The sequence below is a fragment of the Oncorhynchus masou genome, chromosome 29 (genome assembly GCF_036934945.1).
Source record: "Oncorhynchus masou masou isolate Uvic2021 chromosome 29, UVic_Omas_1.1, whole genome shotgun sequence".
Classification (NCBI taxonomy): domain Eukaryota; kingdom Metazoa; phylum Chordata; class Actinopteri; order Salmoniformes; family Salmonidae; genus Oncorhynchus; species Oncorhynchus masou.
Window position 1 is genome coordinate 11,474,312 of NC_088240.1, and position 211,318 is coordinate 11,685,629.

The 211,318-nt window shown below is 43.6% G+C and overlaps 3 protein-coding genes across 3 annotated transcripts; all 3 read left to right on the forward strand.

Annotated features, from left to right (window-relative positions):
- The first annotated feature begins 23,347 nt into the window (after positions 1 to 23,347).
- Positions 23,348 to 71,191, forward strand: LOC135518981 (norrin-like). The gene is made up of 4 exons (XM_064943980.1): positions 23,348 to 23,601; positions 60,124 to 60,276; positions 61,794 to 62,012; positions 69,479 to 71,191. The coding sequence occupies exons 3-4, from the start codon at positions 61,815 to 61,817 to the stop codon at positions 69,701 to 69,703; spliced, it is 423 nt and encodes a 140-aa protein (XP_064800052.1). The 5' UTR covers positions 23,348 to 23,601; positions 60,124 to 60,276; positions 61,794 to 61,814; the 3' UTR covers positions 69,704 to 71,191.
- Positions 71,192 to 88,760: 17,569 nt separating this feature from the next.
- LOC135518982 (amine oxidase [flavin-containing]) lies at positions 88,761 to 157,647 on the forward strand. Its single transcript, XM_064943981.1, has 15 exons — positions 88,761 to 88,955; positions 122,033 to 122,127; positions 122,289 to 122,426; positions 136,942 to 137,046; positions 138,115 to 138,206; positions 138,337 to 138,478; positions 144,932 to 145,081; positions 146,533 to 146,692; positions 148,896 to 148,992; positions 149,107 to 149,160; positions 149,317 to 149,374; positions 151,680 to 151,777; positions 154,088 to 154,199; positions 154,312 to 154,374; positions 154,525 to 157,647. Exons 1-15 carry the CDS (start codon positions 88,772 to 88,774, stop codon positions 154,678 to 154,680), a joined length of 1,704 nt encoding a protein of 567 aa, XP_064800053.1. The 5' UTR covers positions 88,761 to 88,771; the 3' UTR covers positions 154,681 to 157,647.
- Positions 157,648 to 176,705: 19,058 nt separating this feature from the next.
- On the forward strand, positions 176,706 to 177,796 carry LOC135521110 (gamma-crystallin M3-like). Its single transcript, XM_064947048.1, has 3 exons — positions 176,706 to 176,717; positions 177,027 to 177,272; positions 177,497 to 177,796. The coding sequence occupies exons 1-3, from the start codon at positions 176,706 to 176,708 to the stop codon at positions 177,794 to 177,796; spliced, it is 558 nt and encodes a 185-aa protein (XP_064803120.1).
- The last annotated feature ends 33,522 nt before the right edge of the window (positions 177,797 to 211,318 follow it).

The following is a 211,318-nucleotide window of genomic DNA, read 5'->3' on the forward strand; positions in this document are numbered from 1 at the left end:
AGTGGGACTAGGAGACAATTGAATGGCCGGGCCAAGCTTGCAAAACTAGGTATGGGCCTACTGTAATAACCAGCAAATCCGAGGAAAGACTACACTTGTTTTACTGTCTGAGAGACGGCCCAGCCAGCTCTGGATGATGGCAATCTTCTCTGGCTCGGGGGCAACCCAATCTCCACTGAAAATTTGTCCCAGGTTCTGACCATTTGTCAGGGTGCAGTTTCAAGCCAAATTTCTTCAGCCTTTCGAACACTATATATATATTTTTTACCTTTATTTTACTAGGCAAGTCAGTTAAGAACAAATTCTTATTTTCAATGACGGCCTAGGAACAGTGGGTTAACTGCCTGTTCAGGGGCAGAACGACAGATTTGTACCTTGTCAGCTCGGGGATTTGAACTTGCAACCTTTCGGTTACTAGTCCAACACTCTAACCACTAGGCTACCCTGCCGCCCCAATATCCAGGTCAAGTGTTTCAAAGTCTGCTAAATACACAATGACGCTGTCATGGTAGACCAAAGAGGACTCTGCTACGAAGTTACCCAAGCAGCTTTGCATTAGTCTTTGGAATATTGCGGGGGCATTGCACGACCCAAAAGGCATGCGTTCAAACTCCTAAAGGCCAGGCGGGGTTCATAAAGACATTTTCTCACGGAATTGGTCTGTCACTTCCACCTGGCCAAATCTAGGGTGGAATAGTAACTGGCTTTTGTGAGTGTGCTCGGTGCTTCCTCAATTCTGGGCAACGGATGGGCATCTTGTATGAGTTTACATTTTTCATTTTCTGATAACACAAATTCAAAGTTCTCCGTTCTTCTTTCTGACTAAGACAGTTGGTGCGTCCCTGGGGCTTGTGCTTCCCTTACTAGTCCTGTTTTCTGCACGGTCCCTAAGAGACTATCAACCTCTTGGTACATGGTGGGAGGTATGGCCATCTATTGTGGTAGCATGGCAATATGACTGGAAAGGAGTTTAGATTTTTCACCTTGACTGGTACTGGTGTGGGTGTTGTGGAGGCCTGGATCTGTGGCTGAGGGGTCAGCAGATGTGGGGCGGCAGGGTAGCCTAGTGGTTAGACTACTAAACGGAAAGTTGCAAGTTCAAACCCCCGGGATTCAGGGTTATTGAGTTCACTCCTTGAAATCACAATCCCTTTGTACTTCAACACAAGCTCTCCCACCTTTACATCCGCTAGTACATAGCCAACGTGAGGGATTTGCTGCAGTCAGTGTCAGCCAGCCAAGGTCCTCCTTGGAGCCAACATCCTGTTCTGGAAAAAGTTGGTTAAAACAAGCCTCTGTCAAAAGGGTAACTTGGGACCCAGTGTCCATTTACAAAGAAGTGTCCTCATACCTCACCCTGGTTCCTCTTAGCTTTTTCCAGGTGGTTCAGCTGAGCTCTGCCATTTTCTCCTTCATCTCAGCCAGCGATTCTCTTTTTAGCTCTTTTTTCCAAGAATAATGTTTGGGTTATTTGGAAGATCCCAAACCACTGCGTAGGTTGGTTCATCTTCATATTGGCCACGCCCATCTCCATCTTCCTCAAGGTACAGGGCCTCCTGGCGCAGCTGATGGAAGTTATGGTCGGGGTCATAGTTTCTGACCTTTCTCGCAGACCCGAGGATGTCCTGGTCATGTGTGTCTGTCTGCTTGGCAGTGGTCCTGTGGGTCTCAGTTTTGAAAGCACTGCGCCAGCTCACGTAGGTGCAGGGCATATGAACGTGCAGACTCCTCAGGCTTCTCTCTCCAATTAAAAAACAGAGCACGTAAAGCACCAGTAGATATATCAAATATTGGAAAATTAGTTTAGGGGTAGCTCGTTCGTCCTCTTCAAGAATGAAGATTTATCTATGGGCCTCTCCTTCCAATGCACTCATGATGAAACCACATTGCTGAGCTTTCGACCACATTTGCGCACAACATGGCTTGAATCTGATCTTTCCAGTCTTCATAGCGCACATCTGAGCCTTGGAATTTTGGCATCCATGGTGCTCCAATAAAAATGGTGCAGCCGTACTTTACACTCATGGGGCTTCTTCTGCAATTTCACTAATTGTTACGGTCCTGGGTTCCAAATACAGTAGCCACAATCCTGCCACTAAACCACCCGATGGAGGTTTGGAGACCAGGACTCTTAAACGTATAAGGTTGTCGTGAGCAGTTGGGAACCACACTAATCGTAAAACACAAGGAGGCGTAATTTCAGCAAAAAGTATGGACATTTATTTTGAACACGTAAAAATATAGGTAAAAGTATAAGCCACCTACTAATGGGCGAGAGTGGAATTTCGTTCCACAAAAAGAGAAAATGTCTTCGTCCAGTTTAAGGGGTGGGGAAGTTCGATCATGGTTTTCCTTCTGCTTTGTCCTCTCTACCTCCTCTGGGTTAGACCTGAGGAACAAAGAAATGTTGAGCAGCACAATGCCACATAATTCTCTTTGAGTATATATTTACAATAAACCACAGTCTATTCCTTAAAAAACAAAATCCGTTCTTTAAAATAATGTGATTCCTGTCCAGTGGAAATTTAAAAAAAACTGTGGACTCCCCGGTCCGTGTTTACCATCAATGATGCGGCCAGAGCTCCGGTCCCTTTCCAGTTTCTCCTGTTCATTTGTGATCCTTCCTCATCGGCGCCCTGAGACGTTTTAACTCCATGCTGCTTCTTCAAGGGTTTAAATACAGGCTACAATATGCAGTGAACCAATGGGAATACATCTGAATGATTGTATCTGCATTCTCGCAGGGGGATTGGTGTGCCAACAGGTCCATGAGTTCCTCTGCTTTCCTCCCGTTGTTAATCTCCAGTGAATATAGGCAATGCTCCTGTGAATCCACTTAGTGACACTCCAAAAGATAAGTGAAGTCATACAATACACACGGAAAAAAGAGTAAGAGCAAGCCATTTCCTGGTAGAATGCACAACATATTCATTTGATTTCGTCATATCATGACAGAAGTGTAGTCAAGAGGAAAAGTGCCTCTCTCTTTGCTTGGATGTCTTCTCCCTCACTCCTTCCCTGACAGGTCTCTCTCTCTCTCTTTCTCTCTCCCTCCCTCAATCTCTCCTTACCGCCCTCCCTTCCCTCACATAGCTCTCATCCAACCTGACAGGTGGGCAGTAATGGGGGTGGCAGGTAGCATAGTGGTTGGATTAGTAACTGAAAGGTTGCAAGATCAAATCCCCGAACTGACAAGGTAAAAATCTGTCTTTCTACCCCTGCCGATTAACTCACTGTTCCTAGGCTGTCATTGTCAATAAGAATTTGTTATTAACTGACTTAGTTAAAGAAAGGTAAAAAAACAACATTTAGCTGTCACTGTTCAGACACTAACTCAACATAAGAAATGGCCACTGCTGGTTGTTTTCCTTATTTTGTTCTCCAGAGATTGTCATGCTGTTTGCTTCGGTTGCCTCTCTCTAAATGCGATCCTGAAAGGTTGCATCTAAACCTCCTAGGCACAAAATGATTTTCCCCAGATAGAAAAGTAAGCCTGTCCCTCAAGACAAATTATAAGGATTTGGTCTGTTTGTCTTCTTTCTCTTTCTCCCTGTTATGTTGCTTCCATTCCCAAGGACTTGGGGGCAAGAAACAGCCACTTGTGGTGTGGTTTGTGTCTGTGGGTTTTAGCTTGGCACGTGTGTGTGTGTGTGTTTTTAATTCTGACTCTTCTCCATCTGTGGGTTTTCTTCTCTGTTCTCTCCTGCAGCATGCTCCCATTCCCAAGCGTCAGCCCGGAGAGATCACAGACCGAAGGGTACTCAACATGTTTGGTCCTATGGGCAAGGCAGGGTGCTACATCCTGGACCCCCTCAAAGTTAGGTGTTGCTAGGGAGATTTTACACAGTAAAATTTTGAATGTGAAATAGAAAAGAAGCCTATAATTTGGTGACCTGTAAGGGATGGGGCGGCAGGGTAGCCTAGTGGTTAGAGCGTTAGACTAGTCTCTCCTCTTCTCATCTCTCCTCTCCTCTGTCAGATGGGTGAGGTCCATGAGCAGTTCTATATGAAGGGGGACACTGGGAGGTGTGGTCAATGTGTGGGGGTGCAGGGTGGTCACCTGTGACTGTGACAACTTCAGAAAAGCATTCTACTGCTCCAAATACGGTGTTGGTGAGTCACACAATACACACCCACACGCCAACTTTGTTAATCTGTTTTATCCCATACCTTAGCCCATCGCCTGCAGTTCTGGTGTATGACCACTTGATGTCAGTATAAGTATAATAAAAACTTCACTGCATGGCTCTGGCAAACTCAAGTGCACCCATGTTTGTTGTTTTCAATGTCAAGTATTTCCATCATCTTTAAATGTTTTAGATTGACCCCAAGATGCTCTCCATATCTGAATTTAGATTTTGTCATTCATATTTAGTGAAGGTTCGATTTGGGACCGGCTGGAGATTAGAATAACATAATTATAATAATTTTTACCATCAAAGTGATCATAATTTTTTATGGAAATCTCTCCATTGCATCAAATCGATGTAACTCTTAGAATAATCACTGTCAATAAATCAAAATGTGTTTATATACTGTATATAACAACAACATATGTCACAAAATGTTTTACAGTAACCAGGCCTGGAACCTTTGTTGATAGAGCGATGTTTACAGTAACTTGGCCTGGAACCTTGGGTGATAGAGTGGCTTTTTCAGTAACGAGGCCTGGAACCTTGGGTGATAGATTAGCGTTTACAGTAACCAGGCCTGGAACCTTAGGTGATAGTGGCATTAACAGTAACCAGGCCTGGAACTTTGGGTGATAGAGTGACGTTTACAGTAACCAGGCCTGGAACCTTGGGTGATAGAGCGGAGTTTACAGTAACCAGGCCTGGAACCTTGGGTGATAGAGCGGCGTTTTACAGTAACCAGGCCTGGAACCTTGGGTGATAGAGCGGCGTTTGCAGTAAACAGGCCTGGAACCTTGGGTGATAGAGCAGAGTTTACAGTAACCAGGCCTGGAACCTTGGGTGATAGAGTGGCGTTTACAGTAACCAGGCCTGGAACCTTGAGTGATAGAGCAGCGTTTACAGTAACCAGGCCTAGAACCTTGGGTGATAGAGCAGCGTTTACAGTAACCAGGCCTGGAACCTTGGGTGATAGTGCAGCATTTACAGTAACCAGGCCTAGAACCTTGGGTGATAGAGCAGCGTTTACAGTAACCAGGCCTAGAACCTTGAGTGATAGAGCAGCGTTTCCAGCACTGACATCATAGTAAACAAAGCTTTGATTCTCATGGTGATATCAGCAGTTCAAGCCCACTGTGTGAACATAGTCTTACCCATAGTTGGAGTCCTGGAGGCTGTGGAATTCCAGATGTCATTTAGAACTTTTTACAACACCAAAGCAGCAGCTCCAGGCCTGTCAGTCTCCTGTCCCTGACTGACAGTAGATACCCCACATCCACCTGATGATTTGCCACTGTGAGCGAGAAGCTTTGAAATTGATCCGCTATCATCATGATTCATGCGCTTGTTTTTTCGGTAACATGTCCACCGTATTGCACCATCCAAATGGGGCTTACATTTCTGTAGACAGGAGGGTTTAGGAGAGGTTGGGTTTGACCAGTCTGCAGTAATCTAACTCTTGTCTGTGGGTGTGTGTTGGTCACTCCATCCCATTCTGTTTCCCTTCCTAGGTGTCTTGGCAAGGTTAAACTGACTATGGGGGGGTCCCTGTATTAGTCACAGACTATCCCAGGGGCCCCCCAATGATGGAGAGGCCTGATGGGGACATCAGGGGGTCAAATGTTGTGTAGGTTATTGTCTGAGGCTCAGGTCTGTTAGGGATGGAACACCTAACCCACTGTTGCCTTCTCTCTCCATCTCTACTACTTTCTCCTCTGTCTTCCTTCAAATGTTTTGTCTCTCTCTCTCCCTATCATTCTACCTATCGATCTCTCTCTATTTCTTTCTGTTATATCTCTCTCTGCCCCTCTCTCAGAGGACTTCAGTCAAGTAAAGTAAAGTGTGTGGCTCCTGACATGCTGGTCTGTGGGGATCTTCTGGTTCCAATGCTTCACTCACACTGCTGGAACTAATGGCTGGGGATCTGGGGCCATTGTCCAGCTGATTGTTGGCAGGCCGTGCCACTGACTGTCTGTTTGGTTCTGTCTGTTTGGGGTCTGAGTAGCAGCCATTAGTTCCAGCAGTGTGAGTGAAGCATTGGAACCAGAAGATCCCCACAGACCAGCATGTCAGAAGCCACACACACACACACACACACACACACACACACACACACACACACACACACACACACACACACACACACACACACACACACACACACACACACACACACACACACACACACACACACACACACACACACACACACACACACACACACACACACACACACACACACACACACACACACACACACACAGTAGATTGTAGCATGTAGGAAATATCTAGCCACGCCACAGGGTAAATCAGCTTGTTTATGTGGCCATGTGGTTACCCTGGGTTAGTTTCAGATTTGTCTTACATGTCCTCCTCCTCATCCTTATCCAATGCTGCTGTAATGAAGATGGTGTGTCATAATGTCAAAGACTGGCTCCAGACTCCTCAACAACACACAGAAAACAGCTGTGTCCTCACACAAAAACGTGCACGCAAGTCTTGCATCTCCTCTTTCAAGCTTGGCATCAATGATGATTTCTCATCTGTGCTCGTCTGGTCTCCCTTGTCTAATCTCTGCGCTCGTCTGGTCGGGAGAGAGATAGAGGGAAAGGGGGAGAGTGAGGGAGGAGGGAAAGGTGGATAGGGAAAGTGGGACGGAGGGAAAGAGGGAGTGAGATGGGGGAGAGAGATAGGTGGAGGGAATGGAGAGAGAAAAAGAGGGAATGGAGAGGTGAGAGAGATAGGGGAGGGAATGGAGAGAGGGAGGGAAAGGTAGAAAGAGGGAGGGAGAGAGGGGGTGGGGTGGATGGAGAGGGGGGAGGGAAAGGGGAGAGAGAGATACTCTGTTCACAAACAGAGCCTGTAGAGCCCCGGGACAGCATTGGAAAGCATCAACAGAGAGAACACAGTGGCAGAATACCTAACCACGGTGACTGACCCAAACTTAAGAAAAGTTTTGACTATGTACAGACTCAGTGAGCAAGACCTGATTCTCAGGCTATGTGCCCACAACTCACAAAATGAGGTGGAATCCAAGCTGCACTTTCTAACCTCTTGCCAAATGTATGATCATATTAGAGACACGTACACTACATGACCAAAGGTATGTGGACACCTGCTGGTCGAACATCTCATTACAAAATTATGGGCATTAAGACGGTGTTGATCCCTCCTTTGCTGTTTTAACAGCCTCCACTCTCCCGGGAAGGCTTTCCGCTAGATGTTGGAACATTGCTGCGGGGACTTGCTTTCATTCAGCCACAAGAGCATTAGTGAGGTCGGGCACTGATGTTGGGCGATTAGGCCTGGCTCGCAGTCAGTGTTCCAATTAATTCCAAAGGTGTTCGATGGGGTTGAGGTCAGGGCTCTGTGCAAGCCACTCATGTTCTTCCACACCGATCTCGACAACATGCTGTCATGCTGAAACAGGAAAGGGCCTTCCACAAACTACTACCACAAAGTTGGAAACACAGAGTGGTCTAGAATGTCATTATATGCTGTAGCGTTCCCTTCACTGGAACTAAGGGGCCTAGTCCGAACCATGAATAACAGCCCCAGACCATGATTCATCCTCCACAAAACTTTACAATTGGCATTATGCATTGGGGCAGGTAGCGTTCTCCTGGCATCCGCCAAATCCAGATTTGTTCGTCAGACTGCAAGATGGTGAAGCGTGATTCATCACTCCAGAGAACGCGTTTTCACTGCTCCAGAGTCCAATGGCGGCGAGCTTTACACCACTCCAGAGAACGCGTTTTCACTGCTCCAGAGTCCAATGGCGGCGAGCTTTACACCACTCCAGAGAACGCGTTTTCACTGCTCCAGAGTCCAATGGCGGCGAGCTTTACACCACTCCAGCCGACGCTTGGCTGCTCGGCCAAGGAAACGCATTTCATGAAGCTCCCGATTAACAGTTATTGTGCTGACGTTGCTTCCAGGGCAGTTTGGAACTCGCTGGTGAGTGTTGCAACCGAGGACAGGCGATTTTTCCGCTCTGCTGGCGCTACTCTGCCTTTCTAAACCAGCTACACGGACCCACCAGAGAGTAACAATGGCTACCGTGACTTTGCATCATCACGTCCTCACGTCTCACAGTGATGACATCAGAAGAGTTGCTTGATTCTGCTTGTGGACTTGCTTTGGGTTGTTTGCCACCATCATCCAGGCTCTGTTATTTTCCTGATTGTCCGCTTTTGCTGATCTTCCTGTACCTATGTCTTCCTGGGACTCCTGTTTGAATATATTTTTTCAGTTTTGATTTAGTTTTGTTACCACTAACATTGCACTTTTTCAAAGCAAAATCTTTTATGTTTTGCGAATGCATTTAATCTGCATCTATTTAAATTCAGGGATGTTACTAATGTGACAATTGTTTAATTTAGGACTTCTAACCCACTGGGCTCACACTAGTTGAATCAAAGTTGTTTCCACGCCATTTCAATGAAATTACATTGAACCAATGAAGAATAGATGTTGAATTGACATCTGTGCCCAGTGGGAACCTTCATTTAACCAAACAAGTCAACTGTCATCCTCAATGAGGAACTTGTCCAGTCCTATATTGTGTGTTGCCTGAGCCCTTTGTTCTGCTATTGTTGAATTGAATCAACTTAATTGATTGTCCACAGTTTGACATGGACTGTAGGTGAAGAGCATTAACTACTCTGTCCTCCTGGAAGATATGTTCGGTAGTGTCCAGACCAACATCGACCCGACACTCTAACCGACCCAACACAGGCAACACAGAGACAAAGATATGGAGAAGAAAACCAACAGATAGATCATCAGCCTCTGAAATCAATCACCTCACTGCTCGCTGTATATATTATCCTCTTTCAATAAAAGACATGGATTATGGCCTCCCTAGTGGCGCAGCGCTCTAACGCACTGCATCGTAGTGCTAGAGGTGTCACTACAGGCCTGGGTTTGATCCCGGGCTGTATCATAACCGGCCGTGATCTGGAGTCCCATAGGGTGGCACACAATTGTCTCAGTGCTGTCTGGGTTAGGGTAGGGGGAATAGGCATTGTCGTGCCCTCTTCACGGCTGTCTTGGTGTGTTTGGATCCTGATAGATTGTTGGTGATGTGGACACCAAGGAACTTGAAGCTCTCGACTCGCTCCACTACAGCCCCGTCAATGTTAATGGGGGCCTGTTCGGCCCTCCTTTTCCTGTAGTCCACAGTCAGCTACTTTGTCTTGCTCATGTTGAGGGAGAGGTTGTTGTCCTGGCACCACACTGCCAGATCTCTGACGTCCTCCCTATAGGCTGTCTCATCGTTGTCGGTGATCAGGCCTATCACTGTTGTGTTGTCAGCAAACTTAATGATGGTGTTGGAGTCGTGCTTGGCCACGCAGTCATGGGTGAACAGGAAGTACAGGAGGGGACTGTGCACGCACCCCCGAGGGGCACCCGTGTTGAGGATCAGCGTGGCAGATGTGTTGTTACCTACCCTTACCACCTGGGGGCGGCCCGTCAGGAAGTCCAGGATTTAGTTGCAGAGGGAGGTGTTTAGTCCCAGGGTCCTTAGCTTAGTGATGAGCTTTGTGGGCACTATGGTGTTGAACGCTGAGCTGTAATCAATGAACAGCATTCTCACATAGGTGTTCCTTTTGTCCAGGTGAGAAAGGGCCGATGTGTAGTGCAATTGAGATCGCATACTCTGTGGATATGTTGGGGTGGTATGCAAATTGGAGTGGGTCTATGGATGATGGTGTTGATGTGAGCCATGACCAGCCTTTCAAAGCACTTCATGGCTACCGACGTGAGTGCTACAGGACGGTAGTCATTTTGGAAGGTTACCTTCACTTTCTTGGGCACAGGGACTATGGTGGTCTGCTTGGAACATGTAGTTATTACAGCCTCGGTCATGAAGAGGTTGAAAATGTCAGTGAATACACTTCCCAGTTGGTTATAAAAGGCATTTAGCCTGTCTGGTAGCTTGTCTGGGCAGCTCGCGGCTGGGTTTACCTTTGTTGTTCGTAATAGTTTGCAAGCCTTGCCACATCTGATGAGCGTCAGAGCCGGTGTAGTATCATTCAATCTTAGTCCTGTATTGACGTTTTTCCTGTTTGATGGTTCGTCTGAGGGTATAGCGGGATTTCTTATAAGTGTCCGGATTAGTGTCCTGCTCCTTAAAAGCGTCTGCTCTAGCTTTTAGCTCGGTGTGGATGTTGCCTGTAACCTGACGTCGTCGATGCACTTATTGATGAAACTATTGACTGAGGTGGTATACTTCTTATGCCATTGGATGAGTCACAGAACATATTCCAGTCTGTGCGAGCAAAACAATCTCGTAGCGTAGCATGCGTGTCCTCTAACCACTTCCGTATTGAGCAAGTCATTGGTACTGCTTTAGTTTTTTCTTGTAAGCAGGAATCAGGAGTGTAGAATTTTGGTCTGATTCGCCAAATAGAGGGCAAGGGCGAGCTTTGTATATGTCTCTGTGTTTGGAGTAAAGGTGGTCTAGAGGTTTTTTTTCTCCTCCGATTGCACATGTGACATGCTGGTATAAACGAGGTATAACGGATTTAAGTTTGTCTGTATTAATGTCCCCGACCACTTGGAGTGCTGCTTCTAGATGAGCATTTTCTTGTTCGCTTATGGCCTTATTCAGCTCCTTGAGTGCGATCTTAGTGTCAACATTGGTTTGTGGTGGTAAATAGTCAGCTACACGAAAATATAGATGAAAACTCTCTTGGTAGATAGTGTGGTCTACAGCTTATCATGAGCTATTCTACCTCAGATGAGCAATGCCTCGAGACTTCCTTAATATTAGACATTGTGCACCAGCTGTTATTGACAAATAGACACACACCATCACCCCTCGTCTTACCGAATGTAGCTGTTCTGTCTTGCCGGAACACCCAGCCAACTGTATATTATATGTGTGAAACATAAGATATTACAGTTTTTAATGTCCCATTGGTAGGATAGTCTTGAACGGAGCTCATCCAGTTTATTCTCCAGTGATTGCATGTTGGCCAATAAAACGGATGTTAGAGGCGGGTTACCTACTCGCTGAGGAATTCTCACAAAGCACCCGGATCTGCGCTCCCAGTTTCTCCATCTTTTCTTCATGCGAATGACGGGGATGGGCCTGGTCCGGGAGTAACAGTATATCCTTCGCGTCAGACTAATTAAAGAAAAAAAATCTTAGTTCAGTTCGAGGTCAGTAATTGCTGTTCTGATATCCAGAGGTTCTGATATCCAGAAGCTCTGATATCCAGAAGCTCTGATATCCAGAAGCTCTGATATCCAGAAGTTCTGATATCCAGAAGCTCTTCTCGGTCATAATAGACAGTGGCAGAAACATTATGTACAAAATAAATTACAAACAACTTGACAAAACACACAAAATCGGGGAGAAGGGTAGAGAAAGGACCGCAGCCTGTGCCTGACAGTAGTTGTAGCTCTCTGGATTGTAAGCTAAGTTTGGATGCCTCTGCCTGGTCAGAAGCTTATCCCTTATCAGGCCGTTCCTCACTTACCTACTCGGCACAGCAGAGGGAATACAGGGGATCCAGTGTAATCAGAAGTGTGCCTGTCTGCCTGTGGATAATTGACGCCGGAGAGGGATGGCTGCTGTTTTATAGTTCCTAACCAATCAAATCAAATTGTATTTGTCACATGCACCGAATACAACCTTACCGTGAAATGCTTCTGACCTGTTGGGTTTTAAGCAGGAGGTGTCAGAGAAGTTACCACAGGGATAACTGGTTTGTGGCGGCCAAGCGTTCATAGCGACGTCGCTTTTTGATCCTTCAATGTCGGCTCTTCCTATCATTGTGAAGCAGAATTCACCAAGCGTTGGATTGTTCCACTAATAGGGAACGTGACCTGGGATTAGACCGTCGTGAGACAGGTTAATTTAACCCTACTGATGATGTGTTGTTGCAATAGCCCTCAACCAACAATGTTCAAGAAATAGTCAAGAAAATATTTACTAAATAAACTAAAGGAAAAAATCAAATAAAAAGTAACACAATAAAATAACAATAACAAGGTTATATATAGGGGGTACTGGTACAGAGTCAATGTGCTGGGGGTACAGTTTAGTCAAGGTAATTTGTACATACTATGCATAGATAATAAACACTGAGTAGCAGCAGTGTAAAAAATAGCCTTACATCACCTCTCAGTATGATTATAATGAACATGTGTCTATCTTGCACCGTTATGAAATTATTAAGAGTCTAGATACAAGTAGCTAATCCTGGCGACCAATGTTTTAGCATTGCGTTATTGAGGCAAGCAGATCAGAGACGTCAAGGTGGAGCCCAAGCATGTGCTATGTATAGTGTAAATAACAACTACCAATAGACCTGCTCAATTATAAGCGTTATGGCCAATCAAATCATTACTTTGTAAAACTGCATTTACTGGGCTGCATTTACTCAATTCAACTAATATAATTTATTAGTCAAAAAGAATTCACGCTCAAACGATTCCATTGTACATGAAATACATGCTACATTCCAGACTACTCAGAGTAAATGACTATCACCAATAGGTTAAGACTTACCGTGGTTTCCACGTTTATTTCAGAATAATCTCTTCAGAGGAAAACACGACGTGTGTCTGATACACACAGGAGCTTGATAGCAAGATCTCTAAATATGGGCAAATTCACTGCCCTTTTAACCAAAAGGAACGCACCCCCAACCTGAATTTACATTTCTTAGCACTTTGCTAGTGAAAACAAGCTCACCCAGATTGTAATCTAATCAACTCCATTTAACTGATAGGAGTTGACCTCCTGTGTCGTTATTGTTATTCCACATTTTCATCAGTCTTCACACCTCTCCTAGAGTCAGTGACCCCAGGACGTCCGTGAGAACGCCTCTTCCTTGAGATTGCCACAGATAAGGTTTGACCCCAGTGATAGCCCACAGATGGTCTGCCATCCAAGCAATGTCATAAATCACTGGCTAGTTGCGAGTATATCACCTTCTTTCATTCTTCCACTACATTCACACGTCAATAAATGTGCTTCTAAAAATTAACAGGTGTTAATCAATGTCAGGACATGAATAATCAGGCAAGATTTGATGTATGACATTATGACAATCGCCACAGTCCTCTGTCCTCCTTTCCTATTTTAACTTCTCCTGTCCCCTGCTCTCCTCTGTTGTCCTCTCCTCTGTCCTTCTCTTCTCTCATGTCCCCTCCTCTTCTCTGACCTGTCCTCTTCTCTTCTGTCCTATTCTCTCCTCTGTCCTTTTCTCTCATCTCCTTTCCTCTTCTTTCCTTTCCTCTGTCCTCCACTTCTCTCCTCTGTCCTCTTCTCTCATCTCATTTCCTCTTTCCTCTCATCTGTCCTCCTCTTCTCTCCCCTCCTCTCATTTTCTCTCATCTGTACTCATCTCCCCTCCTCTCCTCTGTCCTCCTTCTTTCTCTGTCCTCCTCTCCTCTGTCCTCTTCTCCTCTCTCCTCTGTCCTCTTCTCCTCTCTCCTCTGTCCTCCTTCTTCCTCTATCCTCTTCTCCTCTCTCCTCTGTCCCCCTCTTCTTCTTTCCTCTCCTCTCATCCTCTTTTCTGTCCTCATCTTCTCTCCTCTTCTTTCCTTTCACCTCCTCTCCTCTGTCCTCCTTCTTCCTCTGTCCTTATCTTCTCTGTCCTCTTCTCCTCTCTCCTCTGTCCCCCTCTTCTCTCCTTTCACCTCTCCTCTCGTTCTCTTCTCTGTCCTCCTCTTCTCTCCTTTCACCTCCTCCTCTCGTTCTCTTCTCTGTCCTCTTCTCTCCTTTCACCTCCTCTCGTTCTCTTCTCTGTCCTCTTCACTCCTTTCAGCTCCTCCTCTCGTTCTCTTCTCTGTCCTCGCCTTCTCTCCTTTCACCTCCTCTCGTCTTCTCCTCTCATCCTCTTCCCAGTTTCAGTGGACTACCCTCTATGTACCATGATGATCATGATATTCTTGCGATCTGGGGCGGCCTGTGTGTGTGTGTGTGTGTGTGTGTGTGTGTGTGTGTGTGTGTGTGTGTGTGTGTGTGTGTGTGTGTGTGTGTGTGTGTGTGTGTGTGTGTGTGTGTGTGTGTGTGTGTGTGTGTGTGTGTGTGTGTGTGTGTGTGTGTGTGTGTGGTGTCGGGGTATAAAAAGTAACCGGTTGATCGGCAGGTTGGTTGAAATTAGAGCCTCCACCTATGTCACTGACATGTTTCTCTGGTCCAGGGGATAACTCAAACATTTGCTAATCAACCATCCAATCCCCCGCATCTTAAACAGGGAACAGAGAGATCCCAATCCATCAACACAAACACACTTACACATACGTGCGCAGCACACACACACACACACACACACACACACACACACACACACACACACACACACACACACACACACACACACACACACACACACACACACACACCCCCCACCCCCCCACTCGGAGTTCAGAACGAGTGTATGACATCACCTCTAGGGCATTATTGGGTCTTCACTGTCTGCTTTCACACCTACTCAAATATTACCCTCCCGAGTCACACACACTCCTGTCCGCTGCCTCCACCGCCACCCGCTTAAACAAACTAAAAAAAACTCTTGACGTCATCTGGAGGAAGGGGGAGGAGGGGGAGGAAGGGGGGAAGGGGGAGGAAGGGGAGGAAGGGGGGGGGGGGAAGGGGGAGGAAGGGGAGGAAGGGGAGGAAGGGGGAGGAAGGGGGAGGAAGGGGGGAAGGGGGAGGAAGGGGAGGAAGGGGGGAAGGGGGAGGAAGGGGAGGAAGGGGGAGGAAGGGGGGAAGGGGAGGAAGGGGGAGGAAGGGGGAGGAAGGGGAGGAAGGGGAGGAAGGGGGAGGAAGGGGGGGGAAGGGGGAGGAAGGGGGAGGAAGGGGAGGAAGGGGGAGGAAGGGGGAAGGGGGAGGAAGGGGAGGAAGGGGGAGGAAGGGGGAGGAAGGGGGAGGAAGGGGAGGAAGGGGGAGGAAGGGGAGGAAGGGGGAGGAAGGGGAGGCTTAAGTGCATACTTGGCCTTTTTTTGCATCCCGAAACAGAGTGTGAGGAGGGACAATAACCCTCACATCCTTCCCTCCTCCCCCTCCCATCGGACTATGTAACACAGTCACTGGACCAAAGACAAAGTTACCAGGACATAGAAAAAGCACAGGTCACATTTCACAGGTCAGACTGACCTCCCTCCAGATGCTATGGTGGTGTGACCTGGGGAGTGGGAAAGGAGAAGAGAGACGAAAACATACCCGGGTGGGGAGTGTGTAATGTTGTCCTTTCCTTGTTTAACTTTACTGTCGTCCTGCTCTCTCCCTCGGTACTGGCTGTAAAACACTGTAAAATCCGATACGCCGGAAAAGGTCATAAAAGTCTCTGGGGTTAAAAGGTCTCATGTGAACACGTGCGTGCGTGTGCGTGTTAGCTACATGTGCTAACAGAAGAATGCAGGCTTGATGCTGCCAGGGCCAATGTTGGAAGGACTGACTCGTTACAGACCCCAGTGAACGATAGGGGAAAGTTTTATAGCGTGTTTAACGACAGACTATTTTCTCGTAGTACCTACTCCTTTAACAGGAGACAAACACAAGGACAGGCTGCGTTCCAGCTGATTCTGATTTTTGTGTGACACCTTGCCCTACGGATAACTGTGGATAGGTCAAAGGTCGATGAATAGGTTCATCTATCTGATATATAATCTGACACAAAGCCCTGCATGTAGAATATGCACATAGCTAATTACAGAAAGATCATATTACAGTCTGGTTCAGACATTTTTGTGTGGTAGTTAAAACATCATTTTTTTCAACCAGCATTCAACCTGACCACACCGTCACAAAATAACGCCAGCCTGATGTTTTTTCATCAAATTTTGCATTTAGGGTAGCCTTAGTAACTGCATTACTATTCAATCAAATAGGCCCCTGCTGGAGAAGAGATTACAATGCTTTTAGTTATATGCCTATTCTACAACTGAAACAGAGGAGCAGTTCTAATGAGAGATAGAGAGAGAGGGAGAGAGATGAAGAGAGATAAAGAGAGAGATGAAGAGAGAGATATGAAGAGAGAAAGTGAAAAAATGAAGAGAGGAATTGAGAAAAATAAGAAAAAGAGAGATGAGAGAGAGATAAAGAGGAACATGAAGAGAGATTAAGAGAGAAAGCGATAGATGAAGAGAGAGATAAAAATAGATTAATTGAAAGATGGAGAGAGATAAAGAGAGAGATGAAGAGATATGAACAGAAATATGAAGAGAGAGATAAAGAAAGATGAAGAGAGATTTAAGAGTGATAAATTGAGAGATGAAGAGCGGAAGAGAGAGATGGAGAGATGAAGAGACAAAGACAGAAATGAAGAGAGATGATGAAGGGTAAAGAGAGAGATTGAGAGAGAGATGAAGATAGATAAAGAGAGAGATATAGAGAGATGAAGAGCGAGATGAAGAGATATGAATTAAGAGATGAAGAGAGATGGTGAGGAGAGAAATTGGAGATGGAGAGATAAAAGATATAAAGATAGAGATGAAGAGAGCTAATTAGAGAGATGAAGGGAGATTAAATAAGAGATGAAGAGAGAGATGAGGAGAGAGATAAGAGATGAAGATAGATAAAGGGAATGAGATGGAGACAAAGCGAGATGAAGAAAGGGATGAAGAAAGATAAAGAGAGATGATGAGGAGAGGTGAAGAGAGATAGAGAGGTGAAGAGAGATAAAGGGAGATGAATTTAGAGATGAATTTATGAGAGATGATGAAGAAGGTTGAAGGGAGATAAAGAGAAATGAAGAGAGAGGTGAAGAAAGATGATGGCTTTCTCCTACAGAGCTCCATTTTCATGGAATGGTCTGCCTACCCATGTGAGAGACGCAAACTCGGTCTCAACCTTCAAGTCTTTACTGAAGACTCATCTCTTCAGTGGGTCATATGATTGAGTGTAGTCTGGCCCAGGAGTGTGAAGGTGAACTGAAAGGCTATGTAGCAACGAACCGCCCTTGCTGTCTCTGCCTGGGCAGTTCCCCTCTTTCTACTGGGATTCTCTGCCTCTAACCCTATTACAGGGGCTGAGTCACTGGCTTACTAGGGCTCTTTCATACCATCCCTAGGAGGGTTGCGTCACCTGAGTGGGTTGAGTCACTGATGTGATCTTCCTGTCTGGGTTGGCGCCCCCCCCCTTGGGTTGTGCCGGAGATCTTTGTGGGCTATACTCGGCCTTGTCTCAGGATGGTAAGTTGGTGGTTGAAGATATCCCTCTAGTGGTGTGGGGGCTGTGCTTTGGCAAAGTGGGTGGGGTTATATCCTTCCTGTTTGGCCCTGTCCGGGGGTGTCATCGGATGGGGCCACAGTGTCTCCTGACCCCTCCTGTCTCAGCCTCCACTATTCATGCTGCAGTAGTTTATGTGTCGGGGGGCTAGGGTCAGTTTGTTATATCTGAAGTACTTTTCCTGTCCTATCCGGTGTGCTGTGTTAATTTAAGTATGCTCTCTCTAATTCTCTCTTTCCCTCTTTCTTTCTCTCTCTCGGGGGACCTGAGCCCTAGGACCATGCCTCAGGACTACCGGGCATGATGACTCCTTGCTGTCCCCAGTCCACCTGGCCGTGCTGCTGCTCCAGTTTCAACTGTTCTGCCTGCGATTATTATTATTTGACCATGCTGGTCATTTATGAACATTTGAACATCTTGGCCATGTTCTGTTGTAATCTCCACCCAGCATAGCCAGAAGAGGACTGGCCACCCCACATACCCTGGTTCCTCTCTAGGTTTCTTCCTAGGTTTTGGCCTTTCTAGGGAGTTTTTCCTAGCCACCGTGCTTCTACACCTGCATTGCTTGCTGTTATGGGTTTTAGGCTGGGTTTCTGTACAGCACTTTGAGATATCGGCTGATGTACGAAGGGCTATATAAATACATTTGATTTGATTTGATGAAAGAGAGATAAAGAGGGAGATGAAGAGAGATTGAGAGATAAAGAGAGATGAGGGGAGAGATTAAGAGACTTTAGGAGGCTGGTTTTGGCTGCTGTCCTTCATTCCTTTATCCCTTCCTGTAATTCCTTAGTACCTATAGGTGTTGGCAGCGGAGCAGGGAGGAGGGCTAGGGGGACAGGATTAAGACCAGACTTTCAAAGTGTCAACCAATGCCAGGTGCACATGGGGAAACAGTTACTCTTTATATTTGTCAATCTCTCTCTCTCTCTCCCTCCCTCTCTCTCTCTCTCTCTGTCTCTCTCTCTCTCTCCCTCTCTCTCTCCCTCTCTCTCTCTCTCTCTCTCTCTCTCTCTCTCTCTCTCTCTCTCTCTCTCTCTCTGTGAATACCTTTTTTTCTGGATCTCTCTCTCCTTGCTCTTTTAAAATAATATATCTTTCTCTGTTCTCGCTCTCTGATTATCACTGCTCTGTGGAGATAAGGTGTGTGTGTGTGTGTGTGTGTGTGTGTGTGTGTGTGTGTGTGTGTGTGTGTGTGTGTGTGTGTGTGTGCGCGCGTGTGCGTGTAAAGAATAATCAGCTAAATTTGGAGAAAATGTTGGGAGCAAATCAGTGAAAATACCCTACTTCTTCAGACAATTCTCAATTTCTTTCACATTTTGTTCCCGTAATAGTCATTATCCATTTACTACCTCCGCCTAAAAGGTTCTGAACACTTGTTCAGTAGAACTCTATCCCCCCGACACTCAGTCAAACCTGGTACACTCATCAAATGTACGTGCGCCGACACACGCACACAAAGGTTGTCTTTGGCAGCGAGCGGGCATAACATTATTCTAGCTGCTTAAATGAAGAGAAGTCATTCTACACCGGCTGTAAATTAGTTCTAGGGGACTATTTTAATTTGGACTATCGTTCCCGGTAGAGCCCATTTTGGAGGCGAACAGGCCTGTTTGTCTGTTGCGCACCGGTCAACATAAATCTCCCCAAATGATGGGCCCTTTTCCTTTTTTCATGTAGCTGAAAATCAATTTCCTAAATGAAGACTGAAATAAGGCTGGAAATCAATCTCCTGAATGAAGATGGAATGTGTTTATGGCCCATAAATTAGAAGTATAGTCTCTGCCCCTCTCACGCAATAACACCAAGCAGCCCTGCAAAAGCCTGCTGCTGCTGCTGCCAATGCTACCGCTAATACTGCTGCTAATCTGCTGCTACTGCTACTGCTGCTATGGTTACTGTTGCTACTGCTACTGCTGCTGCTACTGCTACTGCTACTACTGCTGCTATGGCTACTGTTGCTACTGATACTGCTACTGCTACATATACTGCTACTGCTGCTACTGATACTGCTACATATACTGCTACAACTGCTACTACAATGGCTACTGACACTACAGTTACTGCTGCTGCAGTAGTAGTAGTAGTAGCAGTAGGAGCAGTAGCAGTAGCAGTAGTAGTAGCAGTGTGTGTGTGTGTGTGTGTGTGTGTGTGTGTGTGTGTGTGTGTGTGTGTGTGTGTGTGTGTGTGTGTGTGTGTGAGAGAGCATGTGTTTGTGCGCTATATTGTATTTACTTTACCACCATGGCCTTTTTTTGCCTTTACCTCCCTTATATCACCTCATTTGCTCACATCGTATATAGACTTGTTTCTACTGTATTATTGACTGTATGTTTGTTTTACTCCATGTGTAACTCTGTGTTGTTGTATGTGTCGAACTGCTTTGCATTATCTTGGCCAGGTCGCAATTGTAAATGAGAACTTGTTCTCAACTAGCCTACCTGGTTAAATAAAGGTGAAATACATTTTTTTTAAATGTAAACAATGTGCAAACACACTCCGTCATCCACAGTACTACTCTCTCAGACTTACTTCATGTGGGACTTGCTTTTTGCTGAAAAGGAACAATTTGAAGTATGCTATCTTATTACGTATGTGATTATATTATATTATTTGGGGGATTATTTTGTGCTTGTTGACATTTACTGATAGATAGGAACATTTGGTTGCAGATGCAATAAAGCCTGCCTAAATGGTTGTGTACGCGACCAATAACATTGGATTTGATTGATTTTATTTTATATTTTGTAACATCAGTTCCTAGACTAATTTAATCTGTCACCACCTCATGCTAACACAGGCGTTCTATACCAAACAGGGATACTCAGATTTCCCTCCAGAGAATCATTTGTATTCTGTTTTCCACTTAGAATCACTGAGGCGATCCTTTAAAACCAGTGAAACATCTTTTTTTTTTTTACATCTTTTCTAAACAGAAGTACAGTCTCTTGGATCTCTCCAAGCTGCCTGTTGGTGAGGTGTAACTTTCCACTCTGTCTCTCTCAGCTGTAAGTCGCACCTGTCAGAGACGGGTGAAGGGATGTGTGTGTGCGTGTGTGCGTGCGTGCGTGGGACAGAAGGTGAGATCTTTTGAGGGTCAGCTAAGATCTTTCGGGTATAGTTGTGAGGCTTGCCTCCTTATTTCCCCAGAGAGTTTAGACTGCATACCAGGATATCTGTCTGTCTGGCTGTCTGTCTGTGATATGAATGACTATCTAGGTATATGTTGTCATTAGACACACAGATTTTATTATAATACTCACTCAGTCATCTTTGATTCGGCTTGGTTGTTATTCTTAGATTGCCTCAGGCGCCTATTGTTTGAAGCACGTTGAATATCTTTGTTACAACATGTTTTTTCTCTTGATCTTTGGTGTCCTTCGACAATGGAATCCGAAGATAACATATTCCTCTCTCTCTCTCTCTCTCTCTCTCTCTCTCTCTCTCTCTCTCTCTCTCTCTCTCTCTCTCTCTCTCTCTCTCTCTCTCTCTCTCTCTCTCTCTCTCTCTCTCTCTGTCTCTCTCTGTCTGTCTCTCTCACACTCTCTCTCTCTCTGTCTCTCTCTCTCTGTCTCTCTCTGTCTCTCTGTCTCTCTCTCTCTCTGTCTCTCTCACACTCTCTCTTTTTTGCTCGCTCTCTAAACTTTGTATTTTTGCCTGGGATCCACACATTTTATTTAACAGATTACATTCTCACCACTGGTGCCAATATTTCTGGTCATATGATATTGATCTTCTCAAATTGTGTAAAATTCCACAAATGCTTTAAGAAAAGAGACCTGAAACTGTAATATCAGCAGCATCTGTGTCCGCCTTGGGAGAAGGTATGGCTACTGCTGTATCCCACTAACGATGGTCTCTCCTTCAAAATGTCTCATGACTTTTCTCATGTATCGTCCCTCATCCATTGTCTGTCAGTAATCTTATGATGCTATTGTCTTACTGTCTTTAGGCTGTCTGTCTCCCTGTGGAGACAGTTTAGGATAGATGAACCAACTGTCTGTGTCTCCACAAGGAATTCTCATTAACGATAACAACCTGGTAACATTGCGGCAGGTAGCCTAGTGGTTAGAGCATTGGGCCGGTAACCGAAAGGTTTCTAGATCAAATCCCCGATCTGACAGGGTAAAAATATGTTGTTCTGCCCCTGAACAAGGAGTTAAGGCAGTTAACCCACTGTTCCTAGGCTGTCATTGTAAATAAGAATTTGTTCTTAACTGACTTGCCTAGTTAAATAAATTGCAGGTAACAAAAACATTTGAGTTGTTTGGAGAATGAGAGGAGGATGCCATTTTACTCTGACAACTACCGTCACATCCAGCAGAGGTAAGTTACCCCGCCCCCCTCTCTCACCCCAACACCCTGGTGTCCTATAGTGATTGGTCGTGCGCGAACAGGAAGGCCAGTGGACCAGTTGTTTTTAAATAAACTAATTCTGCTAACAGTTTTATAACCCCGACCTCGTAAAACTGTCCCAGGCTTTTGGTCGGCCCTCTGATGGCGTCAGTAGAGCACAGCAGTCCGTGTCTGGAATACCCATGTGCCTTACGGGAGCTTGTCTGTGTATCAGCTGGTGTGTCTGATGTATGCCTGCTGTGTCACGTTCCACATCAAACGCATCCAAGCCCTTCCCTTTTTGTTTCCCCCTTAAAATAGGGAGTGTGAGAAAGACAGAGATAGAGAGAATTAGAAAGACAAAAGAGAGGTAGAGAGAATGACAGAGAGCAGGTTAGAAAGAGAGAGAGAGAGTGAGTGAGCTTAGAGAGAGAGGAAGGGCGGGAGAGTAGAGAGAGAGAGAGAGGACGGGAGAGTAGAGAGAGAGAGGAAGGGAGAGTAGAGAAAGAGGATCCAATTAGGATCTGGCTATAAAATACTTGAATCAGTTATAGAACCCATTGCCCTTTATTGTGAGGTCTGGGGTCTGCTCAACAACCAAGAATTCACAAAATGGGACAAACACCAAATTGAGACTCTGCATGCAAAAATATCCTCTGTGTACAACGTAAAACACCAAATAATGAATGCAGAACCAAATTAGGCCGATAACCGCTAATTATCAAAATCCAGAAAAGAGCCATAAAATTCTACAACCACCTAAAAGAAAGTGATTCCCAAACTTTCCATAACAATGTCATCACCTACAGAGAGATGAACCTGGAGAAGAGCCCCCGAAGCAAGCTGGTCCTGGGGCTCTGTTCACAAACACAAACAGACCCCACAGATTCCCAGGACAGCATTACAATTAGACCCAACCAAATCATGAGACACATTGGAAAGAAATTATCAAAAAAACAGCGCAAACTAGAATGCTATTTGTCCCTGAACAGGGAGTACACAGTGACAGAATACCTGACCACTGTGACTGACCCAAACTTAAGGAAAGCTTTGACTATGTAGAAACTCAGTGAGCATAGCCTTGCTATTGAGAAAGGCTGCCATAGGCAGACCTGGCTCTCAAGAGAACACAGGCTATGTGCACACTGCCCACAAAATGAACTGGAAACTGAGCTGCACTTCATAACCTGCCAAATGTATGACCATATTAGAAACACAAACAAACCCAATTTTTATAAATTCCTATATATATTGGGAGAAATACCACATTGAGCCAACACAGCAACAAGATTTGTGACCTGTTGCTACAAGGCCAACACCACTATTGTAAATACAATCCATATTTCTGTTAATTTATTTTCCCTTTTGTACTTTAAGTATTTGTACATAATGACATTTGAAATGTCTTTATTCTTTTGCAATTTTTGTGTGTGTAATGTTTACAGTAAACAAAAATATTTAACTCTGTTTATTTTCTACTTCACTTACTTTTGCAATGTTAAACTATCTTTCCCATGCCAATAAAGCCCTTAAATTGAAATGTAATTGAAATTATATTGCATTGAAGTGAGCGGGAGGGAGGGAGAGCAGAGAGAGAGAGAGGAGGGGAGAGCAGAGAGATGGAGGGAGGGAAGAGTGAGCGAGAAAGGGGGTGAGCAAAGCTCACACGATCAGTCTGCACGAGTCTGTGTGAGAGAGAGAGACAGAAAGAGAGAGACAGAGATATATAGTGTGGCAGAGAGAGAGAGAGACAGAGATAGATAGGGATAGAGAGAGAGAGAGACAGAGAGAAAGAGAAACAGAGAGAAGGATAGCAAGTGAAATAGGGGACAGAGGGATTGAAAAGCTATTGTAGAAGGAAGAGGAGACTCTACTGGCTGTGTCGGATCAGCAGCAGCTGTTGGATATTCCTGTCTTCCTGTCTATGGTGGCGGGTTGAAGGTAAGACCACCAGAGATATGGAGGTGACCCAGGGCTCCTCTCACTCTCAACCCAGGATCAGTGCACCTTCTCTGGATTTGATACTCACGATCACTGGGTGTCCTCGGCAGTTATTCCATCATAACTGGCATTTATGGGGTACATTAGCAGACTGTCATGTTCAAACTGAATGTAGGTTAATGCTGTGGTTTACAGCATTAGGGCTCCAGTTTGCTATTTCCTGCACACATAGACAGAATAACTGATGTCATATTTTACATCAAAAGGTATTTTACCGGGAAACCAATTAATGTGCAAACTGAATGACGCATAATTATAGCACATCATTGCTTTAGGTAATGGTTGCCTTATCTCATGTACCATACAGACAAATATATCAACAGTAATGCCATTCCTTCCATCAATAGGTAGATTTATACAGGTATTTTTTAAAGCCATTAGAGGATGGTTGAGGCGTTGGTCCTGCCTGGTTGTGTCAGCTCATTGTGTAGTCATTTAGCCGCAGTCATCAGGGATCTCCTGCCTCCACTGTGGTATTTCTAGCCTCAGTATGTGCCCAGGCACTGTTCTGGTTAAAAGCACACATTTCAACATACTGTGCTATCGTACAACCATAGACATGGATAGATAGAGTAATACATGTAGCTATGTAATGTTGTTGGAGCTATTACATTACTCTATGTAATGTTGTTGGAGCTATTACATTACTCACCATACTCTATGTAATGTTGTTGGAGCTATTACACTACTCTATGTAATGTTGTTGGAGCTATTACATTACTCTATGTAATGTTGTTGGAGCTATTACATTACTCACCATACTCTATGTAATGTTGTTGGGGCTATTACATTACTCACCATACTCTATATAATGTTGTTGGAGCTATTACATTACTCTATGTAATGTTGTTGGAGCTATTACATTATTCTATGTAATGTTGTTGGAGCTATTACATTACTCACCATACTCTATGTAATGTTGTTGGAGCTATTACACTACTCTATGTAATGTTGTTGGAGCTATTACATTACTCACCATGCTCTATGTAATGTTGTTGGAGCTATTACACCACTCTATGTAATGTTGTTGGAGCTATTACATCACTCTATGTAATGTTGTTGGAGCTATTACATCACTCTATGTAATGTTGTTGGAGCTATTACATTACTCTATGTAATGTTGTTGGAGCTATTACATTACTCTATGTAATGTTGTTGGAGCTATTACATTACTCTATGTAATGTTGTTGGAGCTATTACATTACTCTATGTAATGTTGTTGGAGTTATTACATTACTCTATGTAATGTTGTTGGAGCTATTACATTACTCTATGTAATGTTGTTGGAGCTATTACATTACTCACCATACTCTATGTAATGTTGTTGGAGCTATTACATTATTCTATGTAATGTTGTTGGAGCTATTACATTACTCACCATACTCTATGTAATGTTGTTGGAGCTATTACACTACTCTATGTAATGTTGTTGGAGCTATTACATTACTCACCATGCTCTATGTAATGTTGTTGGAGCTATTACACCACTCTATGTAATGTTGTTGGAGCTATTACATTACTCACCATACTCTATGTAATGTTGTTGGAGCTATTACATTATCTATGTAATGTTGTTGGAGCTATTACATTATCTATGTAATGTTGTTGGAGCTATTACATTACTCACCATACTCTACGTAATGTTGTTGGAGCTATTACATTACTCACCATACTCTATGTAATGTTGTTGGAGCTATTACATTACTCTATGTAATGTTGTTGGAGCTATTACATCACTCTATGTAATGTTGTTGGAGCTATTACATTTGTTGGACTCATGTAATGTTGTTGGAGCTATTACATTACTCTATGTAATGTTGTTGGAGCTTTACATTACTCTATGTAATGAGCTATTACATTACTCTATGTAATGTTGTTGGAGCTATTACATTACTCTATGTAATGTTGTTGGAGCTATTACATTACTCTATGTAATGTTGTTGGAGCTATTACATTACTCTATGTAATGTTGTCGGAGCTATTACATTACTCTATGTAATGTTGTCGGAGCTATTACATTACTCACCATACTCTATGTAATGTTGTTGGAGGTATTACATTACTCTATGTAATGTTGTTGGAGCTATTACATTACTCTATGTAATGTTGTTGGAGCTATTACATTACTCTATGTAATGTTGTTGGAGCTATTACATTACTCTATGTAATGTTGTTGGAGCTATTACATTACTCTATGTAATGTTGTTGGAGCTATTACATTACTCTATGTAATGTTGTTGGAGCTATTACATTACTCTATGTAATGTTGTTGGAGCTATTACATTACTCTATGTAATGTTGTTGGAGCTATTACATTACTCTATGTAATGTTGTTGGGGCTATTACATTACTCACCATACTCTATGTAATGTTGTTGGAGCTATTACATTACTCGATGTAATGTTGTTGGGGCTATTACATTACTCACCATACTCTATGTAATGTTGTTGGAGCTATTACACTACTCTATGTAATGTTGTTGGAGCTATTACGTTACTCACCATACTCTATGTAATGTTGTTGGAGCTATTACACTACTCTATGTAATGTTGTTGGAGCTATTACACTACTCTATGTAATGTTGTTGGAGCTATTACATTACTCTATGTAATGTTGTTGGAGCTATTACATTACCCACCATACTCTATGTGATGTTGTTGGAGCTATTACATTACTCACCATACTCTATGTAATATTGTTGGAGCTATTACATTACTCTATGTAATGTTGTTGGAGCTATTACATTACTCTATGTAATGTTGTTGGAGCTATTACATTACTCTATGTGATGTTGTTGGAGCTATTACATTACTCTATGTAATGTTGTTGGAGCTATTACATTACCCACCATACTCTATGTAATGTTGTTGGAGCTATTACATTACTCGCCATACTCTATGTAATGTTGTTGGAGCTATTACATTACTCACCATACTCTATGTAATGTTGTTGGAGCTATTACATTACTCTATGTGATGTTGTTGGAGCTATTACATTACTCTATGTAATGTTGTTGGAGCTATTACATTACTCTATGTAATGTTGTCGGAGCTATTACATTACTCTATGTGATGTTGTTGGAGCTATTACATTACTCTATGTAATGTTGTTGGAGCTATTACATTACCCACCATACTCTATGTAATGTTGTCGGAGCTATTACATTACTCTATGTGATGTTGTTGGAGCTATTACATTACTCTATGTAATGTTGTTGGAGCTATTACATTACTCACCATACTCTATGTAATGTTGTTGGAGCTATTACATTACTCTATGTAATGTTGTTGGAGCTATTACATTACTCACCATACTCTATGTAATGTTGTTGAAGCTATTACATTACTCACCATACTCTATGTAATGTTGTTGGAGCTATTACATTACTCACCATACTCTATGTAATGTTGTTGGAGCTATTACACTACTCTATGTAATGTTGTTGGAGCTATTACATTACTCACCATACTCTATGTAATGTTGTTGGAGCTATTACACTACTCTATGTAATGTTGTTGGAGCTATTACATTACTCACCATATGTGTTGCTGAAGGTAGATATATAAATCAGAGTGTGACCACAGCGCAGACAGACAGAACTGGAAGAGGTGTGTGTGTGTGTGTGTGTGAGTGTGTGTGTGTGTGTGTGTGTGTGTGTGTGTGTGTGTGTGTGTGTGTGTGTGTGTGTGTGTGTGTGTGTGTGTGTGTGTGTGTGTGTGTGACCGTGGCTGCTTGTATTGCCAAATATCTTATTCATAATAGCCGTAAGAACATTGTTACTGTCAGTGTTATGATGTCAAATCAGTCCACATAATTACACCCCCTGGCTCATAGAACGATGTGTGTGTGTGTGTGTGTGTGTGTGTGTGTGTGTGTGTGTGTGTGTGTGTGTGTGTGTGTGTGTGTGTGTGTGTGTGTGTGTGTGTGTGTGTGTGTGTGTGTGTACGCTGATAAGGAAGACACAGAGAGGAGACAGACAGAAACAAAATGACATTTTCTTAGGTTGTTGTGTGAAGGCAGTTTATGTGAGAGTATCAAAATATCAAACAAAATCACATTTTATTGGTCACAGATATGTGTTTAACAGATGTTATTGCGGTTATAGAGAAATGCCTCTGTTTCTCGCTCCAACAATGCAGTTAATTCTAACAAGCAATAATCTAACAATTTCACAACAATACACACATATCTAAAGTAAAGGAATGAAATTAAGAATAAATCAATATTTATGTGTGTGTGTGGGGGGGGGGAGAGGATTTATGAGGTGAGGTCTGCTGTGCCTGAATGATGTAGCCTCGGGATATGGCTTTCGCGGTGTGTGTGTGTCAGTGTGAGTGTGGGTGTGTATGTGTGCAGGGTTAGTACTGGGGTTATGGCCTCATGCTGAGTGGCAATGATGACTGCTACAATGGGACACCGGTAGAGAAGAGAGACAGATTGCTGGATAGAGAGAGAGAAAGATTGATGGATAGAGAGAGACAGATTGATGGATAGAGAGAGGGACAGAGAGAAAGAAACAGAGTAAGTAATGCACACTTCCATCCAGACATCTCACTTCAGTCGAAGCCAATGATACCAGCTGAGAAACACCTCATGCTCATTGTGGGTGTTCTGCTGGTGTGAAAAGACTGTTCTTGAATTGTTTGGAGAGGAGTAGGAGGAGAGGAGGTGTGTTTGAAGTGTCAAACACGCCTCCAGAAACATGTGTAGTCAGACCAATCCAGGTGTGTGTGTTCGTGTGTGTGTCTATCCATCTATGTGGGGATCGTTCTCTCACCATCACACACCAGTGTGTGTTTCCATCCACCAGTGTGTGTTTCTATCCACCAGTGTGTGTTTCTATCCACCAGTGTGTGTTTCTATCCACCAGTGTGTGTTTCTATCCACCAGTGTGTACATCCATTTATTTGGACCGTGGTGAAACTCAGATGGCCAGTTTGCTGGTGAACTAGTGTGGTGAACTAGTCTGGTGAACTAGTCTGGTGAACTAGTCTGGTGAACTAGTCTGGTGAACTAGTCTGATGAACTAGTCTGGTGAACTAGTCTGGTGAACTAGTCTGGTGAACTAGTCTGATGAACTAGTCTGGTGAACTAGTCGGGTGAACTAGTCTGGTGAACTAGTCTGGTGAACTAGTCTGATGAACTAGTCTGGTGAACTAGTCTGATGAACTAGTCTGGTGAACTAGTCTGGTGAACTATGTTTCACTGTAGCAGGAACGTGCCTTTGACTAATGAACACACTACAGGCACAGTAAATTCATTCTAATGAACACACTGCAGGCACAGTAAATTTATTCTAATGAACACACTGCAGGCACAGTAAATTTCACATTCTTAAAATAAAGTGGTGAGCCTAACTGACTGAATACAGGGAATTTTTACATATTAAGATTAAATGTATGGAATTGTGAAAAACTGAGTTTAAATGTATTTGGCTTACCTATATGTAAACTTCTGACTTCAACTGTAGGTATTCCTCTTGTCCAGATGGGATAGGGCAGTGTGCAGTGTGGATCTATCGGGGCGTCAAACAAATGGTGGGTCTAGGGTGACAGGTAAGGTAAAGGTGATATGATCATTGACTAGTCTCTCAAAGCACTTCATCATGACAAAAGTGAGTGCTACGGGACGAAAGTAATTTAGTTAAGTTACCTTTGATTTCTTGTGTACAGGAACAATGATGGACATCTTGAAGCATATGGGGACAGCAGACTGGGTTAGAGAGAGATTGAATATGTCCGTAAACACTCCAGTCTACGCATGCTCTGAGGACACGGCTAGGGATGTCTCCTGGGCCGGCTGCCTTGCGAGGGTTAACACGCTTTCAATGTCTGACTCACGTCAGCCACGGAGAAGGAGAGCCCACAGTCCTTGGTAGCGGGCGACATCGGTGGCACTGTGATATCCTCAAAGCGGGCGAAGGTGGTGATTAGTTTGTCCAGAAGCAAGATGTCGGTGTCCTCGACGTGGCTGGTTTTCCCTTCGTAGTCCGTGATTGTCTGTAGAACCTGCCACATATGTCTCGAAGTCTGAGCCGATGACTTGCAACTCCACTTTGTCTCTATACTAACGTTTTGCCTGTTTGATTGACTTACGGAGGGAATAACTACACTGTTTATATTATTCCATATTCATATTCATATTCATACACATAGTGGTGCGCACCCTCAGTTTTAGGCGAATGCTGCCATCTATACAATATAGCAATTAAACACTGGAGTGATAGATGTGCAGAAGATCAATGTGTAAGTACAGATACTGGGGTGCAAAGGAGTAAGATAAATAAATAAATACAGTATGGGGATGAGGTAGCTGGATGGGCTGTTTACAGATGGGCTATGTACAGCTGCAGTGATCTGTGAGCTGCTCTGACAGCTGGTGCTTAAAGCTAGTGAGGGAGATATGAGTCTCCAGCTTCAGTGAATTTTGCCGTTCGTACCAGTCATTGGCAGCAGAGAACTGGAAGGAGAGTTGGCCAAAAGAGGAATTGGCTTTGGGGGTGACCAGTGAGATATACCTGCTGGAGCGCGTGCTGTGGGTGGGTGCTGCTATGGTGGCCAGTGAGCTGAGATAAGGTGGGGCTTTACCTAGCAAAGACTTATAGATGACCCGGAGCCAGTGGGTTTGGCGACAAGTATGAAGCGAGAGGCCAGCCAACGTGAGCGTACAGTTTGCAGCGGTGGGTAGTTGAGTAGAGTGTTGGAGGCTATTTTGTAAATGACATCGCTGAAGTCAAGGATCACTAGGATGGTCAGTTTTACGAGGGTATGTTTGGCAGCATGAGTGAAGGATGTTTTGTTGCTAAATAGGAAGCCGATTCTTGATTTAATTTTGGATTGGAGATGCTTAATGTGAGTCTGGAAGGAGAGTTTACAGTCTCACCAGACACCTAGGTATTTTTAGTTGTCCGCATATTCTAAGTCAGAGCCGTCCAGAGTAGTGATGCTGGATGGGCAGGAAGGTGCGGGCAGAGATCGGCTGAAGAGCATGCACTTAGTTTTACTTGCATTTAAGAGCAGTTTGAGGCCACGGAAGGAGAGTTGTATGGCATTGAAGCTCGTCTGGAGGTTCGTTAACACAGTGTCCAACGAAGGGCCAGAAGTATATAGAATGGTGTTGTCTGCATAGAGGTGTATCAGAGAATCACCCGCAGCAAGAGCGACATCATTGATGTACACAGAGAAGAGAGTCGGCCCGAGAATTGAACCCTGTGGCACCCCCATAGAGACTGCCAGAGGTCCGGACAACAGGCCCTCCATTTTGACACACTGAACTCAATCAGAGAAGTAGTTGGTGAACCAGGTGAGGCAGTCATTTGAGAAACCAAGGCTGCTGAGTCTGCTGATAAGAATTTGGTGAGTCGAAAGCCTTGGCCAGGTCGATGACTACGCCTGCACAGTAATGTCTCTTGTCGATGGTGGTTATGATATCTTTTAGGACCTTGAGCATGGCTGAGGTGCACCCATGACCAGCTCTGAAACCAGATTGCATAGCGGAGAAGGAATGATGGGATTCAAAATGGTTGGTAATCTATTTGTTAACTTGGCGTTCGAAGACCTTCGAAAGGCAGGGTAGGATAGATATAGGTCTGTAGCAGTTCGGGTCTAGAGTGTCTCCCCTTTGAAGAGGGAGATGATCACGGCAGCTTTCCAATTTTTGGAATCTCAGACGGTACGAAAGAGAGTTTGAACAGGCTAGTAATAGGGGTTGCAACATTTTTCGGCAGATCATTTTAGAAAGAGAGGGTCCAGATTGTCTAGCCCGGCTGATTTGTAGGGGTCCGGATGTTGCAGCTCTTTCAGAACATCAGCTATCTGGATTTGGGTGAAGGAGAAATGGGGAGGCTTAGGCTGTCAAGGCTGTGGGTAACTGGTGAAAGGAGTCAGGCGCAGGAGAGCTGAGATGCGTGGAGGTATTTAATTCAAGAAAACACCAGTACAAACACAATACTATGGTGCTGGAAAACAAACGGGCGTAACAACAAAACCCAGTGACAATAATACCAGCCGTCATAATACAGCCTAACAATAAAACAAACACGCACACAAACATGGGGGAAACCAGAGGGTTAAATAATGAACATGTAATGGGGGGAATTGAAACCAGGTGTGTAGGAAACAAAGGCAAAACAAATGGAAAATGAAAAGTGGATCGGTGATCGGTGATGGCTAGAAGGCCGGTGACGTCGACCGCCGAACGCCACCCAAACAAGGAGAGGGACCGACGTCGGCGGAAGTCGTGACATGGTGAGTTGCTGTGGGGGGTGCAGGGCAATTGACTGGGGTAGGTTTAGCCAGGTGAAAAGCATGGCCAGCCGTAGAAAAATACTTCTTGAAATTCTCAATTATAGTGGATTTATCGGTGGTGACAGTGTTTCCTAGCCTCAGTGCAGCAGGCAGTTGGGAGGAGGTGCTCTTATTCTCCATGGACTTTACAGTGTCCCAGAACTTTTTTGAGATTGTGCTATAGGATGCACATTTCTGTTTGAAAAGCTAGCCTTAGCTTTCCTAACTGCCTGTTTATATTTGTTCCTGACTTCCCCGAAAGTTGCATATTACTGGGGTTATTCGATGCTAATGAAGTACGCTACAGGATGTTTTTGTGCTGGTCAAGGACAGTCAAGTCAGGAGTGAAGTCAAGTCCTGGTTAAAAAAAATTTGAACGGAGCATGCTTTTTTAAGATGGTGAGGAAGGCACTTTTAAAGAACAACCATAGAATAGAACAGGCGTGAGGGATTAGTAGCGTTCTTTGTAACAAAGTGGTCCAGTCCAATTGGCAAAATAGGTTTTTGTGGGTGTCCTGGACAATAAAGTCCTGGACAATTAATGTAATCATTAGACAATGACTGGTCTTAGATCATAGACAATGTGTGGTCTTAGATCATAGACAATGACTGGTCTTAGATCATAGACAATGACTGGTCTTAGATCATAGACAATGACTGGTCTTAGATCATAGACAATGACTGGTCTTAGATCATAGACAATGACTGGTCTTAGATCATAGACAATGTCTGGTCTTAGATCATAGACAATGACTGGTCTTAGATCATAGACAATGACTGGTATTAGATCATAGACAATGACTGGTCTTCGATCATAGACAATGACTGGTCTTCGATCATAGACAATGACTGGTCTTCGATCATAGACAATGACTGGTCTTAGATCATAGACAATGATGTCCACATCACCAACAAACTAGAATGGTCCAAACACACCATGACAGTCGTGTAGAGGACACGACAAAGCCTATTCCCCCTCAAGAAACTAAAAAGATTTGGAATGGGTCCTGAGATCCTCAAAAGGTTCTACAGCTGCAACATCGAGAGCATCATGACCGGTTGCATCACTGCCTGGTACGGCAATTGCTGGTACGGCAAGTGCGTACGGCCCAGTACATCACTGGGGCGAAGCTGCCTGCCATCCAGGACCTCTACACCAGGTGGTGTCAGAGGAAGGCCCTAAAAATTGTCAAAGACCCAAGCCACCCTAGTCATAGACTGTTCTCTCTACTTCTGCACGGTAAGCGGTACCGGAGTGCCAAGTCTAGGACAAAAGGCTTCTCAACAGTTTTTTAGAGTGAAGGAAAAGTAGCCAACAAGTGCTCAGCATATGTGGTAACTCCTTCAAGACTGTTGGAAAAGCATTCCAGGTGAAGCTGGTTGAGGAAATGCCAAGAATGTGCAAAGCTGTCATCAAGGCAAAAGGTGGCTACTTAGAAGAACCTAAAATCTAAAATATATTTAGATTTGTTTAACTCTTTTTGGGTTAGTACATGATTCCATATGTGTCCTTTCATAGTTTTTATGTCTTCACTATTATTTTACATTATAGAAAATATTAAAAATAAAGAAAAACCCTTGAATGAGTAGGTGTGTCCAAACTTTTGACCTGTACTGTATGTTTACATTGCCAAAGCAAGTGAAATAGATCATAGAAAACTGTGAAATAGACAATCCAAAATAAACAGTAAACATTACACTCATAGAAGTTCAAACGAATAGAAACATTTAAAATGTCATGTTATGTATATATACTAATATGGTCATACGTTGGACAGGAGGTTAGGAAGTGCAGCTCAGTTTCCACTTCATTTTGTGGGCAGTGTCTCTCTGTCTCTCTCTCTCTCTCTCTCTCTCTCTCATCAATTATTGTAAACCTCACATTATCTTCGCTTGGCTCACATGGCTGCCTATCATTGGCTGAAAACCAGCCTCAAATCCACACTGTTTGTCTTATCTCTACCAGGGGGATATATTTAGAGAGGGGCTTAACTTTGAAGGGTCTGTCAGTGTGTGTGTATGTGTGCCTCCCTAAAGAATCTGCCCTTTAGTTTATTCAAAGCTGGTGAAACAATGGAGGAAGGGATTGAACAGAAAGCGATGACGTAAATTTGGCATGGTGTGGGGAGGTAGAGGGCGAGAGAGAGAGAAATAACTGGCTGTAGACAACCAACTTTTTACCAACAAACACTCCCCCATCCCTTCCTGTCCTCCGCTGTAGTTATGTGTCTGTCAGGCAGGAGTTTCCTTTGGGGACAGACAGGTCTCCATAACAACTGTGGACTGCTTCCAACACACAGATAAAGATGAGAGGATCCCTCAGAAGATATTATTCCCCAGCCACACTAGAATAGCAGCGATTCACATACACACACACACACACACACACATACACAGTACATGTATGCATGTCTCTATTCTCCAGCCAAAGACCAAAAAGAGAAGTTGGCACCATGCATGGATATTTATGCCCCTCATCACAACTCACCGACAGCAACGACAAACCACCTGGGTCGTTCCACCAATTTGGTGCCTTTTGAGAAGTCTACCTTGGTTGGTAAAAAAAAAAAAGATAAAGAAGAAGATTTTAAACATTCTGTCTTAAAGAGCACATGTTTGACTTCATAAAAAAACAAAACATTTCATAACAAAAGGTTAAATAAAGAAATGACTATAGTAAGTGCCTATTAAGTGCCAAATAAAGCTCACCTGCTTCTACTCTGTGATTTTACTTTTAGATGTTCAATGCTTCTTTTGATCAAATAAAAAGGAATAGTTTCACCATGTAACAGGTTTGACCTTAACCCGTAAATGTTAATTATTCACTAATCACAATAAATAAATCATAATCTTCAGAAATTACTTTGCCAAAGCAACAAAATAACTTTACAATGATGGTGAACCTTGGAAACATTTGGGGATTGGGTTAAAATGTGGGTTAAAATCTTCTTATAGAAGTGACACAGGGTTGATGGAGGGACATGTCAAAATGCAGATTTTTCAAAAACTTTATCAAGCCTTTATTCATATAAAATACATTTTATTATCCATGTGGTTTAAATTAAGGAACACTTCATTTAATATAAAAGGCTTTTCATCTTCAATATTGGTGCACAATTTCTACTTAAAATATTTAAAAAATATCCACTTTTGTGGAAAGACCCACCTATTGTGTAGTTAAAGTTGGTGGGAATGAAAATGTGGTATGTGAAATCTTACAGAATCCCTATCTGCCCCAGCTTAGCAAAGACACTCCTTGCCTGCAGACTCCAGGGGTCGAGTTGTGTGTGTGTGTGTGTGTTTGTTTGTGTGTGTGTGTGTTTGTTTGTGTGTGTGTTTGTTTGTGTGTGTGCGTTTGTTTGTGTGTTTGTGTGTGTGTGTGTTTGTTTGTGTTTGTGTTTCTTTGTGTGTGTGTTTATGTGTGTGTGTGTGTGTGTGTGTGTGTGTGTGTGTGTTTGTTTGTTTGTTTGTTTGTGTGTGTGTGTGTTTGTTTGTTTGTGTGTGTGTGTGTGTGTGTGTTCGCGTGTTTGTGCATGTGTCAGCTGGATCATTTAGCTATTTGATTTTTAATTTTAATAGGTATCAAAAAAATATGAAAAAAATGATTGGATTTGGCATCACATGGAACAACAGACAATCCGGCAGGGTAGCCTAGTGGTTAGAGCGCTGGACTAGTAACCGGAAGGTTACGAGTTCAAACCCCTGAACTGACAAGGTACAAATCTGTCGTTCTGCCCCTGAACAGGCAGTTAACCCACTGTTCCCAGGCCGTCATTGAAAATAAGAATTTGTTCTTAACTGACTTGCCTGGTTAAATAAAAGGTAAAATAAAAATCCGGTAGAGAATCTAGAGGAAGTTTGTTCTGAAGTGTTCTATATCTGAGAGATATAAGAATGATCAGGAAACTCAATTTTATTATTTTTCATTTATCCCTTATCCCTTATTTAGGAACTAAACTCTCCATATATCTCCATATATACTTCCATTTATATTTTTAAACTGGCGAACACCATCGTGTTGGTGAGAGTCTCATCTTTTAACAGACTAATTCATCATAATTCTAGGCCAAACCGTTCGGACGCTACAGACATTTTTGTAAGAAGATGAATGTTTGGGATGTCTCATGGTCCGACAAACACGATCGAGCTTTGCCACCTTTCAAATCCAATCCAAATGTATTGGGTCACACCGCTCCGACACTGCAGTAATATCTAACAAGTAATATCTAACAATTACACAACATATACCCAAATACACACAAATCTAGTAAAGGAATGGAATTAAGAATATAAAATATATGGACGAGCAATGTCATAGTGGCATAGAATAAGATACAGTAGAATGTTATACAGGTGTGTGCCTTTCCAAATCATGTCCAATCAATTGAGTTTACCACCCTGTGGAGATACAGTATACACATATGAGATGCAAGATATGTAGACATTATTAAAGTGACTAGTGTTCCATTTAATGTTCTTGTGATAGCTATTTAACAGTCTGATGGCCTTGAGACAGAAGCTGTTTTTCAGTCTCTCGGTCCCAGCTTTGATGCACCTGTACTGACCTTGACTTCTGGATGATAGCGTTTTGAACAGGCAGTGGCTCGGGTGGTTGATGTCCTTGATGATCTTTTTGGCCTTCCTGTGACATGGGGTGCTGTAGGTGTCCTGGAGGGCAGGTAGTTTGCCTCCCGGTGATGTGTTGGGCAGACCACACCACCCTTCTGGAGAGCCCTGCGTTTGCGGGCGGTGCAGTTGCCGTACCAAACGGTGATACACCCTGACAGGATTCTCTCGATTGTGCATCTGTAAAAGTTTGTGAGGGTTTTAGGTGACAAGCCAAATGTCTTTAGCCTCTTGAGGTTGAAGAGGAGCTGTTGCGCCTTTTTCACCACACTTCACCACACTGTCGGTGTAGGCTTCTGAGTGGCACAGCGGTCTAAGGCACTGTATCTCAGTGCTAGAGGTGTCACTACAGAAACCCTGGTTTGAATCCAGGCTGGTAGAGGAAGATGTGGAAGGGCGATATTGGCGGATGTGGTGGATACGCAGCTCTAGCTTAAACATTTCCCGCGGGAGCGTGGAAATTGTAGGCTAATGGTTTAATAAATAAGATCCTCAGCTATTGGAGATTCTACTAAGCTAACACATGGAATTGTTTTAGGATGGTCATACCATGGATCATTTAGCTGTTTGATTTAGAATTTTAGGACCCCTGTAGGTATCCCCCAAAAATATTTTTTAATTGTTTGATAAAATATTGAATTAGGCCTTCTACTATAACCCATTGAAACGCATTGAATAACACATTCATAAATGGCAAAACAGACAGTAAAAATAAATCATATGGAATAAGGTTTTAAGGTGTGTGTCCTATACAGAATACTTGGAAAGTATTCAGACTCCTTGACTTTTTCCACATTTTGTTAAGTTACAGCCTTATTCTAGAATGTATTGAATGGTTTAATTTCCCCACCAATCTAAACACAGTACCCCATAATGACAAAGCAAAAATGTATTTCAAATAAAAAACTGAAATATCACATTTACATAAGTATTCAGACCCTTTACTCAGTACTTTGTTGAATCACATTTTCCTCATCAATCTACACACAATATCCCATAATGACAAAGTGAACAGGTTTTTAGAAATGTTTGCAATTGTATTAAAAACAAAAAACAGAAATACCTTGCTTACATAAATATTCAAACCCTTTGCTTTGAGACTCGAAATTGAGCTCAGGTGCACCCTGTTTCCATTGATCATACTTGAGATGTTTCTACATCTTGACTGGAGTCCACCTGTGGTAAATTCAAATGATTGGACATGATTTGGAAAGGCACACACCTGTCCGACAGTTGACAGTGCATGTCAGAGCAAAAACCAAGCAATGAGGTCGAAGGAATCGTCTGTAGAGCTCCAAGACAGGATTGTGTCGAGGAACAAATCTGGGGAAGAGTACCACAACATTTCTGCAGCATTGAAGGTCACCAAGAAACACAGTGACCTCCATCATTCTTAAATGGAAGAAGTTTGGAACCACCAAGACTCTTCTTAGAGCTGGCCACTTAGCCAAACTAAGAAATCGGGTCAGGGAGGTGACCAAGAACCCAATGGTCACTCTGACAGAGCTCCAGAGTTCCCCTGTGGAGATGGGAGAACCTTCCAGAAGGACAACCATCTCTGCAGCACTCCACCAATCAGGCTATAGTAGAGTGGTCAGATGGAAGCCGCTCCTCAGTAAAAGGCACATGACAGCCCGCTTGGAGTTTGCCAAAAGTCACCTAAAGGACTCTCAGACCATGAAAAACAAGATACTCTGGTCTGATGAAACCAAGATTGAACTCTTTGGCCTGAATGCCAAACATCACATCTGGAGGAAACCAGGCACCATCCCTACGGTGAGGCATGGTGGTGGCTGCATCATGCTGTGGGAATGTTTTTCAGCAGCAGGGATTGGGAGACTTTTTACATTTATTTTTTGACCTTTATTTAACTAGGAAAGTCAGTTAAGAACAAATTCTTATTTCCAACGCTCTAACCACTAGGCTACCTGCCGCGATTAGTCAAGATTGAGGGAAAGATGAACGTAGAAAAATAGATTCTTGTTGAAAACCTGCTCCAGACTGCTCAGGACCACAGACTGGGGCAAAGGTTTACCTTCCAACATGACAATAACCCTAAGCACACAGCCAAGACAATGCAGGAATGACTTCGGGACAAATCTCTGAATGTCCTTGAGTGGCCCAGCCAGAGCCTGGACTTGAACCCGATCAAACATCTCTGGAGAGACCTGAACATAGCTGTGCAGTGACACTCCCCATCCAAGCTGATAGAGCTTGAAAGGATCTGCAGAGAGGAATGGGAGAAACTCCCCAAATACAGGTGTGCCAAGCTTGTAGCGTCATACCCAAAAAGACTCAAGGCTGTAATCACTGCCAAAGGTGCTTCAACAAAGTTCCGAGTAAAGTGTCTGAATAGTTATGTAAATGTTTTTTAATTAGATTTTTTAAATAAATGTTTGCTTTGTCATTATGGGTTATTGTGTGTGGATTGATAAAGATTTTTTTTTTAAATCAATTTTAGAATAAGGTGGTAACGTAACAAAATGTGGAAAAAGTCAAGGGGTCTGAACACTTTCCGAATGCACTGTATCCAGAGATATAAAGGAAATGTATCAGTTTTCTGGACACAGATTTTACCAAATTTTTTGTTGCCACAAAACTACCTCCATACTTTCATTCATTTTTTAAACCGGTACCAGGTTACCTTCAGACAGTCCCATGACACTTGTGGGGAATGTTGAGCAAAACGGAGAACACAATCGTATTGGCGAGAGTCTGACAAACACTACTGTACTGTAACTCGGCCACCTCCCACCGCAGATTAGGAAGGCTGACATAGGCAGATGTGCAGCAGAAACAGTATTTTTAGTTTAAACTGACGGATTTTGATGGGGATATTTTTATTATGCTACTTAGATTGACATACGGATGCAACAATACACTCTTAAGTGTTGCCTTAATAAGCTCCTCATTCCCCCAAAAGTCCCAAAGCCAAAAATAAAGATGTGTTTCTGGTGGTTAAGCACAATATACAAAACATTAAGAACCCCTGCTCTTTCCATGAAATAGACTGAATAGGTTAACGCTATGATCCCTTCTTGATGTCACTTGTTAATTCCACTTCAATCAGTGTAGATAAAGAGGAGACGACAGGTTAAACAAGGATTTTTTTAGCCTTGAGACAATTTAGAAATGGATTGTGTATGTGTGCCATTCAGAGGGAGAATGGGCAAGATAAAATATTGAATTGCCTTTGAACGGGGTATGGCAGTAGGTGCCAGGTTTGTGTCAAGAACTGAAACACTGCTGGAGGTTTTTACACTCCCGTGTGTGTCAAGAATGGTCCACCACCCAAAGGACATCCAGCCAACATGACACAACTGTCGGAAGCATTGGAGTCAATCTGGGCCAGCATCCCTATGGAAGGCTTTGGACACCTAATAGAGCCCATGCCCAGATGAATTGAGGCTGTTCTGCGGGCAAAAGGGGTTGGGGAAAGGTGTTCATAATGTTTAGTATCCTCAGTGTATTTATTAAAGGGAAACTTCACAACTTGACACTATTTGGGGTGTTTTTTTCTCTCCCCCAACATAGTGATGAGTGATGAGAGGATGATTCAGACATAATTATTTATATAATTTATATAATGTATATTTTTTTACATCAGTCTAACTGAATATGGATGTGTTGAATGTTTCAGGCAGATTCCAGAATGTTCTTTAGCTGGTGTGTTGGGGAATGGCAGCTGGTTTAGAATAGAATTTAATAAAACATTATTGTCCATCCAGCATGGACATTTTTCTTTGGCATCATCTTCCATTAAAGGGATCACATACGTACGTACATTCTCACATCATACATATTTAAACACATTTAAAATATCCAAGATGGCGTAGCAGTCAGGCATCTTTGTCTTTGTCTTGTCTCGTCCCATGTGTATATATCTTTTTCTTCGCGTTCTTTTTAATATTTTTCCTAAACTTCAACTTCAAAATACTCTCCTGCAATCCGCCTCACCCAATGTGGTGTGGATCTCTATTTTTTACTAAAGTATTTCTATTTACCTCCAAACTGGAATACCTCAACTGAAGCTAGCTAGCTACCAGCTATCAATCAGTTAACCACTGCTAGCGGTCATCAGCTAACCGTAAGCTCGGAAAGCTCTCGCCAGTTCGTACAACGTGCTTCAAACCAGAGCATACCGGACCTGTTTTTCTCTCCACATCCTCAAATTCCTACCACAAACTCTGAACCTTTTCATCTGGATCACCACAGCTAGCTAACCACAACCCAGGTTGACTACTCCTGGCTAAAGTTTCCGTCCCAGGGCTAGCACCAACTATCCTGTGGCTAGCCCATGCTAGACCCATCTCCTGGCTCACTCCTGGGCTACAATATCCGGAACCCTTCTACTGCCGGTACGGGGCACGGAACCCCACCGATCCCATTCTGCTAACCTGCTAAGCCTGCTAGCTACCTAGAGCGACTTGGAACCCTACTAACTCCACGACTGGTCTATCAACGTCACCGCACGAAGAGGCAAAAACAGACTTACCCCCATTGCGACGTCCCCCAAAGGCTAACTTGCTAGCCCCGGTCTACTAACTGCTAGCTTGCCTGCCCCGGTCTGCTAACTGCTAGACCCTGCTAACTGCTTCTTGCTAACCCGGTCTGCTAACTGCTAGCTTGTTTAGCCCCGGCCTACTAACTGTTAGCATGTTAGCATCGGCCTGCTAACTGTCTGAATCGCCGTGTCCCCAGTCAGCCCAACCAATCACTGGACCCATATGTTCACTTGGCTACGCATGCCTCTCTCTAATATCAATATGCCTCGTCCATTACTGTCCTGGTTAGTTACTGTCTTATTTCACTGTAGAGCCTCTAGCCCTGCTCAATATGCCTTAACCAACCATGTTGTCCCACCTCCTACACATGCGATGGCATCACCTTGTTTAAACATCTCTAGAGACCAGATCTCTCTCATCATTACTCAATGCCTAGGTTTACCTCCAATGTGCTCACATCCTACCTTACCTTTGTCTGTACACTATGCCTTAAAACTATGCTATCGTGCCCAGAAACCTGCTCCTTTTACTCTCTGTTCCGAACGTGCTCGACGGTCAGTTCTTATAGCATTTAGCCTTACCGTTTTCCTACTTCTCCTCTGTTCCTCTGGTGATGTGGCGGTTAATCCAGGTCCTGCAGTGTATAGCTCCACTCCCACTCCCCAGGCGCGCTCATTTGTTAACTTCTGTAATGGTAAAAGCCTTGGTTCCATGCATGTTAACATTAGAAGCCTCCTCCCTAAGTTCGTCTTACTCACTGCTTTAGCACACTCTGCTAACCCGGATGTCTTAGCCGCGTCTGAATCCTGGCTTAGGAAAACCACCAAAAACCCTGAAATCTCCATCACTATCTATAACGTTTTCCGCCAAGATAGAACTGCCAAAGGGGGCGGTGTTCAAATCTAGTGCAAAGATAGTAATACAGAACTCTGCAGGCTATCTAAGTCTGTACCCAAACAATTCAAGCTTCTACTTCTAAAAATTGACCTTTCTAGAAACAAGTATCTCACTGTTGCAGCTTGCTATAGACCTCCTTCTGCCCCCAGCTGTTCCCTCGATACCATATGTGAATTGATTGCCCCCCATCTATCTTCTGAGCTCGTGCTACTAGGTGATCTAAACTGGGACATGCTTAACAGGGATAGAGGTAGCCAGGTGGAAAGCATGGCCAGCCGAAGAGAAATGCTTTTTAAAACCTGTTGGGTCTAGGATAACACGCCCTCCCATTCAGCTGAAATAAATATTCTTTAGAAATATTTAACTTTCTACCCATCCTGTCTGATTTTGAAAATGTTTTACAGCGAAAACACAACATATATTTATGTTAGATGACCACCAAATTCAAAAACACACAGAGCAATATTTCAGTCACAAAAGCATAAATAGAGATAAAATGAATCACTAACCTTTGATTATCTCCATCAGATGACACTCATAGGACATCATGTTATACATGTGTGTTTTGTTCGATAATGTGCATATATATATATATATATATATATATATATATATATATATATATATATATATATATATATATATATATAAAATCTCAGTTTACGTTGGCACGTTACGTGCAGTAATGTTTTGATTCCAAAACATCCGGTGATTTTGCAGAAATACTCACAATAAACACTGATAAAAGATGCAAGTGTTATTCACAGAATTAAAGATAAATGTATCCTCTATGCAACCGCTGTGTCAGATTTTAAAAAAAACTTTACGGAAAACGAATAATCTGAGAACGGAGCTCAGAACCCAAAGAAATAGCCGCCATTTTGGCGTCAACAGAAGCTACAAAAAACACTATAAATATTCACTTACCCTTGAATATCTTCATCAGAAGGCAGTTCCAGGAATCCCAGTTCGACAATAAATGACTGATTTGTTCCATAAAGTTCCAAAAAGCCCATAATTTAGTCACTTGTTGTTAGCTTGTTCAGTCCAGCATTCAATCCTCAAAAAGCACGAGCAATTCCTCCAGACAAAAACTCAAAAAAGTTCAGTTACAGGTCATAGAAACAAGTCAAATGATGTATGCAATCCATATTTAGGATGTTTTAACCTCTAGCTTCGAGCAATCCCGTATCCGGGAGCGTAATCATAGCCTCAAGCTCATTACCATAACGCAGCGTTTCCTATTCATGAAAATCGCAAATGAAATGAAATAAATATATTCAAACACAAGCTTAGCCTTTTGTTAACAACACTGTCATCTCAGATTTTCAAAATATGCTTTTCAACCAAAGCTACACAAGCATTTGTGTAAGAGTATTGATAGCCTAGCATAGCATTAAGCCTAGCATTCAGCAGGCAACATTTTCACAAAAACGAGAAAAGCATTCAAATAAAATAATTTACCTTTGAAGAACTTCGGATGTTTTCAATGACGAGACTCTTAGTTAGATAGCAAATTTTCATTTTTTCCAAAAAGATTATTTGTGTAGACGAAATAGCTCCGTTTTGTTCAAAAACACCGGAAAGTGCAGTCACTTACAACGCCAAACTTTTTCCAAATTAGCTCCATAATATCGACAGAAACATGGCAAACGTTGTTTAGAATCAATCCTCAAGGTGTTTTCACATATCTATTCGATAATCTATCAGTGGTGGCAGTTGCCTTCTCATCAGAAGAAAACTGAAAAATACTGCAGCTGGAGATTACGCAATAATTGCGACGGAGGACACCAAGCGACCACCTGGTAGATGTAGTCTCTTATGGTCAATCTTCCAATGATATGCCTACAAATACGTCACAATGCTGCAGACACCTTGGGGAAAACGTGGAAAACGTAAACTGACTCCTAGCTCCTTCACAGCCATATAAGGAGTCATTGCCATGAGGTGGTTTAAAAAAATGCGGCACTTCCTGATTGGATTTTTATCTGGGTTTTGCTGTAACATCAGTTCTGTGGCACTCACAGACAATATCTTTGCAGTTTTGGAAACGTCAGAGTGTTTTCTTTCCAAAGCCGTCAATTATATGCATAGTCGAGCATCTTTTCGTGACAAAATATCTTGTTTAAAACGGGAACGTTTTTCATCCAAAAATTTAAATAGCGCCCCCTATATCCAAGAAGTTAAACATTAATCAGCAATAAGGTTCCAACCGGAGAATTTCATTGTCTGAAGAAAAGCATAGGAACGGTAGGACACTCTCTCGTGATCGCGCATAATGAGACCGAGGCTTTCTACCAGACCACCCACCCAAAGAGCTATTATGAGCCCCTCCTTCATAGTAGAATCATACAACCAGAATCTAAAGACGGTGACATGTTGTGGAAGCCCTAGGAAGTGCATTTTCATCCATATCTAAGGTGGACATCCAATGGCACTGTTTTCTATGTTGAGTTCTCCCTTCCTGTTTGGATTTCTTCTCAGGTTTTTGTCTGCCATATGAGTTCTGTTATACTCACAGACATAATTCAAACAGTTTTAGAAACTTCAGAGTGACTTCAGAGAAACTCCAACTGCTCTGAAACGCAAGTAAAACTAACTGCATGCTATTCAACCGATCACTGCCCGCACCTGCTCGCCCATCCAGCATCACTACTCTAGACGGCTCTGACTTAGAATACGTGGACAACTACAAATACCTAGGTGTCTGGTTAGACTGTAAACTCTCCTTCCAGACTCACATTAAACATCTCCAATCCAAAGTTCAATCTAGAATTGGCTTCCTATATCGCAACAAAGCATCCTTCACTCATGCTGCAAAAAACTGACTATCCTACCGATCCTCGACTTCGGGTGATGTCATCCATACAATTGCCTCCAACACTCTACTCAACAAACTGGATGCAGTCTATTACAGGGTCATCCGTTTTGTCACCAAAGCCCCATACAGTACCCACCATTGCGACCTGTACGCTCTCGTTGGTTGGTCCTCGCTTCATACTCGTCGCCAAACCCACTGGCTACAGGTTATCTACAAGTCTTTGCTAGGTAAAGCCCCACCTATCTCAGCTCACTGGTCACCATAGCTGCGCCCACTCGTAGCACGCGCTCCAGCACGTATATCTCACTGGTCACCCCCAAAGCCAATTCCTCCTTTGGCCGTCTTTCCTTCCAGTTCTCCACTGCCAATGACTGGAACAAACTGCAAAAATCTCTGAAGCTGGAGACTCATATCTCCCTCACTAGCTTTAAGCACCAGCTGTCAGAGCAGCTCACAGATCACTGCACCTGTACATAGCCTATCTGTAAACAGCCCATCTATCTACCTACCTCATCCCCATTTTTTATTTATCTTGCTCCTTTGCACCCCAGTATCTCTATTTGCACATTCGTCTTCTGCACATCTATTCCAGTGTTTTAATTGCTATATTGTAATTACTTCGCCACCATGGCCTATTTATTGCCTTAATTAACTCCCTTATCTTACCTAATTTGCACTCACTGTATATAATATTTACATTTTATTTTGTTCTACTGTATTATTGACTATGTTTTGTTTATTCCATGTGTAACTCTGTGTTGTTGTATGTGCCGAACTACTTTGCTTTATCTTGGCCAGGTCGCAGTTGCAAATGAGAACTTGGACTCAACTTGGACTACCTGGTGAAATAAATAAATAAATAATAAGCCAGTCTGTCATCATGTTGCATACTAACAACATAGAGGACATTGATACATTCACTCACAAGCAACCACTGTCCCAACTGCACTAGATAGATCAGTACATATACAGATACAATGTACTTTGCATTTAGTAGTCCAACAGCACAAGGAACGACTGAATGTTTGAACACATTCTTCTTGGCAATGGGTACTCTGAAGCGCCGGCCAGAGGGACGACTCTCCACCTGATGGTGTAGAGGGTGGGAAGGGTCTCCACCTGATGGTGTAGAGGGTGGGAAGGGTCTCCACCTGATGGTGTAGAGGGTGGGAAGGGTCTCCACCTGATGGTGTAGAGGGTGGGAAGACTCTCCAACTGATGGTGTAGAGGGTGGGAAGACTCTCCAACTGATGGTGTAGAGGGTGGGAAGGGTCTCCAACTGATGGTGTAGAGGGTGGGAAGGGTCTCCAACGACAGCCAGTATCTTCTTTTTGGTTGCCTTGTGGAATAGAATGCTCAAATGTGCCTGTGGTCGACCAATTACTTTGCTGGCTGTGTTTACTATTCTGGTCAGTTTACTTTTGCTCCTCATGCTCAGATGATCATACCAGACTGTCATATTGAATGTGAGGATGCTCTCCAACAAGCTGCTGTACACCCTCTACAGAACATCCTTGCTGACCCCAAACCCCTTCAATTTCCTGATTAAGAACAGGCGTTGGCTTGCTTTAAAAAAAAACACAGTCTTAATTCTATGTGAAACTCAGCTTGTTATCAATTTGTGTCCCTAGGTATGTGAAACACTCAACCACCTTCACTGGATCTTTCAGAGAGCGTGGTTGGGACATTGGTAAGCCACCTCGGTCTCCGTTATCTGGACAGGAAAGGATTTGGGGATGAACATGGTTTATTAGCAAGCTTTGACGCTGTGGTGATGTTGCGTTTGGGAGGCTGCGACTCTGGCTCCTCCTGGTTCCTTCTACACTCCACAGTCAGGTGGACTAGCCTCTCGTTACTTTATTCACCACCCACTGCTTTGACCTTTTGTAGAAGATTTGTTTGTACTGAAAGTCCCCTGGAAAGACATGAAGACTGATCATGAGGATGTGTAAAACACGAAAACTAATTATGAGGATGTGTAAAACATGAAGATTGATCATGAGGATGTGTAAAACATGAAAACTAATTATGAGGATGTGTAAAACATGAAGATTGATCATGAGGATGTGTAAAACACAAAAACTAATTATGAGGATGTGTAAAACATGAAGACTGATCATCAGGATGTGTAAAACATGAAGACTGATCATGAGGATGTGTAACCATATACTAAACCATGTTCATATGTAAACGAAATAGACTGATATGTGTTTTGTTAATCTCAGAGTCAATAATGGGGCACTGAGATTTGCTGTTAGCAAAGATGTGAAAGGTTTGAGGGGAGCTTGACTTGTAGACAGTCTAGTTGTGTATTGTTGTCTACGAGCGCCGACAGTCATGCTGTTGAGTAGACAAGCACTGCCAACAATAGAGTGAATATGCTAGAAGAGTGGTGCACGAACAGCCCCTCTCCTGCATGCCAAAGAACTGTCTGCAGTGGTGTGACAAGTGTGAGGAGCACTTGTCTTAATGACAGTATAGTGTTTTGGTGATTTTGTTTTCTAAAGAGGGTATTGTGCTTTTATAAATACCTTTGGCTGTCCTGGCTTGTTTCATAGTCAGATGATGTTGAGCTTGAGCTTGTTGCAGGCTGAAATCTTTTATCCAATGTGTCTACAGGCTCTGTACTACAAAAGCTGGTGACAAGATCAACGTCATCAGCAACAGGATGCCTGTAGGACTCACAGTGGTTAGTCAAATCAAGTCAAAGTTTATATGTCACATGCACCAAATACAACAGGTGTAGACCTTACAGTGAAATGCTTACTTACTAAACAACAGTGTAATTTGTAAGTAAAAAATGGGTATTAGGGGAACAATAGATAAGTAAAGAAATAAAAAACAACAGTAAAAAGACAGTGAAAAATAACAGTAGAGAGGCTTTATACAGTAGTGAGGCTATATACAGTAGGGAGGTTATATACAGTAGGGAGGTTATAACAGTAGAGAGGTTATATACAGTAGAGAGGCTATATACAGTAGGGAGGCTATATACAGTAGGGAGGTTATAACAGTAGAGAGGTTATATACAGTAGGGAGGTTATATACAGTAGGGAGGTTATATACAGTAGGGAGGCTATATACAGTAGGGAGGTTATATACAGTAGGGAGGTTATATACAGTAGGGAGGTTATATACAGTAGGGAGGTTATATACAGTAGGGAGGCTATAACAGTAGGGAGGCTATATACAGTAGGGAGGCTATATACAGTAGAGAGGCTATAACAGTAGGGAGGCTATATACAGTAGAGTGGCTATATACAGTAGTGAGGCTATATACAGTAGTGAGGCTATATACAATAGTGACGTTATATACAGTAGGGAGGCTATAACAGTAGAGAGGCTATATACAGCAGGGAGGCTATATACAGCAGGGAGGCTATATACAGTAGGGAGGCTATATACAGTAGAGAGGCTATAACAGTAGGGAGGCTATATACAGTAGAGTGGCTATATACAGTAGTGAGGCTATATACAGTAGTGAGGCTATATACAATAGTGACGTTATATACAGTAGGGAGGCTATAACAGTAGAGAGGCTATATACAGCAGGGAGGCTATATACAGTAGAGAGGCTATATACAGTAGAGAGGCTATATACAGTAGGGAGGCTATATACAGTAGAGAGGCTATATACAGTAGAGAGGCTATATACAGTAGAGAGGCTATAACAGTAGGGAAGTTATATACAGTAGGGAGGCTATATACAGTAGGGAGGCTATATACAGTAGGGAGGCTATATACAGTAGAGAGGCTATATACAGTAGAGAGGCTATAACAGTAGGGAAGCTATATACAGTAGGGAGGCTATATACAGTAGAGAGGCTATAACAGTAGGGAAGCTATATACAGTAGGGAGGCTATATACAGTAGAGAGGCTATATACAGTAGGGAGGCTATAACAGTTGCAAGGCTATATACAGTAGAGAGGCTATATACAGTAGGGAGGCTATATACAGTAGGGAGGCTATATACAGTAGAGAGGCTATAACAGTAGAGAAGCTATAACAGTAGGAAAGCTATATACAGTAGAGAGGCTATAACAGTAGGGAAGCTATATACAGTAGGGAGGCTATAACAGTTGCAAGGCTATATACAGTAGAGAGGCTATATACAGTAGAGAGGCTATAACAGTAGGGAAGCTATATACAGTAGGGAGGCTATATACAGTAGAGAGGCTATAACAGTAGGGAAGCTATATACAGTAGGGAGGCTATATACAGTAGAGAGGCTAGAACAGTAGGGAAGCTATATACAGTAGGGAGGCTATATACAGTTGCAAGGCTATATACAGGCACCGGTTAGTCGGGCTAATTAAGGTAGTATGTACATGTAGGTATGGTTAAAGTGACTATGCACATATGATAAACAGAGAGTAGCAGCAGGGTAAAAGAGGGAGGGTCGGGCACAATGCAAATAGTGATTACCTGTTCAGGAGTCTTATGGCTTGGTGGTAAAAACTGTTGAGAAGCATATTGGTCCTAGACATGGAACTCTGGTACCGCTTGCCATGCGGTAGTAGAGAGAACAGTCTATGACTGGGGTGGCTGGGGTCTGACAATTGTTAGGGCCTTCCTCTGACACTGCCTGGTGTAGAGGTCCTGGATGGCAGACAGCTTGGCCCCAGTGATGTACTGGGCCGTACGCACTACCCTCTGAAGTGCCAAATCTTTTCAGTTTCCTGAGGGGGAATAGGCTTTGTCCTGCCCTCTTCACAACTGCCTTGGTGTGTTTGGACCATTCTAGTTTGTTGGTTGATGTGGACACCGTGGAACTTGAAGCTCTCAACCTGCTCCACTACAGCCCCGTTGATGAGAATGGGGGTGTGCTCGGCCTTCCTTTTCCTATAGTCCACAATCATCTCCACGTTGAGGGAGAGGTTGTTATCCTGGCACCACACGGCCATGTCTCCGACCTCCTCCCTATATGCTCATCGTTGAAAATGTCAGTGAAGACACTTGCCAGTTGGTCAGCACATGCTTGGAGTACACATCCTGGTAATTAGCCAGAGCATTTAGAAATGGAACTGAAGTTTCAACTGATTGGGTTGCCATGTTGTCGAATGTTGAAAAGTGATACCATTCTATCAGTTTTCCCCTTCACATCAAATAGGGAGCTATCTGATCAGCCAACATCAGCATTGCAGAAAATAAGTCAAGCTGAGGTAATGTAGCTAACTTTACCTTGATAACTAGCTAGCTAGCGAACAAAATTTGTTTATCTAAGCCAATATCTAGCTAGCTAGCTTTCATAATACGCTGGCTAGAAATTCCAAAGCATATCAATGTAATTAGGCGGCTGCTATCTGGCGATGTGATTTGCAACTTTGCAAGCTAACCTTAGTTTTGTTAGGTTACGTTAGCCAACATTAGCTAGCTAGCAAATTAGTTTACATACACCATAGCCAAATACATTTAAACTCAGTTTTTCACAATTCCTGACATTTAATCCGAGTAAAAATCCCCTATCGTAGGTCAGTTAGGATAACCACTTTATTTTAAGAATGTGAAAAGTCAGAATAAGAGTAGAGAGAATGATTTATTTCAGTTTTTTTTTCTTTCATCACATTCCCAGTGGGTCAGAAGTTTACATACACTCAATTAGTATTTGGTAGCATTGCTTTTAAATTGTTTAACTTGTGTCAAACATTTTGGGTAGCCTTCCACAAGCTTCCCACAATAAGTTGGGTGAATTTTGGCCCATTCCTCCTGACAGCTGGTGTAACTGAGTCAGGTTTATAGGCCTCCTTAATCACACAGACTTTTTCCAGTTCTGCCCACAAAATGTCTATGGGACTGAGGTCAGGGCTTTGTGATGGCAACTCCAATACCTTGACTTTGTTGTCCTTAAGCCATTTTGCCACAACTTTGGAAGTATGCTTGGGGTCAATGTCCATTTGGAAGACCCATTTGCGACCAAGCTTTAACTTCCTGACTGATGTCTTGAGATGTTGCTTCAATATATCCACATAATTTTCCGCCCTCATGATGCCATCTATTTTGTGAAGTACACCAGTCCCTCCAGCATCAAAGCACCCCCACATCATGATGCTGCCACCCCCGTGCTTCACGGTTGGGATGGGGTTCTTCGGCTTGCAAGCCTCCCCCTTTTCCTCCAAACATTACTTTGGTCATTATGGCCTAACAGTTCTATTTTTCTTTCATCAGACCAAGTACGATCTTTGTCCCCATGTCCAGTTGCAAACTGTAGTCTGGCTTTTTTTGTGGTGGTTTTGGAGCAGTGGCTTCTTCCTTGTTGAGCGGCCTTTCCGTTTATGTCGATTTATGACTCGTTTTACTGTGGATATAGATACTTTTGTAACAGTTTCCTCCAGCATCTTCACAAGGTCCTTTGCTGTTGTTCTGGGATTGATTTGCACTTTTCGCACCAAAGTATGTTCATCTCTAGGAGACAGAACGCATCTCCTTCCTGAGCGGTGTCACGGCTGCGTGGTCCCATGGTGTTTATACTTGTCTACTATGGTTGTACAGATGAATGTGGTACCTTCAGGCATTTGGAAATTGCTCCCAAGGATGAACCAGACTTGTGGAGGTCTACATTTGTTTTCTGAGGTCTTGGTTGATTTCTTTTGATTTTCCCATGATGTCAAGCAAAGAGGCACTGAGTTTGAAGGTAGGTCTTGAAATACATCCACAGGTCCACTTCCAATGAAGTCAATTAGCCTATCAGAAGCTTCTAAAGCCATGACATCATTTTCTGAAATTTTCCAAGCTGTTTAAAGGCACAGTCAACTTAGTGTATGTAAACTTCTACCCCACTGGATTTGTGATACAATGAATTATAAGTGAAATAATCTGTCTGTAAACAATTGTTGGAAAAATGTCATGCACAAAGTAGATGTCCAAACCGACTTGCCAAAACTATAGTTTGTTAACAAGAAATTTATGGAGTGGTTGAAAAGCGAGTTTTAATGACTCCAACCTAAGTGTATGTAATCTTCCTACTTCAACTGTATATATATATATAAATATTTGTTTTTACTTATATATTTTTTACTTAACACTTATTGTTCTTAAAACTGTTTTGTTGGTTAAGGACTTGTAGGTAAGGATTTCACTGTATGGTCTACACCTGTTGTATTCGGCGTTTGTGACGCATTTGATTTGATTTGATTATACCATACCTAACGGGCCCAAAGCTGCGCATTCTACTTCTTTATCCCCTTCAGTTATCTAGTCTATAGATTTATCAATAGATGTTGTAGTTTAATATCGAGGGGGGCCTCGGCTACATGGCTGAGGGGGTATTGCGTTATAAGTGTGTGTGTGTGTTCCTGCGGGTGTGTGTGTGTGCCTGTGAGTGTGTGTGTGCCTGCGAGCGTGTGTGTGCTTGCAAGTGTGTGTGCTTGCAGGTGTGTGTGTGTGTGTGTGTGTGTGTGTGTGTGTGTGTGTGTGTGTGTGTGTGTGTGTGTGTGTGTGTGTGTGTGTGTGTGATAGCAAGGCTGGGGGGTACAGCCTATTTCTGGATACTTCCCTGTGAGGAAGAGCTAAGAGTGCCGCATTCTCTAGATTCCCATTGCTGGTTTTAGGAAGAGAATGCAGGTCACTTTTTATAACTTAGTATTGGAGCATGCCGTGTCTAAACCAACCACCTACACACTTAAGTGCACTTCCTTCTGGCTCCTGCTCACTTGAAGGGTTTTTGTTTTGTGTGAGAGAGTGTGGCTAATAGTAAAAAGTATCTAATTCCTGGGGCTTGTATATTAACAACCTATACCCTCTGCTCCCTCCCTTCTCTGCCCCCTAACCCACATGATCCAATCTCTCCCTTGATTAACCTAACATATTTACACATGTCTAACCTACGTCAGCCGTCTACTCCTTAAACCCTCCACCCAACCCACTCTCCCCCTCCCTCCTAAACTGGGCACTATGGCTCGGTAAGAGACAGTCAAACACTGGGCCAAGTCCTGGAGCTGCTGGATTTTACATACCTGGAGGGAGGGAGGGAGGGAGGGAGGGAGGGAGGGAGGGAGGGAGGGACGGACAGACAGACTTTTAAAATAAGAAAAATAAAATAAAATAAGACTTTTAACTTTTAAAATGTCATCCTGAAATATAGGTGAAGCATGTCAATCAAAGACAAGATGCTGAGAAAAAAGACAAATCATTACTCAATAACATACAACCTAGTTGGGAAGGGAGATCAGCCAGCCAGCCAGCCAGCCAGCCAGCCAGCCAGCTCTAAAATAAAAGTCATACAGCATAATGACAGCAGTCAGGACAACGGATCAATCTTGGCAATGCTTAGCAACTTTCTGTGATGGAAATAAAACCCAAGTAGATTGCTTTAATAAATTAAAATTGAAAGTTTAATTCAACATGAATGAGTCAATTGTATCGTATGGGATTGGACTGCCAGTGTAGCTGTTTGGTGTAATAAGAAGGGACTGTTACAGTCCAACAGCCAACCATAACACAGATAAATAGCAAGGCCGAAATCCTCAAACTGCCTTGGATTTCAGACCTCCGCAGAAAAATGGAGTGGTAGAAAAGTTCAAACTTGATGTCCACTAGAGTTGACATGGGTGATGAAGGGAGACAGGGAGACAGGGAAAGAAGGAGACAGGGAGACAGGGAGTGGGACTGGGAGGCGCTGGATAGAATGGGTGTGTGTGTGCCTGTGTGTCTGTGTGTGAGAAAGAGAGCAAGAGAGAGAGCAAAAGGAGAGAGTGTGTGAGAGAGGGAAAGTTAGACAGAGAGGGAGAATGGTTTATTACAACAATTGGAGCCATTACAAAGTATCAATAGCAGCGTAGAGGAGATCGGAGGCTCCAGCTGCTCTTTGTGTATCACCAGGGTTCTATGAATCTGAGTCCAGGGCAGGTGTAGGGGAGCTTGGGGAGAGGACCGCAGTTTGCCCCCTACTCCTCTCTGGCCCTCTGCCCTCCTCTCCCCCATTAAGGGGGACTCAAACTGACCACACACATACACACACACACACACACACACACACACACACACACACACACACACACACACACACACACACACACACACACACACACACACACACACACACACACACTCTCAGACACAAGTGTCCCTCGCTCTAACCACTACTCTCAGGGATTGAGGGTTCCCCTTACACGGGCACACACACAAGACTAATAAAACTAGAAACCTGAAACACGCAACGTATGCTCACACACCTGCCCTTCACTGTCCTCATGTTGTTCTGGATGCCTCCAGGGTTCTCTGCTCTAGCTGCCCTGTGAGACCATGTGTTGGTGCCACCAGATCACTGAGCTCATATGAGTGTCAATCACAGACAGACTAAGTAGCATCTGTAGTCACCTTGCACACAGGGATGTCCCCGACTTGAATAGCATAGAGCTGAAGCATAGCATAGAGCTGAAGCATAGCAAACAGCTATCCAGTTACAGCAGAGCAGCCTTGGCTGGCTGGCTGGATGGCTGGCTGGCTGGCTGGCGGCTTGTCAATGTCATTTATGGTGAACGGTTGCCTGTTAATTGCTTGTGAATTAGTTTTGTCTATAGAGTGCAGTATTGGCTGTTAACAGGTAATGACGCAAACGATTTGATTTAGCTGCATTTCTGTAAAAGGGTGGAGTGAACAAGAGCTGGAAAGCAGAGGAAAGCTGGAGAGAGAAAGAGAGAGGTAGAGAAAGAGAGAGAGAGATAGAGAGAGACAGAGAGACAGAGAGAGATAGAGAGAGACAGAGAGAGATAGAGAGAGACAGAGAGACAGAGAGAGATAGAGAGAGACAGAGAGAGTCCCTCTGAGAGAGAGTAGAGAGAGTCTGACAGAGAGAGAGAGTCGGTCTGCCTGAGAGAGAGAGAGACAGAGAGAGATAGAGAGACAGAGAAAGATAGAGAGAGACAGAGAGAGAGACAGACAGAGAGAGACAGAGAGACAGAGAGACATACAGACGTCCTAGTACTAAGGGTTGACACAATGTGAACTTTGGGACATCTGTCCGTCTGTCCCTTCATTTGTCTGTCTGCCTGTATGTCCCTCTGTCGGTCTGCCTGTATATCCCTCTGTCGGTCTGCCTGTATGTCCCTCTGTCTGTCTGCCTGTATGTCCCCTCTGTCCCTCTGTCTGCCTGTATGTGCCTCTGTCTGTCTGCCTGTATGTCCCTCTGTCTGTCTGCCTGTATGTCCCTGTGTCTGTCTGTCTGCTTGCATGTCCCTCTGTCTATCCGTCTGCCTGTATGTCCCTCTGTATGTCCATCTGTCTGCCTGTATGTCCCTCTGTCTGTCTGCCTGTATGTCCCTGTGTCTGTCTGCCTGTATGTCCCTCTGTCTGTCTGCCTGTATGTCCCTGTGTCTGTCTGCCTGTATGTGCCTCTGTCTGTCTGCCTGTATGTCCCTCTGTCTGTCTGCCTGTATGTCCCTGTGTCTGTCTGCCTGTATGTGCCTCTGTCTGTCTGCCTGTATGTCCCTGTGTCTGTCTGTCTGCTTGCATGTCCCCTCTGTCTATCCGTCTGCCTGTATGTCCCTCTGTATGTCCATCTGTCTGCCTGTATGTCCCTCTGTCTGTCTGCCTGTATGTCCCTGTGTCTGTCCGCCTGTATGTCCCTCTGTCTGTCTGTTGGTCTTTCTCCACGTACAAATTAATCCATCTGTCTGTACTTTAGATTGTGTGTTTTATAGAGCGTGTGTCTTATAGTGTGGGTGTGTGTGTATGTGTTATAGTGTGTGTGTGTTATAGTGTGTGTTATAGTGTGTGTGTTACAGTGAGGGTGTGTTATAGTGTGGGTGTGTGTTATAGTGTGTGTGTGTTATAGTGTGTGTGTGTTATAGTGTGGGTGTGTGTTATAGTGTGTGTGTGTGCGTTATAGTGTGTGTGTGCTATAGTGTGGGTGTGTTATAGTGTGTGCGTGTGTTACAGTGTGTGTGTGTTATAGTGTGTGTGTGTTATTTTGTATGTGTGTGTGTCTTATAGTGTATGTGTGTGTGTTATAGTGTGTGTGTTATAGTGTGTGTTACAGTGTGTGTGTGTGTGTGTGTGTGTTACAGTGTGTGTGTGTGTGTTATTGTGTGTGTGTTGTAGTGTGTGTTATTGTGTGTGTGTTGTAGTGTGTGTTATAGTGTGTGTGTGTGTTTGTGTTACAGTGTAAGTGTGTGTGTTGTACTGTGTGTGGGTTGTAGTGTGTGTGTGTGTGTTGTAGTGTGTGTGTGTGTTAGTGTGTGTGTGTGTTATAGTGTGTGTGCCATTAAGTCGGTGAGGGTATAATGTCGGTGACAGAGGGGTATTGTTGACAGATCCGGTGTCTCATAGTGTGGGTGTATGTGTGAGTGGGAGTGTGAGTGGGAGAGCAGGAGCCAGGAGCCCATGGGTGTGTGATGCATGGGATGACCTGGCAGCCTCTCCAATGTTATTCCCACACTCCCTCTATACACATACACACAGAGAACTCCGTTATTTTATTACAAAGAGAAGAAACCCAATACAAGCACAAACAACCTCGAGCCAGACTCTTTCTTCTCCTCCAGGAATGACTTTTCATTAAAACAAATTGCTCTCCCAACAAGTTCTCTCATGACTGCTAAGCCACCGCCATCCATACTACATATTTTCATCAGTATTCATGATTTACTTTTTTTCCCCTCTGAGATCTTTTGTTTTTTATTGTTCTCCTGACAAATGGCATTGGTGTTAAGAGATTGTTGGGCAGTTAGGGGGGAGGGGGGGGTTGGGAAAGCAGTGTGTGTGTGTGTCTGTGTGTGTGTGTGTGTCTGTGTGTGTGTAGGCCGTGGCTCACTGTCTCGAGACCCTCTCAGTAACAGGACTCCAGATCAGGGACTGACCCTCTCAGTAATAGGACTCCAGATCAGGGACTGACCCTCTCAGTAATAGGACTCCAGATCAGGGACTGACCCTCTCAGTAACAGGACTCCAGATCAGGGACTGACCCTCTCAGTAACAGGACTCCAGATCAGGGACTGACCCTCTCAGTAACAGGACTCCAGATCAGGGACTGACCCTCTCAGTAACACGACTCCAGATCAGGGACTGACCCTCTCAGTAATAGGACAGATCAGGGACTGACTCCAGATCAGATCAGGGACTGACCCTCTCAGTAACATGACTCCAGATCAGGGACTGACCCTCTTAACACGTAGATCAGGGACTGACCCTCTTAGACTCCAGATCAGATCAGGACTCTCAGTAACACGACTCCAGATCAGGGACTGACCCTCTTAGTAACAGACCCTCCCAGTAACAGGACTCCAGATCAGGGACTGACCCTCTTAGTAACACGACTCCAGATCAGGGACTGACCCTCTCAGTAATAGGACTCCAGATCAGGGACTGACCCTCTCAGTAATAGGACTCCAGATCAGGGACTGACCCTCTCAGTAATAGGACTCCAGATCAGATCAGGGACCCTGACCCAGATCTGACCCTCTCAGTAATAGGACTCCAGATCAGGGACTGACCCTCTCAGTAATAGGACTCCAGATCAGGGACTGACCCTCTCAGTAACAGGACTCCAGATCAGGGACTGACCCTCTTAGTAACAGACCCTCCCAGTAACAGGACTCCAGATCAGGGACTGACCCTCTTAGTAATAGGACTCCAGATCAGGGACTGACCCTCTCAGTAACAGGACTCCAGATCAGGGACTGACCCTCTCAGTAACAGGACTCCAGATCAGGGACTGACCCTCTCAGATCAGATCAGGGACTGACCCTCTCAGTAACAGGACTCCAACAGGGACTCCAGATCAGGGACTGACCCTCTTAGTAACAGACCCTCCCAGTAACAGGACTCCAGATCCCTCTTAGGGACTGACCCTCTCAGTAACAGGACTCCAGATCAGGGACTGACCCCCTCTCAGTAATAGGACTCCAGATCAGGGACTGACCCTCTTAGATCAGGGACTGACCCTCTCAGTAATAGGACTCCAGATCAGGGACTGACCCTCTCAGTAATAGGACTCCAGATCAGGGACTGACCCTCTCAGTAATAGGACTCCAGATCAGGGAGTTCCCTGTTCCTACAGAGTAAATTATCATTGTGGGACTTTTGACATAATAATGAAGAGTATTGTTGTTATTTTGACATAATGTAGGGTGTTGTTGTTGCACCCTCGACAACCACTGTGATTATTATTATTTGACCCTGCTGGTCATCTATGAACATTTGAACATCTTGACCATGTTCTGCTATAATCTCCACCCGGCCCAGCCAGAAGAGGACTGGCCACCCCTCATAGCTTGGTTCCTCTCTAGGTTTCGGCCTTTCTAGGGAGTTTTTCCTAGCCACCGTGCTTCTACACCTGCATTGCATGTTGTTTGGGGTTTTAGGCTGTGTTTCTGTACAGCACTTCATGACATCAGCTGATGTAAGAAGGGCTTTATAAATACATTTGATTTGGACATAAGGTAGAGTATTGTTGTTTATACATAATGTAGGCTATTGTTTAGCATTTTTCTTCCTTTCCACTCAACTCTGCTAGGGTTTCCTCATTTGTAAATTCACAGAATTGTCACGCCCTGACCTTAGAGAACCTTTTATTTCTCTATTTGGTTAGGTCAGGGTGTGACTAGGGTGGGTAATCTTGTTATTTATTTTCTATGTTGGCCTGGTATGGTACCCAATCAGAGGCAGCTGTCGATAGTTTTCTGATTGGAGATCATATTTAGGCATCCTTTTCCCAGCTGTTGTTTGTGGGATCTTGATTTTGTATTGTTGCTTTGTAGCCATACAAAGATGTACGTTTCGTTTGTTACTCTTTCTTGTTTTGTGCCAGTTATCATAAATAAAAATGATTAACCTACCCCACGATGCATCTTCGTCCGAACATCCTTCCAACAACGAACGTTACAAGAATAAAATATTCATTTAAAACAACCCCCACCCCTCCCTCCTTCCTTCTTCCCTCCTAGTGTTTTTCTTCGTAATTCCTCCTGTTAGGAATAGAAGTATCAGTTGGCCTCTTAAAATAAATACTGCCTGAGATGTTTAGCTGGCTGGTAACCTGCTGCTTCAGGGTTTAGACATCCCAGTCTATTCTTACTGAGGAGAACAGCCTACCTCTACCTCTCAGACTCACAGCCTTGACAGGTGTGTTTATCCCACAGCTCCTTTCAATATCACACATACCTGGCTGGCATAGCAACTGGTTTTATCGTTGTCATCGTTTCCATAGTTATCTTATTTGTCATTGTAGTCATTGTTATCATTGTAGTCATTGTTATCATCGTCCTCATGTCAGAGGAAGGCCCAAAAAATTCTCAAGACTCCAGCCACCCTAGCCAAAGACTGTTCTCTCTGCTATCGCACGTCAGGCGTTGACGGAGTGCCAAATTTAGGTCCAGGAGGCTCCCAAACAGCTTCTACCCACAAGCCATAAGACTGTTGAACACCTAATCAAATTGCTACCCAGACTATTTACATTTGACCCCCCCCCCCCCTTTTACACCGCTGCTACTCTCTGTTGTTATCATCTATACATAGTCACTTTAATAACTCTACCTACATGTACATGACTAGATCGGATTAGAAATTACTAAAGGACTAGAAGGGATTAAAGAGGACTGAAGGGATTAAAGAGGACTGAAGGGATTAAAGAGGACTGAAGGGATTAAAGAGGACTGAAGGGATTAAAGAGGACTGAAGGGATTAAAGAGGACTGAAGGGATTAAAAAGGACTAGGGGATTAAAAAGGACTAGGGGATTAAAAAGGACTAGGGGATTAAAAAGGACTAGGGGATTAAAAAGGACTAGAGGATTAAAAAGGACTAGAGGATTAAAAAGGACTAGAGGATTAAAAAGGACTAGAGGATTAAAAAGGACTAGAGGATTAAAAAGGACTAGAGGATTAAAAAGGACTAGAGGATTAAAAAGGACTAGAGGATTAAAAAGGACTAAAGGATTAAAAAGGACTAGAATGGACTAGAACGGACTAAAGGATTAGAAAGGACTAGAACGGATTAAAAGGGACTAAAGGATTAGAAAGGACTAGAACGGATTTGAAAACACAAATAGCTGTGGAATCAATTGAGATCCTACCATTTCCTGCTATGACTTCAATAGCTACTATAACAGTATAAATCACAAACGTTTGGAAACGATGTATCCCTTGTGTGTAGTCCATGTGGAGCCAGAGAAAAACAAAGGTCCGGAGCTCTTCTGTAAATGTATTAATTCATACCACTGATTGTCCAGGGATTCTACTCACTTAGTGTCCCAGGTCTGAATCATTCCCTGATTAGAGGGGAATAATATAAACCACAGTACTTTTCACCTTAATATCTTAGTTTGAGAAAAGGGGCTTCAGAAAACAGAGATGACCCACCTCTCGCCCCGTCTTTCTCTCCCTCTCTTTCCAGATCCAGACCAATAGACAGGAGAGATGGAGAGGTCCAAGAAGAGGACCAACAGAAGAGCTTACCTCCCCCGCAGCAGTACCCTTAGCCAAGGCTAGGAGCTCCACACCAACACCCACTGTAAACCCTAAGGCATTTTGAACTCAAATACTTATAGTAAGTGGAACTCAAAGTTGATGAAAAGTAATTATTACTTAAAATGTTTATGACTCAAGCTCACATCAACTCTATTTTTTAAGTTATGATAACATGGAAATGGAAAGGAAATGTTTTACCCAGCATACTCTACTGCAGGTATATTTTTGGGGAATTGTTTAATATCTGTGTTTTTGCATGTACATTGAATGATTGATTCATCTTATGCTACACAAAGATAAATAACATACATTTTTGTAAACTAACTTTTTTGCAACCGTTACTGAAATGGTGGTTCCAGTTTAAAGGGCTTAGGTCGTCTCCTCAAACAGTTCCTAACCCTGGCAGTCATTATGAATGCAGGTTGCGGGTGAATAACAATGCTAACTGTTCGATAGCAACGCTCAGGATTCCAATAGGAATGGCACCTCACTTTGCAAGCCAGCATAATGTGACTTACAGGTGGGGTTGCAAAAGTCTGGGAAATGTCCCAGGTATTTCAGAAATCCTGGTTGGCTGATTCCTGAACATTTGTGGAAAGTTAGCCTGAATTATGCAACCCTACTTGTAGGCCTGATTTGGCTTGTAAACCATGAGTTTCAAGCCACTGTATTAGGGTGACGTTAGGCCTCAAAATAAGGCCTTATAAGCTATGTAAATGTATTGTCATAAAGAGTTTAATGACAACATTGAAAATTAACTGAAAATGAATGAATTCAACAACCATGTCTCTGTCACTAACAAATACAGTCATCGGGGGTAACCCTACAATTCACTCGAAAGACAAGTCACACTGGGAAATTATATTGGAGGCTTAGCTAGGGCGTTTCTCAAAATGTTCAATCTGATACAACTCAAATCTGGACCCCTACAGCAAGGCTGTTGAACACACTCCATGGGGGGGCTTAGTGTCTGCATGAAATGAGTAGTTGTTCCTTTCAATTAAGCATTAGACAACCAGGTGTGGGGGAGTTCCTTTCTAATTAGTGATCTTAATTCATCAATCAGGTACAAGGGAGGAGCAAAAACCAGCAGACACTCGCCCAACGTGGAGTGAGTTTAACACGTGTTCGGTTTGAGTAATGACTACAACATAATTTTAAATAACTGTAGGCTACTCAGACATTAAGTGCAACAGGTTTCCTAAAAAAATGGAGTAATGACAGCACAATGGGGTTTACACTGCCAATACAGAGAGAGAAGCAGGGAAAGCCTCACTCCATCACGTCAGTAAAGAGAACAAGAAAGAATCCGAAACAGAGAGAGAAAGTCACTCCCAGTGAGAAGAGATGCAAAAAACAAACAAACAGAGAGAGAAAAGTCACTCCCAATGAGAGGAGATGCAAACAGTCAAACAGAGAGAGAAAAGTCACTCCCAATGAGAGGAGATGCAAACCGACAAATAGAGAGGCATAAAAAGGAGTGAACAGGGAGAAGGAAAGAGGGTGTCCCTCTCACCCTCTCTGTATCTCCCTCTGAAATTCCTCCATGCCACTTTGACTTTACCCCCTATTCCCTACACCCATCCCACTTCCCAGCCAGCCCTCCCTGGCACCAGTATGCGGCCCCCAGCCCCCCTTTCTCCCCCCTCAGGGCTGCTGCTGTTGCTGGTCTTCTGCCCCCTAGTGGTGGTAGCGCAGGCCAGCAGCAGTAAGACGGAGAGCGGACACAGCACACACCATGGAGACACAGACCGCTGTATGAGGCATCACTTCGTGGAGACCATCACACACTCCATCTACAAGTGCCACTCAAATGTAAGTCAGCTGAATGTGCGCGCGCACACACTAGAATGTACACACACGCTCTTTCACACGCAGACAACGATACACTAGCAGATACCTAATGATAAAGGTCAGAACTTCCTGTAAATCAAAACACGTATGCAAACACACACACACACTGTAAGCCAATCCAGTCTTCCACCCCTTGTCTTCCTGCTAAGAAGCTGTTTAAGATAACAGGGCCAGTCCAGCTGACAAAGGAGCAGGAGCTTTTACATGCTAAATATCAGAAGAGATCTGCCCCAAACCTCCAAAGCAAACCCCTGGAACTACAGACAGGGAACTCTAATGAGTCTCGTGAGTAGGTATTTTTCACCCTTTGTTTCTCTGTCTGTATGTCCCTGTGAGTTCCTCAACCCAGCCCAAAATTAAACAAGCCCCCATAGATAGAGCAGCAAATGTCTGCAGTGTGGCCCACATCCAACACCTCACTCAACAGCAGTGACTCACTTAGACCAGAGAGAGAGTGAGAGAGATGGGGAAGGCAGAGATAAATAGAGGGGGGAGAGATAGAGACGGAGAGAGGGAAGAGAGTGGAGAGAGATGGAAAGAGAGAGAGGTCTAATAGAAAGAGACGGAAAGAGGTGAGAGAGAGGTCTAATAGAAAGAGAGACGGAAAGAGAGGTGAGAGAGAGGTCTAATAGAAAGAGAGAGACGGAGAGGAAAGAGAGAGGTCTAATAGAAAGAGAAAGAAGAGTGGAGAGACTGGAAAAAGATTGTGGCAAACAGGTGCTGAGTAACCCTAGTAACCCTGGCGTAGCGGGTTAAGGCACTGCACCTCAGTGCAAGAGGTGTCACTACAGTCCCTGGTTCAAATCCAGGCTGAATCACATCCGGCTATGATTGGGAGTCCCAAGGGGGGCACACAATTGGCCCAGCGTCGTCCGGGGTTGGCCATCATTGTAAATAAGAATTTGTTCTTGACTGACTTACCTAGTTTTAAAAAATGAGGAGAGTTAGTTTCTCCCTCCCTGAGGCGTAATATACGACATGTAGACAGGACAGCACTGGGGATGTGTAGTGGTGAGTGACACTGGGGCTGTGTAGTGGTGAGTGACACTGGGGCTGTGTAGTGGTGAGTGACACTGGGGCTGTGTAGTGGTGAGTGACACTGGGGCTGTGTAGTGGTGAGTGACACTGGGGCTGTGTAGTGGTGAGTGACACTGGGGCTGTGTAGTGGTGAGTGACACTGGGGCTGTGTAGTGGTGAGTGACACTGGGGCTGTGTAGTGGTAGTGACAGTTCCTGATGTAAACGAGTGTAAGTGATCCCTCACAGGGGACAGTTAACAGAGGGGGGCTGTCATTCCGTCTTTCTATTCTTCCCCCCCTCTCTCCCACCATGAGTCCATTTCCTACATGCAGGGCCGTAGTTGTGTGTGAGCATTCAAGTGCTTGCAACTGTGTATGTAGGTGTTTGTGTGTCTGTAAGTGGGTAGGCGAGTACCCAGCTGTTGTCATCTTGCCATGCGGTTCCCAATCTCCAGACCCTTCTCTCTTTATCTCCCCTCTTCTCCCCCAACACACACTGACACAAAGCCCTCAGCTCCCAACCTCTCTGTGAAAATACTAAAACACTTCCTAGCTGATAGCTCATCTTCTAGTCTTCAGAAGGAAGATACATGTTCCTAAAGTGGCTGCAAACTTCCTTGCAGTCATCGCCAACAAGTGTGTGTGTCATATTCCCTGGCCCGAGACAGACAGAGACAGACAGAGACAGACAGAGACAGACACAGACAGACACAGACAGACAGAGACAGACAGAGACAGACAGAGACAGACAGAGACAGACAGAGACATCTATTACATTGGCTTTGGCAATGTTAACAAATGTTTCCCATGCCAATAAAGCCCCTTGAATTGAATTGAGAGAGTCAGAGAGCACATACCTTGGCCTGAACTGTAGATACCTTGGCCTTAACATCAGCGCCACAGGTAACTTCCACAAAGCTGTGAACAATCTGAGAGACAAGGCAAGAAGGGAAAAGAACATCAAATTCAACATACGAATTAGGATCAAATCAAATCAAATTTATTTATATAGCCCTTCGTACATCAGCTGATATCTCAAAGTGCTGTACAGAAACCCAGCCTAAAACCCCAAACAGCAAGCAATGCAGGTGTAGAAGCACGGTGGCTAGGAAAAACTCCCTAGAAAAGCCAAAACCTAGGAAGAAACCTAGAGAGGAACCAGGCTATGTGGGGTGGCCAGTCCTCTTCTGGCTGTGCCGGGTAGAGATTATAACAGAACATGGCCAAGATGTTCAAATGTTCATAAATGACCAGCATGGTCGAATAATAATAAGGCAGAACAGTTGAAACTGGAGCAGCAGCACGGCCAGGTGGACTGGGGACAGCAAGGAGTCTTCATGTCAAGTAGTCCTGGGGCATGGTCCTAGGGCTCAGGTCAGTTGAAACTGGAGCAGCAGCACGGCCAGGTGGACTGGGGACAGCAAGGAGTCATCATGTCAGGTAGTCCTGGGGCATGGTCCTAGGGCTCAGGTCCTCCGAGAGAGAAGGAGAGAATTAGAGAACGCACACTTAGATTCACACAGGACACCGGATTGGACAGGAGAAGTACTCCAGATATAACAAACTGACCCCAGCCCCCGACACATAAACTACTGCAGCATAAATACTGGAGGCTGAGACAGGAGGGGTCAGGAGACACTGTGGCCCCACCCGAGGACACCCCGGACAGGGCCAAACAGGAAGGATATAACCCCACCCACTTTGCCAAAGCACAGCCCCCACACCACTGGAGGATATCTTCAACCACCAACTTACCATCCTGAGACAAAGCTGAGTATAGCCCGCAAAGATCTCCGCCACGGCACAACCCAAGGGGGCGCCAACCCAGACAGGATGACCACATCAGTGAATCAACCCACTCAGGTGACGCACCCCCTCCAGGGACGGCATGAGAGAGCCCCAGCAAGCCAGTGACTCAGCCCCTGTAATAGGGTTAGAGGCAGAGAATCCCAGTGGAAAGAGGGGAACCGGCCAGGCAGAGACAGCAAGGGTGGTTCGTTGCTCCAGAGCCTTTCCGTTCACCTTCCCACTCCTGGGCCAGACTACACTCAATCATATGACCCACTGAAGAGATGAGTCTTCAGTAAAGACTTAAAGGTTGAGACCGAGTTTGCGTCTCTGACATGGGTAGGCAGACCGTTCCATAAAAATGGAGCTCTATAGGAGAAAGCCCTGCCTCCAGCTGTTTGCTTAGAAATTCTAGGGACAATTAGGAGGCCTGCGTCTTGTGACCGTAGCGTACGTGTAGGTATGTACCAAATCAGAGAGATAGGTAGGAGCAAGCCCATGCAATGCTTTGTAGGTTAGCAGTAAAACCTTGAAATAGCCCTTGCTTTGACAGGAAGCCAGTGTAGGGAGGCTAGCACTGGAGTAATATGATCAAATTTTTTGGTTCTAGTCAGGATTCTAGCAGCCGTATTTAGCACTAACTGAAGTTTATTTAGTGCTTTATCCGGGTAGCCGGAAAGTAGAGCATTGCAGTAGTCTAACCTAGAAGTGACAAAAGCATGGATTAATTTTTCTGCATCATTTTTGGACAGAAAGTTTCTGATTTTTGCAAAGTTACGTAGATGGAAAAAAGCTAGCTATAAAATACTTGAATAAGTTATAGAACCCATGGTCTTTTATGGTTGTGAGGTCTGGGGTCCGCTCACAAACCAATAATTCACAAAATGGGATAAAACACCAAATTGAGACTCTGCATGCAGAATTCTGCAAAAATATCCGTGTACAACGTAGAACACCAAATAATGCAGAGCAGAATTAGGCCGATACCCGCTAATGATCAAAATCCAGAAAAGAGACGTTAAATTCTACAACCACCTAAAAGGAAACGATTCCTAAACCTTCCATAACAAAGCCATCACCTACAGAGAGATGAACCTGGAGAAGAGTCCCCTAAGCAAGCTGGTCCTCTGTTCACAAACACAAACACACCCCACAGGGCCCCAGGACAGCAACACAATTTGACCCAACCAAATCACAAGAAAACAAGATAATTACTTGACAAATTGGAAAGAATTTACAAAAAAACAGAACTAGAATGCTATTTGGCCCTAAACAGAGAGTACACAGCGGCAGAATACTTGACCACTGTGACTGACCCAAACTAAATCTTTGACTATGTACAGACTCAGTGAGCATAGCCTTGCTATTGGAGAATGGCTGCCGTAGACAGACATGGCTCTCAAGAGAAGACAGGCTATGTGCACACTGCCCACAAAATGTGGAAACTGAGCTTCACTTCCTAACCTCCTGCCAAATGTATGACCGTATTAGAGACACATTATCCTCAGATTACACAGACCCACAAAGAATTCCAAAACAAATCCAATTTTGATAAACTTCCATATCTACTTGGGGAAATACCACAGTGTGACATCACATCAGCAAGATTTGTGACCTGTTGCCACAAACAAGGGGAACCAGTGAAGAACATAGTAAATACAACCCATATTTGTTTATTTTCCCTTTTGTACTTTAACTATTTGCACATTGTTACAATCCTGTATATATATATATATATAAAATATGACATTTGAAATGTCTTTATTCTTTTGGAACTTCTGTGAGTCTAATGTTTACTGTATTTTTTTTATTGCTTATTTAACTTTTGTTTATATCCCCTGGCCCTAGCTATTGCTAGAGAGGCTCACATCGGTGGCGACACGAGGCAGTTGACAGGGGACATGACACAGGAGTCAACTTAGTGTGTGTGCGCAGTGGTCACATTGTAGGCAGACCATCATCTCTAGATGGTTAAACAGGTCATCCATGTTTGTGTAGCTAGGAACACAGTGAAACAGGTCATCCATGTTTGTGTAGCTAGGAACACAGTGAAACAGGTCATCCATGTTGTGTAGCTAGGAACACAGTGAAACAGGTCATCCATGTTGTGTAGCTAGGAACACAGTGAAACAGGTCATCCATGTTGTGTAGCTAGGAACACAGTGAAACAGGTCATCCATGTTGTGTAGCTAGGAACACAGTGAAACAGGTCATCCATGTTGTGTAGCTAGGAACACAGTGAAACAGGTCATCCATGTTGTGTAGCTAGGAACACAGTGAAACAGGTCATCCATGTTGTGTAGCTAGGAACACAGTGAAACAGGTCATCCATGTTGTGTAGCTAGGAACACAGTGAAACAGGTCATCCATGTTGTGTCCCTCTGACAGACACACAGTATGTAGACTGAGCCATTAGAACAACCAACATCACTAATTAGGGCGATGATACCGGGTGTGTCACCCCTGTTATGCTGCAAGCTCTAACACAGCTAACACAAGTCTTCAGGTCTCAGGCGAGGTTGCTCATATGATTTACATGTGTGTGTGTGTGTGTGTGTGTGTGACTAACTCAGAGCTTTCAATGTCAACAATGAGACAGACGAGCCAAACTCCTATTACTGCACGTGCCAGGCCACAGATTAAGTCAGACTGCAGGCTCTAGATTACACTAAATCGAATCAAATTAAATGTATTTGTCACATACACATGGTTAGCAGATGTGAAATGCGAGTGTAGCGAAATTGTTACGAATTCCTTTTGGCCCGACAGTCTAGGGGGGGGGATGGTAATGAGACCCGTAACATAACTCATGCAAATTATAAGTGACAAAGCAAAAGTGTAAACAAAATAACCAGGACAACTGAAATCTACCGTCAAACTCAGGGTTTATTAATAAACACACGGTAATGGGGGGGCAGGAAAAGGGGCTGAGCTGGACCCAAGGAAAGAAACAATAAGTATTCAAAAACACCCCTAAGCTAAACTAGCCTACTTTAACAGCTAACCAAAAGTATAGTACAATACAAAAATACAGTGGGTGGTCCGCCCAGTTCTAACTAGTGTATTTAACAAAGTTTACCTACGGGTAGTGTATGCCCATGGGCGACTTGTCTTGGTTTCCCCTTTTCCCACCAGCAATCAAACACAAACACAAACACCATAACCAAAAACAATACTCGCAGGTGAGGACAAAGTGCTATGGAGGTGCTCAAACAAAAGAGGTTAACACACAATGAGCGAGTGAACCACAGAGACCTACAGACATGGCATTTATAGAGAGAGTTTGAGCTCTAGAGCAAACAACTGACAGGGTTTTTAAACCAGGGGAAAGGAACTGTGATTGGGTAGGAAACAGGAGGAGGTGTGTCTTCTGATTGATGATTGATTGTTGACTGATTGGGGAGTGATGATTTTCACCTGTGAGGGGAGAAGGAGAGCAAACACAGGATACATACACACACACACACACACAGGATACCTGTATCCATAACAGAAATGCTTGTGCTTCTAGTTCCGACAATGCAGTAATAACCAACGAGTAATCTAACCTAACACTTCCACAACTACTACCTTATACACACAAGTGTAAAGGGATAAAGAATATATACATAAAGACATATGAATGAGTGATGGTACAGAACGGCATAGTCAAGATGCAGTAGATGGTATAGAGTACAGTATATACATATACATATGAGATGCATAATGTAGGGTATGTAAACATTATATTACGTAGCATTGTTTAAAGTGGCCAGTGATATATTTTACATCAATATCCATCAAATCCCATTATGAAAGTGGCTGGAGTTGAGTCAGTGTGTTGGCAGCAGCCACTCAATGTTAGTGGTGGCTGTTTAACAGTCTGATGGCCTTAAGATAGAAGCTGTTTTTCAGTTTCTCGGTCCCAGCTTTGATTTACCTGTACTGACCTCGCCTTCTGGATGATAGCGGGGTGAACAGGCAGTGGCTCGGATGGTTGTTGTCCTTGATGATATTTATGGCCTTCCTGTGACAACGGGTGGTGTAGGTGTCCTGGAGGGCAGGTAGTTTGCCCTCGGTGATGTGTTGTGCAGACCTCACTACCCTCTGGAGAGCCTTGAGGTTGTGGGCGGAGCAGTTGCCGTACCAGGCGGTGATACAGCCCGGCAGGATGCTCTCGATTGTGCATCTGTAGAAGTTTGTGAGTGTTTTTGGTGACAAGCCAAATTTCTTCAGCCTCCTGAGGTTGAAGAGGCGCTGCTGCACCTTCTTCACGATGCTGTCTGTGTGGGTGGACCAATTCAGTTTGTCTGTATTGTGTATGCCGAGGAACTTAAAACTTACTACCCTCTCCACTACTGTCCCATCGATGTGGATAGGGGGACTAGAGAATGTGGACTAGAGAATACAAAGCCTGACTGGGACAGTGACTATATAGGCTACAGCTCTTTTAACAGGTTAACATAACTTTATTATTTTCTAAACTCCCTTGAAGTGCTCATGTATGTTTTTCTCCTTTCCTCCCCTCTCCTCCCTCTCCTCTCCTTCTCTCTCCTCTCCTCCCTCCCTCTCCTCTTCTTCTCTCTCCTCTGATCCTCTCCCCCTCCCCTCCCCTCCCCTCCCCTCCCCTCCTCCTCTCCAGATGGTGTTGCTAGCTCGGTGCGAGGGCCACTGCAGCCACACGTCCCGCTCCGACCCTCTCATCTCCTTCAGCTCGGTGTTGAAGCAGCCCTTCAAGAGTACCTGTTTCTGCTGCAGGCCCCACACCTCCAAGCTGAAGGCTGTGAGACTCCGCTGCGCCGGAGGGACCCGCATCACAGCAACCTACCGCTACATCCTCGCCTGCAACTGTGAGGAGTGCAGCTGAGCTGGGAAAATACCTTTTTAAACTTTAGAACTCTAGAACCGTCTCCTCGAGAAAGTTTCTGCACCTGCGAGTCGACAGATGTGAAGAGTGGAATTCTAGAACTTGTAAATTAGAAGAACCTGAACCTTTGTAGAACCTATAAGTCCAGGCTCTACCCATGGACCGAGCCAGTGTTTTGGTCCCTGTATAATGATTAAATTACAATGATTTAACTTCACCTGGCCTTCATTTGCAAGTAGTGGAACCCTTAGAGCCCAATAGAACTCTAGAACCTGAGAGTATAGGCTAGACCCATGGACGAATCTAGAACCGTCATGCCTGTTTGTGATGAGGACTCCAGCGCCCCAACGACTATCTGCCTTTTAGAATGTTGTTCCTAGGGAAGGGAGGCAGGAGATTTCAGAACCAATAATAATAATGGATTGGATTTACATAGCGCATTTCTACCAACTGAACTACTCCAAGCGCTTTACATAGTAACTCACCTCATACACCACCTGGAGGAATGTACCATTTCAAGGTTCTACATGTGTTTCTAGACCTGACTGAGAAGTCAGTCATGAGATCCTTCATTCTTCTTGGCTCTTTGTCAAACTGCTTTGTCAATCCTCTAAATATACCACTTATCAGTCTGGACCAAGAGTTACCTGAGCTCCTGTCCTCATCCAGTAGCTCAGTCCTCAAACTAAGACTCATTGGGAACCCTGTTCCCAAATTCTGTGTGTCTAGAACCAAGAGAACACTCGGCTCCTCAAGGCTCCCAGAAGGAGCTAGTTCTGCTAATCCATCGAGGGTAGATGACATTTCCCAGAATCCTCTGGAACACTGTCTTCTCCCTCATGTGTTCAGCCCCAAAAACAATTAACTGCTTTTTCGGTTTCAGCCAAACTCTCAACACTCATTACAAGCAACAACAACACATATGCATATGTATACGCTCGTATTCAATCACTCATCACCTCTCTAATTACACACACTGTCTCCCCACTCTCACCACTAATTACATCTATAAATGTATGGTGCCGACGTCATTAAACCCAACAGCACAAAATGCATAAATAAAAGCAGCATGGGACAGAGCAGGCCGTGTATCCTATGAGATACATGTGTAATGACTGTGCTTAACTACACCTTCCCCCTGTCTCCTAGCCAGGCCATAAACATGTAACATACTCCACCAGATCTTCACCTACAGTTGAAGTCGGTAGTTTCCATACACCTTAGCCAAATACATTTAAACTCAGTTTTTCACAATTCCTGACATTTAATCCGAGTAAAAATTCCCTGTCTTGGTTCAGTTAGGATCACCACTTTATTTTAAGAAGGTGAAATGTCAGAATAATTGTAGAGAGAATGATCTATTTCAGCTTTAATTTCTTTCATCACATTCCCAGTGGGTCAGAAGTTTACACACTCAATTAGTATTTGGTAGCATTGCCTTTAAATTGTTTAACTTGGGTCAAATGTTTCGTGTGGCCTTCCACAAGCTTCCCACAATACATTTTGGCCCATTCCTCCAGATAGAGCTGGTTTAACTGAATCAGGTTTGTAGGCCTCCTTGCTCGCACACGCTTTTTCAGTTCTGCCCACAAATATTCTATAGGATTGAGGTCAGGGCTTTGTGATTGCCACTCCAATACCTTGACTTTGGAGTCCTTAAAGGCACAGTCAACTTAGTGTATGTAATCTTCTGACCAACTGGAATTGTGATACAGTGAATTATAAGTTAAATAATCTGTCTGTAAACAATTGTTGGAACAATTACTTGTGTCATGTAAAGTTGATGTTCAAACCGACTTGCCAAAACTATAGTTTGTTAATTAACAAGACATTTGTGGAGTGGTTGAAAAATGAGTTTTAATGACTGGAAACTAAGTGTTTGTAAACCTCCGACTTTAACTGTATCTGTGTGAAACATGATGAACCCTGGCAGGCCATATCACCAGCTGATGTATTCTCAGAGAACAGACTCTTACACGATGATTGCATTGGCCATAGCCCGGAGGACTATAATGTAAAATGCATCAGAGTGCAAAAGTGGAGTTTCCAGAGGGACATTCTGTTGTTGGGATAGCTACACGCTATGTTTGGGAGATACAGTGAGGGGAAACCATTGTGCACAGTGGTATATGGACTCTGAAGAAAAATGGTCTGTCAATGCTCTGTGAAACTGATGATTTGGTGGTTGTTATTGTTGAAACTATTAATATTATTATCGTGTTTATGATTACTGACACATGATTTGCTATCATTAAGTACTTCACTAATTATGTAATTTCAATATTTAGATACTTTGAGAATGGAATCTGTGTGTTACAGCTTGTGCGGCTCACAATTCAAATACATTCTTTTGACTTACTCTGGATTTGTGCATGTTACCACTTTAGTGCATTTAAGACTGTCCCAAACCATTGGATTTATCAGGAGTGAGGTACTGTATCTATCTACCAGACGAAGGTATGGGGAGAGGGTTCCATTTTAGAATCGAGCAGAATGGTGTTAAGATAATGATGGACTAAATAAAAAACCTCAGAATCCCACAGAAGTGATGATTGAAGTGCTTCGAAATCCTGTCGAGAAAGAGATCACACACGCCTTTGTTCTTAGCTATGGCCTCTATCTGTGCCGTCCTCTAGGGAATCATAAAAATTGCTGGTTTGATTTGTTAATGCAGATCATGGCTGACAGCGGACAGCGCGACTGGCTGCTTCACATGACAACCTAATAAACAGTCCTTTTGTTTCTGCCTGTCTCCTCTCTGTGTGTGTCTTCCTCATCACACACACACACACACACACACACACACACACACACACACACACACACACACACACACACACACACACACACACACACACACACACACACACACACACACACACGCACACAGTAGTCATTCTAATAACAGAAACAACACCCTCAAATATCAGCTTTAGAATTCATTTCAGTTCCTGGGTCGTGTCCAGGTGACACAATAATGCGCATATAGTATTTTCATAACGTCTCAAATCATCCATATTATAACACAGACCTTTACTTTTCTCAAAAACAGTGATAATAATACAAATTATCCAAAGGAAATGCTTTGATTACACACAGCCTATATATATATATACACACTGTGTCATAGAAACAGCAGGTGTTCCTTTAGAGAGTATATATATATATATATATATACCTTAGGTTTCTATCTCAAATCAAATGCATTTGTCAAATCTAATCAAATCTAAATTTAAAAAAATCTAATCATATCTAATAAAATTAAATCTAATCTAATTTTATTTGTCGCACACACCGAATACAAGAGGTCTAGCTAGATCTTACTGTGAAATGATTACTTATAAGCCCTTAACCAACAATGCAGTTAAGAAATAATATTAAGAAAATATTTACTGAATAAACTAAAGTAAAAAAGAAAAAATAACCCACTAAAATGACATATCAGTAAAGAGGCTATATACGGGGGGTACTGCTAGCAAGTCAATGTGCGGGTCCACGTGGTTTGAGGTAGTTTGTACATGTAGGTAGGGGTAATGTGACTATGAATAGATAATAATAAACAGCGAGTCGCAGAAGTGCAAAAAGAAAGAGGGGGACCATTTGATTAGTCCAGGTGGCCATTTGATTAATTGTTCTTATGGGTTGCGGGTGGAAGCTGTTAAGGAGCCTTTTTGCACATAGACTTGCCGCTCCGGTACCGCTTGCCGTGCAGTAGCAGAAAGAACAGTCTATGACTAGGGTGGCTGGAGTCTTTGACAAGTTTTAAGAACTTCCTCTGACACCGCCTGGTATAGAGGTCCTGGATGGCAGGAAGCTTGGCCCCAGTGATGTACTGGGCCGTACATTGCCCTTTGTAGCGCCTTACGGTCGGATGCTAAGCAGTTGCCATAGCAGGCGGTGATGCAATCTGTCACAGCGCTCTCGATGGTGCAGCTGTAGAACGTTTTGAGGATCTGGGGACCCATGCCACATCCTTTCAGTCTCCTGAGGGGAAAAAAGGTGTTGTCGTACCCTCTTCAGGACTGTCTTGGTGTGTTTGGACCACGATAGTTTGTTGGTGATGTGGACACCAAGGAACTTGAAACTCTCGACCCACTCCACCAGCCCCGTCGATGTGAATGTGGGGCTTGTTTGGCCCTCCTTTTCCTATAGTTCAACAATCAGCTCCTTTGTCTTGCTTACATTGATAGAGTGGTTGTTGTCCTGGCACCACACTGCCAGGTCTTCGACCTCCTCCCTATAGGCTGTCTCATTGTTGTCGGTGATCAGGCCTGCCACTGTTGTGTCGTCAGCAAATTTAATGATGGTGTTGGAGTCATGCTTGTCCACACAGTCGTGGGTGAACAGGGAGTACGGGAGGGGACTAAGCACGAACCCCAGAGGGGCCCCGGTGTTGAGGATCAGCGCGGCAGATGTGTTGCTACCTACCCTTACCACCTGGGGGCAGCCCCTCAGGAAGTCCAGCATCCAGTTGCAGAGGGAAGTGTTTAGTTCCAGGATCCTTAGCTTAGTGATGAGATTTCTGGGCACTATGGTGTTGACCAATGAGCTCTAAGGAGGGATGATGACTTCACATCTTTCTGTTCATTGTCTGATGCTCTTTAGAATGGTGCAAGACACAACATGATCAGTTTGACCTGTTGCTGCTGGGTAAAGTATGGTTGGAAGGAATATCCTACGTTGTTTTGATCATATAGCGCATTTCAGGTCTTTATATTAGACATGAAGATTACCTGTACTAGTGGTGAACCATGCAAGGTTTAAAAGTTTCGAGAGTTGTGTGTATAGATACAGTACACTACACACACTGTTAATATAGACCAATATTATGTACTGAACACCACACACTGTTAGTATAGACCAATATTATGGACTGGACAATACACACACTGTTAATATAGACCAATATTATGTACTGGACACCACACACTGTTAATATAGACCAATATTATGTACTGGACACCACACACTGTTAATATAGACCAATATTATGTACTGAACACCACACACTGTTATTGTAGACCAATATCATGTACTGGACACTACACACACTGTTAATGTAGACCAACATTATGTACTGGACACTACACACACTGTTAATGTAGACCAACATTATGGACTGGACACTCCCTGTGCTTACCGGGGCTAGAGAGACCGGGCAGGCACCGTGTTATGCAGTGGTGCGCACGGTGTCCCCAGTGCGGGTGCATAGCCCGGTGCGGTATATTTCAGCTCCGGGTATTGGCCGGGCTAGATTGAGCATCGAGCCAAATGCCATGAAGCCGGCTCTACGCATCTGGTCCCCAGTGCGTCTCCTTGGGCCGGCTTACATGGCACCAGCCTTGCGCTCGATGTCTCCGGTTTGCCTACATAGCCCAGTGCGGGCTATTCCACATCGCCGCACTGGCAGGGCAACCGAGAGTATTCAACCGGGTAAGGTTGGGCAGGCTCTGTGCTCAAGAGCTCCAGTGCGCCTGCACGGTCCGGTCTATCCAGTACCACCTCCACACCCCAGCCCTCCGGTAGCAGCTCCCCGCACCAGGCTTCCTGTGCGTGTCCTCGGCCCAATACCACCAGTGCCAGCACCACGCATCAGGCCTACAGTGCGCCTCGCCTCTCCTGCGCTGTCGGAGCCTTCCTCCTCTACAGCGCTGCTGGAGTCTCCTGTCTGTTCAGCGCTATCAGAGCCTTTCTCCTCTCCTGCGCTGTCCGAGTCTCCGCCTGTTCAGCGCTTCTAGAGCCTTCCTCCTCTACAGCGCTGCCGGAGCCTCCTGCCTGTTCGGAGCAGCCTGAGCTGCCAGTCTGCATGGAGCAGCCAGAGCTGCCAGTCTGCATGGAGCAGCCAGAGCTGCCAGTCTGCATGGAGCAGCCAGAGATGCCAGTCTGCATGGAGCTGCCAGTCTGCAAGGAGCTGCCAGTCTGCAAGGAGCTGCCAGTCTGCATGGAGCTGCCAATCTGCATGGAGTTGCCAGTCTGCATGGAGTTGCCAGTCTGCAAGGAGCTGCCAGTCTGCAAGGAGCTGCCAGTCTGCAAGGAGCTGCCAGTCTGCATGGAGCTGCCAGTCTGCAAGGAGCTGCCAGTCTGCAAGGAGCTGCCAGTCTGCAAGGAGCTGCCAGTCTGCAAGAAGCCGCCAGAGCTGTCAATCTGCATGGAGCAGCCAGAGCCGCCAGTCAGCATGGAGCAGCCAGAGCCGTCAGTCAGCATGAAGCAGCCAGAGCCGTCAGTCTGCCAGGATCCGCCAGTCAGCCAGACTCTTCCAGATCCGCCAGTCAGCCAGACTCTTCCAGATCCGCCAGTCAGCCAGACTCTTCCAGATCCGCCAGTCAGCCAGACTCTTCCAGATCCGCCAGTCAGCCAGACTCTTCCAGATCCGCCAGTCAGCCAGACTCTTCCAGATCCGCAAGTCAGCCAGACTCTTCCAGATCCGCCAGACAGCCAGACTCTTCCAGATCCGCCAGTCAGCCAGACTCTTCTAGATCCGCCAGTCAGCCAGACTCTTCCAGATCCGTCAGTCAGCCAGACTCTTCCAGATCTGCCAGTCAGCCAGACTCTTCCAGATCTGCCAGTCAGCCAGACTCTTCCAGATCTGCCAGTCAGCCAGACTCTTCCAGATCTGCCAGTCAACCAAACTCTTCCAGATCTGCCAGTCAACCAGACTCTTCCAGATCTGCCAGTCAACCAGACCCTTCCAGATCTGCCAGGCAAACCAGACTCTTCCAGATCTGCCAGTCGACCAGACTCTTCCAGATCTGCCAATCAGCCAGGATCTACCAGAACTGCCTGCCGGCCAGGATCTGCCGGATTCAACTGCCTGGTTGGGCTTCCTTTCAGTGCTGGGCTTCCTCTCAGTGCTGGGCTTCCTCTGTTCCAAGCTGCCCCTCTGTTCCGAGCTGCCCCTCAGTCCCGAGCTGCCCCTCTGTCCCGAGCTGCCCCTCTGTCCCGAGCTGCCCCTCTGTCCCGAGCTGCCCCTCTGTCTCGAGCTGCCCTTCTGTCCCGAGCTGCCCCTCTGTCTCGAGCTGCCCCTCAGTCCAGTGGGGATATTGTAGACCAACATTATGTACTGGACACTACACACACTGTTAATGTAGACCAACATTATGGACTGGACACTACACACACTGTTAATGTAGACCAACATTATGGACTGGACACTACACACACTGTTAATATAGACCAACATTATGTACTGGACACTACACACACTGTTAATGTAGACCAATATTATGTACTGGACACTACACACACTGTTAATGTAGACCAACATTATGGACTGGACACTACACACACTGTTAATATAGACCAACATTATGTACTGGACACTACACACACTGTTAATGTAGACCAACATTATGGACTGGACACCACACACACTGTTAATATAGACCAACATTATGGACTGGACACTACACACACTGTTAATGTAGACTAACATTATGGACTGGACACTACACACACTGTTAATATAGACCAACATTATGGACTGGACACTACACACACTGTTAATGTAGACCAACATTATGTACTGGACACTACACACACTGTTAATGTGGACCAACATTATGTACTGGACACTACACACACTGTTAATGTAGACCAACATTATGTACTGGACACTACACACACTGTTAATGTAGACCAACATTATGGACTGGACACTACACACACTGTTAATGTAGACCAACATTATGTACTGGACACTACACACACTGTTAATGTAGAACAACATTATGGACTGGACACTACACACTCTGTTAATATAGACCAACATTATGTACTGGACACTACACACACTGTTAATGTAGACCAACATTATGGACTGGACACTACACACACTGTTAATGTAGACCAACATTATGTACTGGACACTACACACACTGTTAATGTAGACCAACATTATGGACTGGACACTACACACATTGTTAATGTAGACCAACATTATGGACTGGACACTACACACACTGTTAATGTAGACCAACATTATGGACTGGACACTACACACACTGTTAATGTAGACCAACATTATGTACTGGACACTACACACACTGTTAATGTAGACCAATATTATGTACTGGACACTACACACACTGTTAATGTAGACCAACATTATGTACTGGACACTACACACACTGTTAATGTAGACCAACATTATGGACTGGACACTACACACACTGTTAATATAGACCAACATTATGTACTGGACACTACACACACTGTTAATGTAGACCAACATTATGGACTGGACACTACACACACTGTTAATGTAGACCAATATTATGTACTGGACACTACACATACTGTTAATATAGACCAACATTATGTACTGGACACTACACACACTGTTAATGTAGACCAATATTATGTACTGGACACTACACACACTGTTAATGTAGACCAACATTATGTACTGGACACTACACACACTGTTAATGTAGACCAATATTATGTACTGGACACTACACATACTGTTAATATAGACCAACATTATGTACTGGACACTACACACACTGTTATTGTAGACCAATATTATGTACTGAACACCACACACTGTTAATGTAGACCAATATTATGTACTGAACACCACACACTGTTAATGTAGACCAATATTATGTGCTGCGAAAGAAAATAAACAAAAACACAGGAACACACACAGTAATATTCAGTGGATCAATAGGAAGATAACAGAGGCACTGCTGAACGTGAGAGAAAATGGATCAAGTATGTTGATGTTATTAAATTTGAGCAAAATAACTTACAGTTATTATTTTTCTCCTTTTCTATTGCCCTCCAAAGTCACAGAAGATATCATACTATCCTCTTTATTACAGTAAAGCATCAATCCATCCATCACCATCCTTTGTAGTTACTGAAAACATACACTAATCTTTAATTGTGTTTCCAGTACACAGTCAACAACAAAAACAAAGTTACAATCTGCCTTCTAAAATCAAATGTATTTATACAACCCAATCCAGAAACAATCCCTCAGGGTTTTATTTAACTAGGCAAGTCAGTTAAGAACAAATTCTTACTTACAATTACAACCTAACCCAGCCAAACCCAGACGATGCTGGGCCAATTGTGCCCCACCCTATGGGACTCCCAATCACAGCCAGAAGTGACACAGCCTGAACCAGGGACTGTAGCAACACCTCTTACACTGAGATGCAGTGCCTTAGTCCGCTGTGCCACTTGGGAGCCCATTATAGTTATTATAGGTGTAAAGCTACTCTAGATTAATTGGGAGGCTTAGATTAGCCATCACCAAACATAACATATTTATTCCACTTATCTGGTCCTTTCAGATCTGGTAACCCCAAAGCTGTATAGGACTGTGGGTAATTTTTGGATTGGGTACATGAAATTAATCCTGTCCTCCAGAGCGCGGTTTCTCAAACTCGGTCCTGGGGCCCCACCTGGGTGCACATTTTGGTTTTTCCCCTAGCACTACACAGCTGATTAAAATCATCAAAGCTTCATGAGTTGGTTCTTTAAATCAGTGGTGTTGTACTATGGCAAAACCAAAATGTGCACCCAGGACCGAGTTTGGGGAACCCTGCTCCAGGGTAAAAGGTATTGTGTGACATTGTCGCCCTCTGTTGGGCCATTGGATTACACACACCCTGTTAAATAAACTCTCCTCTCAATAATTGCCTGCAGTTTGGGCCAAGTCCATCCATTCCAAATCCAGTTACTGACAGCTACATTTCATCTCCTCTCTTCTTGCCAATCCATGGCTTCTTTAACCAACATCAACATATACTACCATAGACTGTTCTCTCTGCTTGCTGTGCGGGAGCAGTACCAAGTCTGGAATCAACAGGACCGTGAAAAGCTTTTACCACCTAGCAATAAGACTGCATAACAAGACCGCTAATTAGCTCATTGAATGGCTACCCGGACTACCTGCGTTGACTCTATGCATGGCTCTATGCACACACACTGGACTCTAACCACGCACTCACACATACTTACACTGACACCCCAACACACACTGCAACCATAGCACAGCACAGTTAAAGTGGCAAATGGACAGTTTCTCTCAGTTCTGGGGAGCTGGTCCACAGTCATGAACATTGACAGTTTGAATCTAACCTGGGATTTTGTAGTCGCTAGCGACGCAAACCAGGGTGCACCGATAGGGACAAACTTCATAGTAAAATACGGGGTTGTACTTGATTTGAGAAAGAAAAACATGTTGTGTTTTGGGGAAGCAGATTCCATTGATTTTCAGGGGAGGGGCAGGGGGAGTGTGTAAAGTGGTGGTGATTAATGACACGATTATTCCCTCCAGAAGTGAAATGTTTATAACTGGTTAAGTTGAGGGGACAGTAAACAATGACAAAACTGAGGGTGTTGAAATATTTGACAAGAGCAACCTGTTGCTGGCATGTAGCGTTGGCATCTCAGTGAAGGAGAAACAGCCAGTTTGCGTAATGAATGTAACTCCGGAATCACAGTTACTGAGGGAGGGCACTGAACAGTGGGGTTTCTCTATCTGGGAGAAGGGTAATGAAGACACTATCATTGCTAGCCTACAGGATTCTAGCCAGCTGCTGTACTCTCCCATCACAGCAAAGTGGGACGAAGAACAGTTATTGCTAGAGATGGACATACAGTTAAAGTCAGAAGTTTACATACACTTACATAATGACACAAGTCATTAAAACTCGTTTTTCAACCACTCCACAAATGTCAAATGTCAAATGATAGTTTTGGCAAGTCGGTTAGGACATCTACTTGTGCATGACACAAGTCATTTTTCCAACAATTGTTTACAGACAGATTATTTCACTTATAATTCACTGTATCACAATTCCAGTGGGTCAGAAGATTACATACACTAAGTTGACAGTGCCTTTAAACAGCTTGGAAAATTCCAGAAAATGATGTCATGGCTTTAGAAGCTTCTGGTAGGCTAATTGACATCATTTGAGTCAATTGGCAGTGTACCTGTGGATGTATTTCAAGGCCTACCTTCAAACTCAGTGCCTCTTTGCTTGACATCATGGGAAAAATCTAAAGAAATCAGCCAAGACCTCAGAAAAGAATTGTAGACCACCACAAGTCTGGTTCATCCTTGGGAGCAATTTCCAAACACCTGCAGGTACCACATTCATCTGAACAAACAATAGTACACAAGTATAAACACCATGGGACCACACATGTAACGGCTGTCTTCCTCCTCCTCCGATGAGGAGGAGTAGTAAGGATCGGAGGACCAATGCGCAGTGTGGTACGTGTTCATGCTCTTTATTAAAACAAGCGAACACTGAAACAAAACAATAAATGACACGTGAAATAACTAACCGAAACAGTTCCGTGTGGAACAAACACAGACACAGAAAATAAACACCCACGAAACAGAAGTTGGAAAAGGCTACCAAAGTATGATTCTCAATCAGAGACAACTAACGACACCTGCCTCTGATTGAGAACCATACCAGGCCAAAACTAGTCCTATATCGACATAAACGAAAGGCTGCTCAGCAAGGAAGTAGCCACTGCTCCAAAACTGCCATAAAAAAGCCAGGCTACGGTTTGAAAATGCACATGGGGACAAAGACCGTACTTTTTGGAGAAATGTCCTCTGGTCTGAGGAAACAAAAATAGAACTGTTTGGCCATAATGACCATCGTTATGTTTGGAGGAAAAAGAGGGAGACTTGAAAGCCGAAGAACACCATCCCAACTGCAAAGCACGGGGGTGGCAGCATCGTTTGGTGGGGGTGCTTTGCTGCAGGAGGGACTGGTGCACTTCACAAAATAGACGGCATCATGAGGATGGAAAATGATGTGGATACGTTGAAGCAATATCTCAAGACATCAGTCAGAAAGTTAAAGCTTGGTCACAAATGGACAGTGACCCCAAGCATACTTCCAAAGTTGGGGCAAAATGGCTTAAGGACAACAGTCAAGGCATTGGAGTGGCCATCACAAAGCCCGGACCTCAATCCTATAGACACTTTGTGGGCAGAACTGGAAAAGCGTGTGCGAGCAAGGAGGCCTACAAACCTGACTCAGTTACACCAGCTCTGTCAGGAGGAATAGGCCAAAATTTACCCAATTTATTGTGGGAAGCTTGTGGAAGGCTACCCGAAATGTTTGACCCAAGTTAAACCCAAGTTAAACAATTTAAAGGCAATGCTTCCAAATATTAATTGAGTGTATGTAAACTTCTGACCAACTGGGAATGTGATGAAAGAAATAGAAGGTGAAATAAATCATTCTCTCTACAATGAATCGGACATTTCACATTCTTAAAGTAAAGTGGTGATCCTGACTGACCTAAGACAGGGAATTTCTACTAGGATTAAATGTCAGGAATTGTGAAAAACTGAGTTTAAATGTAGTTGGCTAAGGTGTATGTAAACTTCCGACTTCAACTGTAGATTGCAGCTGTGAGCTGTAAAGGAAATGATGGGGAGGTATGTGGGAGTGTAGGTTGCACAAAACTAGTCCATCATAGGATTGACACAGGGGACACCAGGCCTATCAAACAGGCGTTGAGGAGGGTGCCTGTTCATTGGCAAGCAGAGTTTGACAAGCATTTGCAGGAGATGTTAGAAAGGGGAGTAGTTAACCCATCCAGCAGTCCATGACCAGCACCAGTGGTGTTAGTAAGAAAGAAGGACCGCTCAATAAGGTACTGTGCGGATTACAGAAGGTTAAGCGAGAACACTGTTAATGATGCTTATCCACTTCCTACAATCGACGAGACCTTGGAATTGCTTGCCTGTGCTCAGTGGGAACTGACAAATCGAGATGCACCCAGAGTATCGTTGCAATACTGCGACAAAGAGAGGGCATTTCAGGGCTTGTCAAGAAGGGTGGTTGGTGTGATGACATCTTTGCGCAATCAGTTTCAGGGTTGATGGGAAAAGAAGGCAAAATCAAATCAAATCAAATTTTATTTGTCACATACACATGGTTAGCAGATGTTAATGTGAGTGTAGTGAAATGCTTGTGCTTCTAGTTCCGACAATGCAGTAATAACCAACAAGTAACCTAACTACCAATTCCAAAACTACTGTCTTATACACACAAGTGTAAGGGGATAAAGAATATGTACATAAAGATATATGAATGAGTGATGGTACAGAGCAGCATAGGCAAGATACAGTAGATGGTCTCGAGTACAGGTCTCCTTGTAGGTCTCTTCCACCTTTAGCACAGACAGACCCGGCAACAGTCCAAACATTCCTTTGTATAACATAGAAACAGGTGGCACAACTGGCACACTGAGCTGAGCGAAGTATGCCGTTTGGAAGAGCAATGCAACTGCATGATTGTAAGGAGCAGTGCCTGTTACACATGTGTAATCTCCAATGGGGGGAGGACGACAGGGTCAGAATGTCAAAGAACAATCTAAACAGATCCCAGAGACAGAAAATTGTGATTAGAGGTATTGTTAAAAACATTGATGACAGTGTAAAATATGGCCTACTAAACCAACTGCCAAATACAGTATATTTAGGCCTACTAAACCAACTGCCAAATACAGTACATTTAGGCCTACTAAACCAACTGCCAAATACAGTATATTTAGGCCTACTAAACCAACTGCCAAATACAATATATTTAGGCCTACTAAACCAACTGCCAAATACAGTATATTTAGGCCTACTAAACCAACTGCCAAATACAGTATATTTAGGCCTACTAAACCAACTGCCAAATACAATATATTTAGGCCTACTAAACCAACTGCCAAATACAGTATATTTAGGCCTACTAAACCAACTGCCAAATACAGTATATTTAAGCCTAATGTATGTGTTGGTATTTAAGCCTACTGTATGTGTCGGTGTTAAAACATTAAGGGCACAGCATACAAAACATTTTAGACAGTGTATATCCTGTACAGCCAGCAGTTTTTGTAACCCGATGTCTAATCCTAGCACTTACCCTCCCTGGCTAATTAGACCCCTAACCTTTGGATCTGCCGGCTGATTGTGCACATCCAACATTTAAACTTGACACTTAAACACCTGAACATAGACTTGAACAATCCTATGCTAGCTTTCTCCCTACTCTCAGACTGTGTCGCTTCTTGTTCTTATTTAGTAACCTTGTCCTCGAGAGATTTACACGGTTGTCTAAACGTCACGCCAGTGTAAGCCTACGCGAAACACAGCCCTTATTTTAAGTGTTTCTAAAAATCCGCTATTGGAAAAATGAATGGTAGAAAAAACGAAAGACACTAACCCGTGAAAAATGGTGGTAAAGAATGTAGTGTCATTTTGGAGTCACTTTTGCTGCAAATAAGAATAGAATATGTTTCTAATCACTTCTAGATTAATGTGGATGCTACCATGATTACGAAAAAACCGAATGAATCATGAATAATGATGAGTGAGAAGTTACATAAATATCCCCCCCCCCACCCCCCCAAAAAATATAATGTAATTGTAACGGTGAGAGGTTTATGTGTATTGGGGGTATGATAGGTATTGGGGGTATGATAGGCATCTGTAACAAGTCAACCACTGTGACATATCAGAGGTGCTGGTACTCAGCTCCTGCCCGAGTCAACCACTGTGACATATCAGAGGTGCTGGTACTCAGCTCCTGCCCAAGTCAACCACTGTGACATATCAGAGGTGCTGGTACTCAGCTCCTGCCCGAGTCAACCACTGTAACATATCAGAGGTGCTGGTACTCAGCTCCTGCCCGAGTCAACCACTGTGACATATCAGAGGTGCTGGTACTCAGCTCCTGCCCAAGTCAACCACTGTGACATATCAGAGGTGCTGGTACTCAGCTCCTGCCCGCTCCTGCCCAAGTCAACCACTGTGACATATCAGAGGTGCTGGTACTCAGCTCCTGCCCAAGTCAACCACTGTCATACCACTGTGACATATCAGAGGTGCTGGTACTCAGCTCCTGCCCAAGTCAACCACTGTGACATATCAGAGGTGCTGGTACTCAGCTCCTGCCCAAGTCAACCACTGTGACATATCAGAGGTGCTGGTACTCAGCTCCTGCCCAAGTCAACCACTGTGACATATCAGAGGTGCTGGTACTCAGCTCCTGCCCAAGTCAACCACTGTGACATATCAAACACAGATATGGGAATGGCATTGGTTAACTACTGGGCAGCTATTCTGGTCATTGTGTCTGGATTTTTATGAATAATGACTAAATTATGTGTACATTTAACTTAGAACTATAAAACTAAACAGAATACTACTCTGTTACTGTATGAATGTATGAATCTTATTATAATCATAATACTGAATATAATGTGTGTAGTTTTAGTCAAGAATTAGAACAATGACTTTCTGTTCCTTGTTAGAAACGAATGGAGCTATCGTCAGACCGGCTGGAATACTGTCTGTCCCCACCCAGGGAGGGGAGAGACCCTGGGCTTGTAGTAGATTGTTTAACAGGCTGCAGACAATGTGAGAAGGCTTGTGAACTATATTGCCATTGTGTCTGAGAGGAGGAGGGATATTTAGGATGAAATGTGAGGTATATAAACCAATGTAAATGGTATTATGACCAGAGCTCTTGAGAATAAACACTATTGGCTAATTTTGGTGGCTGGTCTCTGTCCATTTTATTTCTTTTTACTTTTTATTTAACCTTTATTTAACCAGGTAGGCAAGTTGAGAACACGTTCTCATTTACAACTGCTACCTGGTCAAGATAAAGCAAAGCAGTTTGACACATAGAACAACACAGAGTTACACTTGGAGTAAAACAAACATACAGTCAATAATAATACAGTAGAAACAAGTCTATATACGATGTGAGCAAATGAGGTGATATAAGGGAGGTAAAGGCAAAAAAAGGACATGGTGCAAAGTAAATACAATATAGCAAGTAAAACACTGGAATGGTAGATTTGCAGTGGAAGAATGTGCAAAGTAGAAATAAAAATAATGGGGTGCAAAGGAGCAAAATAAATAAAATAAAATAAATACAGTAGGGAAAGAGGTAGTTGTTTGGGCTAAATTATAGATGGGCTATGTGCAGGTGCAGTAATATGTGAGCTGCTCTGACAGCTGGTGCTTAAAGCTAGTGAGGGAGATAAGTGTTTCCAGTTTCAGAGATTTTTGTAGTTCGTTCCAGTCATTGGCAGCAGAGAAGTGGAAGGAGAGGCGGCCAAAGAAAGAATTGATTTTGGGGGTGACCAGAGAGATATACCTGCTGGAGTGCGTGCTACAGGTGGGTGATGCTATGGTGACCAGCGAGCTGAGATAAGGGGGGACTTTACCTAGCAGGGTCTTGTAGATGACCTGGAGCCAGTGGGTTTGGCAACGAGTATGAAGCGAGGGCCAGCCAACGAGAGTGTACAGGTCGCAATGGTGGGTAGTATATGGGGCTTAGGTGACAAAACGGATGGCACTGCAATAGACTGCATCCAATTTGCTGAGTAGAGTGCTGGAGACTATTTTGTAAATGACATCGGCGAAGTCGAGTATTGGTAGGATGGTCAGTTTTACAAGGGTATGTTTGGCAGCATGAGTGAAGAATGCTTTGTTGCGAAATAGGAAGCCAATTCTAGATTGAACTTTGGATTGGAGATGTTTGATGTGGGTCTGGAAGGAGAGTTTACAGTCTAACCAGACACCAAGGTATTTCTAGTTGTCCACGTATTCTAAGTCAGAGCCGTCCAGAGTAGTGATGTAGGACAGGCGGGCAGGTCCAGGCAGCGACCGGTTGAAGAGCATGCATTTAGTTTTACTTGTATTTAAGAGCAGTTGGAGGCCACGGAAGGAGAGTTGTATTGCATTGAAGCTCGCCTGGAGGGTTGTTAACACAGTGTCCAAAGAAGGCCAGAAGTATACGGAATGGTGTTGTCTGCGTAGAGGTGGATCAGAGACTCACCAGCAGCAAGAGCGACATCATTGATGTATACAGAGAAGAGAGTCAGTCCAAGAATTGAACCCTGTGGCACCCCCATAGAGACTGCCAGAGGTCCGGACAACAGACCCTCCGATTTGACACACTGAACTCTATCAGAGAAGTAGTTGGTGAACCAGGCGAGGCAATCATTTGAGAAACCAAGGCTGTCGAGTCTGCCGATGAGGATGTGGTGATTGACAGAGTCGACAGCCTTGGCCAGATTAATAAATACGGCTGCACAGTAATGTTTCTTATCGATGGCGGTTAAGATATCATTTAGGACCTTGAGCGTGGCTGAGGTGCACCCATGACCAGCTCTGAAACCAGATTGCATAGCAGAGAGGGTATGGTGAGATTCGAAATGGTTGGTAATCTGTTTGTTGACTTGGCTTTCGAAGACCTTAGAAAGGCAGGGTTGGATAGATATAGGTCTGGAGCAGTTTGGGTCAAGAGTGTCCCCCCTTTGAAGAGGGGGATGACCGCAGCTGCTTTCCAATCTTTGGGAATCTCAGACGACACGAAAGAGAGGTTGAATAGGCTAGAAATGAGGGTGGAAACAATTTCGGCAGATCATTTTAGAAAGAAAGGGTCCAGATTGTCTAGCCCGGCTGATTTGTAGAGGTCCAGATTTTGAGCTCTTTCAGAACATCAGCTGACTGGATTTGGGAGAAGGAGAAATCATGCAAATAAGAACCTTACAAATCCTTAGAAACGGACAGAGTGTTTTAATTGAATTGGTTAGTGAACACATAACAACTAAATTCATCTGACACACGCTGACCACTTCCAGTGTAGGTTCCCCTTGACCCCCCCAGCCCCTCAACCCCCTAAACCCTCTCAACCCCCTCAACCCCCTCAACCCCACTGACCTAGAGAGAGTGGACAGTGATGTACTAGTGTGGAGCTTTACTAGCTTAACTCATATGGGATCCAACTCGGATTATAGGATTAACCACAATATACCCATTATGAATCATATACTACACCCTTCTGGACACCCACTAGGGACACAGATCTCAATCTACACACTCTCTATATACTACAGTGCTCTATACCGCATACCATTCTCATTGATATCCTCCATATAAGACTAGATTCGTATGGTGGTAAGGCAAGGACCCCAGACACCTCAAGTCGTTACCACGGTGATCTAGAGTCACTGAAGTGCCAGGGCAAAAGGAATAGGCTCAGTTAGCTGGAGGTTGTTTTGGACCCCCGAGGCGTCATGCTCATCGGGGGCACAGAGGCACATGCCTCCTCAGATTTGCCCTTTTTTGTTGTTGTTTTTTGTTGTTGTTGCTTCTCTGTAATACTACTAGCCACCTAGCAATTTTATGAAGTTGGCTTTAGCTAGCTCTCAGATACTGTGGGTTACCAATCTCCCAACCTCACATCTCACTACCCAGAAGCCATTTCAGGCTATCAATCAAGTTAGAGTAGCTAGCTTATGTAACTATCTTAGGCGGCATGGCTGCTGGCAAGGTTGGTTGACTTTAGAAAAGCAATAAATAACTAAATGTACTGGATAACATGACTTTCAACATTTTACCCAGATTTCAGCAGAGTTGCAGCGAAACATATTTAGTAAAAAAATTAATAAATAAATAAAACTCTAGTCAGGAGTATACAGACAGCTCAAGCGATATGCTTAGATATGCAGAAAAATACACATTTTTGTTTTGTTTACATAGAATTAGACTTTTCCTGCAGTGGGCTAAATCAGGGTCACACAGAGTGATTCTTGATAGTCTAAAACAAATCTAAAAAAACTAAAGTCTACACCTCACACACATCAGCTTTAAAAAAAAAGGCAGCTGTACCATGTCAGATATAGTTGAAATGTATTCCATTTTCAGTTTGCATCCCAATATTACACTTTACATACATCACAGAAGATTGAAATATAACAAAACCGTTATAAAACACAGGTTTTTCTGTCTAGGCCCCTAAAAGCTTGCACGGGTAGACAGATAGATAGATTACTGTGAATGTCTGTCTGTCTGTCTGTCTGTCTGTCTGTCTGTACAATGTCCAAATCATATCATACAGTAAGTAGAAGCCTATTGTTTTATTGGAGGCAATGAGCGGTGTCTTTCTAGGACAAGGAGCAATGATTGTGCCTCTCACCTGTCATATCACCACAGAATCATGCAGAGTAGGCAACAACCCGTAGGCGGAGTCGGCTAAATTGGGCCTGTCTCCGCCGCTTTTAATACAGATGCGATCCTCTGTCCTCGTGGCGTTTAGCACCACCGAGCAAGGCGAGCGAACGGCAGGCAGCGTTGGTAGAGAGCGAGAGATAGACAGTGACAGTGTGAGAAAGAGAGAGCGAGAGCGGCATAACAACACCATGACAGCACAGAACACATACGACGCTATAGTTATTGGAGGAGGAATATCAGGTACGTGCAATTTAAAGGAACGCTTCCAAAGATTTTGCTGCATTTAGCAAATAGACTAGTGGAAATATTACAATAGTACGCGAGGCAGGGAATTGAAAGGAACTCAGGGTGATATTGCACGAATCTCAGCCACTTTGCTTTATGTAAGTAGCCAACTGTTGCATAGACATATTTTCAACATTGTAGCCGACACGTCTGAAACGAAACGTGCGCTGTTATTGTAATGCAATATAGGCTGCAATAACCACGCTCTGCTTTTTGATTCATAGTTGAATAGGCGTTATGCATATTATGGACTTACTGTGCAGTTTCAGTTCATTTGCTTTGCACATAGACAATCTCCTCCGTGATGCTGAATCCCCCTGATAAAATGTCGCCTTATAGGAAGGAGTGTTCAAATGCAACATATTGGACCACAATATTATAATATAATATTGCTCTATTATAAACCATATTGCTTACAAAGCAACAACTGGCTTATCTTTGTACGTGCTATTTTTGTTGTTGTTGTTGTTTTATGCACATGAACATGAAGTTGGCTAGGGATCATCAACTAGATTCAGTCACGGTCTGATTTGTTCTTGCGAGGATGGTCAGGAAGCTGGAACATAATCCTCTAATCATTTGTTGACGGCAAATTGAATGCAAGAAGCCCAAACATATATAATATGTGAATAGCGGTTAAGAGCGTTGGGCCAGTAACTGAAAGGTTGCTGGTTAGAATAGCTGATTTGGTTAAAACAATCCGTCGATATGCGCTAGAGTTAGACTTTTAACCCACATTTCTCCTGCAAATCGCTCTGGATAAGAGCGTCAAATAAAATGTAAATGTAAAATAGAATCAATTCAAAAACGTGTTTACATTTGTAGACGATCCCATATACAGTATCCTTATATTATGCGTGGGAATACTTTGGAACAGATGTCACATATTGAAATCACTTGGAGTTGATTTGCTGTTGTTTTTACAGTCTTAAATCGAAAAAAAATGTGCTTATATAATCGCCCACGTGCTGCCAGTTGGTGAACCCTGCAGTAGGCTATAGGCGGACATTCATCTTGCCGAATTAAGGTTGCTGTAATTCTACATATAACAGACACAAACTTCAAAAATCATACCTTACCTTATTCTAATGATCTCACCTCAAACAAACGGCTATCTCGTAGGCTATTTGAGGCAGGAGGGGAATAGCCTTGTTATGCAACAGGTGGAACTCATATTTCTCATGTCAGCATTTAACACAACTAGTAGTCACAGTTTGTCTGATATGTCATTCCCTGCTATGTCATTTGAGTTGCTGATTAAGTTTAATCTCATCTGAAACATAAAGCTGTGTCCTGATTTGAAAGTCTGACTGTGTGATGCCCCTATCCCCACATTTTACACACAGCTGAGTTGTGTGGCATTTTTTTGTCTGTGTGCAAATTACTGTATGGGGGTAGACTCATACAGGGCTGGACACTTTCATGAGAAATGAAGGATCCCTGAGAAAATGTCTAAACATCTGGTAAAAATAGTGAGAATAGGCTACTGTACAGATCTGTCCCATGACATATAGTTCCTTCTCTGTGGCTGTGTTTACAGGCAGCCCAATTCTTTTTTTCACACTAATTTGTCTTTTGACCAATCAGATCGGCTCTGAAAAAGATATGATGTGAAAGATCTTATGTGATTGGTCAAAATACCAATTCATGAAGAAAAAAAATATTAGAATTGGACTGCCTGTGTAAACTCAGCCTATTGCAGCATGAGGTTGTGTCTCCTCCCTCATGAAATATGTTGGATTAGAGCGTGTCAAATGTTATTGCCAATGACCGCTCAAGCCATGAACTTTCTAATGACTATCCAGCTCATGTTGTTGTGATGTTGTTTTGTCTAAATTGCAAGTCTTTTTGTTGCTTCAAACACTTTCAGATTCTTTATGTAATGATTAGAGCTATGAAAGTTGAATACATTATTATTATTATTATTATTATGAAAACAGGGTGGAAAAGAATGCTTATGTTAACAGAAATACTGAACGTCTACATACTATGGCTGAATCAATGTCTCTAGTCATGTCTGAACTCCAGACAGCATGTGTTTTTGAGACAGGGAATCATTTAGTTACAAATCATTCATTATAATCTGTTGGGGATCAGCTTTGGCACTGATCATACAGCCTCCGGTGTTTCCTAATGTCACTCAGTGGGTGTTTTAGATGTAGAAATATAATTTATAGAACGGACATTCCCATTCAAGTTATTTTGTGACGGTTGAACACATTCTATTTCTATAGTTGTAGAAGAGTGGTGAGGTAATAAATAGTAAGCTAACTCTTCTTTCCTGGAGACATCAATAATTATATAATATATGCGATTTAGCAGACATTTTTATCCGAAGCAACTTACAGTCATGTGTGCATCATTTTTTACGTACAGTGCAGTGAAAAGGTTTTTGTCCCCTTTCTGATTTTCTCTATTTTTCCATATTTTGGATACGGAATGTTATCAAATCGTCAACCAATACCAAATATTAGAAAAAGGGACCCTAATTTACAACCAAAAAATATATACAGTGGGGAGAACAAGTATTTGATACACTGCCGATTTTGCAGGTTTTCCTACTTACAAAGCATGTAGAGGTCTGTAATTGTTATCATAGGTACACTTCAACTGTGAGAGACGGAATCTAAAACAAAATCCAGAAAATCACATTGTATGATTTTTAAGTAATTCATTTGCATTTTAATGCATGCAATAAGTATTTGATCACCTACCAACCAGTAACAATTCCGGCTCTCACAGACCTAGTTAGTTTTTCTTTAAGAAGCCCACCTGTTCTCCACTCATTACCTGTATTAACTGCACCTGTTTGAACTCGTTACCTGTATAAAAGATACCTGTCCACACACTCAATCAAACAGACTCCAACCTCTCCACAATGGCCAAGACCAGAGAGCTGTGTAAGGACATCAGGGATAAAATTGTAGACCTGCACGCGGCTGGGATGGGCTACAGGACAATAGGCAAGCAGCTTGGTGAGAAGGCAACTGTTGGCACAATTATTAGAAAATGAAAGAAGTTCAAGATGACGGTCAATCACCCTTGGTCTGGGGCTCCATGCAAGATCTCATCTCGTGGGGCATCAATGATAATGAGGAAGGTGAGGGATCAGCCCAGAATAACACTGCAGGACCTGGTCAATGACCTGAAGAGAGCTGGGACCACAGTCTCAAAGAAAACCATTAGTAACACACTACGCCGTCATGGATTAAAATACTGCAGCGCACGCAAGGTCCCCCTGCTCAAGCCAGCGCATGTCCAGGCCCGTCTGAAGTTTGCCAATGACCATCTGGATGATCCTGAGGAGGAATGGGAGAAGGTCATGTGGTCTGATGAGACAAAAATAGAGCTTTTTGGTCTAAACTCCACTCGCCGTGTTTGGAGGAAGAAGGATGAGTACAACCCCAAGAACACCATCCCAACCGTGAAGCATGGAGGTGGAAACATCATTCTTTGGGGATGCTTTTCTGCAAAGGGGACAGGACGACTGCACCATATTGAGGGGAGGATGGATGGGGCCATGTATCGTGAGATGTTGGCCAACAACCTCCTTCCCTCAGTAAGAGCATTGAAGATGGGTCGTGGCTGGGTCTTCCAGCATGACAACGACCCGAAACACACAGCCAGGGCAACTAAGGAGTGGCTCCGTAAGAAGCATCTCGAGGTCCTGGACTTGCCTAGCCAGTCTCCAGACCTGAACCCAGTAGAAATTCTTTGGAGGGAGCTGAAAGTCCGTATTGCCCAGCGACAGCCCCGAAACCTTTTAGCTCACTCTTGCATGCAGAGCTGCTTTAACTCAGCAACATTTGTGGATTTTCAAGCATATGCAAAAGCAGATATAGTATTTTCCCCTTTTTTATAATTTTATCACAGCACTGTATGGGTATTGAAAGCAATATCCTTGTGTTGCAAGAGCCAAAGCTGAGCCATGCTCTACCAACTGAGCTGCAGAGGACCGCATGAGGTGTCAAACGTTGTGGTTGAGGAAGTGTCACACTGGGCTACTACAGCAGTTGACAAGAGGAACCTGTGTAGAACTCTGTACCCAAAGACTGTTTCTATGAGAAGAACTCAGAGTTGAGTTTGACCACTGATCCTTGGTACAAACCACATATCTGTATTGTACCGTATTCATTCCAAAAGGCAAAACCCTGCACATTGCTCTGTCTAGTTCTAAGAGTAAAACATCCTGGTGCTATTTGATTAAAGTGCTTAAACTGGCACGTTTGGGTGATGCAACCATCATCAGGGTCTGTATAACTCTTCCTCGGCCCACTCTGAATGATAATGCTGGGACTCGTCCAAAGTCCCATGTCCTGATTTCATAACTTCTGTCTTGAGCTCAGTCCAGTTGCATACAGTCCAGCTCCAGTACAGAATATTTGTAATTTAATTTTTTTTTTTACTCAGCAAGTCAGTTAAAACCTGTTAAGGCTCGGGACAATACTGCCCCCTTTGGATGATTTGCTTGCCCATAGTAAACTGAAAATAAATCTGTCCAAAATTGATAATATATGCATATAATAATAATAATTGGATAGAAAACACTCTAAAGCTTCTAAAACCGTTTGAATTATGTCTGTAAGTATAGCAGAACTCACAGGGCAGGCAATCTCCCAAACTAGTTTTGGCATCCAGAAAGTTGGGGAAACTTTGATGTCATCGCCCCCACCCTTCCCAACCAGCTATGGATCTGGGAACACTTTCTATGTCTTCCGCGAGATGTCCTCTATCAGTAGAGCGTTTAATTGCGCAAATCCCTCGAGCTTTGACCCTTTGGCAGGCAAAATAGTGAGTGTCGCGAGAAAATACATGCATGTTCGGGCGTGCTTTGGGCACAGAGCCTCCTTTGTTCCAGCTTGCCTGAGAAGAAGTATGATTGTCCGGTTGAATTGAGAATTGTTTTGTACGTTTATAACATCCTAAAGCTTGATTCTGCACTTAGTTTGACCAGTTTAGTCGACATATAATATGGAATTTTGAAGTTTTGATGCGCAACTTTTCGGGACCAGAAGTCATTTTGGATACATTTCAGCTGAAACTAGTAGCATATGCTAATACAAAGACACACGACTTGAAACAAAACGATGTATTGGGTAAGTATGACTCCTTCCACTACATTCTGATCGAAGACCATCAAAGATAAGGGAATATTTATGTTGTAATTTTGTGTTTCTGTTGACTCCAACATAGCGGAGAAATGTTGCTTATGTCTGAGCGCCGCCTCAGATTATTGAATAGTGAACGAATTCTGTAACGTTAAAAAGAAATGTGACAAAGCGATTGCATTAAGAAGCAGTGTATCTTTCTAACTATATGTAGAACATGTATATTTAGTCAAAGTTGATGATGTGTATTGCTGTTATCTGGCGTTATCTGGCGGAGCTATCTATAATTTCTCCGGACATTTTTGAGGATTTTCTGAACATGGCGTCATTGTAAACGGAAATTTATGGATATAAATTGCATATTATTGAAAAAAACATAAATGTACTGTGTAACATGTCCTATTACAGTCATCTGATGAAGATTTTCAAAAGGTTAGTGAATTAGTTTTCTTTTAATCCTGCGTTTGTGATTGCATCTTTTGTTCGACAAAATGACTACATATCGTCTGTGTCTTTGTGGTGGTTTGACATACATATGTGCTATGTTTTCGCCGTAAAACATTTTAGAAATCTGACTCGCTGGGTCGATGAACAAGGTGTTTATCTTTCATTTGAGCTATTGGACTTGTTAATGTGTGGAGGTTAAATATTTCTAAGAATATTTTTGCATTCTGTGAACACGTTAAGAACAAATTCTTATTTTCAATGACGGCCTAGGAACAGTGGGTTAACTGCCTGTTCAGGGGCAGAACGACAGATTTGTACCTTGTCAGCTTCGGGGATTCAAACTTGCAACATTCCGGTTACTAGTCCAATGCTCTAACCACTAGGCTACCCTGCCGCCCCATATAATTAGAATACAATACAATATAATAGAAATATAAATCCTAAATTGTCTACACTGTGGTGAAATTAACCACGATCCTGTTCGAGGCTCGATGATCAGGAGACGTTTTGACATAACACACCATATTGTCAACAGAAATGTCGGCTCCCGATAATACCACACAGTGTCAGTCATCTCCACTGCAGCATCTCACTACGTAAGAGCTGGTTGATGAAGATAGGGCATTCATAGAAGTAGAATGATCTTCTATTTCAAATCAAATTGTATTTGTCACATGCGCCGAATACAACAGGTGTAGACCTTACAGTGAAATGCTGAATACAACAGGTGTAGACCTTACAGTGAAATGCTGAATACAACAGGTGTAGACCGTACAGTGAAATGCTGAATACAACAGGTGTAGATCTTACAGTGAAATGCTGAATACAACAGGTGTAGATCTTACAGTGAAATGCTGAATACAACAGGTGTAGATCTTACAGTGAAATGCTTACTTACGAGCCCCTAACCAACAATGCAGTTAAAAAAATACGGATAAGAATAAGAAATAAAAGTAACAAGTAATTAAAGAGCAACAGTAAAATAACAATATTGAGACTATATACAGGGGGGTACCGGTACAGAGTCAATGTGATGGGGCACCGATTAGTTGAGGAAATATGTACATGTAGGTAGAGTTATTAAAGTGACTATGTATAGATGATAACGACAGAGAGTTGCAGTGGTGTAAAAGGTGGGGGTGCAAATAGTTCAACAATACAGTTTAAAAAAAGATAAGAATAAGAAATAAAAGTAACAAGTAATTATAGAGCAGCAGTACAATAACAATAGCGAGGCTAAATACAGGGGAGAGTAGCAGTATTTCTGTAGGGGAGCAGAGCTGCATTTACATGCAATTGTTCTCCAATACAATTTGACCTTATTCTGTCTTTCTGGTACTCCTATGATTCTTTAGCCAGAATGTTCTTGCTTCGAGCTTATCCTGTATAAACATTGGTACTGAATGGCTCATCTTGTTATTGTTCTGGATAAAAGCTTTCACATTGCTGTCTGTCTGACTGTCTTGTCTGTTTGTTGGTCGGTCGATAGGTTGGTCGGTTCCTGTGTTTTACATTTATTTTTATTTCACCTTTATTTAACAAGGTAGGCTAGTTTAGAACAAGTTCTCATTTACAATTGTGACCTGGCCAAGATAAAGCAAAGCAGTGCGACATATACAACAACACAGAGTTACACATAGAATAAACAAACATACAGTCAATACTACAGTAGAAAAAAGTCTATATACAGTGTGTGCAAATGAGGTAATATAAGGGAGGTAAGGCAAAAAAAGGCCATGGTGGCGAAGTAATTACAATATAGCAATTAAACACTGGAGTGATTGATGTTCAGAAGATGAATGTGCAAGTAGAGATACTGGGGTGCAAAAGAACAAGATAAATAAATAAATAAATACAGTATGGGGATGAGGTAGCTGGATGGGCTATTTACCAATGGGCTATGTACAGGTGCAGTGATATGTGAGCTGCTCTGACAACTGGTGCTTAAAGCTATTGAGGGAGATATGAGTCTCCAGCTTCAGTGATTTTTGCAGTTCGTTCCAGTCATTGGCAGCAGAGAACTGGAAGGAAAGGCGACCAAAGGAGGAATTGGCGTTGGCGGTGACTAGTGAGATATACCTGCTGGAGTGCGTGCTGCGGATGGGTGCTGCTATGGTGACCAGTGAGCTGAGATAAGGCAGGGCTTTACCTCGCAGAGACTTGTAGATGACCTGGAGCCAGTGGGTTTGGCGACGAGTATGAAGCGAGGGCCAGCCAACATTCACATAATGAACCACATATGTTTTTTTCAGATTCGATATCACCAGTGTGCCATATTACAGGTTACTTTATCAGTTCCAGCTGTTGAATGTTGTATCACAGATGTAATTTTGGCCTGTCTGTGAAATACTATGATTTATGATTGAGAAATGAATTCCATAGAGAGAGTTCCAGAACAGAGTTTGAGTTCTGAGGAATAAGCCAGTCTTCCCAAGGACGTTGTTTTTATGGAGGAAATACATATTTCTCAATTACTCCTTTGTGTTTATAAAAGCATGTGACAGACATGCAAGTTGATGTTACTACAAATTTGCACATGATTAGAAGTGTGTTCATCTTTTCTCCTCTCTCTCTCTGCTTCCTTCTCTCTCAATTCCTGTTTCTCCTTCTCTCTCCTCGCTCTCTCTCTCTGTCACACTAGTTCAAGGTTTAATTTGCTCTATTTATCTGAGCTGTTCCTCTTTTAGAAGGTGACAATGAGGTCCACTTATGACATTCACTGTCTCTAATCAAAGGAGAGAGATTTGGAGGGAGGTGTTCTTATGTACTGAGCAGTGGAGAGCTGTGTTCTTCTGGCTGCAAATGCAATTGTCATCTGCCAGCCTTCACCCAGCCACCAGCCCATTGGTCCCCAGGGGAGCTAGCAACAGCAGCAGCACATTCCTAGAGAACTGTTACTCAACCAATGGAACAGGAGAGGGAAAGGAACAATAGAAGAAGTGGAGAATAATCCTACTGAGGAGAGAAAGGGAGGAACTTAGTTTGAGAAAGCAAGAGGGGGAAGAGAGGTAAAGAAAAGGGAGATATTAGGAAGGGTAACCCACTGAAACCACTTTCTACTATAAGCAAACAAGTTAATAACTTTTGACAACCGACTGTGGTAGGTCAGGCTATCATTCACTATGCATCTCAAAGTGGGAGTGCTGATCTAGGATCTGGTCCTCCTCGTCCATGTAATCTTATAAATTATGATCTAAAAGGCAAAACTGTTCCAAATCAGCACTCCTACTCTTTATGCTTTATATAGGCCCAGGACTCCAAACAGTCCCAGAAGATTTTACTGGCTAGCTTCGACTGGGCCGTTGACTAAGGGCCAGAAGTTTCTAGAAAATGGCTGGATTCCACTTCTGCTGAACCTTTCCCCTGGAACGTTGGTGTTAAAGTTAAGTAGGTATGTAATTGCATCACGCTTAATGGAAATCCTGGGTCAAGACACAGTAGATGTTTCCAAAGGCCTCCAGTTTGCCTTTTGTATTGACGTTAGTGGAGGCAGAGAGCCCTGGGATCAGTGTACTGTGTAACACGGATAAATGTGTTGTAGTGCTGTACTGTTCATACAATGGATTTGGAACAAATGTTCAGGGGCTTCAGGGCCTAAAGCAATGAAGGTTGGGGAGAGGTAGTGCGTGTCTGTGTGTTCATGCATCAATTTTGTGTGTGCTCCATTTGTGTGTCTTCATTCCTTGTCGGTCTTGCTTAAGAGCGTTGGTATTTAGGAATCTGGAAGAATGCCAGGGAAAACAATCCCACCAGCACCCACACACCCACACACTCTCCAACTGTCCCCTAAGAACTGGGCTGGGCTTAGTGGCCTGTTGCTGCCATGCAGCCAATGGTTATAATTTGGGATGGATATAAAGCTAGCCTGAGGCTAGTACTTTTGAGACTGGGCTAGTAGAACATTTTCCCAACTAGCCTGACAGGCCAGTAAAATGTGGTTATTTTCAAACATCGCATGACACATGATTTAGACTTGAATGTTAACCGGGCTAGTATAAATCTACTAGCCCTGCTGGCCAGTGCCCAAAACCCTTTAATTTAGTTCAACCTCTCTTTCGTATCGTCTGAGATCTCCAAAGATTGGAAAGCTGCCGCGATCATCCCATCATCATCTTCAAAGGGGGAGACACTCTAGAATCAAATCAAATCAAATGTATTTATATAGTCCTTCTTACATCAGCTGATATGCCAAAGTTCTGTATAGAAACCCAGCCTAAAACCCCAAACAGTAAGCAATGCAGGTGTAGAAGCACGAACTGCTACAGACCTATATCTATCCTACCCTGCCTTTCTAAGGTCTTCGAAAGCCAAGTTAACAAAAAGATCACCGACCATTTCGAATCCCACCGTACCTTCCTTCACGATGCAATCTGGTTTCAGAGCTGGTCATTGGTGCACCTCAGCCACGCTCAAGGTCCTAAACAATATCATAACCACAATCGATAAGAGACAATACTGTGCAGCTGTATTCATTGACCTGGACAAGGCTTTCGACTCTGTCAATCACAACATTCTTATCGGCAGACTCAACAGCCTTGGTTTCTCAAATGACTGCCTCGCCTGGTTCACCTACTACTTCTCAGACAGAGTTCAGTGTGTCAAATCGGAGGGTCTGTTGTCTGGACCTCTGGCAGTCTCTATGGGGGTGCCACAGGGTTCAATTCTTGGGCCGACTCTTTTCTCTGTATACATCAATGATGTCACTCTTGCTGCTGGTGATTCTCTGATCTACCTCTACGCAGACGACACCATTTTGTATACTTCTGGCCCTTCTTTGGACACTGTGTTAACAACCCTCCAGGCGAGCTTCAATGTCATTACAACTCTCGCTCCATGGTCTCCAACTGCTTTTAAATGCAAGTAAAACTAAATGCTCTTCAACTGATCGCTGCCCACACCTGCCCACCTGTCCAGCTTCACTACTCTGGATGGTTCTGACTTAGGATACGTGGACAACTACAAATACCTAGGTGTCTCGTTAGACTGTAAACTCTCATTCCAGACTCACATGAAGCATCTTCAATCCAAAATTAAATCTACAATCAGCTTCCTATTTCACAACAAAGCATCCTTCACTCATGCTGCCAAACATACCCTCGTAAAACTGACTATCCTACCGATCCTTGACTTCGGTGATGTCATTTACAAAATAGCCTCCAACACTTGACTCAGCAAATTGGATGTAGTCTATCACAGTGCCATCTGTTTTGTCACCGAAGCCCCATATACTACCCACCACTGCGACCTGTATGCTCTTGTTGGCTGGCCCTCGCTTCATATTCGTTGCCAAACCCACTGGCTCCAGGTCATCTATAAGTCTTTGCTAGGTAAAGCCCCACCTTATCGCAGTTCACTGGTTACCATAGCAGCACCCACCCGTACCACGCGCTCCAGCAGGTATATCTCACTGGTCACCACCAAAGCCAATTCCTCATTTGGCTGACTTTCCTTCCAGTTCTCTGCTGCCAATGACTGGAACGAACTGCAAAAATCACTGAAGCTGGAGACTCATATCTCCCTCATTAGCTTTAAGCACTATGGCCTATTTATTGCCTTAACTCACCTAATTTCTATTGTATTATTGACTGCATGTTTGTTTATACCATGTGTAACTCTGTGTTGTTTGTGTCACACTGCTTTGCTTTATCTTGGCCAAGTCGCATTTGTAAATGAGAACTTGTTCTCAACTGGTCTACCTGGTTAAATAAAGGTGAAATAAAATATATAATAATAATAATAATAATAATACATTCCATCCATGGCTAACCTCTCTAAAGACACTAAAAACACTGTTGTGTAGCGTTGTGTTGTATCCTCCGTGTACAACGTAGAACATCAAATACTGCATGCAGAGCAGAATTAGGCCGATACCCACTAATGATCAAAATCCAGAAAAGAGACGTTGAATTCTACAACCACCAAAAAGAAAGTGATTCCTTTACCTTCCATAACAAAGCCATTAGGATAGGATAGGATAAAGTAATCCTTCTCACCCCCCCCCTTAAATGATTTAGATGCACTATTGTAAAGTGGCTGTTCCACTGGATGTCAGAAGGTGAATTCACCAATTTGTAAGTCGCTCTGGATAAGAGCGTCTGCTAAATGACTTAAATGTAAATGTAAATTACCTACAGAGAGATGAACCTGGAGAAGAGTCCCCTAAGCAAGCTGGCCCTGGGGCTCTGTTCACAAACACAAACCGACCCCAGAGAGCTCCAAGAACGCAATTAAACTCAACCAAATCATGAGAAAACAAAAATAAATTTACTTGACACATTGGAAACAGTCAACAACAAAAAAACTGTGCATACTAGAATGCTATTTGGCCCTAAACAGAGAGTACACAGTGGCAGAATTCCTGACCACTGTGACTGATCCAAACTTAAAGAAAGCTTTGACTATGTACAGACTCAGTGAGCATAGCCTTGCTATTGAGAATGGCCGCCGTAGGCAGACCTGGCTCTCAAGAGAAGACAGGCTATGTGCACACTGCCCACAAAATGAGGTGGAAACTGAGCTTCACTTCCTAACCTCCTGCCAAATGTATGACCATATTAGAGACACATAGTTCCCTCAGATCACACAGACCCACAAAGAATTCCTAAACATACCCAATTCTGATAAACTCCCATATCTACTATGTGAAATACCACAGTGTGTCATCACAGCAGCAAGATTTGTGACAATATTTGTGACAATAAAAAGTGAAGAACAAACACAATTGTAAATACATATTTCTGTTTATTTATTTCCCTTTTTGTTCTGTACTTTACAACACTGTAGATATATAGACATAATATGACATTTGAAATGTCTTTGTGAGTTTAATGTTTACTGTTATTTATTTTGTTGTTTATTTCTCTTTTGTTTGTCTGTTTCACTTGCTTTGGCAATGTAAACATATGTATTCCATGCCAATAAATCCATTAAATTGAATTGGAGGTAGGGGGAGGTGGAGAGGGAGGGGAGCTGAGTGTAACATGTTTAGGAGGACAGTTTTCATGGACCAGAAGCTTTACAGACTAGAGAAAAATGTATTCTCCCAATCAGTCAGATGAACAAACAGTAATATATTCCAACCTATAGCTGCCATTGTGTCTAGGGTGAGAGAGACATCTATAGTCTGATTCATCTATAGCAGGTAAATATAAAGACGCGCAGACACACTACCGAGATATCTAATGATAAAAGTGAGTTGATTGCTTTTTTTCTTGTTTGCTCAGCTGGAGAGACAGAGGGGGTAATCTCAGGCTTCTGTCTGTGTCTCTCTCACTCTGTGTGTGTGTGTTTTATTGTAATTGGGCAAACAGAAAGGGAATACAGATGAGGGTGGCTGAGGGAATTTTAGAAACACTTCAAATAAGGTCTATGTTTCGTGTTGGCTTTTGATAACCATGTAAATGTCACTCGGACAAGGTGACTTATCAATATATTCGGCTATTATGACATCATAGAGCCTCTGACTCTGCAGATGTCTGATTTATGCAAATCTCAGATAATCTCAATCGTTTCGTTCTGGACATAACCACCATTTGTTTTTGTTCCGTTCCATTGTTCCGACCAGCAAAATAAAGTTCTGAACTGGTTCTCACCCTCCAAAAAGTACCGGTTCTTATTGTTCTTTTGTGTTTTTATTTAATTTAGCTCATTAGATAACTTCCTCAATTAGTGCGGATAGAGCAACTTGCTATGGAGCGGACAAGCTAGATGCGACGGACCTTTTGCAGGTGGGGAAAGAGGGTGGAGGAGGAGGCTCATCTTGTGATGACGTGTTATCTCAATTACATCCACATCATTATACCTACGGAGGAGCGGCCTCTATGGAGGAACTTTGCATTTCTTTGAACTTCTGAGAGTTGGCTGGACCAGAGCAAGCTAGGTAACAAGCTTGTGTGTGCAGAGCGGTAGCAGAATTAGAAACATGTCTTCCCTTTTTGTAGTTAATACATCCAATGTGAAACATGATAACGATAGTATCCCTAACTAGCATTGTAAAAGTAAATTAATTCTTGACTAATAAAAAAGGTATCTTTCCCTATCTTCTGAATGGGGTTTGCAACGTTATGGGGGGTAGCCTACACATGTGCACACACTGGCAAATATTTCCTGCCAGACTCTTACTGAAATAAGTCACAGAGTGGCAGGCAGACTGACTGAAATAAGGTTCTGAGTCACAGAGTAGCAGGCAGACTGACTGAAATAAGGCTCTGAGTCACAGAGTAGCAGGCAGACTGACTGAAATAAGGCTCTGAGTCACAGAGTGGCAGGCAGACTGACTGAAATAAGGCTCTGAGTCACAGAGTGGAAGGCAGACTGACTGAAATAAGGTTCTGAGTCACAGAGTGGCAGGCAGACTGACTGAAATAAGGTTCTGAGTCACAGAGTGGCAGGCAGACTGACTGAAATAAGGCTCTGAGTCACAGAGTGGAAGGCAGACTGACTGAAATAAGGTTCTGAGTCACAGAGTGGCAGGCAGACTGACTGAAATAAGGTTCTGAGTCACAGAGTGGCAGGCAGACTGACTGAAATAAGGCTCTGAGTCACAGAGTGGAAGGCAGACTGACTGAAATAAGGTTCTGAGTCACAGAGTGGCAGGCAGACTGACTGAAATAAGGTTCTGAGTCACAGAGTGGCAGGCAGACTGACTGAAATAAGGCTCTGAGTCACAGAGTGGAAGGCAGACTGACTGAAATAAGGTTCTGAGTCACAGAGTGGCAGGCAGACTGACTGAAATAAGGCTCTGAGTCACAGAGTGGAAGGCAGACTGACTGAAATAAGGTTCTGAGTCACAGAGTGGCAGGCAGACTGACTGAAATAAGGCTCTGAGTCACAGAGTGGCAGGCAGACTGACTGAAATAAGGTTCTGAGTCACAGAGTGGCAGGCAGACTGACTGAAATAAGGTTCTGAGTGAAAGAGTGAGGGCTTTGTTGCATTTTTTTGTGGGACTCAAATGTATTTTTGTTTTTTCCCAAAGTTACTTAGCACCTAGACTCAGGACATACAATAATAGAGCTAAAGAACTCAACATAGAGCACGCCAATCTTTCTGTAGATGGTTATTAGTTCTCTGATGGACTCACAGGCAGCATAATCAAAGGCTATTATTAATGCTGTGTTAGTGTAGCTAGTTCTACTCTCTCTCTCTACCCTGCAGAAATGACCAGTCTAACATGCTATTTCACATCTCTCCTCCCTATAATTGCTTTTCGATACGGCCACTTTGTTTGTTAGATCTGATCTGGCAATCACTGTCTGAGCCCCGAAAACATGAGACGGGAAATGTGATTGCCGCATCTTGTAAATGTCTCCCCTCTGCAGATCGATATATAGCGTTTTTAGGGCCTAGGGACAGTGACAGAAGATACTCTTGGATTTTCTGTGTTGCTGTTCTGTTTAGGTAGAGCAGGGAAAGAACATTCCACGTTGTCAGAGGCAGAACTGTTTCATCTCACTGTTTTGAGACGTCTTTGAGTTTCACACGCAAACACAGGAAGGAAGGAGGGAGGGAGAGAAGGAAGGAAGGAGGGAGGGAGGGAGGGAGAGAAGGAAGGAAGGAAGGAAGGAAGGAAGGAAGGAAGGAAGGAAGGAAGGAAGGAAGGAAGGAAGGAAGGAAGGAAGGAAGGAAGGAAGGAAGGAGGAGGTAGTTAGGGGAAGAGAGGGTGTGGGAGAAAGAGAAAGGAGAGTAAAAAGAGGGATCAAAGTTGAGCATAGAGGGATATACGAGGTGAGTGATTATGTGTCTGCTCTGATTGGGTTAGACAGTGGTCAAATCTCGTACCAGGCTAGAGTCTCATCTATTACAGGTAGATTACTAGGGATAATTTACGATCATAGTTGGGCTCCTGGTCCTGTGCTCAAACAGCATCTCAGAGTAAGAGTACTGATCTAGGATCAGGTTCCCCCTGTCCATAAAATATTATTCAATATGATCTGAAAGACAAAACGGATCCTATTGTCTATCAGCACTCTGAGACTTTGTGAATACGGGTCCTGGCCTTGTTTGGCCCCTGAGATGACCATGGGGCCTGAATGTGTCTACTTTCAACAACCTTAAACACTATAATACATTCCTTATCGATGCAACACCTTGGGACTGTCATGACAGCTTGTAAGCTATTGAACAAAATGCACTCCTAGTGTTTTGTGCTGTGTATTATTAGTCTATTATAGCATTGTACCTATGTAGTAAGATGAGCTGCTTATGTCACCCCTACTAAGGAGGACCGGCTGTAAGCTGGTTTTGGTCCTCTGAATAGTAGAGGCACGGCAATCGGACAACAATGAAAACATTTACCTCTGCCAACACACACACACACACACACAAGTGGCTCCATCTCTACATTTACTGTTGTCATGGTAACGAGGCAATCTTGTTGCCCAGTAATAAGCACTATGTGTATTGACACTGGTAGAAGCCAGATGAGCATATGTTTGTGTGTTGCGGTGGATGTTTCGTAACCCAAGATCTTTCATGTTTAAACGCTGAGATGACGGTGCACTCCTGTGGTTTAGTTCCTTGGGTGTGCACATGTGTGCATGGGTGTTGGTGCTGTGTATGTGCGTGTGACTGTGTATTTATCATACAAACTCTGTAGTTTCATCTGTAGCATTTCTTAATATTATTCAGTTCCTTTGGCTTTGATGCCTCTGCAATCTGACAGGGGTGTCAGTGGCCTGACTGTGAACACTTTGAAAGCCTCTGGTTTGGGGTCAGTGATAAAATAGTCTACAGTACTACTGCCAAGAGGTGAGCTATAGGTGTACCTACCGTAGGAGTCCCCTCGAAGCCTACCATTGACTATGTACATGCCCAGCGTGCGACAGAGCTGCAGGAGTTGTTGGTTATGTTGTTGTAGTTGTGCCTAGGGGGGCATATGGGGGAGGGAATGCTGTCACCTTCAGGGCAGGTGTTTGTTCCCCTGTGTGCCGAGGGTGTTAGGTTCTTATCCAGGCATTTAGGTCGCCACAGACTAGTACATGTCCCTGGGCCTGGAAATGATTGGTTTCCCCCTCCAGGGTGGAGAAGCTGTCTTCATTAAAGTGGGGGAATATAGGTAGCACACACAGTCATGAAGTGCCCCTTTCTGGGTGTAGATCGTGGCTCCTCCCCCTCTCTTTCACTCTCTCTCCTACATCCAGGTTTTGTTATCTCAGGTCAGACATTCCTGGTGGAGACTCTCACCCCATGGTCATGCAGAAAGAGTGGGAGAGAGCACAGAGAGAATGAAGAACTTCACTTGCCCGAACTCCTAAATCCCCAAAATGGGAGAATAAACACTATTGCTACTTTTGAGAATGTGGAAATAGTCCTTGGACACTTAAGGGACAGTTGTGACGAGTGTGTTTTCATTTGGTGATCTCATGACGTACAGGAAACACACATAACGTTATCTCTTAAAGTGTACGTTTCCCAGCTGTCAGGTTTACATGTAAATAACGTGAAAAGTATGTGATTAAACATGAAACTATTTGTGAAAATATGTAATGTGATATTAACCTTCTAAATGAGAGTATGGATTCTGTCAATTATATGCATATTCTAGCATCTTGTCCTGACAAAATATCCTGTTTATTACGGGAACGTTTTTTTTTCCCAGAAATGAAAATACTGCCCCCTAGTCACAAGGTTGAACTACAACTCTACCAAAAGACTATTCCACGTGGAACATTGGCTACACAGCTGCAAATGGTTAAACTCTGAGACTATCGATCCCTACAGAATAAGAGGAAAATCTTAGACACTAATTACTAGTCTGTAGCTAGAAATTATGTAAAGTTAGGATGAGAATACAGACATCCGCAGAAACATCTATTCTATGAGAACATTTCCAAAGGGTACTCTGAAGTATCCATTCTAACAACCACAAAATACATTGATCTTAGGGGAAACACAACCAGAGAGACACTGATGAACTCTCCAGCAGACGGACCGGATTCCAACAGAGAAGACAACAACGACATCCAGGCGTAAATATGATTTGAAATGTATTTTTGAATGAGTTGCCATTCAGGGGCAAAGGATTCGCATTTCAATTAATATAGTTATAGACTGTGTGTGATTATATGTCTTTCCCGCTGTTTCTCAGTCCCTCCCCTTTCCCTTTGTCTACAAGCCGTCATATCAGCTTAGCCCACTAGGGACTTTCCTATCATTGTTCGTAACCAGTATCTACTGTTTGTTTGTGATGTATTTCTGTGATTATTTAGTTAGTTAGTAAATAAATAATGAAGCCAATTTGTATATTGCTGATTTATAATTTATGCCAGGGTTCGTGCAGATAACCAAGAATTATATGACGTTCAGATGAAACTGATAGAAGGTAAAGAATAATTAATGATTGACTGCTATTGATATAAAAGATCTTCAGATCTTTTACAGAGTGGAATCGGGAGATAGCCGCTCTATGGAAGCTCATACTTCTGTGGTGGCCCGGATTCCTAATGAGTAGTTATTGCCTGATTCATTTAATCAAATAATGAACGTTAGGTAATCTATTTGAAAATAGCACGTCATCTCATTTAACCATACTAGGGACATGACATTTCTCTGTTAAGATCATTTCCTTTTGAATTTCTAGCCAAATGTAAAATATTTGACTCTGTAGAGCAACACACTGTTACCTGGCTCAGAGACGTGTCACCCTGTCACACACACACAGTCTGACAGACATTTAACACACCACACCCAGTAGGGAGTGGAGTGAGTGACGGTGCACTCACAGACCACAGACCATATCTATGGCACTAACAAAATAGGGCTCACACCAAGAAGAGTTCCCCCATGTCAGTCACTGTCTGTAGCTATGACAACAGATGTGCAGTGACAAGAAAAAGTATATGAACACTTTGAAATTATCTTGATTTCTGCATAGCTTGCTGTCATCGACGGAAAAATGAATTCCAAAGTTTATCAAGACATTTTGCAGGAGAATGTTAGGCTCTCTGTCCACCAATAGAAGCTCAACAGAAGTTGGGTGATGCAACAGGACAACGACCCAAAACACAGAAGTAAATCAACAGCAGAATGCCTTAAACAGAAGAAAATACGCCTTCTAGAGTGGCCCAGTTATAGTCCTGACCTCAACCAGATTGAGATGCTGTGGCATGACCTCAAGAGAGCAGTTCACACTAGACATCCTAGGAATATTGCTGAACTGAAACCGGTTTGTAAAGAGGAATGGTCCAAAATTCCTCCTGACCATTGTGCAGGTCTGATCGACTCTTAACTGTTGACGTTGAGACTGGTGTTTTGTGGGTACTATTTAATGAAGCTGCCAGTTGAGGACTTGTGAGACGTCTGTTTCTCAAACTAGACACTTGTCCTCTTGCTCAGTTGTGCACCAGGGCCTCCCACTCTTTCTATTCTGTTTGCGCTGTTCTGTGAATGGAGTAGCACACATTGAGTTGCACAAGATCTATATTTTCTTGTCAATTTTTCACATGGAATAACCTTCAGTTTTCAGCTGTGCTTACATATTTGCAAAAGGGTTGTTTAATGATCAGTTAACAACAAATGGATCATTATCATTTTAAAAGGCTATTTTAAAATGGACAAAAAATGTGCTTTTCTTGCAAAAACAAGGGCATTTCTAAGTGACCCCAAACTTTTGAACGGTAGTGTAAGCTTTGCAGTGACAAGTCACGCTCCTGAATAAGGTTTGAGTGTGTCAGCCTGATGGAACCACCCTTTTTGAACAAACTGCATATAATGATGGGTTAAGAAAATACACATCAGACCAGAGGGCCATAAAGCTGCAGCTTACGTTTAAAGTGGTCTGAACTCTGAATCTCAACACGAGGTAGAGACAATAAACTTATCTCCCGGACAATCGCTGGTACAGCTGATTAGCTGTCTTAATATCACTTTCAAAGATACTTTCCTTAAGTGGGACCATTCTACTACTCTGTTCAAACCATCATATTACGTTACTCTCATCACCCCACTGGGAACCATTGGCACGGCTGGCTAGCCTATCTTCAAAGAAGCATCTTCCAGTGCGAATGGAGGGAGAAACTCTGTAGTTCTGCTCAGGATGACAAGTCACCGGATACCGGACAACTGCAGAGGAGAACAACAAAAGACTTGTTGGAACCGTTTTGGACAATCAGAGCCTTACAAGCGTGCCGCAAAAAGGCCCAACCCCCTTTCTAGGTCGGCCCGGTTCCGAGAGAGATACACGGTGAACCAAGGCATTTCATTCATGATTTCTTACTCCAAGCGGGCGGTGGTTCCTGTGCAAAATATAGGATTTACTGTATGTGAGAGTAGTTTCTAAGTGTACCAACGTTAAATGTTTCTGTCCATCTCTCTCTCGCCCTCCATGTCTTTTTTAACAAGCAGCCATATTGTTGTCAGTCCGCTAGGGACCTGTTTTTAACGTATTAAGTGTGTATGTTACCATTTTTAAGTAGCTTGTAAATATATAATTAAACCAATTTGTGTAGTACTGAACCATATGGCACCGGAGAGGATGGCTGACGTTTTACGTGCTCCTAACCAATTGTGCTATTTTTATTTTTTATTTTTTTGCGTTGTTTAACTTATTTTTTAAACTAATTTTGTCCATAATGTTGCTTATACTGTCACTTATGACTGAAAATAAATTCTGGACATCAGAACAGTGATTACTCACCTCGAACTGGAAGAAGCTTTTTCCTTTTAATGAGACCGAAGCGAAGTACATACTGCTTTCTCGGGAACAGGCCCAAATCCCTGTCATTTGTATGAAGAAAAAAGACGGAGAAAAAGGGTGCGGAGGTCGGGCTGCCTTTTGAGAATTAGTGTTCATTTCAACTCGAATAGACAGCACAGCAAAAACTGGACATCCAGAGTGCATCAAACATGATTTTTATGGAAAAAAAGTTCTGTATTTCAATGTTGCAACTTGCCGAAAACTGTCCACAATGTTCATTTCATTATTAACTCCCAACTCCTCCCTCTAAATACAACCCATATTTATGTTTATTTATTTTCCCTTTTGTACTTTAATTATTTGCTCATCATATTACATTTGAAATGTTGTTTTTTTTTACTTTTGTGAGTAATGTTTACTGTCATTTTTGAAATTGTTTATTTCACTTTTGTTTGTCACTTTCTGACCTTTTATTTCCTTTGTTTTGTCATTATTTAGTATGGTCAGGGCGTGAGTTGGGTTGGGCAGTCTGTTTGTTTTTCTATGATTTGGGGATTTCTATGTTTCGGCCTCATATGGTTCTCAATCAGAGGCAGGTGCCATTAGTTTTCTCTGATTGAGAATCATACTTAGGTAGCCTGGGTTTCACTGTTTGTTTGGGTGTTTGTTTCCGTGTCTGTTTTTCACCACGCGGTACTGTTTTGGGTTTCGTTCGTTCCACATTTATTGTTTTTGTATTTGTTGTGTTCATGTGTAGTATATCTTATTAAAAGAACCATGGACACTTATATTGCATATTGGTCCTCTGATCCTTCTTGCCTGTCCTCTTCGGAAGAAGAGGAGGAAATCCCTTACATTGTTCTTTATCTATTTCACTTGCTTTGGCAATGTAAACATATGTTTCCCATGCCAATAAAGCCCTTAAATTGAAATGTTATTGAGAGAGAGCAAGAGAGAGAGAGAAACAGGAATTGAGAGGGAAGCAGAGACCTTCCTTCTCCCAGAGAAGTCATCTTCTAGCATTTCATTGAAAAACTCACCGACCTTTTCCTCAATGGTAGTAATCCCTTTTGGGCCATTCTCCATGCTTCACCCGGCCATTCTCCATGCTTCACCCGGCCATTCTCCATGCTTCACCCGGCCATTCTCCATGCTTCACCCGGCCATTCTCCATGCTTCACCCGGCCATATTCTCCATGCTTCACCCAGCCATATTCTCTGTGGTTCACCCAGCCATATTCTCTGTGGTTCACCCAGCCATATTCTCCATGCCTTACTCCATAGTGGAGAGTAAACAACCCAGCACCACTCCACGTTCTACTGCAAACACTAGCCCTATAACCCTATCCTGTATCAAGACTTCAAAATATTGTCTTTTGTACCTTTATACAGTATTCACTGCATTGTATACTGAACAACAATTTAAAAGCAACAATTTCAATGATTTTATTGAGTTACAGTTCATATACGGAAATCAGTCAATTGAAATAAATTAATTGGGCCTAATCTATGGATTTCACATGACTGGGCAGGGGTGAAGTCATGAGTGGGCCAGGAAGGCTATAGGCCCACCCCCTGGGGGGCCAAGCCTGCCAATTAGAATGAGTTTTTCCCCACAAAAAGGTTTTATTGCAGACAGAAATACTCCTCAGTTTCATCAGCTGTCCAGGTGGCTGGTCTCACATAATCCAGCTGGTGAAGAAGCCGGATGTGGAGGTCCTGGGCTGGCATGGTTACATGCAGTCTGCGGTTGTGAGGCATGTTGGACATACTGACAAATTCTCTAAAACGATGAAGGCGGCTTATAGTAGAGAAATGAACATTACATTCTCTAGTAACAGCTCTGGTGGACATTCCTGCAGTCAGCATGCCACATTCCTGCTCCCTCAACTTGAGACATCTGTGGCATTTTGTTGTGTGACAAAACTGCACATTTTAAAGTGGCCTTTTAATGTCCCCAGCACAAGGTGCACCTGTGTAATGATCATGCTGTTAAATCAGCTTCTTGATATGTCTCTACTTCCAAGTGAAAGGGAAAACACCCATTGAATGTAAAAGGCTCTTTCAGAGAATGTGCCTCTCTCTCAATTCAATTTGCTTTATTGGTATGATGTAACAATGTACATAATGCCAAAGATTATTTTGGATATTTACATTATAAAAAAAATTGAAATAAAATTGTCAACGGGACAACAGTAACAACAATAACCAAGGATCAAAATAACCGTACATTCAACAATAACAATAAGCATACAGTAGAGTACATGTGCTGGTTGATTGGTCTGTCAGACAATGTCCCTCAACTTATTGCAGGCATTAATGTCGTGTTCTGCCAACCCACAGCTCTCTGCGTCCTCCCCCAACAGGACGGGTAGCCTACTCTCATCAGAGAGGTCTTTGAAACCTTGAATAAGGGTTTCAAATCTGGGGAAATTACACTCTAATTGTTTTATATTTTTGACATTTTGTCAGGAAATGCAGTTCCGTCTCAGGTTCTGCTGTTGTGCAGTGGTTGCATAGCCATTCCTCTACAGGAAGCCAGGTTTTCCTGTGTCTACCCTTCTCAATGGCAAGGTTGTGCTCACTCAGCCTTTGTCAAAGTTTTTCTAAGGTTTTGATCAGTAACGATGGTCAAATATTTAGCCACAGTGTACTGTCGATTTAGGGCCAGATATCACTGCATTTTGCTTTGTGTTTGTGCTTGTGTTTCCCAATAAGCAATGTAGTTTTGTTTTGACTGTGTTGTAATTTGGTTTATTCTGATTGATTGGTAGTCCTGGTCCTAAGGCTTCTGTGTGTTAGTAGAACAGGTTTGTGAACTCAGCCCCAGGACCAGCTGGGTGAGGGGACTCTTTTCTTTGCTCAGCTCTTGGCATTGCAGGTCTTGGTAATGATATGAGAGGTGGTCACTGTATTTTAGATGTTTCCAAAACTTAATGGCTCTTTAAAAAAAAAAATATTAGTGGATATTGGCCTAATTCTGCTCTGCATGCAATGTTTGTAGTGTTCCTCTGAACGTGTAGGAGAATCTTACAGAACTCTGCATGCAGGATTTAAATGGGGTGTTTGTCCCATTTTATGAAATCTTGTTTTGCAAGTGGACCCCACACCTCGCTGCCATAAAGTGCAATTGGTTCAATGACATATTCAATTAGTTTTAGCCACATTTTAATAGGTATTTCAATTCGAATTTGCTTTTTAATTGCGTAGAATGCCCTGCGTAATTTCCCTCTCAGTTCATTCACTGCCCCATTAAGGTGTCCAGTTGAGCTTATTTTTAAACCTAAGTAGTTGTAGTGTGTGCAGTACTCTATATATTTTGTGCCTGCCCCCAGAACCAGGCCTCCTGGTAAGCCCTGTGGCAGCTCCACGCACCAGGCTTCCTATACGTACGAGGGTCCCCAGTCTAGAGGCGCCACAAAAGTGGGGGGAGCCAGAGGTGTAGCGTTGTCTGCGTCCCGCACCAGAGCTGCCACCGAAGTAGATGCCCACCCAGACCCTCCCCTATAGAGTCAGGTTTTGTGGGTGGGCATTCTTGTTTCTTTATTTCTATGTTTTGGCCGGGTATGGTTCTCAATCAGGGACAGCTGTCTATCGTTGTCTCTGATTGGGAATCATACTTAGGCAGCCTTTTTCCCACATGTGTTTTGTGGGTAGTTATTTTCTGTTTTCTGTATAGTTTATGCACCTTACAGAACTGTTTCGGTTTTCCCTTTTGTTTATTTTGTTTGAGTGTTTTGTGATCAAATAAAATCATGAACACTTACCACGCTGCGCTTTGGTCCGATCCTCATTACGACGAGAGCCGTGACATTTGGTCTAATTCCCTGAGATCTGGATCTTCTCTGGAAAATCATTATTTTAGTATTTTTGGGGTTTACTGCCAGGGCCCACATCTGGCAGTACTGCACTAGCAGGTCCAGGCTCTGCTGTAGGCCATGTGCTGTGGGTGACAGCAGGCATAGGTAATCTGCGAAGAGTAGGCATTTAACTGAATGCCTACTCCACTGAATTGTGGAGACTAACACCAGGGGCTGAGGATTTTTCTAGAATAGTGGCCAATTCGTTTATGTAAATTTTGAAGAGTGCAGTGCTCAGATGTAACCCTGGCGAAGGCCCCGCCCTGGTTAAAGAATTCTGTTATTTTCTTGACAATTTTAATGCTGCACGTATTGCCAGTATACATTGATTTAATTATGTCATGTTTTACCCCCTACACCACTTTCAATAACTTTGTAGAACAGTCCTGTATGCCAAATCGAATCAAATGCTTTTTGGAAGTCGATAAATATTTGGTATTATTTTGGTGGACAAGTTTCTCTCTCAGGGTGTGTAGGGTGTAAATATGATCAGTTTTACGATGTTTTGGTATTAATCCAATTTGGCTTTTACTCAGGACATTGTGCTTATTAAGGAAGTTTAGAACTCATACATTTATAATACTACAGAAAACCTTCCCCCGGTTACTGTTCACACAAATGCCTCTGTAATCGTTAGGGTCAAATTTGTCTCTTCTTAAAGATTGGGGTTATGAGTCCTTGATTCCAGATGTCAGGGAAATAACCTACACTCAGGATCAAATTAAACCGTTTTAATATAGCCAATTGAAATGTTGCACTAGTGAGTTTGAGCATCTCATTTAGGATGCCATCAGGTCCGCATGCTTGTTTTACATTTGATGGCCTGAAGTTTCATATTTTTAAATGTTTTTTTTTACCTTTATTTTACTAGGCAAGTCAGTTAAGAACAAATTCTTATTTTCAATGACGGCCTAGGAACAGTGGGTTAACTACCTGTTCAGGGGCAGAACGACAGATTTGTACCTTGTCAGCTCGGGGATTCGAACTTGCAACCTTTCCGGTTACTAGTCCAACGCTCCAACCACTAGGCTACTCTGCCGCCCCAATATAGAGCTCCCGGTCAGTAATTGGGGAGTCCAATGGATTTTGATTGTCCTTTATAGCTTTTTCTAATCCATTCAACTTCTCAGGAATCTGGTGTTGTTCTGCGTTTGTGACAATTTGAACGGTGTTGTAGAGTGTTTTAAAATGGGTTGTCCATATGTCACCATTTTGTATCGCTAATTCCTCGTTTCAATTTTTTTTTTTTCCTTCCAATTTTGCCAGAAGTTGTTTGTTTATGGACTCCTCAATTAGTGTCAGCTGCTTGCTGCTTTGTTTTTTACTGCTAGATTGATGTGTCAGCTGCTTGCTGCTTTGTTTTTTACTGCTAGATTGATGCCTTCTTCACTGTGCGTGAATGTGCGTGAATGTCGTATCCAGAAAGTTATCTAAGAGTGTTTGGATATTTTGGTTCCAGGTTGCTTTCTGGTATCTTCTGTGTTGTTTTGGGCCCATCGGTATGAATTTCTGATGTTGTACAGCTCACTGGGCTGTGAATGTGTGGTTGTTTCTATGTCTGTTCTTTTGAGGAACAACGTAATTTGGCTCTGATCAGACAGAGGTGTTAGTCGCTTGACAGTGAATGACTTGAGAGAGAAGGGGTCCATGTCTGTTTTCATATAGTCTACTGTACTATGGCCAAGAGGTGAGCAGTAGGTAAATCTCCCCAAAGAGCCCCCCCCATAACCTACCATTGACAAAGTACAGACCCAGGCTTCTAAAGAGCTGCAAACGATTCTCTCTCTGTCTCTCTCTGTCTCTCTCTGTCTCTCTCTGTCTCTCTCTGTCTCTCTCTGTCTGTCTGTGTGTGTGTGTGTGTGTGTGTGTGTGTGTGTGTGTGTGTGTGTGTGTGTGAGAGAGAATATGGCATCAGGCTCATTTCATGTCTTTTATCACACAATCATTGTTGTTTGTCCAATTCAGACAAATGACCTCTCTCCAAATGGAACTGAGCAACAAAGAAATCCTTTGATGGTAGGAAGGATTCACTATTACACCCCCCCCCCCCCCCTTCATAATGTTGTTTATCAAAGCAATACTCAAGAGTGAAGATATCTTATTTGTCCAGAGTGCTGTTGGCATAAACAACAAAGTGAAACGGTCAGAGCTTGCTTTTGTTTTGAACAATTGAGCTTGTCTGACCTTTGGATAGAGAACACCTAATAGCATCAATTGAGCTTGTCTGACCTTTGGATAGAGAACACCTAATAGTATCAGAGTGGTGTGTGTGTGTGGGGGGGGGGTGTAGAAGCTTGGTAAAAGTACTCTGAAACCCTGATATCTTTCCAGACTTCAGCGCGCCCTGGAGAGATACATGTATGGAGGGATGGAGAGGGATGGGGGCCATAAAAACATTTAGACAGATGTGAGCACCTGTTGAGAGATTGCAACATGGACTGTGAAGAGGAATACAGTATGTATTTCTTTATCAAGTCCATCTCTCTCTCATTTTGACCCTCTGTCTCTTGCGCACTTTCTATCACTTTCTCTCTGGGACATTGCTGCCTGTGCGTCTTCTGTCTGAATGACCTCTTGACTGACAAAGGACAGAGAATCCACTGTGTGTGTGTGTGTGTGTGTGTGTGTGTGTGTGTGTGTGTGTGTGTGTGTGTGTGTGTGTGTGTGTGTGTGTGTGTGTGTGTGTGTGTGTGTGTGTTTACGTACGTGTGCCATTGTGACCTTGCCTAGCTTAAAATGTAATTACACGTGTGAAATGTGATGTCTTATTGAATCACGCTATAGACAGATGACCTGATGACTATGGTAACTGTGACAGAATATAATGCACTCACACTGCAATGACAAACTGGTCTGAAGTCAATGCAACAGGCAGCCATTGGCTAAGTGAGCCTGCTGGAGGGACAGTGGAGACCCATGCTGGAGACTGTAGTATCAACTCATCTGTCCACAACAATATTGAAAAGCCGGAAACAAGACCGCCAGATTATGATTGGGAGTCGTCTGACTGTTGAGCAGCAGAGGAAAACCAGACTAGTCTTATCTGTGGAGAAAGAATGTTGTGTCTTAAATTACACCCTATTACCCATGTAGGGAACTACGATTCCTCAGATGTGTGTGTGTGTGTGTGTGTGTGTTGAGGGTGTGGAAGTCTTGTGCTCTTTCCTATTCTGCTTTCTATACTCACATGATATTGAGGTGAGCAGGTGGTCACTGAGTACAGAGGTCAAGAGGTCAGGGGTGGCATATACAGTATAGGGGCTTATGTGGAGAGAGAGAGATGACCTATCGCCACTGTGTTATCCTCAATGAGGGCGAATGGGTTTACGTCCACCATTGTTCACACAAGAAAGCAAAGGTAACTAAACTAAATGACTATCACCCCGTAGCACTCACTTCTGTCATCATAAAGAGCTTCGAGAGGCTAGTTAAGGATCATATCACCTCTACCTTACCTGACACCTTAGACCCACTTTAATGTGCTTACCGCCCCGTCCTGGACTTCCTGAAGGGTTAAAGGTAGGAAATAACACCTCCACTTTACTGATCCTCAACACAGGGGCCCAGCAAGGGTGCATGCTCAGCCCCCTCCTGTACTCCCTGTTTACCCATGACTCAATCAAGTTTGCAGATGACACAACAGTAGTAGGCCTGATTACCAACAATAATGAGATAGCCTACAGGGAGGAGGTGAGGGCCCTGGGAGTGTGGTGTCAGGAAATTAAACTCACTCGACGTCAATACCCGGGCCCCTTCTACTGCCGGTACGGGGCACGGAACCCTGTCGATCATTCACGACTCGACTACGACTTATTCTACTCGAGGGGGTACTCAACTTGCCTCTACATCCTGACCACCCCTGAATGCCCATCCGCAAGCCGCATCCCGCTAGCTGCTAGTTGTCTAGAGCATATTGGACTGTTAGCTGTATAGATCCATTGGGGAATTTCTTGGGCCACTATACCTATTTTGCCAATTGCACTTGGACACCTCTGCTACTCGGAACCCTACTAATCCATCACGTCTGGTCTATTGACGTCACCAACGCGGAGGCTAAAACAGACTTTACTCCATTGAGACGTCCCTCTAAGGCCCTTCTGCTAGCTTGCTAGCCCCAGTCTGCTAGCTTGTAGCCCCAGCCTGCTAGCTGTCTGAATCGCCGTGTCTCCAGCCAGCCCAACCACTCACTGGACCCCCATTGATCACCCGGCTATGCATGCCTCTCCCTAATATCAATATGCCTTGTCCATTACTGTCCTGGTTAGTGATTATTGTCTTTTTTCACTGTAAAGCTTCTAGCCCTGCTCAATATGCCATAACCTACCATTTAGTACCAACTCCGACATGAGCGGTGACATCACCTGGCTTAAATGTTTCTAGAGACCATATCTCTCTCATCATTACTCAATGCCTCCAATGTACTCCTACCATACCTCTGTCTGTACATTACGCCTTGAATCTATTCTCTCACACCCTGCAACCTTTTACTCTCTGCTCTGAACGCACTAAAAGACCAATCCTGTTAGCCTTTAGCCGTACCCTCATCCTACTCCTCCTCTGTTCCTCTGGTGAAGTTGCAGTTAATTCAGGGCCTGCAGTGCCTAGCTCCACTCCTACTCCCCAGGTGCTCTCACTTGTTGACTTATGTAACCGTAAAAGCTCATGCATGTTAACATTAGAAGCCTCCTCCCTAAGTTTGTTTTATTCACCGCTTTAGCACCCTCTGCCAACCCAGATGTCCTAGCCGTGTCTGAGTCCTGGCTTAGGAAGTCCACCAAAAACCCTGAAATTTCCATCCCAAACTATAACATTTTCCCGACAAGATAGAACTGCTAAAGGGGGCGGTGTTGCAATCTACTGCAGAGATAGAACACTGTAGGCTGTCTTACTATCCAGGTTTGTACCCAAACAAATCAAACTTCTACTTCTAAAAATAAATTTTTCCAGAAACAAGTTTCTCACTGTTAACGCTTGCTATAGACCACCCTCTGCCCCCAGCTGTGCCCTGGACACCATATGTGAACTGATTGCCCCCCATCTATATTCAGAGCTCGTGCTGCTAGGTGACCTAAACTGTGACATGCTTACCACCCCGGCCATCCTACAATCTAAGCTTGATGCCCTCAATCTCACACAAATTATCAATGAACCCACCAGGTACAACCCCAAATCCGTAAATACGGGCACCCTCATAGATATCATCCTAACCAACTTGCCCTGCAAATAGACCTCTGCTGTTTAACCAAGATCTCAGCGATCACTGCCTCATTGCCTGCATCCATAATGGGTCTGCGGTCAAACGACCACCCCTCATCACTGTCAAATGCTCTCTAAAACACTTCAGCGAACAGGCCTTTCTAATTGACCTGGGATGGGTATCCTGGAAAGATATTGACCTCATCCCGTCAGTAGAGGATGCCTGGTTATTCTTTTAAAAGTGCCTTCCTCACCATCTTAAATAAGCATGCCCCATTCAAAAAAAATTGAACCAGGAACAGATATAGCCCTTGGTTCACTTCAGACCTGACTGCACTTGACCAGCACAAAAACATCCTGTGGCATTCTGCATTAGCATTGAACAGCCCCCTTGATATGCAACTTTTCAGGAAAGTTAGGAACAAGTATACACAGGCAGTTAGGAAAGCTAAGGCTAGCTTTTTCAAGCAGAAATTTGTATCCTGTAGCACAAGCTCAAAGTTCTGGGACACTGTAAAGTTCATGGAGAATAAGAGCACCTCTTCCCAGCTACCCACTGCACTGAGGCTTGGAAACACTGTTAGCACCGATAAATCCACATAAATTGAGAAATTCAATAAGCATTTTTCTATGGCTGGCCATGCTTTCCACCTGGCTACCCCTACCCTGGCCAACAGCCCTGCGCTCCCCACAGCAACTCGCCCAAACCTCCCCACTTCTCCTTCCCCCAAATCCAGATAGCTGATGTTCTGAAAGAGCTGCAAAATCTGGACCCCTATAAATCAGCCGGGCTAGACAATCTGGACCCTCTCTTTCTAAAATGATCTGCCAAAATTGTTGCAACCCCTATTGCTGGCCTGTTCAACCTCTCAACCTCGTATTGTCTTAGATTCCCTTAGATTGGAATGCTGCCACGATCACATCCCCCTCTTCAAAGGGGGAGACACTCTAGACCCAAACTGCTACAGACCTATATCTATTCTACCCTGCCTTTCTAAGGTCTTTGAAAGCCAAGTCAACAAACAGATTACCAACCATTTAGAATCTCACCGTACCTTCTCCGGTATGCAATCTGGTTTCAGAGCTGGTCATGGGTGCACCTCAGCCACGCTCAAGGTCCTAAATGATATCATAACCGCTATCGATAAGAGACATTACTGTGCAGGCGTATTCATCGACCTGGCCAAGGCTTTCGACTCTGTCAATCACAACATTCGTATTGGCAGACTCAACAGCTTTGGTTTCTCAAATGATTGCCTCGCCTGGTTCACCAACTACTTCTCCGATAGAGGTCAGTATGTCAAATCGGAGGTTCTGTTGTCCGGACCTCAGTCTGTCTCTATGGAGGTGCCACAGGGTTCAATTCCCGGGACGACTCTCTTCTCTGTATACATCAATGATGTCGCTCTCGCTGCTGAGAATTCTTTGATCCACCTCTACACAGACAACACCATTCTGTATACCTCTGGCCCTTCTTTGGACACTGTGTTAACAAAGCTCCAGATGAGCATCAATGCCATACAACTCTCCTTCCGTGGCCTCCCACTGCTCTTAAATACAAGTAAAACCAAATGCATGCTCTTCAACCGATCGCTGCCCGCACCTGCCCGCCCGTCCAGCATCACTACTCTGGACGGTTCTGACTTAGAATATGTGGACAACTAAAAATACCTATGCACAATTCTCTGAAGCTGGAGACTCATACCTCCCTCACTAGCTTTAAGCACCAACTTCCCGAGCAGCTCACCGATCACTGCACCTGTACATAGCTAATCTGTAAATTGCCCATCCAATCTAACTCATCCCCATACTGTTTTTATTTATTTAACTTGCTCCTTTGCACCCTAGTATCTCTACTTGCACATTCATGTTCTGCACATCCTACCATTCAAATGTTTAATTGCTATATTGTAATTACTTCGCCACCATGGCCTTTTCTCCCTTATCCTACCTCATTTGCACATGCTGAATAAATATTTTTCTACTGCATTATTGATTGTATGTTTGTTTATTCCATGTGTTACTCTGTGTTGTTGTATGTGTCGCACTGCTTTGCTTCATCCTGGCCAGGTCGCAGTTGTAAATGAGAACTTGTTCTCAACTAGCCTACCTGGTTAAATAAAGGTGAAATTAATTAATTAATTAAAACAAAACAAAGGAGCTGATCATGGACTTCAGGAAACGGAGGAGGAAACGCCTCTATCCACATCGACTGAATGACAGTGGAGAAGGTAGAAAGCTTCAAGTTCCGCAGAGTACACGTCACTGACGATCTGAAATGGTCCACCCACACAGACAGTGGTGAAGAAGGCGCAACAGCGCCTCTTCGATCTCAGGAGACTGAAGAAATTTGGCTTGGCCCCTAAAACCCTCACAAACTTGTACAGTTGAGCGCATCTGTCGGGCTGTATCACCACCTAGTACGGCAACTACACCGCCCGCAACTGCAGGGCTCTCCAGAGAATGGTGCAGTCTGTCCAACGCATCACCGGGGTCAAACTACCTGCCCTCCAGGACACCTACAGCACCCGATGTCACAGGAAGGCCAACAAAAATCATCAAGGATATCAACCAGCCGAGCTACGGCCTGTTCACCCCGCTATCATCCAGAAGGCGAGGTCAGTACAGGTTTATCGAAGCTGGGGCTGAGAGACTGAAAAACAGCTTCTATCTCAAGGCCATCACTGTTAAATAGCCCTCACTAGCCGGCTTCCACCCCGTTACCTAACCCTGCACCTTAGAGTCTAGACTTTGGAGTCCCTGGCCACTTTAATAATGGAACACTAGCCACTTTAATCATTTTTAAATAATGTTTACATACTGCTTTACTCATCTCATCTGTGTATGTATATACTGTATTCTATTCTACTGTATTTTACTCAATGCCTCTCCGACATTGCTCAATATAACATTTATATATTTCTTAATTCCATTCTTTTACTAGATTTGTGTGTATTGTTGTGAATTGTTAAATACTACTGCACTGTTGGAGCTAGGAACACAAGTATTTCGCTACACCGGCAATTACATCTGCTAAATACATGTGACCAATAATGATTTTATTTAGATTTAAAGTTCCTAAATTATGACACCATTCTCCTTGATTCTTAGCAATGTTGTACTACTATTTTTACTGACTTGGCCAAAGCTTCTGATACGGTAGACCATTCCATTCTTGTGGGTCAGCTAAGGAGTGTTGGTGTCTCTGAGGGGTCTTTGGGCTGGTTTGACATTTGAAATGTCTTTATTCCTTTGGAACTTCTGGGAGTGTAGTGTTTACTGTTCATTTTTGTATTGTTTATTTCACTTTTGTTTATTATCTATTTCACTTGCTTTGGAAATGTTAACCAATTTTTCCTATGCCAATATAGCCTTTAAATTGAAATGTATCAGTGTTCCTCCACTGGGCCAAGGAGCTGTGCCTCGAGCCTTCTGCTTTCTCACAGACTCATACTGTATCACAACCTGCCATATTACATGGTTCCCCTCCTGATCTACACAACAGAACAATGCACAGGGAGGATGAGAGGGGGGAAGGATGAGAGGGGGGAAGGATGAGAGGGGGGAAGGATGAGAGGGGGAAGGTAAACAGATGTGAAAAGTGGGGATAGTTTATATACAAAATATTTATATCATATATTCAGCATCATGTCTCTCTCTCGATCTATCAGGGGGGATCGTTGGATAGTTTATATGCAAAATGTTTCATATAATCAGCATCATGTTTACACTTACCTCTCCTCCTCTCTCTCTGTCTGTTTCTCTCTGGCCATCTGTCTCTTTCTCAGGGCTGAGTGCAGCTAAGCTGTTGAAGGAGAAAGGGCTGAGTCCTGTGGTTCTGGAAGCTAGAGACCGGGTTGGTGGACGGACCTTCACTGTACAGGTAAGACCTGTCAGACCAAAGGCCAGTCAGTGTAATCCCTATAAGAATCAGCTTTACATGTTCATAGCGAAAACATTTTTAAGCAACTGATTTGGTTATAGATTCAAACACAATTGATCTATGGGATTAGGATTGTGCACTCTCTCTCCCCCCCTCCCCAGAATGAGCAGACTAAGTATGTTGACCTGGGCGGGGCCTATGTCGGGCCTACTCAGAATCGCATCCTCCGATTGGCTAAAGAGTGCGGAGTCAAGACCTACAAAGTCAACGAGGAGGAGAGGCTGGTGCATTATGTAAAGGTGTGTGTGCGTGTGCCTGTTTGCTGAAAACCAGTGTAGGACCAGTATTAGTCACATCTGTTCCTCAAAAACAGTGGCAATTGTTATCCTGGGAGGCCTGAACAGACAGATCCATCATAGATCCATTGCTTTCTCTGAAACACTGTGGCCGCAGGGCTTTGCGTCGGCCAGTATTGACCACTTCCATTAGATAACAGATAACTTCCTGCTCTGGCCATCTCACACTCTAATGCACAGGAAATGCACGTTTGTCTTTCAGTCATGACTATGTTTTGAAAGAACAGAATACTAAATCAAAACAACGGGTGTAGACATTAACATGAAATGTTTGCTTACGAGCCCTTCCCAACAATGCAGAGTAAAAAATGAATTAAGCTATATACAGACAGTACCTAGGGCTGTTGCGGTGACCATTTTACTGCCACACCAGCGGTTACGAGTCATGAAGGCAGTCAAATTCCAAATGACTGTTTAGTCACGGTAATTAGATTTCTCCAAGATCTGATGCTGCTGCTGGTTATTAGTAGCGTACCAAACTTACTACCTGCCTGGGGAAGTGGTTCTTCCTTTAAAAGTTGCGGCGTACTGCAGCACAGCTTGCGAGGTGCTGCAGAATTCTATGGCACGTTATTTAAGTATCAGCCATTGATGCCAGAATGACGCAATTTACCACAAACTGTCTCGGCATAAGCTCAAAACTTTTAAAGGAAGATCCACTGTAATCAGCACGCTAATGTCCCTCTAATCACTCTGACATCACTGCCAATGTAATCAAATCTAATCAAATACTTCATGAGCTCATGTTGCGCAACATTTCTATAGGCTATGCAATTGCGGGAGAAAACCAAGTGATGGCCTCTAATAAAAAGACGAGGATCCCATCAGCTTTCTATAGGCTAGGCCTATTATATTTATTTCTCAACTTTCCTAATATTAAGCACATTGCTTATATTCACCATAGGAGTATAGCCTACCTGGTTGTCATGAAAATTAACCATGGGTAAAGCGTCCCCCATTCGCTATTTGAGTGCATAGATTACATGTATTTTCGATACAGATGCATGATAATGGTCCATTCTAAATCAAAACAAATGTCACACATATATTATTTAGTAAATGTAAAGACAAGAGTAAATGAAGAATAGTCTGATGGGTGACAGTATTAGCCTATCATTTGTGAATTATGTATTATCACTTGTGAATCATATTCGCTCACCTCATGTAGCCTAGCCCATAGGCCTATATGTTTTAATAAGGTTTGTATCACAACTAAAGTGGCCAAATAACTTCTTAAAATTGAGTACATTTATCCGCTTTACAATGGCTGTAGAGCCTAACTTGTGTGTGTGTGTATATATATATATACAGTGCCTTGCGAAAGTATTCGGCCCCCTTGAACTTTGCGACCTTTTGCCACATTTCAGGCTTCAAACATAAAGATATAAAACTGTATTTTTTTGTGAAGAATCAACAACAAGTGGGACACAATCATGAAGTGGAACGACATTTATTGGATATTTCAAACTTTTTTAACAAATCAAAAACTGAAAAATTGGGCGTGCAAATGTATTCAGCCCCCTTAAGTTAATACTTTGTAGCGCCACCTTTTGCTGCGATTACAGCTGTAAGTCGCTTGGGGTATGTCTCTATCAGTTTTGCACATCGAGAGACTGAAATTTTTTCCCATTCCTCCTTGCAAAACAGCTCGAGCTCAGTGAGGTTGGATGGAGAGCATTTGTGAACAGCAGTTTTCAGTTCTTTCCACAGATTCTCAATTGGATTCAGGTCTGGACTTTGACTTGACCATTCTAACACCTGGATATGTTTATTTTTGAACCATTCCATTGTAGATTTTGCTTTATGTTTTGGATCATTGTCTTGTTGGAAGACAAATCTCCGTCCCAGTCTCAGGTCTTTTGCAGACTCCATCATGTTTTCTTCCAGAATGGTCCTGTATTTGGCTCCATCCATCTTCCCATCAATTTTAACCATCTTCCCTGTCCCTGCTGAAGAAAAGCAGGCCCAAACCATGATGCTGCCACCACCATGTTTGACAGTGGGTATGGTGTGTTCAGGGTGATGAGCTGTGTTGCTTTTACGCCAAACATAACGTTTTGCATTGTTGCCAAAAAGTTCAATTTTGGTTTCATCTGACCAGAGCACCTTCTTCCACATGTTTGGTGTGTCTCTCAGGTGGCTTGTGGCAAACTTTAAACAACACTTTTTATGGATATCTTTAAGAAATGGCTTTCTTCTTGCCACTCTTCCATAAAGGCCAGATTTGTGCAATATACGACTGATTGTTGTCCTATGGACAGAGTCTCCCACCTAAGCTGTAGATCTCTGCAGTTCATCCAGAGTGATCATGGGCCTCTTGGCTGCATCTCTGATCAGTCTTCTCCTTGTATGAGCTGAAAGTTGAGGGACGGCCAGGTCTTGGTAGATTTGCAGTGGTCTGATACTCCTTCCATTTCAATATTATCGCTTGCACAGTGCTCCTTGGGATGTTTAAAGCTTGGGAAATCTTTTTGTATCCAAATCCGGCTTTAAACTTCTTCACAACAGTATCTCGGACCTGCCTGGTGTGTTCCTTGTTCTTCATGATGCTCTCTGCGCTTTTAACAGACCTGTGAGACTATCACAGTGCAGGTGCATTTATACGGAGACTTGATTACACACAGGTGGATTGTATTTATCATCATTAGTCATTTAGGTCAACATTGGATCATTCAGAGATCCTCACTGAACTTCTGGAGAGAGTTTGCTGCACTGAAAGTAAAGGGGCTGAATAATTTTGCACGCCCAATTTTTCAGTTTTTGATTTGTTAAAAAAAAGTTTGAAATATCCAATAAATGTCGTTCCACTTCATGATTGTGTCCCACTTGTTGTTGATTCTTCACAAAAAAAATACAGTTTTATATCTTTATGTTTGAAGCCTGAAATTTGGCAAAAGGTCGCAAAGTTCAAGGGGGCCGAATACTTTCGCAAGGCACTGCTTATATATATATATATAAGCAGCGTGTGAGTTTCAAGTTTGGGGAAGATCATTTTCACCATAAAAATTCACCTTTATAATAAAAGCATTTAATGCATAATTGCATTTGCGGTCACTTGATAATGGTGTTTTCTGCTAATGGAAGATTCACTCTTACAACCTATTACCATGTGGACATTTTTTATTTTTTTTACCTTTATTTAACCAGGCAAGTCAGTTAAGAACAAATTCTTATTTTCAATGACGGCCTAGGAACAGTGGGTTAACAGTGGGGCCGAATACATTCGCAAGGCACTGCCTATATATATATATATAAGCAGCGTGTGAGTTTCAAGTTTGGGGAAGATCATTTTCACCATAAAAATTCACCTTTATAATAAAAGCATTATATGCATAATTGCATTTGCGGTCACTTGATAATGGTGTTTTCTGCTAATGGAAGATTCACTCTTACAACCTATTACCATGTGGACATTTTTTATTTTTTTTACCTTTATTTAACCAGGCAAGTCAGTTAAGAACAAATTCTTATTTTCAATGACGGCCTAGGAACAGTGGGTTAACTGCCTGTTCAGGGGCAGAACGACAGATTTGAACCATGTCAGCTCGGGGGTTTGAACTTGCAACCTTCCGGTTACTAGTCCAACTCTCTAACCACTAGGCTACCCTGCTGTGCTCATAATGTGAAGAAATAGCCTAATAGTTTATCAACATTTTAAGCTAAACGTTCTGATCTGTTGCATCAGCCACATTGCATAAAAACATTTTGTTTTATGCTAGTGATTGTATTAATTTGGGATCTATCGCATCCCACAACTGTCCCAGACTCTTTTGAATATTTATTTCTCACACAGAATAGGTGGACCTTTGTTCTGTGGGGGATAGTAGATTGACGTGGGCTATTGCTTTTGCTGTTCATTAGGTCGACTCATTTTGTTGGCTGACGAGAAGTAAATGTGGACAGTTCTTCCAATATCTACAATATGCACCTCGGAGTTGCATTAGAATGCATTCAGTTGCGTCCCCAATGTGTCCTTCTTCACTTGAAGCCTTTAAGAAAGACCTGATCACGTGACGGAGAGCCATGTGAGTGAGAGGACTTCCAATTGCACAGCACACTCAGGGAGAAGGGCCCTCAAGGCCGCAAAAGGCATGCTTTTTTTTAGGGTGCATTACGGCCAAAAAGGGGATGCTGCCGTGAAATTCAAGGCATTATCACGTGCTTGTCAAATTGTGAATAAGAGACTATTTGAGTGTAAACAGCCTGCACAAAAACTAAGCAGAGCTCATGCCTTTTAAGCGACTTTTAACTAATCATCATTAGAGTTGCATCATGCAGCCTTACAATGTATTAAAAATCTAAACATATAGCCCAACGTTTGTAGAACAACTAAAGTTACATTAATTAACTCTAAAAAAAAATTAAGCATTTAAAATTAAGCATTTGCTAACCGCTCAATACAGAGGATGGTATTCTTCTCTTCTGAAATGGACAATTTTCTTCATTTCATGCATCTTTAGACTTGTCTAAAACACAAATTATGGATTTATTATGAAGGTGTAAGCTATATTACATGGATTTATTAGACTTTTTAAAATGACTTGTATGCTATATGTGGAAGCCAGGAGATATGTTAATTGTTAAATAAGTCAATTACCGTGAGACCGACCGACTGTCACAGCCCTAGGAGCACTAGTACTAGATCACTAGTACCAGAACCCTAGACTAGGTATCCCTTTTTCCCCTTACCCCTTAGCCTCAACCACAACCATAACCTCTACTCCACATAGTTGTTCATAAGTTCTGATGACAATATGGTCATTTCCAGCATGGCCATCTAGTGACCATCCACCCGTGTGCCCAGCCTCTCTGGAGCATTAGCAGTGAGCATTAGCAGTGAGCGTTAGCGACTGGAGATGCTAATCTCTGCCTGAAGGAGTTTTCTAATGTGGTTTCTCCTCCCCAGAGTGGCCCGGAGAGAGGGAGGAAAGAGAGAACAGAGAGAAAAAAGAAAGCGCTGCTCCCCTTTCTCTTTCTTTCTCCCCCTCTTTCTCCTTTCTTTCTTTCTCTCTCTCCCCTCCATCTGTCCCCCTCCCTCTCTATTCTCTCTCTCCAATATATCCCTCATATATTAATACACTAGTAGCAGCATTATTCTTAACACACAGTATTGTCTACCTCCATATTAGATTGGTCCCTCTGGCTTCAACCTTATACCCAGGTTAACCTACTCCCTCCACTGTAAATCAGTGGGCTCTCTGAACTGGTTTCTACTGTATGGGGCTGATCTCAATACCCTTCCTATGTGATGGGGCATGTTGAGGGAGGATGTTGGCAAACGCTGAAACCATAAAAACATGGACTTTGGAGTCATTCACTATCAATCACACACACATGAGCAGAAATGCGCACGTAGGCCTATGTACACACACACACTAGTGCGACCCCCCCCCTCCTCACACACACACACACACACACACACACACATAGCAGTAAAGTAGAATGCAGCAGAGTGGTCATGTGGATGATGTCACAGGGTTCCGTGGTTTTCTCGCGGATGAGCCCTCTGGCACATGACATCATTCAACCCTGCTCAACTAGGCATGCCCAGAACCACCCCTACATCTCAATAGTTTGCTTCTTTCCTCATCTCCTTCCTTTTGTTATGAGGAAATGTATTTCATTAGTGTTGTACTGTATAATATTTGTGTATTTATTATGGCAATTGAACCAGAGAACAGTGTGTTTAGGGACAGTGGCCTGGTCCCAGGCTACATAGATCTGGGACCAGGCTATGACATGTCTACTGCTGTTAAATAACAGTATGCCTAGCTTCAGTAGACTCAGATCTCAACCCTAGCTTTATCTCCCTGTTCAACCTTAACCCTAGCTTTATCTCCCTGTTCAATCCTAACCCTAGCTTTATCTCCCTGTTCAACCTCAACCATAGCTTTATCTCCCTGTTCAACCTTAACCCTAGCTTTATCTCCCTGTTCAACCTTAACCCGAGCTTTATCTCCCTGTTCAACCCTAACCCTAGCTTTATCTCCCTGTTCAACCTTAAACCTAGCTTTATCTCTACATCCCTGTTCAACCTTAACCCTAGCTTTATCTCCCTTTTCAACCTTAACCCTAGCTTTATCTCCCTGTTCAACCTCAACCCTAGCTTTATCTCCCTGTTCAACCTCAACCCTAGCTTTATCTCCCTGTTCAACCTCAACCCTAGCTTTATCTCCCTGTTCAACCTCAACCCTAGCTTTATCTCCCTGTTCAACCCTAACCCTAGCTTTATCTCCCTGTTCAACCTCAACCCTAGCTTTATCTCCCTGTTCAACCTTAAACCTAGCTTTATCTCCCTGTTCAACCTCAACCCTAGCTTTATCTCCCTGTTCAACCTCAACCCTAGCTTTATCTCCCTGTTCAACCTCAACCCTAGCTTTATCTCCCTGTTCAACCTCAACCCTAGCTTTATCTCCCTGTTCAACCTCATCCCTAGCTTTATCTCCCTGTTCAACCTCAACCCTAGTTTTATCTTAGAGCACTTGGCAGTCCAGTTGTGTGTGCTTGTAAGGTTTACCACTTTGCGGCTGAGCCGTTAGTCCTAGACGTTTTCACTTCACAATAAAAGCACTTACAGTTGACCGGGACGAACTGACTTGTTGGAAAGCTGGCATCCTATGACGTTGTCACGTTTGAAAGTCACTGAGCTCTTCAGTGAGGCCATTTTACTGCCAATGTTTGTCTATGGAGATTGCATGGCTGTGTGCTTGATTTTATACACCTGTCAGCAACAGGTGTGGCTGAAATAGCCGAGTCCACTAATTTGAAGGGGCGTCCACATACTTTTGTATCTATAGTGTACCTCCCTCCATCACTACAGTATACCTACACATGTAAATATGGTATTGGAACAAAAAATATATATTTCCTGTGTATATAGTATGCTTACTTCCTTTATTTCGTATTTCCTATTCTTAGGTGTGTTTAGGTTAAAAGTTCAGTTTTTTATATAATATATTATATATTACATTGTTATTGATAATTGCATTGTTGGGGTTTGAGTTTGCAAGAAAGTCATTTCACTCTACTTGTGCAATAAAACATTTGAAACTTCTTCTCTTTCCCTCTCTCCCTCCTTCTCTCGCACTCTCTCCTTCTCTTGCGCTCTCCTCTCTGGCTCTCAAACCTAATTTGTTCTTAATGCTTTTCTGGCAGACAACCTGTTTCTTCGTAAAATCATGTCACTTCATTAATTCCATCACAGTGACAGAGCGCTAAATATACCATAGCCGCTAATGCTAGGTCAATGCCAGCTACCCACTGTCATTAGCCTATGCATTGTCCAAACGCACAGCTAACATCTGTTAGCTAGCGATTACAACATCTTTCATCTAATTTCTCATATGTGATGTCTTGGGAAAGGACACGTGTTACAGAGAAAAGAGGCATGGTTGTGTATAAAGGAAGAGTTTAATTCCAAAACTCTAGGGTTTGGGTTGAACTGGGATGTGGACATGAAGCTAGGGTTAGAGTTGAACTGGGATGTGGACATGAAGCTAGGGTTAGAGTTGAACAGGGATGTGGACATGAAGCTAGGGTTTGGGATGAACAGGGATGTGGACATGAAGCTAGGGTTTGGGTTGAACAGGGATGTGGACATGAAGCTAGGGTTTGGGTTGAACAGGGATGTGGACATGAAGCTAGGGTTAGAGTTGAACAGGGATGTGGACATGAAGCTAGGGTTAGAGTTGAACAGGGATGTGGACATGAAGCTAGGGTTAGAGTTGAACAGGGATGTGGACATGAAGCTAGGGTTTGGGATGAACAGGGATGTGGACATGAAGCTAGGGTTAGAGTTGAACTGGGATGTGGACATGAAGCTAGGGTTTGGGATGAACAGGGATGTGGACATGAAGCTAGGGTTTGGGATGAACAGGGATGTGGACATGAAGCTAGGGTTTGGGTTGAACAGGGATGTGGACATGAAGATAGGGTTTGGGATGAACAGGGATGTGGACATGAAGCTAGGGTTTGGGATGAACAGGGATGTGGACATAAAGCTAGAGTTTGGGTTCACCAGGGAGTGTGCATAGATACAGTGCAAAGATTTAAATATAAGGTCAATAAAGATACAAGGTTAACTCAGTACGTATTCCTACAGTGCATTCGGAAAGTATTCAGACATTTTCCATATTTTGTTACGTTACAGCCTTATTCAAAAATGGATAAAATATTGTTTTCCCCTCATCAATCGACACACAATACCCCATAATGACAAAGCAAAAACAAGTTTGTAGAAATGTTTCAAATGTATTAAAAATAACATCTGAAATATCAAGCTTGAGTCACCTGTATTTGGGGAGTTTCTCCCACTCTGCTTTGTAGATCATCTCAAGCTCTGTCAGGTTGGATGGGGAACATTGCTGCACAGCTATTTTCAGGTCTCTCCAGCAATGTTTTATCGGGTTCAAGTCCGGGTTCTGGCTGGGCCACTCAAGGACATTCAGAGACTTGTCCCAAAGCCACTCCTGTGTTGTCTTGGCTGTGTGCTTAGGGTCATTGTCCTGTTGGAAGATGAATCTTCAACCCATCTGAGGTCCTGAGCACTCTGGAGCAGGTTTTCATCAAGGATCTCTGTGTACTTTGCTCCGTTCATCTTTCCCTCGATGCTGACTAGTCTCCCAGTCCCTGCTGCTGAAAAACATCCCCACAGCATGATACTGCCACCACCGTGTATGGTGCCAGGTTTCATACAGACGTGACGCTTGGCATTCAGGCCAAAGAATCTTGTTTCTTATGGTATGAGAGTCCTTTAGGTGCCTTTTGGCAAACTCCAAGCAGGCTGTCATGTGCCTTTTACTAAAGAGTGGCTTCCATCTGGCCACTCTACCATAAAGGCCTGATTGATGGAGTGCTGCAGAGATGGTTGTCCTTCTGGAAGGTTCTCCCATCTCCACAGAGGTACTCTCTGGAGATCTGTCAGACCATCAGGTTCTTGGTCACCTCCATGACCAAGTCCTTTCTCGCCCGATTGCTCAGTTTGGCCGTGATGGTTCCAAACTTCTACCATTTAAGAATGATGGAGGCCATTGTGTTCTTGGGGACCATCAATGCTGCAGACATTTTTTGGTACCCTTCCCCAGCTCTACGGAACGTTTCTTCGACCCCATGACATTTACGGTCAACTGTGGGACCTTAAATAGACAGGTGTGTGCCTTTCCAAATCATGTCCAATCAATTGAATTTACTACAGGTGAACTCCAATCAAGTTGTAGAAACCTCTCAGAGATGATCAACGGAAACAGGATGCACCTGAGCTGAATTTTTGAGTCTCATAGCAGTCTCGTAGCATGTCTAAACCTGTTTTCACTTTGTCATTACTGTGTGTAGATTGATGAGGATTTTTTTAAACTCCATTTTAAAATAAGGCTGGAACATAACAAAATGTGGAGAAAGTCAAGGGGTCTGAATACTTTCTGAATGCACTATATTTGACCCTGTTGGCTCAGGGGTTTGAACTTGCAACCTTCTCTAACCACTAGGCTACCTGGGTCAAACACTTCAGACATTGATCAAGGCTTTATGGCACAACCATGGACACTACACTACACCACACTGTACGACACTCCACTCCACTAAACTACACTCTACTACACTCCACTAAACTTCACTAAACTAAACTATATTACACTCTATGACACTGCACATTAGCCAGAATTAGCCAATCAAGGTCCAGCCATCCAGCTGCTTGCCAACCCATTGTGTAATTAGGGATAGCGTCCACACTTGCTGCTAATCAGCTTTACTACTAGCGAGTGCTAATACTAATCCAAAAGGCCAATCCTGGTTCCTCATATCAGCAAACTACTGCCTTACACTGTCTATCAGCTGCCTGCTGCAACCTCAGCACTGCTTTGGTTAATGCCTGAGGAATCGCTATCAGAAATTGAGAAAGAGGCCACCCACTGGGCACAGACGTCATTTCAACATCTAGTTTTGATTTACATTTGGTTGAGTTGTCAACTAACGTGAATTCAACGCGTTATCAAGAAAACATGTCGTTTGATTTATGGTTAAAAGTTTGGTAGAAAAAAAAGAAAGAAATTCCCTTACGTTGATGACTTTGCTAATCCAATCCGTTTTTTCCAAGTTGATTCAACAACGTCATCACATCAACATTTTTGGTGACATGATGTGGAAACATTGTTAATTTAATAAGTTTTTCCCCAGGGGGCAGTAATTATTAAATTGATATGCGGAACTTTTTGAAGTACAGTTGCTAATTGGCTAATGATGAATCGCTATCAGATATTGAGAAACAGTGAACGGCTTTGATGTCATGCCCGTTATTTCATCATCATTTTCAGTGTAGTCATGGTGACCTGTATTCATTGGACTAATAAAAGAGTTCCTAACACACTGGGAGACGTAAAACACTACAACACGTGTTTACAGCTGTCGCACTTGTTTACAGCTGTCGCACTTGTTTACAGCTGTTGCACTTGTTTACAGCTGTCGCACTTGTTTACAGCTGCCGCACTTGTTTACAGCTGCCGCACGTGTTTACAGCTGCCGCACGTGTTTACAGCTGTCGCACGTGTTTACAGCTGTCGCACTTGTTTACAGCTGTCGCACTTGTTTACAGCTGTCGCACTTGTTTACAGCTGCCGCACTTGTTTACAGCTGCCGCACTTGTTTACAGCTGCCGCACGTGTTTACAGCTGCCGCACGTGTTTACAGCTGTCGCACGTGTTTACAGCTGTCGCACTTGTTTACAGCTGTCGCACGTGTTTACAGCTGTCGCACTTGTTTACAGCTGTCGCACGTGTTTACAGCTGCCGCACTTGTTTACAGCTGCCGCACTTGTTTACAGCTGTCGCACTTGTTTACAGCTGTTGCAATTGTTTACAGCTGTCGCACGTGTTTACAGCTGCCGCACTTGTTTACAGCTGCCGCACTTGTTTACAGCTGTCGCTGTAACAGCGTTCTTCGTTTGTCGCAAGAAAGTCGGACCGAAATGCAGCGTGTTGGTTACTCATGTATTTAATGAAACAAATGACGATACATGAAATAACTTATAAATACAAAAACAACAAACGGAACGTGAAAAACCTATACAGCCTGTCTGGTGAACACTAACACAGAGATAGGAACAATCACCCACAAAATACAAAGTGAAACCCAGGCTACCTAAATACGGTTCCCAATCAGAGACAATGAGAATCACCTGACTCTGATTGAGAACCGCCTCAGGCAGCCAAACCTATGCAACACCCCTACTCAGCCGCAATCCCAATAACTAAAAAACCCCACTATGAAATACAACAACATAAACCCATGTCACACCCTGGCCTGACCAACTAATTAACGAAAACACAAAATACTAAGACCAAGGCGTGACAGTCGCACTTGTTTACAGCTGTCGCACCTGTTTACAGCTGCCGCACCAGTTTACAGCTGCCGCACCTGTTTACAGCTGCCGCACCTGTTTACAGCTGCCGCACCTGTTTACAGCTGCCGCACCTGTTTACAGCTGCCGCACCTGTTTACAGCTGCCGCACCTGTTTACAGCTGCCGCACCTGTTTACAGCTGCCGCACCTGTTTACAGCTGCCGCACCTGTTTACAGCTGCCGCACCTGTTTACAGCTGCCGCACCTGTTTACAGCTGTCGCACTTGTTTACAGCTGCCGCACCTGTTTACAGCTGCCGCACCTGTTTACAGCTGCCGCACTTGTTTACAGCTGCCGCACTTGTTTACAGCTGCCGCACTTGTTTACAGCTGCCGCACCTGTTTACAGCTGCCGCACCTGTTTACAGCTGCCGCACCTGTTTACAGCTGCCGCACCTGTTTACAGCTGTCGCACCTGTTTACAGCTGTCGCACCTGTTTACAGCTGCCGCACTTGTTTACAGCTGCCGCACTTGTTTACAGCTGCCGCACTTGTTTACAGCTGTCGCACTTGTTTACAGCTGCCGCACTTGTTTACAGCTGCCGCACTTGTTTACAGCTGCCGCACCTGTTTACAGCTGCCGCACCTGTTTACAGCTGCCGCACTTGTTTACAGCTGCCGCACTTGTTTACAGCTGCCGCACTTGTTTACAGCTGCCGCACTTGTTTACAGCCGTCGCACCTGTTTACAGCCGTCGCACCTGTTTACATCTGTCGCACCGGTTTTAGAAGTATACTTTAACATAACACAATGTACTGTACTGCATACATTATTAAGGCAGCCCCCTGCACCTCCTTGATCCAGAGGGGTTGGGTAGAATGCGGAAGACATATTTCGGTTGAATGCATCCAGTTGACTGAATAGGCATCCCCTTTCCCTTCCCTTGTGGTTTCTATTCTATGAGGTTTCACTTTCTGCTCTGTAGCAAATTCACAACAGATGCTGTGATATATCCTCCTCCTCTCTCCCCCGTTTCCATGGTAACAGACCTGTTGCTCTCTCCACAGCGCTGGGCAATGCATTTTCAGACTCTCTCTCTCCCCCTGTATTTCATGCATGCGTGTGTATGACACATCTGTCATCCAGGGTATGAAATAACTGCTGTCAGGGCCTTCAGACCGACCCATTTAACTGTCAACCTTTGTGCTTTACACAAGTTATGTAAGAGTAACACACACACACAAACTATCCCCCAGTGCACTTGCAGTTAACTGAACTGATATGGTTTCCCCAGCCTATTTTCTAAAGCCACACGCCCCCTTAGAAATAAAGCACAGATAAGGTATTCAATCTGTATCACTGAGGTGTGATAGAAATGTAAAGGTCATTTCAGAATGAGCCGAAACACATGCAGCGTTCACCATGAATGCAGTCTGCGCTAAGGCGTGAACATTGTCTTTAAATTTCAATCACGCCATAACGCTGAACTCCTACGATACGGATTGAATAGAGCCGTTTAGGATCCTTAACACCAAATAAAACCTTTTCATTCAGAGTGAAAGTGTCAGTGATGCTAAACTCTCTCTCAGCGGGGTTATTAGAGGTGTAGTGTGACATCCTACACGATAACCAGTATACACGGCTAGCCTGGATAAACCACACCGAATTCTGCACTCACCATTCACTTCAACAATAGTCAAACACAGGGAAATCAGTTGGATGCCAAGCTAGAAGGGAGGCGACATGACCTTAATACCTTTGACACCACCCACTACCCGTGACCACATTCATAACCCTGTAGGGGTTGAGAAACAGTGTGAGATTGAGAGTGTGAGAATCTTATCTGCCTTGCTGGATGTGCAATCAGTTGCTATCTTTCATCTGTGGGGGACCATTACGCAAGCAGGCGTATGGTTATCATCGTCCTTGGGATCTAGCTGCAGGAGAGGGATTGCTTCACCGCCCCCTCTGTCAGGGAGCTGGCAGGAGAATAATGTCTATTTCAATTCAAAAGTAGACTTGACCTGAATGTCAGTAGAACTGAGACGTTTGCAAAAGATTGAAGACTCCTAATAGTGAACTGAGAATGCAATCTATGGTTGATGATGATGAAGGTGATGCTGTTGCTGTGATTTCGTTCCAAGTCACTTCCACCTTAATGCGTAAAGACCGAAGAGTCTGGAGGACCAACGCATCAGACGTGGCTTTCATTAACTCCTACAGAAAGACCGTTGGACTAGTAACCAGCAGGTAGCCTAGTAGTTAGGACGTTGGACTAGTAACCAGCAGGTAGCCTAGTAGTTAGGACGTTGGACTAGTAACCAGCAGGTAGCCTAGTAGTTAGGACGTTGGACTAGTAACCAGCAGGTAGCCTAGTAGTTAGGACGTTGGACTAGTAACCAGCAGGTAGCCTAGTAGTTAGGACGTTGGACTAGTAACCAGCAGGTAGCCTAGTAGTTAGGGCGTTGGACTAGTAACCAGCCGGTAGCCTAGTAGTTAGGACGTTGGACTAGTAACCAGCAGGTAGCCTAGTAGTTAGGGCGTTGGACTAGTAACCAGCAGGTAGCCTAGTAGTTAGGACGTTGGACTAGTAACCAGCAGGTAGCCTAGTAGTTAGGACGTTGGACTAGTAACCAGCAGGTAGCCTAGTAGTTAGGGCGTTGGACTAGTAACCAGCAGGTAGCCTAGTAGTTAGGGCGTTGGACTAGTAACCAGCAGGTAGCCTAGTAGTTAGGACGTTGGACTAGTAACCAGCCGGTAGCCTAGTAGTTAGGGCGTTGGACTAGTAACCAGCAGGTAGCCTAGTAGTTAGGACGTTTGACGAGTAGCTGACAAAGTAAAAATCTGTCGTTCTGCCCCAGAACAAGGCTGTACCCACTGTTCCTAGGCCATCATTGAAAGTAAGAATGTGTTCTTAACTGACTTGCCTAGTTAAATAAAGATAAAATGAAAACAATGTGTAAATGTAAGGGACATGGAACCATTCACTCTGACTTCTTCCCTGTGAAGAGAGATCTCTCCTGCAGCTGCTTGATTAAATATTGTTATGTTATACAATTAAATAGTCTCTGCCTTAATCTTTTAATAAAATTTTACACAAAATTGTTGTTCCATGTTGTGTCATACAGGGGAAGTCCTACCCATTCAAAGGCTCCTTCCCCCCCATGTGGAACCCATTCGCCCTGATGGACTACAACAACCTGTGGAGGAAGATGGATGAGATGGGCAGCGAGGTAAACACGCCCATCATCTCTCTTTCTCTTCTTTCTTCCTTTTCTTTCTTTCTTTTAGGTGGTTCTAGAATTTCACTGCTATTTATCGGCCTAATTCTGCTCTGCATGTATTATTTGGTGTTTTACATTGTTCACGGAGGATATTTTTGCAAAATTCATCATGCAATCTCAATTGGGTGTTTGTCCCATTTTGGGAATTCTTGATTGGTGAGCGGACCCCAGACCTCACAACCATAGAGGGCAATGGGTTATAACTGATGCAAATATTTTTTAGCCAGATCCTAATTGGTATGTCAAATTTTATGTTCCTTTTGATGGACATAGAAGGCCCTTCTTGCCTTGTCTCTCAGATCATTCACAGCTTTGTGGAAGTTACCTGTGGCGCTGATGTTTAGGTCGAGGTATGTACTGTTTTTTTTTTGCTCTAGATGGAATTTGTATTCGTGGTCCTGGGAACTGGACCTTTTTTGGAACACTGTTATATTAGTCTTACTGAGATTTACTGTCGGGACCCAAGTCTGACAGAATCTAGGTGCTACTGTAGGCCCTTCTTGATGGTGGACAGAAGCACCAGATCATCAGCAAACAGTAGACATTTGACTTCAGATTCAAGTAGGGTGAGGCCTGGTGCTGCAGACTGTTCTTGTGCCCTCGCCAATTTGTTGATATTTATGTTGAAGAGGGTGGGGCTTAAGCTGCATCCCTGTCTCACCTCCCGGACCTTTTTTAACCGCACACTTGTTGCCAATTTTAACCGCACACTTGTTGTCTGTGAACATGGACTTTATAATGTATGTTTTTCCCCCAACACCACTTTCCATCCATTTGTATAGCAGACCCTCATGCCAAATTGACTCTAAAGCTTTTTTTTTAAATCAACAAAGCATGGGAAGACTTTGCCTTTGGTTTTTTGGTTTGGTTTGTTTCTCTCTCTCTCGTAACACATTGAGCATCTTTATCTCTCTCTAAGCCGAGCAGCCACCCCTCCACAATTCCTTGTCCAATCCCAAACCAACCCCTAATTCTGAGAATTTATTGATGCTCCCACCCTCGTACTATGTGTTCTAGATCCCCAGAGAGGCTCCATGGAAGGCTCCCCATGCTGAGGAGTGGGACAAGATGACCATGAAGCAGCTCTTTGATAAGATCTGCTGGACCAGGTGCTGTACTCCACTCATTTTACAATACACTCAGGACGATTCAACTCAATGCAGCATATTTTAGTAATGTACAATTTTGTAATTGTGTGTGTGTGTCTGTCTGTGTCTGTGCGACTCCCTCTCCCCACAGTTCTGCGAGGCGGTTCGCCACTCTGTTTGTGAACGTGAATGTGACCTCTGAACCCCACGAGGTGTCTGCCCTGTGGTTCCTCTGGTACGTCAAGCAGTGTGGAGGGACCATGAGGATCTTCTCCACCACCAACGGAGGACAGGTACTGTACACACTTTTCTGGCTGACTGGCTGGCTGCCTGGCTAGCTGTCTCTGTCTGTATTTCTGGCTGACTGATGGACTTTCTGTCTTCCTGCCTGCCTGTCTGTCTGGCTGTCTCTGTAACTCTGGGGAATGGCTCTTTCATATCCATACGGGGTCCTAGCATGTCTCTCTGAATATGTGTATGTGCATGGAAATCATAATGAGGACAGGATTGCGATGAAATAAGGTAAACCCTATTTTTTGCTTTGGTTCTAGGTTTACTGAGCTGACCCAAGAGCCATTTCAACTGAGCTCAGTAAACTCTCCTCCATGTTAGCACAAACCATTCCACAACGATTACATTCTCATTTGGATCCTACTTTGGTTGGAACCATTAAACCTCTGGTCTGTCCTTCAACCCTCCAAAGTAGCATTTTCAGTTCCCTTGCTCCTTAATTTAGGAACATAATCCCTCTATATGGCTGGCCCTGGTCATTCCCTGCTCCTTCATTTAGGAACATAATCCCTCCCTCCACATGGCTGTTCCTGGGCGTTCCCTGCTCCTTCATTAGGACCATAATCCCTCCCTCCACATGGCTGTTCCTGGGCGTTCTCTGCTCCTTCATTAGGACCATAATCCCTCCCTCCACATGGCTGTTCCTGGGCGTTCTCTGCTCCTTCATTAGGACCATAATCCCTCCCTCCACATGGCTGTTCCTGGGCGTTCTCTGCTCCTTCATTAGGACCATAATCCCTCCCTCCACATGGCTGTTCCTGGGCGTTCTCTGCTCCTTCATTAGGACCATAATCCCTCCCTCCACATGGCTGTTCCTGGGCGTTCTCTGCTCCTTCATTTAGGAACATAATCCCCCCCTCCATGTGGCTGTTCCTGCTCCTTCATTTAGGAACATAATCCCTCCCTCCACATGGCTGTTCCTGGGCGTTCTCTGCTCCTTCATTTAGGAACATAATCCCCCCCTCCACATGGCTGTTCAGTGTGATTTCTCTGCTCCATCATTCAGAGGCATAATCCCCCCCCCCATATGGCTGTCCCTGGTTGTTCCCTGCTCCTTCATTTAGGAACATAATCCCTCCCTCCATGTGGCTGTTCCTGCTCCTTCATTTAGGAACATAATCCCTCCCTCCACGTGGCTGATCCTGCTCCTTCATTTAGGAACATAATCCCTCCCTCCACATTACTGTTCCTGCTCCTTCATTTAGGACCATAATCCCTCCCTCCACGTGGCTGTTCCTGCTCCTTCATTAGGACCATAATCCCTCCCTCCATGTGGCTGTTCCTGCTCCTTCATTAGGACCATAATCCCTCCCTCCACATGGCTGTTCCTGGGCGTTCTCTGCTCCTTCATTTAGGAACATAATCCCCCCCTCCACATGGCTGTTCAGTGTGATTTCTCTGCTCCATCATTCAGAGGCATAATCCCCCCCCCCCATATGGCTGTCCCTGGTTGTTCCCTGCTCCTTCATTTAGGAACATAATCCCTCCCTCCATGTGGCTGTTCCTGCTCCTTCATTTAGGAACATAATCCCTCCCTCCACGTGGCTGATCCTGCTCCTTCATTTAGGAACATAATCCCTCCCTCCATGTGGCTGTTCCTGCTCCTTCATTTAGGAACATAATCCCTCCCTCCATGTGGCTGTTCCTGCTCCTTCATTTAGGAACATAATCCCTCCCTCCACATTACTGTTCCTGCTCCTTCATTTAGAAACATAATCCCTCTCTCCACATGGCTGTTCCTGGGCGTTCTCTGCTCCTTCATTTAGGAACATAATCCCTCCCTCCACGTGGCTGTTCCTGCTCCTTCATTTAGGAACATAATCCCTCCATCCACGTGGCTGATCATCGTCATTCCCAAATACTTCATTTAGGAACATAATCCCTCCATCCACATTGCTGTTCCAGGGCATTCCTTCCTCCTTCATTTAGAGGCATAATCCCTCCCTCCACATGGCTGTTATTCAGATCCCAGGGAGACACACTTATTCTTGTTTACTTTGAGATGGCCCCATTGCCTAGGTGACGGAGGATTGTGACACATTGGGGTAATTAGAGGATGTTGTTGTGAGGTCACCCACTTTCATTTCCTGTTTGGTCTGCCTGTTCTCTGGCTCCGGTGTTGACAGAAGCTCCAGTTCTGTGTTCAAGATCTGAGTCCAGACTCGCGATATTTAATGTATTGATTCAGTGTGGTAGAGCAATAGAAGGTAGAGCAATAGAAAAGCATGTGAGCGCTAAAGTTAGCTCTCATGAGTGTGCTTCCCCCTTTTGAAGTTGATTTTAATGCATGCTATGCATAGCGTAGTTGCATATGAGGTTGCACTGCATATACAGTAGGTTCTGAAAGTATTGAAAGTTTTTCGCACGGCAGGTTTTATTTTTAATTTCACCTTTATTTAACCAGGTAGGCTAGTTGAGAACGAGTTCTCATTTACAACAGCGACCTGGCCAAGATAATGCAAAGCAGTTTCACACATGCAACAACACAGAGTTGCACATGGAACAAACAAGCCTACAGTCAATAACACAATAGAAAAAAGAAAGTCTATATACAGTGTGTGCAAATGGCATGAGGAGGTAAGGCAATAAACAGGCCATAGTAGCGAAGTAATTACAATTTAGCAAATTAACAGTGGAGTGATAGATGTGCAGATGATGATGTGCAAGTAGAAATACTGGTGTGCAGAAAAGTATATAAAAACAATATGGGGATGAGGTAGGTAGATTGGGTGGGCTATTTACAGATGGACTATGTACAGCTGCAGTGATCGGTTAGCTGCTCAGATAGCTGATGTTTAAAGTTAGTGAGGGAAATATAAGTCTCCAGCATCAGCAATTTTTGCAATTCGTTCCAGTCATTGGCTGCAGCGAACTGGAAGGAAAGGCGGCCAAATGAGGTGTTGGCTTTGGGGATGACCCCTGAGATATACCTACTGGAGCGCTTGCTAGGTATTCTAGTGGTTAAAGCGTTGGACTAGTAACTGAAGGCTGCTGGATCAAATCCCAGAGCTGACCATGTAAAAATCTGTCGTTCTGCCCTGTTCTCCGGTAGACCGTCATTGTAAATAAGAATTTGTTCTTACCTGCAAGCCTAGATAAATAAAGATTCAAAAAAATTGACACCATTGATAAAGATGAGCACAAATGATGTATAACATAAACAATTCAAATACTGAGCTATATTGCATGCTCAAAACATTTGAAAAATATATTATTTTATACTCATGAAATTGCTCAGAGAAAGAGATTTTGTTTAACAAGTAAACACATTTTTCTTAAAGTAGGGGGCAAAATGATTAACACCCAGTTTTCAATACCTTACCTTGCGAGGATAACGGCACTGAGCCTTTTTCTGAGCCCGAGAGGGACATTAGAACATTCCTCCATATAGAATCCTTCCAGATCCTTGATATCCTTCATCTGCGCTTATGGACTGTCTTCTTGATTTTGTGGCCAATTGTGGATTTTGATGTATGCTTGGTTATTTTGCTGGAAGAGCCACTTGCAGCCAAGTTTCAGCCTCCTGGCAGAGGCAACCAGATTTTGGGCTAAAATGTCCTTAACAAGGGCCCAAGGACCAGTGGAAGCAAAATAACAAATGATCCACCACCATATTTTACAGTAGATATTGGGTTATTTTCTGCTCATATATTCTCATTTCGACACAAAACCCACCACTGGTGTCCGTGGCCAAAGAGCTCTATTTTCATGTCATCCAACAAATATAAATGCCTGGAGTTTGGTCATAGAGCTCTATTTTCATGTCATCCAACAAATGTAAATGCCTGGAGTTTGGTCATAGAGCTCTATTTTCATGTCATCCAACAAATGTAAATGCCTGGAGTTTGGTCATAGAGCTCTATTTTCATGTCATCTGACCAGAACACTGCCTGGAGTTTGGTCATAGAGCTCTATTTTCATGTCATCTGACCAGAACACCGCCTGGAGTTTGGTCATAGAGCTCTATTTTCATGTCATCTGACCAGAACACCGCCTGGAGTTTGGTCATAGAGCTCTATTTTCATGTCATCTGACCAGAACACCGCCTGGAGTTTGGTCATAGAGCTCTATTTTCATGTCATCTGACCAGAACACCGCCTGGAGTTTGGTCATAGAGCTCTATTTTCATGTCATCTGACCAGAACACCGCCTGGAGTTTGCTAAACAGCATTGGCACTTGGATTGGAACCGGTGCTTTGGTGGGATGACATGAAAATAGAGCTCTATGACCAAACTCCCGGGGCATAGGCATTGGCTTAATCTAGCAACACCTTTCCCCTAACCCTCCCCATACACTAGCACACCACAAGCACAGAGCCACGTCTCACAGTCGTGTGATTCCCTAAAATGAAATGAAGACAAATACTTTACTCAGTAGGTCACTCCCACTTTGGCCAGCTTTGAGTTGTTGATATACCAGGCTTATATTCGCTGTGCACAATAACCTGGGACGAGGTTATATCCTCACCTCTTTACTTACAATCATATCATGAGTAACCTAGTTAATTGCTCGCACAAATTAGAATGCTCTAAACTCTAAAGTAAACAGGTTGTTTTCCATCTTTCTGTGCGCCTCAGATCGCACAGGAAACAGAATTCTCAGAGGCATCAACTCATGACAATCCAACCATAAACTGGCTCAAGATGCTGAATTCCACACTGTATCGGATAACCTGACAAAGTAGCAGATGTTTAAATGTTCACATTGTTATACTGAAGGTTGTATCAGTTTCATATCAACTAAAGTCTGTAATGATGCATGTTTATGGAATTCAGAATGACTATATCATCTTGAGACTTGACCTTTGAGCCATTAGGTCTTTGAGCCATTAGGTCTTTGAGCCATTAGGTCTTTGAGACATTAGGTCTTTGAGCCATTAGGTCTTTGAGCCATTAGGTCTTTGAGACATTAGGTCTTTGAGCCATTAGGTCTTTGAGCCATTAGGTCTTTGAGCCATTAGGTCTTTGAGCCATTAGGTCTTTGAGCCATTAGGTCTTTGAGCCATTAAGCCTTTGAGCCATTATGACTTTGAACCATTAGGGTTTTTTAGCTACAGCTTTTGACACCAAACTGTAGGAGGAAATGCCCTGCTATTCATGTTGTATTATGTCCTTCCATCTGAGATGTAACTTGCTCTCGCTTCTTGCATATTGAATGTAAATGCATGTACCCAGAAGAATTCTGTATTGAATGTGTGAATTCGGCCACAATATGGCCTCGCGTCTCCTCCCTCTCCAGCCAAGTCAATTTATCAGAAATGACGGGTCTACAAAGTTAACTGAGGAAAGTTTACACTAACCAGGTCTAAGCTATGTTTACATTGTAATGTGGCCTTGCCAAGACCCACGCTCACTTTCCAATCCATCCCTCTGCCTGACTGGTTCCAGTCCAATCCATCCCTCTGCCTGACTGGTTCCAGTCCAATCCATCCCTCTGCCTGACTGGTTCCAGTCCAATCCACCCCCTCTACCTGACTGGTTCCAGTCCAATCCATCCCTCTGCCTGACTGGTTCCAGTCCAATCCACCCCCTCTACCTGATTGGTTCCAAAACACCTCCTGTGTGTTATTCTACTGAAGTATCCTAAAGCCAGCCTAGATTAAAAAAAGGCCACCGCCCAAATGTACAACTACTGTTCACCTCAGATGCATCAATCAACTGTCCCAGGGGGATGGCTGTCTTAGAATGAGTTTGAGGTATTTTTGTGGAGGCAGAAGAAGGACCAGAATAGCTAGTTTATGTCTCATAGGGTGTAAATCTGGCACTGATGCAAAAAGTTTCACACACTCAGCCCGTAGAGAATACTAATACTATCTTACACTGTCAAAATCTTGTCAAAAGTAAAGCACTACACTGATAATGAATAGAGTATAATTTGATGTTTATCCTAGCGTTACAACTTTATTGTCCACTGTGACAAGTGTCTTCTACTGTCTTGTGTTTTTCCCAACCCCCTGGAAATCACACGGATGAGACTAGAAGCAGCACAAGGTCAGCCACAGATGAGACTAGAAGCAGCACAAGGTCAGCCACAGATGAGAGACTAGAAGCAGCACAGGGTCAGCCACAGATGAGAGACTAGAAGCAGCACAGGGTCAGCCACAGAGAGACAAGAAGCAGCACAGGGTCAGCCACAGATGAGACTAGAAGCAGCACAGGGTCAGCCACAGATGAGAGACTAGAAGCAGCACAGGGTCAGCCACAGATGAGACTAGAAGCAGCACAGGGTCAGCCACAGATGAAAGACTAGAAGCAGCACAGGGTCAGCCACAGATGAGAGACTAGAAGCAGCACAGGGTCAGCCACAGATGAGAGACTAGAAGCAGCACAGGGTCAGCCACAGATGAGAGACTAGAAGCAGCACAGGGTCAGCCACAGAGTAGCACCCTCCTGGAACAGGTCTTATTAGCCTGTATCTGATTGATATGACTGATGATACTGTATTTGCATTTCAGGAGAGGAAGTTTTTGGGAGGTTCCAGCCAGATCAGTGAGTGTATGGCCAAAGAGCTGGGTGAGCGGGTCAAGATGGAGTCTCCTGTCTACAAGATCGATCAGACAGGGGACATGGTCGAGGTCGAGACGCTCAACAAGGAAACATACAAGGTGAGTGAGAGAGCAACCATCTCCAATCCATCAACATAATTACAATCTGGTCAGAGCACATTCCACTGAGTAGGAGCCTACTGATTTCAGGTTGTGCCTATGCTGCCATCTAGAGCTTGTTTGTTCACGATACGTGGCACCTCATGATGTGGCCCATGTTATGACTGCTGTACATTTGCATTCTAGAACTCCAGGAACATTCTAGGAATCATTCATTCAACCATACAACTCACTGAGCTTACAAAGCCCCTTAGACATTCATGTTTGCCTGTCAGTAAATTCCTATAGCTTTTGACAGTGTGTGTGTGTGTTCGTGTGTGTGTGTTCGTGTGTGTGTGTTCGTGTGTGTGTGTGTTCGTGTGTGTTCAAATCAAATTTTATTTGTCACATACACATGGTTAGCAGATGTTAATGCAAGTGTAGCAAAATGCTTGTGCTTCTAGTTCCGACAATGCAGTAATAACCAACGAGTAATCTAACCTAACAATTTCACAACAACTACCTTATACACACAAGTGTAAAGGAATGAAGAATATGTACATAAAAATATATGAATGAGTGATGGTACAGGACGGCATAGGCGAGATGCAGTAGATGGTATCGAGTACAGTATATACATATGAGATGAGTAATGTAAGGTATGTAAACATTATATGAAGTGGCATTGTTTATAGTGGCTAGTGATACATTTATTACATACATTTTTACATTATTAAAGTGGCTGGAGTTGAGTCAGTATGTTGGCCTCAGACCTCACTACCCTCTGGAGAGCCTTATGGTTGTGGGTGGAGCAGTTGCCGTACCAGGCAGTGATACACCCCGACAGGATGCTCTCGATTGTGCATCTGTAAAAGTTTGAGTGCTTTTGGTGACAAGCCAAATTTCTTCAGCCTCCTGAGGTTGAAGAGGCACTGCTGCGCCTTCTTCACCACTCTGTCTGTGTGGGTGGACCAATTTAAGTTTGTCCGTCATGTGTACGCCGAGGAACTTAAAACTTACTACCCTCTCCACTACTGTCCCGTTGATGTGGACAGTGGGGTGCTCCCTCTGCTGTTTCCTGAAGTCCACGATCATCTCCTTTGTTTTGTTGACGTTGAGTGTGAGGTCATTTTCCTGTTTGTGTGTGTGTGTTTGTGTGCATGAGCGAGCACATATGTGTAAGCCAGATGGATTGTTGTCAGTAAGCTGGTCTTCATCTCTCTGTCCAGGCGACATCCTCTCCCCCAGATAAAACCCATTAAGCAGTAGCATAGAGCTGCTTAGCCACCGGGGTGGACTGGAGATGTACACACTACCCACTGGGCACAGACCTCAATTCAACTCCTATTCCACATTGGTTCAGTGTAATTTCATTGAAATGACGTGGAAACAATGTTGATTCATACAGTGTGTGCCCAGTGGGTATACACTACACACTACACAGTTCTCAACTCGTGTTTTGTTTCTCCCAGGCCAAGTATGTGATTGTGGCGACCCCTCCTGGTCTGAACCTGAAGATGCACTTCAACCCCGAGCTGCCCCCTCTCAGAAACCAGCTGATCCACAGGGTCCCCATGGGCTCTGTCATCAAATGTATTGTCTACTACAGAGAGAACTTCTGGAGGAAGAAAGGTAACAAGGGAGGAAGGGAGGGAAGGTCCATGGGCTCTGTCATCAAATGCATGGTCTACTATGGAGAGAACTTATAATAAAATAATATATCCCATTTAGCAGACGCTTTTGTCCAAAGCGACTTACAAGTCGGCTGGGGCCACTACTTTTTTACATATGGGTGGTCCCAGCGGGAATCGAACCCACGACGCTTGGCGTTGCAAGCGCCATGCTCTACCGACTGAGCTACACAGGACTTGAGTGATAATCTCCTCTTCTCCTCATCCCTGATCCTCTCTCTCCTCTCTCTCCTCTCTCTCCCTGATCCTCTCTCTCCTCATCCCTGATCCTCTCTCTCCTCTCCACTCCTCTGCATCCCTGATCTTCTCTCTCTCCTCTTCTCTTCATCCCTGATCCTTCTCCTCTCTTCATCCCTGATCCTCTCTCTCCTCCGCATCCCTGATCCTCTCTCTCCTCTCCGCTCCACCTCATCCCTGATCCTCTCTCTCCTCCGCATCCCTGATCCTCTCTCCTCTCCGCTCCACCTCATCCCTGATCCTCTCTCTCCTCTCCGCTCCACCTCATCCCTGATCCTCTCTCTCCTCCGCATCCCTGATCCTCTCTCCTCTCTGCTCCACCTCATCCCTGATCCTCTCTCTCCTCTCCTCTCCTCTCTTCTGCATCCCTGATCCTCTCTCTCCTCTCCGCTCCTCTTCATCCCTGACCCTCTCTCTCCTCCACATCCCTGATCCTCTCTCTCCTCCGCATCCCTGATCCTCTCTCTCCTCCGCATCCCTGATCCTCTCTCTCCTCTCCGCTCCACCTCATCCCTGATCCTCTCTCTCCTCTCCTCTCCGCCTCACCTCATCCCTGATCCTCTCTCTCCTCTCCTCTCCGCTCCTCCTCATCCCTGATCCTCTCTCTCCTCTCCTCCTCATCCCTGATCCTCTCTCGCCTCTCCGCTCCACCTCATCCCTGATCCTCTCTCACCTCTCCTCTCCGCTCCTCCTCATCCTCTCTCTCCTCTCTCTCCTCTCCGCTCCTCCTCATCCCTGATCCTCTCTCTCCTCTCCTCTCCGCTCCACCTCATTCCTGATCCTCTCTCTCCTCTCCGCTCCTCTTCATCCCTGATCCTCTCTCTCCTCTCCGCTCCTCCTCATCCCTGATCCTCTCTCTCCTCTCCGCTCCTCCTCATCCCTGATCCTCTCTCTCCTCTCCGCTCCACCTCATCCCTGATCCTCTCTCGCCTCTCCTCTCCGCTCCTCCTCATCCCTGATCCTCTCTCTCCTCTCCACTCCACCTCATTCCTGATCCTCTCTCTCCTCTCCGCTCCTCCTCATTCCTGACCCTCTCTCTCCTCCACATCCCTGATCCTCTCTCTCCTCCGCATCCCTGATCCTCTCTCTCCTCCGCATCCCTGATCCTCTCTCTCCTCTCCGCTCCACCTCATCCCTGATCCTCTCTCTCCTCTCCTCTCCGCCTCACCTCATCCCTGATCCTCTCTCTCCTCTCCTCTCCGCTCCACCCTCCTCATCCCTGATCCTCTCTCTCCTCTCCTCCTCATCCCTGATCCTCTCTCGCCTCTCCGCTCCACCTCATCCCTGATCCTCTCTCACCTCTCCTCTCCGCTCCTCCTCATCCTCTCTCTCCTCTCTCTCCTCTCCGCTCCTCCTCATCCCTGATCCTCTCTCTCCTCTCCTCTCCGCTCCACCTCATTCCTGATCCTCTCTCTCCTCTCCGCTCCATCCCTGATCCTCTCTCTCCTCTCCGCTCCTCCTCATCCCTGATCCTCTCTCTCCTCTCCGCTCCTCCTCATCCCTGATCCTCTCTCTCCTCTCCGCTCCACCTCATCCCTGATCCTCTCTCGCCTCTCCTCTCCGCTCCTCCTCATCCCTGATCCTCTCTCTCCTCTCCACTCCACCTCATTCCTGATCCTCTCTCTCCTCTCCGCTCCTCCTCATTCCTGATCCTCTCTCTCCTCTCCGCTCCTCCTCATCCCTGATCCCCTCTCTCCTCTCCGCTCCTCCTCATCCCTGATCCTCTCTCTCCTCTCCTCTCCGCTCCTCCTCATCCCTGATCCTCTCTCTCCTCTCCGCTCCTCCTCATCCCTGATCCTCTCTCTCCTCTCCGCTCCACCTCATCCCCGATCCTCTCTCTCCTCTCTCTTCTCCTCTCTTCCTGTCCTCCTCCTCTCCTGCATCCTTCTCCTTTCTCTCTCTTTCAGGGTACTGTGGCACTATGGTGATCGAGGAGGAAGAGGCCCCCATTGGCTTGACTCTGGATGACACAAAGCCCGATGGGACTGTGCCCGCCATTATGGGGTAAACACAACTTTAGTTTCCTGTATCCCAACATGATTACCCATAGAGAATGAGAAACTGTGGTTTACTTAGTGGTATTACTGTAACTTTATTTCTTCTGTTCCTATGCCTTAGCTTCATCCTGGCCCGCAAGTGCAGGAAGCTATGTGGACTGACGAAAGAGGAGAGGTAACACCTGTCTGGCTGTTTCTCATGTTCAGTCCCGACAGTGTGTTTTACATCACTTCCTCATGTGTATACTATGCTAGTACGCATGTGTATCAGCATTAAGAGTTTAACCCTATCCCTTCCGTAACCCTTAAAGATGGTTGTTGCCCCCTGTAGGAAGAAGAGGATCTGTGAGATCTACTCCAGAGTGCTAGGCTCAGAGGAGGCTCTGCATGTGAGTGGAACCACTACTGCTGCCACTACTACTGCTGCTGCTACTACTGCTACTACTAATACTACTACTACTGCTGCTACTACCACCACTACTACTACTGCTGCTACTACCACTACTGCTGCTACTACTAATACTACTACTACTGCTGCTACTACCACCACTACTACTGCTGCTGCTACTACTAATACTACTACTACTGCTGCTACTACCACCATTACTACTACTGCTGCTACTGCTGCTACTACTACTACTGCTGCTGCTACTACTGCTACTAATGCTACTGCTACTACTGCTTCTATTACTGCCTCTACTACTGCTGCTGCTACTACTGCTACTACTAATACTACTACTACTGCTGCTACTACCACCACTACTACTACTGCTGCTACTACTACTACTGCTGCTACTACTAATACTACTACTACTGCTGCTACTACTAATACTACCACTACTGCGTGTACTACTGATCCTGCTTCTGCTGCTACTACTGCTTCTGCTACTGCTACCGCTTCTGCTGCTACTACTGCCTTTGCTGCTACTGCTACTGCTGCTACTACTGCTTCTACTACTGCTGCCGCTGCTACTGCTTCTACTGCATTTACATTAATGCTGCTATTGCTACTGCTTCTGCTGCTACTACTGCCTTTGCTGCTACTGCTACTGCCGCTGCTACTGCTTCTACTGCATTTACATTACATTTAAGTCATTTAGCAGACGCTCTTATCCAGAGCGACTTACAAATTGCTGCTACTGCTGCTACTACTGCTGCTACTGCTTCTACTGCTGCTACTACTACTCCTGCTGCTACTACTGCTGCTACTCCTGCTTCTACTACTGCTGCTGCTGCTACTACTGCTTCTGCTACTGCTGCTACTACTGCTACTGCTTCTGCTACTGCTGCTGCTGCTGCTACTACCACTACTACTACTACTGCTACTGCCTTTTCTACTGCTGCTACTACTACTGCTTCTGCTGCTATTACTGCTTCTGCTGCTATTGCTACTGCTACTACTGCTACTACTACTACTGCTATTACTGCTGTTACTACTGCTATTACTGCTGTTACTACTGATAATGCTGTTGCTACTGCTGCTACTGCTGCTGCTGCTACTGCTGCTGCTACTTCTGCTGCTACTACTGCTATTAGTACTACTATTACTACTAGTACTGCTACGCTCTTAGAAAAAAAGTGCTTTCTAGAACCTAAAAGGGTTCTTTGGCTGTCCCCATAGGATAACCCTTTATGGTTTTACATAGAACTCGAAAGGGTTCTACATGGATCCAAAAAGGGTTCTCCTATGGGAATACCCAAAGAACTCTTTTGGAACCCCTTTCTAACAGTGTAATACCACCACTACTGCTTGGAACTGGAAAGCTTAATTGAAACACCCCTGTTCTGCTAAAAAGCCAAAGGATGGGTCTGGAGAAATATAACCACTGTCAAAGGACTGACCATCCATTATACAGTTTCAACCACGGTTTGTGGCTATACAGTGTTTGCTTACATTTACATTGTCTACAAACATTCGAGTAAAACAACCCCCAACCAATACGAGTACCAACCCCCAGCCCGATACGAGTACCAACCCCCAGCCCGATACGAGTACCAGCCCGATACGAGTACCAACCCCCAGCCCGATACGAGTACCAGCCCGATACGAGTACCAACCCCCAGCCCGATACGAGTACCAACCCCCAGCCCGATACGAGTACCAGCCCGATACGAGTACCAACCCCCAGCCCGATACGAGTACCAACCCCCAGCCCGATACGAGTACCAGCCCGATACGAGTACCAACCCCCAGCCCGATACGAGTACCAGCCCGATACGAGTACTAGCCCGATACGAGTACCAGCCCCCAGCCCGATACGAGTACCAGCCCGATACGAGTACCAGCCCGATACGAGTACTAGCCCGATACGAGTACCAGCCCCCAGCCCGATACGAGTACCAGCCCGATACGAGTACCAGCCCGATACGAGTACTAGCCCGATACGAGTACCAGCCCCCAGCCCGATACGAGTACCAGCCCGATACGAGTACCAGCCCGATACGAGTACTAGCCCGATACGAGTACCAGCCCCCAGCCCGATACGAGTACTAACCCCCAGCCCGATACGAGTACCAGCCCCCAGCCCGATACGAGTACTAACCCCCAGCCCGATACGAGTACCAGCCCCCAGCCCGATACGAGTACCAACCCCCAGCCCGATACGAGTACCAGCCCGATACGAGTACTAGCCCGATACGAGTACCAGCCCCCAGCCCGATACGAGTACTAACCCCCAGCCCTCTCTGTCCCAGCCTGTGCACTATGAGGAGAAGAACTGGTGTGAGGAGGAGTATTCTGGAGGCTGCTACACTGCTTACTTCCCCCCTGGTATACTCACCCAGTACGGCAAGTAAGTCACAGACACACACACACACACAGTGATTCATATGTTGATGATGTAAAGAATATTTGCTGGTCTGTGGCGTGTAATGAGGAGCAACCAGATGCTGCACTTGATACATTTATAAAACTACTTATTCCAGTTACTAATTTATTTTATTTCACCTTTATTTACTTTTTATTTCACTAATAAGCACGTACCCATTAAGAAAATGACTGTATAAACTGTTAAATCCCCTTGGATTGATGAGGAATTTAAAAATTGTATGGTTGAGGCCAAAGGTATGGCAATTAAAAAATATATATATTTTACCTTTATTTAACTAGCCAAGTCAGTTAAGAACAAATTCTTATTTTCAATTAAGTCCAAGGAACAGTGGGTTATTTTGTCAGCTTGGGATTTGAATTTATAACCTTTCGGTTACTCGTCCAACGCTTTAACCACTAGGCTACCTGCCACACCAAGTCTGGCAGCCCAACTGAATAGCGAATGTACGGCAAATTAAGAAATCATGTGACTAAACTAAATGAAATGACATTTTGGGGAAAAAAGCCAACTCGGCTCCTTCAGAAGCAGATGGCTTATTCATCAAAAGTCCACTGTTATTGCAAACTACTTTAATGACTTTTTCATTGGCAAGATAAGCAAACTTAGGGATGACATGCCAGGAACAAACGCTGACACTACACATCCAAGTATATCGGACCAAATTATGAAAGACAAGAATTGTACTTTTGAATTCCGTAAAGTCAGTGTGGAAGAGGTGAAAAAATGATTGTCTATCAACAATGAAAAGCCACCGTGGTCTGACAATATAGATGGAAAATGACTGAGGATAATAGCAGATATATTGCCACTCCTATTTGCGGCATCTTCAATTTAGGCCTACGAGAGAGCATGTGCCCTCAGGCCTGGAGGGAAGCTAAAGTCCTTCCGCTACCCAAGAATAGTAAAGCCCCCTTTACTGACTCAAATAGCCGATCTGTCAGCCTGTTACCAACCCTTAGTAAACTTCAGAAAAAAAATGTTTGACCAGATACAATGCTATTTTACAGTAAGCAAATTGACAGCAGAATTTCAGCATGCTTATAGGGAAGGACACTCAACTAGCACTTACACTGACCGATGATTGGCTGAGAGAAATGTATGATAAAATGATTGTGGGGGCTGTCTTGTTAGACTTCAGTGCAGCTTTTGACATTATTGATCATAGTCTGCTGCTGTAAAAACGTATGTTATGGCTTTACACCCTTGCTATAGTGTGGATAAAGAGTTACTTAAATAGAACACAGAGGGTGTTCTTTAATGGAAGCCTATCAAATATAATCCAGTTAGAATCAGGGTAGCTGTTTAGGCCCCTTGCTTTAAAAACAAATTCTAACGACATGCCACTGACTTTGAGTAAAGCCAGAGTTTCTATGTATGCGGATGACTCAACACTGTAAACGTCAGCTACTACAGTGACTGAAATGACTGCAACACTCAACAAAGAGCTGCAGTTAGTTTCAGAGTGGGTGGCAAGGAATAAGTTAGCCCTAAATATATCTAAAACTAAAAGTATTGTATTTGGAACAAAACACCCACTAAACCCTAAACCTCAACTAAATCTTGTAATAAATAATGTGGAAATTGAAGTTGAGATGACTAAACTGCTTGGAGTAACACTAGACTGTAAACTGTCATGGTCAAAACATATTGATGCAGTAGTAGCTAAGATGGGGAGAAGTCTGTCTATAATAAATCACTGCTCTGCCTTCTTAACAACACTATCAACAAAGCAGGTCCTACAGGCCCTAGTTTTGTCGCACCTTGACTACTGTTCAGTCGTGTGGTCAGCTGCCAAAAAAAAATGACTGAGGAAAATTGCAATTGGCTCAGAACAGGGAAGCACGGCTGGCCATTGGATGTACAGAGAGAGCTAATTAATAATATGCATGTCAATCTGTCCTGGCTGAAAGTGGAGGAGAGATTGACTTCACTACTTTTATTTATGCTGAATGCACAGAGCTGTCTGTCTAAACTACTGGCACACAGCTCGGATACCCATGCATACCCCACAAGACATGCCACAAGAGATCCCCAAGTCATGGTCCCCAAGTCCAGAACAGACTATGGGAGGCACACAGTACTACATAGAGCCATGACTACATGGAACTCTATTCCACATCAAGTAACTGACGCAAGCAGTAAAATAAAAAATACATTTAAAAAATCATCTTACGGAACAAGCAGCTAATGGTGATTCATAATAAAAACAAATACACACTGTGTGACCTTATCTAACCTTTATATCCCTCCTCTCCTTCCCCCTCTGTGTAGGGTTCTCAGGGAGCCAGTAGGCAGGCTGTACTTTGCAGGAACAGAGACAGCTACTGAGTGGAGTGGCTACATGGAGGGGGCTGTTCAGGCAGGGGAGAGGGCTGCCAGAGAGGTGAGAGTCTTCATCATCATCATCATCATAATAATACACGTATTTATTTCATATACCTCCCTCCCTCTTGTGTATTGTTTTAGTATTATACATTAATTAATTGTTGTTCCAGGTCATGTATGAAATGGGCAGGATTCCACAGAGTCAGATCTGGCAAGCAGAGCCTGAGTCAGTGGTAAGGATTCAATGCGACCCAAAACAATGGATACTTAAGTCACATACCAAACTCATTTGGGTTAAAATGTAAAGTATCTAAAGGACATTATAGAAAGTAGACTTAGTGCTCCCCTAACTCTCTCCCCCATCTCCTCTCTCGCTCTAACAGGAAGTCCCAGCACTCCCGTTTGTCACCACCTTCTGGGAGCGAAACCTTCCATCTGTGGGCGGGTTCATCAACTTCCTGGGCGTAGCCTCCGTCCTGTCTGTTGCCACTGCAGCAGGCATGTTGGCCTATCAGAAGGGGCTTCTCACCCGGAGCTAAACCTAAACCCCTCCCACCACCTCCTCTCCTGCATCTCCAGAGGGCAATTCTCTGACGGCACACTATTCCCTTTACAATGCACTTCTTTTGACCACAACTGGAGTAGTGCTCCACTTTTGACCACATAGAGTTCTGGTTTAAAGTAATGCACTTTATAGGAAACAGGTTGCCATGTGAGACGTTGCCACTCTGTGTCATAGGCCTTGGTAAAGAAAGTTCAGCTCTGTCATTCACTGTGTTCTAAAAACATTGTTCTAAAAACCTCCATCCTCCACAGTGTCCCAACACAGGATCTATCAAGACCAGCTCACAATAATATTGTCTGTTCTGCTAAGATTGCTCTTTGATACCTGAGATGGGAGATGAGAGCGAATCCCTATAGCCAAAATAAGTCTGTGAATCAGACTCTCAAACCAATGAAGGATGACAACTCAATCGGAGTTATTGAAACAGTAGCTTATCCCAATGAAGTTATCATTCACACATCTGCATTGACTGTTTGAGAATGTGTGTTAATTACCTCTGCTGATTTTAGGTGCTGATTAATCTGATCTATAATGTCATAGAACCTGTAAAAACCAGCTCTAAGATTAAGTTTAGTAACAGTTTAGCAACGGCATAATATTGTCAGACTAGCTGTGTTATTAATGCATCCAGAATCCTTCATCCAGAGGTGTTGTGTTTCCGTTACGTTGCTCTCAACAGACATAGTATTCCTTGTAAAGAGAATGGAAACATTTTTTTATGTATTTTCAGGATTAGATTATTTAATTCATTGTTGCTGTATTATAATCTCCTATGAGTATATTTGAAATATTATGCATTTCATTTGATTTTTTTCCAATGAGGCTCGATCCTCTGATAGTCATGAACTGTGTTTTGAAGATACCCATTTAGAGTCCATCATTTTATTGTCTGGGACCATTTTTAAGAATACCGAACAACACAAAAATACTAAGAATATTACTACAGTAATACAAAAATATTATATTCTCTCATCTATGATTTCAGTAGGTAGATCTCCATCTATTATTTCACACGTGTAATTATGGAAAGGCTTTATTTGTAACTAAAAATGCTCTCATTGATACATATTGATTGATCATAGAAATATTTAAGGCATTATTTATTTAGCCGCCTACCCGTTAACCAGCTAAATAAACAATGCCTATATTTAAACGTATCGTCTTGATTCTCCCATGTATTTCTGCTGAAGCCAGAGCATACCCTATGGAAGAGGCACATCATTTACCAGAAAGTAGCCTTGTAGTTTTAGAATTTTTTTGTAGACTTTTTGAATGGTCTTCAATGGGCAAAAATGTAAGGCAATGGTCTTCAAGCTAAATACTTCGTAAATGTGGAAGTAAATTCATCCACAAACACAAATATAATTTTATACACATCTTGAACGATCGCTTACATGTTTTTTTAATGATGTGATCATCAAGCCCATTGAAAAGATTAGGGGACGTCACCTCCAAGTAAAGCAGGCGATGTGGATACTTTCAGAGGGTATTAAAGCTTCTAACTACAGCTAATTTGCCCGGGATACCGAAGAAGTCCAGTTTCACAGTATTTTCAGCAGATATTCCTCTCTTCGCCTAACAAATATGTATGAAACAGATTTCTATTCGATAATAAAGATCCCTCTAAAAAAATAAAAAAAATAACAAGACAACAGTGGAAGAAAATAAAATGTGAGTGAAATAACATCAATATCTAGATCTATAGATGAACAGAATTACTGCTCTGAGTAGATAAGAGAATCAACCTGTAAGATCATCCGTTCTGAAGCATACTGTACAGTCGGTCTTACAGTGAGTGGTGGAACATTGTGGTGTTGTCCCTAAAGACGTGTGCGTACGTCGTGAGTGTAGTCCATCTTGCCTTAATATAAGTTGTGGTGTTTTGACATTTTTCAAGTGCCTGTGTGACTCGCACTCATTTCCCATCCCCCCTCCCGCTGTACCCCCTGTCTGGTTCATTTGGCGTTAACTCGAGCTCATTGGCCACTTTTGGATTGAGTGCTCATTCTGATATGTCTTAATTTCTTGTTCTTAATTTTTTTTTTTACATTTGTGTATTGTTACTGTTTTGCTAGATATTGCGGCACTGTTGGTGCTAGAAACATAAGCTTCATGCTGCATCTGCGATAACATCTGCAAAAATGTGTTCGTGACCAATGAAATGTGATTTGATTTTGACACCTTCTTAGGCCATTGACTCTGTTTCCGGCAGGCGAGCGCCTGAGGCTGAACACAATCATGCGAACATCCATGATGCTACAGTTCGCTTTCTGGCACCAGCTGTGTATGTATGAATCTTAAAATGGCAGACTGTGAACTGTGTAAATCCGCCCATACATCTCGAGCTAAACTATCGATCTATATGTTCTGAAATGTTGTTATTGCTGTACTCCTCAGATATGCTATCTATCCCTTAGCTTAGCTTACATCCTACCTTGACACTAAACTTGAACCCCTACCCCCAGGCTCCAAGCATTTCTTCTTTTTGCATTTGATTCACCTCAAAGTAACTTTTGCTCAGAGGCCTGGTTGTAACCAGAATCAGATGAGTAGGGATTGGACCATGATGTCAAGAAAGATCCCAATATTCTCATAGAAGTATAGTAGAAGAACAGTCTGTTTGTTCTGATGGAAAACTAGTGAACGGAACTACAGGAACCAACTGGAAACAGCTGCTCCCTGGTGTCCTGGATGACATCACCAGTGTCCTGGTTCTCTGTGTGACATCATCAGTGTCCTGGTTCCCTGTGTGACATCATCCGTGTCTAATCCCTCTGTGAGACTGCTTCTAGGCCTGACACTGTCTGTTCTATTCCGTCCCTCTCTCAATGGCTGGCTGTGTGTGAAATGTCATACCTTCTAATCGGCTAATTGCATTCTTTGATGTCTTTATATGATTCCTCTACAAAGATGGTGATAAAAACATTGACTTTACCTCCTACTGGTCTCTCTCTGGATCATTTGTCTTGTGTGTGTGTGTGTGTGTGTGTGTGTGTGTGTGTGTGTGTGTGTGTGTGTGTGTGTGTGTGTGTGTGTGTGTGTGTGTGTGTGTGTGTGTGTGTGTGTGGACGTGTTTAACTATACTTGTGGGGACCAGAAGTCCCCACAAGAATAGTACACGAACAAACACTTGACCAACTGGGGGCATTTTTGTTAGGTCAAATGCTATTTCTAGGATTAAGCTTAGAATTAGTGTTAGAATTAGGTTTAGGAGCTAGGGCTAGTTTTAGGGTTGGGTTTAGGGGTTAGGAGGAAATAGAATTTTGAATGGAACTGAATTATGTGTCCCCCACAAGGTTAGTTTTACAAGATTGCGTGTGTGTATATTTATTTTTTCTCCAAGCATCTTGGCTCCGATCCATGGATGTTCAAGTCGATGTCACTGACATGAGTTTCTGCCCTTTTCTCTACCTCACCTGGAAGATTCATATAATCTTAACAGATTAATTTAATTATGACAACACTCACAGCTGAAATATCCCGTAGTGAGATAGGGTCTAATAAGAAGATAGTTGATGCGGTTGTTTATACTGCCACATGGTGAGATATGGCCTAATAGGAAGATAGTTGATGTGATAACTGAGACGGTATAGATATGGTCTGGTTATGTACATATACAGTACCAGTCAAAGGTTTGGACATACCTACTCATTCAAGGGTTTTTCTTTATTTTTTACTATTTTCTACACTGGAATAATGGTGAAGACATCAAAACTATGAAATAACACATGGATTCATGTACTAACCCAAAAAGTGTTAAATAAATATATAGAAAACAAAATATATTTTAGATTCTTCAGCTTTGCACACTCTTGGCATTCTCTCAACCAGCTTCACCTGGAATGCTTTTCCAACAGTCTTGAAGGAGTTGCCACATAAGCTGAGCACTTGTTGGCTGCTTTTCCTTCAATTTACGCTACAACACATCCCAAACCATCTCAATTGGGCTGAGGTCGGGTGATTGTGGTGGCCAGGTCATCTGATGCAGCACTCCATCTCTCTCCTTCTTGGTTATATAGCCCTTACACGGACAGGTGCGTTTTGTGTCATTGTCCTATTGAAAAAGAAATGATTGTCCCACTAAGCGCAAACCAGATGGGATGGCATATAGTTGCAGAATGCTGTGGTACCCATTCTGGTTAAGGGTGCCTTGAATTCAAAATAAATCACGGACAGTGTCACCAACAAAGCACCCCCAAGCCATCACACCTCCTCCTCCATGCTTCATGGTGGGAACCACACATGCAGAGACCATCCGTTCACCTACTCTGCGTCTCACAAAGACACTTAAATTGGAACCAAAAATCTCAAATTTGGACTCATCAGACCAAAGGACAGATTTCTAACAGTCTAATGTCCATTGCTCGTGTTTTTTGGCCCAAGCAAGTCTCTTCTTATTATTGGTGTCCTTTAGTAGTGGTTTATTTTCAGCAATTCGACCATGAAGGCCTGATTTATGAAGGCCAAGAGGGACTTGCCTAGTTAAATAAAGGTTAAATTAAAAATTCACACAGTCTCCTCTGAACAGTTGATGTTGAGATGAGTCTGTTGCGAACTCTGTGAAGCATTTATCTGGGCTGCAATTTCTGAGCCTGGTAACTCTAATGAACTTATACTCTGCAGCAGAGGTAACTCTGGGTCTTCCTTTCCTGTGCTGGTCCTCATGAGAGCCAGTTTCATCATAGCGCTTGATGGTTTTTGCGACTGCACTGCAAACATTGTCTAAGTTCTTGAAATGTTCTGCATTGACTGACCTTCATGTCTTGAAGTAATGATGGACTGTCGTTTCTCTTTGCTTATATGAGCTGTTCTTGCCATAATATAGATTTGGTATTTTACCAAATAGAGCTATCCTCTATACATCACCCCTACCTTGTTACAACACAACTGATTGGCTCAAACGCATTTTGAAGGAAGAAATTCCACAAATTAACTTCTAACAAGGCACACCTGTTAATTGAAATGTATTCCAGGTGACTACCTCATGAAGCTGGTTGAGAGAATGCCAAGAGTGTGCAATAATGTCATCAAGGCAAAGGGTGGCTACTTTGAAGAATCTGAAATATTATATGCATTTTGATTTGTTTAACACTTTTTTGGTTATTACATGATTCCATAAGTGTAATTTCATAGTTTTGATGTCTTCATTATTCTACAACGTATGAAATAATAAAAATAAAGAAAAACCCTTGAATGAGTAGGTGTGTCCAAACCTATGACTGGTACTGTGTCACATTTATATCGATGTAAATAGGCCTAATAATTATAATGTAATTAGAAACAAATATATATACACATAAAATATTAATTCATGATATAAATTGTAATAAATATTTACATAAGTAAATAATTTTTTATCTTTTCTGAGTTTCCTCCATGTTAGGTGCATGTTCCACCGTTATGTATATATGCCTAACATGGTGGAAATTTGGAGGCTAAGTTAGCGATCAAGATCCAGCTAGCATAATGGTGAACACTTGAAGAGAATTTAAACTTTTCTGTCAAACATATTTTGATATAATAAACTGTTATAACATGTTCATCTAACATGGCCGAACATGTTGAAAATGTACAATTCAGAAATACTGACGAACATCCTGAAACATGAAAATATAGATAAAACCGAGTGTTGATACAGAGTTAGCATTACGCTGTTGTTTTCCCGCCCAAATAATGATTGACACTTCCTGAATGCGATGTCATTGTGGGAAGGGGCTGTTTTTTTGAAGGGGTATTACTACAAACTAACAGTGTGGAGAGTGAACATCTTAAATACAGTAACAATAAATGCAATAATATTTTTTTGTCAGATATTTTAAGTAGCACTATAAAATAATTCATAAATATATTGATTATTTAATTATTTAATGGCTTATATTTCTCATATAAGTCAATGAATAGCATCCGGGGACCACGCCTACATCCACTGAAAACAAAATGGTCAAAATGTATAAAATTCTCATTGAGATCCACATTTTACACAAAGAAAAGGTGCTATTTCCCGGGGACAGAAAAGGCACATCATAACTGGAATGACCCTACGACCACTTGGCTACATAGCTGATGCCTGCTGGACTGTTCATTAATCACGGTACTCCAATTTGTTTATTTTGTTTGTCTGTCGGCCCCAGCCTTGAACTCAGGCCCTGTGTGTAGTTAACTGACCCTCTCTGCCCATTCATCGCCATTTTACCTGTTGTTGCAGTCTTAGCTGATTAACTGTTGTTTGTCTTACCCGTTGTTGTCTTAGCTAGCTCTCCCAATCAACACCTGTGTTTGCTTTATGCCTCGCTTTTTGTCTCTCTCTAATGTCAATATGCCTTGAATATTGTTGTTTAGGATTGTTATCATTGTTTTAGTTTACTGTGGAGCCCCAAGTCCCACTTTACATGCCTCAGATACCTCTTTTGTCCCACCTCCCACACATGCGGTGACCTCACTCAGCATAACTAGTGCGTCCATAGATGCAACCTCTGTTATCGTCACTCAATTCCTAGATTTATCTCCACTGTACCCACACCCTACCATACCCCTGTCTGTACATTATGCCCTGAATCTATCCTACCACGCCCAGAAATCTGCTCCTTATGTTCTCTGTCCCCAACGCACAAGACAACCAGTTTTGACCGCCTTTAGCCGTACCCTCATCCTCATCCTAATCCTCCTCTGTTCCTCGGGTGCTGTGGAGGTTAACCCAGGCCCTGCGTGTCCCCAGGTGCTCTCATTTGTTGACTTCTGTAACCCTTGGTTACATGCATGTTAACATCAGAAGCCTCCTCCCTAAGTTTGTTTTAATCACCACTTTAGCATACTCAGCCAACCCTGATGTCCTTGCCATGTCTGAATCCTGGCTTAGGAAAGCCAAATATTTATTTTTCACCAAAGCCCCATATACCACCCGCCACTGCGACCTGTATGCTCTCGTCGGCTGGCCCTCACTTCATATTCATTGCCAGGCCCACTGGCTCCAGGTCATTTATAAGTCTTGCTAGGTAAAGCTCCACCATATCTCAGCTCACTGGTCACCATAACAACACACACCCGTAGCACGCTCTCCAGCAGGTATATCTCACTGGTCATCACCAAAGCCAACACCTCCATTGGCCGCCTTTCCTTCCAGTTTTCTGCTTCCAATGACTGGAACGAATTGCAAAAATCGCTGAAGCTGGAGACTCATATCTCCCTCACTAACTTTAAGCATCAGCTATCTGAGAAGCTTACAGATCGCTGCAGCTGTACACACCCATCTGTAAATTGCCCATCCAATCTACCTACCTCATCCCTATATTGTTTTTATTTATTAAAAAAATATATATATATATTTCACCTTTATTTAACCAGGTAGGCTAGTTGAGAACAAGTTCTCATTTGCAACTGCGACCTGGCCAAGATAAAGCATAGCAGTGTGAACAGACAACACAGAGTTACACATTGAGTAAACAATAAACAAGTCAATAACACAGTAGAAAAAAGGGTGTGCAAAAGGCATGAAGAGGTAGGCAAATAATTACAATTTTGTAATTTTTTGCTCTTTTGCACACCAATATTTCTACTTGCACATCATCATCTGCACATCTATCACTCCAGTGTTAATTTGCTAAGTTGTAATTACTTTGCTACTATGGCCTACTTATCTACTATGGCCTACTTATCCTCACACCATTTGCACACACTGTATATTGACTTTTTCTATTGTGTTATTGATTGTATGTTTGTTTATTCCATGTGTAACTCTGTGTTGTTGTTTGTGTCTCACTGCTTTGCTTTATCTTGGACTAACTGGCCTACCTGGTTAAATAAAGGTGAAATAAAATAAATAAATGAAAAATAGTAGTAGAAGTAGTAGTAGGGGTTTATTTTGACTCAAATGGAAGTTATATATAAGTTTGAGTATCAGATGGAGTGTGGTAGAGTTTATTTGAAGTAATCCATCTATTCTGAAGCTCACCGTTGTAAATACAAATGAACAATTAGCACTTACTTAGCACATACTGTTGGCAACATTAGAATCACCATGGTTACGGTAAAGCCAGTAGGGGTCCAGGAGCACAGTGAGTTCGTGATGAAAGGACTGAAAAACAAAGGAATGAAAGAGATGTGGAAGAGACAGAAAAGAGGAATGTTAAAGCACACCCAAACACACCATACACACCACACATACTGTAACAAACGTACATGCACGCACGCACACACGCACACACACACCACACACACTATACGTGCAGGCAGGCACGCACACACATACACACACCTAAAGAGTTTGGTTGATTTCCAGAAAGTTCTCACCATAACCGAAGCAGGAGATTGCATTTAAGTGAGATGAAAGTAGATTTACTTGTTTCCCTATCTAAAGCTAGCACATCAGCCCCCTCCTGGAGTTTTGAGGTTATAGTCTAGGAAGAGAAGGTAAGGAGGAAGAGAGGGTTTGGAGGAAGAGAGGGTTAGGAGGAAGAGAGGGTTAGGAGGAAGAGAGGGTTAGGAGGAGGAGAGGGTTTGGAGGAAGAGAGGGTTAGGAGGAAGAGAGGGTTAGGAGGAAGAGAGGGTTAGGAGGATGAGAGGGTTAGCAGAAGGAGAAGGTTAGAAGGAAGAGAGGGTTAGCCGGAGGAGAGGGGTATCATGAGGAGGGACAATGCAATATTGGCTATGTGTTCATCTGGGCTCAAATAATATTTATCTTCAGGTATTTAGGTCTCAAATATCAGAAAGGGAGATCGAGAGAGAGATAGGAAGGGAGCAAGAGAAATAGAGAGAGAGTTAGCAGGGATGCAGAAAAAAAACAGATACTAGGGGATACGTCACAACTTTCTCTCTCTCTCTCCTCTTTTCCTCTCTCTCCCCCTCCTCTCCCTTTCTCCCTTTCTCCCTTTCTCTCTCTCTCCTCTTTTCCTCTCTCTCCCCCTCCTCTCCCCACTCTCCCTTTCTCCCTTTCTCTCTCCCCCTCCTCTCCCCACTCTCCCTTTCTCCCTTTCTCTCTCCCTCTCCCCTTTCCATCTTCACTATACTGTGCATACTGTATATCTCTCAGTAAGAAGCCCGACTCTCTGACTTTACCGCAGTAATTTCCCCACCCAGGGGATTAAACTCTGGGACTCTCACTCACTTCACTCTCTCCGTCCAGCGACAGATTTACTCCCTCCGTCTATTTATTTACTGCTCTGCCTCTTACGAAAGGATGGAGGGATGGAGAGAGTGACAAAGTGCCAGGCTGAAATTAAAACGAGGAGCCTGGCGTAATTCACTTTAATTACTTCCTGGGGAAAATCCTTTTCTTCTCTCTGCTTAGATGACTCCTTGTTCTTTAAGGTGAAAATATAGATGTTAGAAGTCAGATGGTTGGTAGACCAAAAAGACACAGTCAGATAGATGGTCTGTAAAACATAAAAACACAGTCAGATAGATGGTCTGTAGACCAAAAAAGCCACAGATGCTAGTCTTCCAAGGACATGCTGTCTGTGTGCTAGTGTTTCAGACTGCAGTCCCCATTTCACCAAGTACTACATTGTTACTGTTCAGTTTTACCCATCTTGCTCTCTTGCAATCTCGTATCCTGGCATCATTTCAGCTCCTTCGAACAGCTGCATGTCCTCTAGGGTGTCCCCAGGTGAAACCAAGGGGTCATGGCCATAGAGAGTCCTATTGCAGTCTGTCTCAGACCAATACATCAGTATGACTAAGCAAATCTCTCTTTGCTTCTCTGCTTCTTTAGTTTAATCTCTCCCGTACTCTCCTCTCAGCATGCTGTACCTCTCTCTCCTAGTCTCCTAGTCTCCTTGACCTTCTTCCTCTTCTCTATATCTTGTTTCCCCTTTTCCTCCCCTGTCTTCTATCTGTCTGGTGTGTGTGACAGGTGTGTCAGTGTGAGTGATGTGAATCGTTAAGAAGCTGTGATCAGAAGAGATCCTCTCTGTTCTTTATCAGAGCTGTGTCACCACACAGCTGTGTAGTTAAAGAAGCAGACACACTCAGGAGCACTGTGTGGGTGAAAATAAAAAATACACATATTACAACCTATGTGTTGTGATAATTGGTTGTTTTGTCTATAACCTGGTAGTTCATATGCCTTGCGACCTTGATCTAAAGGCTGGCAAAATAAAACACAGTAACAGAATAAATTCAACCACACATTTGTTTCATCACAAACCGGATAGCAACCTCTGTCCGGTTCTGTCCACCAATCAGGGTAGCCTAGTGGTTAAAGTGGTGGACTAGCAACTAGAAGGTTGCAAGTTCAAACCCCTGAGCTGACAAGGTACAAATCTGTCGTTCTGCCCCTGAACAGGCAGTTAACCCACTGTTCCAAGGCTGTCATTGAAAATTAGAATTTGTTCTTCCTAACTGACTTAGTCTTAGCTTAGTTAAATAAAGGTAAAATATATATATTGCATGTAACAGACAGTTGCATGTCCTACAGCATGGTCAAGCAAGTGAATGTTTCCAACATTTTTAGGCCGCATAACAACTATTGATTTAGAACCACAAAGAGTTACCTCAAGACGCAAAGAAAACAGGAGCTGCCTCCACTATTCCAGCACCATTTCAACTTCAACATCGAATCACCTCTGCTTAGTCTAATACAGTGACAACTAAAAGATACCAAAAACAATTTAGTCCAATCAACGTAAGCTAAATAGGATGTGACTGTAAATGGGTTTCATTTCTGTGTGTGTGCGTGTGTGTGTGTTTGTGCGTGTGCATTCATGCAAGTATAAAAATATGTTGACTCACCCTACTTGTAGAGAAACGTTAATGCCAACCTCCTCTCTTTCATGTTGACTAAACCATCTATCACTCTGTCATACAGTACACACTTTTATTTTTTGTTGTCCTAGGCTACCTGGCTAAAATGTTTGCTCGCTAGCCTAACTTCCTTTCATGGACGACATTAGCTAGTTAACATTAGCCTTCTACATTTAGCTACATATTGAATTTACATCTTGTCAGGCCAGGGGTACAACAATGTATGACTTAATGGTTGAATCAAAATAGCAGTTATAATCGTCGGCCAGTACAGAGAATTAAGTACAACCACAAATTTAGGAAAGGGACAATTGTAGCTGGCTAGCTAGCCACCGGAGGACAACAACACAACGAAATGCAACAATTCAAGTTTTTTTTGTCAATGGCTCTCAATGTGATTTGCTAGGAGTGACACCACAATCCAAGCTGGCTTCCATTTACACTTTTTTGTTGGTGCGCCAGGACTATTCACAGTTGAGCTTGTTCAGTTTAGCTCAATGCTGATTTGCTAATTTGTTATACTTTTTTTGTCAAGGGATGCCAAATGCTTGCTGGCTTCCCTTGCATTCCATTCAATGCTATGGGCGGCAACAATGTCATACTTGTTTGGACCAGACAGCATCAGATAGACGGCGTACAAGTAGAGAGACAGAGGGGCGCTGTTTTGCTTGCTCCATTATTTCTCCGGTGAGAAACATTCAGCCTTTTGCAAATTGATGGAAATTTATGAAACACCGATTATTTTTGTTTGTTTGTTTTTGGTCATTTTTGGGGGGAAGCCTGGCTTTCCTTGGCATCCATGAATACACTGAACATACTACGCATCTCACTGGTAAAACTGGCTGGAAATAACACATCCAGTATACTGACACAGAGATTTCCTTTCTGACATTTTTATTCTTTATTTCTCTATACAGTATCCATTCAGGACTGTCTGCATCATGAGCGAAATACCCACAAAAATATCAATATTTTCATATCTCTAACATGGTCTTAGGTCATGCAGGATATAGACTGTATCTTTGCAAGTTCTGTCCTGAGCAGGTTCAAGTGTCACTCTGACTACACCCCTGATTTGCTAGAATGTCATATTCCTTTGGTTCCCACAGTGAATAATTAATTCTTAAAATGAATGAAAAGAAAACAGGTGAGTTTCTGGTCGGATTGCTCCGAGAAGGGAAGCACATTCCAATTGTGACAAATCAAGACATTCTAATTAAATTGAAGGCTAACGTGAAATCCTTTGGAGGTCCCAGCAGTGCTGTGCAATAACGCTGAATGCAGAGAGCTGATTCGCTGATTATCTCGGGCACAGTTACCTCTGGGTAATCCTCCTGCTACTCTTGTGTGTGTGTGTGTGTGTGTGTGTGTGTGTGTGTGTGTGTGTGTGTGTGTGTGTGTGTGTGTGTGTGTGTGTGTGTGTGTGTGTGTGTGTGTGTGTGTGTGTGTGGCATGGTATACATCATTCAATGAAATGCTTTACTTGCAGGTTTCTTCTCGACAATGCAACAGCAAGAATAAATAATGAAAGATAAGAATACGAACACAAAGTCAGTCAATCAGTCCAATCAATCAATCAATCAATCCAATGTATTTATCAGCTGATGTCACAAAGTGCTGTACAGAAACCCAACCTAAAACCCCAAACAACAAGCAATGAAGGTGTAGAAGCACGGTGGCTAGGAAAAACTCCCTAGAAAGGCCGGAACCCAGGAAGAAACCTAGAGAGGAACCAGGCTATGAAGGGTGGCCAGTCCTCTTCTGGCTGTGCCGGGTAGAGATTATAACAGAACATGGCCAAGATGTTCAAATGTTGTAGAGGGTGCAAAAGGTCAGCACCTCAGGAGTAATTGTCAGTTGGCTTTTCATAGCCGATCATTCAGAGTATCTCTACCACTCCTACTGTCTCTAGAGAGTTGAAAACTGCAGGTCTGGGACAAGGTAGCAATTCCAGTGAACAGGTCAGGGTTCCATAGCCACAGGCAGAACAGTTAAAACTGGAGCAGCAGCACAATCAGGTAGACTGGGGGCAGCAAGGAATCCTCAGGTCAGATAGTCCTGAGGCATGGTCCTAGACCTCAGGTCATCCAAAAAAGAGAGAAAGAAGAAAGAAAGAATGAAAGAAAGAAAGAGAATTAGAGAGAGCATACTTAAATTCACGCAGGACACTAGATAAGACCAGATTATCATTTCCAAGATGGCGTAGCAGACATTATTTGTTCGTCCTCTCGTGTACTTTTGTGTTTTTCAATTTTATTTCAATCTCTTCTCTATTTTAGTTCAATTATACCTTCCGATAACCTGCCTCATCCAATGTGATACGGAACCGCTATTATTTTACATTTTTAAACCTTATAGCAAGAACCACCTAGCCATCAGAAGCTAATCAGCTAATTAGCTACAAGCTATTTAGTCATTGTTAGCTACTGCTAGTGGCCTTTACCTTCTGCACAGGGACCAGCCCCTTTTTTAGCTTGGATAATACTCGCCAGCCTACCTGTAACGGACTGTCTCTCCACTACCATGCCGGATTCCTGTCCCAATCCCTGGACCATTCTCCTGATCTTCACAGCTAGCTAGCACCCACCGAGTTACCCAGTACCGAAGCTATCCCTGAGGCCCACCTCCCGGCCTACTCAGTTGTTCACCCGGACTCCACCCAAACACGACTAGAACACAAAACTCCACGAGATTCTTGTCATAAGCTCTGGACCTTGGCACCGGATCACCGCTGCTACCGAGTGGCTATAGTGGCCAATGCCCCTGCCCCGAAGCTAGCACCAGTTAACCGTGAGCCAGGCGCATCTCCCGGATAGAAAACGGATTTACTACAACTACAATACAGCTCTCACCATCTGGCTTGGATCCTTAGTCAACACGGCGCCTCAACGCACCACCACAACTGGTCTGCTGACAAATACTCCATCCGCTGTGTCTTCAACCGGCCTCCGTCGGATGTTGGAGCTGACGAGTCTACTATCCCGGGCTACTAACTTTAAACGACGTGTCACCCGCGTGCTAGCATGGTAGCGACTACTCCGCGGCTTCCCTGTTCCTTCTATTGCTGCCCCCTGGACACTATGATCACTTGGTTACATAGATGATGTTGCTGGACTGTCCATTAATCACGGTACTCCATTCTGTTTATTTATTTATTTATTTTTATTTGTCGGCCCCAGCCGCGAACTCAGGCGCTGTGTGTAGTTAACTGACCCTATCTGCCCAGTCATCGCCATTTTACCTGTTGTTGTTTTAGCTGATTAGCTGTTGTTGTTTCATCCGTTGTTGCCTTCGTTAGCTCTCCAAATCAACACCTGTGTTTAATTTATGCCTCGATGTATGTCTCTCTCATATGTCAATATGCCTTGTATACTGTTGTTTAGGTTAGTTATCATTGTTTTAGTTTACAATGGAGCCCCTAGTTCCACTCATTATACCTCTGATACCTTCTTTGTCCCACCTCCCACACATGAAGTGACCTCACCCATTATAACCAGCATATCCAGAGATACAACCTCTCTTATCATCACTCAGTGCCTGGGCTTATCTCCGCTGTACCCGAACCCCACCATACCCCAGTCTGCACATAATGCCCTGAATCTATTCTACCACACCCAGAAATCTGCTCCTTTTATTATTTGTCCCCAACGCTCTAGGCGACCAGTTTTGCTTGCCTTTAGGCGTACCCTCATCCTACTCCTCCTCTGTTCCTCAGGTGATGTGGAGGTAAACCCAGGCCCTGCGTGTCCCCAGGCACCCTCATTTGTTGACTTCTGTGATCGAAAAAACCTTGGTTTCATGCATATCAACATCAGAAGCCTCCTCCCTAAGTTTGCTCAATGCTTTAGCACACTCTGCCAACCCTGATGTCCTTGCTGTGTCTGAATACTGGCTTAGGAAGGCCACCAACAATTGTGAGATTTCCATACCCAGCTACAACATTTTCCATCAAGATAGAACTGCCAAAGTGGGAGGGGTTGCAATCTACTGCAGAGATAGCCTGCAAAGTTATGTCATACTTTCCAAGTCTATACCCAAACAGTTTGAACTTCTAATTAAAAAAATTAACCTCTCCAGAAATAAGTCTCTCACTGTTGCCGCCTGCTATCAACCCCCTCAGCACCCAGCTGTGCCCTGGACACCATTTGTGAATTGATCGCCCCCCATCTTGCTTCAGAGTTCGTTCTGTTAGGTGACCTAAACTGGGATATGCTTAACACCCCGGCAGTTCGACAATCTAAGCTAGATGCCCTCAACCTCACACAAATCATCAAGAAACCCACCAGGTACAACCCTAAATTCGAAAAACACGGGCACCCTCATACACATTATCCTGACAAGCTTGCCCTCCAAATACACCTCCGCTGTTTTCAATCAGGATCTCATTGCCTGCATCCGCTATGGGTCCGAGGTCAAACGACCACCCCTCATCTCTGTCAAACGCTACCTAAAACACTTCTGCGAGCAGGCCTTTCTAATCGACCTGGCCCGGATATCCTGGAAGGATATTGACCTCATCCCGTCAGTCGAGGATGCCTGGTCATTCTTTAAAAGTAATTTCCTCACCATCGTAGATAAGCATGCCCCGTTCAGAAAATGCAGAACTAAGAACAGATATAGCCCTTGGTTCACTCCAGACCTGACTGCCCTTAACCAGCACAAAAACATCCTGTGGCGGACTGCAATAGTCCCCACGATATACAACTGTTCAGGGAAGTCAGGAACCAATACACTCAGTCAGTCAGGAAAGCAAAGGCTAGCTTTTTCAAGCAGAAATTTACATCATGTAGCTCTAACTCCAAAATGTTTTGGGACACTTCTGCGAGCAGGCCTTTCTAATCGACCTGGCCCGGGTATCCTGGAAGGATATTGACCTCATCCCGTCAGTCTAGGATGCCTGGTCATTCTTTTAAAGTAATTTCCATGGAGAACAAGCACCTCCTCCCAGCTTCCCACTGCACTGAGGATTAGTATCACGGTCACCACTGATAAATCCATGATAATCGAAAATTTCAATAAGCATTTCTCAACGGCTGGCCATGCCTTCCTCCTGGCTACTCCTACCCCAGCCAACAGCTCCGCCTCCCTCGCAGCTACTTGCCCAAGCCTCCCCAGCTTCTCCTTCACCCAAATCCAGAAAGTAGATGTTCTGAAAGAGCTGCAAAACCTGGACCCATACAAATCAACTGGGCTAGACAATCTGGACCTTCTCGCTCTAAAATTATCCACTGCCATTGTTGCAACCCCTATTAACAACCAGTTCAAACTCTCTTTCGTATCGTCCGAGATCCCTAAAGATTGGAAAGCTGGCGCGGTCATCCCCCTCTTCAAAGGGGGTGACACCCTAGACCCAAACTGTTACAGACCGATATCCATCCTGCTCTGCCTATCTAATGTCTTCGAAAGCTAAGTTAATAAACAGATCACTGACCATTTCAAATCCCAACGTACCTTCTCCGCTGTGCAATCCGGCTTCCGAGCCGGTCACGGGTGCACCTCAGCCACGCTCAAGGTACTAAACGATATAATAACCGCCATCGATAAGTGACAGTACTATGCAGCCGTCTTCATCGACCTGGCCAAGGCTTTCGACTCTGTCGATCACCGTATTCTTATCAGCAGACTCAATAGCCTTGGTTTTTCTAATGACTGCCTCGCCTGGTTCACCAATTACTTTGCAGACAGAGTTCAGTGTGTCAAATCGGAGGGCATGTTGTCCTGACCTCTGGTAGTCTCTATGGGGGTACCACAGGGTTCAATTCTCGGGCCGACAATTTTCTCTGTAAATATCAATGATGTCGCTCTTGCTGCGGGAGATTCCCTGATCCACCTCTATGCAGACTACACCATTCTGTATACTTCGGGCCATTCCTTGGACACTGTGCTAACTAACCTCCAAACGAGCTTCAATGCCATACAACACTCCTTCCGTGGCCTCCAACTGCTCTTAAACGCTAGTAAAACCAAATGCATGCTTTTCAACCGTTCGCTGCCTGCACCCGCCCGCTCGACTAGCATCACCAACCTGGACAGTTCCGACCTAGAATATGTGGACAACTATAAATACCTAGGTGTCTGGCTAGACTGTAAACTCTCCTTCCAGACTCATTTTCCAGACTCATCCAAAATCAAATCTAGAATCGGCTTTCTATTTCGCAACAAAGCCTCCTTCACTCACGTCACCAAACTTACCCTCGTAAAACTGACTATCCTACCGATCCTCGACTTCGGCGATGTCATCTACAAAATAGCTTCCAACACTCTATTCAGCAAAATGCATGCAGTCTATCACAGTGCCATCCGTTTTTGTCACCAAAGCCCCATATTCTACCCACCACTGCGACCTGTATGCTCTAGTCGGCTGGCCCTCGCTACATATTCGTCGCCAGAACCACTGGTTCCAGGTCATCTACAAGTCTATGCGCCACCTTATCTCAGTTAACTGGTCACGATAACAACACCCACCCGTAGCACAAGTTCCAGCAGGTATATTTAATTTATCATCCCCAAAGCCAACACCTCATTTGGCCGCCTTTCCTTCCAGTTCTCTGCTGCCAGTGACTGGAACGAATTGCAAAAATCGCTGAAGTTGAAGACTGTTATTTTCCTCACCAACTTTAAACATCAACTATCTGAGCAGCTAACCGATCGCTGCAGCTGTAAATAGTCCATCTGTAAATAGCCCACCCAATCTACCTACCGCATCCCATATTGTTTTTATTTATTTTTACTTTTCTGCTTTTCTGCACACCAGTATCTCTACTTGCACATCATCATCTGCACATTTATCACTCCAGTGTTAATCTGCTAAATTGTAATTATTCGCTCCTATGGCCTATTTATTGCCTTACCTCCTCATGCCTTTTGCACACAGTGTATATAGACTTTCTTTTTTTTCTACTGTGTCATTGACTTGTTTATTGTATTGTTGGCTTGTTTATTGTTTACTCCATGTGTAACTCTGTGTTGTTGTCGGTGTCACATTGCTTTGCTTTATCTTGGCCAGGTCGCAGTTGCAAATGAGAACTTGTTCTCAACTAGCCTACCTGTTTAAATAAAGGTGAAATAAAAAATAAAAATAAAAAATAAGACAGGAGAAATACTCCAGATATAACAGACTGACCCTAGCCCCCCGACAGATAAACTATTGCAGCATAAATACTGGAAGCTGAGACAGGAGGGGTTTGGAGACACTGTGGCCCTGTCCAACGATACCCCCGGACTGGGCCAAACAGGCACCCCACCTACTTTGCCAAAGCACAGCCCCCACACCACTAGAGGGACATCTTCAACCACCAACTTACTATCCTGAGACAAGGCAGAGTATAGCCCACGAAGTTCTCCCCCACGGCACGAACACAAGGGGAGGGCACCAACCCGGACAGGAAGATCACATCAGTGAGTCAACCCACTCAAGTGGCACTACCCTCCTAGGGACGGCATGGAAGAGCACCAGCAAGCCAGTGACTCAGCCCCTGTAATAGCGTTAGAGTCAGAGAATCCCAGTGGAGCGAGCGGAACTGGCCAGGCAGAAACAGCAAGGGCGGTTTGTTGCTCCAGTGCCTTCATCTTCACACTCCTGGGCCAGACTACACTCAATCATAGGACCTACTGAAGAGATGAGTCTTCAATAAAGACTTAAAGGTCGAGACCGAGTCTGCGTCTCTCACATGGATAGGCAGACCATTCCATAAGAACGGAGCTCTATAGGAGAATGCCCTGCCTGCAGCTGTTTGCTTAGATGTTCTAAAGACAGTAAGTAGGCCTGCGTCTTGTGACCGTAGTGTATGTGTAGGTATGATCGGAAAGATAGGTAGGAGCAAGCCGATGTAATGCTTTGTAGGTTAGCAGGGAAACCTTGAAATCAGCACTAGCCTTAACAGGAAGTCAGTGTAGAGAGGCTAGCACTGGAGTAATATAATCACATTGTTCTAGTCAAGGTCTAGTCAAGATTGTACCAGCTGTGTTTAGCACCAACTAAAGTTTATTTTGTGCTTTATCCGGGTAGCCGGAAAGTAGAGCATTGCAGTAGTCTAACCTAGAAGTGACAAAAGCATGGATACATTTTTCTGCATCATTTTTGGACAGAAGGTTTCGGATTTTTGCAATGTTACATAGATGGAAAAAAGCTGTCCTTGAAACAGTCTTGATATGTTCATCAAAAGAGAGATCAAGGTCCAGAGTAACGCAGAGGTCCTTCACAGTTTTATTTGAGATGACTGTCCAACCATCAAGATGAATTGTCAGATTCGACAGAAGATCTCTTTGTTTCTTGGGACCTAGAACTAGTACCTCTGTTTTGAGTTAAGCATTTGAAAATGTGTCAAAATCCACTTCTTATGTCTGCAACACAGGCTTCCAGTGAGGGCAATTTTGGAGTTTCACCATGTTTCATTGAAATGCACAGCTGTGTGTCATCCGCATAGCAGTGAAATTATGTTTCCAAATAACCTCACCAAGAGGTAAAATATATCTTGAAGACAATAGTGGTCCTACAACGGAAACTTGAGAAACACCAACATTTACAGTTGATTTGTCAGAGGACAAACCATCTACAGACACAATCTGATATCTTTCCGACAGATAACTTGTCCATGTAGACCAAATTGGGTTTCCAATCTCTCCAAAAGAATGTGGTGATTGATGGTATTAAAAGCAGCACTAAGGTCAAGGAGCACGAGGACAGATGCAGAGCCCTGGTCTGACGCCATTAAAAGGTAATTTACCACCTTCACAAGTTCAGTCTCAGTGCTATGATGGGGTCTAAAACCAGACTGAAGCATTTCATATACATTGTTTGTCTTCAGGAAGGCAGTGAGTTGCTGCGCAACAGTTTTTTCCAAAATTTTGGGAAAATTGGTATTGGTCGTTAGTTTTTTATATTTTCTGGGTCAAGGTTTGGCTTTTCAAGAGAGGCTTTATTACTGCCACTTTTAGTGAGGTTGGTATACATCCGGTGGATAGAGAGCCATTTATTATGTTCAACATAGGAGGGACAAGCACAGCAAGCAGCTCTTTCAGTAGTTTAGTTGGAATAGGGTCCAGTATGCAGCTTGAAAGTTTAGAGGCCATGATTGTTTTCATTAATGTGTCAAGAGATATAGTATTAAAAAACTTGTGTCTCCCTTGATCCTAGGTCCTGGCAGAGTTGTACAGACTCAGGACAACTGAGCTTTGGAGGAATACGCAGATTTAAAAAGTCTGTAATTTGCTTTCTAATGATCATGATCTTTTCCTCAAAGAAGTTCATGAATTTATCAATGCTGAAGTGAAAGCCATCCTCTCTTGGGGAATGCTGCTTTTTAATGATCTTTGCGACAGTATCAAAAATAAATTTGAGATTGTTCTTATTTTCCTCAATTAAGTTGTAAAAATAGGATTATCGAGCAGCAGTGAGGGCTCTTCGATACTGTACGGTACTGTCTTTCCAAGCTAGTCGGAAGACTTCCAGTTTAGTGTAGCGATGTTTCCGTTCTAATATTCTGGAAGCTTGCTTCAGAGCTCGGGTATTTTCTGTATACCTGGGAGCTAGTATCTTATGACAAGTGTTTTTTGTTTTAAGGGGTGCGACTGCATCTGCATCTAAGGTTAGATGGTTAACTGATTTTTGTACTCTGACGATAACTGATTTTTCTACTCTGGCATCCTTGGGTAGGTGGAAGGAATCTGGAAGGGCGTCTAGGAATCTTTGGGTTGCCTGAGAATTTATGGCATGGCTTTTGATGATCCTTGGTTGGGGTCTGAGCAGATTATTTGTTGCGATTGCAAACATAATAAAATGGTGGTCCGATAGTCCAGGAATGAGGAAAAATATTAAGATCCAGAACATTTATTCCATGGGACAAAACTAGGTCCAGAGTATGACTGTGACAGTGAGTGGGTCCAGAGACATGTTGGACAAAACCCACTGAGTCGATGATGGCTCCGAAAGCCCTTTGGAGTGGGTCTGTGGACTTTTCCATGTGAATATTAAATTTGCCAATAATCTGAATATTTTCTACCATGACTACAAGGTCCGATAGGAATTCAGGGAACTCAGTGAGGAACGCTGTATATGGCCCAGGAGGCCTGTAAATAGTAGCAATAAAAAGTGATTGAGTAGGGTGCATAGATTTCATGACTACTGTAGAAGCTCAAAAGATGAAAACAAGGTCGTTTTTTGTTGTTGTAAATCGACGTTTGCTATCGTAAATGTTAGCAACACCTCCACTTTTGCTGGATGCACGGGGATATGGTCACTAGTGTAGCCAGTCAGGCCAATCACATCAAGATTATGATCAGTGCTTAGTTCATTGACTATAACTGCCTTGAAAGTGAGGGATCTAACATTAAGTAGCCCTATTTTGAGATGTGAGATATCACAATCTCTTTCAATAATGACAGTAAATGGCTAAGTAGAATACAATAAATCAAATCAAATTTTATTGGTCACATTAGCAGATGTTATTGTGAATATAGTGAAATGCTGGTAAGCGTGTGTGTGTGTGTGTGTGTGTGTGTGTGTGTGTGTGTGTGTGTGTGTGTGTGTGTGTGTGTGTCTGTGTGTGTCTGTGTGTGTGTGTGTGTGTACCTGGTGTTTGCTAGGGGCAGAAGGTAAGACAGTGAATAATCATGGCCAGGATGAATGATGGCCTCTCATAGTAATAATGTGTGTCAGTGTGTTGCCATGGTAATGTTTGAAATGACAGCTTACTATTTATTGCCACTAATGAAGTACTGCTGAAGTGGACTCACTGAACTGCCAAAAGAGTAACAATCTGGATAAACCTTTACTTGATACCTGCAGACAAGGTACACCTACTTCTTAACATATTATTAAACTTATATAGACAGTTGCCAAACGTGAAACCAATTTGTAAGTCGCTCTGGATAAGAGCGTCTGCTAAATGACTTAAATGTAATGTAAATGTAAACCAAAATAGTTGCTGTTTCTATAGACTGATGGTGTAATCATCATATTAAAACAAACTAAACCAAAAGAGACCTTTTACTGTACAGTGAATAGTACTAAGTGCTGTTGAAACATGTCAAAGAGACTATTGTATACTTCTTCAAAAAGATCATTTGTATTGACTTCTCAATGGAACAACCCATTCTAAAGTCTTCTAGCACTCTGCAGGCCTCTATATTATGTTGCTAGGTCAGGGCTTTACACAATGGGATGCCACAGATCCTTTGACTATAGTCAGGTATAAAGGTAAAGGCTAAAACAGGCAGGACCTCAGTGTAGCAGCAGCACAGCTCTCAGGAACAACCGCAATCATGATGGGCAAAGTAAGTGAATGTTTCATCCCACACACTAAGTGTTTTAATTCACCAGTATAGTGGCTGGTGAATCACAATTTTTAACTGATAGTTCACTTTTATAAAGTGAGGCTTTTTTTCAACTTCCTTATAGTGTTGTTTTTTCCTACAAACAGTTTTTTAATTTTTTATTGTTAACCGATTATTTAGCATCACCTATAATAATCTAGCATTTGGGAGCATGTAGCAATTCTAGTTATAAAGCAACTTGTATCTGCAAATTCATATATTTGTATACATTTTTCCATAATATAGTATCTATTACTTGTGTGCTTACAGATCACCTTCTACGAGGACAGGAACTTCCAGGGCCGTTCCTATGAGACCACCCAGGACTGCGCTGACATGTCCTCCTTCCTGAGCAGGTGTCACTCCTGCAGGGTCGACAGCGGTTGCTTCATGGTCTACGATCACAACAACTACATGGGAAACCAGTACTTCATGAGGAGGGGCGAGTATCCTGACTACCAGCGCATGGGAATGGGAATGAACGACTGCATCCGGTCCTGCCGCATGATCCCCATGGTAGGTGGAGAGAGCGGACGCCACTCAATAGTGGGAGTTAACAATGATGCTTTATTTCCCCATTCCACAAGAGGCCCATTGCCCCCCTAAGAGGCCCTGCTGGCCTCTCCCTGCCTGTAGTGATAGCCAGTACATTACAGTAGTGCGTTTTAATGGTTGCATTCTCGTATTTTACACATTTATATATAATTCTGACTCGCTAATCATTGCTTTGCTCCTAACAGCACAAAGGAAACTTCAGGATGAGGATCTACGAGAGGGAGAACTTCGGAGGTCAGATGCACGAGATGACGGACGACTGTGACTCCATCCAGGTCCGTTACCGTATGTCAGACTGCCAGTCTTGCAACGTCATGGACGGCCACTGGCTGATGTACGAGCAGCCCCACTACAGAGGCAGGCAGATGTACATGAAGCCTGGAGAGTACAGGAGCTTCAGTCAGATGGGCATGGGAATGGGAGGCATGAGCGGCAGCATGAGGTTCATGAGCATGAGGCGTATCATGGATAACATGTCCATGTAATATGCTCAGATGTTGTACTTAAAATGGTGAATAAAATAATGTTCCCAATTCTACATTTTTGCATAATTGTCTTATTTTGTGGTGCGTTTACTCAGAACACTTCCTGGTAGATAATTAATTAATCATTTCACTATTTCACCCCTCACAACTTTAACATTTTAAAGTTTAGGATAATTGTTAGGAATAGGTGGGTAACTGAGGAGGCTGGGGAGTTGGAGCTATAGGAGGTAGTGGCTGGAAAGGAATTAATGGAATGGTTTCAATCATATGGAAACCACTTGTTTGTCTATGTCCATTTATTCCATTCCAACCATTACAATAAGCCCATCCTCATAACTCCTCCCACCAGCCTCTTCTGGAAGGTAAAGCCTGTCCCATGCTTCCCAGTTGAAACAGTTTGCGCATATATTATGACAATATTTTATTAATGATTTATTATTTAATTCATTCTGACTTATGCTTAAGTATTTCCGGCTACGTTGTTGCTAAGGTGGCAGCAACTGGGTCAGGTGCTGAGAGTGCCGGTATGCTTGATAAGTGAATGATTGCTCCTAGGTGTTTGGGTAGTCTGGCTAGTTGGCTTCATAACAATATGTGTATGTGCTGTATGTACAGTAATATTGTAGTTGCATGAAAGTTGTCTTTAATATATTAACCGACTGAGCTTTCTTTAAATTACTATTGCGGCCACGAACGGCCTTGTTTTCCTAGCAATAATTTGCGTCAATATCGCAGAATTAACTGCTTTGTCTTGTTTCTACCAATGTAATTCATATGGTAAAGACCCAAGCTGCATGCTATAGCTAGCTAGCCAGTTAATGTTAGTCTGTCAGGAAAGAAAAGTTGTGTATAGCGGTAAATTTGGGCTGCGCTCACGAAGCGTCAAACTCAGCAGTCACATTCACTAGCTAGCCATACAGACAACCAGCTAACTAGCCACTGAAAATAAGGTTAGAGTCAATTTTTTTTGTCTGTTGGGCTTAGGTTAGGGTTTGTCATGTTTGCTAGGTGCAGATATTCATTGGCTATACATTGCCTGGTTTTCATATTATTTGACAGCTTAGCTGTCGTGTTAGGGTAGATGCCTGAGCAGTGGAGCTCATATGATATTAAGTTTGATATTTGTTTACATAGCCAGCTAAGACGTTGCTTGTTTTGTCCTGTTTCTACTGATACAATTCATTTGGAAACTGTCCCAGCTTTGTAACTAATCAGCTAACTTTGTGAGTGAGGGGATGAAATGGGAAGCATGTAACAGTATCACACAATATATTATCTGGAATGGGAAGCATGTAACGGTATCACACAATATATTATGTGGAATGGGAAGCATGTAACTGTATCACACAAAATAGTATGTAGAATGGGAAGCATGTAACGGTATCACACAATATATGTAGAATGGGAAGCATATAACGGTATCACACAATATATTATGTAGAATGGGAAGCATGTAACGGTATCACACAATATATTATGTAGAATGGGAAGCATGTAACGGTATCACACAATATATGATGTAGAATGGGAAGCATGTAACGGTATCACACAATATATTATGTGGAATGGGAAGCATGTAACGGTATCACACAATATATTATGTAGAATGGGAAGCATGTAACGGTATCACACAATATATTATGTGGAATGGGAAGCATGTAACGGTATCACACAATATATTATGTAGAATGGGAAGCATGTAACGGTATCACACAATATATTATGTAGAATGGGAAGCATGTAACGGTATCACACAATATATTATGTGGAATGGGAAGCATGTAACGTTATCACACAATATATTATGTAGAATGGGAAGCATGTAACGGTATCACACAATATATTATGTGGAATGGGAAGCATGTAACGGTATCACACAATATATTATGTGGAATGGGAAGCATGTAACGGTATCACACAATATATTATGTAGAATGGGAAGCATGTAACGGTATCACACAATATATTATGGAAACCCCTTATTGTGATTGGATGAGAAAAAGAAAGAGGAAGGAAGAGAGGGAGAGATTATGTTCCTGACCACAATTGTATTATTTGTTGCTCCGCTTCCTCTGTTACTCTGTTCCTCTTGGTCAGTGAAGTGAGGGAAGTGATGTGGAGAGTCAGGGCTCAGCAGCAAAAGACAGGGAGGAAGAGGAGTCAGGGATGATTGGAGGGAAGTGATGTGGAGCGTCAGGGCTCAGCAGCAAAAGACAGGGAGGAAGAGGAGTCAGGGATGAAGTGAGGGAAGTGATGTGGAGCGTCAGGGCTCAGCAGCAAAAGACAGGGAGGAAGAGGAGTCAGGGATGAAGTGAGGGAAGTGATGTGGAGCGTCAGGGCTCAGCAGCAAAAGACAGGGAGGAAGAGGAGTCAGGGATGAAGTGAGGGAAGTGATGTGGAGAGTCAGGGCTCAGCAGCAAAAGACAGGGAGGAAGAGGAGTCAGGGATGAAGTGAGGGAAGTGATGTGGAGAGTCAGGGCTCAGCAGCAAACGGCAGGGAGGAAGAGGAGTCAGGGATGATTGGAGGGAAGTGATGTGGAGAGTCAGGGCTCAGCAGCAAACGGCAGGGAGGAAGAGGAGTCAGGGATGATTGGAGGGAAGTGATGTGGAGAGTCAGGGCTTAGCAGCAAAAGACAGGGAGGAAGAGGAGTCAGGGATGATTGGAGGGAAGTGATGTGGAGAGTCAGGGCTCAGCAGCAAAAGACAGGGAGGAAGAGGAGTCAGGGCTCAGGAGGGACAGAGATGTGGAGCGAGGAGGGAGGAGTGGAGCGAGAGGAGAGTGGGGGGAGAGAGGAAGAGGAGAGTAGGGAGAGGAGAGGAAGGGCAGAGTGAAGAGGAGGGAGATAAGAGTGGAGGAAAAGGAACATGGAGAGGGAGAGGAGGGAGATGAGAGTGAAGAGGAGGGAGATGAGTGACAGAGATGTGGAGGGAGGAGTGGAGCAAGAGGAGAGTGGGGGGAGAGAGGAAGAGGAGAGTAGGGAGACGAGAGGAAGGGGCGAGTGAAGAGGAGGGAGATGAGAGTGGAGGAAGAGGAACATGGAGAGGGAGAGGAGGGAGATGAGAGTGAAGAGGAGGGAGATGAGAGTGACACAGATGTGGAGGGAGGAGTGGAGCGAGAGGAGAGTGTGGGGAGAGAGGAAGAGGAGAGTAGGGAGACGAGAGGAAGGGGAGAGTGAAGAGGGAGATGAGAGTGGAGGAAGAGGAACATGGAGAGGGAGAGGGAGAGGAGGAACAGAGGGGAGGAAGAAGGAGGGGAAGAGGAAACAAAGGGAGGAAGGGGAAGCAGGAGGGAGGAGGAGGGAAAGGAGGAAGGGGAGGAAGAGGGAGAGGGGGATGAAGAGGAAGGGGAAGAGGGGGGAGGAGGGAGAGGAGGAAGCAGATGGAGAGTGGGGGTGTTTTTAAAAGTGGTATGAACTTATATCTGTTCATGGGTGGGGTTGACCAGCTTCACCATCTGAGGAGCTATTACAATGTTGAAGACACAGGAAAAAAACGGAAGTATGTGTTTTGTGGAATGCTCAACATTGCCATCATAAATGTGGACATTGTGTGGGGGACCCTGCAAAGGCCCCTTCCCAGAATCCGCAGACACTGGTCCCTAAAGGCATTCAAAATGCAGCTTGTGCTTTCACTTTGTGATATGGCTACAGTGACAGGAAGAGAGGAGCCAGGAGTGTGGCACCAGGGCGTGTGGACCGAGTTGTAACTCATATGGAAGCAAGGGAAGTTTAAAGGGCACAAGAGAGGGTATGTGGTGTGCATTCGGAGTGGACGTAGGGCAAAGAGTGGGAGATTTGTGCTACTTTGCAGGATTGGGGCCATGCTTCCAGAAGTTCCATGACATGTTGTAGGCTAAACGAAAACACTAAGTGACAGTGTGAAATATGACCTACAAATCTATCAGGGAAATTGTGTACTTTTTAAAAATGGTCTCTGATCAGTTGTTGGGTTTTGTACCTTCTCTCTTCATCTGTCTCTGTCTAGTAATTGTTTTATTCACTGAATTGTTGTCAAAGTAGGCTACTATTTCTACATTTTGTGTCAAACCTCATTGAGAGAGGTTACCTAAGTAAGAATCAAATAGCCTACTTTGTGTGGGTTTGGAAAAACAGTGCATTCAGAAAAGTATTCAGACCCCTTGACATTTTCCATTACATTACAGCCTTATTCTAAAATTGATTAAATCATATTTTTTCCTCACCAATCTACACACAATACTCCATAATGACAAAGCGAAAACAGGTTATTAGAAATGTTTGCAAATGTAAAAAAACAACAACAAAAAAACTTGTACATAGAGCTACGAGAGGATCATGTCAAGGCACCTGTGGAAGGGTACCAAAACAATTTTGCAGCATTGAAGTTTATTTTTTTATTTTATTTTTTTAAATTTCACCTTTATTTAACCAGGTAGGCAAGTTGAGAACAAGTTCTCATTTACAATTGCGACCTGGCCAAGATAAAGCAAAGCAGTTCAACACATACAACGACACAGAGTTACACATGGAGTAAAACAAACATGCAGTCAATAATACAGTATAAACAAGTCTATATACGATGTGAGCAACTGAGGTGAGATAAGGGAGGTAAAGGCAAAAAAAGGCCATGGTGGCAAAGTAAATACAATATAGCAAGTAAAACACTGGAATGGTAGATTTGCAGTGGAAGAATGTGCAAAGTAGAAATAAAAATAATGGGGTGCAAAGGAGCAAAATAAATAAAATACAGTAGGGAAAGAGGTAGTTGTTTGGGCTAAATTATAGGTGGGCTATGTACAGGTGCAGTAATCTGTGAGCTGCTCTGACAGTTGGTGCTTAAAGCTAGTGAGGGAGATAAGTGTTTCCAGTTTCAGAGATTTTTGTAGTTCGTTCCAGTCATTGGGAGCAGAGAACTGGAAGGAGAGGCGGCCAAAGAAAGAATTGGTTTTGGGGGTGACCAGAGAGATATACCTGCTGGAGCGCGTGCTATAGGTGGGTGATGCTATGGTGACCAGCGAGCTGAGATAAGGGGGGACTTTACCTAGCAGGGTCTTGTCGATGACATGGAGCCAGTGGGTTTGGCGACGAGTATGAAGCGAGGGCCAGCCAACAAGAGCGTACAGGTCGCAATGGTGGGTAGTATATGGGGCTTTGGTGACAAAACGGATGGCACTGTAATAGACTGCATCCAATTTGTTGAGTAGGGTATTGGAGGCTATTTTGTAAATGACATCGCCGAAGTCGAGGATTGGTAGGATGGTCAGTTTTACAAGGGTATGTTTGGCAGCATGAGTGAAGGATGCTCTGTTGCGAAATAGGAAGCCAAGTACCCCAAACAGAATAAGTTTGAAACCACTAAGACTCTTTCTAGAGCTGGCCACACGGCCAAACTGAGCAATCGGGGGAGAAGGGCCATAGGTCAAGGAGATGACCAAGAACCCAAATGTCACCATGACAGAGCTACATGGTTCCACTGGGGAGATGGGAGAACCTACTCCTCCAGCACTTTACCTTAATTTAACTAGACAAGTCAGTTAAGAACAAATTCTTATTTACAATGACTGCCCACCAAAAGGCAAAAGGCCTCCTGCCAAGATGGGGGCTGGGATTTAAAATAGAAATATAGGTCAAAACACACATCACAACACTACATAAAGAGAGACCTAAGAAAACAACAGCATGGCAGCAACACATGACAACACTGTGTGGTAGCAACACCACATGGCAACAACATGGTATCAACACAACATGGCAGTAGCACAATGTGGTATCAGCACAAAACAGGGTACAAACATTATTGGGCACAGATAACAGCACAAAGGCAAAAAGGTAAAGACAACAATATATCATGCAAATCAGCCACAACTGTCAGTAAGAGTGTCCATGATTGAGTCTTTGAATGAAGAGATGGAGATAAAACTGTACCGTTTGAGTGTTTTTTCCAGCTCATTCCAGTCACTAGCTGCAGCAAACTGAAAAGAAGAGTGACCCAGGGATGTGTGTGCTTTGGGGACCTTTAACAGAATGTGACTGGCAAAACGTGTGTTGTATGTGGAGGATGAGGGCTGCAGTAGATATCTCAGATAGGGGGAAGTGAGGCCTAAGAGGGTTTTATGAATAAGCATCAACCAGCGGGTCTTGCGACAGGTTTACAGAGATGACTTGGGCTCCCGAGCGGTCTAAGGCACTGCATCTCAGTGCTAGAGGCATCACTGCAGACACCCTGGTTCGAATCCAGGCTGTATCACAACCGGACATAATTGGGAGTCCCATAGGGCGTAATCTAGCATAGGTAGGAATGTCATCTGAGTCAGGGTTAGTTTGGCAGCTGGGGGGAAAGAGGAGCGATTACGATAGAGAAAACCAAGTCTCGATTTAACTTTAGCCTACAGCTTTGATATGTGCAGAGAGGACAGTGTACCATTTAGCCATACTCCCAAGTACTTGTCTGAGGTGACTACCTCAAGCTCCAAACACTCAGAGGTAGTAACTACACCGGTGGGGAGAGGGGCATTCTTTAGAGGTGTTCAGAACAAGGCTAAGGGAAGAGAAAACTTGTTGGACACTAAAGAAAGCTTTGTTGTAGAGCATTTAACACAAAATTCAGGAAGGGGCCAGCTGAGTATAAGAGTGTCTCATCTGCATATAAATGGATGGGAGAGCTTCCTACTAGGTTGTTGATGTAAATTGAGAAGAGCCTTGGGGTACTCCCTTGGTGACAGGCAGTGGCTGAGACAGCAGATGTTCTGACTTAATACACTGCACTCTTTGAGAGAGGTAGTTAGCAAACTAGGTCAAAGACCCGTCAGAGACACCAATATTCCTTAGCTGACCCACAAAAATGAAAGCCCTTATGGTAGTGGCCAGACGGAAGCCACTCCTCAGTAAAAGGCACATGACAGCCTGTTTGGAGTTTGCCAAAAGCCACCTAAAGGACTCTCAGACCATGAGAAACAACCGTCTCTGGTTTGAGGAAACCAAGATTTTACTCTTTGGCCTGAATGCCAAGCATCACGTATGGAGGAAACCTGGCACCATCCCTACGGTGAAGCATTGTGGTGCCAGCATCATGTTGTGGGAATGGTTTTCAGCGGCAGGGACTGGGAGACTAGTCAGGATCCAGGGAAAGATGAAGGGATCAAAATACATAGAGATCCTTGATGAAAACCTGCTCCAGAGTGCTCAGGACCTCAGACTGGGGTGAAGGTTCACGTTCCAACAGGAAAACAACCTTAAGCACACAGCCAAGACAATGCAGGAGTGGTTTCAGGACAAGTCTATGAATGTCCTTGAGTGGCCCAGCCAGAGTCCGGACTTGAACCCAATCAAACATCTCTGGAGAGACTTGAAAATAGCTGTGCAGCAATGCTCCCCATCCAACCTTCAAGAGGGCCACCATTGTTCCTGTTCCCAAGAAAAATAAGGCAACTGAGATAAACGACTATCGCCCCGTAGCACTCACTTCTGTCATCATGAAGTGCTTTGAGTGACTTGTCAAGGATCATATCACCTCCACCCTACCTGACACTCCAATTTGCCTACCGCCCCAATAGGTCCACAGACGATGCAATCGCAATCACACTGCCCTAACCCATCTGGACAAGAGGAATACCTATGTAAGAATGTTATTTGTTGACTTCAGCTCAGCATTTAACACCCTAGTACCCTCCAAACTTGTCAATAAGCACGAGACCCTGGGTCTCGACCCTGCCCTGTGCAACTGGGTCGTGGACTTTCTGACGGTCCGCCCCCAGGTGTTGAAGCTGAGGGTAGGAAACAACATCTCGCTGATCCTCAACACTGGGGCCCCACAAGGGTGCGTTCTCAGCCCTCTCCTGTAGTCCCTGTTCACCCATGACTGCATGGCCATGCACGCCTCCAACTCAATCAGCAAGTTTGCAGACGATACTACAGTGGTAGGCTTGATTACCAAGAACGACGAGGCGGCCTACAGGGAGGAGGTGAGGGCCCTCAGAGTGTGGTGTCAGGAAAATAAGCTCACACTCAACGTCAACAAAACAAAGGAGATGATCGTGGATTTCCAGAAACAGCAGACGGAGCACCCCCCTATCCACATCGACTGGACAGTAGTGGAGAAGGTGGAACGTTTTAAGTTCTTCGGCGTACAAATCACGGACAAACTGAAATTGTCCACCCACACAGACAGCGTGGTGAAGAAGGCACAACAGTTTGGCTTGTCACCAAAAACACAAACCTTTACAGATGCACAATCGAGAGCATATCACCACCTGGTATGGCAACTGCTCCACCCACAAACGCACGGCTCTCCAGAGGGTAGTGAGGTCCGCACAACGCATCACCAGGGGAAAATTACCTGCCCTCCAGGACACCTACACCACCCGATGTCACAGGAAGGCCAAAAAGATCATCAAGGACAACAACCACCCGAGCTACTGCCTGTTCACCCTGCTATCATCCAACAGGAGAGGTCAGTACAGGTACATCAAACCTGGGACCGAGAGACTGAAAAACAGCTTCTATATCAAGGCCCTCAGACTGTTAAACAGCCATCGCTAACATTGAGTGGCTGCTGCCAACATATGGACTCAAATCTCTAGCCACTTTAATAATAAAAAATTGGATGTAATAAATGTATCACTAGTCACTTTAAATAATGCCACTTTATATAATGTTTTACATACCCTACATTACTCATCTCGTATGTATATACTGTACTCTATACCATCTACTGCATTTTGCCTATGCCGTTCGGCCATCGCTCATCCATATATTTATATGTACATATTCTTATTCATTCCTTTACACTTGTGTGTATAAGGTAGTTGTTGTGAAATTGTTAGATTACTTGTTAGATATTACTGCATGGTCGGAACTTGAAGCACAAGCATTTCGCTACACTCGCATTAACATCTGCTAACCATGTGTATGCGACCAATAAAATTTTATTTTATTTGAACCTGACAGAGCTTGAGAGGATCTACAAAGAAGAATGGGAGAAACTCCCCAAATACAGTTGTGCCAAGCTTGTAGCGCCATACACAAGAAGACTCGAGGCTGTAATCGCTGCCAAAGGTGCATCAACAAAGTACTGAGTAAAGGGTCTGGATACTTATGTAAATTGATATTTCTGTTTTTTGCAAAAATGTCTAAAACACTGTTTTTGTCATTATGGATTATTTTGTGTAGATTGACGATGGGAAAAAAACAATTTTATCCATTTTGGAATAAGTTTGTAACGTAACAACATTTTGAAAAAGTCAAGAGGTCTGAATACTTTTGAATGGACATTATTTTCTGAATATTGTCCTCTGGTAACATTTTTAATATGTACCACAATTTAAATTTTGGGGCAGCAGGGTAGCCTAGTGGTTAGAGCGATGGACTTGTAACCGGAAGTAATCGGAAGTTTGCAAGATCAAACCCCCAAGCTGACAAGGTACAAATCTGTCGTTCTGCCCCTGAACAGGCAGTTAACCCACTGTTCCTAGGCCATCATTGAAAATAAGAATTTGTTATTTAACTGACTTGCCTGGTTAAATAAAGGTTAAAATAATAATAATAATAATTCTTTAGAGTTTACTGTTGTGTTGAGTGTTAATTGTTTTTTGATAGTGAGTATCTTTAAACAATTGAAGACAAAATTAGTGTTATTCCTATTGACATGAATGTGGTGTCAAATTGAAGAAGAGGTTGTGTTCTTTAAAACTAAGTTAAATTGTACTTGTCATTTGAGCTACAGTGCCGTGAAAAAGTATGTGAACCCTTTGGAATTACCTGGATTTCTGCATAAATTGGTTATCAAATTTGATCAAATTTTCATCAACAACAATAGACAGATATAGTGTAATTAAACTAATAAGAACAAATGATTGAATACATAATATAAACATTTACAGTGTTGACCGGAAAAAATATGCTGACTGGAAAAAATAGGGTAATGACTTCTCCAAAAGGTAATTGGAGTCAGGAGTCAGATAACCATCAAGATAGAACTGATATAGGGGGCGGAGTTGCAATCTACAGTAGAGTTAGCTTGCAGAGTTCTGTCATACTATCCAGGTCTATGCCCAAACAGTTTGAGCTTCTACTTTTAAAAATCCATCTCCCCAGAAATAAGTCTCTCACTGTTGCCGCTTGTTATAGACCCCCCTCAGCTCCCAGCTGTGCCCTGGACACCAAATGTGAATTTATTGCCCCCCATCTATCATCAGAATTCGTACTGTTAGGTTACCTAAACTGGGATATGCGTAACACCCTGGCCGTCCTACAATCTAAGATAGATGCCCTCAATCTCACACAAATTATCAAGGAACCTACAACCCCAAATCCTTAAACATGGGCACCCTCATAGATATCATCCTGACCAGCTTGCCCTCTAAATCAGAGGTGTGGACTCGAGTCACATGACTTGGACTCGAGTCAGAAATATGCAACTTGACTTTGACTTCACCACCAATGACTCGTGACATAATTTAGACTTGAGCCTTTTGACTCGACCTGACTTGATACCCTCCCCAAGCCCAAATATAAAAAATTATGCTATTAAAAAAAGCGCATCAACTCTTCAATTAACAGATTACAGTTTGAATTGGACAGCAGACAATCAAATTGTGCCAGCTGAGAAAAAGTTGCAAAGGCAGTGCAGAGGAACAGTGGTGGGTGAATTCAGATGGAGTTCACCTTGGTAAGATGATAACCAAAATTATTATTCCCCTTGGTAAGATGATACCCAAAATTATTATTTTCAGATATAAATACGACACTGTATCAACAAAAAAGGGATTGCAACTTGCAAAACATGCGGGAAGAAAATTACAGACGAAGGCGCAACAAGTTCCAAATGTGTTCGATATTTGAAGCTGCACAAAGTACAGTAAGTTGTGGCTAATATAGCCAACAGCTATATAATTTATAACTTTGCTAGTGTAGCATGGAGGCTAACGTAACGTTAAATCAATGAGCCTCCACACAGTCAGTCAGTGCGGGAACGTGATCATTGCACCCAAGATTGAGTTACAACTGGCTAGGCAGTTGGTAGCCTAAATCCTGCTTGATTTTACTGCTGTTCCTAAAACCATTGACATACGGTAGCCTACTGTAACCACACACGGGCCCAAGCGCCCCCCCCCCATTTCTCCTTCACCCAGATCCAGACAGCTGATGTTCTGAAAGAGCTGCAAAATCTGGAAAATGGCGGCGGTCATCCCCCTCTTCAAAGGGGGAGACAGTCTAGACCCAAACTGTTACTGTCCTAAATCCATCCTGCCCTGCCTTTCTAGTCTTTGAAAGCCAAGTTAACAAACAGATCACTGACCATTTCGAATCCCACCGTACCTTCTATGCACCTATGCAATCCGTATTCCGAGTTGGTCACGGGTGCACATCAGCCACGCTCAAGGTCCTAAACAATATAACTGACATCGATAAAAGACAGGACAGTGCATCCGTCTTCATTGACCTGGCCAAGGCTTTTGACTCTGTCAATCACCACATTCTTATTGGCAAACTCAACAGCCTTGGTTTCTCTAATGACTGACTCGCCTGGTTCACTAACTACTTTTCAAATAGAGTTCAGTGTTTCAAATCGGAGTGCCTGTTGTCCGGACCTCTGGCAGTGTCAATGGGGATGCCACAGGGTTCAATTCTCAGGCTGACTCTTTTCTCTGTATATATCAATGATGTCGCTCTTGCTGCTGATGATTCTCTGATCCACCTCTATGCAGACGACACTGTCGTGTCTTTGGCTATGCCGGATTAAGTGATATGACATGCTATTCTATATAATAATTTCTCTGTAATTAATATTACTTGATTAAGCTAATCAGGTAGATAATTAACTAGAAAGTCGGGGCGCTACGAAATATTGTTTATGGAGCTGTTATCTTCTGAATGAACTCTTAAAGACCTAGTGATCTTTTACATCAGTGGCTGTCAATATTTAATCGTCACCTTATTTCAGTCTCATCATCAAGTTGTAAATTCTTGGTTATCTTCACGAACCCTGGCTAACAAGTTGAATCAACAATACAAAATTTGGTTTAATCATTTATTTACTAAATACCTATATAATCACACAGAATTACATCTACACAGAATGGATCATATATTGATTACAAAATATGTCATAAAGAAAATGTCCCTGGTGGACGGAACAGATATGACAGCTGGTTCCACACAGAGAGGGGGGTTGGGTTTGAGTGAAAGAGCGGGAAGACTGAGTAACAAAGGGACAAGCTATGCTATCTTAAATACAGTATCTTATGCATTCTAAATTACCGCCCATTTGAAAAAGGAAAATGCAATAAATATTTACTCTGAGCTACGCTTCGGTAGATTTGTCGTAGATAGTAGGCCAGGCTGTCCAGCAGGGATCTCTTGTCCTTTGAAGATTCTCATTGGTAAACTGTTGTGGTAGAATAGATACTCTGTCCGTCCTTTCCTTGCCCACGTCTACAGTTGCTGCTTGAACACAACGTCTAGGAGGTATCACTTCTTTAGTGAATAAGGGTTCAAAGTTCATACCAAGTTGCTATGCTGTATGCTCATGCTATATTCTGGCTGGTTTCGTCGAAATTCATCCTTCCGGCGTGTAGGTCGTCACCTTCACATTGAAATTCGATGCTAATTTAGGTGGTGGTGGTCTTTGTCCATTCAACGTGGGGACCTCAATTCCATGTTAATCTGATAACTATAATGTGTAGACTTTCAAAGATACCGTTTATGTCGTCCTATCATCAGTAATCATGTCTCAGACACCAACTGAACTGACATCATATTCATTAAGTGCCAACGCATATTTTCAACTGGTTGGATTACAGAAATATGGTTCCCTTCCCAATCATTTGATGCCACCAGACTCTCTATGTTAACAAAGGGATTTTCAATAGTCACATCGGTAGAGTAGAGAGAGGAAAAAGGGGAAAGGTATTTATGTGGGTCATAAACCTCCCCCAACAGGCCAGCGTCATGACAACACCATTCTGTATACATCTGGCCCTTCTTTGGACACTGTGTTAAGAAACCTTCAAAAAAGCTCTAATGCCATACAAAACTCCTTCTGTGGCCTCCAACTGCTCTTAAATGTTTGTAAAACCAAATGCATGCTCTTTAACCAATCGCTGCCTGCACCCGCCCGCCCGACGTGCATCACTACTCTGGATGGTTCTGACTTAGAATATGTGGACAACTACAAATACCTAGGTGTCTGGCTAGACTGTAAACTCTCCTTCCAGACTCATTTTAAGCATCTCCAATCCAAAATAAAATCTAGAATCGTCTTCCTATTTTGCCACATACCCTCGTAAAACTGACTATCCTACCGATCCTTGACTTCGGTGATGTCATTTACAAAATAGCCTCCAACACAGCAAATTGGATGCAGTCTATCACAGTGCCATCCGTTTTGTCACCAAAGCCCCATATACTACCCACCACTGCGACCTGTATGCTCTCGTCGGCTGGTCCTCGCTACATATTTGTCGCCAAACCCACTGGCTCCAGGTCATCTATAAGTCTTTGCTAGGTAAAGCTCACTGGTCGCCATAGCAACACCCACACATAGCACGCGCTTCAGCAGGTATATTTCACTGGTCATCCCCAAAGCCAACACCTCATTTGGCCGCCTTTCCTTCCAGTTCTCAGCTGCCAATGACTGGAACGAATTGCAAAGATCACTGAAGTTGGAGACTTATATCTCCGTCACTAACTTCAAGCATCAGCTGTCAGAGCAGCTTACCAATCGCTGCAGCTGTACACAGCCCATCTGTAAATAGCCCAACCAAACAACTACCTACCTCATCCCCATATTTATTTTGTTTTTTCTGCTCTTTTGCACACCAGTATTTCTACTTGCACATCCTCATCTGCACATCTATCACTCCAGTGTTAATTGCTACATTGTAATTACTTCGCCAGTATGTCCTATTTTTGCTTACCTCCTTACTTCACTTGTACACAATGTATAGAGATTTTTTGTATGTTTGTTTATCCCATGTGTAACTCTGGCTTGTTTTTTTTTTGTCGCACTGCTTTGCTTTGTCTAGGCCAGGTCGCAGTTGTAAATGAGAACTTCTCAACTGGCCTACCTGGATAAATAAAGATGAAATAAATCAAATAAAAATAAAAACCTGGAGTCCAGTCAATGAGACGAGATTGGAGATGGTCAGAGCTGCACTGCCCTATAAAAAACACTCACAAAATTAGAGTTTGCTATTCACAAGAAGCATTGCCTGATGTGAACCATGCCTCGAACAAAATAGATCTCAGAAGACCTAAGATTAAGAATTGTTGACTTGCATAATGCTGGAAAGGGTTACAAAAGTGTCTCTAAAAGCCTAGATGTTCATCAGTCAACAGATGGTCTATTAATGGAGAAAGTTCAGCACTGTTGCTACTCTCCCTTGGAGTGGCCGTCCTACAAAGATGACTGCAAGAGCACAGTGCAGAATGCTCTTTGAGGTTACGAAGAAACCTAGAGGGTCAGCTAAAGACTCTGGAACATGCTAACATCTCTGTTGATGAGTATACGATACCTAAAACACTAAACAAGAATGGTGTTCATGGGAGGATATCACGGAAGAATCCACTGCTGTCCAACAAAACATTCCTGCACGTCTGAAGTTTGCAAAAGTGCACCTGGGTGTTCCACAGCGCTACTGGAAAAATATTCTGTGGACAGATTAAACTAAAGTTGTGTTGTTTGGAAGGAACACACAACACTATGTGTGGAGAAAAAAGGCACAGCACACCAACATCAAAACCTCATCTCAATTGTAAAGTATGGTGAAGGGAGCATCATGGTTTGGGTCTGCTTTGCTGCCTCAGGGCCTGGACAGCTTGCTATCATGAATTCCCAAGTTTATCAAGGCATTTTGAATGAGAATGTTAGGCTATCTGTCCGCCAATTGAAGCTCAACAGAAGTTGTGTGATGCAACAGGACAACGACCCAAAACACAGAAGTAAATCAACAACAGAATGACTTGAACAGAAGAAAATACACCTTCTGGAGTGGCCCAGTCAGAGTCCTGACCTCATCCTGGCATGACCTCAACAGCGCGGTTCACACCAGACATCCCAAGAATATTGTGGAACTGAAACAGTTTTGTAAAGAGGAATGGTTCAACATTCCTCCTGACTGTTGTGCAGGTCTGATCCTCAACTACAGAAAACATTTGGTTGAGGTTATTGCTGCCAAAGGAGGGTCAACCAGTTATTAAATCCAAGGGTTCACATACTTTTCCCACCCCGCACTGTGAATGTTTACACTGTGTTCAATAAAGACATGAAAACATATAATTGTTTGTGTGTTATTAGTTTAAGCAGACAGTGTGTGTCTATTGTTGTGACCTAGGTGAAGATCAGATAAAATTTTATGACCAATTTATGCAGAAATCCAGGTATTTCCAAAGGGTTCACATACTCTTCTTGCCACTGAATGTCTGTTTGTTTGAAATGTGTGAGAAAATTAACTAAATTTCTAATAAACTACAGGCATCTATCTGATTCCATTATTATGTGATCTAGTCAAGGTAGTGAGCCTTGCATCACCTCTCAAATGTTTTAATTTCAGAATAATCTCTAAGAGGAAAAACGCGATGTGTGTCTGATACACACAGGAGCTTGACAGCAAGATCTCTAAATATGGGCAAATTCACTGCCCTTCTAACCAAATACAAGCAGGAACGCACCCCCAACCTGAATTTACATTTCTTAGCACCATGCAAGTGAAAACAAAAGACAGTAAAACACACCCAGATTGTAATCTAATCAACTCCATTTAAATGATAGGAGTTCACCTCCTGTGTTTGAGCTGATGGACATCCAGCGAACAAACTGACTCAGTTTCCTCAAACAATACAGCACTTCTATAGCACTTACAGTACAATATATCTATAGCACTTACAGTACAATACATCTATAGCACTTACAGTACAATACATCTATAGCACTTACAGTACAATACATCTACAGCACTTACAGTACAATACATCTACAGCACTTACAGTACAATACATCTACAGCACTTACAGTACAATACATCTACAGCACTTACAGTACAATACATCTATAGCACTTACAGTACAATACACCTATAGCACTTACAGTACAATACACCTATAGCACTTACAGTACAATACACCTATAGCACTTACAGTACAATACACGTATAGCACTTACAGTACAATACACCTATAGCACTTACAGTACAATACACCTATAGCACTTACAGTACAATACACCTATAGCACTTACAGTACAATACATCTATAGCACTTACAGTACAATACATCTATAGCACTTACAGTACAATACGTCTATAGCACTTACAGTACAATACATCTATAGCACGTACAGTACAATACATCTATAGCACTTACAGTACAATACACCTATAGCACTTACAGTACAATACATCTATAGCACTTACAGTAGAATACATCTATAGCACTTACAGTAGAATACATCTATAGCACTTACAGTACAATACATCTATAGCACTTACAGTACAATACACCTATAGCACTTACAGTAGAATACATCTATAGCACTTACAGTACAACAATCACCATTCATAGCTCTTTATGAACTCCAAACATGACAATTGAATTCACCCAGTAACATTAATTGAATCAGTCACCTCTCCTAGCATCCCCAAGGCCTTCCATGGGAATGCCTGCAAGTCTCTAGTCTTGTGTTCTACTACGATATTCACTGATATCTCAGCTCTTCAAGCTCTACAAGTTGGGAGGGGTTACTTGACCTTGCCATGCTATTTTGCTGTGGTGCACAATTTTAAGAAAGGATGAACAGTTATACAGGTGTAACAATTGTACTATATATCAATTGTAAAATTACACTGTTCATCCAAGGAGGCTGGTGAGAGGAGAGTTGATCATGGTAATGTCTGGGATAGAATGGTATGAAACATATTTAGTTCCAGCCATTGCAATGAGCCTGTTCTCCCATTTAAAGTGACACCAGCTGATCCGGCTGTACATGTATGTCCATGTAACTACATGTAAACACTGTAACCCTAGATGGCTTATACACTGTATACTGTACCGTTTAGTTGAATTGAACCTGTATTTTATTACACCTTTATTTTGACAGGGAGTGATGCTAAAACCAAGGTATGTTTTACAGACGAGCTCTGTAATGACAAAAATATAAACATCAATACACAACGGAAAAACACAACCCGAGATACAAAACACAAATCGTAGAAAACTAACATTCTTCAGTAAAATAAGAGGAGCCGGATAAATGTTTTGTTAAACACGGAAGCCTTACGGGGAACCTGAAGCCGGATAAATGTTTTGTTAAACACGGAAGCCTTACGGGGAACCTGGAGATAATCACAACTCGCTTCAAATGAATTTTCTGATTCAGAACCTGCCATGATGAAATCAGAAAGATAACCATGTAGAATGTCATTTCATTATGTCGCCTCGAAGAAGCCCCAGCGCCGTGGTCGTGCGCGTGCGTGGTCGTGCGCGTGTGTGCGTGTGCACTCGTGCGTGTGTGTCCAATCACTGTCTCTCTCCCGGTTTGTATGAAAAATGACTCAGAGCTGTTTCAACAATCGTCCTGTGGAAGTGGCCATCTTCTCTGATGTGGTCACGCATGAATAAACGGCGGCCAGGCGACAGAGAGAGGGGGATAGAGGAATAGCAATCCTTTTGTCAGTAAACGCCATTAATCGGCTGAATTAAAATCCTTATTTAAATTCACTGTATCTTAGAACGCAGGCAAAGTAACACATTAGCAGCAATGCTACGGTTAAGGGAGTCAAGGATATACTTTTTCGCATCTTCGTCTACACTTGATCAGAACTGAGATATCAGGAATCTGAGAGGACCTCTCGTATCACAAGCCTTAGCGGGTGTGTCCCACAACATCGAGTTCCCTTCTAACTCTACGTTAAAACAATATTCTCTGACGTACTACAATTATACACTATTCTACTATTCCTAATAGTGGTGTAAGGGTTTTCCTGTGGTGAAGTAGAGGAGGACCAAAACACGGCGTGGTTATATTGATTCATGTTTAATTAAAACAGATAAACATGAACACTACAAAACAACAAACGTGGAAAACCAAAAACAGCCCTATCTAGTGCAAAACACAGAGACAGGAACAATCACCCACAAACACACAGTGAAACCCAGGCTACCTAAATATGGTTCCCAATCAGAGACAATGACTAACACCTGCCTCTGATTGAGAACCATATCAGGCCTAACATAGAAATGGACAAACCAGACACACAACATAGAATGCCCACCCAGCTCACGTCCTGACCAACACTAAAACAAGGAAAACACACACAAACGATGGTCAGAACGTGACAAGTGGATCATTGATCTTAAAGCTCTCTGAGCGTAGTTCTCACTTGTTGCCATCATACAGTATGTAATAGGGGTATGTATGATAGCAACACACGATGTGGACTCAAACGTCTTTTTCCAAGATATTAAACTGTTTATACTGAATGGGACACGGACTGTACATTAGCTGGTACAACAAAAGCCCATCAATGTTTTGTGTGTAATCAAGTTAAACCTCACTATGTGAATAAGTATGAATTGTATTTTATCATAGAATATACTAGTCTCTCTCTCATATATATACACAGTGGGGCAAAAAAGTATTTAGACAGCCACCAATTGTGCAAGTTCTCCCACGTAAAAAGATGAGAGGCCTGTAATTTTCATCACTTTAAGGTACACTTTAACTATGACAGACAAAATGAGAGAAAAAAAATCCAGAAAATCACATTTTCAATTTATTTGCAAATTATGGTGGAAAATAAATATTTGGTCACCTACAAACCAGCAAGATTTCTGGCTCTCACAGACCTGTAACTTCTTCTTGTCACGAATCTCGCCGAAGATCCACTCACCATCATTAGAAGTTGTAACACTTCTTTAAGAGGCTCCTCTGTCCTGCACTCGTTACCTGTATTAACCTCTTACACTTATGGTGGCGCTATTTCATTTTTGGAAGAAAAACGTTCCCGTTTTAAACAAGATATTTTGTCACAAAAAGATGCTCGACTATGCATATAATTGCTACTGTTCGAAAGAAAACACTCTGACGTGTCCAGAAATACAAATATCTTCTCTGTGCGTGCCCTTTAACGTGAGCTTCAGGCAAAACCAAGATGACTTGGCATCCAGGAAATGACAAGGATTTTTGAGGCTCTGTCTTTCATGATCTCCTTATATGGCTGTGAACGCAAGAGGAATGAGTCTGCCCTTTCTGTCGTTTCCCCAAGGTGTCTGCAGCATTGTGACGTATTTGTAGGCAGATCGTTGGAAGATTGACCATAAGAGACCACATTTACCACGAGTCCGCCCGGTGTCCTGCGCCGAAATTGGTGCGCAAAAGTCCCCTGCCAGTACTTTTCCATGGGGCACAGAGAGAGAAGCAAGCTTCCAAGAACTGCATGTCAATGAAGAGATATGTGAAAAAACACCTTGAGGATTGATTCCAAACAACGTTTGCCATGTTTCGTCGATATTATGTAGTTAATCCGGAAAAAGTTTCACGTTGTAGGTGACTGCATTTTCGGTTCGTTTCGGTAGCCAGGCGCAATGTAGAAAACGGAACGATTTCTCCTACACACAGACGCTTTCAGGAAACACTGCGCATTTGGTATGTGGCTGGGAGTCTCCTCATTGAAAACATCAGAAGCTCTTCAAAGGTAAATGATTTTATTTATTTGGTTATCTGGCTTTTGTGAAAATGTTGCGTGCTACATGCTACACAAAATGCTATGCTAGCTTTGCATACTCTTACACAAATTAGTCAATTTCTATGGTTCAAAAGCATATTTTGAAAATCTGAGATGACAGTGTTGTTAAGAAAAGGCTAAGCTTGAGAGCAAACGCATTATTTTAATTTTATTTGCGATTTTCAGAAATCGTTAACGTTGCGTTATGCTAATGAGCCTGAGGCTTAGTCACAATCCCGGATCCGGGATGGGGAGTTTCAAGAGGTTAATGGCACCTGTTTGAACTTGTTATCAGCATAAAAGACACCTGTCCACAACATCAAACAGTCACACTCATATCTCCACTATGGCCAAGACCAAAGAGCTGTCAAAGGACACCAGAAACAAATTTGTAGACCTGCACCAGGCTGGGAAGACTGAATCTGCAATAGGTAAGCAGCTTGGTTTGAAGAAATCAACTGTGGGAGCAATTATTAGGAAATGGAAGACATACAAGACCACTGATAATCTCCCTCGATCTGGGGCTCCACGCAAGATCTTACCCCGTGGGGTCAAAATGATCACAAGAACGGTGAGCAAAAGTCCCAGAACCACACGGGGGGACGTAGTGAATGACCTGCAGAGAGCTGGGACCAAAGTAACAAAGTCTACCATCAGTAACTGTAATGCTCTGGGTGTCGTGGGTGTGGAGACAGACGCAGGAGACAGAGAGTGCAAGGCTGTGCTCTTTAATGCACCGCAGGGTAACAATGCTAACGGCCCCAAACACGGGGAATGAGAAAAGTACAACTGAAGTTTCACGACCAGGAACAAACACGTTCCTCTACATTAAAGCCGAAGGTTACAATCACTAATCCCGCACAACAACCAGGCAGGCCGGCTGTCTAATAAAGACAAACTAATCATTCAACAACAGGTGCTACCAATAAACATACAAGGGTGGGGAGGAAAGACAATCAGTGGCAGCTAATAGGCCGGTGACGACGACCGCCGAGCGCCACCCGCCCGGGAAGGGAAACCACCCTCGGTCGGACTCGTGACAGTAACGCACTACGCCTCCAGGGACTCAATTCCTGCAGTGCCAGACGTGTCCCCCTGCTTAAGCCAGTACACTGTATATACGGTATGTATATATATCCAACCTTCACCATACAGATATGTGCACAGCCATCAATCTCTTTTATTGAATGATGCTCTCTCTATTCGTTGAGAAGTGGACTATGAGGACAGCTACCATACAGTATATCTCTCAGCAGCAGGCTTGTACACAATGGCGCTTTCAACTTGGTCGTCCTTGTATTTTCCATCTGTTAGAATTTGATTTTTTTGTTCCCATGGTTTCATGCTTCATGGAATCATGCGTTTCACTTAGAACTATTTTAAGTAGAAACATGTGAGTGTGGGTGTGTATGTGCATGAGCCTGTAAGACAGAGCTGTTAGTTTCATTCAGACAGACAGAACACAAACACAAACACACACACACTTTCTCCAATAAGACACTTAGAAATTGTCCTGCCACACCCTTCCCTCTCGGTACAACAACGTAATTTGCATTCAATTATAAAAGCCAAATGAGGAGCGTCAGTCCAACCTGTATGGGAGAGTTTGACTGCATTCATGGCAACACTAATGATGTATGGTAATAGACGACAACAATTTGAATGAGGTGAATTTTTATTTCTATTACGTTTTTGATTGCATGTTTGTTTATCCCATTTGTGACTCTGCATTGTTGTTTGTGTTGCACTGCTTTGCTTTATCTTGGCCAGGTCACAGTTGTAAATGAGAACTTGTTCTCAACTGGCCTACCTGGTTAAATAAAGGTGAAATCAACAAATCAAAATAAATGAAGAGACTGAGAGACTGGTAGTAACAGTGTCTTCACTGACATTTGCAACCCTACCTGTCTGAGTCTGTAATACAAACATATTTTAACCACCATAGTGCCTGTGCCCAAGAACACTAAGGTAACCTGCCTAAATGACTACCGACCCGTAGCACTCACGTCTGTAGCCACGAATTGCTTTAAAAGGCTGGTCATGGCTCACATCAACACCAGTATCCCAGAAACCCTAGACCCACTCCAACTTGCATATTGCTCCAACAGATCTACAGATGATGCAATCTCTATTGCATTCCACACTGCCCTTTCCCACCTGGACAAAAGGAACACCTATGTAAGAATGCTATTCATTGACTACAGCTCAGTGTTCAACACCATAGTGCCCTCAAAGCTCATCAATAAGCTAAGGACCCTGGGACTAAACACTTCCCTCTGCAACTGGATCCTAGACTTCCTGACGGGCCACTCCCAGGTGGTAAGGGTAGGTAACAACACAAGCGCCACGCTGATCCTCAACACAGGGGCCCATCAGGAGTGAGTGCTCAACCCCCTCCTGTACTCAGTGTTCAGTCATGACTGCATGGCCAGGCACGACTCCAACACCATCATTAAATTTGCCAATGACAACAGTGATCACCCACAACAACGAGGCAGCCTTTAGGGGGGAGGTCAGACCTGTCCGTGTGGTGCCAGAACAACAACCTCTCCCTCAATGTGATCAAGACAAAGATTATTGTGGACTTCAGGAAAAAGAGAACCAAGCACGACCCCATTCTCATTGACGGGGCTGTATTGGAGCAGGTTGAGAGCTTCAAGTTCCTTAGTGTCCATCAACAAACTAACATGGTCAAAGCATACCATGACAGTCGTGAAGCGGGCACGACAGAACCTATTCCCCCTCAGGAGACTGAAAAGATTTGGCCTGGGTCCTCAGATCCTCAAAAGGTTCTACAGTTGCACCATCGAGAGCATTGACATCACTGTCTGGTATAGCAACTGCTCGGCCTCCGACCAACAAGGCACTACAGAGAGTAGTGCGAACGGCCCAGTACATCACTGGGGCAAAGCTTTCTGCCATCCAGGACCTCTACACCAGGCGGTGTCAGATGAAGGCCCTGAAAATTGTCAAAGACTCCAGCCAACCTAGTCATAGACTGTTCTCGCTGCTACCACACGGCAAGCGGTACCAGAGCACCAAAATCTAGGTCCAAGAGGCTTCTAAACAGCTTCTACCCGCAAGCCATAAGACTCCTGAACATCTAGTCAAATGGCTACCCAGACTATTCACATTGCTGCCCCCACCTTTCCACATCTCTGCCACTCTTTGTTGTCATCTATGCATATTCACTTTAATTAACTCTACCTACATGTACATACTACCTCAAATAACCGGTGCCCCCACACATTGACTCTGTACCGGCACTCCCCTGTATATATTGTTATTTTTTACTGCACCTCTTTAACTACTTGTTACTTTTATCTCTTATTCTAATCTGTATTTTTTGAAACTGCTCTGTCGTTTAGGGGCTCGTAAGTAAGCATTTCACTGTAAGGTCTACACCTGTTGTATTGGGCGCATGTGACTAATAAAATTTGATTTGAACACATTTTCTCTGACACAGTGATAATGTAGCCTGCTACTTCCAGAGCTGTCTTACCAACTCCTATAGTCATTCAATCTCTTCACCTCTCCCTCCCCCACAAAACGTCTTCTCTGCCTCTCACTTCATTTAGATTTCTCCACAACACCTCTCAGCTGAAGTCACTTATGGGCAGAAGGGACTACATGTTGACTTGTGGAGATAAGCCAAAGAGCATGCATACCAATGATTTATATATACACTAGATGACAGATAGGGGGCGCTGTGTTGAAGCCACCGTGCCTCACCAGTGTAAAAACGATTTAGGAAGCTATAGAAAAGCATGTATTAATGTCTACATTTGTTTTTGCCCTGTTTATTCTATTACAGAACTCTTAATTCATCATTTTACATTTATATTATGTGAGCTAAAAAAATAATAAATATATGAAAATGTTTTCCTTAAAGTAAACATTTTTGAATGACAAACGTTACTGTCCCCACCCACTACAACAAAAATAATTTTGTCCTAGAAACATAACATTGAAATACCGTAGAATTCCATTGATTCCTATGGAGGACTGCTACTACTGGGCAGTGTTAATGTGGCCGACCGGTGGCTTCAAAGCCTCTCGATTGTCAATACATAGCATCAGCACGGTAGCCATGAAGTGCTTTGAAAAACTGGTCATGGCTCACATCAACACCATCATACCAGAAACTCCAGATCCAATTCACATACCGCCCCAACAGATCCACGCAATCTCAATCTCACTCCACAATGCCCTTTCCTTTTTTCTTTGTGTATCTTTGTAATCTGAGGGAAATATGTGTCTCTAATATGGTCATAGATTTGGCAGGAGGTTAGGAAGTGCAGCTCAGTTTCCACCTCATTTTGTGGGCAGTGTGCACATAGCATGTCTTCTCTTGAGAGCCATGTCTGCCTATGGCGGCCTTTCTCAATAGCAAGGCTATGCTCACTGTCTGTACATCGTCAAAGCTTTCCTTAAGTTTGGGTCAGTCACAGGGGTCAGGTATTCTGCCACTGTGTACTCTCTGTTTAGGGCTAAATAGCATTCTGGTTTGCTATGTTTTTTTTTGTTAATTCTTTCCAATGTGTCAAATAATTATCTTTTTGTTTTCTCATGATTTGGTTGGGTCTAATTGCGTTTCTGTCCTGGGGTTCTGTGGGGTCTGTTTGTGTTTGTGAGCAGAGGACCAGCGTGCTTAGGGGACAGCCCCAGGACCAGCTTGCTTAGGGGACTCTTCTCCAGGTTCATCTCTCTGTAGGTGATGACTTTGTTAAGGAAGGTTTGGGAATCGCTTCCTTTTAGGTGGTTGTTGAATTGAATGTCTCTTTTCTGGATTTTGATCATTAGCGGGTTTCAGCCTAATTCTGCTCTGCATGCATTATTTGGTGTTTTACAAGCATTTCACTACACCCGCAAAAACATATGCTTAACATGTGTATGTGACAAATAAAAATGTGTGGATTTTGATTAGTATACAGAGTTTATTTTTGCAGAGTTCTGCATTCAGTCTCAATTTGACATTTGTCCCATTTTGTGAATTCTTGGTTAGTGAGCGTACCCCAGACCTCAAAACCATAAAGAGCAATGGGTTCTATAACTGATTCAAGTGTTTTTAGCCAGATCCTAATTCGTCTCATTTTATGTTCCTTTTGATTGCATAGAAGGCCCTTCTTGCCTTGTCTCCTAGATCATTCACAGCTTTTGTGGAAATGACCTGTGGCGCCAATGTTTAGGCCGAGGTATGTATCGGTTTTTTTGTGTGCTCTAGGGCAACAGTGCCTGGATGGAATTTATATTTGTGGTCCTGGCAACTCTTGAAATACCATTATTTTTTGTCTTACTGAGATTTACTGTCAGGGCCCAGGTCTGACATAATCTGTGCAGAAGATCTAGGTGCTCTGTAAGGCCTCCTTGGTTGGTTTTATAATGTTGCATGTCTTCCCCCCCAATTTGACACTTGCTCAGTACATTGTTCTCTCTCTCTGAGCGGCTGATGCCTCTGGACAGTGTCTGTCTGACCAGCACTCCCCCTCCCTCCACCTCCTCACCCCCCCATCTCTCCCAGTCTCCCTAACCTTCCTTCTCTATGCATGCTCAAACCTGACATTTGGTTTCATGCTGGAAGCAGCAGGATAGAGACAGGGCTAAAAAGGAGAGGAGCTGGGGAGAAAGAGACAGAGGGGGAGAAAGGGAGGAAGAGAGCGAGAGGGAGAGAGAGAGAGGGGAAGGGAGGAAGAGAGAGGGAGAGAGAGAGGCAAAGAGAGAGGGGGAGAGAATGAGAGAGATGGAAATAGAGAGTCAAAGAGAGAGAGGGAGGAAGAGAGAGAAGAAGAGAAACAGAGGGAAAAAGAGATAGGGACAGAGAGAGAGAGAGGGAAGAAAAAGAGAGAGGGACAGAGAGAGAGAGAGAGGGGGAAGAAGAGAAAGAGAGGAACAGAGAGAGAAAGAGAGGGAAGAAGATAAAGAGAGGGAGACAGAGAGAGAGGGAAGAAGAGAAAGAGAGATGGACAGAGAGAGAGAGAGAGATGGAGTAAGTAAGAAATAGAGAGAGAAAGAGAAAGATTAACAGAGAGAGGGAGAGAGGAAGACGATGTGAGAAGCAAACCAAGAGAGAGGGAGGGAGATAGATAGAGAGAAGGGGAGCAGTTGCCATGGTAACCTGTGGGTCGATGGGTCCAGGGTAGGTGAGAGAGAGAGAGAGAGAGAGAGAGAGAGAGACAGAGAGAGAGAGAGTGAGTGAGTGAGTGAGGGTGAGTGAGTGAGTGAGTGAGTGAGTGAGTGAGTGTGTTTTCAGGTTTAATTGCTGCTCTTTTAAGCCCAGTGAATTATGAGGGACAAATGAATAAAATCAAATAAATAAAGGTTTCACAGCATTGGCTTTGGTTGCAACAGTCTTGGACATACCTCACCTCCTTCCGCCAATCATTACCCCTTTTGAGTGTCCTAAAATGGACACTGTATGTTTTTAAGGTAGGGCGGCAGGGTAGCCTAGTGGTTAGAGCGTTGGACTAGTAACCAGAAGGTTGCAAGTTCATATCCCCGAGCTGACAAGGTACAACTCTGTCATTCTGACCCCAAACAGGCACTTAACCCACTGTTCCTAGGCTGTCATTGAAAATAAGAAATTGTTCTTAACTGACTTGCCTGGTAAAATAAACAAATGTAAGTGGTGTCTTCCTAGGTCCTCTCCACTCTGAAATAAGTGATTGAATCAGAGTGTTAGTTCAGGTGAGGACCGTTAACACTCAGACAGAGTTGGGGAGGAAGTGATTACATGTACAGTGGTATGAGAAAGTTTTCACCCCCATTGGCATTTTCCCACTTTGTTACAACCGGAAATTAAAATGGATTTGAGGGGTTTGTGTCATTTGATTTTCACAACATGACTAACATGACTTTTGAAGAAGCAAAACATTTTTATTATTGTGAAGCAAACAAGAAATAAGACAAAAAAAAGCTGCAAGTCTCTTGGCGTATGTCTCTATAAGCTTGGCACATCTAGCCACTGGGATTTTGGCCCATTCCACAAGGCAAACTGCTCCAGCTCCTTCAAGTTGGATGGGTTCCGCTGGTGTACAGCAATCTTTAAGTCATACCACAGATTCTCAATTGGATTGAGATCTGGGCTTTGATTAGGCCGTGTGTGTGTGTTTGTGTGTCTGTGTGTTTGTCTGTGTGTTTGTGTGTGCCTGTTGTCTGTTATATTGCTGTATATTGAATAATCAATTACAACATACATGTGATCACACCAGATTAAATGCTTTAAAGGTATTTTTCTTCTTGTGCATCAAGAGATGAACAAATAAAACACACACACACACACACAGTTAGTTTGTGTAAATGAGAAGTGCCAAGGTTCGTTTAGGAGCTGAGATGCCTTAGAAGAGAGTTAAAGGCAAAACCCATGGGAACAACAGTGCATTTACTCCTAATCAATATAAATGGTTATCCTCCACATGTAGGAACAGCCAGAGAAAAGCATTATCCATACATCACAAAGGAAAGACTTTAACTACTGTGGTCACCTAGTGGAACCTGGCTGTTACCCCAATATCTGAGGGTGTTTCAGGGAGAGTTGGGATATGAAAAAACAACACATTTACAATTTACAGATGTACATAAGTCATATAGATTCTTCTGTATCCTTCTGAAGAAAATGATCTGTGATTTTCTGACACGAGGTTCGCTGATGTAAGATAAGAAAACCTATATTTTGTGTCCTAGCATAGAGACCTGTTTTGTGAAAGCAGACCTGGAATCAACCACAAATCAACGACAAAGTTATGTGCCCGCCACAGGTGGCTGGTGGCAACTTAATTGGGGAGGACGGGCTTATAGTAATAGCTGGAAATTAAAGAAACGGAATGCTATCAAACACCATGTTGTTGATGTCATTCCATTTACTCCATTCCAGCATTGTTATGAGCCTCCCCTCAACAGTCCTCCCCTCAACAGTCCTCCCCTCAACAGCCTCCTGTGACGATCGCGTGTGTATGTGTATGAGCATATGCTTGTGCATGTGCATGCATACGTGCACTGTGTGTGTGTGTGTGTGTGTGTGTGTGTGTGTGTAAAAGACTAAAAGTGTTAAAAAGAGTATTCTCCTGCCACCTTGGCTCTCTCTCTCTCTCTCTCTCTCTCTCTCTCTCTCTCTCTCTCTCTCTCTCTCTCTCTCTCTCTCTCTCTCTCTCTCTCTCTCTCTCTCTCTCTCTCTCTCTCTCTCTCTCTCTCTCTCTCTCTCCTTCATATACTGTAAAATAGGAGCTGTCTGTGAGCAGGGAAATAAAATACATTTGTAAAAAATTAATTCATCCCCCTTGCTGTTTTTTATCTATTTTGTTGCATTACAACCTGTAATTTAAATGAATTTTATTTTTTATTTCATGTAATAAACATACACAGATTAGTTCAAATAGGTGAAGTGAATTTTATTTTTATTTTTTTTAAATCTTCAAAAATATATAAAACGGAAAGTGGTGCGTGCATACAGTATGTATTCACCCGGGTTTGCTATGAAGCCCCTCAATAAGATCTGGTGCAAACAATTACCTTCAGAAGTCACATAATTAGTTAAATAAAGTCCACCTGTGTGCAATCTAAGTGTCACATGATCTCAGTATATATACACCTGTTCTGAAATGCCCCAAAGTCTACAACACCACCAAACAAGCGGCACGATGAAGACCAAGGAGCTCTCCAAACAGGTCAGGGACAACGTTGTGGAGAAGTACAGATCAGGGTTGGGTTATAAAAAAATATCCTAAACTTTGAACATCCCACGGAGCACCATTAAATCCATTATCAAAAAATGGAAAGAATATGGCACCACAACAAACCTACCAAGAGAGGGCCACCCACCAAAACTCACAGACCAGGCAAGGAGGGCATTAATCAGAGAGGCAACAAAGAGACCAAAGATAACCCTGAAGGAGCTGTAAAGCTCCACAGCGGAGATTGGAGTATCTGTCTATAGGACCACTTTAAGCCATACACTCCACAGAGCTGGGCTTTACGGAAGAGTGGACAGAAAAAAGCCACTGCTTAAAAAAATAATAAGCAAACACATTTGGTGTTCACCAAAAGGCATGTGGGAGACTTCCCAAACATATGGAAGAAAGTAATCTGGTCAGATGAAACTAAAATTAGCTTTTTGGACATCAAGGAAAACACTATGTTTGGCGCAAACCCAACATCCCCACAGTGAAACATGGTGGTGGAGGCAGCATCATGCTGTGGGGATGTTTTTCATCGGCAGGGACTGAGACACTGGTCAGAATTGAAGGAATGATGGATGGTGCTAAATACAGGGAAATTCTTGAGGGAAAACTGTTTCAGACATCCAGAGATTTGAGACTAGGATGGAGGTTCACCTTCCAGCAGGACAATGACCCTAAGCATCCTGCTAAAGCAACACTCGGGTGGTTTAAGGGGAAGCATTTAAATGTCTTGGAATACACACCTACAAACACACAGACAAACACACATACAAACACACAGACAAACACACACACACAAAAACACACACACGTCATTTTAACAGTGCCTTGCTGTGTAATATCAGTAAGGAAAATGCAGCAGAAACATAGTACCTTGCTGGGAGAGCTGGTGTGTGTGTGTGGAGGGGGATGGTGTATTTGATGAGTATCCTCATGACAGCATGTATGGCCTGTGGATAGATGGGACTCTGCCCTCACACCATCACGTCCTTCACTCACTCACTCACTCACATATGCGCACACATCAAACTCCCAAGATGCCTCACTGGCAATCACGCACCTGTAGGTACACGTACACACGCTACTGCCTGACTTCTGGCTCGGCAGGAAGAGAGAAGACCCGAGGATACAGGTAGTGTCGCTACTGCCTGACTTCTGGCTCGGCAGGAAGAGAGAAGACCCGAGGATACAGGTAGTGTCGCTACTGCCTGACTTCTGGCTCGGCAGGAAGAGAGAAGACCCGAGGATACAGGTAGTGTCGCTACTGCCTGACTTCTGGCTCGGCAGGAAGAGAGAAGACCCGAGGATACAGGTAGTGTGTCGCCTGACTTCTGGCTCGGCAGGAAGAGAGAAGACCCGAGGATGCCTGACTTCTGGCTCGGCAGGAAGAGAGAAGACCCGAGGATACAGGTAGTGTCGCTACTGCCTGACTTCTGGCTCGGCAGGAAGAGAGAAGACCCGAGGATACAGGTAGTGTCGCTACTGCCTGACTTCTGGCTCGGCAGGAAGAGAGAAGACCCGAGGATGCAGGTAGTGTCGCTACTGCCTGACTTCTGGCTCGGCAGGAAGAGAGAAGACCCGAGGATACAGGTAGTGTCGCTACTACCTGACTTCTGGCTCGGCAGGAAGAGAGAAGACCCGAGGATACAGGTAGTGTCGCTACTGCCTGACTTCTGGCTCGGCAGGAAGAGAGAAGACCCGAGGATACAGGTAGTGTCGCTACTGCCTGACTTCTGGCTCGGCAGGAAGAGAGAAGACCCGAGGATACAGGTAGTGTCGCTACTGCCTGACTTCTGGCTCGGCAGGAAGAGAGAAGACCCGAGGATACAGGTAGTGTCGCTACTGCCTGACTTCTGGCTCGGCAGGAAGAGAGAAGACCCGAGGATGCAGGTAGTGTCGCTACAGGCTCTGACATACCGGCAGAGTGGTCACATCAAACCACCTATACCAGTTATACCTGTATACCAAATAGCTGTGTGCCGGCTGGTTCAGGTGGTTGAGTCAGGTGTGCTACTGACGAGCTAGAACTAACGCCTGCACCCCCAGCATTTCTCCAGGACCGTTGTATTTGGAGACTCCTGCACTATACGCTAACCCTTAAGCATGTGTCCTCACAGTTGTCAGAGAATATGTATAGACAGGCATTAGCATGCTCAGTGACAGATGGTAAGGACTGGTAATAATCACTCAGTAGAGAGCCTGACAGAAGATTACTAGAATACACACTGTCACAGCTCTGAGGAGTGTCATGTGCCATGGAGTGGGTCCCAATAGTCTAAAGTGGAATCCTTCCCTTGTGTCCTTAGGGTCCTAGTGAAGGTTAGTGTGTGCATATGTGAGTGTGTCTAATCCCAGGTATAGATCTACTATACTTCAGAGATGCATCTCGTTAGACAGTGCCAGTCGTACTGTATTAGTAGAGGTGAGATCTCGATGGTACTGTGTAAATAGAGGGGAGATCTCAGTCGTACTGTTTAAATAGAGGGGAGATCTCAGTGGTGCTGTTTAAATAGAGGGGAGATCTCGATGGTACTGTTTAAATAGAGGGAAGATCTCAGTCGTACTGTTTAAATAGAGGGGAGATCTCAGGAGTACTGTTTAAATAGAGGGGAGATCTCAGGAGTACTGTTTAAATAGAGGGGAGATCTCCGTGGTGCTGTTTAAATAGAGGTGAGATCTCGATGGTACTGTTTAAATAGAGGGGAGAGCTCAGTCGTACTGTTTAAATAGAGGGGAGATCTCAGTCGTACTGTTTAAATAGAGGGGAGATCTCCGTGGTGCTGTTAAAATAGAGGTGAGATCCCAGTCGTACTGTTTAAATAGAGGTGAGATCTCGGTGGTACTGTATTAACAGAGGTGAGATCTCGATGGTGCTGTATTAATAGCGGTGAGATCTCAGTCATACTGTTTAAATACAACAAGGGGAAAAACATTTATATCTCCCTCCATCTCACTGACACACAACAAGGGGGCAAACCTTTCTCTCCCTCCATCTCACTGACACACATCAAGGGGGAAACCCTTTCTCTCCCTCCATCTCACTGACACACAACAAGGGGAATAACCTTTCTCTCCCTCCATCTCACTGACACACAACAGGGGGGAAAACCTTTCTCTCCCTCCATCTCACTGACACACAACAAGGGGAAAAACCTTTCTCTCCCTCCATCTCACTGACACACAACAAGGGGAAAAACCTTTCTCTCCCTCCATCTCACTGACACACAACAAGGGGGAAAACCTTTCTCTCCCTCCATCTCACTGACACACAACAAGGGGAAAAACCTTTCTCTCCCTCCATCTCACTGACACACAACAAGGGGAAAACCTTTCTCTCCCCTCCATCTCACTGACACACAACAAGAGGAAAACCTTTCTCTCCCTCCATCTCACTGACACACAACAAGGGGAAAAACCTTTCTCTCCCTCCATCTCACTGACACACAACAAGGGGAAAAACCTTTCTCTCCCTCCATCTCACTGACACACAACAAGGGGAAAAACCTTTCTCTCCCTCCATCTCACTGACACACATCAAGGGGAAAAACCTTTCTCTCCCTCCATCTCACTGACACACAACAAGGGGGAAAACCTTTCTCTCCCTCCATCTCACTGACACACAACAAGGGGAAAAACCTTTCTCTCCCTCCATCTCACTGACACACAACAAGGGGAAAAACCTTTCTCTCCCTCCATCTCACTGACCTTTGTTTTCTCCCTTCGTTTTCTGCATCCAGTCTTTAAATCGCTTCATCTATTTTCTTCCTCTTTATATCCCCCCCATTCTATCCTTGCATTCACTCCCTCCTTTCTCTGATTCAATTAACCAGCACTGGGGGAGAACGGATCTCTACACCTTATCTACTCTAATGAGTTATTCACACACACACAGAGACACACACAGAGATACACACAGAGATACACACAGAGACACACACACAGAGACACACACACAGAGACACACACACAGAGACACACACACAGAGACACACACACAGAGACACACACAGAGACACACACACAGAGCACACACACAGAGACACACACACAGAGACACACACAGAGACACACACACAGAGACACACACAGAGACACACACACAGAGCACACACACAGAGACACACACACAGAGACACACACACAGAGACACACACACAGAGACACACACACAGAGCACACACACAGAGCACACACACACAGAGACACACACAGAGACACACACAGAGAGACACACAAATAGAGACACACACAGAGACACACACACAGAGCACACACACAGAGACACACACACAGAGACACACACACAGAGACACACACATAGAGACACACACACAGAGACACACACACAGAGACACACACACAGAGACACACACAGAGACACACACAGAGACACACACAGAGACACACACACAGAGACACACACACAGAGACACATACAGAGACACACACAGAGACACACACAGAGACACACACAGAGACACACACAGAGACACACACAGAGACACACACACAGAGACAGACACAGAGACACACACACAGAGACACACACACAGAGACACATACAGAGACACACACAGAGACACACACAGAGACACACACACAGAGACACATACAGAGACACACACAGAGACACACACAGAGACACACACACAGAGACACATACAGAGACACACACAGAGACACACACAGAGACACACACAGAGACACACACACAGAGACAGACACAGAGACACACACACAGAGACACACACACAGAGACACATACAGAGACACACACAGAGACACACACAGAGACACACACAGAGACACACACAGAGACACACACACAGAGATACAGTGTATTCAGAAAGTTTTCAGACCCCTTGATTTTGTCCACATGTTGTTATGTTACAGCCTTATTCTAAAATTGATTAAATTGTTTTCCCCCCTCATCAATCTACACCCCATACCCCGTAATGACCAAGCAAAAACAGATTTCATAACTTTTTGCTAATTTATTACAAATAAAAAACTAAAATATCACATTTCCATAAGTATTCAGACCCTTTACTCAGTACTTTGTTGAAGCATCTTTGACAGTGATTACAGCCTTGAGTCTTCTTGGGTATGACGCTACAAGCTTGGCACACCTGTATTTGGGGAGTTTCTCCCATT

What these genes read in the sequence shown, in the direction of transcription:
- LOC135518981 (XM_064943980.1), top strand. Translation starts at nt 61,815, where the DNA reads ATGCGGCCCCCAGCCCCCCTTTCTCCCCCCTCAGGGCTGCTGCTGTTG. An exon ending in TCTACAAGTGCCACTCAAAT is followed by an intron (nt 62,013 to 69,478) that starts GTAAGTCAGCTG and finishes CCTCCTCTCCAG; the next exon opens with ATGGTGTTGCTAGCTCGGTG.
- LOC135518982 (XM_064943981.1), top strand. Translation starts at nt 88,772, where the DNA reads ATGCGATCCTCTGTCCTCGTGGCGTTTAGCACCACCGAGCAAGGCGAG. An exon ending in CCACCACCAACGGAGGACAG is followed by an intron (nt 138,479 to 144,931) that starts GTACTGTACACA and finishes TTTGCATTTCAG; the next exon opens with GAGAGGAAGTTTTTGGGAGG. An exon ending in AAGCAGAGCCTGAGTCAGTG is followed by an intron (nt 154,375 to 154,524) that starts GTAAGGATTCAA and finishes TCGCTCTAACAG; the next exon opens with GAAGTCCCAGCACTCCCGTT.
- LOC135521110 (XM_064947048.1), top strand. An exon ending in CCTGCCGCATGATCCCCATG is followed by an intron (nt 177,273 to 177,496) that starts GTAGGTGGAGAG and finishes TGCTCCTAACAG; the next exon opens with CACAAAGGAAACTTCAGGAT.